The sequence below is a fragment of the Dunckerocampus dactyliophorus genome, chromosome 16 (assembly GCF_027744805.1).
Source record: "Dunckerocampus dactyliophorus isolate RoL2022-P2 chromosome 16, RoL_Ddac_1.1, whole genome shotgun sequence".
Lineage (NCBI taxonomy): Eukaryota > Metazoa > Chordata > Actinopteri > Syngnathiformes > Syngnathidae > Dunckerocampus > Dunckerocampus dactyliophorus.
Genome location: NC_072834.1, coordinates 8,871,034 through 9,095,035, shown reverse-complemented (window position 1 = coordinate 9,095,035; position 224,002 = coordinate 8,871,034). Strand labels below are relative to the sequence as shown.

The 224,002-nt window shown below is 40.1% G+C and overlaps 2 protein-coding genes and 2 long non-coding RNA genes across 11 annotated transcripts; 3 read left to right on the top strand and 1 right to left on the bottom strand.

Moving 5' to 3' along the window:
• The first annotated feature begins 32,554 nt into the window (after positions 1-32,554).
• gabra1 (gamma-aminobutyric acid type A receptor subunit alpha1) lies at positions 32,555-75,955 on the top strand. Of its 6 annotated transcripts, none has more exons than XM_054754665.1 (11): positions 32,555-32,754; positions 33,141-33,202; positions 34,237-34,338; positions 41,357-41,469; positions 45,253-45,320; positions 47,868-48,088; positions 49,645-49,727; positions 51,877-52,020; positions 52,910-53,062; positions 67,205-67,407; positions 70,321-75,955. In XM_054754665.1, the coding sequence occupies exons 3-11, from the start codon at positions 34,259-34,261 to the stop codon at positions 70,639-70,641; spliced, it is 1,386 nt and encodes a 461-aa protein (XP_054610640.1). In that variant the 5' UTR covers positions 32,555-32,754; positions 33,141-33,202; positions 34,237-34,258; the 3' UTR covers positions 70,642-75,955. The 6 variants fall into 6 exon arrangements, with proteins under 6 accessions (XP_054610640.1, XP_054610639.1, XP_054610642.1 ...); XM_054754664.1 differs by having other exon boundaries at positions 34,234-34,338; XM_054754667.1 differs by lacking the exon at positions 33,141-33,202.
• LOC129168881 (uncharacterized) lies at positions 59,856-68,648 on the bottom strand. Its single transcript, XR_008566352.1, has 3 exons — positions 68,562-68,648; positions 60,885-61,028; positions 59,856-60,810 (listed from the first exon to the last, which is right to left on the bottom strand). It is a non-coding gene; the product is annotated as an uncharacterized LOC129168881 (long non-coding RNA).
• A 28,212-nt stretch (positions 75,956-104,167) lies between the features above and the next one.
• On the top strand, positions 104,168-164,312 carry gabrg2 (gamma-aminobutyric acid type A receptor subunit gamma2). Of its 3 annotated transcripts, XM_054754622.1 has the most exons (10): positions 104,174-104,627; positions 116,805-116,944; positions 122,145-122,212; positions 125,994-126,214; positions 126,844-126,926; positions 130,460-130,597; positions 151,089-151,241; positions 154,235-154,440; positions 155,579-155,602; positions 159,385-164,312. In XM_054754622.1, exons 1-10 carry the CDS (start codon positions 104,488-104,490, stop codon positions 159,661-159,663), a joined length of 1,452 nt encoding a protein of 483 aa, XP_054610597.1. In that variant the 5' UTR covers positions 104,174-104,487; the 3' UTR covers positions 159,664-164,312. The 3 variants fall into 3 exon arrangements, with proteins under 3 accessions (XP_054610599.1, XP_054610597.1, XP_054610598.1); XM_054754623.1 differs by lacking the exon at positions 155,579-155,602; XM_054754624.1 differs by lacking the exons at positions 151,089-151,241; positions 154,235-154,440; positions 155,579-155,602; positions 159,385-164,312 and adding an exon at positions 130,779-147,411 and having other exon boundaries at positions 104,168-104,627.
• A 780-nt stretch (positions 164,313-165,092) lies between these two features.
• LOC129169595 (uncharacterized) lies at positions 165,093-174,744 on the top strand. Its single transcript, XR_008566448.1, has 3 exons — positions 165,093-165,389; positions 165,569-165,733; positions 165,807-174,744. It is a non-coding gene; the product is annotated as an uncharacterized LOC129169595 (long non-coding RNA).
• Positions 174,745-224,002: the final 49,258 nt, after the last annotated feature.

The following is a 224,002-nucleotide window of genomic DNA, read 5'->3' as shown; positions in this document are numbered from 1 at the left end:
AGTAGTACCATTATTACCATTATTATGGTAGTATATTATTATTATTATTATTATTATTATTATTATTATTATGTTACTGTGTTTTTTATTTAGTTTTTGTAGTGCTATCATAAATGTTTTTTAGATATTATTAATATTATTCATGATAAGTATTTTAATTTAAATGTAGATAATTATGATAGACAGTTTAGATAGACAGATATTTAGACAGATAATTATCAAATGAAATAATAATGACAGTGATAGTAATTTCATTATTATATTAACATTTAACAATCATACCCTTAATTGAACTAAAATTTGATGTCTGTTTTATTTTTGCGATATTTGTATATCACAAAAATGATAAACCTTTGTCTGGCATACGATATCTGGGACACCAAAACAAAAAAAATCAAGGATTTGTGCAAGGATGGGAAAATATTCCATCACTGCTAAATGTGTAGTTACTGTATGTCATGCAGAAAAATGTATTACCAAAGTACACGAAAGAAGCACTGCATTCACTGCCCTCCTGGCCACTTTTGCTTGGGGGCGGGGCTAAAAAGACATTTCACACTGTATAATAGCATTCAGAGGAATGCTAATGGATGTGAGCGCTAATGACCTCCCACCTCCTAAAGTGTGCTCCTGCAAACAATGTGTGTGTGAGTGTGGGAGTGGTTATTTTCTTTTAAATGTGCCAACGTTTCCTATTATCAGCAAACCAATGGATTCGCCCTTTGACCCCTTCCTGCAAAGCTTCCATCGGACCTCCAAGACAAGCGCATTTGCATGACCTCCAACCCTTTATGTGCTTGTTAGGATTGTTGAATGTAGAAGGTGATGAATCCTCATCCAACACAGAAAGTTCTATTGCTCCCGTGGCCACGGTGGGCATACATAAACTAAGTCCCTGAAGGCACCTTTTCTTTCAACTAATGCATTTTCCATTTTGTCACTGTCATTTTCCAGTGGACATAAATTCACCATTGCTCTTTAAAGTCTGTTGCTATTTCTATTAATATTTCCCTCTCTTGGTGCTATGAGGAAGTATGAACTTTTTGTTTATTTGGGACATGCATGTACTGTATTTACTGGCCTCCCTCTCAGTGTGGGTCACTACAGTGTAGAGTGCCACCTATTGGTGGTGCATGCACAGCCTCCTCTCCATCACCCTTCTCTTTCTCCCTCTGCTATCATCCCACTGACGCGCGCTGCCACACCGCTCCTACACACTGACTCACCATATGTTCTTTTTTTCTCTACTGAAAAAAATTGCACACACACAAAAAAAAAAGAGTGACATGTAGGGGGAGCACACGGATGATTTATGTAAAAAAAATCTCCTCCTGAATGGCTCAAAATGCATTAAAAGCACATTTCTACATGATTCCGTCAATGATAACGATACATTTTGCATGCGTGCCGACAAATACAGCCTAAAAGCCACACACTTCACCCTCTCAGCTCAGCCAGGAACACGTTTTACAGCAACAATGATACATGTGGGCAGCAGAAAAAAATAAAAAAAAAAGAAAGGCGTCTCGCGCCGCTAACCTTTGCCCCCTTCCCTGGAGAGTTATCAGCACGGAGACACCCACGCTACAACCATTAAGCTCCTCCACTAAGAAGGCCAAAATGTAGCTGTGTGACCTATACAGGATATCACCACCGTGGGCATCATGTTGCCCACCAATCACATTCAGTCGAGAAAAATGTCATCGTGGCTTCCAATTTGTCAGCCCAGAAATAAGGAAAGTGACAAATTGTGTTTTTATACAGAATAACTGCATACAAATCACTTAAATAGGCTACATAATAAAACTATTTTAGCGGTTCATGTTATGCAAGTGTTCACATAACATCACTTCTGACAATAAGTTCTCTTTTTTCGTCATTTTTCTCCATTATTATTGTCAAGAACATTCATGTGAATGCTCTTTTTTATACAGTACTGTATACTGTATACACAAATAGGCCAAAGAAAAAGCAAATAAAGTCTTTCATTGAAATAAAACACGACATCCAGCGATGACGTTTTCTTTCGGTTTGTGGACGACTGCTGGTTATTTTGCTTAGAGATGGAAATGAAAAATACCAGTAGCCTTCACAGCTTTGGGAAACAAATGAAAAACTGCTAAGTTTGACATTATTTGGCAACAGAAGTGCAACATGTTGGTAGAAGTACTTTGCAGGAAGCTTAGGTGTTCGAAATGAAAAAAACAAAATACCAGTTATGTGGCGCCGCCATCCACGGGCGACTTGCATACGCTTAGAAATTAAATGAAACAGCATTGTTTTTACCATCGTCTGTCATTTATAAGAGAACATTTCATCAAATTTACAACAAATTACAAATAAATACAAACAAATCTGAAATACAATGTCAATGCTCTTACCACAAGGTCAAAATAAAATGTAAAAATCCTGTAAATAAGTCAATAAGTAATAATAATAATAGCAATAAATGAAATGATGACTGCTTGAGAATGTTTTCACATTCTGTCCTGGCCGTCCTGCTTTTTTGTTGTTGTTGTTGTTGTTGATGAAAATGTCCTATTCATTGTTTTGTTTTTTGGGGCCATTAAATTGAGCGGCATTAAGGCTCTCTGCTGCATGTGATGTAATCCCTGAGAGGCTGCCGTGCGGGCGGCTTTTTGAATGAGTGTTGCCAAAAAGCCAAAGAAAAAGCAAAACGTACGCGTAATCCTCCACGCTTGCAGTGTGGAAGCCCCGTACTATCGGGGACTTCATGCACAACAGCGGTTCAAAATCCCAAGTTCTTGCGACTTTTAGGTTTAGAGATTGTTATGGTTTGTGTTTTGTGTGTTCTTTGTTTTGTCTTCTTGCTTTGGCCACACTTGTGCTTGTGTCTTTTGTTGTACTTTTTATTGTCATGCGCTTTTTGGATTGGATTTTTATGTCCCCCTTAATAATAAAAAGTTTCATTTAAAAACTGCCTTTTGTGTTCAGTTGCATTTGACTAATATTTCAATTTGTGTGATGATGTGAAACAAAAAAAGAAGAAATCAGGAAGGGGGCAAACACTTTTTCACACCACTGTGTAGTAAATTTAGCAGACAAGGAAAGGTACTACTCCAACTTCATTGTAAAGACCGTTGAAATGTCATTGTCACGACTATTCCAATGATTGCAACGAGAGAACACCGGATTGTTGTTCCTAAGCTGTGTTTAGTCTTGAGTCGTAATTTCATGCTATTCCTCTTTGATTCAGAGGTTATCAACCTACTTAAGTGTGAAATCAAACTCGAGAAAAGTCTGCTGGAGTTGAGTTGAGAAAGCGTCCTCGACGATCTTCTCAGTGCAGGCTGGCGTAAGCCCAGAAGAACTCGACAAACACCACCTACTGCAATTTCACAACTTTCACAAGGAACAGAAATTTTGATAACCTTCACAGCTTTTGCAATGGAACCTGAAAACGTGTTTGCCAAGTAAATCTGAAAGTGCCCTCATACGGTGGACAAAGTATGAAAGTATGGGCAAAAAAACGACTGAGCGACTATGACAGACTACCCTGTATTAAATCTAAAACACACACATTGGTGGAAGGGCGAGCATGAAACTGTTTACAAACACACGCACACGGAAGCTCCAAACTATTCTGGCCCCTCAATCACAGACGCCTCGACGCGAGCGGTGATGTTTTTTGGCGAGGACGTGGCGGCAGACTGTCATTTAATTCGGTTCCATCTCCTTTCTCCTGTGAAGGATGTAATGGGGTGTCACGCACACACATCTCCAATTCCATTTGGAGGCAGCAGCCCAGTGCATGAGACAATACTGAAGGGCTTTCAATTGCTGTGAAGTATCACTCCGCGTCACATTTCAGCTGCTGAATATATATACTGCATGTAATAAAGGGGAGCACTGATGCGCTAAGGCTGGTTGGTGCGTCTTAGGTCTCCAAAAGAAAATTCTTATTAGGAACTGTGTCACATTGGGAAAAGGAAGGAAATATTGCATGGGACTAGTTCTGAGTTGAATTATTAAACCTTGAAATGTTTCGTTCTAAAACGGAACAAGCCTTCAGTAGAGCGGATCATTTGCTTACATAAAGTTTTGGAATGGCCAGGCCCAAACCCAAACCTAAATCCAACAGAAAATATTTCGGTAGTGGCCTGAGAAAGCGGTCCATGAATATGCAATCAGGAAAATGTATTTTTTTCCCTTTCCCTAACAGATTAGTTGGTTTTTTTACATTGAATTGTACAACATTATTCATTATTGTACTATATTATTTAGCAATCTTCTTTTTTTAAAGCAAAATTTGCAATTTTTACATTAAAAATGGATTTTAATAGTATTTCGCATCACTGTTTTTCAGGAATATTTACTACATCTGTCATGTTCAAAATAAATCAAACCATTACCATTACCATGGCATTTCATGACCCATAATAATAATAATTCTTATTATCTGTATCTGAGAAAACTACAAAACCACTCTTGTGTAATTGTGAGTCTTCAGTGTGTCGCGTGTAGTACATGTGCAGTGAAAGACCATTTGCTGAAAATATATTTCCTGGTTAATTTGATGAGGAACTTCCTGTTCTGATTAGACCTGCACTGATGACCCGTTTAAAAATAACCACACACAGAATCAAATGACAAATGACCTCCTTTGATACATGCCAGCACTCAGCGCACACAGAACGCCCAAACTGGGCAGATAAGTATGTTTAATAGAAGATGAATGGCTGGCTATAATCATATGAAAAATGTATTTATCATGTGGGACATACCGCCATAGCTATGCTTGACATTGTGAAGCACATGTAGATATAGGTGACGCCTTCATATCTGGTCCATATAAGGTCAGTTTCAGATTCTCTTTGGCACACGAAAGTTGGGGCGGTACCAAAATAACTGGTTGGTTTACTTTTCAACCGACAAAATTTGGGGTGTAGCAAAAATGGAGAGCTGCGCAATAACTAGTATTTTTGCAGTTGTGCAGGAACCCAGAAAAAGGGGTATTTTTACAATTCGACTTATCAAAAATCCTTAAAAATAGTGAGGGTAAAAATGGTATGGTAGCATACCGCCAAAGGTTGCAAGGGGGTAACAAAAAATATATATATATATATTTTTTTTTGCATTGACAAAATTATGGATAGGTACCAAAATAACTGGTAATTTGGCAGTTGGATTGCTAAAACTTGTAAAAGGTAGAAAAAACACTAAATATTGTTGCATTGTGTTTGTTAAGGATAAGGATGTAACTGTTATTTTTGCATTCCAATTGCCAAAAGTTACGAAGGGCAAAAGAAAAAAAAAATATTTTGAACTTCTTTCGCCAAAAAAAGTAGGGTGCTAACACAACACAACATATTTTGCACCTGAATACGGGATATTTTTGCACTTAATTTGGACGAAAATAGTACAATAGTAATGGCTAGTACAAAAAAACAAACAAAAAACATCAACAAATCTTCTTTTTGTTGCATTTGCATTGGCTGGTGAGAGAAAAGGGATCACAAGTCACAGGGAGCCTCAAAAAGGAAACGTGAGGTAGATTCACATTGTGTACATTTTATCTGCGCTCATGTGCCCACACTCCTGATACTGCAGTAAATAAACAGTAAAAGATCATAAAAACGCGTCATACACATGTGTGTGTGTGTGTGTGTGTGTGTGGGGGGGGGGGGGGGGGGGGGGGGGGGGGGGGAATCACATGATGGGTGATAGCCAGGAAAAGCCAATGAGTACCTAGACACGACCCGTCGCTATTAAGCAGCTTGCTACGGCCTCAACATGGAGATTATAGTGTAGAAAGAGTGTAAAGCCATACATAACTATGCATCATTTTACAAAAGGAAAACCATAGACATGCGCATCATCTGCCCCGGTCGCTGACATGTCCATAAAAATATCAAAAGCCATTTATAGTCACTGGCGACTGTTCATGGCACCATGATTTTTGAATTAAACGTCTTTAAACCAGGCCGTTTGGCAGCAAGCAGTCAAGGGGAATAGAATTTTACAGCCAGGAGATGCTGCCTTTATGGCGGTGACAAGTCAATGCATTTCCAATTATATGTTGGCATTTTGGGACGGATAAAGGAGGTCGGTTGACACAGCAAAGGGCAGACATATCCATTGACCAGCCAAGGAAGACACCAAATAAAGTACCTCGTATTATCATTATTAATCACACAGGCAGCTTCTATGCAATCACACTATAAGCTATGGTGGGGACATATTCATCAGTCAAAACAATATTTTGTCGCATAATGACTTGTGTAGAACTGTGATAATCAATATACAAATACTGTATGCACACCAACTGACTATATAAAAAACATTACCATATTCCCTCTAATAGTGCCTGGGGGGAATTCGCCCACTGCAGAGAGTACTGGTAACTGGTGTTTTCTGTGTCTCACTGTCAAAAGTTGTAAAAAGTTTTATTACCGAATAAAAACACCTTCAAAAAAATCTATAAACAAAAGTGAATGATTTATGCAAACTCGTGAGGTAGGATAGTAAAATTACCCTACTTCTGCATTTATTTAGAGCACCAGGAACTGCTATTTTTTTCCGTTACACGGGGTACTGAGACATCTGCTATTTTTGTCTATTACCAAATTACCAAAAAGTCTATGATGAAATAAATCTTAATCATCTGCAAACAAGAAACATATGCCGCACGATACAAACTAGTATTTTGCATTTCCACTGATTTCTTATTCTTAGAAAAGGAGCCGATATGTCCACTCATTGGCTGTGATATTCAAATTACGACATCGCAGTTCGAACATCACTCCCTCATTCTATCGTGGTTTTCAAAAAATAATTAATTAATGATCACATGATTTCGTGGCCTATCATAAGTCCAGAAATATTGAAAGACAAGTTATATGTAGTATTCCGGTCTCTAGGCATCAGTAATGTTACATTGATGAGACAAGACATTATATTACATTACCCACAGACATAACAGTTAGGCACCAAAAACAATGTATTGGATTTTTGGTGCCTAACTGTTTCCGAAGTACATTAATGTGTGCGTGTGAAGGTATGAACGAGAGGCATTAACTTAAATTTCTTTGTAAAAAGGCGCTTTATGAAAGTAAGTACATTTACTTGTATTCATTTACAGCGCATACTTGACACATCCAATATGGCGGCGACGTTGACGTGTCACAGCGGTGGGCAAACCCACTCCATGCGGCGTCTATCTTTGTTTACGGCGTTACCTTCACACTGCATGTAGTCAACCATGGGATGTTCAACATGATAGAGTGAAAAAAAAGTTCTCTCATTCCGTGTGGAAGTGGTAAGTTTTGAGCTTCTCATTGTGTTCTTCTTCCCCACTCTGTTTTTGTCTATTAAGTTTAGAATAAGTAAATTGGAGGGGATAACTAGTTAGCTCGGTAGCTTGCTATGCTAGTGGCAGACGTCTCTTATGTGGTTGCAGTGATCGCATAGCTTGCACAATGGTGTAAAAAAAGAATAACAGGAGTGTAAAAATGACTATAGGCGTGTTTTTTCATGCCTACTGGGCTCAAATAATGTTAAAACCTGTATTCAGAACATCATAAACAGGTTTTTTATGCTCTAACTACGAAAATACTGTGGTTATTAATATTGAATCCTACTTCGCGGAAATTCACTTATCCCAGTCGCATATTGAACCAATTAATTGCTATAAACGAGGGATGATTGTGCCTTATTTCAACATTTATATCCTCAACTACAGAAAGTACCAGTAATGGTAATTTTTTTAATTTCACAGTCAAAAGTTGTGAAGGCTACCAAGCTGGTATTTTGAATTTTCCTTTCCAACAACATCATCTTAGAAAACTACAAAGAAAAAAATCCCATATGTACACTCACTGGCTATCATAGTAAAAGTACAGTATAATCTTGTGGGTTTATTTACTCAATTGCAGAGAGCACCTAGCTGATTAAGAAGAGGGCATATTCTACCGCAATATTGCATGATTTATTAATACAATTTTCAAAAAACGTGATCGAATGAAGCCCCGAAATCCCAACTGTGAAGTGGCGAGGGACGACTGTAAGAGTAAATGTATCAAATCTCTACATTTAATTACTTAACTGCGGAGAGTACTGGCAACAGTACTTTGCATTTCACTGCCGAAAGTTGTGAGGGTACCGAACTGCTATTTTTGTGTTTCCACTGCCAAATAACACCTGCATACAAATCTTCAAACAAGACATGTCTGCTATACGCACACTTTCATTATTTATTTACTTTGCACTTGCTGTACGGCTGTAAGACCACGCTGATGTGTATTTCCTCTGTTTTACCTGTTTTATTAATTTAGTGATTTGTGTGTCTAAAGAATGAATCCCTGCTTTTTTGTAACCCCCCCTTTACCCTTGGTTAACACTGTATAGAACACCCATTGTTAATATTCAACCAGTATCGAACTGTGTAGCTTAACCGAATGTTGTCATGTACATCTCCAGAACTTCTTTTGCACCTTGAAAATGACTTGCACTAATATGTTTTTTGGTGCATTGTTTTTGCAGATTTGCATGTCTTCAGAAGTGACATGCTTCATGCTATTGGACGAAGCCATGCTAAAGAGGACCTCCCCTCGGTTTAGTTCCACGGCAGAAATGGTTGTACGTACAGTATAATACACGTGTGTATTTTTGGTTGGTGGTCATGAGTCAGCCTTGAAATGGTTCTCTCTGGTTACGGACCTGCAGGATTTGGGGCGGAGAGGGCAGCATGAATATTCGACCCAAATAAGGTCAAAAGCACATTACCATGGTAACCAAGCAGAGAAGAGATCAGCTGGTCCATCTGTTCCTCAGCCAACTTTGCGTTGGTCCTCCCACACCTCACTGCATTAAAAAACAACAATGTGTTTCCTCGCTCAATGGCTACTTTTTGGATTGAACATACAAATAATACACCTTGGATGATAGCTTGGAAAACATAAAGAAATGGAGATATTTGGCAAGATGGAATTCACACATGAACCTTCGTGTGTCAGTGTCTTTGTGGGGACCATTTTGACTCTTCTTACACAAAGATAGATAGATAGATAGACAGATAGATAGATAGATCGTATTCATGAATGTATAACATATGCACATGAATAAGGAATGAATATGTTTCCTATATTCCTATATTCTAATGAGATATAAATAATGAAATAAAGCCTTTTAATAAGTAATTGCATTTATAAATAACAAATATTCTGCATTAAATATTTTAACACAAAATTTGATTTTAATAATTTGACGTTTTTAACAGGACAGATTTTGTTCCTTTTTTTCTGTTTTTACAATGTAATGGAGCACTGCATTCCGGAAAACAGCTCTATTTTTGCAGTTACACTTTTTTTTTTTACGTTAATTGTCCAAACTATTTACAATAAATATAAAATTTTAACAAAGTAGTTTATTCAAGCCTACTAAATATGGTAATACTTAGTATTAAAAACTGTAGATAGTGTCAAATATTGTGATCTTGTGTGGTGTGGAGCATTTCAAGCACTACTGTAATGCATGGTTGTAGACAACAACAGTGTATCCCAATGGACATCTTTCTCATACACAGTAAATAGGAGGAACATTATGGCCCTAGCCCTGCGATTGGCTGGCGACCAGTCCAGGGTGTACCCCGCCTGTCGCCCGAAGTCAGCTGGGATAGGCTCCAGCAAGCCCCCGCGACCCTAATGAGGAAGAAGCGGTATAGAAAATGGATGGATGGATGGATGGATGAATTATGGCCCTACCAGTGACATGCAGTGAGGTTCATGGCTGGTGAGGGACTGACTTCTTAGGATTTTTTTTTTAATGTTAATATAGGTTGCTCATCAAAAGGATTACCAAAAAAGAGGAGAATAATTCACTTTTGTTTAAAAAAAAATTCAGATACTTCTTAGACCCATTTATTATTTTTATAAACTGAAAAACCTGCCTTTTATTATACGTGCATGCAGCCTTTCCTTCTCCAGGAAAAGTTCTGATACTTTGTTGTAAAAGTCTGATCACCTCCTGGTGAGCTCGGACATATAGAGTAACCATCCATCTTGGCAGTCAAATTCATTCACTCATTCAGCAGAGCATAAACATATGTTGAATGCATTTGATGTTCTGCTAGCTAGTGTAAGCAGGAAGACAACAAAACAAAAACGCTGGCTTTTCCTCTGTGGAAGGACGTCAGTGACAAGCATCTTCCAGCACACTTCCAGCACATACCTGTACACGCCTGACGTCCCTCTTCCTTTACAGATATTGTACAGGCTGTAGACAGCCATAGTGTATATGAAATGTTTCTGTAACATTATATTATCGGCGACAGAAACAGGAACCAGGAGCCAACTCAGTGTACACTCAGGCAGGAGGCGGGGCTTGCACACTAAGCCGAGAAGCAACACCCACGGGGACCTCGCCTTAGGTTTCTGCCCCTTATTGGATGAGGAAAATTTGCAAATTCCGCAATTTTTACTTAAGAAAATGTCAAAAACGATTGGAATCATACAGAAAATACGTTTATAATACAGTTTGATGGCCAAATATGAATATTTATTTGATGTTATTTGTTTTTTATTCAACCGGTCCAGGGTGTACCATGCCTTTCGCCCTAAATCACATGGATAGGCTCCAGCATACCCGCATTACCCTCATGAGTATAAGCGGTATACAAAATGGATGGATGGATGTTTTTGTATTTTTCTAAACTGGCTTGAAAATGAAATATGCCTTGTACAAAAGGTATTCAGTAACTCAGATTACAGGCCATCTGTCGTCTGGTCACAAAAATAAGCTCACTCAGGTTGTTCATCACATGACTTTGGCTGGAATAGAAAAAAAGGCAAAGGACAGAATTAGCAAAAGTGAAAGAAGAACTAGGATGGAACAATAACAGATGGCTGACTTGGTGGCTTCTTGTAAATCTTGGATGAGTCTAAAAAAATACAAGTTTTCAAATATGGCCGAAACAAAACAACATATTCCGCCCGCTCTGGAGGGAAATATTGTTATCACACAAAGAGAGGATGTGAAAAATGTAAGCCGACTTAATGAAATGCATAAAATGGATGATGCTTCAGTTTTCTTAAAATCCAAATAAAAACATTTTTGACTCAAAGACTTCACTTTGAAGTTTCTCAGACTACCACTAGTTAATGATAACCATTACCAACCACTGGGTCTAAACAGTGTTCTTTGGTACCCGTTTGTCATAAAGCTACCTTTTTTTTATCCATTAAGGGAAATAAAATTTCCAATACAAATGTAATAAAATATATGATCATCGATATAAACAAATTACAGTTTTCAAAAATAGCCATGAGCTCACTATTTGGCATGTTCAAGCTACTCCATAATCTATTCTGCTATGAACATGTAATAATAATTTGTCTTTAAGTGTTAACAACTAGTTAATAACCACTTTATATACCCTTTATAAATACCGAATAAGGGTACGTCGTGAATTGGAGTGATTATGTGGGAATTTTTTGCTATTTTATTGTTCATTTTGGACATTCAACACACTCACGCAGTACATTACAACAGGGAGACACTTTTGAACATCGGCAGGGTTCACCATGAACTTTCATTTAGCCTCTCAGACTTTGCCTTTCTTCTGCGCCGGGAGAACGCAGCAGCCTGCGGCCCCGGTGAGCTGAATACCCGGCGAGCAAAGCATCCGAGGCGTAAACGAGGCAAGCGAGCCGGCCTGCATGCTAGGCTAAAAGCTAGAGCGACTAGGCCACCGCTACCAAGCTTGCTGCTAGCCAACGTCCGCTCTCTTGAAAACAAGATGGACGAACTACGAGCAAGGATTACAGCTCAACGTGAGATCAGGGAATGCTGTGTCCTCACCTTCACAGAAACCTGGCTGACGGAGGATATACCGGACTCGGCGATCCAGTTGGAATCATTTGCTGCTTACCGGGGAGATCGGACTTTAGCGTCTGGTAAACACAGAGGTGGCGGCGTCTGTGTTTACGTAAACAAACGGTGGTGCACAGACGTACAGACGATGGAAAAGCACTGCTCGCAGGACATTGAGCTGCTGATGGTGAAATGCAGACCTTTTTATTTACCTCGTGAGTTTAGCGCTGTGTATTTAACTGCTGTTTACATCCCACCACGAGCTAACACTGCTAATGCACTAGGCCTCCTGCATGACATCATCGATAAACACGAGACCAAACACCCAGACGCTGTATTCATTATATCTGGCGATTTCAACCACTGTAACCTCAGGACTGTCCTCCCCAAATATTACCAGTATGTGAGCTTTCCCACAAGGGAAAATAACATCCTGGACCAAGTCTACTGCAACATGAAAGGTGCTTTGAAGGCTGTTCCAAGACCCCACTTTGGAAAGGCTGACCACATCTCTATATTCCTTTATCCAACGTACAGACAACTTCTCAAAAAAACTCCCCCTGTAAGTACAGCAGTTAAAGTATGGAATGAAGAAACTGATCAAGTACTTCAGGACTGCTTTGGCTGCACAAACTGGGATGTGTTTAAAACTGCAGCGGGGAGGGAAGATTGTACTGTTGATTTGAATGAATATGCTTCTGCTGTTACTGGCTACATTAGCACATGTATAGAGACTGTTACCACCACCAAGTATTACAGAAAATACCCTAACCAAAAACAGTGGATGAACTGTGATGTAAGGGCTAAGCTACGTGCTCGTTCGACTGCATTTGTCATGGGCACCGCTGATGACTACAAAAAGGCCAGATATGACCTGAGGAGGTCCATACGAGAGGCCAAAAGACAGTACAGACAGAAGCTGGAGGGCTACTATTCCACCTCAGACCCTCGGCGCATGTGGGCGGGGCTCCAGCACATCACAGACTATCGACAGCAGAGTAGCGTAGCCACGTCCAGCCAAACCACACTTCCAGATGAGCTGAACGAGTTCTATGCCCGCTTTGACACCCAAACTTCTGATGAGCAGAGAGGGTGGCTGAACCTGGGGAGCACACAGGACGCACCTCTCATGGACGCACCTCTCATGGTGACATCAGCTGATGTGCGCAGGGTTCTAAACAAAACAAACCCACGAAAAGCAGCAGGCCCAGACAACATCTCAGGACGTGCACTTCGGGTTTGCTCATCAGAGCTAGCTGATGTGCTTGCTGACATATTTAACCTGTCGCTTGCACAAGCATCTGTACCGACATGCTTTAAGTCCACCACCATAGTGCCCATACCCAAGAAGAGCAACGTGACCTGCTTGAATGACTATCGCCCTATAGCACTCACTCCTAGTGTTATGAAGTGTTATGAAGTGTTATGAAGGATCAAGACCTCACAGAACATTGTTGGGGCAGCCCTCCCCTCACTGCAAGACATTTATACATCTAGAGTCCTACGCAGAACACACAACCTCATCAAGGACAGCACACATCCACAACACTCATTATTCACACTCCTACCATCAGGCAGACGCTACAGGAGTTTGAAGTCCAGGACCACAAGGCTGGCAAACAGCTTTTACCCACAGGCCATCAGGCTTCTCAATGAAGCACTCACACACGCCACACGCAACACACACTCATAGCACTTTATTTATTTATTTATTTATTTGTATTATTTACTTGCATTAATGTCTCTTCTGTTGTTGCTTAATTTCTTGGTATTTATGTATATGTGTTTATGTTTCTTATGTTCTTATTCTTTCTTGTGTTTTTCTTTCTTTTCCTTGGGAGAATGAACAGAATAAGATTTTCATTGCATGGTATAACTGCTGTTTTACCATGCACATGACAATAAAACTCTCTTGAATCTCTTGAATCTCTTGAATCTTGAATTTCATTCACTTTTCACTCACTTCCATGCACCACATTTCATTCAGTTAAAAACGCTCATGCATGTGAAAAAAGATTGCGTCCGTACAAATGCGTCACCGTTTGAATCAATTTCAATTATAAGTTTGGAGATTGAGCGAGTTAAGTGCTACACACACACACACACAGACATGAAAACGGTTATTTAATCTCAGTCAGAGGGCCACCCCCGCAGAAAAACTCCCACAGGAGATGCTGAATTCCTTCAAGTCGGTGTGTTGCTTTTCCAGCTGAGGGCCCAGCAGTGAGTTACTTAGCCGTGACGACGCATGTTGCTATTTCACGTTGACGCTGAACGCTTGTGATTAATCTGAGTCCCTTGTGTTGCCTTATGACTCCTCATTGCTACAGTCAACAGGCAGAAAGTCACATCCTGAACAGAGATTACGGTCTTGCATGGTAATGCAAAAACAAATACAGTCAAATAAAAATAATCCCGGATTCAGACATTTATCTGGATGTGCACATAATGGTTTCTTCTTTGGCCCAAACTGCTAACAAACAGTGATGAAAACAGATACTGTATAACAGTCACATGTGGTCAGGGGATATGCAATTTCGGGAGAAACTGCGTGTGAATGTGTGAGCTGAATGAAGGGACGAAGGGGGGAAAAAAGAAATGAGCAGGTAAGCCAAAATGTAAAACGGATGTATGAATGATAGCACGATAGCACTGAGATAAGTCTCTACCTAATGAAATGGCTAAAATGCTTCTATTTCGACTTTAGCACGCCAACAATGCTAACATTAGCATGCAACGTTTTTAGAAAAAACTGAGAATTTTACATGAAGCGAGGATTTCAAGCGATGTCAAAAACAGGTGGCCTGAATGTCCTGAACGTGTTGAACAGTCGGATGCTGGAACGGCTTGAATCGGTTGAGAAATGTGTTAGCAGGAACCAATTGATACGATTTTACAGAAAGGGAGAATTTTGCGTAAAACAAAAAAATGAAAAATAGGTAGCCTGAATGTTCTGAATGGGCTTCGGGGTTAGCATGTTGACCACAAAGCCAGGAGATCGGGAAGATCTGGGTTCGAATCTCCATTGGGCATCTCTGTGTGGCGTTTGCATGTTCTCGCCGTTGTCCTCCCACATTCCAAAAACATGCATGTTAGATTCATTGGAGACTCTAAATTCTCCATTGTTATGAATGTGAGAGTGAATGGTTGCTTGTCTATATGTGCCTTGTGATTGGCTGGCGACCAGTACAGAGTGTGACCCGCCTCTCGCCTGAGGTCAGCTGGGATAGGCTCCAGCATACCCGCGACCCTAGTGAGGATAAGCGGCTCAGAAGATGGGTGGATGGAATGTCCTGAATATGTTGGACAGTTTAATGTTGGAATGGCTTGAATTAATTGAGAAATCTAGACTTTGAAAGAAATCTTTGGAGAAGAAGCAGTGCTCCAAAAATGTGTGAATTGTGCAAAACATTCAGATTTTTCGACTGTGAAAAATGGTCAGTTTGACAGCCCCGAATGAGTGGAATGGTTTCATGCTGGAATGGTTGGAATCGGTCGAGAAATGTACGAATGGTGCAAGTTTGAAAAATGGCCCATTCATTTTCAACGGGAAAATGTGTAATTTGGGGATTTTGGGAAAATCTGGACATTTTTGGAAAAAAACTAAAACGGTTGCACACTATTCCCAAATGAGCTGAACAATATGATGCTTGAATGGTGTGAATTGGTTGAAAAATGAAGGCGTTAGAGGACAAAAATACTATTAGGAATACTAATATCTGTCCTTTGAACTGTCTTATTTTCTGTATGATTCCAATTGTTTTGAACATTTTTTTTATGTAAAAATCATTACATTTCCTGGTCAAATACAGGGCAGAAAGCTGAGATGAGGCTGAGACGGATCTCCCCTCTCGGCTTAAGTGCACAAGCTGAGTCTACATCTGAGTGTGCTTCACCGACAACACTGGATGGTGGATAGCGCATGCCTGTTTCTGTCAGCATGTCGCAAATGGCAAAGTTCACAACAGGTGTGTGATCCATGAATGGACCAATAAATGTCCTGGTTCAATTACAATTGGTATTTAAACAGTTTTCTTCATCATGCTGTTCACACTTTGATATCATGAGACCAAGGTGACGCCTAACAATTCATCAAGGGAAGTGGCCATTGAGCTTAGAGTCATCAGCTAGTCCCAATAGAGATACGGAGAGACCGAAAGTGCCATGTAATTATTGAGTCATCATCTTTTTTCCTTAAAAAAAAGAAAAAAGAAAAATCCAAAAATGGGTCTTGATAAAGAGTAGTTGTCTTACTTTCACGATTGTCTTATATTTGGATGATTATGGTCGATTATTCAATTTAATCTCACCGTTGCCAAGTACTTCACAGCAAAAGCCAATTTTTTTTCTTTTCACAATGTAATTTCTTGCTTGTGTAACTGTGCTAAAAATACTAAATCGGAGGTCGAATTGGTTGGTTACCCTAGCAACAGTGTCCTAAATTTGTCAAATATGTGAAGCAAATAAAAATGAGCTCAAGATGACTGAAGAACCAACAACCTCGCTGACTTCCTGTTTTGCTGCAGGCCACACAGTGGATGTCAGGTTCAAAAAACAGAAACAAATGCGGTGGATGGATTTGCATGACCAAGCTGAAAGCAACATCAAAATAATCCCCTTTGAGCTAGCAGTATGAGTAAGATTGATTTTTTCTTTCACATTAATTAAACAGCATTTTTCATGGTAACACATCGGCTGCGTCATAATCCCTTTCTCCTGTGTAACACAAGCTGGAGCAAAGTGTGGCGTGAAATGTCGGCATTAAACAGGCTGGGAAACAGCAGTATCAAAGCAAAAATAGTCCTTATTTTGATTTGGCTTTTTTATTTTCCTGTATGTTATTATTTTTTTACATTAGAATTGGTGCACTAAAAAAATCATACCATCAATATGGCTTTAGTTATTCATCATTTACTTCAAGTCTGATGCTAAACTTCACTCTTACAAATAATATGCTAATAATGCACTCAATTTGTTACATTTCCACAATTATGCACCTCATGCACATAACACGACACTCATCATTTAATTTAAACACAAATCATTGGAGAGCATTACAATATATTCTTAATACTTTTTCAAATCAATACGACTACTACTATGGCTAATAATAGTAATCATATTTGTGGTGAATGTGTATTTATTTGTTTATTTGTCAGTGAGGTGTCTTGCATTCATTTTCACTTATGTCTTAGTAACCAAAGAAGATTCCTTGGCCTATAAATTAAAATAGATTTTTTCCTTCACCATTTCACAGTTTGAATTTTGCAGCTTCACTCTATCATGATTTAAAAAAAATATATATATTAATGATTAAACATGCTGTTTTGTGGTTGGATACGGCGTATTATTAGCAAAAAAAATATGGATATTGACGCAAATCGTAAGTATTTTTTGCCTAAATTAAGCATTTTCAAGCATAAAAATGGATAATTCAACTAAAATACAACTATAAAGCATTAAGAAGACACATTCAAAAACGTTAATATGTAGTATTCTCCACTGGTCACAAGGTGTCAGTAACGTCACATACTGAAAGGGCATATTTACTCTTATTATATCTTATTTGTTCATGTCAAGAGGGTTCTAATAATGTTAAAAACCGTATTTAGAAGGTTGGAAAGAGGTTTTCTATGTGAAAATTACAACAACAACAAAAAAAGATTTATAAACAAGGAATCCTGCTTCACAGAAATTCACTTATAATGGTCGGGTTTGCTGCGATTGGCTGGCGACCAGTCCAGGATGTACCTTGCCCTTTCGCCCGAAGTCAGCTGGGATAGGCTCCAGCATGTCCCGGCGACCCTAATGAGGATATGCGGCATAGAAAATGGATGGATGGATGGTTGGGTTTGGAACCAATTAACCATGATTAAAAAACATTACAACAATAACACATAAAAACAATAATTTAGAAAAAATCATTTAAAAATACAATTTTGGACGCACACATGTGTCTGGACCCTATAAAGGACTACAGCCCATGAATTCAAAGCAGTGATGCTACAGTAAAATATTTCCGGGTGACAGATGTAAGTGGTGGGCATGACATGATCAAATAGACCCCTCGGTGTGGAAGGAAATCCAAAAATAACTCGAGAAAGAAAAACGTGTCTGAGCAAGCCTTCTGGGAAAAGGGGATCACGCATAGGTGGAAGTGGGGTTATGGATATATTAATGAGGAGCAAAGGTAGCAGAATATTCAGTTATAAATACTCCAAAATTGAATTGAAGAGTAAAAAAAAAAGACAAAATCATATGCAATAAAGAGAAAAAACAATTATTACATTATTAAATGTCCAATGTTGATGAAGGATGCAAACAAAGCAGGTGATTGCTAAAGAGTGGAGAAGATAGATTGGCATACAGGTGAAGAACTACATCCAGCAGCGCAGGTGAATTCGGGATAAGGAATGACACTGCGGCAGGAAGATAAGGGATAGGCAGGGAGGAGAGATTCATGCAAGAGAATGGATTGATGGATGGATGGATTGGTGAATGGATGGTCTGAGGAAATACATTCGACAGAAGCAACGGGAACAAGGTCAACGTGTTCACAAGATAAGAGAAAGTGACGAAAAGAAGCAGGAAAATGATAAGAAAATGTGTTCAAGGCGAGCAACTAAGATTAGCATGAGATGGGGACTCTGGGTTAGGGCCAGGGGGGCAGTGCCCCACCTCATCCAGAAGATAGTGCTGTTTCCCACGCTTAACAATATGTTCTTAATACAAAACCCAGAGCATATACAGTAAATGCCACAAACAAACATAATGGGCGCTGCTAAACAAACTGGCTGAAAGTGTTTGGATCACTTCTACACTGACAAGATCAACGACAAACATGTGGCCCTCATGGCTCAAAAAAGCACTCAATGGTGAACTGGTGGACCTATGCCTACCATTCTCCATCATAACACCACTGTCCACATCCATTAAAAATCATAGACAACCACAGCACTGCTTCATACAACCACTTTCCACCCATCATGCATTGCATCTCAGAAATTGCCACAGGAAGGCACTTTATGGACTTTATGCTGCCATCTTCTGCATCAACCAATTTCCTGCCGGCCAGCTCCAGTGTGCTGACGGAAGCTCAAATAAATACTCGCTCCGCTTGAGGAACTTGCCCACCAATGTTGACTTGACACATTTCACATCAGCATATATCATCGTGGGCCTGACACTCAACCCAAACGGAGCATTTCTTTTGCTGTCATGCAAAAGTGCAGAGGAGCTTTCATAACACAAACCCCCCCATCATAAAAATAGGCCCCTGTGAAAATGAAAATAGACCCCTGTGAAAATGACTTCCAAGCAATTTGAATTTGCACTGCCAGGAGATGTAAGCAAAGGTGTGGGCATTAGGTGGCAATTTTAACCAAGCAAATGAGTTTTGACTTTTTTTCCTGCTGTCTATGGCAACAGAATTATACTTCAGAATATGGAAAGCGGCAATTTTGAACTTGGTAAGGGTTAAATATTATGATCTGCTTATTATGCTAATTATACAAAAAACATTCAACTTTCAAATGCACTTCTTAATGGAGACTTTCTCTAAAGTCATGGCACAAAAAAATCAGACAAATGTATTCGTATAATAAATGAAAAGTGAGAATAAAAGTACTAAAAAAATGCATGAATATACAGTAGAGGTCAAAAGTTTGAACACACGTAATAAAACTCCATGGTCCCGACGTCATTAATAAGGCAAGACATTCCACACCTGTGAAGTGACAAGCATTTCAGGTGACTACCTCATGAAGCTCATTGAGAGAACATCAGCCGTAAACCATAAAATATAAGACACTTTTTTGCTAAGTACATAATTCCACATGTGCACATTCATAGTTTTGAGAATCTACAATGTAAGTAGTCATGACAATAAAGAAAACGCATTGAATGAGAAGATTTGTCCAAACCTTTGGCCCGCACTGTAGTAAAAAATAACAATAAAATAAACATAAATGAAATAATACAATTCTATAGCCTCCATTTGTTTTCAGAAAGTCCTTTTTTGTTTTTAATATTATTTTTTTTTGTTTTCTCAAAAATCCTTGATTTAGAATTTATATCACAAAATAGGGTGTAAACTATTTCGATAGAGTGGTGCAGTTCTACACTACTGCAAATTACCAGAAGAACTTGAAACACACACAGTTAGTAGAGTGCAGTCCTCCATGATGGTCTTCATAGCCACACAAAAACCATTTTATTCACAATTTTGTGTAAACGTGTAAAAGTCTATTCTTGCTTAGCAAACACCTAAAACTAGGGTACCAATACTTCTCGTTTCTCAGCAGTTTTATCTCTGTAAGGGCATTTTTTGACGTTGCAGGTATACCTAATGCTGTGACCTGGAGTGTTCATGTAGACTGCACAATTAAAGTCTAATTAAGAGTCAGGACATGCACAGAAAACTTTACTTGGCTGGAACTAGGCAGGTTTTTAACCTCTGGAGCAGAAGTTTGGACCGTTACGCGGTGTTAAAACTCCAATCTGCCGTCTCAGCAGTCGATGTGTTGTCAGTGTCATTGAGGCAGACACTGAAGCATTACCTGCACATCCGAAAGAGCGCTGGCTGGGAGCATCAGCTGCATGCCAACATGCATATATGCATGGAAAGACAGTACTTTGGGATACAAGAGACACATTTGCTCGAGCAATTGCAGGAAGAACAAATGCTTTAGCCTTAAAGTAAAACATATTAACAATAAATAGGATATTGGAATGAGGTGATGATCAAAAACAATATACAATACATGAGGAAGGTATTAGAAAAGCATAACAAAACCCTCATGTCCTGTGGTTTACCATCTCTTAGGTTGTAGTATCATAAATTGGACTGCTTAACAAGGTGAAAGGCCCCAGGTGTCCAACACAAATCTTATTCTTTCCTGCACAGATTGATGTCTCGGCCCCTGGAGGTCACACATGACATTAATATGACAGTTCCCAATCACAGTTGGAGAAATGCCACAGGTGGAGGAAGCACAAAGAGAACAGGAGGGGCCAGCAGGAGATTACAACGTGTGCCTCGGGTCCAATGCGATAAATCTTGAGACAATCACTTTCTTGTTTATCACTTATTGGGTAACCTTAGCTTCCTTAAATACAAACTGGATAAACACCAAAAAGCTAAAAGCTAAAACAAATTTAATCATATATATAGATTATAGATTTGTATTCATTTTGTTTTTTACCTGTTAATTAATTCAATACTTAAATACGATATCATTACAAGAATTATATTGAAAATAACAATACATACATAACCAATCAGTAATAAAACATAATTTGAATGCATTTTTAATGAACTTTTTATGTATTAATTATGTCATTGACTTGATATGGATTTAAATTTGGCACTTAAAAACAAACAATGCTACTATAAATTTGGAACAATGTAGGCTTTATCAATATTAAGTTTAATATTGTATAATTTGGATCAAAATTATAAATAATAAATAGACAGACAATGCAAATAATACTACCTAATAATCTATTATTAATATTTATATTATGTTTATTAGCAGTTTCTAAAGCTACATATGATTAACTCATATACTGTAGTTATAAAGTTGCAATGGATTGAGCTATCCTGATTGTGTAATTAACAGATTCCGACAATACTAAAGTCCTGAATCAATGTCAGAACATACTGAAAGGAGCCTGCTGACGTCCCCAAAATGCCTAATTCCCCAATGCATGGGTGTCTAGTGAATATATTCTCATAAACACAAACTATTTTTCCACTTATTCAGCAGGCTGAAGCCCTGAGAATACGTTCCATTCAATCGACTGCCACAGGCCAGGTTGTTTTATCCAAAAGGGGACTGATGCTTAACAGAATGTGAAGCAACAATCTATTGTTTGCAGCACAATTACATCCAGCGTGGCCATCTCAGCCGCCATCACACCTTATTACCCCTGTAAGCTCCAGTGGCCACCTTTCCCTCACCAATGTGCTCTAGTGCCTCTCATCAATCATGCTCAAGCAGCTGTGGAGCCTGAAAGGAGGCTACGCTCGGCAATTTAGAAGCGTTTGAGGCCATCTAATGTAGCCTAAAAGTCTTTTAAGCCCGTTTTACAGCACCATCGGTATGTGAATGCATATGTATACAAAAGGTGTGATGCACTTTGTGCTGGATAAAGGCTCCCTCAAGCTGTTCTGTACTTTACACGCAAAAAGTAGCCGCATCAATCTTCATTAGGCACTTAACCTTGGATGTGACCATTGAAGCATATGATGATAGGAGGTAGCTCACATCTAGAGGGCCATTGTGCACTTGGAACGTGTGTTAGCAAGGTTTTATTGTGCCACATTGGCCTAATATAACAGCAATGCATTTGAACACTAACAGAAACACTGTGTGTGTGTGTGTGTGTGTGTGTGTGTGTGTGTGTGTGTGTGCGTGTGTTTGTGTGTTCATCTATTTGGATTCCGAGTGCCTCTCTGTGGGTCAGCATGAGGTCAACAACAGCTTTGTGATATCAAGAGCCAACATTTCATTTCCTTGCACTGTCTGGGGATTGGAATCACTAATTAGGATTATTCCTTATAGGGTGCTTCTAGCATAACATAATTGCACGTGTACGGTATATGGAGAAAAACATTATTATTATACCTTAATAGTGTATTTACTGAAGAATTACAGTGGAACCTTTAAGGTTAAACACAATCCAATGCGGGACAATGTGTTCAACCTCTGATTTGTTCCAGTTTTGAAATCATTTTTCTCATAGGAAATGATGCAAATTGAAATAGTCTGTCCCAAGGTCAAACTGGCGCCACCACAAAAGTTGTTTTTTATGTCTTTTACTACCAGAGAAGTAGTTTCCTTCCCCTGGCACTTGAAATGTTATTTCTTTATTTTGTTTTTTTTTTAGTTACAGTGGGGCCGCACGGTGGCCGAGTGGTTAGCATGTTGCCCGCACAGTCAGGAGATGGGGAAGATCGGGGTTTGAATCTCCGTTGGGCATCTCTGTGTGGAGTTTGCATGTTCTCCCACATTCCAAAAACATGCATGTTAGGTTAATTAGCAACTCTAAATTGTCCATAGGTATGAATGTGAGTGTGAATGCTTGTTTGTCTATATGTGCCCTGCGATTGGCTGGCTCCAGTGTACCTGCAACCCTAGTGAGGATAAGCGGCATAGAAAATGGATGGAGAGTAGTTACAGTGTTCCCTCGTTTATCGCGGGGCATAGGTTCCCAATCTTTTCAATTTCAAAGTTAATTTTTTACAGTTATTACTGTATATATGTTTTAAGGCTGTAAAACCTCTCACCATACACTTTATACACTTTTCTCAGACAGGCAATAATATTTTCTCAGCTTTCTCGCTTGTTTAAACACTCTCAAAAAAGTTCAAACCTTCGTTTGAATTTTAATGATCAACCTACTGGTCGGACACAAGAAATTATTAAATCACTCACTCGTATTTCACTTGTATCCTTGTTAAAACATATTTCTGCCGTCCTCCTTCTTTGAACCGAAGATTCATTTACAAGCTAGCAAGCTCGCGTGACACAGGAAACACGGCAGGCCCGAAGAACATTGATTGACAATGGTCTACAGCCAATCGGGACGCAGCAAACAATGGGCGGTGCAGACAGACGAGAGAGGGAAAAGAAAGCGCGAGAGAAACAGCTTCCCACTCAGCTTCCCACAATGCAATTCTTCTTAAAGGGCCAGGTTTGTGCCACGATCCTGAGGAGCTGTTGGATATTCGACCCCCGGTATGCAGAGACAGAGGCAAAAAGTGCAAATGAAATTATTTCAATAGCAAAAAGTGACAGAGGAAAAGGCTCTGTGACAAAAGCACACGTAGCAGCAGCAGGTAAGAGTTCGCTTACGTAACAGCACATGCGAGGTGACTAGAGGCAATGAGCCAGCGTCGTACTCGAGGCGGTGCTGGGCTTTTAAACCCCCACTAATGTCAATTGTAAACAGCTGGGGGTGAAGCGACTGCATTTCCTCCCAGCCGGAAGTGCCGCTCGCCAAAGTAAGGGCGCAGGACAGGAAGTGCTCGCTCCTGTCGTGCTGAACATGACAGTTCGGCCTGTAACAGCGTTCATACGCTTTAAAAAAAAAAAGCATTAAAAAAATTCCGCAGAACAGAGAATCTGCGAAAGGTGAACCACAACACAGTGTATTGTTTTTGTGTGACAATTAAATGAATATAAAGCCAATTTCATACAAAACCTAAGTATAAATTAATTTAAATGTGAAATAATTTATTATTAATAATTACAATTAAAACTATATTTCTTAAATATTTATATTGACACTATTATTGAATTCATGGCTGACTTATATATTTACTGGTATTTGTATTTATCAAATGATCTTTAGCTGGCTATATACTGAATAGCCTTATAGCTCATGACATATTGAAAAAGGTAAAGAAAAGGGTTTGAAAACCCAAGCACGCCCGGGGAGAACATGCAAACTCCACACAGAGATGTTCCAACGGACATACAAAGCCACAATCTACTGACTGTGAAGCCAAAATGCTGTCCTCTAGGCCCCCGTGCAGGCCTCATAAAAACGACATCATCCATCTTCTATGCCGCTTATCGTCACTAGGGTCATGGGTGTATACTAGAGCCTACTTGAGTATATTGGAGAGGCGGGGTACACCCTGGACTCGGTGCATATAGAGAAACAACCATTCACACCCACATTCACACCTATGGACAATTTAGTGTCGCCAGTGAACCCAATATGCATGGTTTTGGAATGTGGGAGGATCCATGCACGGGGAGAACATGCAAACTCCACACAGAGATGCCCAACGGAAATTTCAGCTCTCCTGACTGTGTGGCCAACATGGTAACTTTCTCACTCAGTCTGTGTATTAGTCTTTAAAGCAAACAAACCAAAAAAAGCTTATTTTATTCTGTCCCAGTCTCTTTTTCGCACTTGCACACTCTGACACAAAAGCACACAAAGACTCCCACACCTCCAGAAATAGAGGCAAGCAACAGTCTCATTGCATTTTTTCTCAACCCACATGTTGATAATGTCACCTTTTCCCAGTGTTTCATTAACTTGTGCTAACAATCCTGCGAGCACCTCTCGCCCCTTCCCCCTGTGTCTCGCTCCCCCCCTTCCCCCTGTCACGCACCGGCTTTATTTTGAGATCAGTGGGATGTTTGAGAGGAACTGTCATTGCGTATAATTGCCGTAGTTAATGATGCTACACTGCAATCCCGCGAGGGGAAGAAGAGTTTATGATGCATTAATGTCAGCGCTCTTAACGGACAAAAGGGAAAAAAGGCATATGCATTGCAGGGGAGTTGAGTCATACTGATGATGTGCGTATGTGCAGTAGTTTATACACCTTGCTTCATGACATGTGTGCAAATGGTCCTGAGCTGAATATATTTCTGTAGATCTTCAGAAAAACATTTGCCTGTGTTGAAGACAAACAGAGTTAATAATGAGAAGAAAATACTTGAAGAGCCTTGAAGGAAGAAGAACAAGAAGCTAAAGAAGAATGTGTGCAAAGAAGAGCGTCTTGGAAGAAAGCTAAGAGGACCCAGAAGAAGAAAAGATGAGGAGAGGAAGAAGGAAACTTCTGGCTGTGTAATGCTGGTGCTACATTCTCAAAGGGTCTGGGGAGCAAAAAGAAGAGCAAGGCAAAGAAGAAAAGAAAGTGTCTTGAAACAAGCAAAAGGAGATGAACAAGCGCCAAAAAGATAACTGGAGTTGAATGGGTGCAGACGACCGCAACGTATCACACGCAGGGGTGCTTCGATCAGGGTTTTATGCTGTCAATCATCCATGACGGAGATCAGCCAATACCGATCACGTGGATTAACTGTACATTTTTCGATTTATTTATGATGAGAGCTATTGGCCAGGAGAACTGTAGCTGGGGAGGGAAATAGGACCATTCTAAGGGGCCCTGAATGCCGGGGGCCCCAAAAATTAGGTAATTATTCAAAAATGAAGAGAGGGTGATTTTTTTTTCATGGGGTGCAGAATTCTTGGCTGCACTCCTGCTACTGGATATGTGATCTGAAAATTGGAACCATAAAATCCCCTTAATTTAGACAAAACCATGTTTTACTTAGTTTTTCAAGAGAACATGATACATTGTCTAATGGAGCTCTGGCAGGACTTCCAGGAATTCAATTATTTTTCAGTTTATTTGCTTAGCATTCTGACTGTCACGCACATATGGACGAGTGTTGTCCAGTGTTTTGGCCGTGATAGCTGCCGTTTGGCTGATGCTGCACTGTGAGCCTTGAAAAGTCACCATACTCCGTCCAGTGTTTGTTCTTCATATGCTGTATTCAATTAAAGCAGATTTAACGTGTTTGCTTGTTATGTGTTGCAGGATGCAAACTTTACATCAGTATCACAAATTGAAGCTGTGTTTGCCGCAGCACGCCTGTGCAGTGTGAAGGAAAAGTGGAGGGGGACACTACCCAAGACACGAGAGCAGGACACTACACTGCACACAAGGGTCTCTGTAGGCTGAAGGATGCAATGGTCCAAGCCACAGGGAATTAGTTTTTGTGATCGGCATTGAAAGGCAACTGGCCAGTACTTATCGGTGGCAGATCAATCGGAGCATCCCTAACCCCGTTTATTGTTAGGTAACTCGCTAACATAGCTTTAATTTCCAAGGAAGTCTGTGGTTAAATGGCACAGGCCTGGCAAGAACCAATTCAATTTTGGTGCATTTTAATGAGAATTAAAATGTTGAAATGCCAAATTATTTGAAATGTCTCAAGTTTTAATACATGGACCCATTAACCACCCACCCCGCAATGCAAACGGAGGTCGCCCAAAGTACACAATGATCATTGTTGGTGTGACAAACACTTTTCAGTGGACAGACAGTATTTCAAGTCAAGCAACTCAGCAGCTGAACAGATGGTCAGCAGGATTTTAATGTTACGCACTGGTTGGCTAAATCTCGAGGTTATAATCAGTGTTATATAAACTGACAAGTGAGAGCGAGTAGAGGCTTTTCACATCCTTTTGTGATGTTTGTGTGCCGTGTATGGCAAGATTTCACAAGCAGCATCGTTTTTTGGTTTTTGTGAGAGAACATGATCCCACCGGGAGACTCTGGGAGTAACATATGTCAACCGTATGGATTTGTCAGTGACATCCTGTGATTTGGAATGCAGAAGCTACAAGTCTTGCTACAACACTTCTTACAATGGCCACGAGAGGTTGAACCAATAAAGTATGGGCATCCTTGAGGCGACAGCTTTTAAAATCCAACTTCAATCTGCAATCTACTGAGACGTAAAAACCAAACATGACCAACATATCAATCCTCATTATCATTCCAAATCCCAATAATGCACATTCATTGGTGGTATGGGCAATGTGTGTGGTGTAATTATGTTACATTATTTTAAATGATGTCTGAGTTGATGGGACTGGAATACAATACAACACACAAGAGAGCAGCAAACAGGCTACTGTGTATATCACCTCTATTAAAATCATAGCTGTTAACCAAAGCTTAAAGCTATTTTGCAGCTTCACATTCTACAAATAGATCTGAAACAGGCTTTTGTTATATTTGAGGTCTAGAGTCCCAGAGACTTATACGTACAAATCAACAGGCAGTGCCAAACAACTTCTCCACAAGTGGGTCAAAGCTTTTCTTCCTGTCACTCCCACCACACCAGTGCCCTGGAAAGATGCACCTGCAACGCAGGTTCGGATTTTTTGACATGAAGTTGTATGACATCCCCATCAGCAGTATGTATTGCAACAGCGACTTACCCCGTGCTTGGTCCCGTGAGCCCAGCTCTGCTCGGATTTCGGTGTTGAAAAACGCAGCTCCGGGTAGTTATTTGGGTTACTTAAGTAAAGAGTTTGGTTTCTCAAAACAGTATGCGTTCGAAAGAGTAATACATTTGCACGACAAAAATGCCTCCTCGAAAAAATCCGACCTCACAAATAGCTTGGCTTTACTTTCTCTGACGTTGTAAAATCAGCTGTCCATTGCTGTGTAGGTGATGAAAATGGCACTGTTTACTTATTCTTCTATACAATCAAAGCATATAATATAATAATAATTATTATTATTATTACTACTACTATCATCAGTATCATCATTACTATTTTTAAACAAAAAATGTTGTCCCTGCCGTCTTTCCCTGCTTCCTCAAGTCTCGTGCTTTCTTGGCCATTTATCGCAGGTTAATATATATGCTTCTCATTGCTAATTTGCATGACCAAAAACATTTATTTTAGGTGAATTAAAAACTCTAAAGTGCATTGCAAAGTGTGCATTTTGTGCCCCAACCCAAATCTGGCATGGAGAACGGATGGATTGATTACACCAAAACAAAATCTAAAATAAAAAACAACAACATGGGAGTCCAACATGTGCACATAAACTAAACATCACACAAACCACTGAGCACACCGGGAAAAGACACACATTTCTACACAGCAGCACTTCCACGGTTGCAGGCCACTCCCCCCCACACTTCATATGACGCAATGCTGGCTGCCACATACTGCTTGAGAATGTCAATTTGGTGTGTATCCTCCTGTAAGACTGCATGACACCAAACATATTATCAGCACATCCACAGCATAGCTTGATGGATGTGCAAGTATGAAGGAAGAGGGTACCCTCATCCCCTTGCACTTACCTACAAAAATAAATAAAAAAAGTCTGTTCAGCGGGAGTGATTATTTGCTCATAACGTGCACATCTCTCAAGCAAATTACAGCTATCAATCTTCTTTCGTTTAGCGCCTCTCTTCACTTCTCCATCACATCACCTGGCCTGAGGTGGCTCGTTCCTGTTCTCTCACAGAGCATGGAAAAGTACTCCTGCACGCTGTGTTGGGAGAGGCAAAGCTCCACAAGAGGGAGCTGTTTTCTTTTTTCATCATATTTACATCGAATACAGAGTAGCGGTTCCTGAGCAAAATTGAGTGTGTTGTTTTTGGAGTCATTTCCTTAGTGTGCGTATGTCTGAATTCCTGTTCGTGTCTGTCCAGGGCCATGGAGTCATACGGCCCTGGTTTGTCATTCAAAGTCTAGTGGGCATGGTATATGCGAAAAGCCCACTGGACTCTGCCTAGCAACAAATGACCTTGTAAAACAGGAGTATGAACCACAAATTTCTGATTTCCCGTTGCTGGTTTTTATCCATACAGGAGTACAGTGCCCCCTTGTGTGCCTGTCAAGTAAATGCTACTTGCATATGCCAATTTTGTCGTTTGCTCGTGCTCCCTGAAGTCCACCTAGCAACAGATGACCACAAAACAGGAATATGAAATGGTACGGCACCACTCACATATGTCACTGACTTAGAGGGCAGTAATGATCGGGCCTTGTGAATTCTGCCTAGCAACAGATGCCACGCTATTGTCTAAAACCTAGGTCACAACCGGATGTACGATTTTTTTGGCCGTGCAATTTGTGGCGTTCCCCAAATCACTGTGTTGTTTTTTTTTTGCCCATGGAGAACGTAGTTGCGGTGGCTATGAAGGAGTAAGATCACCGCGCACCGAACATACGACCTGTAAGTCGAACGTGCATACCACGTATGAAATTTGGGGCTGCTCGCTGTCGCTTCATTCATACATCCATCGCGCGTAAATTGTCAAACTTGCAATGAAAGTGCTGCCCTTGCTTTGAATGAAGGTTTCAAGAACTACGCACGAGCTGCACGTTGTGCGTACCAACGACGTAAGATCCATAGCGGAAACATGAGGATGACATGATGGTTCTGCAAATGCGCAAGATAGCGGCATAGAAAATCAATGAATGAATGAATATAATATGAATAATTGAATATTCATATAATATAACATAATATGACTGAATGAATATTGGGGGTTCTTTTCCTTAATGACACTTATTAAAAGACTTTTGCTATTAACCCTCACACTTCCTGTTCCTGCTGACAGTCGACCAATGGGCACAATGTCGCCAAACCCATCTCAACTTTCAAATAGTATATATGGGAGCAGGACGCCTGGGTCGGTTATGTTTGAACCCAATGAACTTTGCCTATCAACATGAGGCCATGTCTGCATGTGACATGACCTGGAAAAACAATCTGAGTGTCGTTGATCGAAAAGCTGTTTTTCAATTTCCTTATTTCATTTTAACATGAATCACAAACAATGTGTTGTCTATGCAAATCATCCCGTTCCTGTAGACCAGGGGTCAGGAACCGTTTTGGCTAAGAGAGCCATGAAAGCCACATATTTGAAAATGTATTTCCGTGAGAGCCATATAATAATTTTTTAACACTGAATACAACTAAATGTGTGTATTTTTAAGCAAGACCAGCCGGGAGAATGCCATAGGGCAGACCTAGGACACACTGGAGGGATTATGTCTCACAGCTGGCCTGGGAACGCCTTGGTGTCCTCCCGGTGGAACTAGAGGAGGTGGCCGGAGACCGGTACATCTGGGCTTCACTACTGAGACTGCTGCCCCCGCGACCTGGATAAGCGGAGGAAAATGGATGGATGGAATAAAATGCATAAGAATGTTTTTTTTATTTTGACCGTCATTTTTAACACTGTGATTTCTGCAATGTTTTACTTTAAAAATTCAGCAAAAAAAAAATAATTATCAATTTTATTGTGTTAAGACATGTCTGAGAGCCAGTTGTAGTCTTCAAAAGAGCCGCATCTGGCTCCCGAGCCATAAGTTCCCTACCCTTGCTGTCCAGGCGCACAATGTTATATGATTTACACTGACACTATTTTATTGTCTGTCGATTTAATTCAAAACTAATTCGAAACTTTTATATCGATGGATACGTTTGACTTGATAATTACTATAGTGCTGTTTTGGGCATTATCTCCATAATTCCCTGCCCATTCCCGGCTCAGATTTTGTCATTTACAACATCTAAATGTGCAAGATTTACATATGCAATGTTTTTTCCACGGACCTAAGGGGCAGTTATGATGGAGCCCTATATGAACCATGCCTCTCTGTCTTGGGTCACAATAGGGCTGTCTTCAACTAAGACTTTTCATAGTCAAATCTGATTCATTCGATTTTAGCCATAGTTGACTGACGGTCTAACTATATTTTACTTTCTTTCTTGGGGTCATCTTTAACCTTTTGAAAATACTTCCACACTTTGGATGATTTTTTTTAGTACCCATTATGAGCAAATAAGTCAGTCAATGCTGAAGGTCGTCCTAGCGCTCACCTCAACCTTTGGATTGTGCAACTGCAGCGGGTAATTTTATGAACGCCTGGTATAGGTCTTCTGTATAAAGTTAAACACGCAAGTCATTTTCAATTCTTTAGCCAGACAATAGGCTGATTTTGTATCAAAATAGGCTACTATGTATAACAAAAAACACACATTCTTTGTAAAAATGTATGCTCAGCAGCCGCTGCGGGCACCCCCCATGTACTCAGAATGGTACAATCTTGATCAAATGACATTTTCATATGATTCAACTGCGAGGCTGATAGCTGAATCGAACTCCGCCTAACTGAATCGTCGACTATTCTAACACACTTCTATATGCCACTTTTTAATAAATTGGTCCATGGGGCAGTTATGAATGAGCCCAATGAACTCTGCCTAGCAACAAGTGGTTGCAACAACTTATGATGTGACTAGGAAAAAGAATCCCGCAGCAATTACGTGCTATAATGTTTCATTTGAACAGAAAAATGAATATGTATTATATAAATGTACATTGTAATGTTGATAGTGCTGTTTTATTTATTTTTTATATATTTTCTTTTACTAATTTGTGTGTTTATGGTCTTAATTGAACCATTCATAAGGGTTCATTGGCCTATCGGGCTGTTATGATTGAGCCCTAGTGAACTCTACCTGGCAACAAGTGTGACATGGCCAGGAAAAATACAAATCTTAGCACCTTATGTGTCTGTTATCATTTTATTCAAATTCTGTTTTATAATGACCTACCAATGATTTTTAGAGAAATGATCATTCCTCATTTAAATAATTGTAGTTTTGCTAAGTGAATGGTGCATTACCAATATATACATATATTTTGTTAAATAAATAGGTAAAATACTGTAAATATTAAACAAAAACCATCACTGTTGCATGCTGACATCCAAACATGCACGCGCATGGCATGGACGCGAATGCAACGTGACACACACACACACACACACACACACACACAAGGACGAGCTCCCATCCCGAGTTCTCATCCCCAGCTACTTGGTACGCGCACGCGGGCACGTGGTGGATAAGGCACGTGCACGCGCGCCGAGGCGAACAGCGTCACATCCACATCAGATAGAGACGGGGAAGAAGAAGAAGAGGACCGGGACATACAATGGAGACTAATGCGTGATCTTTATTATTGACCAATGAGCAGCGTGCACAAAAATAACACATAAATGAAACTAATCACTCCACTTGAAAAAAAAGACGGGGGCGCTGCAGCACACTGACGAGCACGAGTGACATCTCCTGCTGGGATGAAACTAAACGGATGACACATCACACACAGCTGGAATGTTTCATTGTGACTCATTTGGGGAAAAAGACACAAATAACGATAATAATGCCATCACGTGGTGTACGGGAAGCAGGGAGGGAGGCTGGATGAAAATGTCCTCTCATTTGTAGTTTAACTTGGCTACAAAAATTATAGGCTGGCTGGTAGGTAGGTTGGTTGGTTGGTTGGTCGACGAGCCAGTTTTTTTTTTTTTTTTTTTTTACCCCCCCTCTCTCCCCTCCCTCCCTTGCAGATGCACACAGCTCGGCGCGCTCAGTGTGGAGTGGCGCGGCTGGCTGCAGCGGCACATTTGCTCCATCCCTTCGTTCACCTTATTTCCACGCCGAATATCTACACAAATATATTTCTAATTTCCACGACGCAAGGAGGAGGATTTTAATTGTGCCTGTGAGAGAGAGAGCAGAAGGAGGGTATCGGCTCGTCACGTCAGTGCAAGCTGGTGAGCATACACACTCTTTTCTATCTGTGCATCCTCCTGTTTGAATGTTATGTGGAAGGGTGTGTGTCTCTTATATTTAACCAATAGATTACAGCAGCGGAAGTTAAATCGTGCTGCAATGGGCGGTATTGCCCTTCGGAGGAGAGCAGGGCATGCTTGTAACAGCATCTTTGCATATGCGAAGAAGCGCATTTTGCCATAGTTTGGAGTGCGTTTTTTTAATGATTTATTTTGTGTGAGTTGAGAGAGAGAGAGAGACGCGGGAGAGTAAGGGGAAGAGAGAGAGCTGCGCATACATACAGTATCCTCTCCAGCAGCCTCCAGCTAGAATTCGTCAGATCTGAGATCACACAGGATTTACTTTTTTTTGCATCATTTCTTTTTAGCACATAGAAGTTGGAAGTGTTGGTGATACAGCACTAGAAGGCATCCATCGAGTCCATCTGCTGTAAGTGTCTTATTTAGTCCAGATTTTTGGGGGATGCAAGAGAGTGTGGTGATGAGTTTCGTGGAAGGCGATATTCTCATTTTTGCGAGTAGAATTGATTTCAAGCGTGCTCATCAGTTGCATTATTGGATGGATGGATGCATGGATGGATGAATGGGTGAAAGAGCTCAAATTCAGCACCACAGACAGCGCTCCGAACAGCGCGCAGTCGCTTCGTTACGCACGAACTGGATCACCATGCACGGAGCAGCCTTGCAGTGATGCCAGTTGCATGCTAAATCTCAACCCAACCATAGCACCCATAGACTGTAGATACGTGTCGTGTTATAATGATAACAGTGCGGTACACCATGGCTGTCATTTTGTGTGTGTGTGTGCGTGTGTGTGTGCAAGTTAGAAAGTGCAGGATTTTGACATTTATATAATCTGCATCAGCCTGCAAATCCCTGTCAATCAAATGATGTATTCATTTAAAAAAATATGTATATTGTTTGATTTTTTGGCTATATATCTAAATATACATACAATATATACACAATATATGCACCTATTAGCTCCTCTGGCTGACATGCATGGCCACTAAATGTTGTTTTTGCATGCATGCATCATCATGCTCAACATCCCAGCTTAATGACTGAGGAGGAAGCAAATGCTCTTATTTTATTTAGAGAGGAGAGAAGGAGGCGGTGGGGGTTGATATTGCGGTGCGGCATCTTCACATTGCAGAAGAGCGACAGAGGCACTGCACAGGTGCTATGTAGCGTGCATTTTCAATGACATTCATTGTAATGTATGATGTCGCCTTAATCAAACAAAGACAGCATCAGCTCTATGCTTTATGTCAAGGGTGGGGAGCCTTTTTCTTAGCTAAAAAGGAGATATAAATGAGCATTTGTGGCTTTATAACAATTCTACTCCCTGCAGGGCCAGCTTAACTGCTCACACGGGCCGTATACGGCCCATGTGCCGCATGCTTCCCACTCTTGCTTTGTGTGAGCAAATGCTAATGATGCCTTACCTCTTCTATCCAGCAGTGAAAGGTCCTCATATTCAACAATGTGTGGACGGGGCACCGTGGCCTCACTGTGCCTGTGGGCTTGCTTGCTGGTGGCCAGCAGCGTCCTGAGTGCGAAAAGGTAAACAACAATCAATCTCTATCTATCAATACATGCATGAACTCTTGTATTGATTTGCTGCATGTATGAAACACGACAAATTCTGCACCCAAAATGCTTTTTGGTGCTCTCATTTTACTGTCAAGCAGGTGTTCTATTTTTTATGGGTTAGAAACACTCCCCTGGAGCGCATCCGCCGTGGTTGTAAAAGTGGGGCATTCCCACAAGACACCTCCATGCTTATTATATGCAAAGAGAGAGAGATAATGAGATAAAAGCGATAAGGAGCCAAAATAGCCACAATCCATGTCAGAATGGTTGCACATAAGTGGCCAGTCTCTAATTATATGAGATAGTGTCACATTACATCGCTGACCTGGGCTGGATAGATAGTGTGTAGTTGCATAAAAAATAACCAAAACACACATTCTTGCGAGGTTATATTATAATCTATATAACTTCCATATTGATGTGGATCAATTATTCACCAATAACGGCAAAATTATGATTAGCCAGGTGGTTCAACAAGCAGGGACCGGCAGTGATATGAATTGTTTCTAAGCAGGTAATAATAATGTTATAAAGACTTTGTTAATCATTAGTATATAAATTACATGCTACTTGTACATGTTGGCTCACTATTAGGCATTTTAAAATACTCAGTTGTTATCATTTTTTCTTATAGCAACTTGTGTTTTTTATGACGCATGAATAACCTAAGTAGTAATCAGTTTGTAAACCTAACATAAGAGTTTTTTGTTGAGACGCTCCAGATCTACAACAATGGCGAGCTAACTAGTAATTATGCCAAAAAATGGTGCATTTGCATGATAATTTGCACTAGTGATGCATTCACTTGCAAGCCCAATTTTCATCTTTTTACCACTCGAACATAAAGGCGCCAAAGGACACTCAATGGAAAGTCATTATGAACCAAATCCATTTAATCCGATCTGCTTTTTTGCGTCTCACTGAAGACAAGTCCTTATTCTATAATTCTAATAATCGAGATGAGGTAGCGTGATGTGCAGTGGCGTGGAGAAAAGGGGGGTGAAGCAAGAGAGACATCAGTGTGAGCCGCACTGTTGCTGTCTAGATGACCTGTAGATGGGGATGGTGCACAATGTTTTATGGGGAAGTGGGCCCCCCTGGCTGATAAACATGTAAAGTCTTCCCAAAAGCATCTGACAGCATTTTCCCTCTGCTGTTTTCATTGATTGATTGATTGATTTCCATCACATGCAACATTAAACCCTTTAAGACTGACTCTGACATGCAATCTGAATGATCAGATTGTAAAACATGTCAAATTTGCATGTGCTAGTGGGATGGCAGCATGCACTTGTCCAGATCTAGAAGTCAAAGAGTCATTTAAGGAAGGCAATGTGATACGTTCTCTAATTAATGACTGTTATAATCCAAAAGGGCAACATTTCTCCTTGTGATTGTTACACTTAATGAGGCAAGGAGCCATTGCCACTTTCTATGCTTTAGATTTACCCCAAACCAATCAGCAATTACTAGAAATGTATGCTGCAGACAACCACAATGTATCCCAACGGGCATACTACAATTGTTTGACACTGTACAGTAATCTCTTGTTTATCATGGTTAATTGGTTCGTGAATTTAGGATTCCCTAAAGGAATATAGTTAGATCTTAGAAAACCTTCTAAATACGTTACACCCTTGTAGTCACCTTTACACTCTGTTGCTATAAATGTGCTCCCTAGGGGAGCTGAGAGGCAGGCGGACAGGAAGTGATGCTGGGGATTCAGAGCTGAGTTTTAGCTTGGTGTGGGTTACTGCAGCAACAGTACCCTCTGCTTTTATTACAGATTTCTATTAGAGATTATTCTACCTGTTGTGAGATAATTCAAACCTGCAATAAAAGCCCGACCAAGCCTGATCAAGTTTGGCGTTGGTGTGCCAGTTACATGACTGTAACATGCCACCTGGTGCCTGGTGTGGAATACTACATCTCATTCACAGCATCTTTGAATGCGTCTTCTGAATGCCTTATAATTGGTATTTTAGTTTATTTAGCCATTTTTAAGCTTGAAAATGCTTCATTAAGACAAATAAATGAGTAAAATTTGCTTCAACATGCATATATTTTGACTAATAGTTGGCCGTATTCAACCACAAAACAACATGATATTTTTGTTGTTGTTTGTTTTTATCGTGATAAGGTGAAAACTGAACCGTAAAGTGGCGAAGGACAACTGTATTATTATCTCACTGTCCACTGACAAAACTATGTTCTGTATGTCATTATCAGGAGCACCAAAAACTGTTTGTCTTTATAACACACCACAATTAGCCAGCTTTAGCACCAGATATACAAATCTATGCTTTGACAGCCATTTTGTATGTGTAATGTCTTAAAATGCTTCAACTGACTTGGAGGTGTACATGTAAATATGACTTCCTAATGCCCATACAGTAAGTCAAGTACGTCCCTCTCTGCTTGTAAAACAGAATATGCCTTTATTGTCAGTCGTCTGCTTAACATATGCTCATTGCTTATTGATCAAGGTGACTGTAAATGTGTTTAATAAATCAAATTAGTAAGTATGCGTGTTAAAGGTGGGATCTGACTTGCAACGGAGATACTCATTATGGGATGGAACGATGTGAGGGTTCATCAATAAACCGTGATACAACTTCAGAGGGTTATCAAATCGTTTCAAGTTAATCGTCATGTTTTCCTTGTTGCTTACCATTAAACTGTGATTAGCACCTAGCGTGTTACGGTACTGCAACGAAGTATGGCAAAAGGCGGCGGTATCTTTGGGTTATTGTGATAACCGTGAAAAATCATTACATGAACTGTTCATACTGTTGCATGCTCTCGTTGTTATAAACATTATTAGAACAAAAACATTTCAGTGGTTGTTTAGATATGTAACATTTATACAGGGAATCTAAATATGTTGAAAAGTCAAGATCGGCCCAATGTGAAGTCAAAATATAACACGAAAAAAGAGAAATGATGTTGGGCCCACAATGACATCTCAATGACAATTACAAATACACAGTATCTGAACCACATACAAATAAACTACTTTGTTCCGCACACACGAAAAAATCAGAAGGACGACTAAAAACCCATTTTGATTCCCGAATACGATCAAAGAGTAATTTTAATGATTCAGTAAATCAAACAATAAATGCCGGCCTTTTCTTGATCTTTTTCCGTGTTGCTTTTCCGTATAAACAGGTGGATCGACCCAGCAATTTTCCGCTGTCAGCGCCGTAAAAGGAAGGACCCGGTGTGTGTAAGGCTATGTCGTGACAGGGGTATTAAAATTCACACTCAACACTCTTTTCTCCTGCCCCGTTGTGTTGAAAACAATTGTCGCTGTCCGACAAGTATTTTATACACCACACCAGACGCTGACATCATCACGTCAGGTTGCCGTGTGCACAGTTGCAACAATGTTGCGCCAATGGTTCGGTTTAAAAGACAAGAGCAGGAAAAATGCAGAATCATTTTGCAGGATGTCTGCGTAAAAGAAGGGTAATGTCTAAATAAAAATAGGAAAGCGAACCCCCAGTAGACGCATTCAGGCTGTCGGTGTTATGGGAGCATGCTGGCATCATTTCTGGAATATTAAATGAGAGCAAAGGGTTGAGATGTATTATAGCCTCACCTAATTTAGGAGCTTCTATAATCTCACATTGAACTGGATATCAAAAGTGATCATCATTTCCTGTTTTCTTTCTGGAAGCGTGATTACAAAATCCGGGGAATTGGTGGCTGCCGAGCTGTGCTTTAACCCTTTTATACAAATCCATGTGTGACAGAAATGCAGCATCTGTATTTAGAAAGCAAAATGTCCTGCAGCTCGCACTCAATCTGCCTCAATCCCTCAGCTCTGACGTTGAGCCATGTCTCGCGTCTCTCCTTTTCTGTCTCCTGCTCCAGCATCCTAACCTTTTTCTGACCCTCTCAGGCTCTCCTTCTTGCCTAATCTCCATCACTTTCCCCTTCCTCTTTATATACACTCAACAAAAATCTAAACGCGACATATTTGTTTTTGCTCCCATCTTTCATCAACTCAAAGATCTAAAACTTTCTCTATGTACACAAAAGGTCTATTTTCTCAAATACTGTTCATAAGTTTGTTCAAATCTGTGTTAGTGAGCACTCTTTTGCTGAGGTCATCCATCCACCTCACAGCTGCGGCATATGAAGATGCGGATTAGATAGCATGATTATTGCACAGGTGTGCCTTAGGCTGTCTGCAATAAAAGGTCACACCGAATTATGCAGTTTTATCACACAGCACAATGCTACAGATGTCGCAAGTGTTGAGGGAGCGTGCAATAGGTATGCTGACTACAGGAATTTACACTTTCAGAGCTGTCGCTCGTGAATTGAATGTTCATTTCTCTACCATAAGCCGTCTCCAAAGAGGATTTGGCAGTGCATGCAATCGAATTCACAACCGCACAGCACGGGTAACCACACCAGGCCAGGACCTCCGCATCCAGCATCTTCACCTCCAAGATTGTCTCAGGCCAGCCACCCAAGCAGCTGCTGCAACAATCTGCTGCACCATCATCACCTGCACGGTCGTCGTCTTCATTCGGATCTCGACCTGACTACAGTTCGTTTCTGTAACTGACTTGAGTGGTCACATCCTCAAAAATTGATGGCGTCTAGCACTTTGGAGAGGTGTTCTCTTCACGGATGAATCCCACTTTTAACTGTAAAGGGAAGCTGGCAGACAGCGCGTATGGCGTCATATGCGTGAGCGGTTTGCTGATGTCAGCATCGTGGATAGAGTAGCCCGTGGTGGCGGTGGGGTTATCGTATGGACAGGCATATGCTATGGACAATGAACACAGGCGTGGTTTATTGACTGAATGCACAGAGATACCCTGACGAGATCTTGAGACCCACTGTTATGCCATTCATCTACGACCATCACCTCATGTTGCAGCATGATAATGCACGGCCCCATGTTGCAAGTATCTGTACACAATTCCTGGACGCCTAAACACATCCCAGTTCTGGCAGGGCCAACATACTCACCGGACATGTTGAGCAAACACTGAGCATGTTTGGGATGCTCTGGATCGGAGCGTACGGCATCGTGTTCCAGTTCCTGCCAATATCCAGCAATGTCGCACAGCCATGGAAGAGGAGTGGACCAACATTCCACAGACCACAACAACAACCTCATCCACTCTATGGGAAGAAGAAGTGTGGCACAGCGTGATGCAAATAGTGGTCACACCAGATAATGACTCGTTTTCTGACACCCCCGAAACCTCTCTCCCTACACAATACAGTAAAACTGCACATTTTGGAGAGGCCTTTTATTGTGGCCCACCTAAGGCACACCGGTGCAATAATCATACTGTCTAATCGGCATATTTATATGCCACACCTGTGAAGTGAACGGATTATCTCAGCAAAGGAGAAGTGTTCACTAAGAACGATTTAGACAGATTTGTGAGGAACATTTCAGAGAAATAGGCCTTTTGCGGAAATAGAAAGTTTTAGTTTAGAAATTTTTACAGCTTTGAATTCAGCTCATGAAAGATGGAAGCAAATGCATTTTTTAATTTTTGTTGAGTCCATGTATATATATATATATATATATATATATATATATATATATATATTTTTATCTCATCTAAAGATTTTCTCCCATGTTCCTTCACATGCTATTCTCCCGCCCACACCCCACACCCCTTCTGTTGCGGCCGATATCTCGGTGACCTCTTCTTCTCCTTGGAGCTGTTGGGTGAGAAGAGCTTGTTTCCAAACAATCGCTGTTTATTTAGCAGGAAGCAAGAATTGCCATTGGCACTAAAAAAAAAGAAAAAAAAAGAAGGAGCGGATGATTGCTTGAGTGCGCTGCGAGAGATGTTCTCTTGGTTATCAGCACACGACCACACGGATGAACGTGTGCACAGTACAGTGAGTACTGATTCAGGTATATACGCAAATATATTCCTGTTGCTTCACATGCTGATTATGGACCGTCTTAAATATTTATACACACTTGACAACGGCGAGCGTTATTTGGGAACGGCTCGAAGCATTTTGTTTCATGTTCAAGCCCTGCACATATTCAGCAGGGCCTGAGTAGCCCGCGAAACACGATTAAGGTATTAATAATGGATTGCGATTTCTCCATTCTCTTAGATTGTGCCTACGTGTGCATGCGCTGTGCATTTTCTGTTATACACTACCACTTGTGAAAGTGGCTTTAATGCGTACAAACATGTCTCTATTATAGCATACGAGGATGATATTGAATATATGAGGAGATATTTTCCTTTGGAGTACAATAGAACCTGCAAAGGTCCGTGAAGCTATTCAACTTGATATTTCTTTTATCATTACATCAGAATTTAGGGACATAATGGTAATTACAGATCAGGAAGGCCCTCATCCAGGACTTTAATATGAGGTACTACGGATGATGGGGTTTTTTGAACATTGATTTTAAACCTTATTTGTGAACTTTGACATGAGGTGCCACATCCCTGAAGGTTATGATCAAAACTTAATCCGCTGAGCGACTTTTACGATATACGACACGTTGACAAAATCATTACATTTTGATATTTTTAGAATGATGTGGTGTGCTAACCTTTGCTAGTTGTTGTCCTTGACTTTTTTTTTAACAAAAAAATATGTTTTTTTGGTTATTTCATCATCACATGAGAGCGTAGTCACACACACAAAACAAATCTGCAATGCTGAAAAAAGACTGTCCTTTTTTTGCTTGCGCTTTGGAAAGACAGCAAACAAACAATTCGAACAATAGCTTTTTGTGCTGGGTGGAGGTAATTTGATTATTAACAGACAAGTTGCACTTTTGAACACTGTGACTCACCATCTATTGTGTACTTCTTGATCACAACTGCCTCTCCAACTCCTGACATGCTCCTCATTTTGGATGCATGAGTCATATTCTGAGCCTTTTTTCCTACCGTTCTTTTGGCAATTTTTCGCCGACCGCTGTTTCGCGTTGTGTGGCCGTGATTTCAGATGCTCTTCTTCCCTTTGGCAGCTCTGGGCAGAACGGCATGACAGAGGGAGAAACAGATAACACTACAGTGTTCACCAAGATCTTAGACAGCCTTCTGGACGGCTATGACAACCGCCTCAGGCCGGGACTAGGAGGTCAGTAACACATACTGTATAGCATGCCATGTTGCACAATGTCCATTATGGAAATCTTTAAGGTACCAGTGCTAGATGTGGGTGGGCTTGGTTCAGTTTCATGTATTTCCATGCACTTGTAATAAAAAAATGTATGTGAAAAAATCTTGGTTACAGTTACGAGGTGTGATAAAAGTAGTAAGCAGAAAACACATAAATAAAACACAAGCTCTATAGCACTAAATAGTATAATCCTTGCATTGCATCATATTGTATCACATTATGTCAAATGCATATACATCCTTACTGGAGTGAAACGTTTCGTATCGTATCATATTACATCATAATTTTAATGAATTACATCACATCATACTGTATCGTACCGTATTGTAACTGAAGTAAATTGTATCGTGTCAGATCGCATTTGGAGTGACTCTTATCACATTGCTTTGCAACTGTATTGCTTTGTAACTGGAGTGAATCGTATCGTTCCGTATCACATCGTACCATATTGTAATTTGAGTATACATAGCATATTATATCACTTAGTACTTTCAGTGATTGGTATCGTGTCATAACGCACCATAATTAGAGTGAATTATATTGTATATTTACATATTGTATATGATCATATTGCAGCATTATTAGTGTGATTTGTATCTTATGTTTTGGAATTGAATTGAATTGAATTGCATGAATTGAATTGCACCATAAATGATAATATTACATCCTAATTGGAGTGAATCATATTTTTCCGTATTGTATCACAATCTAGAGGATGAAATCGAATCATAACTGGAGTGAATCTTACAGTATTGTAGCTCATAGTAATTTGAGTGACTCATATCACACTACATTGAATTGTAATTGGAGGGAATCGTACTGGATCACATCATTATTGGAGTGAATCCTGTTGCATCGTAACTGGTGGCATATCGCATTGTAATTGGAGTGAATCCTATCGTACCATATTGCATTATAATTGGAGTGAATTGTATCGCATTGTAATTGGGGTGGATCGTTTCGTATCATATCATATCGTAATTGGATCTAATCATATTGTAATTGATGTGAATTGTATAATATATACAATTGTGTCTTGGTTAGCATCATTAATCCGTTCCTGGAGGTCCGACTCAAACCAAAACAGACACTAACAAAAGCAAATTTTCCCATAGAAAATAATGTAAATCCAATCGTATCGTACTATGTCGTATTGTAACTGGGGTGACTCGTATCGTACCATATTCTATTGTAACTGGGCTGAACCGTATCGTACCATATCGTATTGTAACTGGGGTGACTCGTATCGTACCATATCGTATTGTAACTGGGGTGAATCGCATCGCACCTTATAGTATTGTAACTGGGGTGAATCGTATCGTACCACATCCTATTGTAACTGGGGTGAACCGTATCGTACCACATCGTATTGTAACTGGGGTGAATCGTATCGTACCATATCGTATTGTAAGTGGGGTGAATCGCATCGCACCATATCGTATTGTAACCAGAGTGACTTGCATCATACCATATTGTATTATAACTGGGGTGAACCGTATCGTACCATAACATATTTTAACCGGGGTGACTTGCACCATACCATATCGTATTGTAACTGGGGAGAATCGTATCGTACCATATCGTATTGTAACTGGGGCGAACCGTATTGTACCATATCGTATTGTAACTGGGGTGAATCGTATCGTACCATAACGTATTGTAACTGGGGTGAATCGCATCGCACCTTATCGTATTGTAACTGGGGTGAATCGTATCGTACCACATCATATTGTAACTGGGGTGAACCGTATCGTACCACATCGTATTGTAACTGGGGTGAATCGTATCGTACCATATCGTATTGTAACTGGGGCGAACCGTATCGTACCATATCGTATTGTAACTGGGGTGAATCGTATCGTACCATATCGTATTGTAACTCGGGTGAATCGCATTGCACCATATCGTATTGTAACTGGGGTGAATCGTATCGTACCACATCCTATTGTAACTGGGGTGAACCGTATCGTACCACATCGTATTGTAACTGGGGTGAATCGTATCGTACCATATCGTATTGTAACTGGGGTGAACCGTATCGTACCATATCGTATTGTAACTGGGATGAACCGTATCGTACCATATCGTTTCGTAACTGGGGTGAACCGTATCGTACCATATCGTATTGTAACTGGGGTGAACCGTATCGTACCATATCGTATTGTAACTGGGATGAACCGTATCGTACCATATCGTATTGTAACTGGGGTGAACCGTATCGTACCATATCGTATTGTAACTGGGATGAACCGTATCGTACCATATCGTAATGTAACTGGGGTACCAATTATCTTATTGTAACTGCAGGGAATGATATCACGATCGTATCTTACCATATGATATTGTATTTGGAGTGACTCGTATTGTATCATATCGTATTGTAACTGGGGTGAATCGCATCGCACCATATCGTATTGTAACTGGGGTGAATCGTATCGTACCACATCGTATTGTAACTGGGGTGAACCGTATCGTACCATATCGTAATGTAACTGGGGTGAACCGTATTGTACCATATCGTAATGTAACTGGGGTGAACCGTATCGTACCATATCGTAATGTAACTGGGGGAACCAATTATCTTATTGTAACTGCAGGGAATGATATCACGATCGTATCTTACCATATGATATTGTATTTGGAGTGACTCGTATTGTATCATATCGTATTGTAACTGGGGTGAATCGCATCGCACCATATCCTATTGTAACTGGGGTTAACCGTATCGTACCATATCGTATTGTAACTGGGGTGAACCGTATCGTACCATATCGTTTTGTAACTGGGGTGAACCGTATCGTACCATATCGTATTGTAACTGGGGTGAACCGTATCGTACCATATCGCAATGTAACTGGAGTGAACCGCATCGTACAATATCGTAATGTAACTGGGGTGAACCGTATCGTACCATATCGTATTGTAACTGGGGGAACCAATTATCTTATTGTAACTGCAGGGAATGATATCACGATCGTATCTTACCATATTACATTGTATTTGGAGTGACTCGTATTGTACCATATCGTATTGTTATGTGACTTGCATAATAACACCATATCGTATTGAAACTGGGGTGTATCGTATGATACTGTATTGTATCACCTTGGAACTTTTGGACTGAACCTTATTACATTGTGAGCAGCTTTATCATAAATGCATCATCAGGAGTGTATGGAGAACATATCGTATGGGCCTCAGTGAATGAGATGCACATCCCTACAATCTATTATCTGACTCCTGTTGTTGACGAGAGAAACAAAATGGTCGGGATGTAATGGATAGCATGAGAACCAGATAAAAAAAGAAAAAAAATTAAAGAGAAAGGAGGGAACTATAACGTGAGAAGTGTTGCGTGAAGGACACAGAGGTGTGTGTTGGTGCGATACCGCAGGCGTTGAAATAAAAGCCAAATAACAGAGGAGGAGAAATGATGGGTATGGAGTTCATACTGCCCATCAATGTTATGCGAGCAGAGTGGCTTATTTGTGCAAATTTATGAGGAGATTGAACTGTCCCAGTAATGGAGCTGACACTGACGCCAATACTCGCACAAGTGCTTATTGACATCCAAAATGGGCCTTTTTTATGGTGATGTTTTTGTGCAATGTGATGTGTTGAATTGAATGGAACAGGGGGTTTATCCAGGTGGTCTTGCATTAACAGGTAGTCCGGGTAGGAGGGGTGGGCTAATGAATGCCACTGATAGGCACTCACTCTGGCAATTTCCTGCTTCAACAGAGCGTGTAACTGAAGTCAAGACTGACATTTTCGTGACTAGTATTGGGCCAGTTTCGGACCATGACATGGTAAGACTCTCTCTTTTCGCCTGCGTAAATGTCACCAGTTTTCCCCCCGCCCACTTCATCCACATCCTCTTCCTCAGCATGTGTGGACATGACAGCGGACTCCGAGCGATAAGATATGTCTTCATGCTCATGATTTAGTCGTCTAACTCGTGATGTATTCATAAAACTGTCTCGTGTGTTGTGTATCTGCTAGCCTACAGTTACTAATGCTGCCCGGCATAAATGCCGCCACCATCCACCGTAATGCATGTGCATGATGATCCATTGCCCACCCTGACTTAACCACAAAATGTTCTATTTTCTTAGCTTCTAGAGGAAAACTCAGTGTTTCTAAACAACCCTGTTGTATTCCCCGTTACTCAAAACTGTGAAGCTCAGTTCAGCAAGGAGAATGTAGCTGGGTTTTGTACAAAAACTACACAAGTCCAACTGTAAAACTCCACAAACATGGCGACTGCGTGTGGTGGAAAGACTGTATTTTGTCTTAATTTGAAAACGGTAGAATCAAAAGTGAATTCATAATATTTCTATGAAATAAATTTACACCAAACGACACGCTTTCAAAAATATCCCAAACTATGTCTGTTTGTGTTGTGTTGTTTGTGTTGTTTATGTTATATAATATTTCACTGTTGTTTTTTTTTCTTTTGTTTTGTTACAAAATTCTACTAAATTCACGTCAGAGCTGTTTTGTTGCAAAGAAGCAGAACATTTCCAGTAAATCTCCAAACTACTCCTATATAAACCTTAGCTAAGAAATGTGGAAACATATTAATTACATTTAATATTGAATGAATTACACAGATTTTTGCCATAAAAAAGTATTTACAATTCAAGTCTATTAGGAAAATTTTGGAGATGTGATAGATTTTTTTTCTTATTAAAACAAAAACAGGAAGCTTTGTTTGTATATGTTTTATAATATTTCACTGTTGGGTTTTTTTTGTTAGTTTTGTTTTGTTTTGTTTTGTTACAAAATTCTACTAAATTCATTTGAGAATTGTTTTGTTACAGGGTGGCAGCACTTGGGCAGCAGCCTGAGCAGGGAAGTCCAGACTTCCCTCTCTCTGGCTACTTTGTTCAGCTCCTCCCGGCAGATCCCGAGGCCTTCCCAGGCCAATTGAGAGACATCGTCTCTCCAACATCTTATAGATAATATTACGAAAATGTTTTTTTTTTAAAAGCAGGCTATGTACAGTCGAGGTTATATAATATATAATACTGATTACGCTAACTGTACTGATTTTCATACAAAATTCACAGATGTTTGAAGTATGAAGTTTAGCTGAAAAAGTTGGGAAACATATGACTTGTATATTATTTTTAATACTAATCAAAACTGATGGGACTGATTTTCGTGCTGCTAAATTCTTGTCAGCGATGTTTTGTTGCATGGTAGCCGAACCTTTCCATTAAAGTTCCTAAATATTCCCATATGAAGTTTAGCTGAGAAATTTGGAAATATATCAAGTATACGTAATATTTTACCAATTAAACAGAATTTTGCAAAAATAAAAAGAAAAAAGATTTACATTTCCAGAACGTTTACCTGAGAAATTATAATGTCTTCATAGATCATATTTAAAAAAAAGGAAAGAGAACCGGTTGGCCACGTACAGCGGGGGTTCAATGTGCTGCGATAAGTCTTGAGCAGGTTTTAAATCACATTATTCTAAGTTCAGTATAAATGAAGGCACATGAGAGCAAATGGTAATCAAAGGCAAAAAATTCATAATCTGAATATTTTTCATTTTGCTGACAACCAATTAGCCTCATGCAGATGCGTCTCTTCCACTTCTCTGCTCGGCGCATGTAAAAGAGTGTGTACGCTCTTTGACGTCATCTTTGTTAATTGCCGTGGCTGACTTGAAGGCCACATTTTTGCTGAGGGGAACATTTGAGGAGCATTTCCTCCCATTTTCCTCCTCTATTACCTTGAATCTTGTCTCAACTCATAGTAATTATCTCACTGAGGCTGAGTGGATAGAGGATGTTTGGGAGAGGGAAAAAAAAAAAGAAAAAAACAGACTGTGCTGTAATTTTAACAGGCTCACTTTACTCTGCTGGGCAGTTATGTGGAACCATTAAAATCTGCTCTCAGCTCCAGTCATTAGCTGGCTTCAAAATCAAATATCCGCCTGATTTTGAGTCCGCCGCTTCCTTTTCGTGTCATTTTGCATTTGCTGAGAAAATGAGCTCATGATCATATTTTCACCTAACAATGTACCCAATGAGCAGAAGTTAATTTGTGATACATTGCACTCAACGGGACAGGGACAGGACACATCATAGTTATTAAGGAAAAAGGACGTACTTAAGTTACGTAGTCAAAGTAACAAAGCATACGATGCAGAGAATCATGCACCTCTATGTGCTAACATGAAGAGACAGCTACCAGCAGGGAAAAGTAGGCCGAGGCTGCCGTATGAAAGTCAAAGTGACACGGACAAGAGCTTGTCAAAGACGTGAAGAAAATACAGTAGAGAAGAAACAAGGTGGGTGTCAAACACTATGTCTGAACTCTGTGACCCTTTGTCCCCATTGTAGGAGTACACCATTGACGTGTTCTTCAGACAGAGCTGGAAGGACGAGAGGTTAAAGTTCAAGGGTCCCATGGCCGTGCTGCGTCTCAATAATCTGATGGCGAGCAAGATCTGGACGCCGGATACATTCTTCCATAACGGCAAAAAGTCAGTTGCCCACAATATGACCATGCCTAACAAACTACTGAGGATTACAGAGGAAGGCACGCTGCTCTACACCATGAGGTATGTCGACACGCTGTATTTGTGTGTGTTTCATTAACTGGTAAATACTGTGGATGAAGGACACAAACGTGCATTTGTTGGGGGCAGTTTTCCCATGTGAATGAATGGACATAGCGCAAGGTATGTTTTCAATGGTGTTGTAGTTTGGATAGTTTGGATTTTTTAACATGAAGTTGTATGACATCCCCATCAGGCAGTGTAGTCCATTAACAAAGACTTATTCCCCCACTTGGTCTCCTAAATCCAGTTCTGGTTGGATTTAGAACGTTCTTCATCACCGAAAACCGACCAGAACTGGACCTGGGAGACCAAGTGGGGGGTAAGTCGCGACACTGCTGATGGGGATGTCATACAACTTCATGTCAAAAAATCCAAACTATCCCTTTTAAATAAGCCTTGCTTCTTCTGGCTTTTTTACCGACATGTTAAATTGTGCATGTATAATGTGTTGTACTTATTATTATAAAGCAATGTGCACAGATGAATATGGTAAATACTGTATGCAGTAATAATACAGTAATCCCTCGTTTATCTTTCGGACTCCAGACCTGACCGCACTAACTGAATTAAGTAGGATTCCTTTTTTTTATATATATAGTTTTTTAGTAGTTAGAGGACAGAAAACTTGTTTACGACCTTGTAAATATGGTTTTAAACATTATTAGAACCCTCCATAAAAAATTTGAATTATGATTGATCACATTCTGTCCATAGTTAATTCCTGATTATCTGCGATTAATTGTGATTAATATTAATCACAACACCCGATATATTTATATTTGCTAATTTAGCCATTTTAGCACAGCCCTAGTGAGGACAGGCAGTATAGATAATGGATGGATGAAAAGCCATTTTTAAGCTTGAAAATACTTAATTAAAGCAGAAAAAATGTCAAATTTGCTTGTGTGCATATTTCATGAGAGGCTGTATTCAACCACGAAACAGCATGATTTATTAATTAATATATTTTTGATAAACTGTGATAGGGTGAAGCTGCAAAATTTGAACCGCGAAGTGACGAGACGACTGTTTATGTGAAAAAACACAAACAACAAATACATACATAAGGAAAAAAGATGTGTTTTAGCGAATTAGTAAATGTAAATGTTTATATGTAAATGTATGACGCATCATAATTCAACTACCGTTATTTGTAACTGTGGCGATAGTTCAAACAGTAAATGTCAGGAGTTGATGAAACCGGCCAAGCTTACATAGCTACGCTAAGCAAGGATTGTAAGACATTTATTTCGCATGTTCACTGGGGGAGGGGGAGCCCGTGTGGCTGTCACAGATGAGCGAGATGAGTGGACGGATGGAAGATTAGTGTGCCACGGGTGGCCTGACATGCTGTTTTTCAACAAGCTGTCAGAAAATAAAGGCCCGCAGATCCGGCAAACCTTTCTGTGCTTCCGAGCAGGAAGAGGATGCAGTTTGACAGCGTTAAGCCGCGATCGACTGGAAACTCCATATGTTCCTGTTTGCACACACGGTTCCTTTTCAGTAATGTTGTTGTTTTTTTAATCATATCCTCATGTCTTGTGTGATGGCTTTAGGCTGACTGTGAGAGCAGAATGTCCCATGCACCTTGAAGACTTCCCCATGGATGCTCATGCCTGCCCACTCAAGTTTGGCAGCTGTAAGTGCTCTCTGGGGGCGTCCACATATGCACAAGCCTGGTCTTTGGACAATTTAGTAGCATTTTGTACAAACTTGGATCATAAAATTAGTAGATATTCAACATATTTCGGTATAATGAAGATTTCCTTTTCATAAAAAATAACACATTTCTGCAAAACTACAAATAAAGATGCATAAGGAAGTTATGTTTTTTTGTCACGCTTGGCAATTCTACTATACTCAGCATTGTGGCCATGACATTTTGTAAAGGGATATTTCACAGGCCAAAAAAGATCCCATTATATCTTGGTGGGCCTCCAGATTAAGGTGCGGACACAGCACTAATGATGTTGTGATATATACAACCATTGCTTTCAACACACGAGGGTGGAGGAAGTGATTTTGGGTGCTAAACCTCACACTCCTGTCCTGGCATTGCGAAATACCCTTACTCAAAGTGGTTGTGCCACTTCTGTTCTGAATCTGACACGACCTCTGAAGTCTGAAAACTGCCTGGTTGACTTTGTCCCTCCATTCCGTGTCTGCTCTGTTTACACAGAAATGTGACAGAAGAAAAAGATGGGACATTCCTGACTATAATAGGCAGTGTGAAAGGAGTCATAAGCTGCTTGCACGCACAGATCCTGCAAAATTGTCCAATTAGAACTGTTACAGAAGAGGCCTTTAACCATCTGTGCCTTTTAAACAAAACCCATTGAAGATAGGCAACACTATCCCACCCCTGTTACTACCTCCAAAGTTGGGAAACTTGTGGGCTGAATCCCCAGTTCCGTATTGGTGTTGTTCACATAGAACAGCAACCCGGGAAAAAGAAATGTGAAAGGAGCTTACGTCTTCTTTCACACATAGTCCGCATTCCGGACTACCCTTATACACAGGCAGAGGTCGGAAAATTGCCTGATGGACTTGGCTGTTTACGCAGAACAATGACACAGGAAGAATTCGGCTGTTACAGGCAGTCCGAAAGGAGCTGTATATGGAGAACTGATTAACCCCTTAGAATACCATGACCTGAAAGGACTGGGACTCTACACAGACGTCCGCTGGGATAGGCTCTAGCCGGTGACCACAGAAGAGAAAATGGATAGACGGCTGAACTGTCATGAGATGATGTCACCCACACTCTCACACTTCATCCAACTGGAAGCATGACGGATAAGGGACGACAACATGGTAACAGATGTTCTCCCAGAGGAACTGTCCGCTAAGGCCCCCCGCGGCCTACTTCGACCCTGCCAGGCCACACGAGTCCCTGCCAGACCCTGGCAGGCAAGCAACGAGTGGACCTTTGTTTATCCAAGGCAGCGTGCTTTGAAAAATGTCCAGATCGCCACACCAGCTCCTCACTGCTGACAGCTATATAGGCCGTACACCTTGCATCACACTGGAAGACGGCAAGAATGCAAGAGCTAGATGATGGAGCTATGAGACACGAATGGCCAATGAGAGCAAAGTGAAGCAATACTGGTGTTGCCATTTGTCAGACAGCTGCACAGCACGAGCCAGAGGACCCGTCCTCGACCGACACTCGTGCACCTCACTCACCTCCTCTCTTCTTTAAATTGAATCCACTACCTAAATATTTCAGTGTTTAGCTCTCTGCCTTTTGCTGCAGTCTGCAGCGGAGAGCCATCCTTTCCTCAGCAGTGGTCGAGCCACAATGCAGTCTTGACAGGTTGGCTGGCCGCAGGCGAGAAAACACTGACTTGGCTTTTTTAAGGTCATGTCGTCCTGTTGGGATGGTGTGTGTTTGCGTTCCTTATAAAATTGGAAGATGACATGATGTGACACCGCATCACATAATAAAATTAGACCAGTTTGGAGAGGCACATGACTCTAATACAAAGCTATTCAAATCCAATTCTTCTGGGGATATTTTCAGAGAGCTACGGACCGGATGGTGCAGACTTCTGGTTTCCCACTATAATTCTTATTTATTTATGTATAATGTAGCTTAAAAATGTTACATCACCAAATAGCTAACACGTCTTAAAGTCATAACCTACAGACCTACTACTAAAATGTTAGTCGCTCCTGCCTTTTGACTGGTTTGAAGTCATTCATGGGCCACATTTGGCTGAATAGTCCTACTCTAAACAGGCCCAATACACATTACAGACAAACTATGTTCTTTCACCCCTTCTTAGATGCTTACACTCGAGCAGAGGTGGTGTACGTATGGACCAGAGGGGCTGCCCAGTCTGTGGTGGTGGCAGATGATGGTTCAAGGTTAAACCAGTATGATCTGATGGGGCAAAGCGTGGATTCGGGTGTGGTGCAGTCCAGCACAGGTAAGCTCTGCTCCACGTTTTCTTTTGTCAGTGCTTAACCAGTTGCAATTTTCAACTACTGATTTTAGTTATTTTTCAAGCAAGTCATTTTGAGTATCTATGTCAATATGCGTGAAGTAGCAAGCATGATACTGTATGTGTACTAGGGGTGCTTCGATCGATCGGGCACCGATCAGTATCAGCGGATTTTCGTGAAAATCACAAGATCGGCACGTGCCGATACTTGCTTTTCAACGCCGAACACAAAATCCGATCACCTGTGCCTATCACTATTACAGTCCGCAGCGCTCCTTTCGTGCAGTGTAGTGTCTTGACCTAAGTAACATCTTTGGCAGTGTTGTCCCCCCATTTTCCCCTCCCACAAAACAATAACAAATAACATCTGCCGTGTGGAACTTAACTGCTAACACATACCATGGAAACTATCTTGCGGTGGTAGCAAGTTAAAAAAGCTTCAATACAGCATCTGAAGAACAAACAATTGACAGAGTATGGTGAGTTTTGGAGGCTCACGGTGCGATCGTCATTCCAATAGCAGCTAACGTAGCCACGTGGCTAACACTCGCGCATCTGTGTGTGACAGTCAGAAGGCTAAGCTAATAACCCGAAAAATAATTGAATTCATCAGACGAGATGACAAGCCTTTTGTCAGCAGTGGAAGACATCGACTTCACCGAGTGGGTCCCATGAAAAAAATGTTCAAGATTGCCTCAAGGACCAATTGCAATTTTCACCAGATTTTCTATTTTTAGTTCAACGCATTATTTATTTGCACTAGAACCGTGTATATTTGAAGCACTCCTTTTGCTTCCAGTTTTCAACCAATGCTGTATGACTGCACAGGTACGTTCTCAAGTCCTTTCCTGACATTGTCACGTACGTTCTACAGGAGAGTATGTGGTGATGACCACTCACTTCCACCTGAAGAGAAAAATCGGCTACTTTGTGATCCAGACGTATCTGCCCTGCATCATGACAGTCATCCTCTCCCAGGTGTCTTTCTGGCTCAACAGAGAGTCCGTCCCTGCCAGGACTGTCTTTGGTGAGTGGTCTTCATTCGGCATTGGACCAAACACGACAAGGTCTTTACAAGGTGTGGTGTCTCTTCTAGTTGCCGAGCAACTCATGTCTATCAATATTCCTCATCTTACTCTCGGCACTGAGGCTAATACGCATATTCTCGGCATATTTCACATGTCCTCGAACCATTCCTTCAAGCATACGACATCTTTAAAAGAAGAACTCGGCTTATCTTTGAACCGCATATTAAATAAGATATGATAATTGCATTCTATTCTATTTGACTCTATTCTGCGGCAATGAAAGGCTTTAATCAGTCAGCACTGCAGTGAAATTTCATGCAAAAAATCTCAGCGTGGATTGGGATGTTTAAGCTTTAAATTGTGTGTATGTGTCTGTCACACTGGGGTCTTACATAACATAACAGTGGCCAAAAGAGAAGCTCTTGCTTGCTAGTCTGCAGCATGCTCTGTGGCACAGCAGCAGGCGGAATGTCCTTGAGTTACCTCGCACAACATTCCTTCTCATCCTCTCCTTTTTCCTCTCTCTCACGGATGTCAGTGTTTCCCTTGGCCCACTTTAACTTAAAACAGGCAGCAGCTTTTTTAGCTATTTTGCAACTTCCAAGCTGTTGTTTTTTCCTGTGCTAGTGAATCCGCCTGTGTTTATGTGTGACAGCTAAGCTACCTGTCGTAACGTGTTGACATCGATGGCTTAGATTAGCGTATTCTTATTTATCACTGTGCCCATTACGGCTGGATTTTTTAAAACGTGGTTCCCACTTATGATGTTTTTCCTTCCAGTTTGGCCCAGTTTGGATCTTCCATTCTGCTAATTATTTATGATAACCACCACCTTGCAAAATATAGCTAACCAGTCGGACTCAAAGTAAGCCACAAATTCAAAACCTATGTCTTGCACAAGTGGGGGTGTGTGTGTGTGTGTGTGTGTGTCTGTGTGTAGTTAAAACAATGTGATCATTCCTCCTGCCAGTTAGTCATGATAACCACCACCTTGCTTAATAAAATTGACCAGAACGACTAGGGGTATCACGATACACTCAGCTCCCGACACGAGACGATGCACAATTTAGAACTCGACAAACAGACTTTTTTATTTAACTGATTCACAAAACAATGGAGGTGCATTTTGAAATGTTTTATGAGTTTGAATGCATGACATAAGCTTGATGCTCTTAACTGGCGAACTTCTTTCCACAAATTGAAACAATAACTAAAAATTATGAAAGTTAAAATAATGACGGCACTTGTAGCTGCTACTAATAATCATTTATGCTGACGAGAAGTTATGAAAAGATACAGGTAAAATAGATTGCAAATTGCAGTAGATTAGCTTTATGTTTGTGCTCAAAGAACTACAGTTCCCATGACGCTTAGAGTGAAGTAGTGAATTAGTGACATTTACAGAAGTCATATGCAGGGCTCTTGTTTTGATCTGACAAATCCTAAGTAACTTTGACTAAATGTAGAATGACTACAGTTTCTGCTTGGACATTAACACCACGGCAGCTGTTGAACTGGAAAAATCAGCGACACGTCGCGAGCGAGTGACACTGTGAACATTGAGGTAGGTTGGATTGCAAGGTTTATAGTGTGCGTAAAACACTTACTGTGCAGTTCCAATCCTCACTCACACACGGCCACTTCCATTTTATGTATATTATCATTCACTGTAGCGATGCCATAGTTTACAGTCTGATAAACTTCTGGCTGACCGGTTCCTGTGAGACAGCTTTTCTCAAAACTAGAAATATCGTCACGTTTTAATCTCGCGAGATCCCGTGACACCCCTGAGAACAACAAAAGATAAGCCAACTCTAGATGGAAATTCAAAGCCCATGACCCAATTGGTCAAAAAACGAGCGCCGAACCTAGACCTGTGTGGTTGCATCAATGTGATCGTTCTTTCAGCCATGTATTAAAAATAGTATTTACCTTCCATATTAAAACTTACTAGAGCAACTCAATAATATGAGTCACAAATTCAAAGCCCCAAAACCCTTGTGTGTGGTATAATCAATCCGATCATTCCTCCCACCAGTTATTGATAACTGCCACTATGCATGATACTGAACATCTAACCAGACCAACTCCAAATAATCAAGACATTTCGAATCTGCTTGTGTTTATGTGTGGCAGCTAAGCTACCTGTCGTCCGTGGTGACAAGGATGACCCAGATTGGATTTTAAACATCCAAAGTATCTAGGTCGTGTGTTTGTTCCGCATGCATGCAATCATTGCTGGTTTTTGCATTGTAAAACAGCAAGCGGGAATGCAGCATATGGACACAGCATGCACACACACACACACACACACATATACACACACACACATTCAATCCAGCACACGAGGTAGGTCATTCCAGCAATTAATATGCGTCTTCTGAGATGAAGGAATAATGAGCGTGTTGCTCAAAGAAGTTACAACGTCAATGCACACGTAAATGAATCATTAAGAATGGTGTTATGAGATTTATTTAGTTTTATGATCTATTGTCCTCTTGTCTGCTGTTATTCAAATGAAATTGCGCACACTGAGATGCCCGAAGCACTAAGCTACCTTGTTACCAGCAAGGTCTTACGTAACTTATTTTATTCATGCAAAGTGTTCAGAAAGTTGAGTTGTTCAATATTAAATGCAAGCTTAATCCTCACAGGTATCGGTCAGTCTAATGAACTGGCCAATGCATTGTCCATCCCAGTTCTAAAAGTCGTCAGTCTAATAAACAGCATGATTCAAAAACCAACCACTTAAGCTAATAAGGAGCACTATCTTGTTTTATTTTTCCCCTGCATTCCATTTGCAGAGGTGAACGCATGAATATTCTGCTATGTAGTTGTGTCAAATGGTGGGTATTGGTCAGTCAAAAAAAAACAGTCAGTGCATTTTGATTAACATATTGCATTGATTAATTGTTTTTGGTATTATTTAAAAGCAAAAAAAAGAGACTGTCTTCCTGATTTTTTTTCATAATTTTTTTACTTAATACTTTTTTTTTGGTGAAATTGGTATCAATCAGTCTAATAAACCAGCCAATACAGCATCAATCAAACACCAACCACTCAAGCTAATAAGGAGTGCTGTCCTGTTGTATTTTTCATTCCCATGAATGCCATTTACACGGAATACTCAGCATAAACCGTCAATAGAAAATGTCATGCAGCATGCACAATGAATAGGATATATATATTTATGTATGATTTGTAAATGAAACCCCGACCACACAAGCCAGTCAGGAGTACTGTCCTATAGTATTTTTCATTAAGGTTCATTCCATTAGCATGAATATTGAACTCGGTATCGAGAAAGACTTACTTACTAGTAGTCCCAGTTTTAAAATCGTGCCCTCTTCTTGTTCTCGGCCCGTGTATCGTGAAGCAGGGGCGACTGTCTCTCTGATGAAAGATGAAAACGATTCAAAAATGAATTGAAAGTGAGCGTCACTCATGCTCGCTCGCATGCAGTGGTCATTGATTAAGATTTCAAAAGCATTAAGTTTTTATGTCCATTAGTGATGTATGTGCTTGTATGAGAGCGCCTTCACATATCCACTTTTCAAACTCCAACTCTGATTTTGCTGCACCCTCTCTTGTAATACATAAAAGACACTTGAATGACCGAAAAAAAAGCAGTTTTATCCATTATCCATTTCCTGGTAAGCTACACAAGATTGCTATTCAAAGCATGATGTCTCTCTGTTTTGCACAATATATCAAAGATGAATTTGAAGGTTGTGTGATCAGATGTGTCCAACTCAGATGCATCAAGGGGACACACAAGCCTCATTACCATGAACAATGTAATCACACGATGTGGCAAGAAAACACAGCGTCACTAAACCTAGCCTGAGGCAATTTTCCTGACACAGCAGTAGATATCTTGTTTACTTATCAATGTGCCGATTAAGGCTGGATTTAAACTACCTAGTTCACAATTAAGATTTTTTTTTTTTACTCTTTTGTGGCCCAGTTATGACTCAAAATTTGCAATAAATTCAAAGTCTATGGCACAATTGCACATGCACGAGCACCAAACCTGGACATGTGTTTTTTTTGTCTCGCTAGTTATTAATGATAACCACCACCACCAAAAAAACATCAGAACAACTCAGAATAAGCCAAAAAGTCAAAGTCCAATTGCACATGCAAAAAAATTGTGTGTGTGTGTGTCACAATCAGTGCGATCTTTCCAGTTATTCATGATAACCACCTCCTTGCATGGTAAAACTAACCAGAAAACTCAAAATAAACCACAAATTTACAGTCCATCGTATGTTTTGCTCATGCACGAGTACTTGTACTTCTTCTGTCAATGACATCCACTACTTCACATAATAAAACCAACTGGAACAAATCAAAATAAGATCCAAAGCAGGTCGCACAATTGCTTATGCCTGAGTGCGAAAGCTGAAATTGTGGTAGAATCAACACTTGAACAAACTTGTTCAGCCAGTTATTAATAACCACCGCCCCCTTTCTGAATAAAACAAACCGGGACGCCTCCAACAAAGACAGAGCCCACAGCACAATTGCGCAGCATGAGCCTGTCCAAACCTGGACCTGCAATTGCAATGCAATTATTAATTCTACCAGTTATTGATGATAACCATCACATTGCATAATGAAATTAGCCAGAACCATTTAAAATAAGACACATCCAGAACCCACGATTGCTACTCCATGTGTGCCAAAGCTGGAGGTGTAGTTTCATCAATATCATCATTCCCCTCACCAGTTATTAATGATAATAAACACCTTGCATAACAAAACTAACCAGGACTACTCAGAATAAGAAGTCCATGGTACACTTTGCTCAAGGGTGAGCACATGCACAGGCTGAGCTGTCACAAGCTTCCTTCTCCGCTCTTTAAGAACAATTGGCAGCATAACTGACTCTCCCAGGATGCTCTTTAATGCTTCTCATTAAGGAAAAAGACCTAAAGTAATGTGTAGGTGCATAGACAGACCTCTGTTTCACTTTAATAGACAGGTAAAGCACTACTCTGCCAGCAAGTGGTGGAGTCCTGTCCTACTTTCTCATTGTTCTTTTAACCTCATCCCACATTTTGGTTGTCATGTTTAATTGGTGACACACTCAGTCACATCACTGTCAGTGGCAAATATTTGCCCAGAATCAGTGAGCCAGAGAGCCGAGTGGAGCCAGCTCTGCCATTTCTCTGAAGGTCCGCTCTCACCCACAGAGATTTGTCTGTGTGTGGCTGTGATCCAAAGGCTGAGTGGGGATTTTACCCATTGGCTTGAGCACGGTCAGATTAATTCAACACTGTCGTTTCAAGGGTATGCAATCAAGTGCTAAAGGGGGGGACCGGCCCATGGAACAAATATATTATCAGCGATATCAGTAATTAATAAACTGGATTATAATCTTTTGGAAGCAGGAGTTTGTGTGCAGAACACAGGCTACAGTTTTATTTGGATGTTCACACTTTGTGGCTATAACAGTACTTGAAATGTCAAGATGGACCACAGTTGGCATTAACAGCTTGAGTTTTGATCAAGTTATCGCAGTTTGTTAAAATGTTGGTAGAGCAACTACACTGCTTTCATCCAACAGAAAAACTTGTATTTTCTCACATGCCTCATGCATTAAAAACAAAAACCTGCAGTGACGTCACTTAGACAGCAGACTCCTAGATAAGAATTTCCCAAAGCTTAGCAAGGTTGTGTCAGAAAACGATTAAACAGGCGGACGTTATCTGCGCCACGTTTGATTCTTCGCCGCTTGTCGTCAAACTTGTCCTTGCTTGAGGCGTCGGTAAAATAGCCGTTGTCATTCATCACTTAAAACCTCAAAATGTACTCTTTTGACATCTTCTAGGACATCTAAAACTCACCCGCACCTGTGCAATAATAGCTTATAAAAGTAAGAAGTGATATTTTCTGACTTGTGAAGATAGCGCAAATACCCAGCGTTGCGTTAAGTGTGACCCTGCAGGAGATGAATGCCGTGTCCTTTGAATTGATGGAAGCTGTAACTCTTGAGGGGGTACACACAAACTATGCCAAACAAGTAAAACCTTGTAAAAATGACATATCAATGGCATATCAAACGTGATTAAAGGAAACTGTAGTAAAGACTTGCAAGACTGGTCGTTATCAATGGTATTAATTGTGAGCATTCATTTATTAGTTCAAACAAGCTATGTCAAACAGAGCCATTTAAAAGCTAATATAACTAAGCCAGTATATATGACTGATAACAAACCTGCAGCTCGTGGGCCATATATGGCCTGTGAGATCATTTGATCTGGTCCCGAACTGACAAAAAGTTACAAAATATTTAACCCACGAATGCTCAGAAGATAAAATTATATACAGTGCGTTTGTTTGATGGTTGCATTTGATTTTAAATTGATAAAAACTTAAATGGCCCCTGATAGGAAACCACTGTTAGTAGTAGCCTCCCCTCAAATAAGTACCTCCTTTTATTATATGCTATTATGAAATAGCAGCTGATGCCACAAGGTGGCAGCAGTTATTTTAATTTAGATGTAATTTGGAATTATTTGAATTTATTTTCTATTTGTTTAGTAATTAATTGTAATTTTAATGTATTTGTTTATTTAATTATTTAAATGTAAATTTTATTATTTTTTATTAGCTTGTGTATATTTTATTTATTGATTTTAATTATGAATTAAAATTTTAATTATTAAGATTTTAATTATAAATTAAAATGATAACTCCTACCACCATTCCTATTATAATTATTATTATTATGGTGGTTATTATAATTATTATTACTATTTTACTAATAAATACTTTATTATAATTACTAATTGTGTAAGGTGTCTGAGTATCTATAAATGTGCTATATTAAATTCATATTTTTTGTTATTATTAATTACTTTTACTTTTATAGAATATCACCAAGGGTTCAAGTTCACATCAGCACACGACATCTTGTTTTTATCACCCGCACGCTAGTCGCTGCATGATCTTGCATAATCATGGTAGCAGCAGCACGTAACATGCCAAGACCAGAAGCAGTACAAGTGGCACACCAAATTTGGTTAGGAAAATGAGAACTGGTTTTAAACAGTACATCACTTAATAAAATAGCAATGAAAAAAACCCATCAGCATGGTTCTACAGCCATGCAGCAAGTGCAATCAATTTAACTGTATATTCACATTGAAGTGCCTAAAATTCAAGTGAAGCACAGTACTTTCTTCACTGTTTCTTTTCATTTTGTCTTGCCGTGATAAGACAATGGATGATCTGTTGTTTCCATGGCAACAGAGCTAGTCAAACACAGTAAAATGTATGTGACTCCCTTTTATGAGGACTTGTGTAATACCCAGCGGTGCTGCCTTCATCCTCTCCCACAAAAACGAAACGATTTAGTGGCAAACAAAGACAACTGACAACATTTTGTGGACACTTGCTAATCTATCCACCTGCCTGCAACATACTAGTATGCATATAAGAAGGTCTGCCACGATAACAGATTTTTCTGGACGATAAAATTATTAACGATAAACGATATTATCAACATTATTTTGAGACCATTTTTTAATTCATGTAATGATTATACATGGCATAATCCGTGGGGCTGTGACTCAATTCCACACTTTCGTACTTACACTTAACACAGTGGAACCTCAATTTTTGTAAGCCCTGGTTTTTGCACGATTCTTTTTTTGAGGGAAAAGGCCTGAACAGACGAGCGCGTTCCCGCCCTCCACTGCCCACAAGTTGTTCTGAGCGCTCACCAAAGACACAGCGCCTGAAAGCATGAAAACATGAGCATGTGTTAGACGGCGCAGAGCATGTTGGACCAATTAAAACCAGTACTGGTACCATGGAGATGGTTCTGGCTTTGTCTGATCCTTGCCATTCTTCTGATACTTGTCAGCCTCTGTCCGGTGCTTTACAGGTGCCAGAATCCTTAAAGGTATTGTCGGGTTCTGAGTGGGCAAAGTGCGTAAATGCACTACATTCGGGCTGAAAAGCATTTTAAAACAATAAAAAGTTACATTTAGCTACTGCACTTGTTTAATACTTCTGATTGGCTCTTTAAGCAATATATTGCTTTTTTTAAAACACATCTTTTGCTATCCTCACAAAAAGAAAATGAGAACTAGTGTGTGCTGACCCTGGAATTGATTATTTCTATTATAATTGAGTTCTATAGAAAAATATTTTGAAATTTAACCATGGAATAAAGTATATTTAGTTTAACTGGGAAGTATCCACTGTATTTGTTTGAAGCGGTTTTGTTCATGCACAATTTTTCTGATTTTGAATCAGTGTCACTTTCGTTATTTATTAATTATTTTCATGATTTACCCGGAATACCCGGAAACACTGAAGTTCGCATTGTGTGTCGAAGCAGACGTCAGCTCATTTGCATATACAGCAACCTGATGCAACAGATGATGCAATAGATGATTGGACAATTTTGCCCAGTAATTCAGAAGCGAATGTAGCTTGGCTAACTTTTCTAATGGGCTGTCTGCTACTGCAAGCATTTCTACAAAACCCTCAACAAATTGTAATGTCTGCGCTTGTGGTTAAGGAAGACGTAGTAGTCACCAATGCAATTCCAATTGCCTTATTTTGTTTGCACAATTAGACATGATGTGGTGCTCTTATTTTGAAGGCCGGAAGTGTATTGTGTGTGTTGAGAATGTTTGTGGACAGTTAAGATGGGAGCAAGAATAAACGTGCCTATTACCTTATTTAACAGAAAACTTCCACGTCTGTGGGCATCGTAAAACGCTCCCTCACATTAACAAGTGATAAAAGGCAACACGGTGTAAACACGCTGGTCGAGCCCGAGTCGCACACACGCACACACTAGCATGCTCTGCTAAACTAAGCCAACACAGCTAGCTTCCATTCGCGCTCCATAAGAGGAGTTCTTCTGCCAACTTTCGGTGTTCAGGCCGGCATATCAACATGTTTAGTTCAGCAGGGGGGTGAGTGTTTGTGATGTCATTCCACCACAATTGACAGGTCCGCGGGGGAAATATTTCCCAACACAAATGTTCCTTCCCGTCACGATAACCTCAAGATGAAATCAAACACGCATGCGCATGTCAATATATCGAGGCCGGCAAAATTATCGAGTTTGTTTTGATTTATCATGCAGTTAATTATTTATTGATTTATTGATTATTGTGACAAGCCTACATATAAGGCACTCGTGCTCAACTTTAAACACATTACGCATTCATCTATTTAATCTGTGCGCCATTGTGAGCGGACACAATGGATGAGACGTGATGCTGTGTTGTACCTGGCGGGGCCGTTAGCACACAGGATTGCTGGCACAGTAACTCAGCTTTGGCCGAAAGCCAGCGGGAAAATGCTTTGGCACCTTCTCTTCATGAGCTCTGACACCACCGTGACTCTCTTAAGAAAGTGTGACAACAAGCTGGTGCTTTCATTCACATTGCACCAGTATTACAATACAATATGTCTTACACCTCCAGCACAGGCCATTTTTATGCAGTAAAACATGACTTCAGTGAAATTTGGTGGAGGGATGGAGCAGGACCAAAGGAAAAACCCATGGATGCAATATTATTGTTATAGCTACCACTGTACATCCTCAAATAGTGGCCTCTCCAGGAATAAATGACATGCCTTGATTAGTCACAGGTTGGGTTGTCTGCTTGCACAAATAAACGCTGTAAATATAGTCGAAGCTTTTATTTACTACTTTATTTAGTACTTTAATTATTTATTACATACTGTAAATTCAGTTTTCTTGTCAAATTGTATATTTAGAATATGAATGAAAACCTGCGGGGCGCACATTTGACACCCCTGATTTATACGCACAAATGCCTCATCTCAAAGTGATTTCTCCCTCAAATAAAAAACACCTTGTACTCTCTGCAGCTGAGTAGATAAACATATCTGGCCACTTTTTGGTATTTTAGTTTTGTTAAGACTGCAAAATGTGGCATTTTTCAACATTTCCTCACATTTTCAGCTGTTAATGTTTAAGTTTATGCAGGAGGTGGTGTCTAGGAAGGTGTTAGACCTTGGCAGTGGTCCATACTCAGTGTCATTGTATTTGCACATACAGCGATGGGACATAACAGATTAAGTAAATGCCTTATCATCACCCACATTTAAAACAAATCAGTAAAAGTTGCATTCATCCTCTTTAGGCAATAGTCTTTGTTAGCCTAAAATGGCTACAATGGCAATTACAAAAGAGGAAAATAATTGTTCAGTCTCATATGACTGAAAGCCCTGAGGATGTTGAGTGAAGCGCCGCAGTGCTGAGTCAGTGTTTTAAAATCACTTAATGTCAGTTGCCCAAACTTTTTACTTTACTATTTCCTCCATGAGCATTCATGGGGCGCATAGACAGTCCAATCCAACAAATATGGACATGAATTAAAAAACCTCTTATCAATTTCACGTGAACAATGACCAAACATGCTATAAAGACACCAGAAACAAATACATTGGAGCAAAACTAAATGAATAATTTCGGCCTACTTATTTTTCTCTTTTTGATTCCTAATGGATGTGACAAATGCATGACCATGCGCCCGTGCACCGGCTTTGCAAATGTTCCGTTCTGGTTGATTACTAATCATTTATTTGGCTGTGACTAATGAGAACACAGGTCTAATCATACATTATGCTTCATGTAACTGCAAAAGGCAAAAGCATGCAATAAAAAATAATAAATGTTTTAAGAAACACCATGTGAGGATGGGTGGCGGATGGGTGGAGTTTAACCCGGTGAACTAGTGGGTCGTTTCCCTCCACCTCCGGGTGGGGAGATGGGTCCTGACTGTTGTTTGCGCTTATGCGCCAAACAGCAGTTCAGAATACCCGCCGTTTTTAGAGTTCTTAGAAGGAGTACTGGAGAGTGCTTCCTCAGGGGATTCCCTTGTTTCTGCTGGGGGAACGCTCATGTTGGCAGCAACCAGTGAGACCTGGAAAGGCGTGATTGGGAGGAATGACCCCCTTGATCTGAACCCGAGCGTTGTTTTGTTATTGGAATTCTGCGCTTGTCACAGATTGTCCATAAAGAACACCATGTTCGAGCATAAGGGTGTTCCCATGTGCACTTGGCACCAGGACACCCTGGGCCGCAGTTCAATGATTGACTTCGTGGTCGTGTCATCAGACTTGTTCCACGTGTCCACATGTTTTGGACACTCTGTTGAGCTGTCAACCAATCACCAATCACTTGCCTCTGATGGTGGGGGAAGATGCTGGCCAGACCCAAACGCATTGTGAGGGTCTGCTGGGAATGTCCCCTGTCAGAAGGAGTTTCAACTCCCACCTTGACCTTCGACCATGTTCAGGCCGAGACCAGGGAGGCAGCGGACATTGAGTCTGAATGGGCCATGTTCCTTGCCACTATTGTCGAGGCAGCTGATCAGAGCTGTGGCCATAAGGTGGTCGGTGCCTGTCGTGGCAGTTATCCCAGAACCCTTTGGTGGACACCAGTGGTGAGGGATGCCGTCAAGCTGAAGAAGGAGTCCTATCAGGCCTTTTAGGCCAATGGGACTCTGGAGATCTGAGGTGATCTGAGGCTCTGGCGGTCGCTGAGGCAAAATCTCGGACATGGGAGGAGTTAGGAGAAGCCATGGAGAACAACTTCTGGACAGCTTCGAAGAGATTCTGGACCACCTGTGTTTTGTGCACTTGAAGAAAGCATTCTACCAGGTTCCTTGAGGAATTCTGTGGGGAGTACTCCGGGAAGATGGGGTACCGGACCACCTAATTCAGGCTGTTTGTTCCCTGTATGACCGGTGTCAGAGTTTGGTTCGCATTGCCGGCAATAAGTCGGACCCGTTTCCATTGAGGGTTGGACTTTGCCAGGGCTGCCTTTGTCACGGATTCTGTTCATTACTTTTATGGACAGTATTTCTAGGCGCAGCCAGGGTGTTGAGGGGTTTCAGTTTGGTGGCTGCAGGATTGGGTCTCTGCTTTTTGCAGATGATGTGGTCCTGCTGTCTTCATCGAGCCGTGACCTTCAGTTCGGTTCGGTTCGCAGCCGAATGTGAAGTGAATGGGATGAAAATCAGCACCTCCAAATCCGAGTCCATGGTTCTTGCCCAGAAAAAGGTGGAGTGCCATGTCCAGGCCAAGGATGAGTTCCTGCCCCAAGTGGAGGAGTTTAATACCTCAGAGTCTTGTTCACGAGTGAGGGAAGGATGGAACGTGACATCAACAGGCAGAATGGCGCAGCGTCTGCAGTAATGCGGACTCTGCATCAGTCTGTTGTGGTGAAGCGGGAGATGAGCTGAAAGGCAAAGCTCTCAAATTACCAGTCGATCTACGTTCCTACCCTCACCTACGGTCATGAGCTTTGGTTAGTAACCGAGAGGACAAGATCGCGGGTACAAGCAGACGAATGAGTTATCGCCGTAGGGTGGCTGGGCTCTCCCTTACAGATAAGGTGAGAAGCCCTGTCATCTGGGAGAAACTCAGAGTAGAACCCCTGCTCCTCCACATTGAGAGATGAGGTGGCTCAGGCATCTGGTCAGGCACGTCCGACATATAGGAGGCCTCGGGGAAGACCTAGGACACGTTGGACTATGTCTCTGAGATGGCCTGGGAATGCCTCGGGATTGCTGGGATGAGCTGGACAAAGTAGCCGGGGACCAGGAAGTCTGGGCTTCCCTGCTCAGGCTGCTGCCGCCGCAACCCAACTTTGAATAAGCGGAAGAAGATGGATGGATAGATGGATGATTGGATGGATGTTTATAGGAACAAAAAGCATTACCACAACATTGTACAATATGTGAAATTATTGCAAAAATGTTGTGTTGTCAGTGCACAATTACAACTAGAAATGAGACACACTAGTCAATTTAAATAGATTACTGTACATACAATGGAGCTCAATTAAAAGAAATCATCATAGAAGACTCAACCATAGGTGCATCAACTCATACGCATCTGAACGAATGAAGTCCTAACCCTGTTCACATGTGAAGGGTGCATACATGAAGGAACCTCCTTAGCGTGCATACCATGTAGCCAGTGTGTGCACACATAAAACATGTGTATTGGAGGTGTCAGTATGTCATGTTTTACACCCCCCCCGTGCCATCTGTTCCCGTCATGAAACGGGTAGATGGCTCTCTATGCTGCGGCTGCTGTTGTTATTTGCAGTGTAAACATCTGCACAGGCTTATTCTCATTATACGTAAATGCCTTCGACCCAGTTCCTTTGATTGGCTGTACAGTGTTGTACGGCTGTACATTGCTCATGTAGCCACTGAATGATAGGGATGTTGGGTACAATAAGTGAATAATAGCAATGCGGCACCTGCTTTTTTAGCTTATTTCTCTCGCAGTGTGTTTTGCATATGGTATGCAGGACATGGTTTGGAAAGCCTATTTGGCCTGCATACTATTAGTCAGCCGCAGTATCCCTGAGGACAACCACATGTTCCTGCTGCATCTGGGGAGATCTCTACCATTGGTAGTCTATTATAAGAGCAAGCTGCAAGACTGCTGCTCTGATTAAATAAATACAAATGGACTAAATTTCTAATACCAAAACCTACTTTGACATATTTATATTAGATGCTATGTTGCTAACTACCACAAAACACCAAAAAAGAGGACAGAAAACTGGATGGATGTTGCAAAGCACTTGCCTGTGCAAACTTGTCATTGGAAGTCAAACTGTGATTAACGTGTCGGAAGCTCTAACGTCAAACGTTCCTTTATCGGATTTTGAAAGAATCCTTCTCTTTGGACATAATGGCAATAAAAATAATCTGTGGTAGGGTCAAACATGTTGTAAAGGGACTGTATGCAGCGGGTTCCTCCAGCTGTCTGGAGGGCGCCACCATTCAAACATACGGGCTTTGAGTACGTAAGCTACGCCGACGGAACACACGCACTAGTTATGTAATTTCGAATTGTACGACCCTAGAAGCATTAGACTTGCAATATGCTGACATCATCCAAACTTTTGTGGGACTTTACAGTCATGACCAAAAGTGACTTAAATTTTGTGCTTCAATAACGTTGCTGCTTCATTTATTATTTTTGTGATCCCCACAAAATATGCCTGTTTTTTCAATATATAACAGATATTACCATAAAAATATAGAAGTTATTGAAACTACCAGAAGCTATATTTCTTCTAAAAAATTGTTGTTTGTATTACGCCCCTGCAGGAGTGACAACTGTCCTGACCATGACCACTCTCAGTATCAGCGCCAGGAACTCCCTCCCCAAAGTGGCCTACGCCACAGCCATGGATTGGTTCATCGCCGTGTGCTACGCCTTTGTCTTCTCGGCCCTCATCGAGTTTGCCACGGTCAACTACTTCACCAAGAGAGGCTATGCCTGGGATGGAAAAAGCGTGGTGCCAGAGAAGGTATTTGAGGCTTTTTTAATCACATATTACTTCAGTGTTAAGAATACATTGAGCTGATTCAGTCAAAGAAGGTAACACCATGGCTTTTCTGGAGATTGTCTATTTTACTAATATATTCTAGCAAGGCCCTCTTTGTAGTAGTATTCTAGTATTTGTTCCATTAAATTGCATTAATTTATTCCAAGCAGACTATTATCATCATTATGTTTCCTGTCTCTTGGCTGCACTGCTTCCAGTGCGTGTCCTGTATGTGCATGTTAGATTTCAGCTTCCATGTGTTGCCATGTCAATGTAATCTGCTCAGCAAGGCCTTCAGAGTTAGGAGTGGTAGCCCGATGTCACTTAAACTATTAGCAACTGTTATTTTAGCTAGTCGACATACAATAATGTCAGCATTTTTTCTGTTCTTTGATTGGTTGATGTCTAAAAGCCTTCGCCTAACACTCAGTTACACGGTGCGCTTGATGCCTCATCCCATGAACATCACATGAATTGATCCTGTTCTGTGTCTGTTTCATGAACAAATAAGTGAGTAAGTCCCCACTGAAGGCCCAGGTACAAAATGCACCGCCCGCCACTGCTTTTCAGAATAGAGGCGTATGTGTGTACACCATAAAGGACCCATCAGACCTTTTGCACAGGGGGGCAGTTAGCACTTAACCGCTGTGGAGGCTGCACCAGGCGGGTAGCATTTAGTTGTCATCTCACGGAAAATTCAATTTGTGTAACATGACGTGAACATTAATAGTTTAGTGTTCATCTCGTGCTTTCTGCTCCACTTGTCTGTGTGCCGCGTTTAGCAGTGCAACGCTGCTTCCAAAGACTTATGTTTTTTTTTTCTTTTACAGGCTTATTGATTCGTATGAATCACTAGGCTGCTGATAAAGTTGTCTGTGATGACTATTATTTATCTTCATATTACTGTAGACTACTCATACTTGCTCATGATGTTTCACCATTACAATACAATCGTGTTTTTTTAAGTAAACATCTGTTAATAATATGTAGACTCAATTAAACGAGGAATATTTAATGATGTGCAATGTGACAGTAGTTGCACTGCAGATGCGCCAAATGCATCTCATTTTTAACATGGCTGATTGTCACACAAGTGTAAAAAGACGTTAACTACAATTGAATAACTTTATTCTCACCTGAGCACATCAACAGCAGTGCAGTTCCAACACCATATACAGTCTGTACTGTGTCTCCAGCTTACGACTTGTTCCTGTGAACGACACTTCCTTATTGTCACGAGACAACAATGAGTTGCATTCACTGACACTCCGAAAATCAAAATATTTTTATTATGCGTGCATGTGTGGTCTAATTGCACATAAAGACAAAGAAAAACAGTAAGTGGATATTCTTATCCCTCACTAATGTAACTCTTCCTGAAGAAGCACAAGTTGCTGCATTTAAGTACGGTCGCAAATCCCAGAATATACATCTACACTCAAAACATTGCGAATTCTACTTAAATTACGTGGTGTCTTTGAACGCAACTCTTCTTGGCTCATTATAATGCGGTTAAAGTATGAGTCAAATGTTCACATGCTACTATTAGAGACTAGTGTTAGGTAAATACATTTTCAGATGTGTGGTATCTTTTAGCTTGATAAAATTTTTAGTTCCTTTGGAACTGTTAATATATAAAAATATATATAATTGTGTCCTGTCATTTATCATTTTGTTCATAAAATAGAGTAAAAATGGGTATATTTGACACATAGTGGCAATCGGTAAGTAATCATGATTAATTAATTTGAAAGCCAGGATTAATTTGATTACAATTTTTAGTCATTTGACAGCCCTAATATTATTTAGTACTTTTGACTTCAGAGGCATATTATTGCACACAATTTTGGTCGTTTTTTTTCGACTTTCACGCAGTATGCGGACATCATGTATGACAGCAATTTGAATTCCAAAGTTTTGACTTTTCTTGAAAATTGTAGGAATTCTGGGTAGTTTGACTTCCAATGTGCAAAATTCTGATGTCATGCATGACTGCAATTAGAATTACAAATGCAAATTTAGAGGTGTACTTCTCCCCAAAATGTGTAAAAAAAAATTTGACTTCTGAATTGTACGAAGTCTGAAATTTTTTAAATTAAAGACATGGCCAATATCCTGACGTTATGCATGACAGCAATTCTAATTTATAAACGTATTTTTCCCCCTCATACTTTGGTTGACTTTTGAATTTTACACTGGGATGTTCATCTTAAGACACGCATTATGCTGATATCATGCATGACTTCAATTACAATTACAAAGTGTTAAGCTTTAAAGGCATATTTTTCCCCAAAATTTGAAAAAAAAATCTCATTCTGAATTGTGCAAACTCTGGAAAGTACGACTTTCGACGTGCAATATCCTGACGTTATGTATGACGGCAATTCGAATTTAGAAGCTTGTTTTTCCCCCACACACTTTGGTTGACTTGTGAATTGTACAAACACTGGGGTGTTCAACTTTTGACGTGAGATACGCCAATGTTGGGCATGACAGCAATTTGAATGCCTTAAAGGCATATTTCCTCCCAAATTTTGGTTGAATTCTGAATTGTACGACATCAGTGGCGCCAACGTCATGCAATTTGAATTCCAAGGTTTTGTGCAACTTTCGAGGCATATTTTTCCTTCCAGTTTTGGTCAACTTCTGAAGCATTTGCTTAGGCCTACAGCTTCTTCACAAAATATTTGGTCAGCCAAGTTTTGTGAGATTTTAGAGATGTATTTTTCTAAAAACTTTGGTCCACTTCTGAACTGTGCCTTAGCGGTCTTCGACTTCCAGTTGAGTGTTTAACATTTGTTCGATTTTCACCAATCGTGATCCTGTTCCGGATTTCATGTCCGACATGTAATGTAATTTATCTACTGTTTTGTCTCCTCCAACAAACCAAATCAGCAAAAGAAGAAGAAGGAGTCTCTCCTTAAAAAGAACAACACCACAGCATACCCGGCCGCCACTGCTACAGCCTTCGCTCCCAACATTGCCAGGGACCCTGGATTGGCCACCATTGCCAAAAGCGCTCCGCCGCCCCCGACTGAGCCCAAGGAGGAGCCAAAGCCCAAACCTCCCGAGGCCAAGAAGACCTTTAACAGCGTGAGCAAGATCGACAGGATCGCCAGAATAGCCTTCCCTCTGCTCTTTGGAACCTTTAACTTGGTCTACTGGGCCACCTACTTGAATAAGAAGCCCAAACTGCAGGGGGTGACTCCACACTAATCCATCTTTGGCTCCTTTTCACTTCTACCTATAACTTTCATTTTCTTTGGTATTCTTCCTCAACCGAAAAGAAAAAAAAGAGAAGAAAATGTGTTTATTTTCAGACAAACATGATGTCCATGCTGGTTTGAATTCCCAGTCGTTGCATTGCTTCTGTTTATCAACATTTTGAAGATTTTGTGAAAACAAAACAGAGACATGAGAATATATAAAAAAAAAAAAATAACATTGATACAGACTTTTGAGAGGGTTGCTGTTCAGGTGCGGGAAGACACTTTTAAGAAATGCTAGCGTAAATATATAGCCAAGAGGAGAATGCTATTCCACAAATAGACCAATCTCGTCCAGGGCTTTTTCTTTGTACATGGTTCTTATTTTCAGGGTTCCAGTTAGAATATGTGCTTTGCACACAGCGGGGCGTCTCCAGACTATTTGACACTGACAAGAATAAATGAGTGAAAGAACAAATGTGGTTCCAATGAGGGAGAAGGTCCAACAGTTTGACAAGAACCTGCCCTTACTGCCCAAGATTCTATGTGACACCATACTGGAAGTTCAGCTTGTAGCTTGTTAAAGGAAGACAGGGAGTGACTTGTTTTCAAACAGCCAATCCAGAGTCAAGCCTATTTTTCATGACATGTTTGTACGAGCGCATGAAAAGCAGGTATGTCCCAGTTTTGTATCTCCTAACTTTGATTCTTTTCACCGAAATGAACAGTGAGAGTAAGTGACTGTTCTGTTTTTGCATTGAAAACAAGTCATAAAATGTGGCGATAAAGAGAGCAACAATACCATATTTATTTACAGTATATTTCACAGGCTGATTCAATGGAAAACATGTATGTCCCAATTTTGTGTCTTCCATTTATTATGTTTATTCTCCACCCCCAAAAAACAAACGGACTATTTGTTTGTCTGATTGAAATGTTGTGCGAAATGGAACAATTTGAAGTTACGTGTTTTTCACTGGGTAACAACAATTTGAAACGTACCGCACGGTAACTAACACTTGACATGACCCATGACGCGTCTGCAGGAACACATATCGCTGCTTGTCCAATGAAAAGCACGCATCGTATCGTCCTGCTTTTGTTTGTAGTTTTTAAATCTAAATTTAAAAAAAAAATGTTGTATTTGCGTTTTTTTGAAACGTCATAACATTGGGAGATGCATGCTTTTCATAGTATAGCGCCAATGTATTCTCCTATTACTGTTATATAACCCACATGATTTCATGTTATGGTCATGTGTCGACTTCAAAACCTTGACCCAGATTATTAAAGAACGGTCACCAGTCTCCACTCTCACTAAAAATAGGGATTCAGAACTATGAGTGATCGACAATGTACTGTGTTTTTACTTTTCTTGTCATATCCTACAAACTACTTGTGGGAATACACGGCAGTCCCATCCAGTTAAACCCCACGTTACTGTATTCATACACCGCCCGAACTTCGAGTAAAAGTGCATTTTTCTATGTTAAATGGGTATATTCTAGCTGGAAATGACAAGGACGTGTCAGAAGACAAAGGAATGCAATGTGTGTACCATTCTTAAGGATTCTGGTAACTTCTAGCATAATCTACAGCATTCTAAGCCAGTATAGAGCAAGGGATGTGCCATTCAACAATAACTTCAGATGTGGTCGTGTACGAATCATTTGGGGTTTAAGTGTGTAATTATGCCATTAGGTAATGTGGCCAAAAGGCTCACGTAGACAGAACATGGTCAGCAGGTTGCATTATCTTATTAGGGTATTGATGGCCATAATGGTTATTGGTATTGGCAAAAGTACCTTTCAGCTCCCACTGGCTTTTTGTCATTTTGTCATTTATTTAAGCACAGACAGACACGGTAAAAGGCACGTGTATGTGTGTGTGTGTGTGTGTGTGCATATGCATGGGCAGGGCATCCTTAAAAAACAAAAATAATAATCGTGATCGACGGAAGGCTTCATTTGTTCGCCCCGAAAACCTCCATTTTCATATTCTTCTAAATATGTTAGGGGATTTGTGCAATAGCAATAAAACACACGTCTCAGTGGACAACAATCTAGTCATCTCTGCTTCGAAATGAAAATAACATGTATTTTCCTTTTATTAAGAACAGTGTTTGTAAATATTATCAGATGTTAGCGATGTCAATATGTTGAACTAAAAGGGTATGAACACATGGTTCATTTCTACTTTTGCGGTTTTTTTGCTTCCAAATATTTTTGTTTTTTCAAACAGTCTCAACAAAGATGTGTAAAAACTTGCGTAAGAATGTAAAGAATTGTCTGAAAATATTTGTTCGATTCATCATACAAGCATTACTTCCTGTTTTGATTGCTTCATGGATGTGGGGGTAGGGGATCGTTTGCCAAACCTTGTAATGTTAGCTAAAGAGGGACGAGGCACACTGAGGAGGAGAAGTGCCTTTTCCATATTTTAAGAATTGGAACTGTGATGGCTTTACATCTTACATTTTCTAACCCACTGTGTCCCCTTGAGCTTTCATGTTATTTTGTGTTATTGGGGGTTTTTTCGCCACTTTTTTTGTGTTTTTATCTGAAAATTAACACTCAGAAAGTACCAGCTACACTGCCTTCAGTATCACACGCCCCTTTTTGAATTGATTTGTTGCTGCTTTTGTTGGAGAGCAACAGCAGAGGGAAAAAGACGAGAACGAGGTGAAAGGATGATGAAAATGAATATATTTTTGTAGCATGATGTCAACCCCTCTTCCGAGAATAGTAAAGCGAACGGATATCTTTTTCTTTTTCTTTCGTCTTGGACATTGCCTGCTTTTTTTTTCCTTCTTCTTCTTTTTGCGTATCGTAAACGTTCTCTCGGTCGTGTCTCGTCAAATATTAGGAACGGCCCAGTTTAAAATTCAGTTAATGTAGCAATATTTCTTAGCAAGGGCTTTTTTTAAAGGACCTGAAGTTGACACTTAGCGCGGGAACGATTGCCATGTAGCTTTACGTCGACAAATAGTGAGTCATTTGTATGCTGCAAAGGTAGAAGCGATTTGAGTTTAGTTCTGTCCGCATTTGCCATCTACTCGGAACGAAAATATATCTCGATTTAATTTGATTCAATTTAATGCAATTTTGTTTTTGGAAAAAGAACCAATGTTTAATGAAATTCAATTATTTATTTATTTATTTATTTATTTATTTATTTATTCACAGTTCTTTTTTTTGCGTTGAAAATGTGTTTGTTTTGTATTGACGCGTCGATATAAGATCAGTTGTTTCTGAACATTTTACATGCAAAGTCCCAATGTTTATTTTTAAGTTAGGTGTGTTTTTATTTTGCTTTATTTTGGTTTGTGTTTTGCTAAATGTAGTTGCTTCGTCTAAAACAATATTATTTCATTTAATTTAATATAATTTATTTACTTTAATATGATTTACATTTTTTTTTAGTTATTTTGTGCAAAATTTGACGTTTTTTTTACATGGCAGGCATGCAGAGACCCAATATTTTTTTTTAAGTTAATCAAGTGTCATTTATTTTGCTTTATTTATTTTTTTATAAATGTGGTTGCTTTGTCTAACAAATACAATATTTTACACGGCAGGAATCCAAAGCCCCAATGTTTAGATTTTTAAATTTCATTCATAATTTAGTATAATTTACTTTTGATTGATATCATTGTGTGCAAAAGTGGATGTGATTCACATGTTAGATGGCAGGCATGCAGAGCCCCAATGTTTGCTTTTGATTTTGATTTGATTAGCAATTTTTTTTTCTACATTGTACATGGCCTGAAGCCTCATAGATTGTTCTTGATTTATTATTTTATTTATGTATTTATTCATTGCTGCATCTATGCGGGGAGGAAGCCAAGTTACATATGATGGTCGTTGCTTTGTCTTTTTACTTGCGTTATCACTGTTCTGGAACCTGCCCCCTACAGGCCACTTATCCTACCAGCAGAAGGTCAATGAAGTGCAAAGTTCAGGGTGAAGAGTTGTATAAAGATACTCATAAATAAACTTGTATGTATGTCGATTATCATGAAGAAGATATATAAATATATAAATATATATATATATATATACATATGTAAAATACATGATGCATTCAGTATTTGATTCTATTATTGAAGATATTAGCTTAAAAACGACGATGAATATTGTTTGTATTCTCAACCTATTGTTATGCATTTTGCACATTTAGATGAACAATAACATTTACATTTACGTAGTCGGCTTCGTGCTATGCAAAGGACAGCTTTGAACCGCCAACCATCAACCTTGTCTCCTCGACCATTGTGTTCCAGACTTACAAGCTATTATAAGGAGAAAATAAATATATTTAAAAAAGAAACTTAGCTTTTTATATCAGCTGTGCCGCCCATTAGCTTTTTTTTTTTTATGAAACCATGGCTATACAGGGTGACGTCAAAGAAAAACAGCCGATTATGTCCTTTTGTTTGTGCGTTGGATTTGGGAGGAAACGGCTTTCATTGTTGATTGCACTTTCTTCCTCCAGGGTCGTGCAATAAAATGACTGAAGAAAAGACGAAAAAGAGGAGCTAAAATGTAACAAGATCTTCCTTTTTCAAGACCAGGGGTGAGAAACCTGCGACCCATGGGCCATACGCGGCCCATGCAAAAACAACTGACCTAAAAGTGAACGTTTGTTTGATTGTTACGTTACATTTTTTGATAAATTGTCTATGAATCCCGCGACTGGACGAAAATCTTACATATATTCAGTATAAAGAAAGAAATGAGATTTTGCTACACTTTTACGCTCCGCATAGAGAATGTTAAATATGAGATACAGTGCAATCATGAGCTTCCGACTTTTACCTTCTCGTCAAACATATATATGTATATACATACACTCCCTGAGGGGACTAAATGTATATATATATATGTGTGTGTATATGTATATATCCCATTTGTTATATGTCTTTTTTTGTTTACTTTGGCTTTATTTAAGACAAATCATCATCAGCACCTGCTTTTCAACACTGGGTCTTTTAGTTCTTATAGATATATTACTGGAGTCGTTTTCTTGTATTTTTATCCAAGCAAATATGGATTTTCACTGATATACTAAAAAAAAAAACAATTTTCTAAAGCACAAACAAGCGGAATATAAGGCAATATATAGGGTGATATGGTACACGTGAAACAGACACGATAGAAGTGGCCGCTGGGATGTGTTGTCGGTGGAGATGAAGGTGGTGGTGAACTTCCTGTAAATGTTTTCTTTTGTTTTGTTTTGGGTTTTTTTTGTTTTGGTTATGATATGGCCCTGTAGATTCCGATTCACTGCATTAGTCTTTAAATAAAAAGGAAATAAATGAATGAGGCTACGGGTGTAATTATTGGCTGAATTATTGGCAAATTGTGTTGTGAAGAGTACGAGTACAAAATGATTAAAGAAAGAAAACATGTCTTATGAATGTCAAATAGAAAAAAACATAATGGGTTTTTGTGGAAATTAGTTTGCTAACAAATCCATGAAAGATAGAATTGCGATAGGAAGAAGACAGACCTCTGTAGGGTTTGACAAAATGTTCACAAAATGTTTGCAGAGTCATGACATGGAGCTGTTTCACTAGCTTGCATGTCAAGTTGGCATTTTTCCTGTGTCGCTCCAAATAAAGGGCACCGACAAAATCGACGTGGGAATTTTCACCTTCCGAGGCAGTAACAGAGATGTGACGCTGCTCGCTGTAAAGGGCATTCCGCAAGACTCACTCCTCCTGCCCTTTTGTGTTGAAAGTAATTGTCGCTGCATATTTACAGTAATCATCAAAGCCGGCTGCTCTGTTGAAGTGTGAAAGTGCACACAAGCGCAACAATGGATTCGGTATAAAAGGCATGGCGAATAATCTGCTGTTATTGCAGTGGCTCTTTTGCGGGATTTCTTGCTGAAAGCGGGTATTGACATGAAATCAATTACTCAAAGAAAATTGTGGGAAAAAAACCCACAGTGTGACATAATTGTCTGTCAGTTTGTTATTTAGAGCTAACTTCTGGTTCATGGAGGATGATGTAAGGTGTTATTCTCAGACTCAAAGGACAACATTTGCATTCTGGGGCAGTTGCGAAATCCCACTGTGACTCACAAGGGTGACAAGTGAAAATAAAAACCCCTGTATTTACATCTTTATGTGTTTACATTTAAAAACACAACATATTATTTCTATGGTATCTGCCTATGGCTTGTTAGCATGTTGGCAAACTGCAATGCTGCCCATTTTCCCAAGGGAGGGGATCATGCTCTGCTTCACAGTGTCACATGGCATGATGGAATTCACTAAACCACAGCTTCCCAGTTGCCAGCAGCACTCATGCAGCCCTAGACCATGAAGCTACCACCGATATGCTCGACTGTAGGCAAGACACAATTATCTTGCTACTCACTTGTGTTGCCTGCTATTTAGACAATAATGGCTGTGTTGACTTATGGCAAATCTATACTGCGAAACAAGCTGGACGCTGACTACTTTAAAGTATATTCATCTCATAGTATGGTCCCTTGAGTAGATACAGTGTATACTGCAATAAAAATACATGTTACGCCTTCTTCGCTCTCAGCTCTGCTCTCCAGGCGGCACTTCATCCCCCATGTTTTGTCCCACTCCACACTACACCACAACGCCACGAGACTTCAGGTGCAGTGGAACGTGCGCTCCTTCCCTCCGAAGCATGTGAGCTTCCGAAGCCCTTATGTAATAAAGCTGAGTTCTTGCTGGCAGAAAAGCACCAGAGGTGTTTTTGTTTTTTTGTTTTTTTACTCTTGCTCTATCTGCCTACTTCTCCGACAAAAATCTCAGATTGAAGGCGGTGTTTATTCCTGCACACATTTTGCCTCCGCTTTGTCCATTCGCCATGGCAATGCGTGTCATTTTGATGGCATGCCTGAAAAGGTTGAAGACTAGTTTACTCACTGTTTACGCACTCGGCACGCCATTCGTGACCGAAAGTGGTGCACATTGGCATGAAATGCCACCCTCCTGCACTGCTTATTTTACACCTGAGTCAAGTACTGTTTTGTCAAGCAGTCATGGCATTATTAGATTCCAATTTGTCCCACGTGATGCCACGCAACAGCAGGCATCACCCCTCGCTTCATTAATTCCTTTATTTACAAGATGTTGAACTCCAGAGAAGAAGCTCTCATTGCGGACAAGAAAGGTAAGTCTATATTATCTCACAGCTGCAGAAAGACAATGAGAAAGAGCAGGAAGAAGGCATAAACTACAAAAAAGAAAGCACTGACAGTGCGGGAGAGGGAATTCGCCGACTAGAAGACATTGATTTGGGCATTATTGTTATTATTAGTTATTCGTCTGTGTAGGCTCTCAGTCGTACAGGAGTTGTCCATCGAGGAAAAGGCTTCTTGAGACGTCATCTGTACTTCTGTGAAGAAGGTGTCGGACGTTTCGCTCCTCATCCGAAGAGCTTCGTCAGCGAACTAATAAGTGCTGGTAGCTTAGGCCTTAAATACAGTAAGAGTGGGCGGAATTGGTGTGCCAACACCCTCCTCCTATTGGTTCGTTACACTAAGCCTGGGCGGAGTAGTGGTATAATCCTATCCTGTTATTAACACCTCCGATAAAAGGGAAGTGTCGCTCCCTGAATTGGGTATGAACGACTCTGATACTGGCTTGTTAGCATCTATTGTTCTGGCTCGGCCCTGCCTTCACCTCATTTGCAAGACTAAGAGCTGTGGGTTTTGGTCTCAGTAACCTGCTGAACACAGGGTCCAAATTAAACCTCAAACCACCATTCTGATTCAATGATGTGTTCTGTTGTTTGACAAAAATAGCTTCCTTTACTCCTCTTTCAAACCATCTGTTTTCTTTGGCCAAAATCTTTACCTCGCTGTCCTGAAAAGAGTGATTGGTAGCCATCATTGGTGTTAATAACAGGATAGGATTATACCACTACTCCGCCCAGGCTTAGTGTAACGAACCAATAGGAGGAGGGTGTTGGCACACCAATTCCGCCCACTCTTACTGTATTTAAGGCCTAAGCTACCAGCACTTATTAGTTTGCTGACGAAGCTCTTCGGATGAGGAGCGAAACGTCCGACACCTTCTTCACAGAAGTACAGATGACGTCTCAAGAAGCCTTTTCCTCGATTATTAGTTATTAACAGAAATTCACACGGAAGACCCAAGAAGCTACAGAAATTACTGGTGAATTCCACCCGATTGCTCCAAGAGGTGATTCGTGTGAATGAGACACACATTGAGACACTTTGACACGGACCACCCGCATTGTTTAGGCACAGGTTTGCGGCGCGTTCACGACTAGCTCATGGAAATTGTGCGTGCCACAAATTTTTAACATTTCCAAATTTTCTCTGTGCACTGGTACACAGCCCTGCACAGCTTACACATACTTCACACCTGTTTACGACCAATTTACTCATTGCCACGCCATTAGCATGCACAATCGTGTACCACAGCGGTGACAAAACGCATGCAAGTGTAAACAAGGCTTTAGACTCAGTGACATACCCAGAAGGTAACTTTGTCTGAATTTTGCAGTCTTAACATCACAGTTACCTCGTGGTCACTTTTGCACTCTTGCATCACATTTTTTGTCCAAAATGTCCGTACAAACCAAATTTCAGGCCATTAGTCCACATGACAAATGCATAAGAAGACTCCCACACTCACGCCAAAGCAACAGGTGGCACTGCGGCACCTGCCCCTAAGGTCATTTTCACCGGTCATTTGTAGAAAAGACAACAATGGAAAAACCATTTCCGACAAATACAAACATGGTGGCGCTGTTATTAAACCCCAATGTTTGACCTCATTAATCAGGCTAACTGGACATTTTAACTGGACATCAGTGCTACAAAACACCCACTGTAACTTTGGGGTGTTTTGTCCATTCATCATGAAATTTGGCACACACCTTTAGGGGACTGACAAGCACATGTGTGTGCAATTTGAGCAAAATTGGTTGAAAAACATGGCTGTTGTTTAAAAAAAAAGAACCTCTTGCAGGGGCAGGGATTGGACTTAGCAACTGATTGTCCAAAAGTCATTGACCATTTTGGAGAATGAATTGTATTACATGTAGACTTGAGCACAATAGACAAATGTACTTGTAACTATGATGAGTGAGTAGACTCAGTCAAGGCTCTTTATACCAAGCTCTCAATTCCTAATCGATCATCACACCTGGAGATTTCTATTAGTCCCGGCCAGCCCCTTGACTCATGTGCTGTCCCGTCACTTCATTGTCTTCCCTTTGTTACCAATTACCTTTTGAAGGTCTCCACTGTTTGCTGGGACAGGTATCAGCATCTGTGATTTGGGTTTCAATTGGAATGAATAAATGCATGCACAAACAGTCATTCAAAGCAGGCAACTGAAGAAAAAAGATAATTGCTTCAGGCTGTGAAGCCAATGGAAGTAAGTTTTTTTTTTTTTTCCCTGTGTGGGGAAAAGGACAAGGTTGTTGTTTTTCATGTCCTTTGTTTGACTTTGAAATTGAACATGCTTGTTCTGCATCTGCTCAAGTTGTACGGAATTACGATTTAAACAGTACTTTTTAACCCTAAAATAGCATCTATAGAATGAAAAAAAAATTTGTTAGCATTGTTAATCTGTTCTAGAAGGTCCGACTCTAACTGAAACGTACTCTAACCAAATCAATTTTATAATGTAATGTAAATCCAAAGCCAAAAATGTAAGCACAAAACACTTTAAAAAAATAGTTTACAAATATAGGTTTACATGCAGAAAACAATTCAAAATGCATATAATTTATGAATGAAAGGGATAAATGAAAATTTAACATCACTTCCTTGGAAGACATGATTGTTGACAAAAACGGCGATGTGGCAGCGACATCAACACGGACACCGCCTGTGTGTTTTGCTACGAGTTATATCTTGAATTCAATAGTGTTTCTCACTTTCTTTGTCAAAATGCTGCCACTTTCAAGTTCCTTTGGTCCGCTGTGGCTTATCTTGCAACAGTGATCAAAAGTAAAGCAGAGGCTTGTGGCGTAACTGTGTTAGGTAGCGAAGAACTACAGAATCAAGCGCTGATGACATCATACACAGGTGACGGGGCTGACTTTCGATTCTTGTTTCCATGTATTAGCAGGCTAATAGGATGCTAACAAGACAAAAAATACATGAACAACACAGCTGGACTCACGCAATGTATTAATGACATGACAAGACGCGCCATATTGTACGCTAATTGGAAAATGTATGCAAATCGAGGCAAAATTTTGCTGTGAAGTTTTGCCGTTAACTGAAAAACATGCTAACTGGGCCGTGCGCTAACCGAGGTTCCACTGTGTTGACAAGAGAAATATGATCATTACAAAAAAAAAAGCACAAACATGTACTAAAAACCCCCACATTTTTTTTTTTTTATTTTTTGTAATATAGTCCCTCATTTACCTCATTTAAGTAGGTTTCAGTATTAATAAATGAGCTCTGCAGGGACATAGGAGACGGCTGCCACTTGAAGCAAAGCAAGCTACCGTTCTTGAATGTATTTAATCTACACTTAAGAAAGGGTTGGAAACTGAGTGGGGAAGAAGAGCAAAGTAAGAATCCAAAAACGTACCACTTCTTGACGGAGTAGGAGAAGAACTTTTTCACGTTGTTGTGTCGGACTCTGCAATATAACATGCAATGTAACAATGTAGCATCACTAACGCCTAGTGACCAGAATACAGTGATCCTGTAGCGTGCGCATTACAGTTGTGCAATAGAGTGCAAACAAAGAATCATAGGAGTGTAAAGGTGACTACATGGGTCTTATTTCATGTCTACAGGGCTCTAATAATGGTAAAAAATCTATTTAGAAAGTCATAAGCCCGTTTTCTATGCTCTAACTACTAAAATATTCATTTGATTAATATTGAATCCTATTTTGCGGAAATTCACTTATCATGGACAGGTCTGGAACCAATTAACCGTGATAAACAAGCTGCGACTGCATTGTAGTTTCGAAGCTGATGGATTGAAACAAATTGTCTTTGCAGACAAATCGTCCATTATCTTCCCTATCCTGGCACCATTGTCTCTCCAAATCTTGGCATCAACAGCACCGCAGACTCAAATCGCCACCAATTTCTCTTTGTTGCCATCCAAGTGCGTACACGTCCAAGTGTGTGCACATGTACATTGAACACACAAAAGGCAGAACAAAGAACAATGACAAGCATAAAAGCTGACACAAGCGTCCCACGTGATTCCTTTTGTAAATGATTATTACAATATATTCATATAATGCCAACTTCCTCTTTGCCAGACTGCTTATTAACTATTACTTGGCTCACATTGCCTTTGATTATTAATGTGAGAACTACCCAAGGGGGGGAGGCACACATACTGTATAGTTTACAGTACATTGTGAGAGTGAGACTTAACAAGTCTGCCCAGAGTTGTTACTTAAGAACATTTTTGATCATTTCCAAAAGCTCCTAAGTGATTACTAAGTCTATTGAACTGACTATAGCATTAGCATTTAGAACACTAAATGCATTAAAATCTCTGTAATATACAGCCTAGAGTGTATTGCTGTGCTATAGATCTCGAGTGTTGCACAATTGCAAAATGTATTATAGACTAGCAACAAAATATGACCTCAAAATAACAGCTTCTACCTTTTTTTTGGACTGGAACCTCGGTGTTTGTCATTAATCCATTCCAAAAGTTCAGATGAAAACCAAAAAGGACAAAAACAGAATCAATTTTCCCCATAAGAAATAATACAGTACATATCAAATGAATCTGCCCCAGACACCCAAAAATATGAACACAAAACACTTCATAATTGTAGTTTTACATGCCGAAAACAAAATTAAATACAAGATTTTTGTTGGTGATCACAGCGATGAGTGGAGGCAGGAGAGGACGGGACGTGAACGTTTTACAGTCGCGTACCCCTTCAGGCATACCCTCGTGACCCTAATGAGGATAAGCGGCATAGAAAATGGATGGATAGATGGTATTTAATTATAAAAGATTTACTTTTTATTACTAAAGTTTTATTAACAATATCATGTTTTTTCTTCATTTGCTGATACTGAATGAAAGTCAAATGCTATGGTTTGTATAAATTATCCCAAATCAATTTCTATTTATTGTCATTATTTTCAAGAAATGTCCGATCAAAGTAAGTGTAATTTTACCAAAAAAAAGTGTTTCCCTTTGCAACCCGATGTGTGTTTTAGTTCACGTCATCTCAACTGTATGAATCCAAACCGTTTCACCTGCTCATTTTTTCTTGTGACCACAGTTTCACCCTGAAGGATTCAAGTTCAGTTCGAGCTCGTGTTTTTCATTCTCGCTTCTACGCTCTCTCTTCTGCTCTCTTTTGCCTTTTTCTCCCTCATTTGCCCCCCCCCCCCAAACCGCCAAAAAAAGTTTCTTCCCTCTAAAGGCCTGGCGGATGTCCTTTGTCGAAACCAATCGCCAGCATGCGTGTGATCTAACAAGCTGGGAGGTTCAAAAGGCTAGCGAGCTCCTTTCTGCTCAGCCACACATTGTCATTCAATCATATCCTGTTACCGTGATATGCCCCGTTCAAAGCGTCCACTCTGTGAGGGGGAAAGAAGCCACTGAAAGAGCACAAACTGCATCAAATTGAATTAAATGAGCAGGGCATTATTATTTTTTTTTTTGTTGCTTTTACTCCTTTTATGAAGTTTACAGACTTTCTGGGCCGGAAAAGCCATTGTGTGCCTTCTTGATGACATGACGTTGCGTCGGGTGTTTAGTGTAACCGGTGTATCCGGTTTGGTCTCTGGTTTTCCATTTCGCTTCCACATTACATGTTCATTTTTGGAATACAGTTTTTCATCTTAACCACTACTCTGACACATGGTTCACAGCGAGAGTAGTACATTTAAAAAATGGTGGTGGTTCTTGTTTTTTGTGTTAATTTAAGACCGGTCAAATGACCGGGAACACTAACGTAAGGATAGGAAGATGAACACGACAGGAGGGTTAACCGAAACACTTCTGCTCAGTCATCCAAATGGATACTGACAATCATTTCAGACAAATAATGGCACTGAAACACTTGTTGCAAAAAACTAATCAGATGACAACAGTCTTTTTGCTTTTTCCTGAGACTAAGGACCTGATATACTAAAAGTTTCTGTGTATAAATACTTCTAAATATATACTAAATATATACGGCTTTCCATCATGGACAACCCCACCCACCCACTCCATCGGACAATAGAGGGGCAGCGGAGCTCATTCTCCAACAGGCTCCTCCAGTTCCGTTCCCACAGTGAATGCTACAGGACATTCCACACGCCATCCATCTCTACAATACCTCACCTGTAAAAGATAATCACAACATTATTGCACTGTACTGTCTGCCCTCCCTCGTATAAAGTGTAAATTTACTTGTATTTACCATATTTTTATACACTATTTGCTAATATACAAATTTTGTTTGTTATATTCTTTTTATTTATCTTATATTGTTTTGTTTCATTATACTTTATTTATATTTATTTTTATTTGTATTTATTTATGAGTGTGTGTCTTTTTCTTCTGCAATTGAGCTTCTGTAACCAAGCAATAAAGTCTGTCCAAGTCTAAAAACATGTGCAACTTTGGTAGCGTAACCAAAGCTGACCTGTTGACCTTGTGCACCAAAGATCGCGGCTGTCAAATGAGCAAAACGTCACGTGTTTGCCATCATGTAGAATATCTGCAGATTATCAGAACGCGCAGAAGACTGGCAAGAGGCGGATGCAAACGTCATCATTTAGCACCAGCAATGCAATTTATCAAACCCGAAACGGAATGCGGCCTGTGCTTTTGCGTCTATATTTAGCACGTTTGAAAGGCAGGTGCAAACTGGCACAGCATTACGTACAAATGGCTGCAGTCATTGTGGCAAGAAGGAGGCACAGGTGCAGTGACAGACGACGGAGAGAGAATCTTTCGCGCACGTATTTTTATATATTTGGACTGTCAGAAATAAAAGTAGTCATAGAATTTAGTAGTCATAGTAAAAATAGTCAAGAGACATCTTGTCTATTCAGCAATGCCATCTTTGAGCTGCTGGATGACAAAAGGGCTGAGCCACAAAGAGGAGCCACGCCATATCTCATATGGAAAAACTCCTTGCTCGGGTCAGCCAGCGTCTCCCAGACTTCCTCTGGCGAGCTGTCCCAAGTGTTGAACACTCTGTCACGCAGGATGGGCAAGTATGTCCAGTTCCCACAGTAAATGATACAAAACATGACTTTTATTCAGTTGCTGGCTTCCCCAGAATAATAGCTGCAATACACAGCACTCATGTGCAACTTGTTCCCCCCTCAGTCCCCTCTGTGCTCTCCCAAACTCTCCGTGGTGACATTCAGTAGCAGATGCAAAATCCTCATTTAAAAAGGGCGGTTCACATCACTTTTGCACCTGTTATCATAGTAGATCACCTGCAACAGCTCACTTAATTTGCTCACTCAATTTAGTACTCGTTATTCGGGATCTTAGTAGATCAGGCCCTATGTGTCAAAAAAAGACCACAAAAATCAAACGTCACCTTTGATGTTAACTGCAATGAGGTTTAGTACGGTAAGCTGAGGACAGTGTGATGTTGGTCAAATTTAAGAAGCTTTAGTGTGTTCCGCCTTCATTTTGATAAGTGCATTTGTGTATTTTGATAAAACCTCACTCCCTCGGCCTTAAGAGCGGCACTGAACGTTGGGTTGGCAGCCCGGACCGTTTGCCCAACGGTCAGCGCTCTCGTCTCCCATTCCGAAAGGTTTTGTGTTCGAGCCCCGGCGCAGGCAGTGCGAAGCAGGCGGGTTACACGTTGACTTCTGCAGCAGCAAGTGAGTATATACAGTACCTCTTGCGGCTAGCTGCTTTTCACGGGAGCATAAATAAGGACTTAAGGAGAACACAGTGTGACCAAGCATGTGAAATGTTAATTGGACGTGTAGGTGACACGCATCTTGCTTTTTGCCACATTTAATTCAGGAAAACCACATTTAAGGATTTTTTTCCCCCTCCATTAATCCTGCCTTCAGTCTCCATACTCTCAATCTTACCCTGCGCATGTGTGGATGGTACACACGGTGCACGTGCCAAGCGGTAAATCAAGCCTCAATCGACTGACTGCGCACGATGACTTGACACGCATCTCACATCAGTTCCCCCGGGGAGGATGCATGCGATGCTAACGGCATCCATCAAGAGACAAATGCAAACACAGAGGAGAGCAAATGGATCCTGAGCAGGACTGCGAGCAAATGAAAACATATGGACATTTCTTCTCCTCCGAAGCAGTGAACATCAGTTGCTGTTGTGATAAAGTACCATCAAATACAGGCGGCTTTAAAGCTTTATCATAACACCTTTGTACAATAACCGACTACAAGCATCAACTAAAAATGTATCCTCTTGAAAATGGAATTAATCCATGCTAGTGTCAAACTGTCGGCGTTATAAAACCTATATTACCTGTACCGGTAGAGTTTTAGGTTAAAAGGTTTATCAACTAAATGAATACATTTTAATGAAATGAATTACTTTAACACGCTAAACTGTCAAGTGACCAAAACAACCTACATGCAAATCATATCTGTAAAGTCCCGACAGACCTAAAGCTTTCATCAGTTGTTATATATTAATATGGCTGTTATATAATTTATTTACAGTGATTATACAACTTGACTATCACGTTGTAACACAGCCTTATCATTTCTTATGTGTTTCAAAATTGGCAAAGAGTAGATTTGGAATACAGGAAGTGAACAAATGTAGTGGAATGGATGTGAAACGGACAGGGTGCAGGATTATACTTTTTGGACATGCGGAATTGTGAATTGTACTACTGTATGTGATGTATTCCAATGTATGTTCTATATGGATGTATTCCAGTGTTCAAAAAAGTGAACCACTACATATTAAAATGAAAAAACAAATGCAGTATTCATGAAAAAAGGCAACACGACCCATAATTTGATGCTTTCCTTGTGCATTCTGCAATTTTGCGCAACGTTATGAATGACAACAGGTCCTATTTTGGGCATAAGTGTCGCAAAAAAGCCAAAGAAAAAGCAAAACTATTCTTAATACTTAATAATGCTATAATGCTTTGCTGAGATATGATATTTTTCGCCCGACATTAAGTATGACAACGCTTCATACATAGGCAATAAGTGGTGCAAAAAGTCTGAGAAAAAGGTCAACACACACACAGAATGAATCCCTTCATACTCACTCAACTGAGGTCTTGTGTGATGTCATGAACGACAGCAGAAAGAGGCTTTGTGCGATGTATTTTTACCACAAATTGTGGTTAAAGTCTGCATTGTGTGACCTGTAGTTGCATTTGGACTTGAGAGCATCCATTGTTTTCGTGCTGCTGGGCAAAGGATGAATCTTTGGCTCCCTTTCCCTAAAAATCTCTGCAGCTTTTGTCGACAGTTATTCAAGGTCTGTTTGATTTGACATGATTCAGTAGACAGGAGCCAGCTAAAGGACAAATCCATTTAATAACCATCACTGGCAACAATTACCCACTCCCTAAAACAATACTTGAAATAAATTGTTTATTTCTAAGATTGGGTTTGCTTCCGCACCCTCGCTGCTAATGCTGATGTACTCTAATTTGCCGTTGTTGACATTTGGGACACCCACCCCCTGAGGCTATTTACTTTCCAATTTGCATTCTTTTGATTATTTTGTGATATGATCCAGATTGTGTCATCTGGCCATGTGAGCCTTCACAGCACGTAATAGATCAATAGATTTAGGTGCAAGCCTCTTTAAAACGCTCAGAGTATTATTAATGGGCTGCTGCTGCTGCTGCTGCTGCAGAGGAGACGCTCTTGAGAAAGAAGAGAGTGAAAGGATGAGATGGGAAGGGAGCGTCCTTTATTATTCATCAGCTCATCTCACTGCAGTCAATCCAGCAGAGGGAGGTGTTGCAATAGTTGGATGATCACAGGCAAAGCTAGTTATTAGAAACATTATTACCCCTTTGAATATGCATATAGGATGCAGTGTGTATGTGCTGTCAGTCAGACAGCACTAATGTGCCTTTGCTGCGTTTAATACTCTGATGTTTGTAATCATCATCGCTGCTTTCCAACCGACTAATGTCGCTGCTACAATCGCTGCATATGCTGCGCTATCCGTTCCATATTATTGCTCAAAATTAAACTCATAAAATTCCGATCGCCCTGAATTTTTCATAAGCCGCTGTACTGTTGAGACGGAGACAGGGTGGGAGAGTGCCGGGGGGGGGCTCCCTTTCACTGAGAAGCAATTAGATAAGTGAGGAACAAACTAAACTGTCCACGCAGAAGATGTAACACAATCAACTTACACTCAAGAAGAGCTCGAGATACATTAAGGCCATATGAGACAAATACAATAGCAGAACTTTCTAAAACAACTTTCTTTCCTTTTAGTTTTCATTAGGGCCAGCACAGCCTTCTCTGCTGACCTAAACACGATCAGACGCGCTCACCTACATTTATAACCAACATTTTTGTTTTTGTTCCATGAAATTATATGAATTTATTCCTAACAGTCTATTATCTTCATTTTGTAGCGTGTCTCTTGGCTGTACTGCTTCCAGTACGTGGACAGTCGTCCCTCGCTACGTCGCAGTTTGAACATCGCTCCCTCACTCCATCGTAGGTTTTCAAAAATTCATTAATTAATAAATTATCGCTGTTTTTGGTTGACTACGGCCTGTTATTAGTCCAAAAATATTGAAAGACAAGTTATATGTTGTATTCTGGTCACTAGGTTTCAGTAATAAGACAAAACATTGATGAGATTTGACATTACATTACCTTCATACTGCGTAGAGTCAGCCATGGCATGTATCACATTATAAAGTGAAAAAAAGTTCTCCTCCCATTCCGTGTGGAAGTGGTAGGTGTTTGACTTCTTACTTTGTCCTTCTTTGCCACTCCGTTTAAAACCCTTTGCTAAGTTGAGAAGAAATGAATTGGAGGATAACTAGTAGCATGCTATGCTATCTTAAGCATTCAATGTAAACTGTATGCATGTTCAAAATAAATTAAATCATTACCATTACCACAGCTGCCATCTCTGCAGTGATCCCATAACCTGCGCATTAGCAATATGGTAGGATAATTGCAGTGTAAATGTGACAATACAGGAGGTATTATATTATTTTATATACTTGGTACTGCTATGGTTTGGGGCTCCCAGCATTGAGGGGAAACGTGAATTCCAAAATATATTGTGACATTCTGTACAGACTCTACAAAGTCTACCGCAAATTTGTGGCCTGTGCAGGAACACTCAGAGCTGTTTCAGGTATTTACTGATTACGGTATCGTAGCTTTTGTTGTTGATTTATTTAATAACACACCTAACACTCGCACTGTAAGTAAAACAGTTTATTTTGTAATATTTTTGTCAGAAATATTTTGTGTTGCTATGCAGACCACATGCAGGGGTCTGTGTTTTATGGAGCATCTTTCTCATGAGGTTATAGATTGACTTTTTGGCTCTTAGTGACTGTATGTGCCGAGATTAGGCACAAAATATTCAAGACTGGCATAAATCTTCATAAATTCACCCTAGTCACTCGTATTCTAGCCTATTTGCTCGACTTGCAGTTTGGAAAGAAGACACACTCCAGTGTCAACAGAAGGAGAAAGTTGAACAAAGAGTCATTGTGAAGGCCAAGCATGCACTGAGCCTCAAGTACAGGTTCATGCAAGGATAGCCTGTGATTGACAGATCATCAGATATGCCTCCACCAGGGCACAACCGGACCACCACTATCTTGCCTAGCTGTCTCACTCCGCCTCTCTAGTGACTCCTGAGCCTGTTTCACAGTGTCTGCCACAGGCACCTTCAGAAGAGACGGTTATGGAGCGAGACGAGCGAGGTGGAGAACTGGGGAAAGAGATACGAATGAAGAAGATGCCGGACGGATGGATGGATGGATGGAAAACTCCGATAGAGGTTTGAAACTTGGCCAGAAAAGGCATCAAAGAAAATCCATTGTGTGCCTCACAGGATGTGAGCCCATTTAAGCTGCGCTAAATCAAATCATGTATCCAGGTAATTGTCCTCACGCCACATCATAGCTCCACCCACATCTTCTCATCTACCATAACTGCAACATGTGGTATGGACCATTGTAGTCAAGATGTAAATGAATAACTTAATAAATGACTACATACTACAAGACATGTTATTTTAAAGCAGACGCCATCATTATGCATGCATTTAGCAATATTAAATGTAAAGGAAAATGTCCATAATGTCAATTTACATGCAGACCAACCTTATCATTTCTCATTGGTTCTGCAGCAAGTCAGGAAATGATCTACGCGGCATATCAAATAACTCAAACCATTAAAATGCAAAGTTAAATTGCTCTGTGCAATTGCATATTTGGGCCGTAAGATTTATTTCTGCATCAATTACACGTCCATAAATATCAATTTTCCTATTTTCCAAGCAGGGAGACTATTGTATGTTGTTATAGTATATCAGGGTTTGCCAATTTGTTTCAGCTCCAGACCCAAATTGGACGTTTGGGAACCAAGTTCATTCAATTATAGCATGTGTTGGCATAACAATAACATATATACGATACATAAACTAATTATAAAAACACACTGTCAGTCTGATCGAATGGCAAAAATAGTCACCGTAGATTCTGACTGATACTGTCTACTAAACTTAAATAAGAAGTTATATAAGAAGTTACCCAATAATAATTAGTAATTAGTAAATAGTGCTATTGTTTACAATAACATTAATACAATGATTTAACAAATAGGTTTCTTATGTATTTATTTTAGAATGGAATTATGTGTTTATGTGTGTATTTATGTATTTTGTCACTAAAATGTAACTTTGAGAACAATTATTATTTTAACACTTTCCAGGTTATAAAAAATGTTTGTGAAAAACACATTTTTAAGTAATACATTTTTTAAATATAACATTAGAATACTTACAGGAAAATGGCACTTTTTGGGGAATTTTGCCTCATGTGAAACATGAACAAACATGTCTTTTTGTGCGTTCTAAAGCTATTGAAAGCAGTTAAAAAGAGACAGGTCATTGCCTTTATAGGCGGAATAAGTGTTTCCCATTACGTGCATTCTTAGCGGCGTCTTTTTAGTTGTTTTTATATCTTTAGAACGCACAGAAAAGAGAAAGACATATGTGTTCATGTCTCATAAGGATTGTGGATGATGGGCAAAATTCCAAAAAAGTGCAGTTTTCCTTGAAGTAAGTTTTATCCTATTCATATTTTTTTTAATTTATAAATAATGGGTCGGAACATAATAATGCAACAATGTATTCAATAAAAACATAAAAATAAACGATATCTAAAATATATTCATTAAAAAGTAATCGGATTTATCATTTATTTCTTCATGCAGTGGCGGCGCTATGGGGTGGCCACCGCTGGTCGCTCTCCGGCCACACCAGTGGCAACCCCCCACGGCTAGGGGACAATTTGACAAACGCGGATCTGTGGTACAGAACATTAATCCAGCCTAACCGCTGTTTCCGCTTGGACACATTTCGCTGCAGCACACAACAGTGGCGGAGCTACGGAGTGGGCGTGGCCACCCCTGGTCACTCTCCGGCCACCCCACTGGCCATCTAGCCTTATTGCCACCCCTGTGTGAGTATTGGTCTCACTTTCGCCACCCCAATGAAAAATTTCTGACTCCGCCGCTGTCTTTATGTATGCCAACTTTGACTTATGTTTAGGTTGCCAAATAAGCTTCTGTGCCTGAAAGGGCTAATTTAACACACTGTTTGTTATTGGGGTTATTGTTTGCAGTGGTTACCTTACTGACTGGAGCTGCATGAGAAGGACGGAACATTAGAAACACCTATCAGTGTTATCCAGTGCAGCTCTAACAGTCCACTCAGTTGGCTACACTAAGTGATAACTCAGGAAGACATACTATACAAACACACTGATCTGTCATAGCCATCCACAGGTTCTAAAAGCAAGCTGGGTCAGAGCTAGGTCTCCCCAACCAGGCCATTTAGGAGCTGCTGAGCCAAGGAGCGGGAGGCAGGGCATTACCATAGACCTCCTACTGCTCACTGGAGACTGGTAAAAAAAACAAAACATGGCTGATGCTGTAGGTTCACAAGAGAAATAAAGGTCAGTCAGGATGTAAAGCCAAAGAAATAAACTCGAAAGTACTGTCACTGCTAGCTTTCTGTTGTGATGACCTTTTGTCACAGCTGTCATTTAACAAGGCATTAAGAGACAAATAGAGACCGCAGTAAAAAAAAAAAAAAAATACACCACTAAAGTCTGGAGACAGGTGAATAATGGGCAAAGAAATAAGCTATTCAATTTTGCAGAGAAGCTAGATCAAGCTGTGGCTCTAACTGCCCAAAAATTGTACAACGTTGAGTTCAAACAACAGCTCTGGAAAAATATGCCTCCAAAGTCAGACAAAACGTCAGTTCCAAGCATCATCATTATGGGTGATGTCTTCAAATCCCATGAGATTTCAGCTCAGTGAACATCTATTATTCACTTTAGGTGGGCTTTGATTTTTGTGTCTTTTTTTTTTTTTTTTTTTTACTAATGCCAACACTGAATTGTACCAGTGATGGCAACGATTAAAAAAATAATAGAATATAACTTACTGCAGTATAGAAAAAGGTCTGGCTGCTCAGTACAATATAAATAAAATATACAGTGGCACTTTGGTTAGCGCCATTAATCAGTTCCAGAAGGCACGACTCTAACCAAAACGTATTCTAACCAAATATATTTTTCCCATAAGAAATAATGTAAATCCAATTTGTCCTTTCTATACAGCCAAAAATGTTAACACAAAACATGTTTTCATAGTTTTATACAGCAGATGGCCCCTGAGCCGCACTATGGGCACCCCCACACCCCTTCTTTTCTGTCTCTTGGTCGGGGTTGGGCTTGTGGCATCGGCTTTATGAGCAAACCACAACTTTTATTTGGCTTGTTGGCTCGGTGTAGTGATTGAGGAAGGAGGGGCTGGTCAAAGCGTTACAGTCAGCCCTTAACAAGCGGCGTCATAGCGGCTCAAAGGTTTTTTTGGGGGGTGCACGTCTATGGAGTTATACAGTATTTGTGCTTTAACTTTGAGGTAGCAAAGGCAGATAGCTGCATGCGGTCTGTCACTCCCTCCCTCTGTCCCTCCCCCTTGCTGGAGTGTAAGAGGTGAGCCCGTGTACTTGTGTACCTCCGGCCGGGTTTTGGGGACTCGGTTCCTTTCTGGGGCTTCTTCTTGGGGTGTTATTTCATGTCTAGAACGCCCTAATAATATTAAAAACCGTATGTAGAAGATCGTAAACAGGTTGTCTATGCTCTACCAATATATTTGATTTATTAATAAGGAACCCTACTTCGTGGAAATACATTTGTCCTGGCTGGGTCTGAAAGCAATTAACCGCAATAAACGAGGGATTACTATTTTGTTTCACACTTGGAAAGGCATATAAATGCATATAAATGACAAATTAAAGGAATAAATGAAACATCACTTTTACCTTGACTGAAGACGTCATTTGTTGACAAAGACAACGATGTGTTAGTTAGCAAAGAGACAGAGTCAACCGTTGATGACATCATAGACAGGCGACGGAACGGACTTCCGGTTTCTTTTTCCATCTAGTGGTAAGCTAATAGGCTGCTAACGAGGATGTTTCACACAGTGTATTAATAAGAGACATACACGATATCGTACGCCGACTGGAAAATGCATGCAAACTGAGGCAAAATTGTGCCGTAAAGTTTCGACCTTAACCAAAAAATACGCTAACGGGGCATACGAGGTTCCTCTGTACAAATACAAATATAAATATAAATATAAATATGAATATGAATATGAATATGAATCTATCATCTAGATTACCCTCACACGACAGTTTGGAGCACCCAATCTTGTTGCATTCAATGACTGTGTTGCTAAAAAGAACTTCAAAGATATATCGTCTGCAGTAATGTGAGTCACAGCTTTCTGCTGTTTGGTCATTAAAAACTTTAAATTCTCAGAATGTTGTTTTCTTTATGACCTGGAAGACGTGCTTCCACTCTGTTGAATGTCATCTTTATGGCAGCAGAGTAAATAAATTAAATGTCTCCTTCTCCGGTCTGGTGCTTTTTAAAAGGCTGTAAATAAAAGCAACAATGGCTGATAGTCAATGTGGCTATAAAGTTGTTTGACGGCTGTCCATTGTAATAATCACCTATTGGCTTCTGACGCAAGCGAGCCTTTTATGTCACACAATAATACGATTTGCAAGTGAGTAAGCATCATCAAAGTTATTCATTGTGAACCGACAAAACAAGGCTTTGCCAACTACTTCAAATATATATTACAATACTGTATAAGGCAAAAATATTAGCTTTCCAAATGGTTGCATTCTCCAAATGTGCTGTTTACTACTTCTAGTCGAAAACTGTACAAAAAGTTGTTGTTGATAGTTTTGCTTGATGGCCGACATGTGCTTGTCCGTCCCTTAAAGGTGTGTAGCAAATTTCTTGGTGATTCGGCTAAACACCTTGAAGTTACAGTTGGTGTTTTATAGCGCACATTGAGCTGTGTGAGAAATTCAAAGTCAATCTGATTTATGGGGTCAAACTTTATGGTTTAAGGAGGAGTTACATCCCGACGTAGGTGCTGGCTACGTGCAAAAATGGGGAAAATCGCAAGAGACATGAACATTTCCCGCTCAGATTTCCAAAACCGCAGACAGCCCGCAAAGCTCGTAGGAAGAAAACTGGGATGCAAATTATTTTCTGCGTGCACATAGGAAACATTGCATGCAGCCAGGTCGCAAGAGCAAGGCAGAGGAGGAGTGCGTGTGTCGCAGGGTAAAAGTACATTGTGTACATTGCCCGGCCACTGCAACGGCTCCTCCCGCAGCGTACGACTCCTCCAGCTGTACACTCGACCTCCGTGGACGCACGGCTGCTGCCCACATAGCGTATCCGACATTAATGCGCCTTGCCCGGCCATGGCAGGCGGCTCGTCCCGCTGGACACTCTGGTTCTCTGGTACGATAGCCGTAGTGCCATAGGAAGCCAGTACGGCCATGTTGCAATGGAAGTGAGTGGGCTTCACGAGACTCATATCGACCGCACGCGGCACGTCCTCAGTGAGTGAAACGTACGACAGCCTTACATGAAGCACACCTAACTCGCAGGAGTCGCACGCCACACATGATTTAAAAGCTACCAACGGAGGGCGATCGGCAAGCACGTGTGTGTCACGAATCATTTGCTCTCTGAGTACGACACACTTGCAACCAATCTGATACCCTACTTCCTTTTTCGTGCTGGCCACAGCCAACAAATTTCCCAGAAATTGCGGAGCCTTTGAATGTGGTAACACCTACGTCGGGATGTAACTCCCGCTTTACTGACAGCATCACCATGTGGACCATCAGAATACATTTCATTAAAAGATAATGAACTGTCCTGATAGTCGATAAAGGAAATCTATAGTTCCCTCTATGTAACACCCTCACTGCTAATTACACCACTATTGTTATTTAGCATTCATCTCTAATCTGACTTTTGGGCTCAGTTGCGGTTTATTTTTGATGAAGTCTCGACTCTGAGGAGATGCAGCAACAATGCGAAATAAACTGTGGAAGCTGGAAGCAAAAAGTAGCGATAATCTACCTTTGGGAGGGGAGATTATACGTGCTTCACATCAAGCGAAGCAAATTCAACATAAAGACGCCATGAAAAGCAGGCGGCTACATTTCGGCCCTGAACGCACAGAGAGGTCAGCTGCTGGCAGCCTCTTCACAACAGAAGTGCATAGAAATGAGTTGACTTTGTGAAACATCTCAGTTGGTGTGCACTGCGGCAAAGCACGTAAGGCTTTGTTGACATCTTTTGTTGTGGGCACCATGAAACTTAACACGCATTTCATACATGTGCACCAGAATCCTGTAGAATCAACACAATCTCATTTTTTTTGGCAGGAAAATACTGTGTTAAGTACGACAAGCCGCGACAAATCATGAGAAACAGAGGTGTTACTTTTCATAGGAGTGCAAGAGAGACCCCTGCAAAACACTGCATAATATTGCTAGACAGGCCAGGCGTATATGATACTCACCCAAATAGTAATATAGCATATTGAGTGTGACATGCAAACACAAAATGTATACAATGATACGCTTGTTAGATCTATTTATATTCTATTGGCACTACTGCTGAAGTATGTCAAAAAATGTTTGCATTTTTTCCTTCCTCGGATAATCAAAATTGTATTTAAACAGTAGTAATACTACTACCACTAATACTACTAAAACACTACCAATAATAATCACGGCTGTCCAAAAATATTTGGCTGCTAATATGGGCATAAGAGTGAAATATCGGATTATTGATTTTTCTGCTGCTAATGATGTGGCGTGCAAGTGACACCTCATCAAACTGCATTATGCTCCACAGAGCAACAGTGTGGAATTATTGCTAACTTTTTGCCTTTGGATTGCAAATATGCAAGTTGCAATGCAATTTGCATGTAATGCAGCTCCACCTAAAAAGTAGCACAAAACAGGAAACAACGTGAAAACCAAGGAAAACCAAAACTAAAGTCCAACCTGTCATGCGGAACTTGTCATAAAGCACTGGGAATGCTGTCACCTTCAATACCTCGAATCTACGGCGATATCACACCTCAGGAAGAATCACTCGGAGTCACATGCGTTTGAGCACTTTTCTACAACTTATATCGAATATTGCAGTACAGTGTTCCCTCGCTACATTCTTTCTCTGAATTTCTCTGAGTTTTTTTTTAACAGCATATAAACGCACACTGTGTTGTGCATCATTGTCGTGTATTAGAGTGATCTCTATCGGTGCTCTGTTGTGTGTCTGTTATTGTATTTACTACTGCGACCAATAGAGGGTGTTGTATACTAATGTGAGAGTTGTGTCCAGATTGGCTAAGGGAGAACCCGCCCATTGTGTTCTGCGTTCTGATTGGCTGCAGACAATTGTCAATCAATCTCCTTCATGCAGGACTGCCTGTTTCCTGTTGTATGATGGCTAGCGGCTGAAGGAAGGAAAAAGTTACGAGGCTGTAAGGCGCCTGGAATACTGTAAACGAGGAGGATGAGGGAACATCTTTTAACAACGTTTTATAAAAACGCTACAGCCTAACGGCGCCAGGACAAGCCACGGTCAAAAGAGTCATTTCACTCTTTCACTCTCATGCATGAGTCACTTAATTTCTTGCGTCCGATCTCGTAAGTTGATCATTAAAATTCAAAGGAAATTTGAACTTTGAGCGTGTTTGAGAGTTGTCGTGATAAAATGTTAATGCCTGCCTGAGAAAAGTGTAAACATATAACAAACATATATGATAATTGTACAAAAATATAGTTGGCTACTTCGCGGCTTTCACTGATTGTGGGCTGTTTTGGGAACTTCACTGTTCAGCAAAACAAAATCTCAAACAAAAACTTAAGTGAATTCGAAAATTGAATGACATTGTATGTATAAAAATCAACGTCATAACTAATCATCAATAATAAAGAAGATACCAATTTTGGTCAATGTTGAGAACTTTAGCAATGTTGCACACCCTGTAACACGTACAGAGGGATGACAATGAATATAATGTACATGGCCTCAGATGAAAAAAAAAATCAGACCAAAGTCATACCCTTGAACTGCCACAATAGGTATCTTGTGACTGATCTATATACAGTGATGTCTTAAACCTTACAGTCCTGTTTTCTTTGTTATTTTAGTTCACTGACATCTCTCGCCGAAGGTGGTATATATGGCAGTTTCAGCACATCTCCCTTTTTATGTTTTCTTCTCACTCATTGCACGGAGGGTGTGTTTTCTCCCCTTGGGTTGCAGCTCGTGAGGTTACATCATTCGCCGTTGAATGCCAGGCTGATTCTTGCATCCAACGGTGCTTACAGTAGATCATTGTGCTCCCACAGCTTGATGCTAAGCGAGCGGGGCTGTGACAGCATATGTGTGGGCTGTAAAACTGGACTGATAGTGAAGCTGGGCATCTGTGCGCTCAGTGATGTTAATATAAATGACTATATCTCCCCACCCCTTTTGCTTTTTATCTAAAGATGGCACACATCACGGTCGCCAGAACACGTACACCAACAATACGCTTCGTGAACGATTAAATTGGAGGTTTTTCTGGCAAAAATGAGCCTCGGAAAAGCGGAGCTGTCACTACCCACAATGCGCCTAATCGGTTTGATTAAAGAATGAAAAGCCTGGATGATTTGGATCAGACCTTCTGTCACTGATATTTATGTACACCAAGGCCAGATGCTTTTGTTTACTAGAAATATTTTAATGAGGTTTGACTACAATAAATCACAAACCCTTGTGGAGTTGTCAAAAAAAAAAACCCTATGTCATTTGTTTGTGTCGAGAACACCACAGAAAAGGTTTGTGGAGGTAAGTGAGTGCACCAGAGCACAGGTGCACCTTTAATATGGGGACGCGCCAATTTGGCTCATATGTCGACTGTGACTATTGAAGCATGGAAATTGGATTTGACATATCTCTCTGTGTGTGCAGGACAAACATTCTAAACTAAAGTAAGCAACATATTCTTGCAAGGATATGAACTCTTTAGCCTGCATTGTCAGAATGCATGCTAATGATTATAAAGACTAGTGGAGTCGCAATGCTTTTGACGCTGGTTTAAAAAAAAATCCATAGGAACGATCTATTTTCTATGTATGCTGGAGCCTATCCCAGCACACTTCGGGCGAGAGGCGGGGTACACCCTGGACTGGGTGCCAGCCAATTGCAGTCCATGGGAACTAATGGAGCTAAATGTTTTAACTGCATTTTGTGTTCAGTTGCGTTGTCGTTGACTAATATTTAAATTTGCATGATGATCTGAAACATTTAAGTGTGACAAACATCCGAAAAAATAAGAAATCAGGAATGGGGGGCAACCACTTTTTCACGACCCTCTGTATGTTTGAACTCCCAATGTGGGGCTGTTTGGCTTAAAATGCTCCACTGTACTGTGGTATAGTATTCCATCCACCCATTTTCTATGCTGCTTGTCCTCACTAGGGTCGCGGGTGTATGCTGGAGCCTATCCCAGCTGACCTTGGGCAGTCTGTGGCACAGTATTATTAAACAAAAACAACTTGAGCTACATCTGAAAAAAGAAACGTGTATTTTTCTTTTCAAAAGAACAATACTACATAAATCAAACTTGGATATTTAGAGTAGTCAATTGTACAAAGTGTCGTGTCGCAGTATAGATTTACTATCCGCTGAAAATAACTCAACACACAGCAATAATTGTCTAAATAACTGGCAACACAAGTGAGTACCAAGATAATGGAAGCATCACAGTCTGGGCTGCATGAGTGCTGACGTAAGTGGGGAGTTGCGGGTCATTAAGGGGAAACATGAATTCCAACATCAACCGTGACATTCTGAAGCAGAACATGATGCCCTCACTTCGGGAAATGTGACACAAATATGAGATAGTGTAAATATCATGATGTACAGTATCACATATTGATTTCTTCCAATATATTGATTATTGCTGTATTTTATGATTGTTGGCAGAAGTGTGTTTTTTGTGAGTCCCTCCTCTCGTAATTACTAAGCAACTCCAGATAAAATAATAATGTTTCCTAAGTTTTAACCATTTCAAAATAGCATTTTCCTTGCACATCTGTCATTTTTACCAGATTTATTGTGATGACAGTCACCATTCTTCTGGATGCATCAGTAAAATAGTGTTGACATTGTGTTGCTTGCACCCTAAAGATGGTCATGTTTTTCATTGAAGTTTTACCAATCACAACTCAGTCTAAATTATTGATATTATTTGACAGTGTGCTCTATTTGCCCTTTATTTATTTGCAGAGGAAGCAAGAGATATGCATGCTAAAAATGTTGTATATTCAACCTTGCAAGATGTGACTCTTCATGCTTTATTTACAGGCAGAACGCCAGTTTACTTTGAGCGCTGCTGCATGTTTAATGAAGCATCTGTCGAGTACTTTAAGATGATTTACCTTCCCTCATTTGCAACCAATAAACACATAGCGGCGGTTCAAATCAAGCACAACCTCATCTCCCATGCATGACGCACGTAGTGTACTGTAGGTGGCGACAGCTGCAATTATGTTTGTTCTACACTCTGGTAAAGTCTTAAAAAATAGTCCAATTGCTACTTGTAATTTGGTACACTTCTGGAGGAAATTTAGCAGCGGCCTTGTGGGGCAATAAATGCAATACAGTAGTGCGGCATGTCAACTGAATGTACGCCTGTGGAATAAATGTTCCGGGTGGGGAAATTGGACTAACACACCATGCTAAGACGGATATGCAAACACCTGCTTGTTTAGCCTGCACCTGCCTCTTCCTTGATGCTTTTTTCTTTGTTTGCCTTGCAGCTTTCAGGCTTTTCTCGCCTGTAAAATTATTTTTTTAGAATGGAATACATCTACTGCAGAATATGTTGTCTTCAGAGAAAATTCTAATTACCATAATAAAGAATATTTATTTTATATTTTTGTAACCCCTTATGACCATACTGTATAGGCATATAATGGTTTTAGATTAGCACTTGTGATGTAAGGACTGGGACATTTCTATTGATTTCCCTGCTGAACATGTGATATTCTATACATTATATTTATGCATTGAGATCCCCTCAAGGAGTCACTGGAACAAGGTTATACCCTATCAAAGTGGCAGCATTAGCCAATTCAAAAGTGTTAATATGGCAAAGTGGCAATGCTTCATATATTATAAAGACCCACAAGGTTTTTAAAGTATGCTAATAGTATCTTTTACAACATAATGAATTCATGATTAGTTTAGTAATGACTGTTTTAGATAACAGGTTTCTCTGTTTTTACATTTACAATATACTACTGCTGCACTGAGCAGTCAGAAGAATGAAGTCAGAGAAAGAGTCAAATAATTCCAAAAACAAAGTTGCAGTATTATGACAATGGAAATTATGGGCTGTCTTGGTTGACGCATCTCCTTAACATTGCGTGGAAGTCAGGAACAGGAATTGGATTGGCAGCTATGGGTGGTGCTCCCCCTTTTCAAGAAGGGTGACCAGAGGGTGGGTTTCTACAAAAGGGTATCACACTCGTCAGCCTCCCTGGGAAAGTCTATTCCAGAGTGCTGTAGAAAAGGGTACGACCATTAGTCCAACCTCGGCTATCCAGGAGGTACGGCTTTCACCCTCTTTCATCCAAAGGTACTGGAAGGTGCATGTCACTTTTCCCAACTGGTGTACGTGTGCTTTGTAGACTTGCAAAAGGCATTCGACCGTGTCCCTCATGGTGCTAGGGGAGTGCAGGGTTTGTGGCATGCTACTACGCGCTATTCAATCCTTGAACAACCAGAGAAGGAGTCTGGTTCGCATTGCCAGCAGTAAGCCAGTCAGAATTTCGAGCTGCAGCCAAGGGGTTGAGAGTGTCCAGTTTAGGAGCCGTTGGATTGCGTCTCTGCTGTTTGCGGATCGTGTAGTCCTGATGGCTTTATGAAGCTCTAACCTTCAGGGTTTACTGGGGTGGTTTGCAGTTGAGTGTGAAGCGTCTGGGATGAGACTCAGCATCTCCAAATCTGCGGCCATAGTTCTCAGCCGGAAAAGGCTGAATTGCACTCTTCGGATTGGGAGTGAAGTCTTGCCCCGGGCAGAGGAGTTAAAGTATCTCAGGATCTTGTTCATGAGTGACGGAAGGCTGGAGCGTAAGATTGTCAGGAGGATCGGAGCGGCGTCTGCAGTAATAAGATTGCTGTTATGGTGAAGAGAGAGCTGAGCAAGAAGACAAAGCTCTAGATTTCCCTCCGTAGGGTGGCTGGACCCACCCTAAGACAGGGATCATTAACTGATCGACCGTGTATTTGACGGGGCGCTACTATGTTTACGATACTAGTTGATCAGTTCAGAAAATCAACTGACCACCTCCATGTGAGTTAAGCCATCCCACGTGATGCTACTCAGCCAATCAAATCTGTGCATTGGTGCTAACCATTGCGAGTCTCAATACAACAGACAGATGAAAAAGGAAAGTGACACGGAAGAATGAAAGAATGAGTGAGACATGCAGGGAAAGAAGAACGAAAATGAACGAGTGATAGATAAAAACAGGGAGCAAGATGATTGAAAGTTATGGGGAAAGAAGAGATATATGTTCCCCTCCCCACCATCCGCTTTCTACTCCTACCCTCCTTCGCCCCGGCCACTGGCAATGGTAGAGGAGTGCGAGGATAGCGAGACAACAGAAAAATAAATACACATAGTGCTCTAAGAAGAGAAAAGTGGACAGTGCTTTCAACCCAGAATGGACAGATTCATTTATGTTCATCCTTCCCTCCGGAAGCACAAAACCAGTTATATGCTCAGAGACTGTGGCGCTCATAAAAAGTGGTAACGTGAAACTGGGACAAAGCACAAAGTTTTTGACCAAGCATACCCACTAAAGTATGAACTCAGGTCACACAATAAACAGTCTCCTAGCACAATACAAAAATCCACCAAATCCTGATCCTTGTAGGTCAGTGGTTGTTAATCCTAACCCAGGGGTCCAAAGTGTGGCACGGGGCACACAGCTTGGATTTTTTGGGTGCGGTGGGGACGGACCGGGCCGGACCTTAGCTTGAGGAAATTTGCTGTATCTGGACGTATGTTAATTTTAGTTAAATACCACTGCTGTAAGAAATAGGATGAGGAGCTCGGTCATCCTGGAGGAGCTCAGAGTAGAGACGCTGCTCCTTCACATTGAGAGGAGCTGGTTGAGGTGGTGCGGGCATTCTGTCCGGACGCCTCCCAGACCTCTCCCTGGTGGGATGTTTCAGGCATGCCCAGCTGGGAGGAAGCCCCGGGGTAAACCTAGGAAGTGCTGGAGGAGATTATGTCTCACAGCTGGCCTGGGAACACCTTGGTGTCCCCCGGGTGTAACTGGAGTAGCTGACTGGACACCGGGAAGTCTGGGCTTCCTTACTGAGACTGCTGCCCCTGCAACTCAGACCCAAATAGGCAGCAGAAAATGGATGGCTGGATGTATGGATATTATGAAAATAATGTCGTTTTAGGACAAAAGGGGGTATGGTTTCTAAAAAGTGTAATTTTGCAAGCTTTCAGTTTGAGAAAAGATTTTCAAAAACTAACCAGAAGTTTTTTTTTTTTCAACAAATATCATGACTCATGGCAAATCTCAAGAGAGTGACAGTGGGTACTGGCATTGACTGTTGGTGTTTACATTTGTGTGTGAATTAATTTACTTGTTTATCGTTTTTTTTTTTTTTTAAAAAAGAGTAAAAAGACTTAAATCTCATGAAATTAGATTTTTTTTAAATGTTGAATTGTTGTCAAAATTATGACTTCTTATTTTTTTCTCATATATATATATATATATATATATATATATATAGTTTTTTTTTACAAGCATTATCATGTATTTCCTTCAAAAAAATATGCTTGTAAATTTTGGAAGTCGTTTCTTATGATTTATTTTTTTCCCCAAATTTATTACTTTAATCTCATTAAATTTAATTTTTTGTCACAATAACAGGTCATTTTAAATTATTTTTTTTAAACTATGACTTAAGTAGTCGAAAAATGTGACTCTTGTAAAAAAAAAATACCATAAAGTTACTTTTGTATTTAACATTTATTTTCTCAAAAAAATGTGTTGACTTTCACTAAATTTACACGTTAGTGTTTATAATATTACAATCTGTTTTCTCCAAAAACTACTAGACTAGATTTTTTTCATAAAATTTTGATTTTTGTTCTGGTAATGATTAAAAAATACAGAAAATCTAAATGTCCCTACTCATATTATGATTGTTTTCTAAAAAAAAAAAAGAAATTACGACTTTATTCTCATCAAACTGTTTTTTTTTTCTCATTATGTTTGTGAAAAATATGACTTTTGAAAAATGTTCAAATGTTTAATTAATCACACACACACACAAAATCCCCAAACCTCTTATTATCATTAAAGTATTTAATTTTTTTTCCCACTTCAGAAAGACCCTGAAGTCCAGTCAGCAGACAAGACTGTCAACGCCCACGGAGCTGTCCTTGGTACTGAATTGTGGCGGTGGCTGTGGTGCTGTCCAATGTGCTTAACAGTGTGTCCGTATTCCCAAACGAATAGAAGTATATGAAAAACAAATTATACACACAAAAACCCCTGATATTTGTTCCTCATGGCTATGTGCACACAGTTTGCCCACATAGAGTCCCTGAATACATATACACAAACTCGATATGTACAGTAGTGAAACATGGAAAGAAACACCATCATAGTACTGCAGCAGCTCGGCCACAATGTAAATAAAGGTTGAAGGTGCAACAAAACTATTTTGGACAAAACGTTTCCACGAATTGGGACTATTTGTTGAAGATAATTGTGGATATTTGCACCTTGTGTCATGAAGGGATAACACGTTTACTGTATGTCTTAAGTCATGTGACAATGATCTGCACTGAATCAAGTACAATATATCATTTTAATTATGTAGCATCAGGTTAATGCTTGTCGCTGCTGTACGATACTGTGTGTGCGTGTGTGTGTGTGTGTGTGTGTGTATGTGTGGTGAAATCAGGCGTGTGTTGATCCGTGCTGCAGCAACGTGCCTCGGCTCTTCTTGCATCCCCTCAGCCTTCTTCTTCTTCTATCTGCATTCACACCAAGGCTGTTTCACGTCCTCTTACTGGCTTCATCGTTGGGCCCTGCAGCTTGCCCTTTTTTTTTTTGCAGTCGGTATTTTTTGTTGGGTCATTTTGTCCGATCTCGCCCGGGTTCTCCCCGCTCAGCGTGATGCATCGTGGGCTGGGAAAGCACTAAACACAAGACGGACATCTGCACCAGAAGAGGAGACGAAAAGATGGTGATGGTGACGATGACGACGGCTGCTGCTGCTTCACCAAATTTAGCCTCCAAATGTTCGACGGCCATGGCGAAACCTTCTTCCCTTCCCTTCAAGCTCTTCCTCTGGTTCTTTATTACCGCCAATCTCCCCACAAGGTAAGACGTTTTAAGCCGTCACAACAAAACGCTGTTATTATATTATGATTATGTTCCTTGCAGTCAGCTAGCTTAGCATCCACCTAGCCGAGGATGCTACTACCAAATACAGCTAAATGAGACATCGTCGTGATGAAGTGTGTTTATTTAACGTCACTTGTAACATGTATAGCGTATTTATAAGTGATATATTTCTATTAATACGACAAAAAAGAGCGAGGGACGCGCTTGATCCAGTTCTGGCTGTCATAATGAATATTTGAGGGCTGTTGGTGTTAAAATAGCACAGGCAGTGGCTAAAGTGATGCTACATTTAGTGTCTGCTAAGCCGTTTGTAAGGATCAAGAGTATTTAAGTCAAAAAGGCTCTTACACTCAACTGTGATGGCGACAGAAGAGCATATTGCATCAAGTGGATGTTAAATAAAAGTGTATTATATTATTCCAAAATGGCAGACAAAAACATAGATGATACAACACAGCACATATGCGCATGTTTTTTCTTCTATTGCAGCTGGACTATACGTATGTCTTTGCCGTTGCTTAAATATTATTTGTGACTCTCTGTTAAGATAGTGAACAGTGGAACGGATGGTTAGTCGTCTGTTTAAAGCTGGAGGGGGGAAAAAATGAAGGCTTCTATTCACTCACAGGTCACTTCATTAGGTACACATGCACAACTTAATTAGAGGCAATGCAGGAGTGATTGTATACATTCTGCCTTGGCAAAGATGCTCAGCTTTGTTAGAGTGGCATTAATTTGTGGCTATTGTGGTTGCTGGCGTCCTTCATTATCATCCTTCACATTTCAGCAACCATTTTACTATATCTTCTCAAAGGATGAAACAGTATATACTTTGGAGTAGTCATGTATAGCTTGTATAGCAATATAGATTTATTATCCACTGGAAATGGGTCAACACACAGCAATTATTGTCTAAATAGCTGGCAACACAAGTGACTACCAAGATAAATGTGTCCTGCCTACAGTCGAGCATGGTGGTAGTACCGTCATGGTCTTGGCATGAGTGCTGCCGGTACTGGGGAGTTGTGGTTCATTGAGGAATCTCATGTCCTGTGACATTGTGAAGCAGAGCATGATTCCCCCCTTGGGGAACTGGTTTTCCAACATGATAAGGAGCCCAAACCCACCTCCAAGATGACAAGTGCCTTGAAGGTGGTGGAGTGGCCAAGTATGTCTCCTCCAGACCTGAACCTAATTGAGCACTTCAAGGTGTCTAACATCCACCAGCTTCACCACTTACATGTCATCATGGAGGAGTGGAAGAAGATTCCCCGTAACAACCTGATTTCCATGAGGATTCCAAGAGGATTAAGGCAGTGCTAGATAACGCTCACACTAAATATTCACATTAAGGATGCAGTTTGGACATGTTTACTGTGAGGGCTACGCACTTGTGCTGCCAGCTAATTACACATTTTCAGTGGATAGCAAATCTATCACAGACTACGCTAAAGTGTATCCTTTAGTGTTGTGAACGATAACCCGATACGACCAGATATTTGGTTTGACAAGCAAGAGATAATAAGAATGATAAGAATCAGCTATAAGCCCTGAGATTAATCGATTATCGGGTATCGCAGGACAAGCAGTCGTTTGACAGTGCGTCTCTACAACAATACGAGAGCCTGGGCTGCCCGTGAAAGGATTCTCGCTCATGCTCCGTAGCTTACCATATTAACGTAAGCGAAATATTTTCAACGCATCAGCGAAACAAAAATGCAAAGTTTGGAACGTCTTTGGATTTTGCAAAAAGGCCGGAAAACGCCGCAAAAGCCGAGCCGTTGGTAAGCCATGCAGAGCAGCTCTGAAATCCACTGGTAGCGCTACAAATCTTGACTAGCGAGACCAACAGAGACGATTATGGTAGTCTTTTTTTCTAGGACTGCTGCTTATGTTTTTTGGTTTGTAACTTGTTTACTTGGAAATGTTGCACCGTTGTTACCTACCGGAAGTGTTGAGAACACTATGCTTGGGCTGAAATGTTGCACGCTTACTGTTGTTATGACACTTTTAGGATGGGATTGTTTACTTTTTCAACTGAACAGAGCATTTTCATTGCAGCCATGTGCCAAATAGTGCTGTTTACTTACCATAGCTTGGACACATTTTTGCCACGTTTGAAGAAATTTGTCATTTTTTGAGGGGCTTTGTATTATTTATTTATTATTATTGATTGAACGGAAGGCTAAAACATCTTTTATTTGATATATTTTATATTGATCCCATCAAACAAAAAGATGTTAATTAAGCATGTCTTTTTTGGGCCGGTGTCTAAAAATAAATACATTTGACATGTGATTCGGTTGTTGCTTGTCTTTTCACTTTATTTTTGCCTGTGCCTTGCAGCATGCTTGGGGATATGATGTAGTCTTTCACACATTTGATAATCCTGTCAGAATGTCACTTTTATCGAATTGGCTTCTTTATTTTATCATGTAAGATGAATGTCTACATCTGAAGAAGATATAATAAAATAGGTGCTGTAATGTGAGAGATGTATGCACTTTTCCGAGAAAGCGTATATATCTGTCATTTAAACTACAACCGCAGTAATAGAAGTTAATATCTTAAAACGGGCATTATTGTGTTTGGCATTAAAAAAAAATCTCATTAGATTGTGTAGGTGTCGTTGATGTTGTAGCCAGTGGGTGTGAATTAGCCATCATGCAGATTAAAGCTCGTTACAAGCATTTCCAGACCATCACCATGTGTACTTCCAGCACTAATCAATAAGTGGTGGACAGTGTGATGAACCTGTTCCGATGTCATCAAAAGACATGTGTGCGTTTGACTTTGTTGGCAGCATTGGAAAATGTCATGTGTGATTCACTGCAGGAGACACTTACATAAGACTTCTCAAGGCCTCGGCTCCCTCTTTCAGTAATATGCTACTTTGTGACTCATTGACAGTTACTATGTGTTGTGATGTCTGAGTGCATCACTCAACATTCAACTACACAGCGGACAAGTACCACCTTTCCCACACCAAAGTCATCCAGATTCTTTTGTACACGAGGATGTATACCAGAAATGTAGGAATTTGGGGCTAAAATAGGTAGATAAGGAGAGAAAATCCATCAAATATATTTTAGTGACCAATTTTGTTGCTGTTTGAACAGCCATTTGACATAACCTGTCAACAACCAATACTAGTTATTAATATCCAATTCACATATATCGGGACCACTAACTGCGATTGGCTGGTGACCAGTCCAGGATGTACTGGGATAGGCATTTCAAAACACACCTGCATTCGTTTGTGACTAAAAAATACTAAAAATAAAGTTTGTTTGTCCAGTCATGTTTTTTTCCGTTGTATTTTTCGTAAAATTAATGTTAAAATCTCATCTCGTCTTGTTCCTGTCGACCCAATCTCGTCGTTTTGTGAGTTGGGTGTTTTGTGACACCCCTACTATTTATGTTTAAAAAGATGAGAAAGTCAATTGAAAAAATTGACAATGGGTTGCAACTTAATAACCATGAGAAAACATGAGTCCCAGGTTGACACTAGTTGAGCACCACTTGTCTAAACCACCTAAAACTATAGGTATTTTTAACCTCATTTAAATTTTAAAGGCAAATTTAAAAATACTCAAAATAAATCAATTTAAATTAAAAAAAGGTTGTTATGAAAATTCCAACCAGAGAATTTTTGACATGCTGCTTTTTATATTGTACCATCTCAAAATACGTAAATCCTGATTTTTGGAGTCTATTTTTGTTACTTTGAGTCTTCTGCTCACCTCAGACCTACAGTGCGTTCTCTCAATGTAGGAATATTTAAAAAAAAAATCAAAAATTTTGTCTTTGTGATGTAACTTAAGTTAGATTAGCATTTTTTCTCTTATGCTGCTACACCGCCCCTAAAATCCAATGCTAGTTTGACACCAATAATGCGTGTTGATGAGCTCCAATACAAGAGCTTTTGCAACAATTCTTGCCTAATAAATATAGACTGATGCTACACTACGCTGATATTTTGCATAGTGTACTACTGTAAAAACCATGACTGTCTACAATGAAATGTATTTCTTGAAATGATAGGGACACTATATCACAAATTTATTTAAGGTATTGTAGACTAATGAAGGAAGTCACATTCATTTCCTTATATGAGCCTATTGTGATGACTTGAAAAGTTGTGTTAACGTGCACAAATCAGACATTATGTCCCCATAATGATCATCATGTACATGTCTCATCATTGATGTCACTACGTAGATGTCATCTCTCTTGCAGTGGGAGTTTGACAGGACAAAAAAGGAGTCAAAGCTGCCACTTTGCTTTTTCGAAAGTCTGTTGAATTCATCAGCGAGGTATTGAGGTCAGAGTGATTTTCTGGTCATTCGATGGTCAGAGGTGAGTTGCTGAGATGATGACTAGTCACTCCAGTTGGTGTGCCAATCAACTCACATTGAGATGGCTTTGTTTTCTCACTTTTGTCAGTCCCTGCTGTCTCAGCCCACTTGGTTCTGTTTTGGTTTTAGGAGAGTTGCACACTCTCTATCTGAACTGTATATTATGATGTAATTCTATTGGATCTCACCAGTTTGTGCAGGTATCCCTAATGCAGTGTCCGGTAATATGTGGTTTAAACCAAGTCCATAAATAGCCTGGCTTTCCTTGCCAGCGGTCAGTTAAGTATAGAGCGGTGCTGACCCAGTTGAGGTCATTTCTTCATATAATTATGCAAAAATGACTTTTTAATGATGTTCTCACAGTAATATGTGCCCCAAGAGCCTGTTTATGAGCACCAAATGTGAGAAAAATCTGTAATCTCCCTCACTTTCCTCCACAAGAGAAGCTCCAATGGTCACTTTTGAAGTTCTGCGTTTTCATGTAATCAAGGAAAAAAACTCCCCCTCGTGGACAGGATAACACCTCTGACCCGCTCCTAGCTAGATGAACCCGCCCTGCGTATACGGCCACCACTTCACAGAGGACAGCTATGTGAAACAGCGGGCATCGCTACACATCTTAAAATAATGTCTGCCAACTACTGTATGTGTCAGTCAGCTACAGACCTGGGAGTTGTGAATGTTTTTCTACAGAAAATATGCTAATCTACCATGATTGCCTGTTAAAATGATGTCGGTGTATGCGATATCAGGCATCTATTACGTTGGACAAGTGCAGCGTTACAGTGTACTGTATATATATATATATATATACTGTATGTAAAAAGTGAAGAAATTGCACAGCCCATTAGCATGAAAGCGACAGACACAAAATTGATGTGTTCCCGAAACAGTGGGGCTTATTAAAGCACTTCAATTCCAGCTAGATTTTGGCCAACACACTTCCAATACACTAAGATTGTTGAAGAAAACTGTAATGTGACACTTTTCATGTTACAAAAGTTGTCTGTTGGGTTACAAAAGTAGCAGTAGAATCTAGATAGTTTGTCACTCTCTACTAAGTGACTAATGGCACTGTGTAGGCAATAGTGTGACACGCAAAGCGGGGGTTGTTGTTGCCTAGGCGTTGAAGTAATTTCATGTCGGGCAACGATAAGCACAAAGGTTGATTTGATATTGCTTAGTATATTAGCCACGGTGCAGGAGAAACATGCAAACAAATGCTTGCATTCTCTCACGAGCCAGTTTAATGTGGACGCTAATGGAAGATAGTGATATTACCATCATTACAGTCTTTATAGACCCGCTTATAGGTTTACCGGAGGTTCTTCTTGAGATTAGCAAAGGGGGCTGTGGTAAAGTGCGTCATGGTGGTGTTGGTAGACGTATGGAATGCTTTGAAAGTGACATTCCATCCTAGCGTTGCTCGCTGAGAGCACGCGCGGAGACGTGAGCGTACATATGCATGAAAAACAAACGTCTCTGGGGACATTCAGGTACTCAATTAGCAGGCAAGACCACAGATCTGCTCGAGTTGATGAACACATGGCTTTTCCTTTGATCTAATTATATTTGGAACATTTCCATGTACACAGAGATTCAGTGGAAAAGTCAAACAAAAGTAAATTCATACAAATTTGACAAACAATTTTGGAAAAATTGTGTCTGCCGTCATACATGGCTAGAGATGGGGACAAACGACCGGATTTCCTTGGTACGACTGAGCAACGACTCACATAAAATTAAAAAGGTACCGCGTTTCGGTACCGAAACGCCAGTCTCTGTGAAGTCTCATGGCGGCGCTCCTAACACCATTTAACTCACAAAAGAAGCCAGAAGGAGGGAGTCAATATTTACACCAACAAAGAGACAAATTAAAGCTCCAGACGCTGAAACAAGTCATATTTTTTAACTATATGTATACAATAAAACATACCTGTTTAATCAATGTCAGAATGTTTTGGAAGAATATCCAAATATCATGCCTGGATGCATCCTGGCGCATAGAAATGTATCAAACAGCCATATCTTAACAGCAAAACCTCATTTTTATATTCACAAATGAATTAAAATAGTCTAAAAGTCAATGTAAGTGATAAGTTTACAACAACAGTCACACGTCAATGGACAGTATAAGAAGTACGTATGTGAGAAAGAACATTCAGAGCCAACATCTTTAGTAATACTTTATTTAGTATAGTAAGCTGGAATGTTTGTATATACAACATTATAGATGTCATTGGCATGCAGGCCGGTTACGATAACAAATTTTGCTGGACGATAAATTGTCCAACAAATTATTGCCGATAACGATATTATTGTCAACATCAGTTTGAGACAATTTTTTCATTAACGTAATGATAATACATGGCATAATAATGCGAGTACATGGTATCAAATGCAATAAACTTTAATTTCTCAAGCATTTTTAACATTGTAATTGGAATGTCATAAATAAAATAAATTAATCGACCGATCAATCAATCAAACAACATTTCTGATTTTGAATCAGTGTCACTTTAGTTATTGTTTGGATACTGACAAAAAAATGGATAAATAACCCGGAAATACTTTGTGTGTCAAAAGAGACGCCAGCTCATTTACATATACATTTCCTTGATGGAGTAGATTGGACAATTTTGCCAAGTAATGCAGAAGCGGGTGTAGCGTGGCTAACTTTTCCAATGGGATGTCAGCCACTGCAAACATTTATATAAAATCCTCAACAAATTGTAACGCCTGTGCTTGTGGTTAAGGAAGACGTAGTAGTCACCAGTGCAATTCCAATTGCAATTAAGATATTTTTTATGACGCCCTTATTTTGTTTGCACAATTAGACAGGATGTGGCGCTCTTATTTTGAAGGCCAGAAGTGTATTGTGTGTGTTGAGAATGTCTTTGAAGCTTAAGACGAACTGGCAGCAAGAATAAACGTACCTCTTGCCTTTTTAGTCGCACACACAGCCGCACTAGCAGTTCTCTGCTAAACTAAGCTAACCCAGGTAGCTTCCATTCATGCTCCGTAAGAGGAGTTTTTCCGCAAACTTTTGCTGATGTTTCAGGACACCACATCAACATGTTTAGTTCGGGAGGGGGCTTAGTGTTTGTGATGACGTTCCACCACGATTGAGCGATCCGCCAGGGAAATATTTCCCCACAAATGTTCGCGTTATGATGACCTGTTTGACATTGAGGCCGGCAAAATTATCGAGTTTGTTTTTATTTATCATGCGGTTAATTGGTTTATTGATTATCCTGACAAGGCTATGGGCATGTGATTCAAAAAGAATTCACTACGTAGTAGACAGTTTTAAATAGATACTTTAAATAGAAAAAGTGGCACAATGCCGATTTTGTTCTTTGCCTCTGATGAGATGTGGGGTGAAGTAAACATCAGAGATGCTTTGCCACAAGCTGCAACTGCAGGAACTATATTTAGCATGGTAATGCAGATCTTCTTCCGAGATAGTATTCCTTGGAGCATCCACATTGTTGGAAACCCTTCCGCATTATCAGCAGGGATCTCAGGTTCACAGGTGTTTCGCCCCTTGACTTGTACGCCTCGCCTGAGTGGGGCAGTGAAGACTGACGCTTCGCCTGCAGAGGGGTCAACTGGGCTGTCTTCAGCCACGGCCATCTTGAACTGGACTCGGCTGCTGCGGCTATGTCCCCGGTGGCTATCTTCAGCTGTTTGGGTTCCAGCCCAACCATCTGGAGTAAGTTACGCACCGATTTTGCCATGCTGCAGAAAGTAATATTATCAATTAGACTGTTTGCAAGGACGGCTACAGAGCTAATAGCTAATAGCTTTGTCAGAGCCATTAAATGACTACATTCGTGTTCATAGTGTTTTTTGTTTTTTTTTAAGTACACAAGAAACCAAGATTAACAGTAAATGTAATTCACACCATAGGAGTTTGCTTCACTTTCATTTGTAGCTTGTATTACTTCAATTTGTGAAATATTATACCTTTGTTTATTTTTACTGCAACCTCTTTTTGTTCTTTTTGCTCATTTGTTTTAAACGTATTTGCCCTCCATGGACCCCCGTCACACAATTCCAGAGGGGAAAGGAAAGGAATGTTGAAGACATTTCTGAAACACCTGCAATGTTACAATACAAACAGTTGGATTGTCTTTTGATATATTTGTTAAAGTTTATATATTGAGAGATAAATATCTTAAATTAATTAAGGAAATGAACACTTATTACCACATAAACACACACAAAAGTATGGGAAATTGGTATCGCTGAGTACCGTTACTTATTCCCAGGTACCGGATATCGGTACTGTATCGGTTCAAATGTGAAAGCTACCATCCCTACTACACATCTGTTTTGTTTTTTCTTTAGCTTTTGCAGCACTTCTTATAATGTTAATTATAAATACACAATAATATACTGTAGATTTAACATTTACAGTGCACTCACGCTAAATCAGGCAAGTAGTGTGCCCTAAAAAATGACAGTAGTTTAACTGTTAATGTAGTGTAGTTAATGTCCATCACAACTTGGTCGGTTTTATTATTAACAGCAGTTATTTTACAATGGCAGTTAACAATGTTAAAATATTAGTAAAAATTACCTGCACGGTTGAGAAAGGTTTATAAGGGTGACAGTGTGATTGATTATTTCTATTTTCATGACATCCTATGGGAAAAATAGCTACAAAGATGGAACAAATCAGAGCAGCAGCAACCTTAGAGTGGTGCAGCCCAAGCCTAAGCCTTCCTCTATCCAATTGGGAAAGACATTTAGAAAAGGGGCCACCTGAGTAATATATTTAAGATTTAATGTTAAAGCACTGGTGTGTGGAAGTGGAAATGGATGGCACATGATGGCTCTGAAGGTATTCTAAGGAAAAGTGCAGGTCAAACTGTTATTCCTGGCTCTCATCCTCACAACATGGGGAGTATCAGGTCTCCTACCCCTCCCCCTCCTCCATTTCAAACTTTATTATTTCATCCAGAAGCCTTGTTTCCTTTCCCCACCCCCAAAGCCTTGCTCAAAAAAAGCTCAGAGCTTGTTCAAGGTTGTGCCTTTGTGCTGCAGGCCATCCCACCTGATTCAATGCTTACTGGAGGTTCAACAACTGAAATTCTATTTTGGTCAACAATCTGTGTGTGTCTTTATGTGCATCTGCCTACAGTACATCGTTGCTCTTGTATCATACTGATGCATGAACTTGTGTTGAGCCAATTCAGCTGCAACTGTATGTTTTTAGATTGTATAGGCCACATTCAGTAGAATCGGGTTAATAAAATGACAGTGACGTTGACATCATCCATGAAGAATTTGTATAAACAGCAATGGGCTAACGGAAGTTAAAAGTTAAATCCCCTTTCACACTGCCTGCAAAAGCAAAATTGTTTCCACCTTTTTTCCTTGACACTATTCTGTATAAACAGCACCAATGCGGCATAGGGTGACAACATGTATAAAACATGAAAGGGGGTGTGAAGTTTGACACCCATGGCTCTGTTGTGTTGAAAGCGATTACAAACCTGCCAACATGTCTTCATTTTTTGTGTTTCTCTGGTCTCCCCGAGGATTTTTAGAAGCTGTGGTGGTGGGCTGCATGGGAGGCACACTGCCGCTGCGTCGTGCCGCTGCTGTGTCGCAGAGCCAGGAATTAAAAAAAAAAAAATTAATTTACCGTCGGTAATAATGTCAACATTAGGGTTGTTTTCACAGGAAATGCATTAATTAACTTTAAATACCTTTCTCTCGACCTTTTCTTCCTCTCCTTATCTGTCAAGTGCCAACAGGGCAGACAGGTGATTCCGGTGCACGTTTTTCAAAATAAAGCTGATGTGCAAAATTCCCCCAAAAAGTGCAGTTTTCCCTTAAGGCTGTGTTTCTCCGGCTTGTAGAGCATTTTTTTCTGTCTGTGTATGACTCGTTCAGAGGGCGGACAGCCCACCTCCTCCAACGGATTCTCTTCCGATGTCGGGTCTACATTCACAATAAAAATAACGCATCGATTACTTCCAGCTGCAAGCAATCCCCTTCTTTCTCTAATTGTTATTGTTCAATCGGTACAAAGGATGCTAACAAGCTAAATAGTTAAAGAGATTTGTGGGTGCTCACAGAGTTGACGTCAGGTCATGTGCTCAAACTGGAGAAAGAGCTATAAAAGCAGCCTTGTCCAAAGTGCGTCCCGTGCCCTGTTTGTTAATGCGCGGCACATTGTAGGAATCAAATTAAACCAAAAAGTCACAAAAATGGGAACAATAGAGCGAAAAATAGAGCAAAAGATATAATGTAACGATAACACAATGCTTTGTCTTTAAATATGTGTTTAAAAAAAAAAAGAAAATATCTGAAAATATCACAGTGCACGGTGGCCTAGTGGTTAGCATGTTGGCCACACAGTCAGGAGGTCTGGAAGATCTGGGTTTGAATCTCCGTTGGACATCTCTGTGTGGAGTTTGCATGCTGTCCCCGTGCATGCGTGTTTTTTCTCCGGGTACTCCGGCTTCCTCCCACATTCCAAAAATATGCATGTGCATGCGACTCTAAATTGTCCATAGTCTATATGTGCCCTGCAATTGGCTGGTGACCAGTCCAGGGTGTGCTCCGCCTCCCGCCCAAAGTCAGCTGGGCTCCAGCATACCCCCGTGACCCTAATGAGGATTAAGTGGCATAGAAAATGGATGGATAGATGGATTATAGTGCCGCCTCCCGGCATCCTTTGATTTTACCAAATTAGCGGGGAGAGTGCTCATGAAATTTCTTTAAGTTTGGATTGACTCTATCGAACAAGTATTTTATATATCACACCAGACCCTGTTGCTGATGGTATTATCGCAGTATCCTGCTTCTCTGGGTTCTGTGTAAATATGGCAGCAGTTTTGCAGGATCTCTGTGTAAGAGAGGCTACATTGGAAATGCAACGTAACACGTTCTACATCCATGGCCCTGTTGTGTTGAAAGCAATTGTTACTGTCCGACAACAGTTGTATACTTCGTCACACCAGATGCTGATCCTGACGTCTTCACACATTTAATTATGCGATTGTGCGATGCTCTGTTGCTGTGTGAAAGTGCATGAAGTTTTTGCAATGACACGCTCCTCTGGGTTCTGTGTAAAAGACACAGGCAGATAAATGCCCGCATCTCCTGTTATTTAAGCACCAATTTTGCAGGATCTCTGTGGAAAAAAAGACTACAGAGGTAGTGGCAAAATAATGAACTGACTGTTGTACTTTAATACGGCTATATATATGTATATTGTGTCATGTCATAACTGTGTATAGATGTGTGCAGTCAATATAGATGAAAGCAACGATAAAAACCAGAAGCCCTCCATTCCAGACATGTAATTTAACTACATCACACCTGCCTGAGAAAGAGCACAAGAAAAAACAGATTTACTCATGCTGTGCTGTGGTGACATTTGTGGCCAGGGGCTCTTGAGACGTTATTACCTTTTCATTCGGCAAGGTGAAGAAGTGTTTGAGAAAATTGTCTTCTGCAGGACTCCCAGAAGCTTTGGAAGCCTCAAACCATCTTTAGGATATGACAAATATTTCAGCCACTTTTCTATCTTTCAGTCGATTCAATGGAAGTTTAAGTGGAGGTCATCATTCAGGCCCTAAGGCAGCAAACAGTAAAAGTATGTATGGTTCCTGCAATTGACTGGAGAGTGACCAGTTTATCCAAAAAATGGGATATTGTGTTTTATCTTGGTCCTCATATATCTCCATTAAGAAAACTATAAATAAGGAAGAAACACATTCCCCTCCCTTGAAACAAAACAACTGATTGCATGCATTTGTCTTTCCCGTCGCAGCTCCTTTCAGACCGATGATGATGATGAGGTATCCAACAAGACGTGGGTGCTGACCCCCAAGGTATATGAGAGTGACGTCACGCACATCCTCAACGGCCTGCTGGACGGATACGATAACAAACTGAGGCCCGACATCGGAGGTAGGCGCTGATTTTCTACTTGTTTAGTCATAGAACACCCAAGACCACGCTCTTCATATACTTCACAGGCTCCTAAGCCCTAGAAATTGGTATCGGCTCTTAACCCTGCATGCTGTGCATATAAGTTCAGTGCAGTACTCATGTTTTGTGTTTCCACTGCGGATGTTGTGATTGGTATTAAGATAATTGATCCACAGAGACTCTTGTTTATGTACTAACCACAGTGCCACAGTGTCAAGCTATAATGTTTTTACACTTCCAAACTGCTCCATAGAGTAATCATGGCTACAAGAACTTTTACCACATTGACCCGAATATCCACATCACTGGTGTGTGAGTGACAAGAAGAAAATCTCAGACTCGTTGCGGGAGATGTCTTTTGGCGTCACCTGTTTGTTTGCATGTATACATCACTAAACCCCAAATATAAGTCTTGAGATTCATCAATGCAAACAAACAGTACGGCAATTGTAAAATATGATAGCTCAAGAATCTGAAACGACTCACATGATCCTCTACTTGTTTAAGTTCATTTGTGGTGGACAATTGGTTTGCACCACTGATTCTGTGCATGGACGGTCTATAGAATAGGGGTTTTTTTTGTGTCAAAAAAAAAAAAAAAAGATCTGATCAGGATGCCTCCCGTACACCCTCCTGTGTGGGGCCCTCCTGTCCACGAGCACACACACATCACAATGTCATCTGGAAAGAGTCAGAGCAAGAACAAGGAGATGCTCAGGACCCCTGAACACTTGATTGATGGGTCTGTATATCTCTGGCAACTGGCCTGTCTGTCACATACTCCTGTAGAATGATATGGGCCATTCTAGCGAGGCTGGAGATACTAAAAAGTTTAAATAATTTCTGTTGCATGTGCAGCTTGTCAGAGAGCAATGTTTGAGACACCCTAGTTAGTAGCATACTACGCTATGCTAGAAAAAATTAGGGGTCTGCACTACATTATCACATCAAAAAGAGCATCTCGGCAACTGTGGACCCTCTACAGTTTGCATATCGCCAGAACCGGTCCACAGATGATGCAGTCAACACTGCCATCCACACAGCCCTTTCTCACCTACAGGGCCAGGACACATATGTCAGAATGCTATTTATAGACAATAGCTCTGCATTTAACACAGTCAGCCCCCACAAACTCACAAATAAATCCTCACACTTGGTTTTTAAAATCCTCACACTTGGCCTGTCACCCACACTCTGTAAATGTGTGTTTAACTTTCTCAGAGGCAGGCCCCAGTCAGTCAGAGTCCACAATCGCACATCCAGCTCAAGAATTGTGAGCACTGGGACCCCACAGGGGTATGTGCTGAGTCCGCTCCTCTACACGCTCTTCACCTACGATTGCGTGGCCTCCCAGAGCCCCATTAAATTTGCGGATGACACTTCAGTCATTGGACTGATCACTGGTGGTGTTGAAACATCATACAGAAGAGAGGTGGCGGACCTCATAGCTTGGTGTCGTGATAACAATCTCCTTCTCAATACAGATAAGACTAAAGAGATGATCATCGACCCAAGAACAAGGGAACAGGAGCCGCATAAATCCCTGTTTATTGATGAGACTGAGGTGAAGAGGGTGAAAACCTTCAAGTTCCTTGGCACACACATCAGCGAGGACCTCACCTGGTCTCACAACACCCAACAAATTATGAAGAAGTCCCAAAGGAGACTGTACTTCCTGAGAAGACTGAGGAAATTTGGCATGTCCACCACAATCCTGAGTTGCTTCTACAGATGCACTATCGAAAGTGTCCTTACCGCCTCCATCACTGTTTGGTACGGTAACTGTACAACACGTGATAGGAAGGCACTCCAGCGGGTGATCAAGACCTCACAGAACAATGTTGGGGCAGCCCTCCCCTCACTGTAAGACATTTATAAAACTAGAGTCCTACGCAGAACACACAACCTCATCAAGGACAGCACACATCCACAACACTCATTATTCACACTCCTACCGTCAGGCAGACGCTACAGGAGTTTGAAGTCCAGGACCACAAGGCTGGCAAACAGCTTTTACCCACAGGCCATTAGACTGCTCAACGAATCACTCACACACGCCGCACGCAACACACGCACACACTCATAGCACATTATTTATTTATTTATTTATTTATTTATTTATCTATTTGTATTATTTTTCTGTATTAATGTATCTTCTGTTGTTGTTGCTTAATTTATTGGTATATATGTTTCTTATGTTCTCATTCTTTTTCTTGTGTTTTCTTTCTTTCCTTAGGAGAATGAACAGAATAAGAATTTCATTGCATAGTGTAACTGCCTGTTTTACTATGCATATGACAATAAAACTCTTGAATCTTGAATTATCTTGAACAATGTCGTGCTACTTTGGGCTATTAACATGTACACCTGCCTTATCAATCTTCTGTCTCTCGTTGACATGGCAGACATTATGCTATTTGTCATTTGTAGCTGCATAGAGATGGAGTGGCGTAACCGCATACTAATAAGTGAGGAGGGGCATCCACACAGTAACAGATCACAGTTCTTGAATCCAATGCATACCAAAGCATGTACTGTATATCTTAAATTATTTGGTGCATACTGTACTGGACGATGACATTGCTTCACTTATTACACCCCTCAGCTACTATCGTATTTTCCTGTAAAAAAAAAAAAAAAACATAATGTGGTGCTATTACTGTTGTGACCTTGCTTTCATTCTTGAAGTAACTGCAGTGTTTTTGCAGGGTGTCAGCATCTTTGCGACACTTCCATGTATACATTTCACCCAACTATTTTATTTACAGTCTTTTTTAAGACACGCTCCAGAATGCATACACTCCTTTATGAAGCTGACAGAATTCATGAAGGGCAAAATCTTTCTTCTTAAGACTTAAAGGGGCTTTAAATTCACGTCAGATTTACAGCAACACGTACAGCATACAGTCACTTTTGCGTCCTCCTACCATTGCCGTAACCAAACGTCATCTTCAAACAAGCTGGGATCTCACACATGCACTATTCCAGCTGTCAAATCACACAGATACCGAGGGTTTATAATTACCCATCTATACTGTCATCTGAACCATCAAGCTAGCACTCCAATAGCGTACAGTAGTGTGACAGAGCAGAGTGCATAAAATTCAGTGGATGAGAATTGAATCACTAATTGCACCAAGTGCCTGGTGGTATTGAAGCCCCCGTTGGTCTACTGTATGGCTGAAATATTCAATACAACCTCAAAAAGCGAAATGCCATGCACTTGAAATGTATGCCTGGAAGCGACATGAGAAATGGATGCAAACGTGCGTTATCTCCCTCTAACACTCAATACCCCCTGCATAGGGGCCTTGAAGGCAGACATGTCTCAACCTGAACCCTCTGTAGATGTCATGTGTAGTCATCCGTACACGTTCAATAGTGCAGTACGGCACCATTGACTCACAGCATCATGACACTACATGGACACCCGTTTGACAATAACATGTCACATTTCGTCATACATGTCAGATGTGTCTGCAATCGACACATGCTGTTTGTGTCTGAGGAGGTGTAGAACGCAGCGCTGAGCAGATGGAACCTTGAATGTGTTCACATACACTCAGTCACAATATTAGGTACATCAAAAATGAGTCCTTAATATAGACAGTTGCATTTTGATGAACACCAGCAAAGAAGTATTAATTTAAATGTAGTTATATTATTATAGATGTACTTTACATTTGTGCACCTCCACCATGTATGAATTCTCATGCAGTGGAACCTTGGTTAACGTCATTGAACCGTTCGAGAAGTTCTGGCTGTAACCAAAATGGACGTGAACCAAATACATTTTTCAGATAAGAAATAATGTAAATCCAACACGTTTTTGTTAGGTATGCGCCGATCAAGGCTTTATGCAGCCAATTCTAATACCAATCATCCATTAGTGAGATCGGCCGACACAGATACTGATCACATTACTATTTTTAAATATATCTATGATTCATGCTACTGGCATGGGGCGCCCTATAAGGGGGAAAGTTACAACAGCCCCCTCAAAAATAGGTAATTAATAAAAAATTTGCTTTTTTTCATGGGGCTCTGAATTCCTGGCTGCAACCCTGCTATTGGCTGTATAACCTAAACAACCATGAAATGACCTTAATTTACACATAAACATTTTACTTACTTTTTCAAGAGAACATTCAGTATATCACTCGTGAAACTTACAGAGGATGAGACGCCTTCTTTAAGGAGACTTTTCCATGTGAGAGTACATTTATTGTGTATGGTTTTATGATGTATGGGGTTTTGTAAACATTGCAAGATAGGAATTTTCATGGCTATTTTTCTTAATTTGTCAGTCAATGGTGCATGTTTTTTTAACACAAGGCAAACTTGATTTTACTTTCAAGGAGGTCTGTAAATGTGTTCAGCTAGGTGCTGATCTAAATGAGGATTGACCATCTTTGGCATGGTCTGTGTGATCTTTAAAATTCAATAAATTAAATGAAATACTGTCATTTTTGCTCTAAAGGGAGCATGTAAAGGGACATGTGTTGTGGACTTAGAATGGTCCCCTGGGGGACTCCCCTACGAGTGCTATTGCAGTTGACAATGGGGAAAATTAGCAATCAATATATCATATCATATGAAAAAAAGTATTTATATATCACTCTGAATGTTCTGGACTCCTGTTTCAAAGCCAGTGTTGTATTGATCAGGAAAGCATCCTGTAGGTCAACTTCCCGTAGCTGATATGTTCTTCAGTTAGATGAGAAATCAACAGGTAGTTACAGCCAAGCAGCGCACCCAGTTTTACAGTAGGTAGTAGTTTCTGATGTATCTGAAGCAGCGCAGTATATCATGCAGCATTAATCCAAATATTTTGAAGGTACTTTCGATCTAAAAGTGCATCTCTTCGATGTGAGAGCAAGGCGAACACCGGCACCATTCACCATCATGGCAGCCTCATGGGGCTCATGCATGGAGGCACAGGAAGGAGAACAGAGTGCATGTTGCAGAGGGCGTACAAGTCAGGAGTTCAATTTTAAGTACACACTCTCTGACACTGGCAAGGGATGCTGGTGCTTTAAATAAAAGGTGGACTCATTTTATCATACTGTATTTACAGGCCAAAGAATCTTGTTGGAAAATGCTATGTGCAATCACTCAAATGTTTTCTAAGTAGTACATAATTGCTCATCATTACAACCCCTGTGCTTTTTTCCTGCAGTTAAACCCACAGTGATCCACACAGACATGTTTGTCAACAGCATCGGCCCAGTGAATGCCATCAATATGGTAAGTAATACCGCAATGTGCTCCTAATGCGCCGCTGCTGTGATTGAACGGACTAATCCAGCGTTTAGGAAGAATATCAATTACTAAATGTGTGTTCAAACCGGCCTCCCCCCCTCGGGGGAGGTGAGAGCATAATGATGGGTTGTTGGGTTTTTTTTTTGTCTCTGTGCAGCTGGCAAAGAGTCAAGCGTATTGCTCCAGCACACCTCAGCATAGCAGCTGCTGCCTTTCATGGCTTTTTTATTCTAATAGTTATGCTGCCCCACTGCCCTTGTGGTGCACCTCGACAGCTTTGGTGTCGATCAGTGGCTGAAACAGCTGCACCGGCCTTTGGCCTGTACTGGATAAACATGGTCCAATGTAGTGAATCTCAATGCAGACAGTTTAGAACCCCTCATCTTGAACTGGCTGTTGCCTTGGACCCTGAGGCAGATTATCCATCCCACTTTCTATACGACTTGTCCTCATTCAGTTCTAGCAGAGGCCTATCCCAGTTGACTTTGGGAGAGAAGCGGGGTATACCCTGGACCGACCCAAGGCAGATTATAGCATTGCATTTTTGTTATGTAAATGGCTATGAATTTCAGCACTCACATTTGATCGTTGTTGTTGGAAAATGCTTTATGCAAAAACCCATAAAACAAACCAATATTGTGCTTGATCAGTAAGGTACAGACTTCCACAGAGTTTTAACTGTTAACAAAATTTGAAAAACGAACATACTTGTGTTTGTCTGTCATGACTTCCAAGGTCATGGTGGACTGTGTAAGGCAAAAGGGCCCTACTATTTCTATTCTAAGGAGGGAAATAGGGGGCATTTTGATGGATTTTCAACAAAATTGAATGGCTTCTTCCTCTGTACTTGCTGTCCTTCAACAAAATCAATTCTGTAGCTTTTGCTGTTACTGTATCTTGCTAACAGACACAATGGCGGCCTATTCTGAAAAATCAACTTTAACAGTAATGTGGCCCGAGAGACTTTATGAGCACCAAACTAAGAAAAATGCAACATCTTCCTCACTTGCTTGCTCCATTTTTGAGAGAAGAAACGCTCAAACGGTCGCTTTTGAAGTTGCAGGTTTTAATGACATGCTGAAGGAAAAGTCTTCTTCCTCAAGGACATAATACCACCCCTGAAGCATACCAAGTCATATGAGCCTCCTCATACTGTATATACACCCACCACCTCGCAAAGGATGGTTTTGTAAAAAAATACTGGCTTCACTAAATATGTTTAAAAAAAGCTTGGCGGTCTACCAAACAGAAAAAAACAATTATGTTGTATTCTAAAACACCCCGTCGCAATAGGGGCAGTCACAATGAGGTATAGATTTGGACTGATTTGCTAGAACATGCCATTTGTGCTCGCATCAGTGTGTGTGTGTGAGGGCATTGCACTGACATGAAAGGTTGATGGATTGCTTCACATTCATATGTAATCAGCCATTGGTCCTTGTGTTCACACTGTAACATGACAAATGTGGCAAGCTTTGTAGGTTTTTCTGAAGCGCTACGAATAGACAGATGGCACCAAAGGGGGGACGAGCGCAATTTCAAATTCTTAACGATGCACTAGAACCCATGAAAATATGGCTAATGTACGAGTGAGAGAGGTAAGGCATGGAGGGATTTAGACTGGGCTTTGTATTCAATAAAGCTGCCTTTGGATGTTCTTAAGTGTATTATATAGTTTGTTAACGTTTTTACAACAGTCATTTTGACAGTAAAACAATAGGTAGTGGGTAAGATACAGTTTGGTTTGGTTTGGTTTGGTTTAGTTTATTTGAACATGAAGGTTACAATGGAATACATCTCATGAATCATTCTTTGACAGTTCCACATGTCCAAAAGGAGTAGGAAGAAGCAAAGCTTATTTAATCCTACCCCCCATCCATTCTACATCTAGTACAGTACATGTAGTTCACTTCCTGGATTCCATGTCATGTTTTCAGTGATAGTCAGGACATACAATTAACACATAATAGATAACGGTGAGATAGCCCTCCCCCCCAAAAAAGAAAGAACATTCATAATAATGTGGTGTTTTTCAGCTTCTCAATGATTTTATCCTTTTCTTCACATTCATTTTTGAGAGTGGCTCCCAGTGCATCATAACTTTCCTGTAATTTTTTATTCTCCACTCTCAGACCTTGCATTTCGTTCCTTAATATCCCCATTTCATTTTGAAATGCTTCTCTCTGAACTTGCATTTCTCTTTGTATGGCGTTGGTAGTCTCTAGCAAACTGTAAGTTAGTTTATGCAGGGAGTTGGAATTCTCCACAAGTTGCTGCATCTGTTTTCCATAATCCTCCATGGTTTTCGCCATGGCATACTCACTCTTTTCCATTGAACTTCTTTCTTGCTTGTTTGCGCGGTGTTTAACCTTCTGCAAGGCTGTCGCTTTGTCTATATTTCCACTCAGGTGTGTCAACTGGTTAACTGTGTCATCCTTGTAGGGTCTCGGCGGCGGTTGTGGTAATAGGTGAGCACCTCCAGTTGTCTCAGGAATCTGTTCGACATCTTCCGTATATATGACTGAATCTGGAGTACTTCGACCAGAACTGCTAGAGCCACCGCTTGTTGCGCTTCTTCTCCCTCGAGCCTTTGACATTGTTACTGTTGCTTGGTAACGCCGTCAGTTAGCCGTTGACTTGTGGTGCAATGCCTTCGGTGATTAATCTTCGTTATAACGGCGAGTTTATCTCTCACCAGTATCTCACCAAAGTCCCACCAGTCCCCGTGGGCCGAAAAAGCTGCACAGGAAAACTCCAAATGTTATCCTGTTATTGAAATCAGGCTTCAAACCGCGGCTAGCATGATAGCTTGCTTGTAACGGCTGTCGGCTCCACCTGATTGTCTCTTTTGGTAAGTTTAGTCCACTCGCGGGTCCGAATTGAGGCAGAAGTCTCAGCACTCACTTGCAGAGTTGTAATCACAAGTTGTGATCACAAACTGTATTCACCAAGGTCGCAAAAGTTTAAAACTCCGGTAATAGTGGACGGAGCTTTTCCGTGAGCGTCCTTTCCGTACAACAGGAAGTGACGTAGGACAACAGGAAGTGACGTAGAAGTTAGAGGTATTTCTCAAAAAATACAAAACCAATTCCCAGAAAAATATGCAGAGAGGTGGCACATGGTCCAAGTAAGAACCCATTACGGTGTCGTTAGGATGTGGATAAAATGCAGATACAGGAATTTATTTATTCTCATACACGTCCACTGGATAGATGGGAATGATACAAAGAAAAAAAACATGTTTTGTAGTTCTTGTTTAGGACTCTTTGAACAGGCTTGGACTTTATTGTTGGTTTCAGCTACATCACAAAGTTAATGCCTCTATGGCCTCTTGCACACAAGTGCCGAGTTGATTTCTCTCCTGCTGTACTTTGCTTCAAACCTCAGGGCTGAAGCAGTCCAAGTAACTTGATAAGCCAGAAAAGAGCGATCACTCCCTCTCAATAGCTGCCTCCACATTTATTCCCCCATTACGCCCAGGTCTCTTGTCATCTGGGTTTTCATTCATCTCACTTACTTGCATTCTTAGCCGGCTCTCAAAAGCACAGAAAAGAAGATGGTAGACTTTGGTCTAGCTGGTAATGAGCTTAGATAATATTTGAGCCAATAAAGTGACAGATTGTTGGCTCTTTCATTTTCAGGTGGAAATGATCAATTCAACTGTCATTCAACAGTAGTGCTTGAATAAACACATTTTTGCGGAAGAAAAACTATGTATATGATGTAAACATATTAACATATTCCCTTTTTGTTTATTTGTTGTTAGGAATACACCATTGACATCTTTTTCGCCCAGACCTGGTATGACAGGAGGTTAAAATTCAACAGCACGATGAAGGTGTTGCGTCTCAACAGCAACATGGTCGGGAAGATCTGGATCCCGGATACATTTTTCCGCAACTCGAAGAAGGCAGATGCTCATTGGATCACCACGCCTAATCGCATGCTTCGGATCTGGAACGACGGAAGGATACTCTACACGCTCAGGTAGAATATCGGCTAACAATGTATTATTTTTTTAAATAATTAATGGTATTTTACAGTTTATTTGAATACTAGAGTTCTGTAGAGAGTTCATTGTAAGCAAGTCATGAAAATGTCTACCTACAGAAAGACATTTTGCACATAGCAAAAATACGTGGTAACTAAGGGTGGTATGTGTGATTAAATGAGAACAATGCATTTTAAAGGACTCTTGATTGCACATATTACCTGACAGAAATACAGCAGATGTTGTCTACCGACACTGCAATACATCTTGGGCGATAATAAGCATGGAACGAAAGTTCATCGGACTCAATCAAGTTGTGATGGATGTTCTTCTATGCAGAACACCGACTCCGCCACTTCATTAATTTGTTAAGGAACTCGGAATGCAAACCGTACGTTAATTAGGGTGACCGCTGTGCTTGGCGGGACAATGATACATGACAATAGCGACGGGCGCGGACGTGCAAAGTCAGCGTTGAGGTCATCGCCTCATTAACAGGAAGTTTAATGACTTTGCCTTCAAAACTCCTTCAAGTGTGAAAAGCGGCAACAAGACAAACAGCATCACTGCTGCTGCTGCATTATTATTGTTTGTTTTGGTGTAGCATTGTCTTGTCTCTCTGCAGGTTGACCATTGATGCTGAATGCCAGCTAAAACTGAACAACTTCCCAATGGATGAGCACTCGTGCCCCTTGGAATTTTCAAGCTGTGAGTGTGGCCACACGCTGGTCTCTTTCAATCTAGCACCATCTCCATCTCCGACACACACATAATCAACAATACAGTAATCGTTTATTGTGGTTAAGTGGCCGTGATAAGTGAATTTCCAAGAAGTAGGATTCCTTCTTTATAAAGTTAATATTTTCATAGAGCATTGAAAACCTGTTTATGACCTTATAAAAATAGGAATTTTAACATTAGAGCCCCCTTGGACATGAAATAACACCCCATACTCACTTTTACACATTTATTACCCAATATAGTAGATATTCTGTACATTATGATGCGAATAGGATTTTAGTATCGTAAACATAACATTTTTTGTTTTTCAATTAAATTCATGCATGGCATTGTGTCTCGGGGCTCTTTGGATTACTGACATCAATCTCGGACAACTGTCATAATTACTTTGCCAGGTGAGCCCAATTAAAAGACAACTACTTAAAAATTAAGTTCCACATTACTAAGCATGTCACAGATTTCAAGCAATATGGTAAAGAAAAAGGATCCCTCTGCTGATAAAAAAGCACCAAATATTGCAGTGCCTTGGACACGGCATGAAAACATTCAATAATTCACAAAAATTTTACGAACGGTGAAGACATTTGTGGCTGATTCAGATGACAGCCGGGATTGCGCCGATAAAGGCATAATGAGAAAGGTTTCTGCCAGGCAAATTTATCAAATTAAGAGAGCACCTGCTTAAAAGCCATTACAAAAAAGCAAACAGGTATTTGAAGCTTCTGGTGCCTCTGAAGTCCCATGAACCTCAAGGTGTAGGATCCTCCAGAGGCTTGCACTTATTACTACCTACTGTTTGACTACCCCTGATCAATACTCACAAACAGAAACGGTTGCAGTGGGCCAACAAATACAAGCATATTAATTTTCAAACACATTTTTTTCCTGTTTATTGATGAGAGCCGTGCAACCTTGGGTGGTCCGGATGGATGAAGTAGAGTATGGCCGGTATATCTCAACAAGGCTGTGATGTCAGCAAGGAGGTGGCTGAGTCATGTTTTGTATCGGAATCATTGGGAGAGAGCTGGTAGGCCCTTTATGGTCATTGAAGGTGTGAAAATGACCTCAGCAAAGTATGTAGAGTTTCTGACTGACCACTTTCTTCCATCGTACAATATGAAGAACCGTACCTTCTGTAGCAAAATGACCTTCATGCATGACAATGCACCATCTCATGATGCAAAGAGTACCTGTCTCTCTGTCATTGGCTGTTATGGGCATAAAAGGAGAGAAAGTCATGGTTTGGCCTCCTTTTTTCCCCTGAGCGTATCCCAATTGAGAACTGATGGAGCATCGTCAAGCAAAAAAATCTATGAGGGTAGGAGCCAGATCACAACAAAACAGCAGCTGTGGGAGGCTATTCTGACATCTTGCAAAGAAATTCAAGCAGAAACGCTCCAAAATCTCACAAGTTCAATGTAAGAATTGTGAATATTATATAAAAAAAGGATCTTTTGTTAAAAAAATAAAACTTGGCCTGTTAAAATGTTAGCGATTGAAATAGCTTTTGCTTTCAGTAAATATGACCTCCTTAGGCTGCAAATTCAACAAATGACAATTTTCGTTTCTTAACAACCAGTGAAAGGCTTTGAAACTCTGTTGTGCATGGAACAATGCATTTTAAGTTTTTATTTTTGAAAAAAATACTGTTATCATTGGGAGGTTTGTTCAATAATATTCAAATTGTAACCTAAAAGTTGATGACTTGAAAATTATGATGACTGTAATTTATATTGACTATTTATCAAAATCAGAGAAAAAAAATCCAAAAAATATATAATTTGCATGTAATCAAAGAAAATAAGCCACTTAAGACATTAATAAAACTTGGCACAAGTCTGGCGCTTATACTCACCTACTTCACCTCCACCCGCTGGCACCCAGCGACTCGTGTAGATACACTGCAATAATTAATACTAATACTTTAATACCACATATCAAAATTGTAATGTCTTCTTATAATGCCTTATACTGTATTTGTGTTTTAGTTCATTTAGCCATTTTTATACTTGAAAATGTTTCATTTAGGAAAAGTATATGTAAAACTTGCTGAAATATGCATTCTTTTTTTTTTTTTTTTACTAATTGGCCATGTTCAACTATAAAACAGCATGATTTATTAATTAATATATTTTAAAAAAACTGTGATACAGTGAAGCCGTGACATTCAAACTACAATGTGGCAAGGGATGACTGTATATAAGCAAGTAAGGCTGCACTGTGCAAGAGCATGCTACTTCCATGTTCCTGGAGGATAGCTTAAGACGGTGACAGACAGTGCCATTTTGATTCTGAGGTGTTTTCCCCTCATACATCCGCAATACCGGCAGCACTCAAGCAGTCCCAGACCATGCTTGACTGTAGTGAAGACACAATTATCTTACTATTCGCTTGTGTTGCTAGCTATTTAGACCATAATAGCTATGTGTTGAGTCAATCAATACTGCTATACAAGCTGTACACTGACTACTCTAAAGTATATCCAAGTTTACTTTTTATATTATAGTCCTGTTTTCTAATAAGAGAAAACATTCCAGAAATATATCACTATGTTGCAATAGCATGTACAGTTTCATTTTATGGTACTGTAGACTAGAGCCAAAAAATGGACTCAATTTCTCTCACTGTACTAGTGAGGAACATTTTAAAAAGCATCACAAGCTGGGGGAAAAAATATTTACTGGCAAGGTGGGAAAAGAAGAAGAAGAGGGGTAACGTTATGCTAATGAGGTCTCTGTGGATCTACAGAGAGAAGCACCACAGGATAAGTCTCCGGGGAAAAGGCTTTGTAAATAGCTCCAAAAGCAACAAGAGAAGCGGAAGCAGACTTGACATCAAACAGGGAGTCCTTCATTTAATCGGGATAAAACCTATGGATATTTGGATCTTATACACTCACCAGGAAAATTGATGGGATAGGACAATCTCATTCTGAGTGTTCCTAACTCCTGTTTGACTTGAGAAAAGTATCATAAGTGACAGTGACTCAATCATCATTCCCAGGAGTGCTTCCAGTTTAGGTCCCACCGGGCTGGCTCCTGTCCATGTAACAGCATCACGCCGGATGCCGGAAAGCCCTTTACCCAAAAAGCCATTTAGTCAGGTTTTCTCTAAGGAAATGTCCATGCGCTGTATTGAAGTCACCAGCCTGAAGGTGGTATTCGATGCAAATCTAAAGAGAATTGTCACTACTAACAAATGGGATTTTAATTGTATCCATCCTTGGATTTCACAAGAAAATCGGATGCACAGGAGTTTGTTATGTAATGGGCCTTTTTATGAGAGTGTTTTGTAAGCGCGCTGACTTACAGTAACTAGATTTGTGTGTGATAATACAGATCATGAGCGCTTTGGCTTTATATTGAATACAAGTGAGCAACTCCATAGAGGGAACTCCTGGAAGGGATGATGAAAATGTTTGTTGTTGTGTGCTGTTAGCGCCTCAGCTAATCCGTCCCCCCACAACCACCGCCTCTCGTCTTCGTCTCTCTCCTACACAGATGGCTACCCCAGGGAGGAGATTGTGTACAAGTGGAAGAGAAGCTCAGTGGAGGTTGGAGATATCCGCTCCTGGAGGCTTTACCAGTTTTCCTTTGTGGGCCTGAGGAACACCTCGGAGATTGTTAGGACCGTCTCAGGTAAGAGCTCTTCTAAGCAAGTCTTTTTTCCTTTATTTACTATTAGCTAGTCAGCAAGCACTTGCTCAGCTTTTGTTTGAAAAAATGTTGTTGATGATGATGAAAAAATGATGTTCTGATACTGAATAGGTGTGTGTGTGTGTGTGTGTGTGTGTGTGTATCGTGTGTGTCTTATTTGTAGACGATGTGAGGACTGGATTGGACTCTTCATGGCAGTATTGACAGCCATGATATTTAATCTGATGTGGACAGGAGGAACGCTACATTGTCAGCATCATCCTCTAGTGTAATATCTGTTATGAATATTTTAAGTCATTATTTTCATCATCTGGTACAAACAACTATGCACGCCAATGTCTCCAAGCATGTCATTAAATAACATTTCTGTTATTTATATATAACTGTTATTTGGAGGGTCGTTTTGATGCAAAAATGTGCAATAATTCAGATGTAGACTTCAAAGAAGCTGGTTTTGGACAAATGAGAACTTTTCCCGGTGATATCATTGTGGTTATAACAAAACAAAAAGGAGCCTTGAGTAAAGCTGTTACAACTTCATAATTAAAAGACAGGAGCCTGTGGCAGGGAGGACTGATTGGATAGAACTTCTGTTAAACTGCCTTGGAGCAGCTATTTTAACACAATGGCAATGGCCAATTCACTACTGGCCTGCTATTTTCTAAGGCACCTGTGTAAAACTCATGGCCATGCTTTTTATGTGGGCCATAGAAGTTTGGAAATAATCATGCATATTATACTTGAATGTTGTCTTCTCCAGTGTCCCAAAAATTACAAATGACGGGACTCAACACAAGTGAGCAGCAAGATAATTGTGTCTTTCCTACAGTCAACTGTGATAGTGCCATAGTCTAGAGATGCATGAGTGCTGTCGGCACTGGGGAGCTGGTTCATTGAGGGAAACGTAAATTCCAACACTTGGGAAACTGGGAATGAGTTTTCCAACATGATAACAATCCCAAACACCAGTGATTGTTAACTGGTGTGTCGCTAACCTGTTGTCAGGGGGTCGCGGGTCTTAATCTTGCACTTGCTGGGAAACAGCCCTGATCTTAGTTACCTATTTAATTGTCGTGTTTGGAGGTGTTTGAAATTGCCACGTAAAATCGGTAATGCTAATCGCTAGCGCGTGTATGGGATTTTCAATGTAAATTAGCATCAAGCTAGCACATTTGTTTAAATGCATTCCATTTATGTTGATTATCTCTGATTAATGATTTTGCATCCTATGTATTTATAATTCACATACTTTACTGCTGTGTGTTCAGTTTTGTGCTGACACACTGTGTTATTTTCATTTTGCACTACCTCAACTTCAAACTGCACTATGTTATCATTAGATGAAAGACGTTTGAGAAATTTTAGTTGATAAATTTCCGCAATTTGGGGTTGCCGCTAGTCATTTAGGTGTGATGGTGGGTCCCTTAGCTAAAACAGTTGATAACCACTGGGCTTGATGACGACTGCCTTGCTGAGGAAGCTGAAAGTGGAGGTGATTGAGTGAGTCACCTACAGACCTGACCCCAACTGACCACTTGCGGGTCATTCTCAAGCAAAGAAAGGTGTAGAGCGCAAGTGGTGCTCACACTAAATATCAACTTTTGACTATTTGTTCACTTGTGTTGCCAGCTTTACTTCAGACAATAATGGTTGTGTGTTGACTCATTTTCAGTGGATGGTAAATCTATAGGATTGTCCCTTGAGAATATACTTTATGATAAAATTATTGCTAAAATGATACTGTCGCTACAAACACTAAATTAAGTGTTGCTACTGAATTGGTGAGTGAGTGTATGTGCATACACATACAGTAAATGTTGTGCCTACTTTAGAGTGTAATGCTAGTTGAGTTGAGCAGCACTCTTGTATGCGGTGCAATAAAGCTGTGTTTGTAGTGTAGGCTGAGAGGTTGATAGCGGCTATCCATGTTAGATAATCCAAAGCTATATAATGCTGATGTGCAAAAATGTGCAAATCATCCGTTTTTATATGCATTTACATCATTTAGAGCAACAAAAAGTACTTGAGCTAAGAGCTGTGAGTTGTGTTTAAAAAAAAAAAAACAAAAAAACACGCATTTCAAACTTCTCCCCCTCGGTTTTTTAATCAAAGCACTTCCAAGTGACATCATGAAAAAGGCAATCTGCGTAGGCGGATTAGATGCGGTGAAGACTTCGTAGCGTGCCTCTCTCTGATCTGGTTTGTTATTACCGCCGACAGCCAAATCGCCATCTGCTCTCTTGTCAGCGCAGAGAACTTTGACTGAGGTTGAGAGACCCTCTTTGGGTTTGAGTTTCTGACCTGCCTCCAGTTGGGCGAACGCAACATCTGTTAAAGAGACAGCCTGGCCATAAAGTACATCCTGCTGCAGAAATGATTGAAAAAATGTGTGTGTTTGTGAGCTGAATGTCAAATAGGGTTGTTTTTCATTGGTGTATTGAATTGTCCAATTTAAGCGTTTGAAGACTATTCCTATTTAGGACCTTTGCTGTGTTAGAGTAGGTCAGGTAAGGCAACTGGAAATAATGTTTGCAGACAAGCAGGCATGTGAATCGGACTAAGCCAGAGGAGGCCATTCCCTCTCTTTGTCTCTGTTGTCACGGTGCTACCTGTCGACATCCCAACTGTGATCTGATTTGTTGGATAAAAAATTGAGGCATGGTTAAAAGTAATATGATTTTATGATGGAAGGTGGGCTGGGGGTTGACATGCCATCTGCTGCTGTTGATAGAGTGCTAGCTTTTAATAAAAGAGATGTCTGTTTATATTTGTCTGTCCGACTCAGCCAGTGTCCAAAGGCTTGCTGTCTCAACATGTCAATTCACATCAACACCGCTTGCAAGACTATACCTGCATTTACCAACGCACATACTTGCTTGCACACACTCAGGTTTGTCAGGGAAAACAAGCTGAAAGATAAGCGATGCAGACAGCCAGCTAATGCTGAATTTATCTACAGTATGTTATACACCGGTTCATTTGGTATCCCTAACAGCTACAGTATAAAAAATTATCAAACAGAAGTAGACATCTTCATTAGTTACATACAATTAGAAAGCAGTTCAGTTTTTTAAATCAGTGTGTTTTACATAAGAAAGGGTAAGCAATAAATGTTATAGTAAAACACTGGGGCATGACTTTGCTTCTGTTTTTACAGTCACTCACAAAAAAGTGTTACCTGCATGTTTGCAAGTTATTTTGGGGGGAAAAGGATAGTTAGCTTTGCTTGCTTACCGAGGGTGGTCAGTCACAACAACACAGTTCATAAACTGTGATGACATTTTAGATTGTTATTTAATGTTGCGAACTATCATAGCTTGGCCTTCTCGTCTTAGGCTGCTGCCTCTGCGACCCAACCTCGGATACAGTAGTCCCTCGCTACGTCACGGTTCGAACATCGCTCCCCGCTTTATCGTGTTTTTTTCCAAAATGTATTAATTCATAAATGTTTGTGTGTCAGTAATGTTATGTTGATGAGACATTAACCATCTTAGATTACATTACCCTAACACTGCATGGGGTCAACCATGGCATGTCCGACATGATAGAGTGAAAAAAACGTTCTTCCCTCATTCCGTGTGGACGTGGTACATTTCTGGCTTCTTTCTTTGTCCATCTTCCCCATGCACTCCTCTTTGAAACACTTTCTTAACTTTAGAACAAATAAATTGGAGGCTAACTAGTAAGCTCAGTAGCTTGGTATATGCTGTGATCAGTGGCCGTCTTTTATGTCCCTGCAGGGATCTCGTAGCCTGCTCATTAGTGTTGCGCAGTGTAAACGATAGGAGTGTAAAGGTAACTATAGGGGTGTTATTTGATGTCTACAGGGCTTGTTTACAAAGTCAAACAGGTTTTCTATGCTCTAACTATGACAATATTCAGTTTATTCATATTGAATCCTAGTTTACGGAAATTCACTTCAACACAAATTCGGGTCTGGAACCAATGGAGTGTGATAAATGAGGGACAACTGTGTGCAACAAATTTGGCCAATATTGAGATTTTGCGTGCAGTAGTTTGTCATGATATGAAGTGTTCAGATCATTTCATCTCTGGTGCTCTGTGATACAACATCACAATGTTGTCAATGATAATATAATGCTGGAAAGGCAGTGCACAAAAAACTATTTTCACATACAAGCACAGCAAATTACCCAACGTATTTGAAAGGAGAGACGTTAGAGAGACAGAAAATTGAGGTGAGCGTTACGATTACGCTGCCGTTACTCATCACAGAGTAATCTTACCATGCCTGTTACTCATAGTTCCTGCAGATTGGTAGAATAAATTAGCTGAAAAAAAAAATAAAAACATCATATTGATGTGCTAGAGGCTTTTTTGTCCAAGCAAAAAGGCTAGCCTGACTGATTGTCTCGTTTGGTTGCTATTCTTGTTCCTGTTTGCAGTGAGTGGCATGTTCATTCATTGAAGCAGGATTTAAGATGGTTAATTTGCAAATGAATCACAAAGCCGTACATTTACATACTGTATGTATGGATTAAGATGAGCGTGTCATGAAATAATACGCGTTCTTATGCGTCGTCTGTTTGTTTGCTCCTGATGTATGGATAAAAGCTATTCTTAGAGTGACCTTCCGAAAGCCATGATGGCGTGCGGCCCTTGTTGTCTGTGTGTGTCCGCCTGTGTGATTCGGCTTGAGTGGAGAAAGCCCCGAGACACATCAGTGGCCCTGTCCCGATTACCGAGCTCCACAGTTTACAGATGATTCGTTGATGGGGGCAAATCCGAAAGGGGAGGGGAAGGAGTCAGCATTGTGGTTGAAAGGAACAAGCTCGGGAAAAACAGCACAACAAACCCATGAATGCACTAAGGAGAAAAAAAGCATTCCCCTTATAGCATGACCAAGCACATCCTTGTTCTATCTTTAGGCCCTTGTTGCTGCAAATGGAGACACAGACCCTAATCCGTAAAGACATACTTATAAACAAGTACAATATTTACTGTTCTGCTGCAGCAAGATAAAGCCTCAACAACAACTGAAAATGCTGTTACATCAACATAGCTTTGTTAATTTGTGCATTTATATTTGACATCCTGACTATACTTTAGCATCATTATTTTTTTAAACGATTTTTTAAAATAATTTACCTGTACATTTAATTAAATTTCAGTAAGAATCCACACACTAATTCTATGCTAAAAATATATTTATTAAAAGCTCTTTTGTTACGTGTAAAAATGATCAAAATAATCTCTGTAAAATACTACTGTCATGAAAAAAATACAATTCCAAAAAAGTTACTTCCCACTGATCCAGATTTTTCATTTGGCAGAAATAAAAAAAAAAAAAAATATTATTTCTATGAAATCTGATTTAGGTTGTAATTTGTATGCACTTGTGCAATATTTTATTTACACTATCCTGGATCTAGAACAAATCGTGGATGGGCAAAATAATTAATTACATACAAGACAATGATAAAAGTCATAATAATGAGACAACCATTGTTAAGAATTCGGTCTATTGTTGTGTGCAATTGACTGTTAATCACAGCATCTTGAACTAACACTTAGTACACAGTATACTAATTAATTAACCGTCTCATAAAACAGATAAAAAAACTTAGCTAAGAATGCACGTAATGGGAAACACATATTTCACCTATCAAGCCTTTTGAAATAAACTCCAAAAGGTGCTAACAACATCCCATTTACATATAATGTGGCGTACGTATTAACCAAGCTACAGCGACGTTGTTGTTATTATTAACATTGTTACGCCGTTCGAACTACGCACAACACTTCAGGCGACTACTGACCGGTAAAGCTACATAAAGGAGCTGCTGATGTGTTTTTATTTTTCAATTTGGAAGAGTCAATGCTAGGTGTAGGCATTCGTTTCTATGTTGCTATGTGAAATCAATGCGCCCAGGAAGGAAGCTCCGGTAATGATCAAAAGGGCAAAATATGACAAAATACTATAGGTATTACATGTTATCATGACTGTACCTGTTAATACATGGTCACAGCATGTATGATAAAACCATACATAAAACCTTGTTGGAGGGTTTTGGAGGTGTTTTCATAGCGGTCTTTGTAGGCGGCATAGGTGTGTCCCATTACATGCAGTAATGAGCTGTCTCTTTTTATCTGTTTTTATATCTTTAGAACGCACAGAAAAGGGAATGACGTGTGTTCATGTCTCACATAAGGATTGTGGATGATGGGCAAAATTCCCCAAAAAGTGCAGTTTTCCTTTAACTCGACTGTAACACATCGCTATACATCCTGACCATTTTCTTATGCTGTTTCAGATCTGGCAAATGGCACATGTTGAATACAGGAAGTCTATTGGCAATTGATGTGAAACGGAGAGGGGGTAGGATTAAATGAGCTCCTCTTCTTCCTACTCCTTTTACGACATGTGGAATTGTGATATGTAATGTGAAGTATTCCAATGTGACCAGAATGCATGTTCAAAATAAATTAAACCATACCATACCATACCAAAGAAATTCCGTGAGGGCTTTTGCATCTCAGTGCTCGAGCCCGAATAATAATACATTTCACCAAGGAAATTCAACATTGATTTATCCCTTTAAGCCATCAATTTAGCCATTGACTTTGCAGGTGACAGATACTGCCATGGGGAATAAAAGTGCACATATGAGCAGAACTGTGATGCAGATTAAGGCGGAAACAGTTTATGACATTCTGCTCAGAAAAATTTATTCCCGTCGAGACAAGGTTGGTTGTCACAGGCTGCTTGGTTTAATTAAGAAAAGTGGCGCAAAGCAATAAAACACCAATAGTTTGTTTTATTGTTACTTAGACATTGTATTAGATATACAGTAAAACCTTGCCATAAAGTAAGAGAAGCGTGGACATTACCGTGATGAGTCCATCATGAAACTCATCAAAAAGTGTAAAAATGAGATGATACACCAAGTTTCTTGTGTTTGTGTTTAATTCAGTATTAAGAACAGTGAATTAATGAGCGTAAAATGATGCTGCAGCTCTTTAATCAGATGCCGATGGCCCAGTGTTTATTAAGAGAGAAGAGGTTAAGCAATTGCGAAACAATCCATTGGGTGACGCCACTCCTGTTAGAGCAACTCTCTCAAATCTCTCTCCCTCTCTCCTTGTGATTCTTGTGACGGGCAGGATCATTCTTGTGGCTCAGCCAGAAGCTTTCTTTCGTCAAGTTAAATACCAGTTTTACACACACACACACACACACACATCCCCACCTGTGCTTGCAATATTCACTGTACAATACATGTATGCATGCATGTTGCACAATACAGTGTATATTCGCAATTCAGCATTTGCGACTCCACAAATTTGCAGGTTTTTGGTGAAAATTTATTTTTCTCCTAAAATGGACAGAAAACACATCTCATTCACCCTAACTTGATAATAATTTATATCTGTGATGAGTACAGCATAACATGTAAATTCAATACATTAAATGTACATATATACATAGTAGGCCTGGGCAATAAACCGAAAATGTACCATTACTGAAATTTACTACGTCATTTTGCCCGTGTCGATAAATTTGGTGTTTTAATAAAAAAGAAAATAAAAGTATTTTTTGTTTTTTGTTTTGACTGTGTGTGCTGGTATGCTATGTTCATTCCCCTTTAAGACAAGGTACATCGTGTGGAATCACGTGACTCCACCCTTGCAGCCTGAACAAGAAGGGAAACAGAAGATGAGGGAACGGGTGATGGTTCAAATGAAGGAGCGGCTGTACAGTGCCAGCAATTCACTCGCTTATGCGCCTAGAAATCAACAGTGCGAGTAGAAAAAATAAAAAGGGAGCACACGTGCGACTACGTTTTTCAACCCTGTCATTCGCATTTCGCTCCTGAAATAAGTCCATACAAAGCGAATCAAAGGCACCTCGCATTGCCGTACAAGCGGCACTCGCTGACGTAGCTAACTAGCCATGTTATCAGTTGGATGCTGGTACGCTGCTGGAAAGATGACTGCTCTCTGTGACGTACTATAGTGCTTTCCCAATCATGCGCTAAAAATACTTTTTTTGTCTGCTGTTTGTATTCATCGTAACGCTGCTCCGAATGACACACAAATACTTGACTTGAAATATATGGATTTTTAAAGCCTTTAAAAAAAAACAAACATGTACATCATGACCAATTATGCAAAATTGACAATTCACAAATAAAGAAAAAGATAATACAAACATTATAAAAGTGTCTCTGTCGGAAACCATGATTAGTTTGCTGTTAGTAGCAGTTTTTAAGGATTCCATGCTTTATTTGATGTCACGAATAGATGGTCACATGGCTACAAGAGCATGTGAATTTCTCTTTTCATTGTGTAAATGGTCATTTTGATGATTGGTTATCTATGGAATGTCTGGAATTGAATAGAATTGCTAGAAAAATGAGAAAGTCACTATATTTATAAATGGTATTATTATTATTATTATTATTATTGGAATATATTACCTGACATGGTTGTGGTAGGTTGGGTTGATATCAACCCCGTTCTTCTTGTGCAGTGTGATAAGTGGCCATTATTAATGTAACTGCATGATGCCATTATGTGGCTGTATGTGTAGCTTAGTATGTGTGCACAGGATGTAGTATGCCAGGGTATGTACGATACATTCAGATTTGTGGACCGCAGTCCCAGGAAGATTTATTTTGGGTTCCACAAAGATGATGTTGAGCAAAAGAACACGAAATGCAAAGTCAGTATGAAAACTGACGTAACCACCCAAAGCACATTATGTAAATGGAGACGTTGTTGGTGCTTTTTGGAGGTTTTTTCCAGAAAGCTTTATAGTCAGAATAGGTGCGTCCCATTACATGCATTATATTTCATTGAAAGTAATGTGTGCCAGTTGGTCAATAAATCAACGAAAAGCAGTTAATTTGCATTTCCTGCAATTATTTTCAGATGGCAAAGATATATAGTGGGCGGGGATTTATCATGCATTTATCGTTATTGAGGTAAAACTGCCCAATTTATCGTGATATTGATTTGAGGTCATATCGCCCAGCCCTAATACATAGCATACATAGACATATACCAGACATGTATGCTGTACTGACATAACTACGTGTCAGTGCAAGATGGCGGTACCCTGTGTGTGTGTCTTCAGCAGGATTAGCATCTCCAGTTTTACTGTCTTAAACTGGGCTTCAAAACTTACATCGAGGTGAAGACAATTCAATATATGATCGTAAGATGTTACTGGAATTACAACAGGCAAGCAAGGTAAGTTAGAGGCACACACCAACCAAGAATGAGTCCACTCTTTTTTGGGATGCAAAACGACAGTTGTAAAGATTCAAGAGTTTTATTGTCACATGCACAGTAAAACAGGTAGTTATACTACGCAATGAAATTCTTAAGATACAGCACACTGAGACCTCTGTCAGCCCACAACAGTTATTTGGGTGGAATCACCCATGTTAGTATTCCATGCCATTGTAACAGTGATCATGGATGCACCTGAAAACCAAAAGTGGCTGCGTTGCGTTTATTTGTTAGAAGTTAAATTATAGAATCTCTTAGGAAGGAATGAAAGGACTTAGGAGGAAAGGACAGAGGCGGTGTGGAGGGATGCGACAACCAACCTTGACGAAGGTGGCTTCCCTCACTCTTTCAAACCTTTCCTGTCTCTCCTCTCTGACTTCTCTGTCCAGAATATGTATATTTTTGTCCAGTTGAGCTGAGTTGTGACTTGAAGACTTAGCCCGTCTGTGTTGTGACATGCACCTGCTCAGTAGCTGCTCGGTTTCCCCAATATGGAAATCAGTGCATTCCTCACTGCACTGGACAGCATACATTGTTTTTCTGGGTATGAGGTGTCCGGTCTTTGGGGTGTACTGGCCTTAGTCTCAGAGTGTTACCAGGTTTGAAGTGTACAGGAATGTTGTGTTGGTTGAAAATTCTTGTGATACTGGACCTGGATGTGTATGTAGTGTGTTTTTTAACCTGTAAATACCAGCTGCGGTATTTACAGGTTGGTTTACTGTGGGCTGTTGGGAACATTATCACCTCTCTGTTGTCGGGTTTTGATAATGCCCAGGTTGTGTTTGAGTGGGTGTTATGTGTCAAAATGTAGGTACTGGTTGGGTCTGTGGGTTTCACTGTAAAACCCAACATAGAGGCCCCTGTTGTCTCCAATGTGGGGATCACAGTCCAAAAAAGAAAAGTTAACCTGGTGAACTAATGAAGCCTGTTCGGATGAGAGGCAAAAACCCAAAAGTGGGTTTTCAGTGGGTCGCAGGTCTTTGCCTGGGAAAAAAAAAACTAAAAAAGTAATGACCCAATCTCCGTGAATTCAACTTGCGCTCTTGTCTGTGCTTTTCACATGCTCCACCCGTTGAGAACTACTGTCCTAAGACTACCTGAACAGTCCAGTTGGCGAGAATCTCGCTATTAGTAGAGTTCATAGTATTTATTATTTTTGTATTTTTACATGTACTGATTATTATGACTCAGTTGTGTATGTTTTCATGTTTTAAATAATTGGATTGGATTATTTACCATTTTAAACTATTCTGATAAAGCTGATCCTTTCCAGATTTATGCTAAAGTCTTTCAGAGCCACTGTTATTTATAACTGTGCAGTTTAACTTTTGTTATAAACTACAGATGGGTATGGACTAAATTTCAACTATAGGGAGCACAATTTGAAAGAATGTTCTGAGCTGTTGTTTCCAATCAAATGTCGTATTGGGTAGAGTCATGCCAGCCCAGTAGAGTTGCAGTAAATAAGGTCTGTGTGGATGCAGTCCAACTTCACATACTGTCTTGTTGTTCTTCCTTAGACAGCAAGCTAGTTGAGACCGAATCAACAGCACTTCTGCTGGTTGCAACAAAGCAGAGCTCAATTTTTTTCCGATCACCTAAACTAAATCACAGTCTTAGGTGGGTTTGGTATATTTTTTCAAGATATCTCTATTTTTTAAACAAGGGTACAGTTTGAAGCTAGACAAAATGGATTTATGAGATTAGACACCTGTGTTTTTGTGGATCCTACCCCTATGTCCTACTTTTTAATCCCCCGCTCTTCCCTCTGGCCTGTAATTAACACGTTGGAAAAGGAACGGGGAAAAAGATGCTCAGAGAAAATGAAAGCCCTGTTTATCTTTACATTATATGTGGCATATCAATTTTGGGGTGCTTTTTTGAATGACAGATCATCAAGCACACAAGAACACAGATTGAACCTAATGTTTGCACTCTTCGTCATATTTTTTTCTCCACTCTTTTTCTCTGCTTTAGCGACGCCAAACACGGCATGACTGCAGTTGCAACTCGAGCTTCAGAGAGATAAAACTAGGACACACACGAATACATTGCCTCCGAAATGAAAATTATCTTGCGAGCGGATGGTAAAATTGAGGTTGTTTTTTGGGGGGGGGAGGTTTGTGGTTGAAAATGCTAGTAGGCATGGATGGAGGTCATAGAGTGTGGAGAAAGACGGCAGGGTATTAAAAAAAAACACACCAAAAAAAGAGATCAACTGTGTCAGAGATGCTGCTTTTGTCTTTTATGTGGACTAGGGTGTGAGGTTTGCAAGCCTCCATAGTTACATTGTGATATGATTATACACTTAACAATTTACTTCCAAGATATTTGTTTTCCATTGTATTTACCCACCAAACCAGCATGCCCCCGCGACCCTAAAGAGGAGAAGCGGTATAGAAAATGGATGGATGGATGGACAACAGTAGCTCACAAAGGTGGAAACACCCCTCATACTTCAGTGAGCATTTTATTAAATCTTCTCGAGTTTTTTTTTTGTTGCTTAAATTGATTTGCTCCCAACATACGTGTAAAATGAATTTCTCATATAAAAACATAATTATATCCAATGTTATTGTTCATATGGCTTCAGATTGCAAAAAAATAACTACAATAATTCCCAGACTGTAGAGCACACCGGTATATAAGCCGCACCCACTATATTTAAAGAGAAAAGATTTGTACTGTACATATACTGTATAGGCTGTATAGGTCTATAAGCCGCAAGTCTTCATGTTGTCACATGGGATATTTAGTACACAAAAAGATCTTACACAGAAAGATTTTTTTCAACTTTTGATTAAGTAAATGCTTTTTTTCCCAAACAGCGCCAAACAGTGCGTGTAACACGTCTAGTTAAACATTCATTCATCGCCTTCTTCATCCTCCTAGGAACCAAAACCACTAAAGTTGTCTTCTCAAAATAGAACAGCCTCATAATTCCTTCATCACACACTTTGTCAGTCTCTCTCTCTCTTGCGTTGTTGCTCTCGGCGTCATTTTCATCTCGAGGCAAATTAGCCCTTTAGCTTGAGCTTTCTTCTTCCTTCATCACAGGCTGGACCGCTGTCCAGCCTTTCGAAACACACACTTGCAATCCTTCCTCCACTCGAAGTTACCAGCATCACTGGTTAGCGCTGATGATGAGACGTGAGATGCTTTCAACATCTGCTGCGGTTCAAGCAGTCCAAACAGAAGCTGTAGTAATTCTACACTTAACATACTTAAGATTTGCCAGATCAAAACATGATCGCTGCATAAAACTTCAAAACGTGATACTAGTGTCGACTTCACTCGTCCGATTTACTACTTCCTGAAGCTGCACCATAACCATCGTGGGAACTGTAGTTATGTTAGCCATAAAGTAGCTGCATCACTGTATAAACCGTAGCGTTCACGTGACGGTGGGAAAGCTTGGTTTATAGTGTGCCCTTCTTTGTAAATATCCCATGTTACAACATGGACACCTGCAGCTTATAGACAAGCCTACAGCCTACAGTATATAGCTGCAGTATGTCCTTTTTTTCATTTAAATTTGGTCGGTGCGGCTTATATCCGGATGCACTCAACAGTCTGGAATTTATGGTAAATGTGTAGACTTAAAACTGCATTAAAGTTCGCTAGAATGTGCTTAACTTTATGACTATGTTGAGCATTAATCTGCAGTTGAGTGAGTTTGCTCTCACTAATCTTCTCAAGGAGCAATACTATAGAAGCTATTTTTACAGTAGTCAGTACAGCTTGTATACCAGTATACTGTAGATTTACTGTCTACTGAAAATTAGTCAACACACTGCCATTATTGTCTAAATAGCTGGCAACATGTGAGTACCAAGATAATTGCCTACAGTCAAGCATAGTGGTGATAGAGTCATCGTCTGGGGCTGCATGAGTTCTGTCGGCACTGGGGAGTTACGGCTCATTGAGGGAAACATGAATTCCAACTTGTACTGTGACATTGAAGACATCGAGGAAACTGGGCTGCATGGCAGTTCTCCAACATGACAAGGAGCCTAAACACACCTCCTAGTTGACAAGTGCTGTGCTTATGAAGCTGAAAGTGGAGGTGATCTAGTGGCCAGTGTGTCCTCCAAACCTGAACCCAATTAAGCACTCTGAGGAGTGCCAGGTGTTTAAGATACACTAATTCCACCAGTGATGTCTTCATGGAGGAGTAGAAGAGGATTCTAGTAACAACCAGGTCTGCTGAATTCCATGCTCAAGAGGAATAAGGCAGTACTAGATAACAATAGTGCTTCCACTTTAATATAAACGATATTCACAATTTGGAAATGTTCACTGTGAGGTGGACTCACTGTTGCCAGCTACAGTATTTACACTTTTTTCGTGGATAGTAAATCTGTACTGCTATACAAGTTGTACACTGACTACATATGTACTGTATATCCACGTATTGAGAAGATAAAATATAAAATGGTTGCTGAAATGTGAGAATGTGAAATGCGTATCTTTTGTGAGATACAGACTCAATTGAGTTAATGTTAAAGATCAAATCACCATGCAGGACAGGAATACCTATCCAGACCACAAATGATTAGATTAGAAATCGATATAGCTCTGGACAACAACATGGACTTTAACTTAAAATATTTGTGTGTGTGTGTATATATATATATACATACTGTATATATATATATATATATATATATATATGTATATATTAGAAACAACTGCTTTTACTACAAGGACAAATACAATAACATCAAGCAGTATTTGAGACAATTCAGTGAACCCTTCAAAGTAATCACAATCTCAGAAACTTGGATTGATGTTGAGAAAGACGCCGGTATGGGTATGAAGTGAACTACATCAACAGGGACACCAAGAGTGGAGGGAACGTTAAATTATATTTTGATCTGCAAACCTTAACTCTAATGTAACACATTATACTGTAAGAAAATGACCAGGACGTATAATTCTGGTCATTTTCTTACATTATTTCAGATTTGGTAAATGGTACACGTTGAATACAGGAAATGAACAAATGTATTAGCAATTGATGTGAATCGGAGAGGGAGTAGGATTGAATAAACTCTGCTTTTTCCTACTCCTTTTCGGACATGTGGAATTGTAAATTGAAACATGAATCATTACAATGTAACTTGTATGCATGTTTGAAATAAATTCATCCATACAGTATGGCACTTTTAAGGTTGTGAAAGTGCTATTGTGTTTCTTAAATCCCTGCAGAATCAGCATGCACATGTCCTAAGTGGCGCCTATTACCTGTCTAAAGCTTTAGATCGAGCGTGCCATGTTTTATCTCGCCACATTATGCTAATGCCCGTCATAGATACCATAACGTATCGGGACTGGAAAGAGGGGGATGGGGCGTTATAAGCGGTAAGTTTTGCAAATTCAATTTCAAGTCATATAAGCTCGGATTGTGTTTACTAAGAGGATTAACCTGCCTCCATGTGTGCTGTTATCTGTACAGCTGTCTATAAGTTTCTGTGAGGGGATACATTGTTAATATTCCACTCCAATTAGTAGACTCAAAGCACAAAAGGGATATTTATTTATTAGGTGCAATGCAATGAAAAATGGCTTTGTGGTTAATAAGACACTTAAAAGGCAGCTAGAGTATGAAAAAGACTGCCAAGGCAGTGGTTTGAAAGTAATAGTCTGCATGGACGAATGTGCTTAGAGAGACGATAAACCGAGAATCCATTTCAAGTCAGTGACTTTTAGGCTCACCTATTTCTTTTACCATCTGTCCATACATCTTTTTAATGTCTTTATTTCTGTCATAAAGACCAAGATATTGTGTCCTGTCAAGACATAAGGGGTCAAAGCATGTTATATATTACGAGTGTAAATTAGACTGTGCTATATCAAGAAAGTGAAGGATTGAGCGCTGAATTTAAGAAGTGCTTACGTAACAGGTGTGAATCGAGGCTCTCCTGATGTGTGTGAAAAAGAAATAACTAAGCCATTGTTAGGCAAGCAGAAGAAGTATACATTGAAGGTAGAGTTTTGTATTGAATTAGGATGAATGTAGGAAAAGTGTGATGATAACCATAGTCTACGACTTTTACTGCAACATAATGACAAAAGTGGCAAGGACATCTTTGTCCTGGCTTCTTCGGACGATATGGCTAAAGCAATAAGAAATAAGTAAATACCAATAATCAAAGAAGTGTGAAAGTCAGCTGTGATTGGTCTTAATGTAAAAGACACACACCTCCCAGGCACACAGTAAGCTAACTTCTTTTAACACATGCATAACAGTTAGAAATGGAATCCACTTCCTTAAAAGCTACAACTCACATGTCAAAGGGTGAGTAGGGTGCGGCTTACACCGTACTTTTCTTGCACTTCTATTATATAGTGGTTAACTTACTTTTACACTTGTATGGCACTTACAATCGTTAAAAAGTGTGATGCATCATGTGGAACTCATCTTCAGCCTTTGTGCCTCGTACAATGCTAGACAGCTATCACAAGTCAAAGTTGAACGTTTTATTAGTGTTTAAAGTATGCATTTTAAAATATGGCAGAAAAGGTGAACGTTTGCTGTACACTGGAACAGATTATTTCAAGTTTTCATTGGGAAAATGTGTTTCAAAATTCAAATAAAATCACTGAACATCCCATTGTGTTCAACATTTAAGGTTGTGCAACAATGTTAAAAATGAAAAAGTGAAAAATGAAGTCAAAGCTGACAGTGTTATTAGTGGTTAACTTGTGAATTTTAAAGAATTGCCTAAAAAGTCAAAGGTTTTATACTGGCTGCAGTTTTACATTAGAACATATTTTTTCAATTTTCATTAGGGAAAATGATGGGAAAATTTGTTTCTTACGATGTTATAAAGTGTGCTGTTAGAGGATAAAAACAAGAAATCATCATGGTCATGCCACCCACTGGCAGGTATAAAAATAGCTACTGCAGCCTGCGGAGGGGGGTTACAATCCAGTGCCATGGTAACTACTTCATCACTAACACGCTGCCGTTTGTCTTGTCACCAAAAAAGCGATGAGCCAACATTGTGGCTAAGTATCGTTGACCTTGGCAAGTAGCCATGGCACGACGGCGGTCATTAGCAAGCCTCCTGTCTTTCAGTCAAACATGCACATTAGCATACGCTGTCACCTCTTATATCCAAGAGGACGCAGCCGCCTCGCAATGGATGGCCAGCATGTGCCTGAGGTCTCTGCTGCTCGTCTGTATCTGCACCAATTTACAGCCTGTCTGTCAGCAGAATGAGGATATGATATTCTCATGTGGCACCATTTTTTCTGGTCAGCAATGCCAAGTTTCATTCCCAGTTGGCTGTTCCACACTAATATATTCTGCTATCTGCCTTAGATAACATTTTTCATTCTGGTATAATAATTGAACAAATCTTTTTTATATATATTCAGTCTGGAAGAGTTATTGTTCCTTCCTACCACCCTGGCTCTGATTCTGGTAAATGTGTTGCCTCTGAGGCTTCGAACAATAAAGCGCTGATTTCTGATGAATGATCACGGCCGCCAAGTTTTTTTTTATTGCTTTCTATAGATTACATCAGCTTGTAGTAAATTCGGGATCTTCAATAAAAAAAATAGTATGTTTGTGCTGCTGTCTGTATTTTTTGCGTGTGCACAGTTTGGGTCAGCAAATTTTGTTCCCTTATAGATAGAAAGTAATTGACTTAAAAGCAATGTAATTACAGCGATGGATGATGAGTGAATTTTATTAGCATTGGTCGTAGAAAAGTGTTGCCGAGGACACCTGCACTCCAATGTGGAGACTTTGTGGAGAAATTAGCACTTTAGATTGGATGATTATAAGAGAGACAGATAGGGATGCAGCTGAAGATGTGGGCGGTGTTGTATACATGTGAAAGGCTGTGAGATTAGAGCATCACACACGACTGCTTCATTATGTTCATTGCTGGTCAGCTGAGTGTAAATTCAAGCACAAATAAGAGAGAGAGTTCGATTTTCAGACATGTTCATTATGGTCTAGGCTTTACAAAGCCCAACTAAAACTAAATTTAACCAAAAACACAGTTTATATTAATTTTCTCTTATAAAGTATCACCACAAGTCCTCCTGCAGGCGCCATCTTTTTTATCTGTTAGTAATGACCAGAGACACACATTAGATGGTTTCATTAGATGCCCGAACTTGTCCGCGCCAACAGATCGGTACCAGCCCAAGCTCCAGATGTTGGGAACCCAAATTGGTCCAAATTAGAATTGTTCATTTTTGGCTGACATCTGTTATTTTAGCTGAATCACACAGATGGTGTTAATAAGCCATTAAAAGCAATATATCTGTCTCTTGGAATATTTTTTTTCTCTCTGACTCCTCCTACAGTTTCAGGTCTTATGCACTAACAATCTTCAGCTTATTTTAACACATCATACCTTGAAGTAAACCTACAGTATATACTGTACGTATTGACTAAAATAGAAGAATACTCGGAATATAAGGACAGCCCCTCTTTTTCACGACTTGTTTTTTGAAAAATATTTAAGACCAAATCTAAAAAGACAAAACCAGTGAAATAACTGAGAAGAATTCAATAAAAAAAGGATATTTCTTAGCTGTGTTTCTTAGTTGTTCAATGACACTACTTCAGTGATTACCATCGTCTTAAGAGTAGCATCACAAATGTTGCTAACTCAACCTTTGAGACACTTTTTTTCCAGCGGGTCTCTGTCGCGGCAGTGTGTGAGTGACAGAAAGAAAAGCTCTAACTCGCTTGGGGAGAAGTCTCAGTTGCGGGAACTGTTGGTTTGCATGTTTAAATCTTGAGATCCTGAATATGAGACAGTTTCTCAGGAAAAATGGTGTTTTATAGGGTTAGGGTTAGCCAACCTAAGGCACACCTGTGCAATAATCATGCTGTCTCATCAGCATCTTGATATGCCACACCTGTGAGGTGGATAGTTGTGGACATATTTCTGAACAATATTTGAGAGAGACAGGCCTTTTGTGTACATCAAAAAAGTTTTAGGTCTTTTGAGTTCAGCTCATGAAAAATGGGAGCAAAAACACAACTGTTGCATTCCTAGTTTTATCCACAAGAACAATCAATTTCTTTAGGCAACCAAAAACTGGCAAAATATCATCTACACACAGCCAGTGAGAGTTTTGAATCCATTCGGTTTTAAGTGCATTCAGGAAGTGATTAACAAACTAATGCATTACCCCTCTGGCTATAATGGCAGGCAGGCTGATACTTATACATCAGCTTGCCACAGCGGAGGGCACAGGTCGATAACGCCTCCACAAAATGTCCTCTTAGTAAGTGCAGCGGCCTGTAATGAAATTGGTAACTGGATGAAGGCGAGCGTATGGAGGAATGGTCCTTTCACTGGGAACCGTTGTTGGAAACACCATTGCTATCAGGAGTCAGCTTTGTGCTGCTGGGATATACTGTATGTATTAACCAGCTTGGGTTCTAATGTAATGCTAATAAAAAGGGAAATCTGAAGGACCCCTGAGTCCTGCCACACACCAGCATGCATCAGCAGAAAACACACATGCTGATATGAACAGTTAATGCCTATGCTGCAGGGGTCACTACACTTCATCAAATGATACTTTTAATGGCTGGGTGAACAGCGGTGAATGCTGGGACAGCTCCTGCGCACTTGGTCGGCTTCCAGATGCTACAAGGACTCGCTGGCATCCGATGGCGGACGAAAATAATAAACACAAACAGTCCCTTCCTTTTGTCTGTCGCTCATTAGCGCGGAAACACACAGATGTCGGCTGCTTCGCGATAAACTGTGGTGCGCCCTTTCTCATGAGGAAAATTATTAGCCAGCTGTTTGTAGCCCAGCTGCAGCCATCTATTGCAAAGCGCCGCCAGCCACTGAACACACACACACACAAATTTAGCTGAGACAGAGGATGCTTGTGCCCTGCAGGTTACAAACCATAGCGAGAGGCCAGCGGAGGTTTCCGACACTGTTAACAGTTTGATGTTAATCAATTAGCAGACGAGTGACTGAGCAGGCGGTTGACACTGAGCTGCCATTTAACTAAGAGAAACAGACAGTTACAGACAGGTACACACTGGAAGTCTAATAAAGTCCAAAGTAGCTAAAGCACTGATGCGCTGACAAAGCTGGAAAGGATAGCTGGAATAAGTTTGCAATCTTGGGTAACACACTCCAGTTTGCTACACTGACATTCCTGCAAACCTGGCATATGAGAGCTGGAACGGGAGACATTTATTCACCTGTGACTGACATACAGAATACACTGTAGCAACTCAACATCCCGCAATCCGATAATTAGAGGACTGCTCAGACAGCAACAATTGCTTTCAACACAACAGAGCAGGAGGCGTGACTCTCGGGTGTTTCACACTACTTCCGCCCTGCCTTTGTTCTACTACCTCCCAGTGCCTAGTTGACCTCACCCCCATTCTGTTGCATAATAATTCTAATCCATTTGTACAACTAAAGACCTCTCTCCAGTTTCAGCACCTTTGTCAATCGAACTGGCTAGAAATTAACCTTGTATTTGCTAGTGGGAGTAAAGCCCATAACAAAATCTATTCAGGATTGGGGAAAAACTTGCAAACTCCATAAAGCTAGGTCCCTAATTTAGGTGTTCAGAGCGGTCCAAGATAGAACCATCTTGTTTGTATCAGCAGTGCTAACTGCCCGACTTTCAAATTGGGTCCTACTGAGACTCATTTGACTCCTACTACAAGTCCAAGTAATACAGTTCAGTTCATGATTGTCCAGTTTGGAACAATACACCCTGATCTGGTTTCTGGCATGTGGTGTGTAGGCAGCTATGTACATAGTGTGAGGACCGCACAGATCAGTAGTGTGATACAAATTAGTTCTTTTGGCAGCCTTCGCAATGTTTGGAAAGAGTACGTTCCAAGCTTTTCTGTTTGGTGGAAACAGGGCGTGACATTCATCCCAGGAGCAGGGACTGGTGACAAGGGCATTTACATGCACCCAATCAAGACTCTTAGCTCACTTTTCTTCTTTTTGATTGCAGCAGAGTCAAACACAAGCTTCCTTTAACAAACATGTGTAGATGTTTTTGGCTACACAGCATTACATATTTATCGTCTTGTTGACAGCTGTGTTTGATCACACGTGTTAAAACAACATTTAATATGCTGGTTGGAGTGGAATTCAGTATCTGTTCAGGACGGAACAACATTGTAACGAGTTTATCAAATGAAACGTCATCTGACATATTTTCCCATCTTGGCTTCTTTTTGTAGGAGACTACGTGGTGCTGACAGTCTTCTTTGACCTGAGCAGGAGAATGGGCTACTTCACCATCCAGACCTATATCCCTTGCACTCTGATTGTTGTTCTCTCTTGGGTCTCGTTCTGGATCAACAAGGATGCAGTGCCAGCCAGGACATCACTCGGTAAACTACAAGCTAAGGCAAAATCTATTCAGTTTGTAAACACTTTACCACTTGGGTCCATTAACAGTTATCCTTGTTATTCCTGTGAAAAGTCTGTGGTGGTGGCATGACCTCATATTGAACAGCAGTCTACTTTGGTGTCCTCTTTCCTTCCTTCTCCCATCTTTCCTCCGCCTCTTCTTTCCCTCTGAGACCGGCTTAGGAATCTAGTCCATCTTGATTAGAAGACCCTACCCTGGCGCATGTTTTCTCGCATGCCTTAATGAGACATTATGCAGTGCAGCTGCGAAGATGCCGGAATGCCGCCTCAGCACAATAATAATAATAGATGTTGCTGCTTCAAGGAAAAAGAATACTGAACTACAAAAAACGAGAGCAAAAGTTTAAATATCAACAAAACATGTCAGGCTTTGAACTTCTTTAACCCCCAGGGGACATCCCTGGGAGTTCATCTGTACTTTTCTCCTTGTCAGCTTTCTTTCTGGACCCATAAGGCTGGAAATCTCGACCTGGACTCTTGTGCAATGTGATCATTAACTCGTGTAGTTTAATGCAAAACAATCCGCCTGGGAAGAAACCCTCCTCCCACCTCACTGTTGTCATACTTTGTCTGCCATTAATCTCTAAAAATAGATTGTTGTTCTTGAGCTCCCGCCGACGATTTGCGGTGGAAATGCTAACACCGTCAAATCCCCTTGCTAAAATTACACCAAGAAACAAATATCTTAATTTCCTCTTTGAAAGATTATACAGGCAGTACAAGCAGCCAGGTGGTTAGGGAGTGGATTAATGCAGATGACATCATTCTTAATCCGTCAATGCCACCCAGAAATAAACCGATTCACTCACAATGCTAAATATTCATGTTAAAGCAGACGGATGCCTTTTGGTCCACACCAAATAAAGACTCAAGTCAGCTCCCACACAAACGTCCGTATTTACCAAAAGGTTGTTTTTGTTTACTTTTATTTGAGGGCTGCCAAAGTAGCAGAAGTATCAGTGACGCTATAAATACGTTAATGTGCTATCACCACGCCTCTTTCTACATCATCATTAGAGACATACAGGGAGAAAAGTTGCCAGATGGTGTTTATTGGAATGTAGTGTCAGTGTTGGTGGTCAATGGCAGATGAACCATAAAGCATATGGATCACAGGGAGTGGAAAACAGCTGCTCACACTGCCCTCTTGGGATCGAACTGTTAAGGGCTCGTAATTAAACAGCCACCGTTAATCCTCTTTTTTTTGTTGCAATATTTCTACATTGCATTGCACTGACTGCCTTGTGTCCCCATTTTGCTATGGTGGAAGAAACGTTTTAAAGTTCATTTGTATTATGACAGGTTGTAAGGGATTTATCAGTTGTAATCTCATAGGTTTTTTTGTACTCAAAACATTTACAATTGGAAAAAACTACGAAAAAAGGCACATTCCCTCTTAAGGTTTACAATAGCACTCAAAAGTTACCGCAATCATGGTGCATTCCAGAAAACTGGGAAATGCAATATTTCTGACCGCGGACTTAAAAATTACACTGGGACACCGCTCAAAGAGTTCCTATCACACAAAGTCGTGAAAAATCAATTTTCTACCTATTGCTGTTCTGTATAAACTGCGCCAACACAATAGTGGGTACGAAGATGCCAATATTCTGCCTTCAGAGGTAGGAAGCTGCCTGTGAGTAACGGGTAGTTCTCAATGCCAGGGAGTGAAGTTTAACATCTGACACTCACTTCTCCCGCCCTGTAGTGGTGAACGCAGCAAAAGTATTTTATACATTAGTCCAGACACTATTATCTAATTGGAGGATTCCATTTGGCTGTGAAAATGCACTCAGTTGCAGCAGTATCCCACTTTGCTGCAGTCTGCATAACGACCAAAAACGGTTAAATGGCTCTCATTCAGCACTTTTGTAGGATCCCTTTGTAAAATAGGCAGATAATTATTTGTATTCGTTGGCTGTGTGACAGACAGTAAAAAGAAACATACATAACCAGTTTTGCATGGAACGTTTGTGAATAAACGCTGTCATATCCACATATAAAATAAACAGAACAAGCCTGCAAAATAGGTATGTAATGACTCAAGGTTGTCAGCCATGTTTGTTGTTGTTTGTTTGCTTTCGACCGGAACGCTGGAACATTCCCCAGTAGTCTGGATTGCATGTTTAACACTAACATTCTACTTTTGGGCCTTAAAAAATGGACAAACAATAATAATAGTAATAACTAGCCCGATGGGGTACATTGGCGTAAATCAGCGATTCTCAATTATTTTCTGTCATGTCCCCTGAGGGGACAACAAATTGTTACATGTTAGTGTACATGTACATTGAGTTTGCCCTTGGGGTATTGCCGTACAGTAGTTAACATGTAGCTACTGCCATTGGGATGTGCAATGTGCCACCGGTCCTGTCTCTTGATGAGCCATAGAAAATGTTTGCCTGAAAGTAGGTTATGCTTATTTTGCGTCATTTGTTTACGTGGAATGTACATGTAAACGTCTAATTAGTTGTCATATTTGGAGGTTCAAAAAAGTCATAATTGACATGTTTTATTTCTGCGTGTTCAGTTGTACAGTGCTTCAAAGTAAAGGCTCTGAAACAGAACTCAACTGGAGTCTTTACTGACAACCCGTTATCTGTCTGCTGAGCTAGCAAGTAGAGGCCAAACATTAGCGGGGCCAACTTGCGCCCCACCAACACTTGCCCCGCTCCCTGAGGGGTGCGTGCCCCACTAATTGAGAAGCACTGCTATGGACTGTACCATTATAGAAACAGAATGGACTCCTGTTGTACTCCTGTTTCATTGGCTAAATCAAACTGACTCAAAACATCAATTGTATCCAGAAAAGGCATCACTTTTATCAGACATGTGGTCCAGTTCTCATAAAATAACTGCTAACCCTCACTTGTTGCTTTCAGCTGTCATCAGTTTGTAAGTATGCAACAATCGTAAGATGTTCTTCTTTGTCCCTTGTGTCAATCATTATCAGGCATCACCACTGTGCTGACCATGACCACGCTGAGTACCATAGCCCGGAAGTCTCTCCCTAAAGTCTCCTACGTGACCGCCATGGACCTGTTTGTGTCCGTCTGCTTCATCTTCGTCTTTGCTGCACTAATAGAATACGGCACGTTGCACTACTTCGTTAGCAACCGAAAACCCAGTGCCAAAAAGGACAAGAAGAAGAAAAACCCGGTGAGTTTGCTTCAAGCAATATAAGGTTGTGTTATAGTTCCTATGTGTTTTTCAAACTGTTTCCCAGTGTTCTTTATATAGGTGAAGGTTCATTGACATACTCAGTGCCCTGCTAGAGTATTACACTGAAGTTAATCCTCAGGAAAAACTCTGCTTAGTATCCCTAAGGGAGCATCTTCCCGATCACTGTCACCTCGACTTACTCAATGAGAGAGGCCTTAAGCTCAAACAGTCACCAAATCCCTCCGCACATCTGTTACACGTGTAATTTAGACCCAGGTCACATGACACAGGAACACTGCCCTCATCCTAGCCTTCAGTCCATCAAGAAATCATGCAGCCTAGTTAGTCTCCCCCTACCAAGGAGTGGTCTTTAAAAATAAAGTACTGGCTTAGTTTTGTGTCAGCTTATGTCTGTGTGTTTTACAGATGTTGCTGTTTAGTATTTCCTTTAATCACTTATTTTATGAATAATTAATTAATAAGAATCTAATGAAAGTGGGAGAATAGCACATGCTTGTACTCGTTTGGTAAGAAGAGATCACTTTTCAGATGGGTCTACCCCTTTTGCCACTGCATGGTACCAACTTGGCTCAACACAACCCATGAGTGATGCTTTTCCATTACCAAAAGCAGGTACTACGAAGAACGATTTAATAGTACCTGGTCATCCCGAGTGCAGAATCACCTTTGTATAATTTGAGGGTGCATGGCTAGAAATAAACACAGATGTTAATGTTAGCTGACCCCATTACTCCAGTGTTATACTCCACCATCTCTATTTAGCTGCAACGGTACGCGTCCTTGTAGCCGTCATTCTCCTCATGGGTAAAATGTGCCACATGGAACCGGTACTGTTCAGTGGCAAAGCGACCGAGTATTTTGCATCTTTCTAGAGCAATGTACTGTATAAGTCACCATGCATCCACCCTTTCTATGTGTTCTCATATTGTATGTCTCTCTACAGTATCTCCAGCTCTTTCCATTCTGAGTTAGGTGTAGAATTTGTAATTTTCATGCATTATCTTGTTTTGTTTTCATTTAAATTCTTGTTATTGATGTCTCATTTTTTTCTGTTTGTTGCTGTTAATTCTCTTATTCAATACCTCACATTCTTTGTTTCCTGTCCGGACAAAAGCTCCTCCGGCTCTTTTCCTCCAAGGTATATTGCCTGTGTCTGACTGCATGCGTCTGCTGCATTTTTTGGCTCTTTTGAGCCCTTAGGCACCTCACTTGCTTTACTGTCTGTTCTACAGCAAAATATGCCTCCATTCAGTTCCCTGCCTTTTTTATTGTACACCTCCTCATTTACTAAACAGGTTTGAGAAAAACAACATTAAAAAGGTGTTGTCTGCTGTGCACAGTGCGGAGGCAGCCAGCCAGATATACTCAAGCCTTTTTTTGTTTACAATTCGAATAAGCGTCCCACTGATCCTGTACCCTGTGGAACATAGCAGTCCAGGCCCAGCGTGGACTGGTTCTGGCTCCCTCTGTCCTGTTTCACTCTTGTCTTAACCACAGCGAGCGGCTGCGAAAAATTCCTATCTTTTTTTGTTCCTCTCCCTCGTCCTGCCAGTGAAACTTTACCTCTGTGTTTGTTGGGCTTCTCAACCTGACACTTCCTACAGAGTCAGCAGAGCCTTAACAGACTGAAACAGACAACCCCTGCAGTGTGTTGACTCTAATTAGAGGCGCTTTTAACATGCCAACATCAGGTAAGCTGGTAAGACCTAGACAGGAGCAATAAACAACCCACATTCTGACAGATACAGTATATCATATGGACAATGGTTTTGGATCACGCCTGTAAAAGTCCACCTTTTCTACTTTCCCTAACTCCAGTCACCTCCTCTAGTTGCACCTGAGTGGATACCGTATCTGATCTCTCAGGATAAGCTTAGACACAACAATCGAGTCCTTTCAGTCAGATCCAAAGTTGAGGGTGGAAATGTAGGGCGACAGATCTCTCTTCACTACGGAAAAGCGAAGCAACCGGTTCACCGATCCCTCTTTACCTGGAACACAATTCCAGAGAGAGGCAAACTGGGAGCAACTCTCCCAACGAGGATAAGCAGTGGCCATCCTGGATGACCTAGTGTCTCACCTTATAGTATCTCTAAGGAGGTCATCAAATCCCACAAAGTATTTTCTGGAACAACCCAAAAGCTCCTGAATCTGGATGTGTGTACTTTCAAATTCAAATCTCTCTTCTTCACAACAAGGTGAAGCAACTGGTGCACTAATCCATCTGCCGATCTCATGATTCACCCATTCTCATTTACTGGGGAGGCATCCAAGAGGAAAATTAAATGTCTGTGCAACCTGAGGAGCCAGTTGAGGTAACCGTAACCTCTCCATGTAGAGAATCATGGCTCTACTCGAAGTCCCTCTTGGATGAATCCAGGCATCTGGTCATTTCGGTCACATGACAAAATTATTGCCGTCTGTTGAGGGTAGGAACGTAGACTGATTGATAAATTACACCAATCCATCTTTTGATGAGCTGAGTCCCTGGGATACTTGAATGCCTCCGGCCACAGGAGTTTGTTCCCAGCCTCAAGAGCGCAATCCACCCTGAGAACCTGCGATTTGGAGCTGCAAAGCAAATTTGCAAGCAGCAAAGCTTATGTGTCCTTCTTTTTGGTGTAATGGCCCAGCATTCAAAACCTTTGTCCATAGTGTTCAAATCTCAATTGAAAATCTTTGATGGAGGATTAATTGCCATCGATGTAGGATGAGAGCAGAGTCACAAAATAATCCAGCCACCATGTTTTCTGAGAGGTTGTCTACTTTTCAGTCAGTTAAAGTTGCCAATGTCACTGTGTTGTTCCTTTGTTTTGGGTTTTTTGTTTTTTTGTTTGCTAACACCACCCCAGCACAGCCCGGCGTGAGCGGGACGCTGCTAATGCTCCTTCTGCTTGAGCTTCCACTCACTGCGCTGCCTCCAGTGCAACCAATCCCCTTTGAGAACTGAGTCATAACCTGCTCGGCTAAATGCCCTCATTACCTCAACATACTGTCTGCTCATTCGGACCTAAAAAGAAAATTTTACAAAGTGCTGAAAGCGACCCGTATGTTGTTTTGTTTTTAGGGGTTATGTGTCGTTTTCAAAAGGGACAGCGGGTTTGCGCTCAAGTGCTGGGCTAAATGAGACCGTAGGGAATGAGCTGTTAAGTCACGTATTTTAAGCTTGTCTGAGGATGCATGCTAACAGCAGATAATGCTATGTTCTAACAACAAGCAATGCTCTTATTTTGCTGTAAGCATGGCCTCATGTAGACATAAGTAAGAACCCTATCAGTCCTGGAAATCATTTACAGATTATAGAATGTCTTTCGTGTGTTATCACATCAAACAAAGAACCAACACATTTTAGAAAGCACTGATGTCACATTCGTCAACGTTTTTCAGGATGCTGTGCCTTTCGAAATAAGACAAGTTTGACATTGCACGTCCCAATGGCAGTAGCTACCTCCTGACTACGGCACTACCGTAACAGGGGAAACATTTATTTCCATAGCATTTTTGTATAAAATTTGTATCAAAATAATATACACTACCGATCAAAAGTTTTAGAACATTCCAATTTCTCTGGAGGAAAAACCTACATTTGTAAGTGTTAAGATGGTCTGTCTCTCTTCCACTGTTAATTCCCTTTTTTCTTGCCATTTTTGTAGCAACAAATTACTTTCTCCAGTACAATGCTGTTCAACTGATGTTCACGAGGGTATAGTACCACAGTGAGTTCCGAACACTCTTTTTATGCAGACAGAGGAGGCAGTAAGTACTCCAGAACTTGGAACACCGGTAGGAATTAGTTGCACCAGCTGCCAAGGCTCGATCAACCTCCATTTCTGCAGAACAGCTTTAAATTGTTGCCTGAAACAGGCCTTTTTGTATAATTCTGAAACACACATTATTTTTCAGTTTTGGGTGACCTTACCTTTTTTTTTTTAACCTCTGGCACTTCACCACTTACCTTTGTACCATTCCAAGCTATTCATTGGACTTGAACCACTTGAATTTCAATAAATAACTGGAAAAATTGGGGTGTTGTTAAACATTTGACCAGTAGTGTATATTACACTAAATGAACACTGAAAAAAATAGAACACATTAAGTCAAAATATAGTACAAAAAAATACAGTCATAGAGTCCACAGACACAAAAGCTATAGATAGACAGACAGATAATATATCAATAATTTAGGTAATTTAAGTTAGGTAATTTAAAAATGCTTGCAAACATTTGCAACTGGAGCAATAATCACATGACAAGATGCTATTTAGATCATTAATCCTGCGCAAGGAACTTGTTTAGAACTGAGTAAAAGCTTGTTATGTTCCACACGAGAATGCTACTGTTTTGGTTAGCATCTGAGCTAGCTCTTAGCTAACGTTTTAAATGTCCCTTTGCAAACAATAGCGTGTATGAACAGGAGGTGTCTATTTGTTTCATGACCCGTCCGGCAGTTATTTTAGAAACGGTTTCTGTAAAAGGGGAGGCCACTATTTGACGAAATGCGGCTTTTTCAAAATGACCACAAATGTGAGGTAGAGCTTTTTTTTGCTGAGTCATGGCAGTGTTAACGTCGCACAGTCTAGAGGCGTCTTGTCACCGTCTTGCAGCAGCTAGTTTTATGTAGCTGTTAACTGACGTTTTGCTGTGCTAGAAAATATTACAGCAGTCCAAAAGATATCATGTGCATTAAAGGTCCCCACAGAGACTGACCCATTGTCACTATTGGCCTCGCTAATTACAACCACAGAGGGGGCCATTATCGCTCTATTTGTGTGTTCTTGGCATTAAAAGGCTTCATTATGCAAGGGGAAGGTGCTAATTACATTTTGCTGACTAATGGCTCAATATCAAATGAGGTCCCTGTGAAGTCACGCTGGTAAACGGAACTCAGTGCTGCAGACTGACTGTTCTTTTTTCAAGCAGACGCCCACGGTGGACATCCGCCCGCGCTCGGCCACGGCCATCCAGATGAACAACGCCACGCACATGCAGGAGCGCGACGAGGAGTACGGCTACGAGTGTCTGGACGGCAAGGACTGCACCAGCTTCTTCTGCTGCTTCGAGGACTGCCGCTCAGGGGCGTGGCGACACGGCCGCTTGCACATCCGCATCGCTAAGATTGACTCGTACGCGCGCATCTTCTTCCCCACCGCGTTCGGTCTCTTCAACCTGGTCTACTGGGTGTCCTATCTCTATCTGTAAGAGCGTGCATCCAGCCTTATCACCAGCACGCTCTTTACATTGTGGGATTTGTTGTTTTTTATTTGACTCTTATTATTATTAACATCTTCATTGGATTTATTTGTTTTGGGTGTGACAGACATCGCAAAATCCTGTAGCATTACATTTAACCGGCATGAAAAGATCGATAAAGACTGATTAGAATTATTCCTGTGTGTGTGTGTGTGTGTGTTAATCTTCACTGTGCCAATGCCTCGTTTCTTTGTTCTTTTGCACCCTGACAAATAGAAATGACCCGCTGTTTATGTACAGTATTTTATGTGAAATAGTGCGGAGCACTTTTATGATGGATGGGCGTTTCTTTCCTCAATCAATTATGGGGAAGTCAATTATTTTTATTTTTAAAGGGATGGGAGGCCCTCTCTGAATGTTCTCGACTCCTGTTTCCATGCCAGTGTTGTGTTGAGCCGAATGATGCTACCCAAAGGAGTTTGGCTGGCATCATGCGTCTTCTTTCGTTGAGACTGAATCAACAGCGCCTCTGCTGGTTGCTACCAAGTATTGCACTCCATTTTTTTAGCAATGAAATGATCAATATACCCATCCCTGAAGGAAATTTCTTCTAATAGCACAACTAAATGTCACATTTTTACATGTAGTCAAAGCTACGATGATGATGACTGTACAGACACTGTATATACAGTATTTTACTATCACAGTGGTTTATCTTTATGCATGCACCTTTCAAGGCCAAAAGAATCCATATGTTCCATTATTTTTTGTTGTTTTTATGTTATTGACTGGGTGTCCTTCAGGGTTTAATTTAACAAAGCTGGTCATGTGGATCGTATTGACCCAAATATAAGACAGAATTTGGTCTAGATGATCGAGGGGTACACCAAATGTTGTAAGGGGTACGTGAATAAAAATTAAAAACAGCGTAGCTACATTAGAACTTAACGCTGCGTTACGTAATTCACCTGAACGCCCCGTGTGAACAGCCTGCACGGCACAAGGAGTTAACAACTGTACAATCAAAAGAAATATCTCCTTTTTTTTATTGTAACGTACCTGACATTATTTAAAAATAAATCATTTTGTCTTTGATTTAAAAAAGGCAGGTCGTCTTACATCCGGGTCAAAACGGTACACTTGCTTGTCCTCCGATGTGTAAGAAAACTGCAGTTCACAAAGAAGAATTCTTACCAGTGAACATTCCACAGCAGATGTCTTACAACATGTTCATCTTACAAGTGTGTAAGACATCTTACAGTGCAACCATAGAGTTTATTGTTAATTCTGAAGAATTGTGGGTTATTTTTTTTCCCTAACAGTTCCCCTGAGGGTTATTTGTGTTTAGAATTGCATGGCGGGCCCACGTGCTGCAGGTTGCCCACCCAAGACGATCAAGAGTCACATAAAACATGCGTTCCATTCAACAACTACAAAAAGAAAAACAGATGTGCAAGCCTTATCACCGAACATCTCACTTCATTTCGTTTGTTTCTGTTTTCAATTGCTTTCGTTTGCTTGGAAGAAAGCATCAGATTTGTAAATGTTGTGTATAATGGTATGTATAATAGCTATATAACGCAAAAACATAACGTGGAAAAAATACACCCTGAGCATTTTTGATAGATTACATCATCAACTACAAAAAATCAAAAGGGGGGTGTAAATCTCATTCTTTCTGTACATAAATGATGAAAAGAAGGGTATAAATATATATATTTTGTAATTTCTGCTGGTTACACTATATCAAATGACAGTATGATAGACTTATTTAATGGACTGACATAGAATAATCTAAGGGTGGAAGGTATTTATTGTTTATTTATGCTATTTATTTATTTCATGGAAATAAACTGTAGTTTATGTTCAAAAAAAGGAAAAAAAAAACAATGCATTCATTGCAAAGGGTGCATTTTTTAAGTCAATATGTCAATGAAGCTACTTGTGTTTGTTTTTTTTCTCTCTATGTTGTGATCGATGTTCTCACCGAGGCCTGTTCAACTGTTCTATTTGTTCTGTTGTGACTTCTCTTTAACGCAGCTTCTCAGTCGTTTTCATTGGAGGAAAAAGAACAACAAGTTCCCAAGAACATTCAAGGACAATGTTGACGCATATGTGAACCCACACAAGACAGACTTTTTACGCCACAACACACGCTTTTTCCTGTACGCTAATACACGTTGTCCTGTACTCGAACGCTGATCCTGCCACACTCGTCTCAGCCTGTTGTTGGTGTGCTCATACACTAAAGCAAGGTTTCCCAACCTGAGGGTTGGGACACAAAAATGTGTCATATGCCAATTTTTATAGTCTCACTCATTGTGAAGAGTAAATTATTTTCATCATTTATCAATCAGGCATCCAATTAACTGGCATTATTTATGTTTTTTGTGCTTTTAATCATGAGTTTATGTACAGCAGGGGTGTCCAAAGGTCAGCCATTTGTACCCCGTGGACACTCATGTATCGTGTATGTCACGTTTATCCTAGTACAGTACGGTGGTACCTCAGTTTTCGGTTTCAGTCAATTCTAAAAGGTTAGACGAAAGCCGAAACGTATGAAAGCAGAGGCAACTCTTCCCATAGGAAACAATGTAAATCCAATTGCAGCCGTCCCTCGCCACTTGGCGGTTCGAATTTCACCGCTTCACTCGATCACGTTTTTTCAAAAATATATTAATTAATAAATCATGCTCGTTCGTGGTTAAAGACGATTAGTCTATTAGTCTAAAAATATGCATATTGGAACAAATTATACAGATTTTTTTGCCTAAATTAAGCATTTTTAAGCTTAGAAATGGCTAATTGAATTAAAATACATACGGTATTCAGAAGACACGGTGTGACTGATATGTAGTATTGTACACTGGTCACTAGGTGTCAGTAACACCAGACTTGATCGCAGGAACAACAGGCTTTTATTGCAGGTTTGAATTACCTTACAACAGGCACAATGATCCCTAATAAAAACAGGCTACTGTTGCGGCTATACACCATACCAAGCTAAAATTCAATCCCCGACATCACATCCTGCCTGCCCGGCACTCAGCTCCCCAAGGAAACACATTTATAGCAACACACACGAGCACAAGTCTTATTTATGTCTTAAATGGCTTATTTTCTCTTATTATGTCTACTATATTGGGTAATACAGGAATAAAGGTGACTATAGGGGTGCTATTTCAGGTCTGGAGGGCTCTAATATTATTAAAAAACATATTTAGAAGGTCGTAAACATATCGTAAACGTATGCTCTTAACTACGAAAATATTCCATTCATTCCAGGAATTGTACTTTGCGAAAATGTACTTATCACATTCGGATCTGGAATTAACTGTGATAAACGAGGGATTACTGTAATTTGTTCCAGACACCCAAAAATGTTAGCAAAAATTGCATTTTATAGAGAAAAAAAGAAAAGTTTTACATGCAGAAAACAGTGCAGAATAATCATACATGACAAATGGATGGAACTTATTGTTGATGCTGACTTCCCGTACATCAAATTCAGTAGTTTCCACACTTTCTTCGGCCCCTCGGCGGGTTATTAATCAAATTAAAATAAAAAATGCACTGACAGGGAGTCAGTAATGTCTAGGGTGCTTTGTTAGGGCACTCAAGATTTCAGAACGATAAAGTTGCATGCGATATTGTATGAAAAATGGTGCAAAATGTTTGCGAAAATTTTCAGCAAAAACTGAGGTTTTACCGTATTTTATTTTAGCAAATGTGAGTGTCTGGGAAGAAACTACATTTCTTCTTAGGGAAACTCTGCACTATAGTGTCACATCGCCCATATCTTTTCACTACTTGTTTTCGTATCAGAAAATGCCAAACAGAGACATGTAGAGTACAAATTATTTTAATTTGTGTTTGTTTCTTTTTTGGTTCAAATGCCACACAAAAACCCTAAATCAGGGGCACCACAACTTCTTTCAACCCATAAAAATGGAAGGATGCATGGGCTACTTTTAATATTCTTAAGTTAAAAGTGATTGAGTGTAGGTGACATGTTAAGCAATTAAATATATTTAAAGAAAAAACAGCCTTCATGTTAGTTTTATGTTTTAGTTTCTCAATAATTTAATGAGTTTATGTTTAATTTTATTTTTATAATGTATCATCGACCAATAAAAGAACACCTATGGGCCGCAAATGACCCGTGTGCCGGACTTTGGACACCCACAATGCAAACAGCCTATTGGTATTATTAGATTCTCAATCAGGATTACTGATTAAGAGCACCAAAATTGTGCAAAAAAGAGGGAAGGCACTAAAGTATGTATGTCACAACTTACACATGTTAAAGAAATAGGACCAAATCAAGCATCCCTTTGTTTTTTTTTACTGTATTAGTTTTGCAATTTCTACTATTTAATTTATTTTAGTACTTATCGATACAACGCATCATCATAAACATTTTCTACTAATGTGTATGTTGTCAAAATAAAAAAGAAGAGTTACAGTTATCAGATTCTCCTGCATACAGTATGTTAGTTGTTTGGTATCTATGTTATTCTTCAGTTGTGTGTGCATTCAAAAAATGACTCATAGTTAAAAGCGGGGCACGGGGAGGTCTGCATAATATCCAAACATGTACTTTTCATAAGGGAATTGCACATAGCTGTGAAATTTTGCAATAAAATTGTTGCATTGATTGTGCGTGTTGAATTATTGTAATGGAATGATTGAGTTTTTTAGGTTGCTCATTAAGTGGATGTCAAGAAAAAATAATAAGAATAATTTGTTTTTTAAATCCTTCTTAGTCCCATGTATTACTTTTTTAATACAATGAAAAAATACCTTTTATTTGTATATGAAGTACATGCACGCTATCCTTCTCCTGGTAAAGCTCTGGTACTTTGTTGTAAAAGTCGGCTAGATCACCTTCTGGTGAGCTTGGATCTATAATCCTCCATCTTGGTAGTCAAATTCATTCATTCATTCAGCAGAATGTAATATCTTTAATATATGTGACTTTTTGCTAAAGCTAATAAAAAAAAATACTGGATTTTCCTCTCTTTTCACCATCCAACTCATGCACGCCCCCACCCCCTCAGGATGAAGAGAGTACTGCAGTGCCTCAGCGTATGCCAGTTCTCTGTAGTTTATTATCTGATTAGCAAGAATAAGGATGTCACGTTTACAATAAAGGCATTACACAGGCTGTAAAAACAAACATATCTGCACTATAATGGAAACTGCCATCCACTCAGTGCACGTTCATGGGTTAATTTCTCCAAAATCCCTGATATGTTTTGGTTTTTTCTTAAGCCATAATTTAACATTTGTGACTTTATTTTCGTATTTCCTTTATTGTCATGGTATGAGCTTTTATTTTGAAGGTTCAAGGGATGTCGTGCTGTTGCTCACGTTGTCAGTCAGTCCATTTTTGTGCTGGCTGACAGGTACGTTGGTGTGGGAGCAACCAAGTTCTGTCATAACATTTCAGTGGTTAAAATATTGTTTTATATTAACCATATAGAACCCATGTTGTTAGTTATGTATGTTTCTTTAATGATATGTCGTGTAGTGTGGTTTTGGGGATGTTTTTGACTGTGGGAGAGCAAGCTAACTATTAAGCTGTCGTTGTTCTCACCTATTTGGGGTGTGCGTGTGCGTGTGCGTGAGCGTGCAATCGTGCATTGCGCTGGATGTGCCTTATTCCTGTACAGGCCTGTTGTTATTGAGGAGCTCACGCGCATGTCCTCTTCATATATTCCACCACACTGCAGGTATATTGTTTTACTTTGAAGGATTTATTTATTTTATTACATTTATGGAATTGCATTATTATTATGTATTGCATTCATGTCATGTTATTTGAAGAGTGATAGTGATCTTTTGTTATTCTTCACTTTGTTTACATTTTGAGTCAATTTTTGTGCTGGCTGACAGGCCTGTTGTTATTTAGGAGCTCCTGGCATGTCCTCTTCATATATTCCACCACACTGCAGTTTGACTCTACTTGGGCTGAAAGGAGTACACTCCTGTTCCAAAGCCGCCTCTGTGTCCCTCCATCGTGCACCAGAACACAACATGGGGACACACTGGCAGCCCGGCTACACTTGCAAAACAAGTAAGTCCTTTTTTGCAGCACTACACTTTGGAAAAAGCATGCATTCTTAAGGGTTTTTGTGTTGTGGCTGCAGTGGTGTGTGTGAGTGACAGGAAAAAAAACTCTGACTTGCTTTTGGAGAAGTCACTTGGCACCACCTGCTGGTTTGCACGGATAAACAGACCCGTCTTCATCAGGTGTTTTTTGTGGGGAAAACATTGTATATTGGTATCATAAATCAGCAAGTTGAGGTGCAGCATCTGGGGCCGTATTTGATCTTTTTACGTCGAAAAAGTGATGAAGAGAGACCCCAAACAAGGGGACAAAACCCCGCCCACTCTGGACTAAGCACCTCGGCCTCCTGTGGACAGGGTGCCTTCTGCAGAGGAGCGCCCCGCATGAGAGCGCACTTTGTATGGACTCAAGTAGAGTGCAGCTGATGCAAGTGTATTATTAATAATGCATCCTGCACATGAATCACTTCTTAGGTCTTTGTTCTCATGCTTTCATCACTCTGTGTTTGTTTGTGTGTGGATCCACAATTTCAGACTTGAATTTAGGGTTGTCAGCGTAAAAAGTGTCATGTAACATAAACAGTCCGTAGAATGAATGACCAGCAAGTTCTATTGTCTTGTGAGTGATCAGGTCATGTGATTTGTATACTGATCAAGCTGCATGGGTTGCTATGGCAACGGTGTTGACATTGGTACATACGCTGTCATTGCTGTTCTGTTTCTGTCGTGGCATTAACGAGAAGTGGAAATAGCACTAATGTATTGATGATAGTCAAGTATGAGTAGAATTACTTTGATGACATTTTACTCAAGTACAAGCAAAAGTGTCTAAAGAGTAAAAGAAGTAACCAATTTAAGTTCCTTTTTAAGAACAATTAAATAAATTTAAAAAAAGAACAATTAAAGGAAGATTGTACTCAAATAGCAAAACCTATGAAAATGTAATGGCAATTAGCAGAGTACTTAATAGAATACTACAGCTGTAGTGAGACAGTTGCAATGAAACTGCATTCATTATTTGTGGATACATTTGATCTGCGATTGGCTGGCGACCAGTCCAGGGTGTACCCCACCTCTCACCCCAAATCAGCTGGGATAGGCTCCAGCATTCCCCCTTCCGATTCTGCACCTCTAACTGCAGTGTTTCCTGCTTCCCGCCCAAAAAGTCTGTGTAATTTACTCCACACCCGGCCGTCCTCCAGGTACGCCTCCTGCCGAGCCCACTCCGCTGTGATTGGTCACACTCCCAAGCGCTCCTGAGGACTTCTGGACAGCTGCGGAAACAGTTTATCAGTTAGGGAACTAATACATTGTTACTTAGAGCTTGCCCTCCTCACTCTTCAACACAACTTCAGCAACAGTTTGGCAGATAGTCCAGCTTTTTATTGGCCCATGTTTACAAAACAGTCCCATGCTAAATGCTGTTGACAGATGAGCATATTTTTCTCTTCCTGGCCGGGAATGAGCAACCCCAACCACTCCTGCCTGATGCTTGCTTCTTTAGGCACACCTGAACAAACATTTCCTGGGAGCATGGTGAACAGAGCAGAGCGAAGCAGAGCGGGGGAAGGGCAGGCCTACAACTTTTGCCTGGGCATGCCCATACAAGGATGTGCGGGTTGCATTGACGTCAGTGGAACTCGGTGTTCAAAAAAACTCACAAAAAACACAGCGTGCAGAGCTGTCCAAAACTGCTTTCAGGTCTCACTTCCAAATGTGCAAACCTCATTATCTGACGCGTTGGCAGCGTTTAACAAAGAATAATAAAACATTGTAACAACATTTATAGGTCAGAAAAGAGGAAAAGCATAATAGGTCCCCTTTAAGGAAAAGTACAAAATGTTAACTGGACCAGAGGTACAAGTACACAAAAAATGACTCTGTTCCAGTAAACACACAAGTAACTCTAGTTTGTCTGAATTTTACTGATAGTTATTCCAAAAAGTATGAGAACTAATGCTGTGAAACATTCAGAATTGTTAGAAAAAACGTTTCAGAAGTCTCACAGGACTTCAAAATTACGTGAATTATCAAAGTTAAAATAGGTGAGAAGCCATCTCTGAACAGATGACACCACCTTTTTCCCACATACAATCCTGTCCTTTCATCCCTTCCTAAAAGATTCATTTAACCTCTAACAAATAAACCACCGTTGTTGTTTTGTATCTTAACAATCATTTGACACCACTAAAGAGCAAAATCATTCGGTTTGGACCTGCCTTTTCCTTTAGAGGATAAATACATTGGATCTTGCACCAAGTTCTCAGGCTAGAGCTGTCCTATCCAGTCTGACTGGAGTGTGTCCCACCTAGTCTTTGAGCATGAACTGATGAAGCCTGCTGGGATGAGAGGCGAAACGTCTTCTAAGACCAACATTAACAGTCCAGTTGCTATCCATTCAGTGCCCTGAGAATTTTGAACGATTCCAGTTCCGATCCCGATTCCTCATTTCGATTCCAGGTCATAACGACTCTCAGTTCTGATGCTTTTTAGAGGCAGGGTCATAAAAGTTTGCATGGTTTAAATGAGGGTGCTGTGAGTTATTTTTGGATGAAATGTCTGAACTTCTCCATGAATACTTTAATATGAACCTTTTATCAACTTTACTATGAATTTCTTACAGGGCTATGTTCAACCAGTATATAAATATCAAACCATTTTACTTGAATATACATGTTATGAAGTTTCTTTTTACAGGAGTACACTTCAGACGTTTACTTTTGAAAGTAGTATACTTTGATGCTGCCTCAATGTTGGTGTAAGCTATGTTTTATGAAACCCTTATTTTGTAAACACAGGAAAGAGGATATAGCTGAAACCGCTCTTATTTTGAAGGCCAGAAGTGTGTTGTGTGAATTGAGAAGGTCTTTTGACTGTTGCTAACAGAGACGTGCTGTGCAAAAGATGAACTTGCCTAGCTGTAGCCGTAGTTCGCATCCTTTATTTACACTGAACTTCCACATCAGCTAGCATCCTGAAACCAACGTCAATGAGGCCAACGTCATTTATTGTTTGACTTCCCAGATTCTGACTGCTTAGATCAGGGATGTTCTCAGTGAGGGCCGCATACGGTAAAATCAAAGAATACACGGGCCACTTTGATATTTTACATGTTGTTTTTCATGTTTCGAGGGCCGATAAAAACACAGCCGAAGGCCACAAATGGCCCTCTGGCCGCACCTTGGACACCACTGGCTTAGAGGAAGTCCGACGTAGCATATCAAAGACAAGGTACTGTGTTGTTTCTACACCATGAATGTGTGAACATAAATCATGTTGGTCGTGAACCCTGATGATATCATTGTGTTGCAAATGTTGCACTGACCCGTCCGCTCTTTTTATTATGAAGTTAAGCCAAAGTTTTCAGCGCTTCTTCTTTGTGGCTATTTCTTCCGGGCGTCAAAACGCGTGTCGAATCTAGGAATCGAAATAAAAACATTTGAATGATCCTGGGAGAATCTGAATGTTAGTCCCGTTGATGCTCGAGACTCGATGGCCAACCTTACTGAGAATACAATGACCTGAATGAATGATAATATTCACAGGTTTAAGGTCGGGTGTTATTTTTCCATCTACTTATTTTGATCAAAGTTAAGGTAGGGTATTTTTTCATGTATTTATTTGGATCTTTTCACACATTCACAAAAAGTGATGTGATTGGTTGGCATCATTTGCCATAAAAGTTAATGCTGAGTGTTATTTTCTTTTTACATTTTAATTGTCATAGTTGTGAGCTTATTGTTACACTTGTGTGAGTATTGTGTTCTGATTGCGACAGTTTGACCCTGGAACAGAATATTTCTAATTCTGTTATTTCCTATGAAAAACGTGCTAATAACAACTGGACAAATGTAATATATTTGGACTGGAATGTACTCTTTATTATACAATGGACCATTTAGCCACACTAAATTTGTAAGACTCCTAATTTAAAAATCTTTAATTTTCGTAGATCAACTTTAAAGTACACACCCTTGCTTTCTTTACAGCAAGTAAACATAATGACCAAATGTCACATAGTGAAGTTACCACCTTAATGCCTCGTTAACCATGTATTTAAATGTCAGCTGTAAAGTAATTTGACCTTTCTGACTAAGCAGTGACGGCTGGTGGGCGTGTCCACGATTGTGCGTGGGTATTTTCCAACCATGTGTTTCCCTGCATCTTTCTGCAACATGCCAGGTCTCTCACATGGAGAGCTTGCTGTACGACTCTTCCTTCAGCCAAAGATTGATGATTAATTAAGCTTAACTGTCAAGAAACTGTGATGGTCAATCAGTGCAGGCAGATGATGAATAGGATGCTGATTGCACTGGGACCACTGGCCTTGTATACACTACACACTTCCGAGTCACTCACATTAGCAACCACCCCTGGGGATCCGCACTACTTGCGTCACCATAATCCTCACCATAATAATCTGCAGCTAACATTATGGGATCGTTATTTAGCCGGAAATGTTTACAAGGCAGTCTCGTGAGAATGTATGAGACATAATGGCATTTTTTTTAGACATAACCTCTATTAGCAGTGCTATTCAAAGTACAGCCTGGGGGCCATTTGCGGTCTGCAGCTTGTTTTTTTTTTTTTTATTGGCCTGCAGCACATTGCAGAAGTTGAAAAAAGGGCATGTATAGTGGTCCCTGTTTATTGTGGTTAATTGTTTTCAAGACCCGACCACTATAAGTGAATTTTCGCGAAGTAGGATTCAGTATTCATAAATTTAATATTTTCATAGTTAGAGTGTAGAAAACCTGTTTATGACCTTCTGAATACATTTTTTCCCACTATTAGAGCATTGTAGACATGAAATAACACCCCTATAGTCACCTTTACACTAGAATTAGACATAATACAAAATTGGCCATTTTAGACATACTGTAAATAAGATACTCACACATTAATAATAAGACTCACACATTAGCATTGACAGCGTATTTCCTGGTAGCTATTGTGTCATCAATGTAATGTTACTGACACCTAGAGACCAGTGTAGAATACTACTCTACTGCTGCTGTTTGTGGTTAAGGAGAGACTCACGATGCAATTGTATGAAAATCACACAGGAGCTGCTGTCGGCCACTCTCTACACTGCTAACCTGCTGCTAGCCCTCAGCTAACAGTGAACTCTAGGAGCAGACGTCACACACGTCACTTCCCAGGCCCTGTTTCTTAGAGGCGCACACAACAAGTCACAGATACTGTAGTACACTTTTGAATGCCTTATATTTGTATTCTTGTTCATTTTGACATTTTTATGCTTGAAAATGATTAATTTAGGCCATGAATACGTACAAATTGCTTAAATATGCATTATTCTTACTAATAATAGACCATATAAGCCGTCTATTGACATCTTTTCAAAAAGTAACGTTGACGTCCAAACTACCCCTTTAGGGTTCCCATGCTTTCAAGGAAGCCCCCGGGTGTTGGCAGCTACACGGGGAAAAACGGGGAAAATATGCACTTTTTTCAAAATATGCCAACACTTTAGCGTAGATGACTGGTTGGCTGGCTTTGACCAATTTCAAATAGGATTTCACTTATGCAAGATTGTCACAGCAGCAGTAGCAGGTGCATGGTTCAAACACAGTTGACTAATTTAAGGACATTTTTTCTGATCTATTTATAGTGACTAATATGTGTACATTCAGGCTTTGTATCAACTAAGTAGTGTTTTTCAATGGCTGATATGAAGGGACAATAACATATGCTGGACATGTCCAATTCTGATCTTAAAACAAAACAAACATCTCAAAGTAGTGAAGGACAGAAGTCATTTAAAGTCCGTAAAAAGGACATTAAAAAAAAATATATATATAGCAGTCGTTATGGCCCCTGGCAGAACTGTCAGATGTCATTTATGCTTTGTTACACTTTGCAAAGACTGGTAGCCATGAGGCAGGAAACTCAAAGTTAAGTGTACGACCCCTTAGGGAATCTCCACCCTGCATCGACTATGTTGTGTATTAGCATGCATGCGACAGAAAAGGCTGTAGGTGCAAAAGAAAAAAGAAAAAGATTTTAATCTGTAATGGCTCTCACAGATTTCTTCACAGTGAAATTAGCAGCTGCTTTGGGTAATTCCACAGATAAAAGTGCCAGATAGGGCAGCCTAGCAACGTTCCTGATTTAGAAATTGCTTTGCATCTTTTAAAAATGCATGAAACAGAGAATTTAGAGATAATACCACATTGACCCAAATATAAGACAACCTCTTGGTTTGCATGTATACATTTCTCAATCCTAAAGACAACCCGTCTTTTTCCAACTGTTTTTTAGCGACAAATTACATTCAGGTCAATACGCAGGTGCAATGAGTGGTTTGACACTATCTAACTACATTATTTGGACAAACCCGTCATGAAAGTGCACCAGCAGGCATTGTGGTGTTATATTTAAACCATGGTTGTGTTTGATGGACGTAAACTTTAACGAGAGCCACGAGCCTCACTGCCTTAAGTACAATGGAGAATCTCGTCAATCCAACAGCTGGGACTTGAAGTTTCTCCAGACATCTTTAAACACTGAGCTGTTCCACACATTTCAATCATCTGCAAACCTCTGAGGAGTTTTTAATGTTGACAATGAGAAGTGTTGATTCATTTTAAAAACCTAGAATGCCATTATACATGCAAGATAAGCAGTGATTTTGTCGCATGGGAATGACTGACTCAAAAACTCTGGTAATAACACTACCACGATACAGCAATTGTATGGTAATTGGTACACTATCAAGAACTATGATACATCATATTCATGTAACTCACTCCATAAAGTTTTCTTTATTCAAAATTGTACCTATCACAATAATAAAAAATACAATGCACAAACATACTTCAGTAGAAATTCTTAGATTGATTTTGAAAGACACATGGGTCATTAATGAAAATCAGAATGTCTATTGTTGCAGCCATAACCCATGCCAAGCTAAAACTCAACTTTGAACCCCTGATGTCACTTGCTGTCTTCCTTACCTCCTACCTAGGTGTGATATTTCATTGGCATCTAATGATGTTAAAAAACGTATTTAGAAGGTTGTAAACAGGTTTTATACACTCAAGTACGAAAGTATTACATTTATGTATAAGAAATCCTACTTTGCGGAAGTTCACTTATCACAGTCGGATGTGGAACCAATTAACCCCGATAAACGGGGGATTATTGTATTATCAAAAGTTATAATAAGGAAATAATCACAAATAATGTGTCTTCTTTGGACGTTGCAGCCACTTTTTTTGGCTGTCCTTGAACACACCATGTGCGGCACAGATTGAGACTTGTGTATGACTTTCTCCGACGCTGCACAGAGAGACGTGTATTTTCTATGTGTCCTTTCACCTCGTCCTTGTTTACAAATGTTAATGCTGTGTGTAAATGCACAGAAGTGAGCTTCAATAATGTTAGCCCTGTGCTGCTGTGCATTTTCGCTTGGTGCATAATCTAATGCTATATGTGCTCATATGTCCATTTGTCATCGTCTGAAGGGGTACGCGACAGCGAAAAGTTTGGGAACCACTGCCATTCATTTGGGGAGCGCCACCCCCTGGCTCTATGAAGTATCGACTCATAAGAAAATAGGCGGTGGGCGTCCTTTTGACTGCCTGACTACTAAACAAATATATCAATATTTGACTGTAGGGAATTGATCATTTCTCACACATGCTACATCGACATGTTAACATTGCGGAGGTGTTAGTGTGCGAGCACATCTCTACTTTCAGATCACACATTTCTCTTGACACTTGCTCTCCCTCGCTCGCTCTTTTCTTCTTTCCACATGAGCGCCCCAGCCCGGTCTCTCCCTGAGGTGAGTCCAGCAGCATCAGACATGTCTCATTGGAAAAGTGGATCCTCACTTCCCAACCAGAGGGGGCTGAAGGCCCGGTGCTTGGCTGTCCGCCCCCCGTGGGTCTTAATGACTCACCCAAGCACAAAGCTGAATCATACACAGACATAGAATGTTTTGTTTTTACAATTTTATTTAGGTAAGTACGGTAAGTATCTGTCATTCCAAACTTGAACTAGCATTTATGGCTTGCATGTTGCAGAATATGTACAACCTCTAAGGACATCATTAATGAGTGAATGCGTTCCTCTACCACGCGGCTTTACAGTGTATTGGTTTCTTCTCAGTGGAGTGATCCTAAACCAACTCCTGAGGCATAAAGTTCACATGCGGAACGCTTACATATCTCCAACACAGCAGCACTTCTACTCTAATGAGCTTCACGGTTGGTTGCGCCTCCTTGTACCTTTTCCAAGGAGTCTGAGAAGTAAAAAAAAAAAAAAAAAAATCCTGCTACTTGACGACAGGAAATCCAACAACTGCACCGGAAGCAAACAATTTTAACTGTAAATGACTGTTGTGGGCCTCTTATGGGTTGTGCTAAAAATGCATTTGAAGACATGCATAGACATTACATACATGTAATACAGGTATCATTTACTGTAGTAGTTCATTTCATATCATTGAATACTTTTATCATCTTAAGACAAATGCCCCATGACTGCTAAGTCAGTTAGCTTGATGGCAGCCATGTTTTTTAACCAATTTTGCTCAAATTTGAGAAATTATAGCCCTGGAAGAGTAAAGTCAGAATATTATGAGGAAAAAAAGGCGTAATTTTGCGAGAATGAATTTCAGTTTATTGAGAAGAAAGTCATGATATACCAAAAGTAACCTGGGAAAACTTTACAACATGTTTCCTTTGAGGAAAAAATTGAATTACACGAAAATAAAATATCAACTATAAATTTGTAATATAGTAAAAATGTGATATTATGGAAAAAAATGATATGATAAAAATTGTAAATTTCACAAAAGGAAAGAAGAATTTTATTAGAATATAACCCATTTCACGAGAAGACAGTGAAAAGAAAAAAAAAACAACAACCTTGTAATATGAGAAACAATCTGAATCATAAAAGAAAAAATTGAAAGTAGTCCATATTTATGAGACCATAATTACATGTTTTGAAAAGAAAGTGAGAATATACAAAAAATGTAATTGTAAGTAAATATGACCCAAAAAATACAATCAAGCCGGAACAAATGTATATGTCACGAGAATAAGTCATAATTTTACAAGAATGTAATAACATTCAAAAGAAAGTCATAATATATATATATATATATATATATATATATATATATATATATATATATATATATATATATATATATATATATATATATAAACATACCATTAATATTATGGAAAAAAGTATTGTGAAAACATTTAATTTAATCAGAATAAAGTCCTAACTTTACAAGAATATTATACCATTTTTCAAAATGTCTAATATTAAAGAAAAAAGTTTAATATTATGGAAAAAAATATGTGAAAAAAGTTTCATTTCTTGGGGGAAAAAAGTGCATTTTACTAGAATATGAACCCATTTTCAGGAATACATTTAAAATAACAAAAAAGAAAAAAAATTACATTTTTTGAAAAGAAAGTCATAATATGTAAAAAAAATAATAATAATAATAATAATTGCAACTGTAATATGAGAAAAACCACATTCTTACCAGAAGAAGTTAGAATTTTATGACAAAAAAGTCATAATTTTAAAAGAATGTACTAACTTTTTTTTGGGAAGAAATTTGTGATATACAGACAATAACAAAAATCTATATTTAAAAGAGTGAAGTCCTCATATTACGAGAAAAAAAAAGTCCTTTTTATGGTGAGTTGGCTAAACACTGTAAAGTTTCAGTGGTTGTTTTGAAGAGCACAGCTAGTTGTGTGAGAAATCCCAAGTTAATCCATCTCAAGGGGTTTAATAACTACGCCACCATGTGTTGTATTTGTCGGAAAAACAATAGCACAGGCAACACTGTAGGGGTATGTGTTTTGGCAAATTTTCACCTTTTTGAGTGCAGTTCAGGTTCAGCAGTAGAAGAGCGAGGTTACACTACACACAACAAAAATATCAATTTATATGAATTTAAAAGCAGGACAACGGATGTTAATGTCATTGGATGCTATGGGCATTGCCCCTAAATGACAAGTCAGAGGATCAATGACCATTGACAAAAGGTCAGGAGAGTTACCTTTTTTTAAGAATATAACTTTATACACCCAATTGAAAAATACATTTGCAGCATCTTCGGGTATTAGTTGGCCTTTAAGAGAATGACCACAGACTTGGCATTGATTGATGAAATCCTTCTGAATGCTAATGTGACTTTAATCAGATTTGTCTCGATTCCTTTTCGCTATGGCCAAAACACAACGTCAAAGGGCACGACCTTCAGCTCGAACACAAACAACCCACAGAAAAACAATGAGGAATGATTAAAATCATCATTTTAAGATCGAAAATTATGAAATACTAACATTTTACTACCAAAACGTATCATTGTGATTTGAAAAAATATATATAACTTTTTTCAACTTTAATAATAATTTGGAGTCCATGAGAAAGTGGAAAGAAAAACATACAGTAACTCTCTTTGACACGGCAGCAACAGAACCAATGTTGTAATCGAGATAAGGTGCAAACTACTCAGCCAGCATTAATACCGCTGATGACTTCATTTTAGAAAGCAGCATGGCAGGTTTAACATGCAGCAACAGCTATGTAGCAACATTTTAAAGCGCATGCAGAGCTAGATAAAGCTGTTGGATGCTAAGTACTTCTATATTAAATGCAGCTACTGTCATCTGGTGGAGTAAATAAAATAAAAGACTTCATGAGGTTGCCTAAAGCCACAGCTGTTTTTGACCCGATGTTAAATAAATACTTAGTTATTTGCTTATGTGTTTATGTACCTATTTGCTTATTTATGTATATTATGTATTTGCAACTAATTGAACTGAAATTAATTGGAGCGTTTAATTATGATGCTCAATCTATTGTCGTTTGGGTTGTTTTGTTTTTTAAAATTCTTATAAAATGCGTTTAAAAAATGGCATACTGGAGCACTGCAAGTATTTTTATTGTATTTTTTTATTTTTATTATTTATACAGTGATACCTTGGCATACAAGTGTCTCTGCATGTTTTACATTTCTTGGTTTGAACTGTGAGCTAAAATGTGGGTTACGAGCTTGTAGTTACTTGCAGGCATAGCCGAGGACAGCTATTTGGGTTCTTGTGTCAATGTGACAAAGGCGGAAATGAGCGAGCACACACAGAGCGCTCAGTGAGATGGCAGTAAAGGCTCACGAGGGAGCCTTTACTGCCTTTGTTGGCGTTATTATTTTTTATTAACGATTTCTCTGCTGTGTTTTCAAAGATGACAGAATGAATGTTGCATGTTGAAAGACCCACACATGATATTTGAGTGATGGACAGTTTACATTTTACATTGTGTTTGTTTTTTACACCTTAAGGCCCATTTTGTGTTTTGCTGTTTAAAAAAAAAAAAAAAAAAGTTTAATAAACAAAAATGTGCATAAAGCAAACATATTATCCAGTCTCATGTTGTTAGGTGTATTAAAAACTTTAAAATGATCTTTCAAAGTTACACTTATTATCACTAAAAACTTTGTTCTGTCTGCGATTAATTGTGATTAATTATGAGTGAACCATGCACATGGAATTAATCACGATTAAATATTTTAATTGACTGACAGCCCTTATATATACAGTATGAATAGGTATACTGTATGTACAGTGTGTGTTCTATATGTATAGTCTATGACATTAGCACCTCTGCTGGCTGCAGTCAAGTATTGCATACCTTTGATACCATTGTGCCCTGGCAACCAGTCCAGAATGTACCCCACCTCTCACCCTAAGTAGGCAAGGGTAAGATCCAGCTCACCCTGACTCTAATGGGGACAAGGAGTATAGAAAATGGATGGATAAATGCTTCAAGACACGATAAATCAATTGATAGACCAAATTAATTATTAAGCCCATTCCTCACCCCTATGTAAACAAAATATACAAAGTTTTTTTTTTTAATAAAATAGTTATTTAGTGGTGAAAAAAAAAATCTATCACCACTTTATGCCGGGCACACTGTCCATCCATAAATGGCAGCGATGTCTGAACACGAGCATGACAATGAAAGAGCAAAGAGGGGATACGACGACGACTAAGCCAAAAATAAAGTTTGATGAAAATGGAACGAGCCAGCTGTTAAAGCGTGTTTTGTCATGCACGAAGCGCAAAAGCATTAGACTTCAGCTCGTATTTGCATTGCTTGAAACAAGTCAAATGAATATTACATCCGCACATTACATAAGAGGAGGACAGCGTAATCCCATGGCGATAGATGGGGAGAATGTCGACTGAGCGTGCTTTGCTTGCTTTTCATGCCAATTCCTGATTTTCCATCCAAACTGCAAGACTTGCTATTCTTTGCATCCCTTTGGCACTTTGTGCCCCTGGGGGACATTTCAGTAATAGTGGTGGTGGCTGACACATGCTACATTTTAATGTGCCTTTTTCTCATGTGGGCCTAACCTCTACTGGGGAGTCTTAACACAAATATATTGTACTTCAGCTAACTTTAAACAACATAATCCCACAATTTAGCCCCTATGAAGGCTCCCATTGTGCAGTACTGAAATGCTGGAGGTTCGTTTTAAAGGCATACTCACTGCCTCCCCACTGGGAAGAACATACAGTGGAACCTCCAAAGTTGAACACAATTAATTCCATTCAACAATTTGTCCAAGAGAAAATAACGGAACATAATGAAAAGTGAATTAATTTGGTGGTAAAATGTTGACATTCTTAATTGTCATACAAGTAACATGTAACGTGCGCATGTTCAAAATGAAACAGAGAGGGGACCTGCTTCGAGCTGTGGAATACAACCGTGAGCGATTTGACAGCTTCAAGAAGCAAACTCTGAACAAGTGACTGGGATGTTAATTGCAACATGACCACAATATTTTTGTAATTTGGATATTTTTGTGGACATGATCTGTTTTTTTTTTTTTTTCAAATGTATACTTGAATTGTTTCTGCAAATAGAACATTAAAAATGATTCAATTTCATACCCATTATGTTGTTCTATCCCTATTGTATCAAAAGTTTTGGGTGACAAAACGGCAAAATTTGGCATTTTTTTACGGTCGCGGGATTATTATCTTTATGTCCAATGAGGCAAAGGTTCCTGACATTTTAGCTCAAAATGGTTATGATTTTCGTCTTTTTCATGCCAAATAGCATCAGAAACTTTGCAGGGGGGTACAAATATAATAATTTTATGTATTTTGAAGAAGTCTACTCTCACTTGTTGCCAGATTGTGGCTTTGTCTACACTCGTTCCCTGCTCAACCTTTCGCCTCATGTTGTGCTGTGTATCTCTAGCTCTCTGGACTTCACTGCTCGTAGTCTTTTGTGAGTACCGTATTTTCTGCTTGGCTTTTTCCAGCAGCTCCTTTTGTTTGTAGTTTCGTGTGGCTTCGCCCACTTCTTTTGTTGTACTTTCTTTTTCTCTTTTTGTATGCTTTTACCACTTCGTTGGCGTGCGCCTTTTGTATTAAATCTTTTTCTTCACCATATTTTTGTTGTCTCTGCTTTGGGGTCCAACCACCGGCTTGATGCCGTTCCTAACATATGCAGCTCAACAATGCGACCGCTTTCAAAAAGACTTGACAGAAAATGACATTGAATCCACATTTTTGTGGTCTTAAACTTTTGATCAGCTGATGAACAGCATACTTCACTTGAATGGTTTGCAATAAATTGCTTTTTTTTCTTGTCTCACTCATTTTTTTTCTTTTTGCATTTTGAAACTCTTCTTAGAACCTCCTTAAGATCCAACAGTGCAAAATAAATTTTTTTCAACTGGTCTTCCATTTTGATCAAGAGTGTATAAGTTGCACTGGACTCTAAGTCGCACTTGTTTAGAAATTAGTTTCACAAAATTCAAGACTAACAACGGACATTAGATCTGGAAAGGCAAGCTATTCAACTACGGAACAGCACGTTCACCAAGCTGGCGATTTCATCCTGCATCATTGCATCCCTATCCAGGCACAGCGTATAGTTATCACAGGCCTAGAGCACCCTCTCGCGACTATTGACGATAATGTTCATGTCAGCTTAATTAACTTTGAAAACATGTTAAATTAGCAATCCCTTGTTCATTGTGGTTGATTGGTTCCACGCCTGAGTGTGATAAGTGAATCTCCCCGATGTAGGACTCCTTATTTATAAATGAAATATTTTCATAGTTACAGCATTGAAACCATGTTTACAACCTTGTAAATGCGTTTTTTAACATTATTAGAGCCCTCTAGACATGAACTAACACCCCTACAGTCACCCCTGGAGCGTGTTGTTCTGGCAATCAAGTCTGGCGTTTGTGTCTTGCCAAACATTACAGTAACATTACTGACACCTAGTGGCCAGTTTATAAGATTCCATATGGTAAAATAGTAAATGGCCTTTCATTTGGACACGACCACTCTACCACCTGAGCCATGCCACATCTTCGAATGCACCTTCTGAATGCGTTACATTTGTATTTTAGTTAATCTAGCCATTTTTATGCTTGAAAATGCTTCATTTAGGCGAAAAATATGTCAAATTAGTTCTAATATGCACATGTTTTAAGTAACAGATGTTTTTTAAAGCGTGAAAAGAGCAAAGCCGCAAAATTTGAACCGCAAAGTGGTGATACGACTGTATATATTTTCACATATAAGTCGCACCTGACTATACCGTAGTCACAGGACCAGTCAAAGTGAAAAATAAGTGCCACTTAGACAATACTCCAAAAACGCTAATAAAGATCCTTTATCTGACAGGATTGCTATACTGTTCTTAAGGATGTACAGAGTCAAAGATTCTTAACGTGACGAGTGCTTTGATGCAAAAATTCTAATTGCTCCCAAGTTTTGAACTCTTCGTGCACCCGTCTGATGTCATTCATGGACAGTATTTGGTTTTGATGAGCCCTGCTCTAGATTTTCACTGGGCTGAAGTTGTACGAGATTTGCCGACGTCACGCAGGATGATACTTGGCGAGAGACGGAAGCATATCTCTATAGGCGTTTAGGGTCATAGTAATGACTTCATACAGTACCACGGTGACTGGAACATTCCATTTTTTAGAACTTATAACTAAAAAAAAAAAAAAAAGTCTGTGAAGCTTGTTAATTAACAGACAGTCACACACCACCTGCCATGGCCTCAAGCTAGACGCAAGGAGCACGGACTACTGCTGCTGTTCACTGAGCTGTCAGGCGCTTTACTTTATCCAGCAGATGTGTGTGTGTGTGTGTGTGTGTGTGTGTGTGCGTGTGCTCAGCTGTTTGTGTTGTAATTTGCAGCAGGAGTAAAAAAGCCAAAGCTAAAGAACAAGTCTTGACAGTGAAGTCAATGGTCACACAACTTGGTCTCTTTTGATACATGGTGTGTTACTCCTGTTTTATCTGACACCATCCTCTTCTCCATCTCGTCAACTGCTCTTTCTTATCACAATACGGCCTTCCTCATCACCCATTTCTCCTACTCCATTTCCTGAGCTCGGACAAGGATCCAATGGATGCATGCCAAACAATAGCAGCTGGATCTACGGCTATTTTTTGTCCATTCGTGTTCCCCCGACTCTCTCCATCACTGAGCAACATGTAGTGTGATATCACTGAGCAGGCATGTAACATACCAGAAACGTCCATTGATTTTTCTTTCGACCAAAACTGAATTATTGACAAGAGACATGTGCCAGCAGCACTAAGAGCACAGCAAAAACACGTTAAATTGCACTGGCCTTAAGACTCACCCCTTTCAGCAATAAACATGCTAGCTTACATGGCGAGAGTGGCGCTATCATGGTTGGACGGGTTCAGAGGAATATTTCAAGCCTCCTTCAAGATTCATGGATGTCTGAGTGCTCTTCAACTGGTGCCCAAGGGCCAAATCTGGTCCATGAATGGCATCAGCTCGGCCCACGACTTCAGGTTCAAAAACGTGCAACTAATATTTTTGCAGCAGAGTACTCATGTTTTACTAGTGTTTTTGCAGTAAATTCTTTAAAAACAGCAGACCAGTCTTGACTTTATCGAAGATCCTTGGCTTTCGCTTTTGGAGTAAGTCCTTTAAAACAGCAACAAGATGTCTGACTAGTGTTTTTTCAGTAGGTCTTAAAAAACGTTAGGGCAAAGGTTGTATTGAAAATCTTTGAGTAGCTTTTAGTGTTGTATTGTACTTTATTAATCCCACAGCAGGGAAATTCACTTGTTACAGCAGCAAGCAAGATACGCAAGTAAAGAAAAGTGTTGTAGGTCCTTTAAAAACGGCAGCGCGCTCCTGTCATATAGAGGCTCCTTGACCAGTGTTTTTGCAGTATGTGTTTAAAAACTGCAGCCTGTTACGTGCTGTGTAGGTCTGGAACCCAGATGCAGTAGCGGGAGCCTGAAAAACAGTTATCTGTTTCATGAAAGCTCAAGTCTTTGTACAACAAAGCCAACGAAGGGGAGAGCAGCAGGCACTGACTGAGCCTTGTCTTGAGCTGGCAAAATGTACCATGAAAACCTGTTGTTCTAAAACAAAGACAGAGACACAACTGGGCATATTACTACACAACAACTATTGAGTGTCCAAAAAGTCCAAGCGAGCGTGTCCTCCGAGCATGGAAGAAAGCACCAGCATCTCCAACCTACAAAGCCAAGATCAGTCTTAAGGAACCAAACAGCTAATCAGCACCAGAGGCACCCAGTTGTCCCGCCTCCAGCCGACGCAGGGGCCTCTGAAAACAGACACAACACAACGAGGCAGAGAAGGCAAGGGCGGACAAAGTGCAGAACAGGAGGGGCAAATGTGAAACGTAACACAGCCTGTCAGATTGAAGATCTTTGGCTAGTGTTTTTGCATGGGTCCTAAAAAACAGCAGAAAGCAGATGTTTGAGTGGCATAGGACATTCAAAACAGCAGGGCACTCCTGTCATAATGGGGGTCTTTAACGAGAATTTGCTGTATATCCTTAAAGCGGCAGTAAGCTCCTATCATTCAGCACATTGACTAGCGTTGTTGCAATAGTTATTGAAAAACAGGAGAGCACTGTGGTTTCGTAACGATTGGACACATAGACGGTGATTTATGGACAATTGGCAGTGACGTTTTTGTTGATGGCCACCATATTTCTTGACCAGTCTTTGGAGAATTGAGTTTGTCAGTCCCTTAAGGCTGCGTACCAACTTCGGCGTTGATTGACGCAGAAGTCTTGCCTCCTGAAGAGTTTGGCTGAATAGTCTGGCCTATGATAAGGGGGGTGTTTTGTCAGAATAAAACCGCAAGATGTGAGGGTTTAAGCTATTCATACAAAGACATTTTGGCAGGTTGAAGACTGTTAGATGGATTGCTCCTAGAGAGAAACAAGACAAGTGTACAGGTCGTAAATGTTACTGACAGATTGTATTACAAGTCAGACTAAACTTTTATAAGGTCATAAATGCTAATTGATGGATGGGTTTGTGGTTCTTTGATTCGTTTTCAGGAGGTAAGTGATTACATTGTCTGTCAAAAGACTTTTTTTTTCTTTTTAGTGGTTTTAAGAGTTGGGGAAGGGGGTTTGCGCTGCAGGAAACCCATTAAAAGATCCTTTCTTAGAGAGTGGGACAACTCAGCAAGCGCGACGTCCCATGGTTATTCAACTGTCGGCCAGAGTTCCAAATCAGGACCTAGGAGTTAGGAGCAACTAACATTAACGGATTCCTAAAAACAGCAGAGCGATCATGTCATTTTGAGGATCTTAGCACTTTTGCAATCAAATCCAGTCCGTGAGTCACATCAGGAATTGCGTTCGAAACTTGGAGATGAGCATTTTTGTAGCAGCACACTCTCGTCATGTAAAGGATGTCTGACTAGTGTTTTGTTTTTTGCTGTACGTCCGAGAACAGCACATCGGTCCTGTCATATAAAGGATCTTTGTCTAGCACAGGTCCTGACACTCATACAGAGCAGGGGTCCCCAACCACCGGTACCAGTCCGTGGGCATGGCCGAGCCTTGCTCTGAAAAACTTTCAGGAGCAATGATTAAAAAAAGACATTTTTAAAAATAGTTTTGTAAATAACCACATAAAATATTATGAAAATGCATATCAATTTTGGAAATAAAAGCCATTATTTTATTAGAAAAATAATATACTGTTAGAAAGCCACTAGTTTTTGCACGTTTATGTCGTTTTGTTTCATTATGTTTTGTGGAGTGTTTATTCCCAGCGATAATTGAAGGCACCATCGTTGTTTGTGCTGAGACAAAGTGAAAGTTTCTCCGATCCTGCCACAAATGGACTGAGTAGTCCATAGTTTCCCCGTTCTTCTTTCACCTCATCATTGTTCCCAAGTGCCGATGCTGGGTGTGAATGCACAAAGGTGACGTGTTGCTTAATTCATGCTAGCACGCTGGCTGTTACCCACACATCAAAAACGATGTGATAATCTTCTCTCTGGGAAACAAAAGCTACACTCGTACAAAAGGTGAGTCTGTATTCATTTTGTATGCATTTCATTCGGTGTTGCTTGAAGCTACTTTTCTGAGATTTTTGTTCAGTGCAGTCAGACAAAAGGCCGGAAGTGTGTCATTGGTAGTCGTTCTTCCGAGCCACACGAGTGCCTAGTGGTTAGTGTGTTGGCATCACTCACTACGTTTACATGCAGTCAATATTCAGGTTAAGGACGATATAATGCGCATCATTTCCGCTTTTTCCTGTATTGACCTACCACCAGTACTTGACACTATTCTGTCTCACTTTCCTCATTAATGGAAGGCGAGAACGTGAAGATATAGGAAATGGAGCCGGACCTGTGCCATCCGTATCCATGCTACCCGTTTCCACCACAGCCCCCCGGGACACTTTGGATGAAGGTGCGTTCGTACAAACCCTGCTTTGGGTTTTTAAAAAACAGAATATGAGCATATTACGGTTTTTCAAAAGGGTTATTGGTGTTTACATGGCCATTATTGCTAATATTCCAGTCATGTTAGGGTAATTTGACTGCATTGTGGGTTTGTATCCCCATCGGAACATCTCTGGAATTTGCATGGTTTCCCCATGCATGCGTGGGTTCTCTCCGGGTACTGCGGCTTTCTCCCGCACTGTTTAATTGGAGACACTAAATTGCTCATAGGTGTGAATGTGAGTGTGAATGGCTGTTTGTCTATATCCGCCCTGCGATTGCCGACCAGTCGAGGGTGTACCCCGCCTCTCGGCCAAAGAGAGCTGAGGGGCGGACAAGCGGTTCAGAAAATGAATGCATGTTACATTACCACCCCACCACAACCCCCACCCCCGCTTTGAGAAAAGAGGTTTGTTGGAACGCAAACCGGTCCGTGGATGTAGGTCCTTAAAAACAGCTGAGCGCTCCTGTTATAGAGGATCTTTGTCCAATGTAAACATATTTCTTGTGTCTTTTATGACTATATTAACCATTTTGTGAGGTACTTTTTTTTTTTAAGGTATGGCATGACTTGCATTGACTTTATATACAAAATCATAATGATAGTAAAGGAAGAAGTCCACTTCTTCCAGAGCTCCAGAGCTTTGCGAAAATGTGTCTGCAGGAACAATTTAGTTAGTCCTGATTTATCATACCACAGAGCTGAGGCCAACAACTGCACATTAATTTTCAGTCTCAGCCAAAACCTTTCTTTAACTAATTATGTTGGGCTAATAAACGCATGAAAGACGCTATGGATTCTCCCAGACATTGTCTCCTATATTTAATTAGATCATTCCCAAAGCTGCAGAAAAAATACGACTTCTGTGTGGCCAATTAAGCCAGGGATACTGTCAACATCAACTACAAGTATTTTGAAAAATTGTCTCAACTGCCAACATTTATGTATATTTTAAAAAAAGCAGTGGAATAAGAAAAAAAGATGTATGGAGAAGGCGCTGCTGCTATTTTCAACACCGATATAAAGTTTCCCAAAGTTCTTCACTTGGCAGGGTGTCAGGTACAAGTTCTTTGTACTTTTCAATGCCTAGAAGACTGACAGATGGAAAGAGTGAGAGATGGATCATCAGTGACTGCAGTGAGAGGTAGCTATGAAACGTGTAAACGCTGGATGGAAAAAAAAGGGAGAACATGCTATCATGGACATCTCTGTGACTGGTGTCTGGGGATACAAGTCTCTGACACCGCGGCTGCCAATTACAGAGGCCTAAGCAGGAGAGGAATAGTGTCATGCTCCCCGATGCTAATGAAAAGTCTAATTATTTCAGACAGCATTGGCTTTGACACTTCGGAAATCTGAGGGGATCGGCTGCTTGAGAAGAAATCAGTCCCAGTGGGCCTACTGAAATTGGGTGGTTCTGGACAGAAACATAGGTGGACGGAGAGGATTGAAACAAAGTATGGGTTGGATGAAAGCCAAGAATGGCCTCCTGACACTAGAAACTCAATACAATTTATTACAGTAACACACACACACCTCCACAGGGAGATGTCATACCTTCACCGCCACGCTTGTAGCTTTCTGAAAGTTTAATAGCAGGGCGGAATTGAACCACTGCATGCTCATTGTGCTGTGTGTGCTACATCTCCATCTCTTGGATGGAGGAACAATGACTTTTAGCCAACAACCAACCAGGCTTGGGCCATCAGCAACCACCACTCAGAATACTTTCATAGCCATGTATCAACTTGTTTAGCACCTAGTCCGTGGGCCAGAAAAACAAATAACCGCTAGCATATTTTAGCATGGCAACTTATAGTTTCCATTATCGCCACAAGATGACAGTAGCTGCATTTGAAGTATCATGAGTGGTCAGCTTTACCTACCCCTCTCTGCATGCGCTTTAAATGGTGCACTATTCAGCTGTGCGTGTTACACTTGCCGTACTATTGTTCATAATGAACTCATCAGCGCTATTAATGCTGGCTGAGCAGTTTGCATCTTACCGCTATCACAACATCGGTTATGTTGCTGCTGTGTTGTGCAATACAGTCGTCCCGCTCCACATCGCGGTTCAAATGTCATGCCCCCACTCTATCACGTTTTTTTAAAATTATTACTATGACTAGCACTACTATGACTATGACATGACTATGGACTATTATTAGTCCTAAAATATTGAAAGACAAGTTATATGTAGTATTCTGTTCACTCGGCGTCAGTAATATTACATTGATGACATGACATTACATGAGATTACCTTCACACTGCACACTGTCGTCAGCCATGGCATGTCCGACATGATAGAGTGAAAAAAGGTTCTCCTCCTATTCCGTGTGGAAGTGGTAAGTTTTTGGCTTCTTACTTTGTCCTTCTTCCTCACTCCGTTTGAAATCCTTTCCTAAGTTTAGAATAAACAAACTGGAGGGTAACTAGTTAGCTCGGTAGCATGCTATGTTTAAAGAGGCGGCCGTCTCTTGTGTCCATGCAATGATCCCGTAGCCTGTACATTACAGTTGGGCAATGTGTTGTAAACAAAGAATACAGTGTTCCTTCGCTACATCGCGGTTCACCTTTCGTGGATTTGCTGTTTCGCAGATTTTTTTAAGTGTAATTTAGCATATTTTTCTTTAACACCGTATGAACACACATTGTGTTCTTCGTCCTTGTGGTGTATTAGAGCGATCTATCGGTGCTCTATTGTATGTGTCTGTCATTGTATTTAGCTACTTGTCTCAGTATGTGTTTATTTGCCTGTATGAGCAGATTAGAAACCCACAGTGGACAATAGCCGGCTAAATATACTGTAGAGCCACAACATTCATTGGCAAAGGGAGCCATAGTGTTGTGTGTCCAGATTGGCTGTAGACAATTGTCAATTTTTCTCCTTTGTGCCCTTTTCCTGTTGTGGTCAATAGTCGCTAGCAAACTAGCTAACTGTGTGAGCTGCTTGCTAACCACCAATAAACAATAGAAGAAGAAGCTAACCGGCAAAATGAATCTTCGGTTCAAGTAGTAGGACGAGGAGGACGACGGCAGGAGCAATATGTTTTAACAAGGATACAAAAATGCTACAGCCGAAAGGCGCGGGGACGAAGCACGGTCACGAGTGAGTCACTTAATAATTGATAATTAATAAGAATTCATTTGAACCTTGGGCGTGTTTAAACAAGAGAGAAATGTGAAAAAAAAGGTTCATGCCTGTCTGAGAAAGTGTATTTGGGCGATGTTTGGCAGACCAAATGAAAAGCTTTAGCGGGGTGCCATGGCTCACGTGGTAGAGTGATCATTTCCCAACCTAAATGTTGCTGGTTCTATCCTCAGTCCTCCTGTGGATCCTTTCCCAGTGGATCATCCATGAGCGAGATCGGCCGATGCCGTTCACACGGATTAACTGTACATTTTTTAGTTTATTTATGATGAGTGCTATTGGTCAAGGGCCCCTGGTAAATAGGTAATTAAACAGTTGGGCGGATTATCTTTTTTTGCCTTTATTTGTGTGAAACAACTTGTGTACTGTTTGACGCAAACCTGAAATTAATTTGATGCATATTTCGGAGTAATACAAATACATGGGAAATAAACTGTTCAATAATTATTTTTTAGCTCCAGATAACAAAATTAACAGAATAAAATAATAAATTATTTAAGCAATGAAATTATTAAAAAGAAATCTGTCCTGCTCATCTTAAAACAGAATAAAAGTGTCCAGGTTGCAGAGGTCTCCGACTTTCATCACTATTACAGTTTGTGTTTAAAAATAAACTCCGAACTAACCGCATTGCTTGTTTGTTTTAAAAACAAAATGTCACTGTGGTAAAAAGTCACAAAAAATCACAACTAGCTAGCTGGAAGCCACCAATGCAAAGTACAACCAGTGACAAAGAACAAAGATCGTAAACAACGATAGTTTTTTGTGATCGGCTATGAAAGGCGTTTATTGGGAAACTCTCGGGAAGATTAACGTGTTGCTTGTTTTTTTATAGAAAATATTGATCGGTAGGCCAATCAATCAGAGCATCCCTAGAGAAAACGTCTAACGAGTACGGTCTTTTTCCACTTGTAATGCCACAGAACCATTGACGAATGGAATCTAAAAATACCCAAAACAAGACATATCGTTTCAGTAAACCAGAGCGTAGAGCAACTCCGTGTTGTCCAGGGTTTGGAAGTTATCGACAGCATTCAGAAGGTCTGATTTTGACTTTTAAGGGACCGTCATGGACGTAAACAATGTTGGTAGCACTAAAAATGTCAAGGCAACGTCTTAAAGGCGAGGGGTTAATAAAGACTCTAAAACAGGACAAGCTGTCATCCATGGAAAATCATGTGGAATCCCTTCCCACTGTTCATTGGAATTCAGCTCAGCCTGAGAGAGCAGCCCGGAGATTTTAAACCCTACGTGATAAAAATAGTAGGATATTTCTTAGTGTTAATTCCTGCATTTGATGGAATACACTTTATGATTTAAGGCCATCATTGCTTATCCATTTCAATAACAAATTGCCCCACTTGCAGTATCTTCCCACATTGCTAAACCTCTAAAACACAGCACCAAACGACCACAGGGATCACCATGCTGTGTAATCCTGCCAGGAAAGGCAATTTATCAGGTGATATTGCCTCTGTGTAGAGTGGGGGTCCCTAAGCCCCTCTCTAGCAAAGCACTATTGGTTTGGACCAGCAGCAGAGAGAGTGGGGGAGGTCTCCTCCTTGATCTGTGGTCCACCACGATCAATCTTCCAAGAGATCCAGAGCTTCAATGAGCACAGCAACACGGGTCTAATGAATGCCTCCTGCAGCTCGCTGTCAGGCGCACTGCAACATGTTTATCAATGTCACCGTATGTCACCTTAAGGATTTTTGGTTGGATAGAAAGTTTGGCCTACGGTAGGAGCATCCTCGCCCTTTTTCCTGAGCTGCTTTATTACACGGGAATAGGCATTTACTTTGTTTAGGGGATGTCTTACTTTGAGACCCTTCTTTATTGCCGCCACATGAACTGTATCTTATGATGTCATGTTTGAATTCTACATCATATGAAGTTGTGCGATTGAACATATGTGTTTGTAGTCCCTTTTTACGTACAGTCCATTCAGGGGTGTCTTTTTAAAGGTAAAAAGGAGTAATAGAGTCATACTAAAAAGAAAAAAAAGGAAAATTGGGAGGAAAAAAGTTGCAATGTGACAAAAGGTTGGAATCTTATTCAAAATAAAGGTGTCATTTTGACGTCTGCCCACATATTAATTGGGTCATATCATATGGGGGGTCATAATTCGGAATCAGAATCTTGGGGCCTCAAGTCCGCAAGATGTCACCGTGATAACCATGGAGACAACAGGTGTCCATGAAAGAAAAAGAGGAGGGCTAGTGTCTCACTGCACCAATGTCCTGGAGGAGTTGTTCCAGGACCGACCTTGGTCGAGGCAGATGGCGAGGGGGGAGGCTGAAATGCAGATACGATTGTTTGGGTTTCTGCGGAAGCCGCAGACTCGGCTAACCTGCTGTCCATTCTGGTCTCTCGATCGATCCATCAGTCATGACGGGCAGCTGCTGCGCACTTGGACTGCAGTGTCTGTCTTCCGAATTTTGTGATACCTTGGCAGTCCCTAATCCCAACCAGCAACAACCAGTTATCAAGGTTCCGAATAGGTCGATGATTCCGATGTCCTCAACGGAAAGTAGAATCGCCAGGCACATGACCCTCCACTGTCCATCACGTAACCAGCGGTGAACATTCCGTCAGGTGAACATTCCCCTTGACCCCGAGCTTCTCGTCGAGAGGATTTTGTCCAGTTGATCAATTCCATGATTTACATTTGGAGAGCAATGCGGAGAGAGGCACTTAAAAGTATGAGAAAGGACAAAAACAAGCAGGGAAGTTAAGGCAGAGGAGCGGGAAAAAGATGCCACCGCCTTCGTTGAGAGTCATCAGATGAAGTGCCATTGTTGAACGGGTGTCTTCAAGGTGGAAATGACATAATTGTGATGTCTTGTCACGTATTCAACAGGTGAAAAAATAGTCTTACAAGACAAAATGGTGGTTAAAAAAAAAAAAAAGGTGCAATCTTACAAGTATATAGAAACTCTCAGAGTTTTTCAATACATGCTTTAGACCAGCCTTTTAGGACCCACGGCCCGGCTCGTGTTCCCCCAAATCTGCGGGGGGGTGGTGGTGGGGGTCGTATAGCGATGTAATTTATCTCATTTAGTATGTACTGTGTAAAACTACGACAGGAACAACATCAAATTAAAAGCACAAAGTGAATACAGACCCACCATCCACCACTATAAGCTTGGAGTTTGTGTTTCAGAGAGAAGATTAAAGATTATAGCGCCGCTGCTCGATGTGTGTGCTAACAGGCAGTGTGCTAGCATGAGTTAACTTGAAGCTGTGCACACAACAAATATACACATTAGCACTCGATAACGTCATCAAACTTTACCTTTATGCAGTCCCACAGAGTAGCAGCATTTGGGAGCAAGTGTGAAGTGAAAAAACCCCGATAAAAATACAGTATAGTTGACAATCTGTGCAGAGTGGGAGAAGGCTAGCGCACGTACGATGGTGCGTTCAAGGACTGTCAAACAAAGTGGGACACTCGCGACAAACAACATAAACATGCAAAAACTTCAAACTATATTATATTTTGAATAAAATAATGGCCCATATTTCCAAAATTGATATGCATTTACTTAAAATTCTATTTAGTTTTTTACAAAAGTTGGGGGTTTTTTTTGTGTTTTTTTATCATTGTGCCTGAAAGGTATCCTCAGCTCAGTTCGGAACCCCCACAACGGACCGGTACTGGGCCCCGACCCGATGGTTGGGGCCCCCTGCTTTAGACAATATGCATTTTCATTCACTTCATCAATTAACCTTATTGTATGTTACAAAAAAGCATACAGATTTATGTACTTTCATGGTTAGTTAATAAGCTGTGGTTTTGTTTTTGGCAGATTTCCCCCTCTTGAATGCTAATATATAATGCAGGATATAATGCAGTTCATCTAATGGACTGCGTGCAACTCTCTGAGGTATGCTCACTTTTCTTTTTCCTAGTTTGGTTAATTATTGAAAGCGCTTTATCATAATTAAATGTGCATTTCTAGTGTCGCAACACAATTAGGCCACATTATCTCGTAGGCTACAGGTAAAGATAACCTTGACTTCAAAAGAGAAAAAAGACAATTGTGAAAATTTTGGCTCCTACCCTGACGTTGAATCTGACCTCCAGAGCGCAGAGAGGTTGGAATAGTTTAATTTCAAAGTGTTTCTCGCTCTTCTGCAGCCACTGTCGTATTATTATCTTCACCTCCAAGAGGCAAGCTAGACATGGGGGTGAAATGTGAACATTTTTAAAGGCCTCAGATCCTCGCCTGTAGTGTCCAAACCTATTACAATCACCGTGACACATGGAAATGAGGTCATGTATTCTCTGTGGGCCAATCCTTATCCATATTTCTGGGATTTCTCTCCTCAGAAGCGAGCGCTAGACGGAAAGAGAATGAGAGAGAAATATGGGAGCAGGTCCCACAGAGGATCATTAACGTGGAAAAAAAGAAAAAGCCTGACAAACTGGGACGTTCGGCCCTATGCATCATGACAAAAGGCTTGGAATATTGATCTAAACGACATTTGTGTCGTGTCTAGCAAATACAATGTTAAGTATGTGTGCTACGTCTACGGGATGGACATCTGACTGATGTTCCATAATTGACCAAAGGAGACAATGCATATAGATCCAATCAATTAGTTTTTATCATTGTTTGTAAGCTTATTCAATATTTGTAATGATTTTATTTTTTTTTTTATTTTAGAAAATCTGAAGGAACATGTTGTTTGCCACCTGGATGCCTTTATTTCAAGATGCAATTGTTCTAAAATGTAAAATGCCAGTTGAGAATGAATCAACAATGCCTCTGCTGGATGCAGACAAGTACTGGACTCTATTTTTTCTTCAGTTGCTATGAAAATTAATGAAATGACCAGATATTTCATGATCAGTCAATCAGCTCAAATTGAATTTGAATGTATTTTGAAGTAGGAGATGGACCGTCCATTTTATCCAGTAGCAACAACTTTTAAAAACCATTTTCACAAACGGTCATGTCAAAAACTACTCATACCAGTAGAAATTATAGATTCAAGTGGGGTTTTTGTTTTTTTGTTTTTTTCCTTGAGTGGGTGTCTTCAAGGTGGAAATGACATTAAAAAAAAAGTGGGAAAACTCAGTGCGAAGTTGTCTTAAACCATATTCATGAAAGAAATAAAGATTTTCATAGTTTTTCATTTAAAAAATATTTTTAAAAATTATTAATACCCTGAGAATTTCGAGGAAACACCATCCTTTGCATCCTTTGCCATTTTAGACGATTTTGACTGATCTTGCAAGGGAAACAGAATATTGTGTTCTTTGACTATAAAAACATGAAACCTTCCCAAAAGAAAGATGAGACTCCCGTCTTTCATCAGAAAAAAAGTTTATTTCTGCTTTTTCTGTCCTTTAGTAATCAGCGGTAGCACACAGGTAGGTTTCAGGGAAATATCAGTTCCCAACTAAAAAGGGAGAAAACCAGCTGTTTGTGAAAAGATGCATTTCAAGCATAACTTTCACTTTGACACATTTTTGTGCTTTTGTCACAGCTCAAATATCTAAACAACTATACCAACATAAACAACACAAAAAAGGGTTGTTTTACATTAAAAAATATTTATTTACAAACATAACACCAGTAACGATTTACAAATTTCAGATTTGGAACTGAACCGTGTGTGTGCACGTGCGTGGTTGTGCACGCGCTAAAATTTCCCTACAATGCTCAACCTTGTGCACGCTACACTCCTCTACACTCTTTCACTTCCTCCTTGCTGTCATGTGTGTTTTTACATTCAAATTCACATGCCACGCTCTTGTCATATGCACTTCTGCCACCTTGTGGCCGTTTTTTTGTCTTAAAGTGGCATCCATTAGTGTGCAGTTGCGTCATCGCCTCTCGCGCAAAAAAAAAAAAAAAAACGTAAAAGATACGTGTATGGGATCAGGCATTCGGGATTATAAAAAGGTATAAATACATCTTTAGTACTGAACGAGTTCATGCTTAAAATGACCAAACTACTCCAAGTTATACTGTAAGTTACGTGTTATCATGAATGTGCTTGTTACTGCATGGTTACACATTTGTTGGAGGTGTTCACTTTGAATTGGGAGACGGCCGACACTCTTTTACCACTTTCATTTATCATTTCCAACAGTAAAAAATGAATGAAAAAGCAGGCTATGAATCATTGTAGGCTTAAATGTATATTATATTATTATGGCATAGTAATGGCTCAGCTAAAATTGGATGACTGACATGTCTTAATTTGTTATAATTCATATGGCAGTTAAAGTGAGTCTTTTGTTAAAGCTATGTAGGAAAGCTTGTCTAAAGCTGTGACCCTCAGGGTTCAAAAGATCAAACTCCCCGGCAAGAACCTTTATCTGTATGCTCTACTCTTTTCACGGAAGTAAACTTACTGGGAAGCGTCTCAGAAATGCCTCAACAGTGCAACTGTTCTCGACTGAATATAATAATTCACACTCTCTGAGGCTTTATAGCATTCAGCGCAAGTGTCAACGTGCTGATGGCATGGTAATGTATTGATACACCGGGCGACACCAACCCTCAATCTACACCCGCAAGCTGTGTGCTTTTTTTTTTTTTGTTTGATGTCATTGAAAGTGGAATTTTGAAAGGTCATAGAAAAGAGCAGGTGAGAGATATACAAGTCTGTTTTTCTCCTGTTGTGGGGTATGTTTATCATCGGAATATTCCGAAACATAATTGAATATTTATGAACGTTATTTTCCCCTGCCTGGACTGAAATTAACTTGACAAAAGAGTCGTGTCCACAGGGGGAGTGCCACTCCTATGGAAGTAAACACTATTTATGAGATGATATGAAATAAACTAATTGAAAAAAAAAACAAAAAAACACTGAAAATGCTTCACGCTGCATGTAGTCAGCCATGACATGTCCGACATGAAAAGAAGTTCTCCCATTCAGTGTGGAAGTGGTACATTTTTGGCTTCTTTGTCTTTCTTCCCACTCTGTTTTAAACCCTTTCTTAAGTTTCGAATACAGTAAATAAATTGGAGGGCCGCACGGTGGTCTAGTGGTTAGCATGTTGGCCAACACAGTAACAGTCTGGAGATCGGGAAGCCCTGGGTTCGATTCTCCCTTTGGCATTTCTGTGTGGAGTTTGCATGTTCTTCCCATGCATGCTTGGGTTTTCCGCGGGTACTCCGGTTTCCTCCCACATTCCAAAAACATGCATGTTAGGTTAATTGGCGACTCTAAATTGTCCATAGGTATGAATGTGAGCGTGAATGATTGTCTATATGTGCCCTGCGATTGGCTGGCAACCAGTCCAGGGTGTACCCCGCCTGTTGCCCGAAGTCAGCTGGGATAGGCTCCAGCATGCCCGGTGACCCTAATGAGGAGAAGCGGCATAGAAAATGGATGGATAAATAAATTGGAGGCTAACTAGATATCTCGCTAGCTTGCTAATGTTTATAGCCATGGCTGTCTATTGTGTCCCTGCAGTGGTCCCGTAGCCTGTGCATGTAAACAAAGAATAATAGGAGTGTAAAGGTGATTGTAGGGTAGGGCTGGGCGATATGGACCAAAACTCATATCCCGATATATACATATAGGTTGAATATCGATATAATTTCCTGATCCTTTAGTCATATTATGGCCTGGTCTACATTTGGTTGCATTTTATTTGCTATACTTAATTTGACTTAATACTTAATTTAAGTATCTATCTTTTTTCAAGACAGATATGTTTTCCTTTCAACTTTCCCATGCACTCCGAATCATTATTAAGTATTAGTATTGTAAATCTATATTACTGTAAACACTTGAATAGAAATACTCTGGATCCTGCACCAACCCCTCAGACTAGAGCTGTCCTATCTAGTCAAACTAGACCTGTCCCACTTAGTCGTTGAGCATGAACTGCTGCTCGTTTGAGACCTGAACTGTCCAGTTGCGATCAATTCAATCCCCTGAGAGTACAATGGCCCAGAAGAATGAGAATATCCACAGGGACGGATGTAAAGCAGTTACAAACACATACAATTTCAACGTGATCACTACTTTATGAAGTAAATTGCGGGTCAGTCGAGGCGAGAACCCCCTGCATTAAGAAACAAAAGAGCTTTACATGGTGTGCTCAGGTTCTTGTTGTGAAGTCTGCTGATTGTTCCAGCAACTTTAAATCAACATGGCATTGCCCTCCTGGGAACCCTGACACACAGAGTCTTCCTCAAAGGCCACAAACAGGTGAGGAGACTTTATTTGGCTCGGGCCAGAGGCTGTTACTGTCTGTCTACTGACCCGTACAGACTCACATGCACATAGACACAAATGCAGGTCAACACTATGAAATGAGTCACGGATGTTGTGTTGAAGGACAAACCGTCCCGTCCCTCAGGTTGGTGTGACTGCCGTGGCTGCGAAACGAGCAGCAAAATCCAAACGGTCGCAAAAACAGTTCAGTCACCTATAAAGTAAAGGAAACATGTTTTACATTGTTATTACATTACAAGAATAGAGGAACACGTGAGTACTTGTAAGCAGCGACGTGCGGTCCTCACCTGTCACGATGCAAAATACAAAACGAATAAGAACATAAAATCAATACATTTAATTAATTAATTAATTAATTCTGATTTGTCCAACTGTATTAAAAATGTATTTTCTGTATGTTTCAAATCGTTTAACATATTCGTAAGTAGAAATTGCTGCATTTGCAGATTTCCTGGAAAGAAGGGAAGCAACCTAAGGTGAGGCCCCCGTCAGCGTGGCTTCTCGGCTCAGTGCGAAAAACTCGCCTTGGCTCATGGTGCCTGACAGTTTCTGTTTGCCAGCATGTCGCCAATAATATAATGTTGCAAAAACGTTTATTATCACATATTTATCAGACAATAAAATGCATAGAAATGTTGTACGAGAGGCACTTGCAATACCGCTGCATTCTGAAGGGGTCGGGCCGAGCTGGAAGGTTGTTCTTGACATGTAAGTCCTTCCACAGAGGAAGGGTTTTTTTGTTTTTTTTTCAAAAATCAAATGCATTCAAGATATTTTTCTGTTTTGCTGGAGGATTACGGTATATACCCAAACTCACTAGGAGGTGATCAGACTTTTCCAACAAAGTATCAGAACATATCCTGCAGAAGGAAAGACTGCATGTACTTCATAGAACACAAATGTTTTTCAGTTTAAAAAGATAAAAATAAATAAATGGGTCAAAGAACATGAAAACATGAGCCTCACCACACGCCACTGCTTGCAAGTATCCCACATGCAAAGAAATGATGCATCTTGATACTTCATTCAGCTCTGAAGGACATTCACAGATGAAAGAACCTTGGCAGAAGTATCTTAAAGTATTCTCATCCACAATTCCAATCATCTAATGAAAGTGAGAACTCAAAGGTTGTGCACAACATTGCTAGTATTTGTTGACAAAATGAGACAAAGTTGCAGGTGAAGGTAACACACACCAGCCTGACAAGCCTGTGGTTAAACTGCAATCAATTAACCAATGAGGAGTTTATTTCAACTACAGCAGCCTGACAAAAGTCACACTTGTGTACATGACACACACGCAATAACACACACACACGCCGGTGCTGACTCAGTGCATACTTTGCCAGGATGCAATCAATGCACCTTTGAACTAATGGAAATGGGCTCCTGATAGGAATGTAATGGGGCCTCACTTGAGCAATTTATACTTGAACATGCTATTACATGCTTCTCCTGTGAAAGCAGCACTTTACCAGGATGGCAGCCCATTATAGATTCCTGGATTAATTCCTCCTCCCCTCCCAATGACCCAGGTGGAGTCCTTCAGAGAGGAACTTGACATAAAAAGCTGAAGTCATCACCATCTGGTCTGAGAAGTTTGGAAACATCTTTTTGAAAAGGACTTTTTTCCCAATCTATTTTTGATATTTCAAACGTGGCATCACTTTTCCACTTGCACAATTCAACATGTCTAAAAAGGAGTTGGAAGAAGCAGAGCGTATTTCATCCTACCTCTCCCTCCGTGTCTCAGCAATTACTGATCGTTTGTTCACTTTAAGTATTTCAATTAGGGCTGTGAAATATTACAGTTTTTAATCCGATGAATCACAGTTTTTAAATGTATTAATCATGATAAATCACCATTTGCAACTATGTCTGAAATACGACAATGTTTGACTGTATTTTATTCAAAGAAGCTAAATGACAACACGATGACACAGTGGCACGCCGGTTAGCATTCTCCGTGGTTATCGTGTTTTTTGGTTAACATCAAAAATGAATGACAAAATTTTGCCTCGGTTATGAGACAGGCTTGTTTTACTCCACTGATGATTTGTTGTTGCAATAGTAATCCTGCTGCTAACCAGTCTAAACTAACTAACCAGTGCACGCGACGGTCTAAACCAGTGGTTTTCTGTCATGCCCCCACTGCGGGACAGAAATATTTTCACAAACCCCCGATTTGAAATGTTATTGAACTGATATCTGTTTATTTATCTGTACTGTACACACTGACCTCGAAACTGAAACCAGCTAAATGCAACAAAAAGCTAGCTAGCTAGCTATCTATCCACAGTATCGATCTACTGTATCTGTCTTTAACTGTGTCATTATGAGCAATGAGAGGTTGCGTTCAAAGACACCACGTCATTTAAATTTTGAGTGTATTTTCTGGGACTTGCAAATACATTTAAATGCTGATAAGAATATCCACTTATTGTTCTTATTTGTCTTTCTGGTTAATTAGACCACACATAGCCGCATAATATAAGATGATGTGATGTTCGGCGTTTGGACTATCAGTGAATGCACCTCGAGAATGAGGAAGTGCTGTTAGGGGGAAAAACGGGGTCACATGTTTGCGAGTTGGAGATGCATATAGAGTGATGGCATTGCACTGCTGTTGGTGTAAGGTCAGAATGAAGTTACACAAGAGTGTCAGACTCTGTGGGGACGCTACACTGTGCCTCCGTCTGCTGTCATAGCAGAGAAGTGTGGCTGACATGATGCACATGTGTTAATGACGCAAAAAAATTGTACGTAATTAATGAAATAAATGAGTTTGAAAGCCCTAGTTTAAATGTTCACCTGTTACCATTTTCTTATAAGGAGAAAAATGATTACAAATGTAAAATAATAGATAGGTTAGGCAGTGATGGAAGAAAAGGGTGAAAAAGAAATAAAGACATAAATGAATAAAATAAACGCAGCGTGAAAATGACCAAAGTACAGATCACAGTGAGTTTAGTTTCCGTGAATTGTACTACTTTTTAATACTGCTTAAAAAAAGGCACAATGGTATGGCAGGATAATAATATTTATAACAGTCATAATAACAATTTTATTTGTTGACGCATTTCACAACAAACAAGGTCACCTTAAGGAGAATAAAATAATCGCAATAGAACACCCACAATAAAAGCAAGACAATTGAAATAAACAAAGAAAGGAAGAACGGCCACAAATTCAATACGAAAATCCTAAATCAAGATGAATAAGCCCTTTTGAGCAAGTGTGTTCTAAGTTGTGATTTGAAAATGTCAACTGAGTCAAGTAGACGACTGTGTGGTGGTAATGAATTCCAATCTGAACAGCTGAACGCACGAGCACCGAGTGTACCCAAACTTGAAGTGAGGAGTCGCAGATGAATGAGACGGGTTATGAGGAGGAGGATAATGTCACATACAGTGGTGTGGAAAAAGTGTTTGCCCCCTTCCTGATTTCTTATTTTTTTGCATGTTTGTCACACTTAAATGTTTCAGATCATCAAACAAATGTAAATATTAGTCAATGACAACACGACTGAACACAAAATGCAGTTTTTAAATGAAGCTTTTTGTTATTAAGGGAAAAAAAAAAACAACCTACGTGGCCCTGTGTGAAAAAGGGATTGCTCCCTTAACCTAATAAGTGGTTGGGCCACCCTTAGCAGCAACAACTGCAATCAAGTGTTGGTGATAACTTGCAATGAGTCTCTTTCAGCGCTGTGGAGGAATTTTGGCCCACTCATCTTTGCGGAATTGTTGTAATTCAGCCACATTGGAGGGTTTTCCAGCATGAACCACCTTTTTAAGGTCATGCCACAGCATCTCAATAGGATTCAGGTCAGGACTTTGACGAGGCCACTCCAAAGTCTTCATTCTGTTTTTCTTCAGCCATTCAGAGGTGGACTTGCTGGTGTGTTTTGGATCATTGTCCTGCTGCAGAACCCATGTTGGTTTCAGCTTGAGGCCACGAACAGATGGCCGGTCATTCTCCTTCAGGATTTTTTGGTAGACAGCAGAATTAATGGTTCCATTTATCACAGCAAGTCTTCCAGGTCCTGAAGCACAAAAACAGCTCCAGACCATCACACTACCACCACCATATTCAGCTCTTCGTATTATGTTCTTTTTCTGAAATGCGACGTTACTTTTATGCCAGATGTAATGGGACACACACCTTCCAAAAAGTTTGACTTTTGTCTCTTAGAAGTAAAGTATTTTCCCAAAGTTCATCAAGATGTTTTCTGGCAAAAAGCCTCAATGTTCAGCTCTGATTTTTGTTTATTTTTAAACTCTTTTTTGCCCAGTGTCTTTCTTATGGTGGAGTCATGAACACTGACCTTAACTGAGGCAAGTGAGGCCTTCCGCTCTTTGGATGTTGTTGTGGGGTCTTTTGTGACCTCTTGGATGAGTCGTCGCTGCCCTCTTGGGGTAATTTTGTTGCGTGGTTTGGTCATTTGTGGATAATGGCTCTCACTGTGGTTTGCTGGAGTCCCAAAGCTTTAGAACTGGCTTTTTAACCTTTTGCACTTGAACTCAGGTGTGATAAACCACAGTTATCTTTTAACGGCGGGGCAATCACTTTTTCACACAGGGACATGTAGGTTTGGATTTCTTTTCTCCCTTAATGATCCATCCGTCCATCCATCCATTTTCTATACCGCTTCATCCTCTGTAGGGTCGCGGGGGCATGCTGGAGCCTATCCCAGCTGACTTCGGGCGACAGGCGGGGTACACCCTGGACTGGTTCCCTTAATAATAAAAAGCCTAATTTAAAAAATGCATTTTGTGTTCAGCTGTGGTGTCGTTGACTAATATTTAAATTAGTTTGATGATCTGAAACATTTAAGTGTGACAAACATACAAAAAAATATATTTTTTTTAATTCAGGAAGGGGGCAGACACTTTTTTTATTATGGAGGGCTTTAAAAGTTAAAAGGAGGAGAAAATTCCTTGTTGGACTTGGAACCAGTGGAGCTGAAAGGGAATTGGTGTGATGTGGTGTGAGGATTTAGTGCGGGTAATTATTCTGGCAGCAGCGTTTTGAATAAGCTGTAATTGATGGATGAGTTTCAGTGGCAGACCAGTGAGAAGTGAATAATAATAATCAGATTATAATAATAATTAAGACGAGAAGTGACCAAAGCATTGATGAGAACTTTGGTTGAGTGCTGCGAGACAAAAGGGTGGAAACCAGAGATGTTGTGGAGGTGGAAAAAGGCTGTGCAAGATGTATTATTAATGTACAGTAGTCCCTCGTTTATCGCAATTAATTGGTTCCAGCCCGGCCGTGGTAAGTGAATTTTCACCGTACAATTCCTTATTTATAACTGGAATATTTTCATTGAGCATAGAAAACCTGTTTACGACCTTCTAAATAAGGTTTTAACTAACATTATTAGAGCCCTCTGGACATGAAATAACACCCCTATAGTCACCTTTACACTCCTATTACCAAATATAGAAGACATAATAACATAAAATAAGCTATTTAAGACAGAAATAAGACTCGTGCTTGTGTGTGTTGCTATAAAAGTGTTCTGGTGCTCTGAGAGCAGAGTGGTGGTTGGACAGGAAATGACGTTTGGGGTTTTACGGTCGCAACAGTAGCCCATATTTTTATTAGCGATCTTTATTAGGGATTATTGTGCTTGTTGTGAGATATGTATGTGTATGTAAAATTTGCTTCAACATGCTTATTTTTTCACCAATAATGGGTTGCAGTCAACATGAAACAGCATGATTTATTATAATATGATATGTTTTTCAGTGTATATTATTAATCGAGCAAGATGGACTCACAAGAACATCAGTTCCCTACTTGGACCAAGCAGGGTCCTTTAAGGACAAAGTGCTGGGTAGCTAGAAAACAATGGTGGTCCCCAAGGAAATTAGTGGTTTAGGGCAGATAAGGGGCAGTTTTATCAGAAAGGGATGTTTGCTTGTAGCCCTTTTCCAGGCGGAAACTTTGGACCTAAGCTCATTGTCAATAAGCTATAACTTGATCAAGCAGAAATGTAAGGAACGTGGAGAAAAATGAAGAAAAGCAAATAAACAAATAGGCTTTTAGTTTTATGGTGAGGGAGGAATGGGCCCCAGAACATTTGTTTTTTGGGTTGAGGAGTAGGGCCATGTTATCTTATCTGAGGAGAGTTTCACTGTCCCTCACTTTTAAAAACTGTCACGCTGCCACCGTCTCCCCACAAGCCGCAGCCATTCATTGGCAAAGTCTCGGGAGAATGAACCGTTATTAAAAAAGCGCCAGAGATGTGAGAAAAGGGCATGAAGAAGCTCTCTAAAAGCTTGCATTTGAAGATAGTGTTCAAGTGTCGCCTTTCAAATCCTCTGCCGGTTTGTACACAAAAGATACTCAATGGAAAAGCCTTAAATTTGCTAGAGAGCAAGAAGCAAAATAAAAGCCCTTCCAGTCTGAGTGTCGCAGGGGCTCGGCTCCCAAGACAAATAGTGGACTGGGGAAGACCGATGGGAGGAGAAGAAGCTGACAGCCTTGGAATAAATGACTCAACTTCAAACCCCTCACATCTGTATGTATCCCCGCAGACCAACCAAAAACAAGCAAGCGGCAGAACAAAAACACCTCACTCCTCGCAGACACTGTTCATGAACAGCTTGAGTGTTTTTTTTCATTATTTTTTATGCCACCCTATACTTCAAAGCCTACCACCATGGCGGGGAGAGAAAATAAGCCTTTGTCAAGGGAGGAGGGGGACGACATCCATTAGTTAGGATTTTGGTAACAAGCCGGCCACTGTTGCAAATTCTTAAACCCGGACAGACTTGACCATGAAATGCTGACTCAAGACAGGAGAGCCAATTAGTGGAAGCACTCAAGGCACAACAAACAAGCTTTCCCCAAAAATCAGATGCTACTTTAAGAGGGCAGAGCAAAAAAAAACAAATATGAAGTGTTTCTTGTGACATTTAGCACGTAGCATCTTCTCCACTGCTGATAAATTTTCTGCTCCTGAGATTCTTCCAGATGGTTGGAGACACAGGTGGCCAAACAAATTTGGGAAGAAGGACAGCTGCACTTGTCACCTGGAGACTAAGAGTAACAGTATAGTCATCTGTCCTCACTTTATCAGCCTGAGGTGACGCGCAGATATTATCAACTAAGCAAGAGGTGGCTGGTTGCCTTCAGCAAGGTTACGCCAATGTTAAACCTCGGTTTGAATATTTTTGGGGTGTCTGGAGAGGATGAAATGGATTTACATTGTTTTCTAAGGGAAAAACTGCTTCTGTTTTCGAACGTTTCGGTTGTCGTCTGACCTTCTGGAATGAAAATAACAAAAACCGGGGTACCACGAAAGTTCAACATCTTTTAACGTCCAGTTTGGAAAATGTATCCTTGGAGGAGGAGATACTTGGATCCTAGGCAAGGATGGTTTTCAGGACTCTTGGTTTAGCTTTTTGTTTGTATCTGTGCAGGATTCCGTAAAAACTTGAAACTTTGAGGGATGAACCAAGTTAGGGTCCACAAAATATTGGGATTCTTATACAAAGGTACCTTAAAGTTAAGGTGTCAAAAATTATGTAGTTGCTCGTGATGTGAGGATGGATACTGAAATATCGATACTTCTGATACCAGCTCTTCATGCTCAAAAATCGATTCTCAAGTCAAAATATGGATACTTTTGATAATGTGTCATTTGAGGTAATGTACTGTATATCTTTAACAGGAACACAGAGGAAAGTAACTAAATGATGGAGATCTTGTCTAAAAGATACGCGGTTGTTGGGAACTACTTTTTCCTTCGCCTGAGCAAGTGTGTAATGCGTAAGCGCAGCGGCACGCTGCTCGATAGGTCAGTCGGTGTGTTGGACCAGGGGCCTATCGTAAACGGGGTTATGTGTAAATTGTGAGTAAAGTTTTCATTCTTAGAATAGTTCTTAATAACTAATCATTTATTTTAATGATTTAGTTATTTAACGTATGTTCTATTTTTATTGTTTAAAATACCATTTTCACATATTAGATATGATTTTGTCCTCTGTTTGTTTTTTCTGTTGTTGTATATTAGCTTCATGTGTCATGTTCTGGTTAAGCTGCTCTGCTGTCGCCTGCCTGGGCGGAGCTGGGCGGAGCCACGTGTGCACACCTGAGTGCAATTGTCATCAGGCCTTCTTAAGCCATGCTGGCAGACACACTCTTTGCCAGGTTGTCTCCATGGCTCCCCGCTCAACAACCACCTCGTGTTGTGTCTCCTCATGTGTTATTAGCTTTCTGGTCACTTGCTCTACTCGCATCCTGTGCGTAATTTAATCTGCTTGGCTTTTCCCAGCAGCTCTTTTTTGTTACTAGCGTCAGCATTAGCTTCTCCATCCTGCTTGGCTTTTCCACCAGCGTCTTTTGTTACCTGGTTTCGTACCAGTATTTATTCACCTTCTCTTTTTTGTTCCCTTTTTGTGTGGCTTTGCCCGTCAATTTTAGTTGTACTTTGTCTTGATTTCTGTATGTTTTTTTTTCTTACTCTGTTGGAGGATTATTTTTGTCTTAAAATTTGTATCTACACCTTGTTTGTTGTCCTCTCTGCATTGGCGTCCAACTTACGCCACTCCTAACGTCATGGTTTAAAACAAATAAATCTGTCTTTTATTCTTTATGCTATGAGTTTAAATACACTAATTCATTAACTAAATTTACCAGACACATTAGAGGTATTTACACAAAGTATCGGCTCAGTATCACCGATACCGGCCTGAATTGGAAACAAAATCAGGAGGTATTGCACATCACGAGTAGTTGTTTGCACTTCCTATTAGTATTGCAGTGGGATCTTGAGGTACGACTGTGAAAGAATGTGTTCATGTTCTAATTTTTAACACCAAAACAGTTTAGGAAATGGGTAGTTTATCTGCGTAATCCTGCTCCCAAACTTCACTTTGGCTCTCGTGGTTCCGGTGTCAGACTTTCCAGATGCTATCACCATCTAATCATCCTCTTAAGAAGCTTATCTGAAGCATAAAATCGGATCTGCTGTCGTTCCATTTTTGATTGGTAAATAATTACAACCACTTATCATCATCAAGGCAGCAACTTTCATGCAAATCATCAAACAGATGACATGTTATTTCTGTTTTAATGAGTCCACGGTTTACATATTTCCGGTTTGCACATCTTTTTTAAACATGATTTTACCGACAGGCTGTGGTGTGTTTGGCTAATTGTCTGCATTGCACGGACGGGGATGGGATTTCCGAAAGGATGTTGTGATATTGTTACCAAAATAGAGTCTTAAGCTGTGTGTTTGCTGCGTGGAGACAACATAGACTTCCTGTCAGGGATCATCTCAGCTCAGATTGATACAACTGGGATTACACCACTTTCAGCAGTACTCCAACTCCCAAAAACACACGTACATCATGGAAGCTGATTGGCTATACTTTTAAAAATGTGTTGTTTTGTTTTGTGGTCACTAATATACAGGGTGGCTCGAAAAAACTGACATTTTATAAGCAATTATGTTGAAAACTACCAAGTCTGGCTCAATGAAATTGAACAATTTAGGTGTTGAACATGTTCAGTATGTGCGCTGCCTGTGCCGCGGCTGCACAGCCTTGGGTGACTGTGTGCGAGTATATTCCAAGACGCAAAATGACTTCTCTTTGGGAGGGAAGGGCATGGCTAAACCTGAAATCAGAACAAAAATAATACATTCAATTTAAAATATTGGTCTGTTTCTACACATTCTGTGAAAATGTGAGGTTATTTCAGCAAGAATTGCCAAAATCATTGGCCTGGGAAATGATTTTAAATTTTTTGGGACACCCTGTATATCGAAATCATTGTTACTTTTGTTCATGATGGTCTCCAAGCTCACAATTTTGTCAATTTTATTTGGGTTGCCAATAGATTTCTTGGCAAAGGGTTTCTTTTATTCATGTTTGTTGTACTAAATTCACTAATTAATGTACATTAATTTATGTAGAGTACAGTCAAACCTGTCTTAGCGGCCACCTTTATAGAAGGGCCACCTGCCTATAGCTTCCTTTTAGTAAGTAAAAACCTTGGCTATGATTGCACTACATTGTCATGTAGACCTACAAAGTACACTTGGAAGAACAAAAGGTGAATAAATGTAATAAATGCAACTGATGTGAAACTGATGAGGGGGTAGGATTAAATAAGCTTTGCTTCTTCCTACTCCTTTTGCAAAATTGTGAATTGTACTATGTGATGTGCTACTGTTTGACTCATGCATGTTCAGAATTAAAACCATGAACCATGATAATAACAAGCCTAGTAGTGCTGTACAACTTTTATCAGCAGTCCGCAGTGCCCTCTACTGGTCAACATTATTATTATTATTTTTTTTTCCCTTTTTTTTTTCTTTTTTTTCCTCTACTGGTCAACATTCAAACTGGACGCCAACCTGTCTATAGAGGCCACCTGTCTATAGCGGCCACTTTTGCAGACTCCCTGTAGTGGCCGCTATAGACAAGTTTGACTGTATATGACTGTGGGCTGTAAATGTGGCTTTCCTTCAATATTCAATAAAGTAATACAGTTGCACCTCGCGATATTGCGGTTCCAATATCGTTCCCTCACTTTATCGCGGTTTTTCACAAAAATAATTTATTGCTACTCATTACTCAGCCCTCTTTTGAACATTTTATTGATATTTTAGGGGGGTTTCAGGGTTTGGTATTAAACTTTTGATGAGCTGATGAACAGCCTATTTTACTTTAATGCTTGTTTGCAATAATTTGCGTACTCAAATTTTTCGTCTCACTCCATTTTCTTCTTTTTGTATTTTGAAGTTCTTCTTAGAACCTCCTTAAGATCCATTTTCTACGCCGTAGGGTCGCACGGGTATGCGGGAGCCTATCCCAGTTGACTCCGGGCAAGAGGCGAGGTACACCCTGGACTGGTCGCCAGCCAATCGCAGGGCAGATATGAACAAACAACTCACATTCATACCTATGGACAATTTAGAGTCACCAATTAGCCTCACATGCATGTTTTTGGAATGTGGGAGGAAGCCGGAGCACCCGGAGAAAACCCACATACGGGGAGAACATGCAAACTCCACACAGGGACGCCCAACAGAGATTCGAACCCAGATCTTCCCGATCTCCTGACTGTGTGGCCAACACTAGGCCACCGTGCTTAAGATCCAACAGTGCCAGATGCAAGTTCTTGAAATTTTTCAACTGGTTTTAATATTTTGATCAGCAGTGTATATGAGTTTTTACAATTTCCGCACTAACAGCATCTCTCCTATTACCTGCTTCTAATTAACACCCCGTCCTCTTTGTGGTTTAGGTTAATTCCCCCGACTGTGATTCAAGTATTTACGGTAATAAACTATTATCAAATGTATTATTAATAACTACTATTAATATTTTTGTCCTGCCTGTAACCGCAAGTCTATTCTAAGAAAGGTAGCATTTGTCGAATGAATTAGATATGAGCACTTTTATCCTCTTATGGATTTCTCGGCATAATCCCGCATTGAACTTTTAGATGCATTATGAGCCTCAGCAGGCTGTCAAAGTTGTCAGGTAAAAGCAACGTGAGTAAGTTGACGGCATGTGGGTGCTGCTCTCTGCAGCTCAGTTCTGAATAAAAGCACTAGCCACAAAGCCACCAATAGCCACTTTTACATGCAGAACACAATTTGAAATGTATATAAATACATATAAATAACGAATGAAAGGGATAAATGAACCATTTAAGGTTGCTTTTACCTTCATGGAAGACATGATTTCTGACCTGACTGCAAACAGAAAGGTGGTGGTGGTTGATCTCGCTTCGCTGCCTCATCGTGTTTTTGGAAGCGTCTTCAATGAAGGTCAAAGCAACCTTAAATGTTTTACTTATCCATTTCAGCATTTAGGTTGTTTTATGCATGTAAAACTATCATTGCAAAACTGCAAATGCCCGTTTTGTGTTAGCCTTTTTGAGAATCAACCTCTGATAACGTCTGGTTCCGGTTGCATTTTGTTTAGCTAGCTAATAGGATGCTAACAAGAAAGTACGTTTTGTGATTTAAAAAAACAAACAAGGCACACAAAATATTGTGTTCTATGGCTATACAAACATGGAACCTACCAAAAGAAAGGTTAGACTCCTGTCTTTCACCAGAAAAAAAAAATGTTTCTACCTTTTTCAGTTCTTTGGTAATCAGCAGCAGAACACAGGTAAGTTTCAGGAAAATATCAGTTCCAGACTCAAACAGGAAGAAAACCAGCTTTTGTGAAAAGCATACATTGTAAGCACTCTGACAGTAATTTTTTGCTTGTATGACAGTTCAAATATCTAAACAACTATACCACAACACAAAACAAGAGTTGTTTTACATCAAAATAACAATTTATTTACAAATATAACACCATGAACTATTTAGAATTTTAACATTTGGAACTATACTGTATGTGTGCATGTTTGTGCACAGGTGCGTGCGCGAGTGTGTGTGTGCATGCGTTAAAATGTCCCTACAATGCGTAAGCTTGTGCACGCTACACTCCTCCATGCTCTTCCACTTCCTCCTTGCTGTCAAGTGTGCTTTTTACATGCAAATTATCCATGCCGAGCTATTATCAAATGCACTTCTGCCACCTTGTGGTGATGTTTATTGCTTAAAATGCTCTAAAAGGGACATCCATTAGTGTGCAGTTGCACATCTCCTATTTTTGCCTCTCATGCAAAAAATAAAAAAAAAACAACGCTAAAAGATGTAAAAACACGTCTTTGGGATCGGGCGTTTGGGTTTATGAAAACGAATAAATACGTCTTTGGTATTGAATGAGTTAAGAACAAACTCGGACTCATGAAGTGTATTAACAACATATTGTACGCTAACCAGAAAATGGACGCAAACCAAGGTAAAACTGCCGTTAACTGAAAAACACGCTAACCGAGGTTCTGCCGTAGAGTAACAATGTATCGTTATGGTGAGTCTTTTCTGTTTCTTTTCGGCATAAACAAAGAAAGTCAGGTGTGCTCATTTCCTGTGTTTTTGAAGATGCACGATTTATGCAAATTTATAGTCAATATTTTAAGTTTGGGGGGTCACATGTGATGACAATGGCTCATAACGACTGTCAGCGCACAAGCCAAAAGCTAATCATGATGACGGCGATGCGTCTTTTCTCTCTGTGACCTCGTTAATGATTGCAAAAGGAAGAGGTTGACATCTTTTGTTCCAGTCGGAGATGACAGCAGGAAAACAAATGACTGAAAGAGCGGGGGAATGAAAGATCTTGTTTAACTCGAGCACTTCAAACACGTGCATTTAGTTTCTCCTGCTGATGAACACCTTAAAAAAGTGACGCCTGTCTGAAATCCAGCATATTCTGTGTGCTATTTGGTGTATGTTAATTATCAACTGTCTGCTGTATGTACCATTTGCTTCATGGGTAACTAGACTCCTGACAATGAAGGATGGAGCAAATGTAGAGTTATTAAGTGCTTGTTTGATTTAATAAGAAGGCAGATGATATATAATGATATATGACAGCCCACCGCTTATACATACAGTATGTGTAAACATGCATTTTTTTTTTTTCAGAATGGCCATGGGCTCATCTAGAATGTCTAATGGAGAGCAATACTGCCACTCAGTGGTGTTTTATAGGTATTGCTTCCAGCGTATAATACGGCCTCCGCATTGTAAAATATACAATTTTTTACAATTCTTTTGTGGCAGCATCACAAAACTATGCAAAGAAGCCAAAGGAAAAAAAGCAGACGCTGACGTCTTACTTGATGATGGTTTGAACGGAGTTCTGAGGCATACTTTTTGGGAAAATTTAGGGTGAAGGTCAAATTTTACAGTTTGGGGGGGTGTTTGATGTTGATCTAAAGTTGCCCAGTCAAACAGGAGAGATGCGTATTGTAGTATTTTTTTTTTTATAAGCAACAATATGTCACAGTATGTTCCATGTCTGGTTCTATGGTGATCAACACACCTGTCTTTGCCATCATGCTTATCATGTTACATTAAGGACCATCACGCGGGTACATTTGACCAATTCAACATGTCTGAAAAGAAGTAGGAAGAAGTGGATCTTATGTAATCCCACCACTTCCCCCCGTCTGTTCCTGATAACTCATTCACACCAGAACTTTAACCCGTCGACATTATTTTCTTTGCTTACACTTTGCCGCTTAAAATGTGCTAATTTTGTTCACTTCCTGGAAGGTGATTGTGCACTGTTAAGGATGAAATGAAAATGTTAAAGTCAAGATAATTTGAGATTATAATTGAATAAAAGTCATGCAATAGAAATAAACTTTTCTTTTGATGTTCAAATAAAGGTTAATGAAATACAAATAAATACATAGAAAATATGTTTGAATAAGTGAGGCCATTACATAATAATAAGTAAAGACTGAGAATAAATAAAGTACTTGTTTCTCATGCCGTGCTGTCATGCGGCTAATTTATGGCTAAAAACATTTCCCGTGATGCTTAGCGTTCAGCTTCAGGAAATAGTGATGTCGACAAGTGAAGTGGAAGTTAATATGTTTTGAAGTCTCATGCAGCGATCTGTGACACATCTTAAGTAAGTTTGGTCAAGTGTAGAATTACTGTAGCTTCTGTTTGGACTTCTCGGACCGCCAGCCGTCCACTATCACCAACGGGTTTCGAAAAGCTGGACTACTGCGTGTTGAAGAGCTTCACCTTAAGCTAAATGGCTAAGGTGACAACGAAAGAGAGGGAGACTGACGAAGTGTGTGACGAAGGAATTATGAGGCTGTTCAATTGCAATGCTGAAGAAGACGACTTTAGTGATTTTAGTTCCCAGGAGGAGGAGGAGGAGGATGGTGATGGATGACTTTTCTGGTGGACTGTTTAACTAGCCATATTACACACACTGTTCTGTTTATTTAATTTAGTGGGTGCTACCAGTGTGCTGTATAGTTTCTAATAATATTGAATTTGAATTAGTGTTGTGGAGCTGTTATGGTGGATTGTTGATGACTTCAAGCCGCATCCTTCTGTGGTAGCATCATTTAAAAAACACACACGCAAAAAGCCAAAAGTGTAGTTTAGACTTTAGGTGCTCATTGAGCTGCAGTCTCACAAGATTTGCTGCCATCTCACAAGCTGATGGTTTGAAGTGATGTTTGACTTCTGAGGCATATTTTAGTTACAGAAAATTTGAGTTGAACTATACATTGTCCAGTCTTTGGCCGGTTGGACTTGGAAAGCTCTCCAGTTGGCCGATCAAACAAGAGAGCTAAAAGGAAAACCGATTCTATCGGGCAAATGGAGCTTGTCGATGTGAATGCATGTTACCGTGTTGTCCTATGAAATCCAATATTGATTCAGTCATACCTTCCCTGTCACGGCGAGCACGCTTCATTACATCACAGGAAAGCAATGAAAGCTTCATTAAGTCCTGGCAGGCTCGCCCCATTCATGTGGATGTTGCTTTCTGCAGCTCAGCGGAGCGTCAAGGTCGTTTTCCTGTGACCCAGAAGCACGATCCGTTCTCCTAGGATTGACTGATGTTTATTTGTGGAGCGCCTGCTAGGTTTGATCAAAGCGGGAGGATAAATAACGGCAAGCGCCCCGCGGAATGAGCGACATACCTGATTCTCTGCTGTCCAATTGAACTCAGATGTTGCAGAATATTGCTCCGTATTTGTGGTGGGGGGTGTAAAGGGGGACAAAGAGGTGTGGGCGGAGATGATGCTTCTCATCAATCAAACATCAGACTCATCATTTATGAAAACTGCTTCACGTCAGCGCTTAACCAACGCCCCTTAAAATGTTTTATTGGTCCCGAAAAACCTTTTAAACTTACTTAAAATGTCAGAATGCCTTGCCAGGAAAGAGCATTGTTCACAAATGAGCCTCGCAAAAAATGGCCCATTCCGCCAGATAATGACTTTGATGGTGAGCCAAGGCGGACAGCACCATTGCCTTTTATTTTCATTTTCCTGGCTGAATGACTTCCTAAAAGGAGTCAGAAGTAGTTCATTTGTCTCCATAGACTTTCATTGGTCTGCTTGAACCACTAACAGGGTGTTTGAGGCTGTAACCAGTCACAATAATCAAATTAGCATAGCTAATTAGCAATGCCCAGTAATATCAGCTGATATTACTCTCAGAAAAACGAGACATTGGTTCATAACAGTATTGTTTTTTTCCTGCCGAAAATGATATTGCCGCACACGTGCCACAGCAACAATCTTGCTAGCTCAGTATGTCATGCTGAATGAGCCCAGTTTCGAATTCCACTTGCTTACATTTCATACTTTGCACTTTACTTTGTTCTTATGCGGATGTTTTTGCCACATACAAATGTGCAGCTTTCCAAATAGTATTATTGCCAGCATTATTTGATTAGAATCTTATTTGTCTGCATATTGGACCATATGTCTTATTTTGTACAGTGTTTATTTACTAAATGCATAATTTCAATAATTTGCGTTCATAAAAAAAAATTACGTGCATTTAACTGAAGACCTACACTTACCACGCATTAATCGAAATCACCCACTTCGGTGGTAAAATCCAGAGGAGCTGAGGTGAGTGCTAGCTTTGATTGCTAGGAAAGCAGTCAACATCGACAGACTTATTGGCTCTTAATGGCTACTAAAAATCATCCAAGTGTGGAAGTATTTTGAAAAGGTTAAAAATGACTCCAGAAAGTGACAGTTTATCATTTAAAACAAGTAAGTGAGGCTGTTACGCCAACTTCATTTTATATCAATGAATTTTTATGCCAGAAATGAGGCAGTTTTGGGCACGATGTTGTTTTTCAAGCCATGCTGTTCCTATTCTGTCTGCACTTTTTCGATGTGTGCCGAAGGAGACTGCACTTCAATTACTTCGTCCTGCTTTCCGTGTCACTTAAAATAAATCAAGGTACTGTTGTCGCACACCTACCTTGTGTATTTTCGGAGAATTTTAGTCCATTTCTTTGAGGTTGAGAAAATCGCAAATGAGATCTGTTTATTTGTCGAGATCACCATTAGCTTACGAAACATATTCAGCTATGAAAATGACGCTGCGTACATTGCTTCAGGTTTACGTAGGGTCACTTGTGAAATTGAGATGGGTAGATACTTTATTCATCTCCAAGAGGACACCACGGTATTTTGTTTTGTTTTATATTTTGTATCTACAGTATATATGTCAGCGGACATGATGTGTACACCTGCGGCGCTACGTACGCTACAGTACGTAAAGTTGACCTGAGGTCACTTGTGAAACTGCTGGATATTACCCATTATTTCTGCTGGATTTATCCTCCGGACTTCATAAGAACCACGGTACCGTGGCACCTTTTGTGGTCGCCTTTGAGGCATCATGGTGCGTGGATCCCTGCGTGGTTTCTCCTGGATCCAGGAACATTTCCGCTTTTATATGTTACATTTCCTTTTTGGTTTTATTCATCATAACAGGCTTTGCAATTTTGGCGGTATACTTATGGTGTTTGTTAAATAATTCCTAATCCAACAATGTTTTACATTTGGTTATAATATAAACGCCGAGAATGGTGGCTTCTCTGCGTGTTTTGGTTGTTTCCTTCACTTTTTTTCCCCCTTATGATGGACTGTCAGTAATAGAGTTTTGCGAATAACATATTTAAATGATTAGTAGTAGTTCTGAGGTATAGGCGATGTCACAAGATTGGAACATGACTACAAAAAACACCATGGGAAATTAGCCGCACCGGTGTATAAAACACAGGATTCAAAGTCTGTACCGGCTCATACAGCGGAATTTATGGTAAACGAGTATCCATAATATACACCTGCCCATACCATAACCCCACCGCCACCATGAGGCACTCGATCCACAACATAGATGCATGTTATCGATGGCATTTTGCCTGCACAGAGATACCGAGATGAGATTCTGAGGCCCATTGTTGTGCCATTCACTCACGACCATCACCTCCTCTTGCAGCCGTAATCACGCACAGCACACTTGTGAAGTGGATGAATTATGAATGCTCACTAACAGAGATTTAGAGAACAAAATATGACAGAGATCTTTGAGTTGAGCTCATGAAAAATGGGAGCAAAAACAATATTGTGTTTATAAACGGCACATTGGGTATTTTGCCGTCTTTCTAGCAGAAGAAGACTACCGATGTTCCTTTGCTGCTGCTGACACGAGTGTTCAAGCGTTAACATCAGGTTTTGCAAACGTCTGAACAGTTCCAGGTTCAAAAGACGGAGCCACCTTCTGGTGAAGTGGGTGTTAATTCAGAGTTCATCTCTGGGTGACCTTGTGAATTAACAGTGAGTCATAATCTTGCAGGATTAGGAGGTTCTGGGACATCCGGTTTTGATGTTTTAATGCTGTCTTTATCTTTTCTCGCTTACTGTCTCAGGAGGATTTTTTTCCTCCTTCTTCAGCATTCCCTTTCCTCCTTTAACTCTGAAGCAAGACAAGACTCGGTTTAGAATGCTATGCTGATTGCTACACTAACTGCGAGTACATACGCAATGCATATACGGTGTACGCTTTGATATATAAATGCACAGTGTAATACATGTTGCCGACTGTCATGAGGTTCGGACGTGCATTCCTCACTCGTACATTATGGATACTGTGATGATAATCTAATGATAATCTAATATATATGCAAATTCCCCACAGACAGAGGCAATAAGAATGATGCATTATTAATACATCTCTATGCCCACCAGAGTTAAAGTCAAAGTTGGGTGATCACACTGAACTTTAAGGGATAAAAATACGCCACGAGAATAATTAGTACTCATAATAGAAGTATCACGGTCTGTCAAAATGTGCCTGAAAAATGTTACCACATAACATAAACGTGCAACAAACACCATTATCTGTAGCCGAGACACTGTGGAATCTGGAGCGTGCCAACGATTTGTTGTATCTTCCAAAGCTATGGAGCTAGATCCAGAACAAAACCGCCATGACGGAAAGGGCAATTTTTGTGAATAACTACTGAACTATTGTCGACATTATTATGAATTCAGTTGCTAATAATAAAACATAGATAAAATAAAGTAATATTTATGGTGAACATCACAAAATGGGGGGGAACTATGGCACTTAGCGGAGGTCTGCGCTCTCCCGAGTGCTTTTCTAGTAGTTTTTTTTTTTCAATTTGTGGGGAAAAAAGTTCAGCAGTTAAAAGCATCATGCTTCGGCCATGCAGCCAAAGGTATAACAAGCATAACATTTGACTCAGTTAAATAAAAAAACGTCTGTTTGTCCAGTCCTACATTTTGTCATTGTTGGTTTCTTAAAAACAATTTTAAATGTCGGTGAACAATGGCAATTGAAAAGAGAAAGAATCTAATTTAATAATTATGCTATTTTAATTGAAAATGTTGATCTGAAATAGGAGAACATCAATGTCACTCTACCAGGAGGGCTTAAAAAAAGACAATTTTTATGTGTAGGTCAATTACTTGCTGTTTTTCACCATTCGCTGAAGGTCCTGGAAGTAACACCCACGAAAAGTGGAGATATACTGTACATACAAAACTCTAGCTTGTTATTTGTGCTGAAAAATCTGTGGTCTGTTCTCGGTAGCATTAAATGAACAAGCAAAGTGACAAAAAAAAAAAAGCAATGGGCCCTTTACAGCTCTTTCAAGACCTCCTCCCCCCTCCCGTAACAGCGTGACAGAGTGTCAGCAAACATCAAATCCACAGTGTGCTTATATGTGCATTGTCAACAACAACAGACGGATCCCCTCGCCCACATTCTGTCACCCGTGACGGACGGAGGGACATCAAACACTCCCCCCCCCCGCCCCACCCCCACCTGTTTTCACCTTTGGTCAGCCCTGTATGGACGCCTCCTCCTTTAGCTGGTGTTATACTTGCACACATGCTGTGGTTTCAGCATGTCTCCTGTCAGGTGCACAAACAGAGACGGCAGCCATTGTGTGACATATTGTATGCAAAGTCTCAAATGTCACAAGGATTGTGTCTATCTGGCAACTTGGCAAAGATACATCCTCTGTTATCACTCTTGAAATCAGTTGGAGCGCACTATGAATAAACGAGTCTCGCACGTATCCTAATGAGTTGTCTTTTGGGTATATTTTATTATAAATAATACTTTAAAACACTTTTATTTATTATTTTACATCCTCAAAGACACTGAATTAAAAATTCCATTCAAAAAAAAAAATCCTTAATTGGAAAACATGTCCCGCCTCCTGTAATGTTCTCTATTCAGTCAGTCGACATGAAAGGAAGCTACAGGTTTAAGTGTGTAAATCTTTGGCAGGTTAAATGACTAACCTAATGCTCTTAGGCTTGATAGACCAAGTGCGCTTCTAATTAGTTCATTAAAAGCTCAAGTTGCCTGGCTCTAAATTGATGGAGTCCTTTTTCAAATGGTCCAGCTACAGGGTGAGAGGTGGGCACGTGCATATTTTAACAACATCGCCATCTTTCCATTAACTGGAGCCAATAGGAAATGACTACACTCTCGACACTAGGAAGCGAGTGTCTATTTGAAACACATTGATGCCAAAGGAATCTTTGTGATAGATCATTTATAGCAGAAATGCCAATTGCAAAATAATTAGCTTGAAAAGGACCATTACCCTAAGATGACCATTGGAAAGGATTTGATTGGTCCACAATGTAAACATCACCAGAGTGAAGCTTCTCCATGGTGCTGCAAGCTGACCTCCAGTGACATGAAGAGGTATCTATTGAGGCATAAGGGTCTTGTTATTTTCCCAGCAGGCACCTCATTAGAGTCCCCATGACCTTTCACAATTGAACAGACGATTGGTTGCCCAGCACTTTCAGTACAGAAGATCATTCAACTGCCTTTTTTTTACCAAAGGGAGGACGTACAAGCTCATTTTTAGGCAACATCATCTTTGGATCCGGACTAAATAGGATGACTTACTAGCACATTTTTAGATTTAAAGACATGATCATGAAAATGTGCCTCATTCGAAATGTTTGTATTGTGGCAACTTTAAGCTAACATGCAAACAGTGAACCAATAATGCTTGAATTATCTCCACCTATGTTATTATGCCCTGTCCTTGTCCTCGCCAGCTATTTTGCATCTCATTAGCACAAAAAGCATTTCACAGTCTCTTGAAGAAAGGCTCATGACCCACTGCAGACGACCTTCACTCAAAACAAGACCACAAATTATGCACGATTGTGACTTTATCCGCATTGGTATTCTTCCATTTGGTCAATGGCACTAGCGATGCACATGAAGTACGGGACCCAAAAAAGGTACATTTAAAGGATTTTAAAGAGCCGGCAGTAGCGGAAAATCCAGTAGGAGATCAAAAAACAACCCAGAGTCTAATGTTAAAATGTTATACAGTGGAACCAATTTTCGGAGGAGTCGGTGTTTGATAAAAATGGATGCCAAAAATATGTCTTGCTATTCTTACACTGTTATCGTATGGCCAAATAGTGCACGTAACAAAGCATTCATGCATGGGTGACTCAATATCTGCGAAGAATGGATAGTGGTTCTTTTAGAGTTGGGATACAATAGACAGATTCCAGGGAATCCTTGAATCTTTATTATGTGTCTATGGGTGGTTTATTTGCTCACAGAATGATGAATAACTTTCTGTATTCTTTCAACATTCTGATAAGCAAGCGATGATGTTGATGGTGTTCAAGCAAACTGCACATTTCCACGTGTTCTGTGTGGGGTTTTTTTTTGTTTGTTTTTACTACGGCTGCAAAATAACACACCATGACGCCAAAGAAAGTTGCAAGAGCTACAACTTTGATAAAGAAAGTGACAAACACCGTTGTATTCAAGAAAGAAGTCTTAGCAAAGTATGACGATAGCGTGTTTTACATTTCAATGTAAAGTAAAGGAGCCTTTAACACACGTTGTAGGAGGAATGTTTTAACTGAGACACATAACGGATAGTGAGATGGGCTGTAGTGGACTAGAGTGAAATAGTGTCTATGTGGATCTTAATATTTCTGCTTTTTGTACATATTGGTTTTCTTCTGTTACGTTGCACGTTGTCTGTTTGCAGCCGGGAGATGCCGGTTCTTTCTTCCGTGCTCAGAGGCTGCACTTGCTTGTAATTGTTGTAGTGTCTCCTCCAAGTATGCCCAGTTGTTTCTCTGCCATCCAGGCTGGCTCTTGGCTTTTTTGTTGTTGTTTTACAGCAGCAAGTTTTCACTGTGTCTTTTTTTCAGGAGTGGTTGCGCACCATCACCTTTGGCTTCTGCTCCCCCCTTCAGTGGCGTTATTGTACTTTGTGTGACTCCCACTGAAGAGCTTGTTTCAGGCTCACGCCTCTGCATCTGGGGTCCACACATCTCCAGCACGTGTACCGTAAACATGACAAAGTTTTCAACCTTAAGAGGCTGGATGGTAATTGGTCGTGGGGTGTAGTGGTAGTGAATTTCTCTTGGAGATGAATAAAGTATCTATCCATCTATGGTCTCATGACAAAATGAGAAAAAAACAAATGAACCCTGGAGTAGTTGGTTTGTTTGTGTGTTTGTTTGTTTTTTACTACAATGGTTATAAAACCCTTCAGCAAAGACAAACTTTGCTGATTTGGAGTAGCACCAAATTGCAAATCTACCTCATGCATATGCTTGTCATTAACATTCATGTATTATTCATGGCGAAAATTAAGCAAAATGCTCACAAATGGGAAATAAATCCAAGATCAATTTATCTGAATCTGCTGCAAATGAAAATGTAATGTGACCGTGATTCATGGCCAAATAAGCTGTTTTTCTGCATTATCCCGCTAACACAACCAACAACCAACCTCACCAGCCGTCCCAAGTTTATCACATTTACGCATTAGCGTTTCATCATCTATTCTAAATACAGTGAAGGTGAAAGTGTGGCTGGTTTAGAAGAGCGCTCCTCAGGCTGGAGACAAGTCCATTTATCCAATGGTTTATTTTCAATTTCATGCTTTTCTGCTTCCATCAGAAAGTGTCAGTGGGTGACAAGTCTCCGGCGCTAACTACCGCAGTGGCGATGGGATTTTGTTGACTAAATCCTGGGGTGTCATTCACACGTCATAAACATATTCAGGAAATGTCCTAAAATGTGACAAAGTGGGACGCTAGTTAAAGAGAATACACAATTGTGATGTAGTGTATCCTTAAAAAGTCTCCCCTGGCTTACTTGGGTTATTTTTGAAGGACTTGCTGGTGTAAGACGCTCATTTAAATGCAAACAAGCTGATTCATTGCTTTCTCTAGCTTGATATATGCATGTTTAGGGAAGCACGGCTAAGTTATTCACACCCTGGGGACATAAACAGACTTCAAAAGGAAACCCTGATCAGCTCGACCACTTCCAAGAGAACTCAAATGAAGCACGACCAAAAAAAAAAGAAAAATTGCAGTGAACAGCAAAGAAACAATAGATTTTCCTAAAAATATCTCCATGCAATACTGACGCAGCACTTGGAATGACCTCTTGATTCATTTCTCGCTGGATTTAAAACAGTCTTGTTTGGACAATAAAAGCCAATAAGGCAGCCCATAATTAAAAGTTAAGCAGTGTAATTATTATGCTCTCTCAGTGGCCTGACTTTACACTGCAGAGTGCCTCAGAGTCACTCTCCCTTTGCAGGCAACGGATGGAAATTGGCCTCGACCCCAGGCCAAACATTATCATTATTAGCCCGACAAGTTTTATGAGCCACCCCCCCCCACCCCCCCAATACAACCTCAATTAAACTTTGCTCGTCTCAGGACAACCCGAGGCGAGTGTCTTCAGTTCATTGCAGCTCGTCATCGTGCGTGCGTATTTTCGTGCGTGGACATTTTAATTTCTCTCACTTATCCGTGAAAGTTCAGTCTTTGATTCATGACACATTGCACGCATCAGCGGAGAAACGCATCTTATTGCCCCGTTTCCCTTTGAATTGTTGGCTCAAATAATAGCAGTGGGCTGTTGCATGAGTTTCTGTAAGCAAATGACATTTTAACTACTACGAATCTCCATTACAATACGCTTCTCGATACATCACTAGTGATACGGGAAAAACAAACGTATAAAGACACTTCTAATGTAATATGATTCACGCAAAACACAAACTTTTTGTGTACTTAGACTCTCAATTCACCTTTCACTAAGCAACAAAGGCTTCTCTACACATGTTAAAATACTACCAATGATCCGACAGTGCCTTTCTGTGCCCCTGATATCACTTTGGGGGCCAGGAGATGTCTCGCCACTTCACCCAGAACCACTGACTAGCTCTTTCTGCTGCACCTGAGAGAGCTTTGGCAGTTTGGCGTTGGGCTTGGCCTCGAACTACCAAGTCATGAAGCAGCATGATGGTAGGCTTGCCCACAAAGCCTCTGCTGACAACTTCCACGGGGCAGACCTTGGCTCTCCATCCGACTTTCTCTGCATTTGGTGCCAGCTCGGTGTACTTGAGGTTCTTGCGTCTGAAGGTCTCCTCCACAGCATCCTCCAGTGTGGAGGAAAAATGTAGGATTCAGACATCCAAGATAAATGACTGAGCTGAGCTCATCCAACCCAAAACAAGAGCATCTACACTTAATTGGTTGCACAAAGCCCAAGCCAGGATGAGTAGAAACGGATTAATCAAGCCAGGTTAAACCAACCCCTAATCAGTACGCGTACCCCGTACGCGGCTTCCTTAAATAGACCCCACTATCAATCACAGAGTCACAATTCACCATGGCTGTTCAGTCCAATTTGGCCTAAATTCTTAAAAATATGCGCCACATGACTGTATGTGTATTCATCAAATAGTGTGTGTCTTTCAAATCCCTGATACAAATTATGATGGCCATTATGATGACTTCTTTAATACCCATGTGACATAACTATGACATGCATTATAAGTGGTTGTACAAAGTAAATGACTGGTCAATCGAGTAGACAATAGAAAGTACTACGACGACTATTTGAATGATTGTAACGAGTTTGTGCGACATTCTCATTTGAGTTTGCCAAAAATGAGCCTTACAGGATGCCGTAGTATTGTGGAAACTCGGTACCGCAAGATTCGGCAAAGGGTATGTGATCCAAAATGGCTGAATAAACTAGCAATGTTAGGAGTAGGCCGTCCTCGTATTTGTTGATACCACAAGCTTTTTAAACATCCAGAAAGGAAAAATGAGAGCTTAAAATATCGTGTTCATTGTTATGACTAAGTTTCCTCTTAGATCACAACTCAACAAAACCTAACAGCTTTTCCCAGTGCCTTATTGTATTAGCGTTGCACAAGCGAAAAGTGTAAGACTACACAACAAAGCATCATATGACCTCGTGTGCTTTGCATACTCTCAATGATGTGTTTATTCAGTAAAATAAGAAGTGACCCCATCAGTCATTCAAGTGGGGTTTTGAAGTAATTACAGAAATCTCTTACCGTTGGGTGTTGCAGCACCGTAACCCTTGAAAGTCGCGGCTTGAAGCAAAATCATTAAAATCTCATTAGCATTCTCTTCACAAGCGCCAACTCTGCAGTAAATTGGTAAACAGCAGCACGTGATTTGACTACTTTTTATGTTCCTTATTCTTTACGTGGCAAAAAATAACAAACCCAGCATGGTGTAATTAATGGGGAAAATGGGGAAAAGGCCAGTATTGGCTCTTATCTTTTTCATTTTCTAAGCTCCGGGTGCTTTGCTTTCTGTTTTCTGTTTAATTTAAAATGAACCAAACTCGTATTGTTTTGAAGTGTAAGATGTGGAGGTAGTAATGCAACGTGTAATAAACATGTAAGTCATAAAAAGTCACCATGCAGTGAGTGAACAAATGAAATTCCTGTCAATTGTGACATCTGAGCAGCGCGCTCCAGCCAAGAGCAATGAAGTTAGACCGCCCCCAAAATATTGATGTTGCGCAATGACACAAAAGCAATAAACGCAGCACCCATGGGGCTTTGTCTATGCATTGACTAAAGCGCAAACATATGTGGTGTGGGGGGAAATGGATAGTACAACAATAAAAAGAGCATCTCAATGTCAGACACCAGTTTGTACTTTTTGCATGACTCTTGACAACACAAAGATGCATTAACATTACTTTTTCTTTCATTACTCCATAAGCTGCTGTCCATTGTTACACGTTTTAGATTCTTTTCGCTCCCGATTAGCAAATGGTAACATTTAAACACAGGAAGTGAACGAACCATCAGTAATTGCTGTGACATGGAGAAGGGGTAAGATTAAATAAGCTCTGCTTCTTCTGACTCCTTTTCAGAATGCAGTCCTGATCAAAATAGTAAGACCAGTTGAAAAATTGAGAGAATTTACATTTTGCACTGTTGGATCATAAGGAGGTTCTACGTAGAGCTTTGAAATGAAAAAAGAAGAAATGAGAGTAAGAAATTTATTGTAAACAACAATTAAAATGAAAGAGGTTGTTCATCAGCTGATTAAAAGCATAAGACCACAGCCTTTAAAAGCCAAAATCTTGGCAAAATTGTGCATTCAATGTCATTTTCTGTCAGATATTCACGCTGTCATGATCTCTTTATGGCAAAGGCAAAAAAAGCTTTCTCTCTTTGAACACGGTTTGATTGTTGAGTTATATAAGCAAGGCCTCGCCGTAAACCAGTCATTTGAAGCTTCAAAAAATGTCACCGGCCCTGAGCCAGAGGATCCGATCGGCTGTCCGTCAAGACACGGGACGCTCCTCAGCCAAAATGAAGGTTGTTACTGGTGCTGAGTGCAGTCCAATAACTATCAGATGGTGAGGGTTTTAAAACAAAAACATCTTCAAAGAACTTGGCTCCCTCAACAAAAAAAAATTGCCTGTTTGGCACCAAGCATGGGACATTGAAAGGTGGAAGAAAATTGTATTCTCTGATGAGAATGTTGGCTTCCATCGTTACTGGCATGACAAGGAGATCCCACCTGAGATGTTTTCCACATGGGACGGTGGAGGGGGCACCATCATGATCCGGGGTTCTTTTTCCTTCCACTGAACAATGGGGCTTCTTGTTGTGCAGGGGCGTCAAACAGCAGAACGGCATCCCTCATGACTGAAGGTCCTCGTCTGTGTGGTAAAGACTGGATTTTTAATTACTGGGTTTTTCAACAGAACAACTGGACTTTGTCCAGAGGAATAACGTCACTCTTTTGGACCATCCAGCATGACACCCTGATCTAAATCCAGTTGAGAACATTTGGGGATGGATGGCAAGGGGAGTTTACAAAAATGGACATCACTTCCAGAGAGTTGATGCCCTCCGTGAAACCATCTTCACCACCTGGAGCAACATTCCCAATAACCTCCTGGAAACACTGGCATCAAGCATGCCCAAACCAATTTTTGAGATGATTAACAAAAATGGCGTAGCTACTCATTAATGAGTCCCTTTTGAACATTTTATTTCTATTTTAGGGTTTTTTTGGTTGTTTTTTTTTTTTACCTATGGTCTTAAACCTTTGCTCAGCTGATGATTAGCTTACTTTAATGGTTGTTTGCAATATTGCTTACGCATATTTTTTTGTGTCAATCCCATTTCTTCTTTTTTGCATTTGGAAGCTCTACTTAGAACCTCCTTCAGATCCAACAAAGCAAAATGTAAATTTTTTTTATGTTTCAATTGGTCTTAAAATTATGATCAGAAGTGTATGTTGATTTGTGCAAGTGTAGGGTGATCATATTTTGATGAGCAAATGCCACTCGAAGTTTACTCAAACATGCCTTGTAATTTTAATACATTTAAAGTGTGTCTCCTTGTTATATTACAAAACACTATAGATGAAAATACAAAAGACGAAAAATGCAAAAAATGAAAATTCCAAAGGAAGAACATTCAAAAACACAAAAATGACATTTTGGAATGTAACCAATATTTTCAGGAAAAATGTGCCCTCTAAAGTTGCAAGAACTTAGGAATTTGAACATGACGTTCCCTATTTTACTAAGACTTGCAAGCATCAGAAGATTAACTGTGTGCATATGTTCTGTTTTTTCTTTGGCTTTTTGGCAAAGCGAATTCAAAAAGCAGCCCACACGGCAGCCTCTCAGGGATTACGTCACATGCAGCGGAGTGCCCTAAGGTCGGTCAGTTTAATGGCCCAAAGAAAAACAACGAAAACCAGGCCATTTAGGACATCGCTTTCTGAAAAATATCCAGGACAGGATGTGAAAACAGGACATATCCTGGGAAAACAGGACGTTTGGTCATTCTGTGCAAGTG

Bases quoted from the DNA above. Each gene is read 5' to 3' on its own strand.
- gabra1 (XM_054754667.1), top strand. From the start codon at position 34,259: ATGTGTGGACGGGGCACCGTGGCCTCACTGTGCCTGTGGGCTTGCTTG. The intron at 53,063-67,204 runs GTGAGTGGTCTT...ACGCCCCTGCAG, and splicing joins CCCTGCCAGGACTGTCTTTG to GAGTGACAACTGTCCTGACC. The intron at 67,408-70,320 runs GTATTTGAGGCT...AAACCAAATCAG, and splicing joins AAAGCGTGGTGCCAGAGAAG to CAAAAGAAGAAGAAGGAGTC.
- gabrg2 (XM_054754622.1), top strand. From the start codon at position 104,488: ATGGTGATGGTGACGATGACGACGGCTGCTGCTGCTTCACCAAATTTA. The intron at 126,215-126,843 runs GTAGAATATCGG...GTCTCTCTGCAG, and splicing joins AGGATACTCTACACGCTCAG to GTTGACCATTGATGCTGAAT. The intron at 155,603-159,384 runs GTATATTGCCTG...TTTTTCAAGCAG, and splicing joins TCCGGCTCTTTTCCTCCAAG to ACGCCCACGGTGGACATCCG.